The 286,264-nt window shown below is 46.3% G+C and overlaps 8 protein-coding genes and 4 long non-coding RNA genes across 25 annotated transcripts; 5 read left to right on the top strand and 7 right to left on the bottom strand.

The window, feature by feature from the left end:
• Positions 1-65,478: 65,478 nt before the first annotated feature.
• Positions 65,479-186,553, bottom strand: LOC148644748 (uncharacterized). Of its 2 annotated transcripts, XR_015928608.1 has the most exons (6): positions 185,202-186,553; positions 184,652-184,746; positions 110,475-110,550; positions 100,081-100,225; positions 99,118-99,195; positions 65,479-70,102 (listed from the first exon to the last, which is right to left on the bottom strand). It is a non-coding gene; the product is annotated as an uncharacterized LOC148644748 (long non-coding RNA). The 2 variants fall into 2 exon arrangements; XR_015928607.1 differs by lacking the exon at positions 100,081-100,225.
• Positions 86,708-139,608, top strand: LOC148644750 (extracellular serine/threonine protein kinase FAM20C-like). The gene is made up of 10 exons (XM_088613418.1): positions 86,708-88,420; positions 90,879-91,054; positions 96,113-96,191; positions 126,614-126,706; positions 130,696-130,811; positions 131,004-131,184; positions 133,134-133,243; positions 134,255-134,336; positions 134,888-134,947; positions 135,615-139,608. Exons 1-10 carry the CDS (start codon positions 87,867-87,869, stop codon positions 135,868-135,870), a joined length of 1,707 nt encoding a protein of 568 aa, XP_088469544.1. The 5' UTR covers positions 86,708-87,866; the 3' UTR covers positions 135,871-139,608.
• foxl3 (forkhead box L3) lies at positions 144,914-150,068 on the top strand. The gene is made up of 3 exons (XM_088613419.1): positions 144,914-145,992; positions 147,110-147,278; positions 148,359-150,068. Exons 1-3 carry the CDS (start codon positions 145,886-145,888, stop codon positions 148,791-148,793), a joined length of 711 nt encoding a protein of 236 aa, XP_088469545.1. The 5' UTR covers positions 144,914-145,885; the 3' UTR covers positions 148,794-150,068.
• On the top strand, positions 163,493-201,886 carry rai1 (retinoic acid induced 1). 3 transcript variants are annotated; one of them, XM_088613411.1, is made up of 6 exons: positions 163,493-164,033; positions 191,825-197,094; positions 197,338-197,431; positions 197,762-197,811; positions 199,107-199,230; positions 200,107-201,886. In XM_088613411.1, exons 2-6 carry the CDS (start codon positions 191,848-191,850, stop codon positions 200,124-200,126), a joined length of 5,535 nt encoding a protein of 1,844 aa, XP_088469537.1. In that variant the 5' UTR covers positions 163,493-164,033; positions 191,825-191,847; the 3' UTR covers positions 200,127-201,886. The 3 variants fall into 3 exon arrangements, with proteins under 3 accessions (XP_088469537.1, XP_088469538.1, XP_088469536.1); XM_088613412.1 differs by lacking the exon at positions 199,107-199,230; XM_088613410.1 differs by having other exon boundaries at positions 199,107-201,886.
• LOC148644747 (uncharacterized) lies at positions 189,031-199,897 on the bottom strand. The gene is made up of 2 exons (XR_015928606.1): positions 199,775-199,897; positions 189,031-190,864 (listed from the first exon to the last, which is right to left on the bottom strand). It is a non-coding gene; the product is annotated as an uncharacterized LOC148644747 (long non-coding RNA).
• A 1,146-nt stretch (positions 201,887-203,032) lies between the features above and the next one.
• Positions 203,033-217,373, bottom strand: srebf1 (sterol regulatory element binding transcription factor 1). Of its 4 annotated transcripts, none has more exons than XM_088613413.1 (19): positions 217,010-217,373; positions 213,893-214,384; positions 212,606-212,781; positions 212,258-212,407; positions 211,742-212,077; positions 211,380-211,494; positions 211,022-211,209; positions 210,418-210,622; positions 209,980-210,161; positions 208,771-209,032; positions 208,097-208,263; positions 207,411-207,579; positions 207,200-207,308; positions 207,014-207,123; positions 206,791-206,923; positions 206,488-206,653; positions 205,755-205,931; positions 205,505-205,616; positions 203,033-205,230 (listed from the first exon to the last, which is right to left on the bottom strand). In XM_088613413.1, the coding sequence occupies exons 1-19, from the start codon at positions 217,113-217,115 to the stop codon at positions 205,010-205,012; spliced, it is 3,576 nt and encodes a 1,191-aa protein (XP_088469539.1). In that variant the 5' UTR covers positions 217,116-217,373; the 3' UTR covers positions 203,033-205,009. The 4 variants fall into 4 exon arrangements, with proteins under 4 accessions (XP_088469539.1, XP_088469542.1, XP_088469541.1 ...); XM_088613416.1 differs by having other exon boundaries at positions 211,742-211,960; positions 217,010-217,372; XM_088613415.1 differs by lacking the exon at positions 217,010-217,373 and adding an exon at positions 215,905-216,048.
• Positions 217,374-219,600: 2,227 nt separating this feature from the next.
• On the bottom strand, positions 219,601-252,024 carry LOC148644744 (TOM1-like protein 2). 6 transcript variants are annotated; one of them, XM_088612759.1, is made up of 16 exons: positions 251,874-252,024; positions 244,220-244,304; positions 241,753-241,831; positions 239,680-239,829; positions 238,040-238,174; positions 237,119-237,295; positions 236,383-236,499; positions 235,349-235,482; positions 234,902-234,950; positions 232,570-232,726; positions 231,539-231,656; positions 230,872-230,947; positions 229,283-229,348; positions 226,313-226,372; positions 224,189-224,225; positions 219,601-223,917 (listed from the first exon to the last, which is right to left on the bottom strand). In XM_088612759.1, exons 1-16 carry the CDS (start codon positions 251,923-251,925, stop codon positions 223,763-223,765), a joined length of 1,647 nt encoding a protein of 548 aa, XP_088468885.1. In that variant the 5' UTR covers positions 251,926-252,024; the 3' UTR covers positions 219,601-223,762. The 6 variants fall into 6 exon arrangements, with proteins under 6 accessions (XP_088468885.1, XP_088468886.1, XP_088468887.1 ...); XM_088612760.1 differs by having other exon boundaries at positions 237,119-237,280; XM_088612761.1 differs by lacking the exon at positions 229,283-229,348.
• A 272-nt stretch (positions 252,025-252,296) lies between these two features.
• drc3 (dynein regulatory complex subunit 3) lies at positions 252,297-261,880 on the top strand. Of its 2 annotated transcripts, none has more exons than XM_088612766.1 (13): positions 252,297-252,588; positions 253,658-253,846; positions 254,181-254,297; positions 254,710-254,876; positions 255,471-255,617; positions 256,325-256,444; positions 256,836-256,937; positions 257,371-257,556; positions 259,528-259,659; positions 259,831-259,901; positions 260,157-260,280; positions 260,621-260,752; positions 261,555-261,880. In XM_088612766.1, the coding sequence occupies exons 2-13, from the start codon at positions 253,687-253,689 to the stop codon at positions 261,663-261,665; spliced, it is 1,569 nt and encodes a 522-aa protein (XP_088468892.1). In that variant the 5' UTR covers positions 252,297-252,588; positions 253,658-253,686; the 3' UTR covers positions 261,666-261,880. The 2 variants fall into 2 exon arrangements, with proteins under 2 accessions (XP_088468892.1, XP_088468893.1); XM_088612767.1 differs by having other exon boundaries at positions 253,655-253,846.
• Positions 256,662-257,510, bottom strand: LOC148644743 (uncharacterized). Its single transcript, XR_015928457.1, has 2 exons — positions 257,371-257,510; positions 256,662-256,937 (listed from the first exon to the last, which is right to left on the bottom strand). It is a non-coding gene; the product is annotated as an uncharacterized LOC148644743 (long non-coding RNA).
• Positions 261,881-262,380: 500 nt separating the features above from the next.
• On the bottom strand, positions 262,381-266,243 carry atpaf2 (ATP synthase mitochondrial F1 complex assembly factor 2). The gene is made up of 8 exons (XM_088612770.1): positions 265,884-266,243; positions 265,608-265,652; positions 265,128-265,276; positions 264,685-264,782; positions 264,264-264,344; positions 263,712-263,824; positions 263,304-263,419; positions 262,381-262,746 (listed from the first exon to the last, which is right to left on the bottom strand). Exons 1-8 carry the CDS (start codon positions 265,987-265,989, stop codon positions 262,609-262,611), a joined length of 846 nt encoding a protein of 281 aa, XP_088468896.1. The 5' UTR covers positions 265,990-266,243; the 3' UTR covers positions 262,381-262,608.
• Positions 266,244-266,443: 200 nt separating this feature from the next.
• gid4 (GID complex subunit 4 homolog) lies at positions 266,444-273,742 on the top strand. 2 transcript variants are annotated; one of them, XM_088612771.1, is made up of 6 exons: positions 266,444-266,887; positions 268,231-268,290; positions 269,050-269,157; positions 269,426-269,527; positions 270,066-270,196; positions 270,703-273,742. In XM_088612771.1, the coding sequence occupies exons 1-6, from the start codon at positions 266,699-266,701 to the stop codon at positions 270,764-270,766; spliced, it is 654 nt and encodes a 217-aa protein (XP_088468897.1). In that variant the 5' UTR covers positions 266,444-266,698; the 3' UTR covers positions 270,767-273,742. The 2 variants fall into 2 exon arrangements, with proteins under 2 accessions (XP_088468897.1, XP_088468898.1); XM_088612772.1 differs by lacking the exon at positions 268,231-268,290.
• Positions 273,743-282,443: 8,701 nt separating this feature from the next.
• On the bottom strand, positions 282,444-284,962 carry LOC148644739 (uncharacterized). The gene is made up of 3 exons (XR_015928365.1): positions 284,253-284,962; positions 284,036-284,112; positions 282,444-282,901 (listed from the first exon to the last, which is right to left on the bottom strand). It is a non-coding gene; the product is annotated as an uncharacterized LOC148644739 (long non-coding RNA).
• Between the last annotated feature and the right edge of the window lie 1,302 nt (positions 284,963-286,264).

The raw sequence follows: 286,264 nt of genomic DNA, 5'->3' as shown, positions 1-286,264 counted from the left end.
TCTTACTTGTGTAGAGAAGGAAACCCAGCTGGTCTGATGTAGTGTGCCTGACTATGAAAACAGTCCAGGAAGAACACTGTATTGTAACAGCTTGAAGGATAAGCTGTCAGTCTGTACAGTGAAACAGTCTTAAAATGAAGGGGCAAGGCCTGTCCATGTGGGTGCTGGGGCCATTATACACCCTACGCCCCTTCCTGACTTCAATTGAATCATGTCAGTCATCTGATTTTCTCTCACCCATAAAGGAGAGGGCAGCTGTAATTCTCTCCTTCATTAGCTGAGGGCAGGAATGGCTATTTCCCATTGAAGCACAGACAACCTACAGACAGCTTTGCAAATAGTCCCCGATACATCCCACAGTGATGCCCCTCAATGATCAGAGCTGTGCATCATCAAAACAAAACATCCCTCCCAGTGTCAGGAAAGTGCTGTTCGTGTGGCCTCTGAGGCATGAGGTTGCATTTTGGCTTTCCTTCCTTTAGTTTTGGATTGGGAGTGTTCCACTACATTGCAGATGTATAATAGTTCACAGAGGATGGCACAATAGATTGGGACTTCAAAAATCATGCTAGTTTAAATGTAATTATTTTTTTTCTAACAGGGTGCCAGATGAGAGAAGCCATGTCTCAGTGAGGAGTCTTCGGAAGCCCTGTCCACATCAATAATTCAAAGGCCAAAACATTTGTTAGATTTCTATGATTCCTGTTATGACTCTGCTAATTATGAGTTGCTGAAGGAAACAAATTGAGTTGCTTTGTCAATGTACATTTCAATCACAATCAAATAAGCATGTTTTCCCCATGTGACTACAGAGTAACTGAATGTGCCAGCTTCAACGGCAATTAATTAAAGTGTACTATTTACAGCCACACTTTCTTATCCTTATTACTGCTTATTGCTAAAAAAGCTGAATAAAAAAATTAAGCCTGATGAAAGAAACAGGCTGAAGTATGGTTTGGACTTAAGTGAACGTCCAGCCAGAGGTTTTAAAAAAAAAGCTAAGTGGTGAAGCAGCCTCTTTTCAAAACACTATCACAGCAGCTATAGGCACATTGGTGGGGCACAACAACACTGAGATGCTTGAGCAACTTTATTAAACCAGTGCTGAGATGAGGCACGTCCTTCTATCGCTCACAGAGCAGCGTGGAGCTGAGATCAGAGGCCTGGTGTCGTGTGCTCTGCTCTGGGTCAGACAGGCTGTCTGGTTAAGAGTGGGGGGCAGACGAAGGGAGGGTGGGAAGTGGAAACGCATCTGGCAACCACCAGCCCCTCCTTGCCCCAGCCACAGCTTCCCTGGAGTGAGGAAGCTGCTGCAGCACTGATGCACCTAGCTCCCTGCCCACCTGTTCACCTGTTCACCCGTTCACTCGTTCACCCGTTCACCCGTTCACCCGTTCACCCGTTCACCCGTTCAACAGCTCCGTCTGCCCAAGCTGGAGCCTGGGGAAGGAGTGACATCATACCAGAGCAAGTCATTATCAGACAGAAACTGAAAGAAAAATGACTTACTGTACATACATTTCTATCCACACATATTACTCCTAATGCTACAATCAATGGGGATATAAATGGAGCTGGAGTAAGTACTTGTGTAATTTTCTGATTGGCAAGAACACAACTAAGTGTGGCCACAGTTGGCAAGTAATCCCTTTCTTTTGGTTTTGACCTGCTAGTGCTAAACATGCAGTCTATAATTTCTGAATCCGCCTGCCTTTTTAACACAAACAGCACAGCTTTTATAAAAGGAAAGTATGTCATTCACAAGGACAGCTTGTCTTTGTGGATTTGCTCTTTCCCACTCCTACGGTTGCAGTCTGGGGTCCCAGAGTGCATCAGTTTCACACTCTTCTCTCCAAGAGTAAACCCCCTGCCTCTCTTTGCCACTGGCTGTATGCCCCAGATCAACAAGAAAGTCTTGTCTAAACAGTGCCCTCGAGGAGAAGATGAGACTGATAGTCTGTGAGCGATAGGGACATTGCAAGGAAACTGAAACATGCAAACAAATCAGGTCCCTGCACCCCTGAGAGACAGCACGAGATCATTGCTCAGTGTGTCCTTCTAAAGCCTCATTCATTATTGGTAGTTATGATGCACTGTCACCTGTACAGCCATGATATCGGCATACCGTTGTTACCATGCCATGTTTCTCATATGGGCTTGGTGCCATTACTGAACATCCTTTCATTTTAACAGAATGGGCAAATTCATTTATGTATGGAGCTGCCCTTCTGCACAGTTACTGGAGCGCTCAATAAGTGTTGCATATTACACTTTAGTGCTAAACAAAAATATCAGTCCTTTTCTGCCCTCATAAATGTTTTGCAATTCAGATAGGAAGATACTCTTTAGATTAGTAAACAATAAATGAATGATATTGTTTTGGGGTGAAAAACAAACAATATCGAACAGTTGAATAAAATGTACTTGTGGACATTATAAGCACTGCCTGTCTTTGTTACCTGTCATACATAAAGACTGCTTTATATTATTGGAATAACTAGGTACCAAAGACGGAAATATGGTCATTTCAGTGGTTAAGTGAAAAATATGGTTTGAAAACTAAGTGGATGTTTTAAAGAACACAACCTCCCAGCTCCCTACCCAGTTTGGAATACATCACAATAAACAGAGACTCTCTGAATGTTTTGCAAGATTCTCAATCGTTGTCCCAGCAAATGAGAGATGCAGGAACACCCTGTAATACATTCTAAAAATCCAATAGATTCTATCTTACCCACACAAACCGGCTATCAGCTTTGAGAGGTATCAGAATCATTGCTTACTTCAATAACCTCACAGCAGGTCAAAAGAGAAAAAATCATTAGGTAATTGTATGAAACATGCACAACAAGACAGGAAAATACTGACACTTGAAATCAGAGACAGTAGCTAGTGACGTCAAATTTTCCTGTAACATCTCCCCTGTAGGGGGAGTCTCCCCCATTTTTCTGAAGGGGTGCCTGTGTGATTTATGGTGAGGCTGGGGGTCTCTAGATCTTGCTCTCTGGAGGATGTGGGTGAGATGAAGGTCCATGTTTCAAGGGCCTGAACTAAAAGCCCAATTATCCTTGCATAAAAGACGGCTTAATTAGCCTTGTCTGATGTGCAGCTGATCCATTATGCTCCTAATTAGGTTTCTATCAGCCTGGCAATAATGGGATATTGCACTTCAAAACTGCATTATCATCTAGTGAAGATTATATAACTTTCTAATGATAATCTGCCTTACAAAGAGGAATGGTGGTGGGGGGGATACATCCTAAGGCTTTCAACAGGCTCGTCAAAGTAGCTTTAACAACAGCTGAAGTGAGGACTTAATGTGTTTCAGTCGGGAAGAATCGCATTGGTCTTATCTTCAAAGCGCAGCAGTAAGGACCTTCACAGAATATGACTCTTCTGCCTTGTCAGTCAGACAATAAAGGAGTCTACTGCAGTCTGCCCTACGAACAATGCCAGCCCCTAAATTATAATTCTGGAGGATGAAATAATTCCAGCTTCATTTACTTGGCCAACATAGAATATTCATGGAAAAATCCTTCTGACTGCGCCATCTGTACATTTTTGGAATCACCTTGCTAACTGGCAGAAGTACAGTATGTGTTATTCTGTCTTTATAAGACTGATATAAAGAAAATAAAAATACATCAAATCAATAGACTGATCAATTATTTGCTCTATGAAGCCACTTGCATCTTCTTTTCTCTTGTTCTGTACTTTGCATTTGAATATCACTCTTAGATGGAAGGTCAGTTGGCCCAGAAAGCTGGAAATACTTGTACAAACTGTCTCTGATTAAACATTTGTAATGGTTTGTTTGCCTACAAAAGTTTCATTTTAATTTTGCTTTTTGTTAAAGAGATTTTTTTCCTCTAAAAAAGCAGTCTCAAATTTACACTTTATAATAAACTTGAAAAATAAACATCATTTCACCAGTGTCACCTGGCTATTTCCATTCAAAGCAGTCTTTGAGCATTAAACACAGCACTTTAAAGATTAAGTGATTCTTTGCTAATCTTAACATACTCAAACCCTGTTCCTGGAGAACTGTAATCCAACAGATTTTATAGGTAACTGTTAATCACTGATTTCTAAAGGCTTGAAAACTTTACTTGTGATTAATTGCAGGTAATTAGTTAAAGTAATTCACAGATCATTAGGAACAAAAATCCTCAGCCCTCAAGGACAAGAGTTAATTGAACAAATTTTCTTGCTTAATTGATTCATAGCTTGCAAAAGTTCCCAATTTTTAGAAACAGGTGTTAGGGTGACCTAAAAAACATACTGGATTGGGGCTCTACAGGACCAGGACTGAAGACTCCCGACCAAGACAGATGCATTCCCTTTCCCTTCCTGGATCTAAACCAGGGATCTTCAACTCTGGTCTTGGAATTCCACATCGCTATCATGTCAATTTTTCAATTTACATCGAAATGATCTATCCTAAGGACTGGTTGCCAATCTTGAACATTAGCAATCTAAACCTCTTGGGAACAACCAAGCACAAACCCAACCATCTCACAATTCCACTGGACACGACTTATGGACATGCTAGACCAGACTAAGCTCCACAATAATGGGACATGGCTTAAAACACAGACACATTAATTGCATAGTTAAAAGCATTTTCTCTACCAGGTTTACATTTTATCTCTGTAACCTAGGGAACGTCTGCTCTGAATGCATGCCATTAATGAATTACACTTTATAAACGCCACGCCATCCCAATCTGTGAAAACACAGAACAAGCAGAGGTACTGAGCATTAGAATACAGAACAAAAGGTGCATAATTAATCCACCTGACCTTTAAAAGGCCATCCCAGAATAATAATAATAATAATGAATCATGATGCACCATTTTATAGTATTTTGCAAAACTGCTCAACTACAAAGCTCCAGGCAGAACTATTTTGCTCTGGTGTTCTGCTCAGGATTCCTTCACCTTCAGTTTTCACTCAGAGGTCAAAATAAAAAAAAGAGAGAAAAAACTACAAAGCCCGAGGCAACCAGCAGAAATCTTGTTACCAACTTTGGGATGACTAATTTAGTTTCTCCTTCAATATGTATGTGCGGTTCAGTGGGGCACCGTTCAGCCAGAATGATTGTTTGAGAGCAATCAATGCATTTCCCTGAGTTGTCATTGCCTGCGACCTTTACTCCACACTTAGACAAAGACAGAATGAGACCTTCAGGGCAAAAGCCAGATAGCAGAAGCACTTGGGTTTTTTGCACAAGTAGCATATTTCCATTAAGTTACAATAAAGCACTGATCTAAATACACCTAAATACATATACTGAAAAAGAGAAACTCTTTGGTCCTACTCTGTAGCACGTTTCCTCTTACTTTAAACTTAGAATCGAAAATAAAGAGTGAAAGGCCAACAAGAACAAAAGAACATCTGTTTTTGTCACTGTTATCTGCTTTTGAATAATGATAGAGCCTGCTTTGTACTGAAAAGAGTGGCCAACATTTGTAAAAATTACGGAAGAGGCACTATCCCGCTGTTGGTTGTTTCCTCTACGCAGGTTGGCACAAATTAGAGAACGAGAAACAGGAAAGCTGTCAGGAAAGTTTTTGCTCCCCTTTGGTTTTTGCTCCTCTCTTCTTGCTCTTACAAAAAAGGCATTGAGCGTGACATAACCTTGGAGAGTGAGCAGGACAAACAGCCCAGGACGCCTGCAGACAGCAGGAGACGAGAACTGTGTGTGCAGAGTGAGGGCAGAGGAACTCTGTGGGTGTTAACCACATGCTCTGTGTCCTGTCCGCCTGTTAACCATATTCACACTTCATAGGTGGTCACAAACACCTCTCTACAGCCTTGAGGATACAGAGAGGTTAAAAGGATGGAACTGCGTTTGCATCATTGCTCTTTGTGGATCTGTCTGAATGCCTCTTTCAAGGTCTATCATTTCCTATTATAGGTTGCATTCACCAGCATTCATGCTATGAACACTAAACATACTGTATATTTGAGAGAAAACTGAACCAGACATCTTTCAGTAGAGTCGAGCATTCTCCCAGCTAGGACGGGGCTAGGAAAGGCACAGAATTAATTAAAAAGATTGTCCTCACAATTTTTTTTAGAAAAAGCTCCCATGCTTGCTTTTACCCAGGGAGTACATTAAAAGAATGGTGCATTATTGTAGAGCAGTCTGTGGTGACCAAAGGGCATTCATTATACTGTCCATTGAAGCAGCAATATTAGTGGCTGCTGAGCGCCTGGGTTGGTAAAGGACATTGTTATCAAGCCATGAGCACCTCGTGGGAAAAACAGCTCAGAGCCAGAAGGAAATATTGCCTTTTCCCCAAATTTATCTTCTCAACATCTTTATATCACAATGCTATTTGAACACTATTTCTACTGTATGGTGATAGAGTGCAGACTGCAAGAAAGTAAGCATATTCTATTATAGTAAAAGGAGTGCATTCATTTTTCATGCAAACTACTTGATACATCTGATCCAATGTAAACTTCTGTGCTGTGTTGAGATGTATACTGTAGGTATAGTTCTCTAATGTCATTAGTTTCACTCTTGCACAACACTTTGCACAGCACTGCTATTTTCTTGTGTATTCTGACAACACATTGTTAAAACATTTCTTTTCTATGAAGGTCATAAAAGCTTTCCTTTCTGACATATTAAGTTTGTATTTATAATTTTTTTAGACTTTTTCTGCAAAGGCATTCCAAACGCTGCTGAAAGTCAGGACTTTGCACTAGCTATCTGTGCAGTGGAAAAGCTCTGAGCAAACGACTTATGATACTGGTAGAGGGCAAATCTGTAATGTCACAATATTCTGCCTCTTTAACAGCTATTTTACAATGGGCCTAGACATTGCTGCTGTGCAGAGCACAATCCTTTCTTCTGGCAGCTATGCACCTTCCAGGGTTTCAAGGTCTGTACAACTGGTTGCACAGCCAGCCTTTAAAAAAGGGTATTTACTTGCCTCTAATGCATGTGAACACAAACTGCTGCTCATTCAAAGCTTTACAATGCATTGTGAATTTTACAAGGAAAAAGGGATCCTATCTAGATTTGAGTTTTATGTTTGGTGCTGTAGATCTTCATTTCTTTTTATTCCCAGAGGAAATAAAAGGGGAAAAATACATAGAAACATGTCAATGCAGCAACATGTTAACATAAAAAAAGATATTACGTTTTAAAGGAAAAACTAACAATAATTAGCGATAAATTTCTCCTTCAAAAAACACTAATACACGGCTGAAATGTTTGCCACATAACATGCAACACGGCCAAGTCCTTTGTTTTAAAATGTCACAGATGGGTCATTTAGTTCCATTTGCCAACTCAAAAAGGGCTGGAATTAGGACACACAAATTCAAAGGCAATGATGTGCTGAGATTCTGTAAAGAATGATCTGCTGTGATGTAGAATAAAGATAAGAAGAGTTTCCCATTTTTTTGTCCCAGTTTGTCCTTATGCGCAGGGTGAGAGTGGAGGCTGTAAGTTCCAAAGTGGAACCTGCTCTGTTTCTCAGTGCTCTTGGAGCAAGATGACACGCTGCTGGTCAACAGAAACCCTTTATCACAAATTTTGTGAGTGGAGTTCCACACTCATCCACTATCCTGCAGTCCTGTGCAGCAACACTTCCACCCCTTTTCAATGGTACACTACAGGGTTGTGGTGAGCCAGGACAGAACCTGTCCCAAAGGCCAGGCTCGCACACTAACCCTGTGCCATGTTTTCTCAGAGGAATGTGAGAACATGGTTGCTTCTAGTTTCAGTCTCAAGGGTCCTGGTGGTCTTTGTTTCGTGACCTGGGCCTGGTGACTGCGCCTCAGTCGGATCTCATGCCATCCTCTGATACAGCACCTTCCAGGGAGGTGAGGGGCTGTCAGCCCAAATAGTCCATGGTCCTGTCTGCAGGAATTACGCCCCCTTCAGGACTCTCGCACTACGAGCCAACAACCTCTGTAGATTTACGCATCAGGTGCAAACCTTATGCAATTCTCTGTGGTTTGTGCAATTCCCTCAGATACAACCCCAACTCCTTTTTCCTTTGCATAGGGATCCCCTTGTGTGTCACCCCCCCGTGGAAATTAAGCACTTTTCAGTAGCTCGCACCATGCCTCCTTCCTCCAGCTCGATTTAGACTCAAGTATGGCCCTCAAACTTCACCAGGCCGGCCTTTCACAATGAGCCTCTCTGGAATTACCCGCACTCACACTGTGTGCCCCGTGCCTCGTCTCTACTGAGACACGCAAACTGAACCACCTCCGGGGGAGGACTCAGGACCCTCCTTGGTTAACTGTAGGTGTGACAAACAGTGTCATCGAGCACTAACGACCTCTTTCAGCAAGTGCGATTACCACGTCTGAGGTGCGTTCGCCTCTCTAAGCTGAGGCTTGTAATAAGACTCCTTTCCTGTCCGTCTTCTCTCATACCTGCTCCGGTTATCGTGAAGTAAGTCACCCTGCTGCTCCACCAGGAGACGAGACTTCGTACAACACTTGGTGGGTCTTTTATACTTGGAGGAGCGCACAGCCCATGTGATACTAATTAGATTTCACGTGCTGAGTTATTTTTATACAGACGCACGCAGAGTTTCTCTTATTAAATTAAGATGGGTTGTTGCTATAGGATAGTTATTGCCCTCTAGCGGTTAAAGTCAGCGTTGTTCCTTTCTTTCCTGTCAACTTGCCACAACACACACAGACGTTCGGTAGATAATTTAGAGATACCAACAGCTACATCCCACTATAATTATGGCAAAGGCTGCTGAGCCTTTTGAAGTTTTTTTTCCCCTCTTAAGACTCAAAGAACATTTACTTCCCCATATTAAGATACTGTATGTCTTTTCTTCTGAAAATACCATCCATTTTTGTTGCAATGCAGACATCATCAAAGATTTTACCTATCTACAGCACAAGATACAGGTAGCATATTAAATAAAGTGAGCCCTGCCAGAGCTCCATTAAAACGTGGCTCTGTGTTCTTTCACTGTCCTAGGCAAGAGAAGTAGGATGAGGTAAAGTTAAAGTTTCTGAACTTCAGGGGTATCAATCTCACAGAGGCTTGTGCGGCTCTCTTCCATCCTAATATGATGACTTTTTGTTGGGGTTGGTGATGAAGAAGGATAATTGAAAGTCAGGGGATTTTTTTCGGAGCAGTATGTGTACCTCCTGAGGGCATAAAAAGTAATTGGTGGCTGTTATCTGTCTAATCTGGGTCTAGATTGTGAAAGGGAAGCCATATTGATGGCTTAGTAATAAGCTGTCGTAGCCAAGCCATTACTGCACAGGTAAGGAAGAGCTCAGAGCACAGAGCATTCTGAATCCCAGAATAGTGTATTGATCAAAAACAGCGTGCAGGTGAATGTCTACTTACCGCACATAAAGTTTCCCAGACAGCAGGAATGCAATCACAGGGTGAGCTTGCGAATTGTATTCTCTAATAAGGATCGAGCACTCTTTAATACGAGACTGCTCAGTCCATCTCTCTTCTCCCCAAGAATAAGCTAAAATTTCATTTTCAACAGAAATACAACTAAACATATAGTTTGCCCTTTACTTCCTGTAAAAAAAAAATGTTTTTTTAATCAATTTAAGCATTTCAAAGCATAAAAACACAGGAGTAGATGGATTTTTTTTGCAATTGCATTGTTTTCTAAGGATGCTGTCTCGTTTTATGGTAAGCAGTAAAAGAATGGGTCTGTTAGAAAGCATTTCAGTTCAAAGACTGACCAGATTCATCAAAGGATGGGGCACACTTTTTAAGGTAAGGTGCTGGACAACATATCTCAAGTATTAAGCTGAAAAAAATACTCCCCTCACTTGGGTAAAACAATGACAGTATCAGAGTTGGACAGAAACCTGGGTAGGCAAAAGGTTTCTTAAATGATCAAATAACTTTCATTTTAGTCATACTGTAGTTACGACTTACTTGTCCAGTAAGGTATATTATTGAAAGCTGAGGCTGAATTACCATTATTTTCAAAACTAACAATCACTGAAAGGAAAGGCTGCCAGTCCTACAATTACAAAAAGAGAAGAATGAGAACCGGAAAATGACTGGAAGAGGAGGAGTAGTAGGAGAAGGAAGCTCAAGTCTCCCTTTTTTCCTGAGTTTAACGGATATTTCTGAAAACTCTCTCATGCAAAACTCATAAAACCTTTTGCAGATCACAGGGCTGTGATGATGTGGGTAACACAAACATACGCATTGTGTTTGTTTCTGTGTGCTTGGATTTCCTGTTGTTGTTTTCTAGATCTTGAGACAGGACACTGTCCAGGTTGAAAACATTCAAAACTGTAATTGTCTGAGGAGTCAGTGATTACCGTCATTCCTAATGTCATGTGTAGCCTCTAGATTTTTGAGATAACAAACATTTATCTTTTAAAAAAACATCAAATGCAGTAGACTTACCATCTTTAAAGCTGCTGACACCTTCTTCATCCACAAAAATACACAACCTTCTTTTCCTATGTCCCAGTTACTCACTTCAAGAAACATACAGTGGATGTGAAAAAAGCCTTCTTGTTCACAGTCTTGCAGGAAGGCACTTTGGGATTCGCTAAGCAGATGTGTATTATTGCATTGGACTTGTGTCACTGGATGGTATATAATATAATGGCAGTATAAACACTGGTTCACCTGTGAGTATACAATAACCACAAATTTAAGGCCAGCACTGCCTAGCAGCTGTCAATGACAGTTATCCGGGGTGCTTTTGACCGCAGTTGCCGATGCATAATTCAGCTACTGGAATTAGGACTGCATATTCCAATAAACTTATAAAATATTCTATAAGAGCTAAAGGAAAGTGTTTGCTGAAGAAGCATGAAATATTAATCTGTGAGCTTCCAGCAGATCTGAAAACCTCATCATTTATGAGATTGCTGAAACTGTACTGCAAACGTATTAAAACAAAAACAATAAAAAACAGGAAAAAAACCTTGTTTAGAAATGCAGAGACAGTGTGTCAGTGCTGCTAAATAAACTCCCGTTGCTAATAGGTGCTGTGCAAGCAAATTCCTACATGTACTATGCATCTCATTCATTATCACTGCAAGGCTTCCTAGAAGCAACAGTAAAACATCAAATTTTAGGCAAAACTTTTTCAAGTTGTATAATATACATATATAAACATAAAACACAGTCATATACAGTGTATATACTGTATACAGTGCTCATGGGAAACTGCATTGGCAGGATTTTGTTTCAGTAGAGCTCTTTCTTATATAATTGAACTATCATTATGATTAATTTAAAATTCGATTTTTATAACTATTACTTTACATATGAAACGTAACATCTTCAACTTTGAAGCACACGAAAACGGAAAAGTTTCCCAACTGTAGAACTTTAAGGGTTCATTTAAGGGATCAATTTAATTCACAAACTGCAGCCCAACCTTTTGTTTAAATTTTGTAAGGTGAAACACAGCTGGTTCAAACTATATAGAGCTAAGCTCTCCTGGAGTGTTCCCAGTCCTGCTAAAATTGTCCCCTAATTATACAATAAAAAAATTGAAATAAATCACAGCACTAAGCATTCTTTATTATTCTGAAAGGATTAATCAAAAATGCTGGGCTTAATTAAAAGCCATGGTGCACAGGGCACACTTTCAAAATGCATATTTAATTAGTTTACATACAATGCTGAATTTTTGTCCTTTCTTTCTGCAGCAAGCCAAAAAGATCAGGCTGAGAAACTTGAATACCTTGAAAAGTGCATCTTGAGAACTGCCATCTCTAATTATCTCAGATGATCTCTCTCTTAATGAGGCCCTCTGTTCTGTGGACGTCAGGTAAAACATAAAGACAGCCTGTGTAATGATGGTTGCAGTGCCCTGCACAGCCTGTTCCATTCACCCCTCCTACACACATAAACTGATAGTCTATGAACTGCAAAGGACCTTCCTTAAATAAAAGCCCTCCATTCCTCTTGCGGTAGACCGTACGTGACGAGATCTGGGTTTGGTCAAACTAGCTCTTAGCCTTTATTCAAGCCATCAGTGTGGAACCACCTACATGCTAGAGAAACAGGTCAGAGGCTCGAGACTTTAAGCCCTTCATTTTTAATAGCCAGCAAGTTGAGATTGTGTTCTTCCCGGCTAGCTCCTTCAATAATGGGAAACGACATTCTGTGAAAAGGTGCAATTTGGGCTTGGCACACCCAGAAAGATGTGTTCAGCTTAAAGCCCAAATGTAACAAAAGGTGAGGTTTCTCACCAGGGTGAGTCACAGCAAAAATAAAGGAAAAGGTATTCAGAACGCCACACAATGATAACGTGGGCACATTGCAGGACAGAAACTGCAGCGATCGCATCCACAGAAAAGCAAAACTATCAAAAGTTCAGTAAGTCCTTCACAGACATGTTCTGTAATTTTCATAGCCTAGGGGGTACAATGAGCAATATTGAATAAGTGAAAATTTGAAAGGATATCTACATGTAGCAGTGGATGCTGCTTCTGTGTATTAGAAACAAGTACAGCATCTGCTTCTGTGTATTAGAAACAGCATCAGTGAGTAGTTTCTTAAGGCATTTGGGAGTGTTTTTATTTTCTTATAGAGAAAATATAATTACGGATAATGTTCTGGGAAAAGAAAGTGTTTATTGTTCAGTACAACCACATGGGGCACTTTCAATCCCAGTGAGACTTACAGGTTTATTTGTTGTTGTGTTTGTTTATTGGTTTATCGTCAGTCTTAATAAATTTTACTCTCCAGTAAACTCACCTAAAAAAAACAAACAATTTCACCACTGGGGGATTGGCAAGGCCTGGTGCTTCCAGCCTGAATATAGCTGGAATAGAAGCTTTAATTGTGTGAAGGTGTGGTCACGGCTGTAGACTCCATGTCAGAGGTTCTTGGGTTCAAATTCTAGGCGGGGTGCTAAAGCAGTGCCCATGGGCAAGATACTTCACTCTAATTGTTCCAGTAAACGACCTGCTGTACAAAAGGGTTATTTTATCTCACTCCATAAAAAAACTTTAAAAAGGCAAAACTATGCCTCTTGCAGTACAGTGGCTGCATTCTAAACACAATCTGTTCCTGCTGTGCCTATCAATGAAGAACTGACTGAAACAGTGCTGTTCAGCACACAGTACACAGTGGTCTGAGTGTGCTAAACTGTTAGGGAGGCTGGAGCTGATTCAATGGGCTCAGGCAATACCACTTCAGCACAAACTCTTCATGTGCCCGGGGGTATTTAGTAGAAACCTAGGATAAGCTAATGGATCCCAGTCAAACAGTATGAATGGGGGGCTGACAATGCCATTGTATAGCCAAGAGCCACATTAGGGCAAAATTACAAAAGGCTAAAATTGATTAAAATGTAGCTTATAAACCGCAGCTCAACAAAATTAAAAGCAACATCCATTAAATCTTCTTAATTTACCCTGACTCACACTTTAATCCTACTCCTAAATCCGATACTCACGCCATGACAGGAAGGAAATGAAATGAATCCAAACAGGCCCTTAATTAGCCTGTATACTTCCAAAGGACTACCACTGTTTTTGCCATTATATCACACTCTGGAGATATGAAGACACTACACCTCTGGAAAATTCAGAAGAAGATGGAAAGCGCCCAGAGGTTGACAAAGACAGAAGGATTATGTGATAATTACCCCAATTATTTAGTGTTTGACCATGCATTGCCAGGGTCACAGGAATTATAGTCATAATTAAGAGTGCATTAAGAGAACTTAGTTCTAGTATTAACATATCATTCTGGTTCAAGGAATACAAATTGCAAACTGGTACATAAAGCACTAAAGCCATGGTAAAACCTTTACGATTTAGCTAATAGATGTGTATCATTCACCACTGAACTGGGGATCCACGAGCTGCATGGTTAATGTAAACTGTAAAACACTTTCAGTCAAGAAAATGTCACTCTATTCACAGGGTTTTACTGTGACCTTTAATACTTGTATGTGAAATCCAGCCTCCAAGATGTAAGATGTGTTATTCTAACATTTTTCATTTGCAATTCTGATGCACTGCCTAGGGTTGCCTGCACAGATGCATTATATTAGATTAAGAGGTCATCTTTCTGAAGTATTGATGTGCTCTGACTAGCTCTGGAGCTTCTGACAGCCATGTTAACAGAAATATTACAAATCGACAATAAAATACACAATAAAAACAGACTGGTGAACTGATATTTTTACACAGCAATCATTCAGACTTCCAGGTATTAACTAGCTGTATTTCATACTGATCCACATAATACAGATCTTATTTTCACGTTCTGTATTTCACTTGAGGTAACGTTTAAGTCCCAGCAGAAGTCATTAGGATTTTTGGACCTGATAACTATCCATAACATTCACTTGAAAGGAGTTTTTCAGGGTCACCATGCGAAAAAAAAGGATGGTAGCTCCTTTGTTTCTCTAGCTAATATCCTTCTGCAGCAGCTGCTGTTTTACTGTACCTCTGAGCCCATTTCTCCCTCTGATTTTTTAATTTTTTACTTAAATTAGTTTAACATCCTCACATGTTTACTGTGATTACAAAAACAACATAAAAAGTTGACAGAATGTCAGAAAGTTACATCTGCAAGGAGGAGCACTGGTACAATTTCTGAAACAAAATTATTCACAGTACTACCCCATTCTTCTACGAAAAACAGACATCTCTGAGGTCACTGATTATCCCAGACTTTGATAGTTAAGACATTCTGGTTGTGAATGGACTTATTGAAGAAACAAGATGCCAGTTTCTATTTCTGCATTTACATTGTATTTTCCTCTTACAGGAAGATGTGTTGTGATTTTCAGCATAAGCAAACTTTCAAACTAAGCCATTCCTGAAACACTTTGCATCTTCATAATAAATCAGGAAGGATGCTACTCTCCTGCACGGGAATGAACTGGAAGGTACATTTAAAACAGGTCCTGTCCCAAGATTAGAAGACTGCTGGAAAATAGGTATTTAATAATTTGTCCCTGATTTTATTACAATACATGCTATTTTCCCTGTATCTTGAAAACTGAAAAGGGGAGTTGTATGAGCTACGTACAGCACTTGAACTCTCAAGTCTGAGAAAAAAACTCATTGCTTTTCTGAAACAAAGAGGAAAAAAAGATCTTGAGTCTGACTGAATTTCTAAGTTTCAGGATCCCCTGGTGGAACATTTCAGAAGCTATTTCATTGCATTAGACACTCATTGCAGTACGAGGGGCCGTCTATACTTGGTCACATGGAAAAGCACAAAGCCTGCAGACTCTGATGCTGGCCCTGATGAGCCCCACAGGAGCTGTGGCACTAAGCACTGGCTTTCAAGATAAATCTGACACAGAGGGTTCATGGAAGACACCTACATGACTTATTTATCACCATCTTCAAATATTTAAAGGAGACAGAATAGCCCATTGAGACTGAGCTCTTTCTACAAAAGAAATCTGGGTCCAAACTACAAAGCAAATACTCATTGATTTGAACTTAAAACAGGTAAATGCAAAGGCAAAACAATTAGTATTTTAAAAATACATCAATAGCTCCTTACAAATTCCATTAAAGACTGGTGAAGATGTGCCTTTATATCCCTCTTAGGATCCATAGTATTGTCCCAACAGGAATAAACAGCCCGCTTAAAATGAGTACAATACCTCTGTTTTCTTTCAGTTTTTCATTTTAACGAATAACTAAGTGTTCTCATTAAAACAGAGAGCAGAGGAGACTGCTCATTCATCCTTCAGCACAGGCTACAGTAAGCAGCCTTTATTTCTCTAAAGAGTAGCATAAATCCCACCACTCCAGGACAAAGCATCACTGAATGTCTGCGCAAAGGCCACTTGACCTGAGTCTGGACATGAACAAGAAAAAAAAACAGAAGACTGTACCAACTTCCGTGCAATGAAATGCAGAACTAGAAGGTGATAATCAAGCTTTATAAAAAGCTCTTCACCTCCTCTCTAATTGCTTCAGCTCTACATTTAAAAGCGTCGGAGTGAAGAAGCTAAGTTACAATTAAAGGGAGGGTAATTTTGGCGAGCACCCCAGAGCTTCCTTCACAGGTCAAAACAAAAGTCCAAAAAGAGATCATCACAGTGAGTCGTCATTTCCGCTGTGGGAATCTTATGAGGAATTTGGTTAAAAATGTAATATCTCATGTTTGCATTTAGAGAATAACTGGACCTCTGGATACTGGTTCTGTGCACCTTTATTGCCCAAAACATGTTTCTGTGTTCATTCCTGCAACATCTGATATAGTGAAAGAGCTATGTAAGATCCACTGATCGAAGACTTAAATTGTCAGGCATGAATACCTCAGGTACAAGACATGACACTGGAGCCATGTGGACGTCTGTAGCTATGAAATGACTACGGTGTTATTCATCGCTGCAAAAAAATAATAATAACAATATACATAACTACTAATGTCTTCTTCCTGATTTTGAGAATTTTAAATTGTTCTTACATCACCATGATTATATAAAGTGCTACTGTTTCCTTTCTTTCTTATGCAAAAGTGATTTTTTTGTTAAATTTTTCCAAAACAGAAAATTCAATTAGTAATTTCCAATGTTTTGCATTGCGGGTTAAATTAATTTAAGTAGCAGAGACTACAATACATCACATTCATAGATTTTTTCGATTACACGGAGTTCAGTGAAATGCCTGAGACATAAAAGGCAAATGACCCAACAGCAGGAATAGAAAAGATACCTAAATTGGTGATCGGAAAGATCAATCTTTTTAAAATAAAAATCTCTTCTTTACTACAACTCACTATATGTTAGTGGCACCCTGATGTTTCTTGCACCCTATATGTTTCTAGCATTTCAGAATCAGCAGAGAAAGCAATGAGTTATAAGTTCAAGAAGATCTGTCCATCCATCCCCTATCAGACAGTCACTGACCCTGGTGACAAGCTGGGGACACTTCCTGAACAACAGGGCATACAAGTGCTCCCCCACTGGGGTTGGGGTGCCAGTCCGTCTCAAGGCCACTGAAAAATAGACGATTTAGAGTAGCCTATCAAACCCAACCAGCATGTCTCTGGAGACTGTGCCATAGTGACAGTCAGGCTGAGAAGTAGCTTTATTTTTGGTCAGAAGCAAAGCAACATTCTGTGGAGCCTAACTATTCTTGTTGCAAGTTGTTTTCAATTCAACACTTTACTGTACTGTGCAAAACAGCAGTCTCCTGTGACTGCAGCCATAGCACGTTTAATAGATTCAACTCAGTCTATATTTGAATATGAAGGTGTCTTCTGCACTCCCACTGAACAATCATAAACCCTTTTAAACATAATTACTCTTTTGTTTGGTATATTGTTTAATGAATTTTCTATTAAAGCTTAAATTGAACAATTGTGTTTTCATTTGTCTGTGAACCTGAGAGACTGAAATGTTAGAAGGGAGAAAAGAAAAGCAATGTTTTTCCTTTTAAATTTGATTAATTAGTTAATTTTGCACAGCACCACCAAATATTACTACTACTTACAAAATGAAGAGGAAATCCCCTTCTATCTTGATTGAATGCAAAATCTTCAACTCTTAGTCATGTCCCCCCATCTTCCTTATTAATGAAGAGGGGGGGGGGGGAACTGCCACTTACATGCTTATTGAAAATGCAATTTAATTAGAATAATTTGCTGCAAGCAAACCCAGCAATGCCATGGAGTAAAGCAGGCAAAGATAAAAGGGACCTGCAACTTTTAAAAAGAACAGAGAAATAATTACCAGTGCAGTAATAAAAAGAATTAAAGTTGTGATAATGAAGCTGAAATGGAAATGATTCATTGTGGCTGTGGTTTATATTCTTATGTTTTTAGGATTTGAAGCTTCCTTTGTACTGAACATGAAAAAACAAGGAACATCCATTTTATTTTTTAATCAATCCATCCCTTTTCTAACCACTTCATCCAATACAGAGTCCGTGGGGGAGTCGGAAGGTGTCCCAGCAAGCAACAGGCACAAGGCAGGATACACCCTGGATGGGACGCCAGTCACACACACAAACACAAGCACTTAGGTCCAGTGGTAACAGAAGCCAATTCACCTAACAGCACCTCTTTACACTGTGGAAGGAAACCCATGCGCACAAGGGGAGAACATATACTCCACAGCACCCCAGGTCTGGAACTGAGCCCAGGGCCCCAGCACTGCAAGGCAGCAATGCTGACCACTGCGCCACCTTTCCTGTTTTTGAATCCCCCCTTTGGAACCCTAATACGTCACTGGACTTGGCTCGCCATTGTGACCCTCTAACACAGGAGCAGACTGCGCCTTGTACAGGGCATCATTCCTCCAAAAGCACTCCTCAGGGCCCTGTGCTTTTCTATACACTGTGGGACACAGGGTGCCTTTCCAGGAGAGTTACCATGGACTGGAGCCATGATGCTGACAACAGCATCATTACCATTAACATAATTATTCAAATTCAGGGTCCCTCTCAGGTGGCACATAGGGGGGAGCCAATTCATCTCAAGCCTACCGAACTCCAGCAACACTCTGATCTTAAATCTGCACTTGGAGAATACTGTTCACAGTCAGCTTATGACATGAATCACCAACTCAAGACTGACAATGTTTAGACTATAGGAACTAACCTGCAAATCCAACCTGGTATCTTCAGTGGTTCAACCATTCCAGGTAATGCAGATGAATCTATAGCAGGTAGACCATGCTTTGAGCAATTCCAAAATAAAACTGTGATTTTTTACCTTCTTTATTATATATTCAAATTAAGAATAATGTGATTATTTTATTATGTTCTGAGTCAGGCATTAGGTTAATAAATACAAAAAAGAAGCTGGAAAGAAAATGGAAATCTAAAATAGTATTTCTGGCCTTGATTTTTTCAGCTCAATAATGTAAGTTCCTGCTGTCTGACTGTGACAGCCTCCTAAACAGCAATCATCCCAGCTACTGGAACAAAAATGCATTACTTTATTATTTGGTGTAATCTCCACAGGAGCCCCAGGTTCCGTTTTAAAACATGTCAATGCCTTTGTTTTCATAAATGAGGATCATCCTTTGCTACGATATTACAAATTCCTAACTACATTTCTAACTGTTGCGGTTCTCCACATATATTATAGTACAAAATCTTGTTTATTCAGCTTCACTAATTATTTTAATCTCCAGCATGTCACGTACAGTTTCAAGAAATATGTCAGCACATTCTAAATAAAAAAATACCAGGAAAATACGTAGACTTGACAGTAGGGATCAGCCAATATGGATTAATATGACATGTTGACTCACAGAGTAATTAGTATGTTATATCTGAAATTTATTTTTGTATAGTAAATTTCTGAATGCATGACTGGGGACTAGTAATGGTGGTGACTGGTGAGTGGTGACTGGGGACTAGTAATGGTGGTGACTGGTGAGTGGTGACTGGGAACTAGTAATGGTGGTGACTGGTGAGTGGTGACTGGGGACTAGTAACGTTGGTGACTGGTGAGTGGTGAGTATTGCCTAGTAAGTGGTGACTGGCAGAGAAAAGAGAGGCAAGAGGAAATACACTACAGACACTAGAACTACAACAAGAAATGCTTTCAGACAGAGTTTCGGACAAAGACATTTAGAATTAAATTTTCACTTGCTGAAATCAGGAAACAAATGTAAGTGTCATTTGCTTCCGAAGTACCTTGACCCACAGCAGTTTTATTAAGCCTGTATATTAAATGTAGTGAAAGTTATGACTCTCATAAATGCCATTTAATATGAAATTAATACACTTTTTTCCTGGAATCCATTTTACATAAACAGTTACCTTAAACATCTCACAAAAAAGTAACAAAGGCTAAGCACAGTATTTCATGAAATGGAGTTTTTAAACTCAGAAAAGATGACAGCAACCTACAGGTACTGTAGGTCTTCTCTCTTTCCCACTAACTAGGTTGGAATTCCCCATGACGTCACACGCTGAAAAACTATACCGCTCTCTTGCTACCATTCATCTTTCTGCATGTGAACACACTGCTATGACCTGTTACTTTCTATCTTTTCTTCAATGACGCATCTTTTCTTTAAAAAAAATTATCCTTGACTCCAGATGTCCAGCCTTCCACCACTATTTCTTTCTGAAATGCCATGAAATTGAAACATCAAAAATAATCAGACCATTACATTTGGTTACTATTCAAATCAACTACTTTCTCATTTTTTTTCAGCAAGCAGTTATAGATTTCTAAAAGAAGACATTTAATTCTTTTTCACTGTGTGCGCTCTACAAAGATGAGTCTGCCCACCACCACAAACAAAACACTCTTCTATCCTGAAAACAATCCATATTAATTCCCAATCTAAAAGGAACAGTAAATGCAGAAGAAAATAAAGTCTATCCTCAATCATGAACACAGTCCATTATGAGGGGTTCTTGATACCAGTTTTTAAAATCCTGAAACATATGGTCTGTGTCTAGAAAAACAATACACACAGGGGTCTGAGAGTGCAAGTGGCTGTGTGTGTCTGTAGCACATTGCACAACCAAGTTGTTGAAGCTCATCTACTACTATGGGACCCTTGGGTCAATAAGCTACAATACTAACATCATAAAGAACAGGACCATCAGAAAGGCCTACTCTCATTTTTAACTTTTCTTATGTTCTTCCACTCTCTATATTTGTTGTTTATTTTTAAACATGTTGCCAAGTGCTTACTGTCAACGGGTCATCCAACCATACAGTAAAACTGAAGATATTTAAAAGCCTTTTTTCTGCATCCCTGCCTTTGGAAATTCATTTCTGCATATGTAATCATTAGTCCTTCAAATGTATTTTGTAAGCAGATGCTCACACTGCCTCTCCTTAAAACATGAATGCTGCTGAGTGTCTGACGGTGCTGAGGAGTGCATGACTTCTGATCACGCCAGCCCCTGATCTGTGCCTGGATACTCGGGCATTGCTGTGGCTCTAATTAAACTCTTTGATACATTATCTGAACCCAATTTAATGGAAATTTAGCAAATTTGATTTTTTTCATTATATTATTGTAAAATAAACTCTCAGGATTTACATATCTAATGGCCAGGAGTCATTACATAATCCACCATGTTCACAATTTTGTTTTCTGCAGAAGCTTAAAATTCATAAATCATTCACCTTTGGGCAAAATTTACATTTTCATTGTATGCTTTGTCAAAGGAAAGCAGGCAGATAATGTCTGATAGTTAACGAAGAACAAATATTTACATCTTAACCCCAAGTGGCATAGTTTGAAGGCATTGTTGGAAAAGACATGCTTGTAGAAATTCAGACTGAGCACAAAGGTGGTTGTTAGATATGATAACTGTCCACATGCAGTTAGTTTTATTTTTTTATTTCATAAAATGTTACACAAGATTAATGTTTAATGTTTAGTTGGATAAAAAGTATAACATGTATGTTAAAGGTATTCAAATACGGAGTGCCATAAATCAATATGCATTTTCTGACGTGGTCTTGGATGGATCTCTTTTTTTGCCTTTGAATGAATTTGTGTGTATCTTCATGTTAAGAGTTCAAGACCTTTATCTGTGCAGAAGAGAAAGAATATTCATAATGTTGGAAAAATGTCAAATATGCCCAGAATCCTGTCACTTTTCCTCGTTTAAATGCATTCTAATAAAAGGCTGAACTTGTGTTCTTCTCCTCTGAAAGTGCAACTTCCTGTTATTCTCAAACATACAAATTATGGCCATTGCCTTGGGTTTTTGAAGTCCTTGTAGTGAATTTCCACTGCAGTTTAATTATCTAACAATGGAACTGCAGGCAAAGAAGAAGTTATAGTAAAAGAAATGTTTACAATTTGCAAAAGCTCACTATGCAATTTCTAATATTCATGCATGTTAAAGTTTAAGTTGCAGTCATGTCTGTAGACAACTACAGTAGAAAACATAGATGATCTGATTTACAGTCTATAGCAAGGGAAAAGTGAAGCTAACAGAGTAAGTGTAACTGTAGTTGAGCACAAGACTGGCCACGGAACAGTACTCAAATTAGTTTCTTCTACTGCCAGGAAAACAAAATGCAGCTGAATGTACTGCCAGCCTTCTTGCTTTTGTACAACAGATGCAGACAGGTGCTGTCAGTTCATATTGTCCCTCAATATATTCAAACTTAAAATATTCACTTTGTTTGTGTGGCATGAATGCTAGAAACAGATGGCAATCCCAGGTACCACAGTTTTAATGTTTCTAGGAGAAATGAACTTCAGCCAGAAATCATAAACCCTGATGTGCAGGAGCTCCTAGTGCAGAAGATGAACCGTTTCACTTCATTTTGTTTCCCCTCTGCACGGTACATTGTCAGCCATTAAAAAGTCTGGTTTTTTTTGCAGTGCAGTATGTTAGAAAATCGCCAAAGAGGTAGACCTGGGAAGAGCCCAGGCCATTTCTATTGGCAAGTTACAGTAGGTTACGTCCTCTGGACACTGGTTGCTACTGGCTTAAAAAACTGACTATGAACGTTGAGCCAGAGGTGGGCTAACAACTGTTATTAAGGATTCAATGCATTTTAATTAGAGAATGAAAACAATTGCACTGAAGATTATAGCAATAAAATTGCAAAGCAATAAAAGTACTGTTGCTTTCATTACTGTTTGTTGTAATGACATTTTTCTGTGCTCTGTAAGAGAAACACACACATCCTGCTCCAAGATGCCTCGTGAGGCTGAAAAATTAAGTTATAATATTACCTCCACGTGACTCAAATATTCATTCCTGCCTTTGATGGTGGAGCTATTTGAGCACTGTGATGAGAAAGTATTTTTAGTTAGAAAAGATCTAGGGAAGAAGAGTCATTTAGCCTGTACAATAAAATATTCAGAATCGGGCATTATCATTAGGTAATGACTCCAGAGGGGTACTTATAGGTCCTGTTGGAATGACAGGGGAAGGTTAACGAGCCCAGAAATTCATTATCGAATGATAAAGGTGCCTGAAATGTTATGAGCCACATGTTGTTGTATAAAGCACACAAAATACACCAGTTTATGATGGTGCAAATTATGGTATCAATTTCACAGTGGTTGTTTGTTTCTTTCAATTTCATTATAGCTCCCTAATGCATATGACCCTCTGAAAGAATTGTGTTTGACCGCGTCATTCCCGCTTAATGCAACCATACTGATCTTGCGGTACTAACTCTTTTAGTCCCTTATCGGTTTTCTCAGGACCCAGACAGCCTCACTGCAATGGCCTTTTTTATTCACTCCCAGATCACTGAGTTTGAAATGACATCACTGAAAAGCCCCCTTCCCAACAGACTGCTGCAGGGAAGTAAGGTTTTTGTTCTGTGCCAACAAGTCCAGAAACTAATGCGTTAAAAGACAAACAAATACAGACTATGGAGGTGTATTTCTTTCCATTTCTGTACTTCCTTCTACAGATGGAATGACACTTGTGAAGCTCTGTCACACTTTTGAGGGGGCTTCATGCTTAAACCAATCAGAACAAAAAAACATCATTTAATTTTTCACGTGCCTTTGCAATGTGCAAGATACAACTCAGAGCTTTGGCTGCTCAGTTTAAACTATAGACTTAGAAATCAGTATATGATTACCTAATGTTTCCCTAGGTTTGAGCTGAAGTTTTACTGTTTTCTACCATATTCTTATTACTGTTAAATTGTCCTGGATTTTACGAATTGTCAATCCAAGAGCCTCTGTGTCTGGTCTGACAGACAGCATCGCAAATTAAAGCAGATGTGTGATAATTGCTCGTTTCAGGTAAAATCCACCCATCCTGCCTATTCTCATTTTAAGAATGAGATTAATAATAATGAAGCCAGTTAAACGTACAATTTAGCAATCCAACATATTATCTAAGATTTAGGCATTAAATCTCAATGTTCTGCCCTCAAATGAACACCTGAGTTTGTCTGAAATCCTCAAACAGGAGGACACTCTAAATTAATTGTTCCCAACAGCTGCTCCCTGACTTCAGAAGCGACAACAAGCTGTAGGCTTCATTTTTATAGGTCAAGGGGTATTTTCATAACTCCTTTTTGGAGGACCTTGGCAGAGCCGTAGTGCAGGTTTTGAATAATGAATACAATATCAGCTTATTGAACAATTGCTCAGTCAGGCTGATTGACCTTAATGAAATTTTAAAAAATCAGCAAGGACTGAATGAAATGTTAACATTCAGTTGACACAAGGGAAATAAATATCTCACTGTGTCAAAAACTAGACCTCAGTGCGAGTTTGGCATGTTTTTTAGCCCGTTATCTATCTCATGCTTTGAAAACCCAGAGAAATAGGAATGAAAAGTAAATGTATTTGAAAATCTTTGAGTGATCTATCAGAAAGTTCAAAAGACCTTTCACACAGTGTATGTCAAGGGCATAAACAATGAACTGAAAAGAAATTTCAAAATTAGAAACCTGATCCTTGACCAGAACACGGATACTATTTAATAACCAGTTCCATGAGAATACCTGTATCTTTGCGTATGAAGGACTGAGAGAATATAACCCCTATTCAATATAGATTGTTATCACATGTTCCATAAAGCTGAAAGCTGAGAACTTTTTTTCTATAACAGTACAATTAACAATGGCTGTAACACAACTATAAATGTTAACTGATATTGATACCTCAGGAGTCACAAATAATGGCGTTTTTAGCTCACGATAATTAAATAAAAGTATGCAGGTTACTGGCATTCCTCAACATGCTGCTAAGGACCTCTATAAAGAACAACAAGAATTCAGACTTCAGATCCACCGGCAGGATTTTTGAAGCACTTCATTGTCTGGGTGCTGACTGGAGACATCAGACATTGCCGACGACAGAGGAGTGCATTTAATTAGATTGAAGCCATATTGATTGATTGAGATAGAGGAGCTCTAGGTCTGCTAATGAGAAGCCTAGCATGCAAACTGCTTTGTGGGTTTCTGTGCAGGCAACTGCTGTTTCCAAATTTTATTACACTTTTTCCAATAAGCACATCACTACTGCCTGAAGCCCTGATCAGTTGCACTCCTGTCATACTTATATCAGCAATAATTTAGAACACCCACAGCTCTGAAAAAAAATGCAGCATAAAAATGTAATTCCTCCTGTTATTTGCAAAGAGATTTGTGTGATGGAGGAAGACATTCTGGTTGTACGAGATGATTCTAACATGATATATGAGGATAAGACCTGAAAGATTTTTCCAGCAATAGCAAGTCCTAATGGATAAGAAATCATCTGTGCCACCACTACACAGAACTGCTATTAAACTCAGAATTTCAGTTGGTAATGTGAGCCCAGTGTGAGAGGACCCTAAGGCAAAACATTTAATTAAATTTCTCAGTCCTGTTTCTGTCTCTATAATCTGTTTTCACAATAGCATTTAAATGTGAAGAATAGAAGGTGGGACTTTTCAGTTTTAAAAGGGACAGTGTAGCCTAGCTTCAGGCAATTGTCTAGTAATGTGTAAAGCAGTATCACAGACACAGAGCCCTGGAGAGGTAAGAAGGACTGGTTGTGCTGTTGTTACCTGTTTGTATAACCCCCGTCTTGTTCTATACTTTGATGTGCAGCTGGTGAGGTTCTCTACCTGCTCTGTACTATACTACTGTTCCATACTACAGCTTGGTCTGTGCTTTGGTGAGCTGTGTCAGGCACTGTTGCTATGGGTGCAGACCCTGGGAGTGGAGCTATCACCCAGAGGCTGGTGGCCATGTGACTCAACTTTCTGATCTTGGCCCAACGAGAGCGAACAGGCCCAGTCTTCCTGATGTCATAATTCTCAGACTCCTGCAAAGATTCGACAGTTCAGGGAGAGTGGCAACAGGAGAGTTGCTGTTGTGCTGAGCACTCTTGTGAGTAAGTGCTGAGTGTAGAGTTGCTGTTCCTGGACTTTCTCTGTTGATGCATCTATATTCCTCAGCCCCCTCGCAGGTACTAAGGCTTATTATAGTATATTTACATGTACATGTATATGGACAGTACCCTCTGTAAGCATCTTCTAAAAGCAAGACAAACACTCTACTCAAAGCTATGCTACATTTTACAGAAAAGAAGTAGCAATCCCATTATAGCTTAAACCTTAATATCACAAAGACTGGACTGTTTTCTGGCATCTCTTCTTTGTAAGAAGAAGAAATAAGAACTTACCTCGATAAAGAAAAAAACCACAAAACCACTCTGAAATGAATTGTAAATGATCATATCATACAAAGTGCTTTTATGGAAGAGCCAAAGATCATAAAGTACAGAAGACTGGTTCTCAATCTAGGTAAATATCTACATGTGCTGTGCTTTATGGATGTGGGCAATCAAGGCATCTTCTTAGGAATGTAAAACATCAGCTCATAGACAGGTAGGACAAATTACATCTGTCATCTGAACTTTCATATGCCTCTTCATTTATAGCCTATTATTCTCTAACTCAACAGAGTTGATTATAGCATGAAATACATACACCTGTACTGGAGCAATATAGAAGATGAAGGTTTTCATTTCCCCTGTTCTCCCTCTCCCTCCCTCTCTGTCTCTCTCTGCTTTTCCCTGAATATGAGTTTAGAAGTGCTTTCAATAAACACTGGTGCCATGAGCTGTACATTAACACACAGAACATTTAAAAGAAATGTGAAAAAAGAAGTTCAGATTGTAATTTTGCCCACTTCTGCTCTTCTCCATACACATATATCTATTGCACCTAATTGGCTTCCCTTTGCACACCTCTCTCTAACCCCTCCCACCACCCCCTCAACACCCTTGCAGCAGCTCCCTGGCTCATTTCTCGCAAGGTCCAGTCAGCTTCATCCTTACAGCCATTCAGCTAGGCGAGTTAGGCCAAACAACCTCTACATCTCGACTCTTAATAGGATGTGACCAAACTACTAAAGCAGGGTATTAAAGTTGCAAGGATGGCAGGAGGGCTGTGCACTGTGCATCTCCCACCTCCAGGAAGAGCTGCTGTGCTATTGCCAGTATATAGGTGTTAGCTTTTGTTCTGTATTAAATGATGCATTCTGGTTTTTAATACAGCGGTTCCAGTATATAATAAGGCCATTAATAGATGGGTTGTTATGTGTTAACTAATGTAATTTTATATATCTCTTGACTTAAATTAGGTGCAGTGCTCTAATTAATGATCAGTCCTCACATTAGCATTAAGTCGGCACTATAATAATGACAGCATCTGCATTAGAAAAAAACTGGGGGGACAATACCTTTGAGACAGTGCTGCACTCACATATTTATGCAGTATATAAAACAGCTTTCATTTTTAATGCATTTTTTGTCATTTTTATATCCTTTGTTGCTTGTGCACTTCCTCTTACACTTACAGTGCACAAGCATGTATTATTATACACCCTGATCTGTGCTGGTCAAAGTGTGTCAAAGGATTTCAAAGTCAGAGATTAGTGGAGACCTCCTCCTGTGCTTCCAAATTCAAGAAAACAGTATGAAAACTTTGTTTTTTATATCATTAACATCTGCCACTGTCCAAAGGCATATATTTCTGAAGGCAACTAAAGTAAAACATATCCAACCAATACAGCATCTCTACAGACCTAGTGTTTATTTAACAACCTGCATAATTAATGGGCATGGGTTTAAATAGCCTTCAGTGATAAGGTATTTCTTGTAACCTCTTGTTTAAAATTACCTGTTTATAAGCATTAGTAAGTTTATAAAAGTATGAGTTGCATTCTAACTCAGTTGACATTGACCAAAATTATATATTGTAGAAAACATTTTGGAGAAAACAACATCATTTCAAATCGTGTACACTAAAATGTGTAATATTCCACAAACCAAATGTAACTCTTTTTAATAAGCCTGTTGTATACTTGTTTGTGCATTTCTGAGCACAAATTCATCTATGGCATGCTTTGTGACAGGAGCTTAGTTTGATAAGGGCAAAATATTAATGCTGCATAAATTAGAAAATCAATGGATAGTTGAATATTTTCTACCAGCATTTATTTTGCAATGAACAGAATCAATGTGCTTTTATTTCTATGCATTAATCTTAATTCTAGAACTACAGAGGGATTAATGCTGCTTTCGTCAGAAACCTATTTGGGGGATTTCCTGAGCCTTCTGTCAGCAGTGTGGGTGTTCACTTGAAGCAGCTCTAAAATGAAGTTGAATCAAACACATTTCACAAGTCCTGGAAAACATCTCCAGCACTCGGAATGTTGCTGGATTTTTGCCATTATTTTGGAAAGTCTTAAGATACAGGCAATTGTCTAGCCCCACAGTATTTACTGTACATGAACAGTTTGTTTGACTTCAAACTGTTGTATGAAAATACCAGTTAGAATTCGAGATTACATCATAACAAGGAGAATAAGCTCAAATTTAAAGATTTTTCTTCTTAAAACTAGATTTCAGCAATAAACACTTGCCAACTCTATTTAAATCTTAGTCATATAAGCTGACAGTTTTGTATTACTTCGCTCATTACAAAGGTAAAAATATCCTTTTGTATGTAATTCTGGCAGCTTTAGAGTGGACAGTCTAAACTCTCAGTTTTTTGTTACCACAGCAGAAAGCAATTACTATTGACCATCCACATCTCATGAAAAAAAGCTGAAACTTTATTTCCTACACTAATCAATTGTGATTAGTAACATCAATAACGAATGTTGGCTAGGCAACAAAATTTATGCTGGAATTTTTTAAGCAAACTTGGCCAGTACTTAAGAGCCAGTTTGAAGTATGAGAAACAAATCATATGCCATTTCATTTTATACCTCATTAAGCAACCGAAGTAGATAACCCATTACTGCCTCATGGCAGAAGACGACTTGAAAAGAGTGTGCCGGGCTAATGGCATTGGAATTAGCAAAGCTAAGTGTTTAGCATTGAAAGGTCAGGGCTGGCAGTAATGGAATATTAGCCTGCATCGTGTAAATGAAATCAATTACCTCGACTGCCTTATTAAGGAGAAAAGGCTCTTGGAAAAGAAATGCATTTGCCTACAGTCCGCACAAGTGCACTGATGAACCACAGGTCGGCCCGCAGCTGTGGGCATCGGAGCAGTGAAGGACTGATGGGCCAGAGAGCTAGGCCACAGTGTAGCCTGTATGCCACCAGCACCCAGCAGAAAAAAGGAGAGCAACACTGACAAAGATTTCATGGCCTTACAAGGTCTGTGTTTGAGTACAAAGGAAAAACAATACTCATGCGATCATACATTTAAGCATTCCAGCACCAAAATGAATATCATGTAGATGCAAGACTGCTCAAATCTCAACATGACTACACACCGGGGATCTCCATCCCTGCTCCTGGAAAGCAGGATTTGCAGGCCACCATTAAATCACTCATTTGTACCGATACTGTACAGTTCCATTGTGATCAATTAGACAGCTGCATTGTTAGATTAAGTAATTAAATCTAAGTATTCTTCAACCCTCAAGAAGCAGGGTTCTCTTTAATTGAACAGATTACATTCTTGATTCGTCGACAGCTTACAGGTGTTGCCAAGCTTTAGAGACAGGTGATCCATAAAACTATCTGGATTGGGGGTCTCCAGGACAATGACTGGAGACCCGTGCTATATACTTGTGAACTAACTTGGAAATAAAGTTGTACAGGTTTTGCATAGCTGCATTAATTACTGTGATCTTTCAAAAGCTCGTTGACGGAGCCGACACTGCGTTTCTGAGCCATTGAAGCATCTCTGTTAGCTAAGCAGATCTTACAGTGCAAAACTGCCAACAGTACCTGGTGCCAAGAGTGGTGATTTTTATTTTGATTAATCTCATGATAGGCAGGAGCCTTTTTTGCATTTTTTCATAAGCAACAGAGTGCAATATGACTAAGGCATTCAGCTCCATCTGTATAGGGCCACTTCACTGGCAAGCTCATGGAGACCCATTCTTGTCTAATTCCTCAAGCTTTTAGACATGTGCACTGCTGTCAGGTCTTTACTGTTTAAAGGAACAAAAGGAACTTGCATCTCTTTATTTACTGCTCTGAGTAGGTCCACAGACACAAATGCCTTGGTATGCACATTACAGGTAACAAGTTTCCCATTAAGCAGATTGTCTGTGGAACAACACTGTAATTAAATCTAATTGCCACACACACTTGAAACACAATTTAACTTTAAGTGCATTGTTAACACAGATACTTAATGGTCTAGGTGTTATTGTGATGTGGTCCTGCAATGCCCGACTCCAATTCACTGTGCAGTAAGTAGCTCAGCTACACCAATTTTATGAAGAGCCCGAGGCTGTGTGATTGTAACGACAGGCACAGAATAGGTGCTGAGCTTATTCGTTTCTGATTCGTAGCACTTTTCTGATCCACTGACCTCACAGCTCAGTCCTGATGGTCTACAAGGGGGAAGCAGGTGACAGCTCATTCCCACAGTGACAGTATAAACAGTGCCGCTGAACCCTTGTGCAGGAGATGCCCACCCATAACCACTCACACCTCCAGCCGCCGCAACTGGTGGCCTCTTGGCTGATGGAGCAAGAAGGCAGAAACAACTTCATTTTTATGAAAACGACAGAAAGCAATTAGTCTCATCAGTGGCGGTGTTGAAGTGTATCCTGAAGATGGGCCAGTTTAAGTGCAAAGCTATCTTATTCATTCTCTCCCAATAAGCAAAACAAGCAACAGCATTTCTGACACTAGTCTGGCAGAAGCCGAAAAATTAAAAACACAGAAGGACTCTGCTTTGCTTTTTTTCCCATCTGAAGAAACCTCGATTCAAGTCAACTAAACAGCCAGCAGGGACCAACTTGTAAACTGTAATCTTTAAGAAAGGACACACATACACACACTTGGTGGTCTGACAGTGCATCTAGACAAGTTAACCCAATTCACAGGAAGTGATCTGTTTATTCCACTGCTCCAGTATATTCCACTGCCACATGTATATTCACCCATATGAGATGCACAACTAATTTAAAACTACGACGGTCTTATCGGTAATGCTTACGTTGATGTGCAGTACAAAAACTAACATTGCTTTGAAAATTGTGAAAGTTACTTTAACTTGTGTCAACTGGATTTAAATTAGGTACTGGAACGTAGGCTACCTTGGGCACAACTTCATACTTGTAATATGTATGGAGTTGTTCACAGTTTAATTGTTTTTAACTTCTATAATGGAAATCTTGTACAATAAGCAAACTGATGGTGCATGTGCACACACCAAACAAAGGGAAGTGATAAAGAGCTGTTAAGAATGAGAAGGATATGCCTTGCATATTAACAGTGGAACCTTATTAAGTAAGTAAATATTAATTACTATGTATACAGTACATAGACATTACAAAATGACAAATACAATTCCATTAATGTAATAGTGGCATCTTTCTCTAAACTCAGCTGAATGGGTCTTTCAAGACAGAACTCTGAATCTAGAAGAATTCAGATCATGTTGTATCTCAAATTGGCTTTGAATTTACATGAGCAAAGTCAATGAATACTCCCACTACTGTAAAACACAATTAAAAAACACAGGTCGTAGGTCGTGGGCCGTGATCACCAATTAGCACTCTTTACAAAGAACTACGTTGTGTGGTTCAAATTTCATAAAGACAGAGCTCAACTTCTACTGATGTATACAGAAACTACCTGCTGTATCATTCTTTAAACAAACAATGTGTCTAGCAAAAATGACAGGAATTTCCATCTATCAGATAAATTTCAGAACAAAGCAAAAATGTATTCCATCTTTGTACCTTTTAAACAAACACCATTGTTTCTAAAAATGAAACTTCGACCCTCGAGACTACCAAGGGGAACTTTTTAAATTCCTTTTTGTTTTTGTTCTTTTTTAAAGCCACGTTGTATTTCCTTAATGGGTTCATTAGCCACTAAGGCAGGGAGGCTCAGGATTGAATCTCTTCCTTAATTACAATGATATATAGTGCTTACCACGCTTAATCAATCTTAATGAAAGTTGATTACATCACACACAGTCCTCTCTTGAAAACAGAAGCACATCCTGGAATTTTAGGAATATTTTCAAATTTTCTGATGCTGCTGTGGCTTAGGTATTTCTCAGTTTTCCAGTTTTCTTTAGTATTTTGGTGTTCCTAAGAGTAGGAAATGAGAATTACTGAATTAACTAAAATCAAGGAGTGACAGGGTGACAGCATTTACAACTGTAATTGTACAATTACAATGACAATTGTTAGTAGTTAACTGATCCAAGGATCCCATCCAGCATCTTCTCGAATGAAGCCAGGGTTCATTCAGGGTTCGGTTTCACAATCACAATCAGGGCTGGGTAGCGCGTTCCATATTCCCACAACCTTTTGGGTAATGAAGTGCCTCCTGTCGTCAGTTTTAAATTCATTTCCATGTACAGTAGTTTCCACTTGTGTCCTCTTGTTCGTATTTCAATATTCATCCTGAAGAAACCCGCTGGGTTGAGTTTGTGAGAGCCCGTGAGTGTTCTGAATAAGTGTATGAGGTCCCCTTGCAGATTTCTCCGTTTCAGCTCATCCAGCCCGTCAGTGTTGGACTTTCCTTCAGCCCGTGATGTAGCTGGTTGTGGTACTCTGGTAATGTGAGAGCAGTTGTGTCAGCTTTGTAATATGAAGCACATTCCATGAGCCACTAAGCGCGAAATCCAAAATAAATAATTCATTAATTAGCGTGCAGCTTTTAAAATCATTGCTTTGTTCTTGTCACATGTGCTTGAATGCACATCAGTTTATTAATTTCTTTTTGTAGAGGAGGGGATTCTCACTATAAAATCTTTCATGTCTCCAGGGTCAGTTCTAAAACGTGTACTCAGAGACACCTGAACAAATTAGTCGAAAAAGTTCACTTGGCATGTCTTCACGAAGTGGCTGTGGTTGCCTGGAACATGTTGGCAAAGCTGATTCCTTGGGATCCTTCAGCAGATCACTAGAAGAGAACTTACTTAAGTAAGATACCGACAATCAGAAAAACAAGACTGGATGAATGGTCACCTCTGGACTGCAGCCTTTCTCATGCACTGCCAATTGTTACACAGCACAGCACACCAATCCCCAAGCTTCACAGGATATGCAGGGACCTGTGGTTTAAGAGGGTCTCATGCTGTCATCTCTGCTTAGTGCGCTCCAGCTCGGGTGCAGCCGAGGAGTAATTGCCTGCATTACCGAAGAAAACAAATCCTTCGGATAGAACGAGGCCGGGCTGCGTATTGATTTAGGATTCACAGCAGCAGAGTCTGTGCCGCCGCAGTGGCAGGAGGCTAGAGTCTCTGTGCTGCGAGCAGCAGGTCCCCACAGGGACTGCCAGTGTGGATGTTTGCACGCCCCATGCCGTGCTCCACATCTCAGGCTCTGCTGGGAAATAAAGCTGTTACTAGCAATATAATGAAACCAGCAGAACTCCAGGTTGAGTGCGCACGAAAACAGCCTTTACAACAAACTCAGGCATAAACTAGCTCCATTCTAACTTGCAACCATATATAAGGAATAAGGAAATAAATACCTAGATACACAATGTATTTTGAGTTCATATGGGTTTGTGTAGGCACTATCTGCTACAGCACTAGCTGCTTGTAAGGTGAAGTACAGGCTGCTTAAGAACATGAGAGTTTCCAAACAAGAGGAGGCCCTTGGTCTGTCCAGCTCATTTGCTTTTTAGCACCCGAGATCTCCATGTCTTGAAAGAAGGCGGGGTATCGGCTTTAGCAATATGGCTGGGCAGCTGTTCCAAACTCCCACAACCCTTTGTATAAAGACGTGCTTCCTGTACCAAAGAAGTCCGCTGGCTTTCTCTTGTTAGTGCCTTCAACAACATTAAATGCTTGAATCAAGTCCCCCTGTATTTTTCTCTGTTCTAGACTAAAATGTTTAAATGAGGTCCTGCTAGTACACGACATAATTTTAACATAATATTCCTCTATTTACATTTTACACATCTAACTATATACAGTATCTTTAATTTCCCTTTTTTATTTCTTCCCCGCAGTTTCTGGCAGATATACTGATGTGTCAACATAATCACATAAGTCTTTTTCCATAAACACCCTCTGTGTTATATCTACAGTTTAGTTTTTTGCTACTCTCACAACACCCTGCATTTAATGTCATCTGCCAGGTGTTTGCCCCATGCTAAATTTGGCAGAAGTCTTTTTACATTTATTTGCAACGTCTACATCTGTTTGATAATCCTGCTACTTAGGACGACAGGTTTTCTTACTACTGTATATCAGAACTGAGATCAAACTGAATCAGGAAGAGCAGTGGTCCTGATACAGGTCCCTGAGGTACCCTAATTACATCATTTTTGACATTTATAACATTTTTCCTCCAAAACATGATTTAGCTTGTAAAACGTAAATAAAGTAGAGAGGACCCAGATGAACACTAAGAATTACAAGATCAGTAATTTTCAGTGACTCCCATTGATGGGAACAATCTAAAACTTCACCTGTCTATCACTGTATCTTTGCAGCTAAATGCAAGCGAGACATGCCCTAATTTGTACAAGTACTGTATGCTCTGGCAGTAGGAACTTTTTATTTCATACTTCTGTATTTCAATGTAGAGATACAAAGACACAATTTAATTAAACCGGCATTGGTTCAGTTGCTATATCCCATGTTTAAACTTGTTCAAAAGACAGAATAATCAGAAATCTCTTCATGAGATGCAACTGTTCCAAATATATATAGTGACAGTGTAGGTATACTGAACTATACATTTGCCAGCACTGTTATTAGCTATATATTGTACTGAGGGAAACCAAAAGAAAACTCAACTGATTGTTTCCTGATGAAACATATCTCTTAGTTTTCCAGCAGGAAATCTGTATTTTTAATGTGCATTCTATATTCTTTATGATACCAATTCCCCTGAAAACACAAGGAAAGATCAACTGCTTCAGCCACTCTGTTTCAAAACCTGCTACAGCATTTAAAACCCTATCTCAAATGAGCCAGTGTCTTTATACTTTTGCTTTCTGGGAACAAGGATCCAGATAAAGGGGCACAGATGAATATTTAAAAACCCAACACTTTCCATAATCATAAATAATGCAACATAGACACTTATGTAAACACAGAAAAAGGGACTGATTCCTCCTTGGAGGGCTTTGCAGACAAAAAAGATAAATATGCGTTGAGTGAGCAAGTTATCTGACTACCTTTTAATATGAGTTTCTGCTAAACCACATGCAGTTCTGTAACTTTTATGGAAGTGCAATTCAAACCTTGAAAAAATGGCCTTTTGTCAATCTAAATTGACCAACTCATCAAAAACTGGAGTTGCAATAAACATAAGAAACAAAATTTTGGTTGATTTGACCCAACTAGTTCTTTTGGTTGAAAATAAGTAATTGATCCAAAGCTCTCATCCAGACGTCATCCATTGAAGGAAGTAAAGGTATCTTGTTCCAGACTCCCACAAACCTTTGTGTAGAACACTGCATCCTGTTCTCAGTCAGAGTATTAGCCTTTCAGAGCAGGACATTCCTTTACACCCAGGAATGTGACGGTAAGGATACTCTGAATGGAGCTCTTTGTGTAGTTACAAGAAATTCAACAGCTGTTTAGGGCTGATCAGTGGTTTGACTGTTCTATGGCTAAATGAGGACAGATCCAAAGACCACTCACCAGGACACCAGTCCGATTATGTTCAAAGCAAAGACAAAATAAAGAAAAAAAGAACTTGTGAATCTGCAAGAATCTGTAAGATTATTCACAAACAGAAGACATGAAGAGAACTGTCTGTTCAATTAGAATGAAGGTTGGCTGATATGAATCTATTCCAAATCAAAATGTCACTATTTTATAACATTACATACTGTATCAATCAAAATAAATGGTTTCCTCCTACACTGGGAATTATGCCCAACTGACCCTGGATACTTCATTACTGATATTCTATAAAATCTGTATCCGTATAAACAAGGAAGGCCGAAACAGGTTCATTTCATTTTCTCTATTAACAGAGTCCACTGAATATAAAACTAAATATATTTGACATAGAATTATCCCTCTAGATCCATCTACATAAAATCTGAAAATTTCACTAAGAATTTTTCTGCAAATGGGAATCATCTTTGGTGGAAAAAAGCTATTTTTTTAAATATGCGTCGGCCAAAACAAAAACAGTGCTTCTTACCAGGTTTTAAGTGTTTATTTCCTCTTTTCCCCTAAAGAAAACTTTCTGAGGAGCACTGTTCTGACTGCTGCCAATTCCCAATAAGCTCTTTAAAAGTAAAGCTGTCATTCTTGAATACAGGTTGGTAAATACTTCAAAACACGATCCTTGCAATAATTTATGCAAACTTCCGTATTTCTTTTTCTATGCATACTAAACCAGTCCTTTTAACTAGCACATTAGACGTCAGTCTCCCATCCAAGCACTTAGGTGCTATAGGCTTACACTGGGCTGCTCATGTCTCCTGTGTGCTACTGATTAACTAATTTAATCATCGTTTCTTCATCCTGACTCCATGGGGATACTGCAGTGCTCATTGATTGTCAGTGGATGATAATCCTTGCTGTTTTCTCAAGGATTTGTAGACAACTAGGCCAAGGGTTTAAATCACCACAATTAGCAAAAGTCAAGCTTTTGTGCTACACCACTTGATGCATATGTGACTTTATGTATTTACATATACAGTATGCTGATTAGCTGAATTTACTCCATATAGCACAGATGCAAGGGTTACAAACTGGGTTTTTCCTTTGGCTATGGTCAAGCCTGACTTTGACCATCTACAAAAGTCCTTTGATGAAGGAGAGATCCCTCCTTTTAACTGAAAATCATCCAATTCATTTCCTTTGCAGCTGTTATCCAGAAACTGTTTAGTCCTGGTAAGGACTGCAGCAGCTCAGAGCCTATTCCAGACTCAGGGTGGGATCACACCCTGGACAGGACGCCAGTCCATCACAGGGCACAAACACAGTCTACCACCAGAAGCAGAGGCTTCAGACTGTGATGACTGACCATTGTCAATTCTTTAACCATCCTGCAGCGAACAGTGAGCGCTGTGTCGACACAAGGGGACAGAAAACTGGACACTTACAAAGTCCACCAGGGACCAAAGAGCAGCGGCATTCATCATCATCCAGAACTGACAGAGACTTATGATCAAGAAAAAGAAAATTACCAAAATGCGTCATTTCAAAATGTGGGATGTTCACATTAAAAAAATGTATTATTTTATTAAATGTGCATCGGCATAATGTTTTTGAAACCCAATTAAATCTGTGTAATGTACCACAGGTTTATTTGGATTGATCTACATTATCAGTTAGATATATTGTATAAATCATATCCATTTCTTTTGAACTGATGTGATAATGCACTGTTTAAAATTGAAATGTGTGAAGCCGAATGAATCATTCTGGGTGGTAGAGTGGGAGTAATCTACTGAAAAAACCTTTTTGTTTATAGAAATTTGCTTCTCAATTCTGCATTTTTATTGTTTTTAAAGGCTACACAAACACATTAGTTTTGTTAATTAGCTGGAACTTCTCAAGATGAAAAAATTTAAAACTACTGTCTTTCCTTGATAGAGCAGCCTTCTCTTGTAGCTCCCTGGCGGCAGTTTTCTTGGATTTCTGCTGCTGTCATGTCAGCTTTTCAATGTCTCAATTCTTCACAAATTACAGAGATGAAATGTGTGCGAATGCACATGCTTGTCTGTTTTATGTCATCCATATACCCCGAATAAACTTTACAGACCAAGGAATGGAAATGAAAAATAAAACTTAAAAACAATGTATGTGTTTAATTTGTTTGCTTCATAAATCATGTTTTTTTTATTTAATAAGAAATGCATTAAACTATTCTTAATCTCAATCTACAGAATCTGAAGAATTCTATTTCTGTATTAAGCATTTGGGCATACCTGGCATTGCCTTCCGTACCGAGATGCATAAGCTGTTAGCACTCACGTGGCTCTAAGGCAAATCATAAGAAAAGGATTGAACAATCATTATAAACTAACCGAACATCCCCAAATTTTTACATGTGTCATCATCCACGCTTACTCACAGTCTGTTTTGTTTTTCCAAGTATCAGTGGGTTTTGTTGAAGAAATCTATTGAAGCATACTGCATCTCTTTCCTTCACTAGCCTCTAAGCTATTTTTGCACTCATTGTTTTAGAAATGAAACACAGAACCAAGACTCTTGTCACTAGGATGCTGCACAAATACTTCAGACAGATGATTTTTTTTATAAAGCACCCATTTGTTAACTTACAGGCAGATAATTAAATAGACATTCAGCCAAGCATCAAATCTCGCATTTTAAAGCAATGAAACTATAAAAAGTGTTTGGCGATTTTCAAATTGAGTCCGACTGCTGATCATAAATTACTCAACATATGTAAAGACTTGTCAGCTGTGCTTTATATCATGGCAAAATGCAGGCTTGGTTGCTGCCTAAAGACGATGGAATTGTCAGTCATTTCCTAGTAACTGTTTTGATGTCTGCTGTGGATTTCCTGGCTAAGTGTAGTGTTGGTTTTGATCTGTCTTATCAGTGCCTTGAAAAAGTGTTTCACAACACATTCTGGGCTTGATATTTATCATAAAACCTGGGCAATATAAATTTCAACCTAGATTCATGAGGAACAAGATCACCCAATGAGAACCTGCATTTAGGAAAGCTCATTGAGGAATTTGGCACAAGAAACTTTGGCCGAACACGCTTGGCTGAGGGCTAACCGCCTGGCTGTAGGACGAGGAAGTCAGGACCCCCTTACAGAGAGAGCAGTTCACCAAGAGGCAGCTACAGACGTGCAGATGGGGCGGAGGAGGGATGTAGAAAGATGAATGAGAGCAAGAGAGAGGGGCTCTCTGGGGTGTTTATAGTTTTTTCCAGGAAGTAAAATCACAGAGAATTACAAGTTAGAGCAGCAGAGCATCTTACCATCTCTTACCAAGATTTGAACAGCATCACTCAGCCACCTCTCAGGGCCCAAGCCACAGAGAGCCTACTCATGCAAGGGTAAAGTCCCCTATGTCAAAGGGCCAGACCCTCGTTAAAGCAGAATCTGGAGAACCTGGAGCTGTTAAGCTGCCTGGACACATACATGTAGGTGAAAAGTAAGTTTCCCGGAATGCATTAACATGGATGCATAGAGGACAAATATTAAGCTAGTTGAAATTGATTTCAATGTTGGAATGTTTCTGAAGATGCAGTTGTAGAATTATAAGTTATATATACATATAAATATGTGCATAACCAAATACATGTGCACTTCATAGCATGTCTTTATTCACTTCACTTTTATGTGAAATGTATGCTGCTTCCACCACACAATGAATATTATATGCTTGGTATGTGTTGAGACATACTACTTCTTTAAAAATGCACCACAACAGATTGATGTCACCAAGTTAATATTTCATGCCCTGCAACTGTAAAAATTCTAAAGGTCAATCGGTATTATCGACATTCTGGTACAAGAAAGAAAAAACAGTGTATTGACCTGTGCCAGTGGGTGTGTTCTCAGTGGAGACAATACCGATCTCAGAACAGACGAACATAGATGACGTGATTAGCATTTCCAACTGCTGAATTTTTAAGGGGTGCCCTTTCACTCAACAACCAGAAGAATATCCCAATGCTTGGAGTATTTCCCCCTGGGACCAGTGACAAAGACCATTGCCAGATTTTTTATAGGAACCTCAAGATCACAAAGGACAACAACTTAAGAAATTAGTATAAACTGTTAAGAAAAGTTTATACATATAACTAAACAAAATTAACATTAGATATGATTTAAATATCTCTAGCTTCAAAGCCATAGGAAGGGCCAAACATTGGGAAGGGTATGCACATTTGAAGAACCAAGTCTTATTTCTGGCGACATAAAAGATGTGTTATTCAGTGTGAAGATTCAGGTGTACAGACGCATGAAGTCTCCAGCTTTGACTGCGTGTGCATGCACAGCGACGAAAGACATGGTAGTACCTTCTGGTCAGACTAAAACAAATCATACTACGGCACCAATGGCCAACAAATGTCATACAAACGTTTTCTCCCTCTTCCACATCGGCAATGCGCATACAACCAAACATAAGGGCAGACCAAAGCACAAACAGCAGAAACACAAGTTCTCAAGTAAACCATCTGGAACCCTTCTGTGAGGAAGACAAGGAGTAACAACCAACCATAATGGCCAGCAGCCATATCACTCTGCAACTCACAGCTGGGTGGATATATGTATGGATATATAATGCATATCTGCTTCCTACTGCTGAGCAAAAAAACCACACCCTAGTATTTTACAATAATAATAACGCATTCATTGGAGAACACAGAGCAGACCCCATACATCTCAAAATAAAAATTATTTTGATTTTTGGTGTATTTGACATAGATACAGATTCAATAATGGAGAAGATAAAGAGCTCTATCTATATTTGTACACAGCTAGAATCAGAGTCAGCCTAGAGAAGAGGCTCTAGAAGGGATATTGAGAAAGAAAATTACAATCCGAAATGCCAGACATAAATTAAAGCAAGACCGTCTTCAGCCCAGAGCACTGCACTACCAGCTGAAGGGAGGGGGATCTTTCTCAGCCTTCCTGTCAAACGGTCTGATGGCCCCTGCCAGCAGCAGATGGAACTAAAGTGTGAATTAAGTACCATGAGGGAATGGAAAAAGAGGCAGCTCTGAGGCTGAAAAGGCTGAGATTTAATTTCTTATCAAGCCCGGCGAAAGGAAACAAATTAAACATAACGCCTTCAATTAACTCTCGCCTGCTTTGAAGCCCTAAACTGTCCGCACTCTAACGCGTTCAAATGGACGCGAATACTAAAAAGCTTTGCATTAGCCGCAGCCGTGCTTCGGTTTATCAGTTAGAAATCAGGAGGGCTGTCTGGTATGTTTGTGTTAGGGAGATCTATCATTCTACTGTTTTTATTTCCATTAACAATACTGTAATACGTTTTCAAGAACAGCACAAGCACACTCACTACAATGCCAACCAAGGCTAGATAAACACGTATGCTGAGTGTTTTTAGCCAGTAGCAAAAAAGTCCTCTGTGGGATCTCTTTGGAAACTCAGTCAGCTGACTGGTACTGCTGCCCATCAAATTACAACTTGAAAACATCGATACCACTTACCCCATTAAATAGTTTCAGTGGCAGAGAAACCAGCAATTTAAGAGGGCATGAAGCACCACATTATGCAGCAAATATCTTCCATTTCTTTCCATGTGCATCAAAGCGACTCATTCAAAGCATCACCAACTCAATGAGGCTGTACGTGAACACATGGTTTCAACACTTACCATTGTCCAGTGCTGCCCAATGCAGCCTTTGCACTATTCCATGCAACTGTGCACCATTCATTTCTGCAGACTGCGGCCCTGCAACCTTCCAGAAAAGTATCACCACTCCCTTCTCATCGCAGCCAGCAGAAGCGCTGGCCAGGGGATTCATTTTTGCGACCATTTTTTATCTTAATTCCTGGTTTATTGCTGGGAGCTCAATCCCTCTCAGCAGGTTTTGCACTGATCGCCTTGGCAGCCTGTGTAAATGAGTTATAGAGCCATTTACCTTTCCATCACTACCAGGTGCTACATCATGGCCAGATACAGAGACAGATAGGGGAGGGGGGAGAAGGAAAAAAGAGAAATCCTTCACTGTCACAAAGTGGATGGCTGCCTCCCTTTTCTCTCTGTAAATAAAATTGATATTATTTCATCCAAGTCCTATTTTCTCCTGATCAAAATATGATTATGGCTAATGTCGAGCCATCCAGAGCGAGAGCAGTTAGATGTGTGGTGAAAGCTTATTGATGTATTCAATTACTGCGCGGGGCACTCTGGTGAGCTCGACGGTGGTGCTGTGTTATCAGCTCCTAAGGCAGCTGCAGATTGGAGCACCACAGTCATAACTTCCGCAATTACCTGTCTGATGGATGAAAAACAGAAATGTCTTCAGGGGCTCAATGCCATCCATGGCTCTCTTCCTTGTCTAAAATTGCCTTTCATTAATGAGATTAGAGCCATAAAGGAAGACAGCACAGGAATTTGGGCTAATTTCTCTTTGTTCTGTGGACTATAGTACATGTGCCTGCACACTTTCCATTTCTAAACTAATATGTCCAGGAGAGATAACGGAAACACGTCAGCGCCACAGACAGTGCAAAACAGTCTGGTCCTTCCCTATTTTCAAAGTTCAGCGTGAAACACCAATTTGCATTCCTTTTATTGGCCCCTTTGATGATTTTGCAGTCTGCGATTACATCTGTTTTACTTTCCATGTAAGAAGGCACTTCCAAACTCTCCCTCTGCACAGATGTATTTTCATGCTACGGTTAAAGGAAAAATCTAGTGCTCTTGGAGAACGTGAACGGGAGACAGGGGATTTAAATGTCTGTTTATGAGAGGGAACTCAGTGAATGGTTTCATTGCCACCACAATTTCCTTACTCCTTCCTCTTTAAGAAGCACTATCAACTACTTCTACTACAGAGCTTACATCTAAACATCTGAAGATACTATAGTCCTTTTCTTTTTAAAACAAAAATAGTTTTTTCCACCTTTAAGACCACCTTGTCACCTTAATGACATCTGGAGAAAGATAAAAAGAGACAAGAAGCCGAAACCCTTTGAATGACACTATAGCTGTAATGAGAATTGGTGTGGTGACATTGGAGCACACTGCGTCCTCAAGGGGCGAACTTCCTCTGTGAACCATTATGAGAAATGATCAACGATCATCCTCAGTGAAATATGATTCCAGTGCCAGCATGATCATTCCTGTTTCTTGTCTGTCTCTAGGCTCACAGCTCACCATGGAGCATTAGCAGAAGAGATTTACGTTAATTACCTGCATTAGAGTGCTTCCTCTCCCCTACTATATGCTGCTTGTACCAATTAGTGTCTCACTATAATTTACTAAATGGGAGTTTGGGTGTTCTTTCATAATATATAATGTTTCCCCTGCAGGAACCACGTTTTCTCTTGGTGCACAAAATAGCTTTCCTCCACAATCCAGTCCTACACGGTCTTCGAACATCAAAGGTCTGTGAGTGAGAACCCTTTCCAAAATGTAGAGGCTACTTTTTTCAGCAAACTAAACTCAGAAAGACATGGTTTCTTTGTGCTCCAGAAATACATGAAAAATAGTTTCCATGCCAGTTAATATTCATAGAGCTTTCAGTCTTATTTCCCAGCTGGTCAGGAACCATGAGGCTGGGTAGCCCCAGGTTTGAGGACGTAGCTGGAAACGTTAATTCCAGCAACAGGGTTACAATGGCTAAACTTCTAATCTTAACAGCAATACCCAGATGTGGCTGAAGGTGATATCATTGCCAGTAAGACACCTGTCCATCTATTTTCACAACTGGACAAGCCTTATCAAGTATTTCCAGGCCTAGCAATGTGTGCAACAGTATACATTTTAATGACATCACAAGATAATTTGGGTTCTCTTTCACCATTATTAATTCTACAATAACCAACACATTTCATACGGCATATCTTATAAATATCTCAAAGTACTTCACAATAAAATGATAATTAGTGCCCATTGTAAGCATCGCAGTTAATAAAAATGGCAATGAGATGTGCAAATGAAATTCATCTCTGTAAGAGACCTGAAATATGATTTCAGTTTGGTACAGTTTCACGGTTATAATTTTTCTCTTTCATTCCTATAATTATCCCTTCTTCTCCAGGGGAAATACACCACATACTCGTCCGTCCCTTCAGTTTGTAACTTTTTAATGATTAGATTTGGTATTTGACTCACTGGGTTGCATTCGCAAGTGCGTGATATTGGAAATCAAAAGGGTTCATCGGCACTTAATTTGTTACACTGCCTGGCCTTGTTAAAGGAAACAGCTAGTGACATTTGGGCGGGTGACAAGCAGTGCCTGTGCGTTCCTCCACAGAACGAAGTGCTTGGACTGACCCAGCAAGCGCCGAGAGGATGGAACGCAGAGAAATGTCAGCCTGCAGGGAAACTAGATGCATTTGTGTTTTCCCCTGTGTAATTAATGAAGGCTGCTGCTTGCATCCCTGTGTATAATTGTGCAGTTTCCTTCCCACCCACTGACAGAAAAATAACTCCTACGGAGGGCAAATACAGGCAATCTTCCTGATGTATCTTTTTTCTCCTGTGTATATATAGTATGCCATAATTTGAAGAGAATTAACCCATTCAGGAGGGTTTGTTTAATTGTAGCTGTTATAATTGCTTATTAGTATTGTTATTGTATTTTATTATGCTGCATCAACAACCAAAATAGGAAAAAACAGACATTCAGTACTGTATCTTTTTTCTCCAGTTTTGCTTTTCTATATATATGAAAACGGCATTTTCTGCCTAATAGCTTGTAATTTCACGCACATAGCTGTCAGAATGCATATAAGCAGGGTATCAGGCCCCCCGACAGAGCTTTAGTCATTGAACAGACTTGACTGGAAATGCATCACATGAGCAAATATTTCAAAATTCAAAGTAGTTTCCATTTGTCTTCAGTGAAGATCATTCACCAAATGCATTGATTGTAATTAGATGGCACATTATGAAAGCATTAAAGATTTTCTGCTTTGTCTGAGACATATTAGTTATCCCCTTACAATATAAACATGTCAGAAGATGACAGTCCTTAAAAAATGAACTGAAAGGTAATGCCAGCTTGATCCAATTAAAGCTATTGATTAATAAACTCCTCCCGCAGAAGGTTCAGAAACTGCATGCTGCAATTAATACCTCTGCAGTGCATTTCATTAAACTTAAAATGTAAACAGGATATATTGAGTTTTAAATATATTTAGACAAACTAGCTAATGTGATTTCTTCAATCATATAACGTGCTTAAAGGCTATCAAAAGCAATCAAAAGGAATACCAGCAGCTGCGATTTTGATACGTGTGACGTTTCTTATAGACATTTTGTTTCTCTGTGTGTGATAAGTGTATGAAACTGTTATACAGCACAGATTGTTTTCTCAATGTCATATAAAAGGCACACAGGACTGTCTTCTCAAAAGTGGGTAAAAAAACACAATAATTGAAGTTAGTATGAAGGCATCTTAACAGAAAGTCCCAGAACCTTTCATTGTGCCAAACAAAGGCAGAAAGCAAAGTTACCCCTTGAACAAGAATGACTGATTGCGCTCTGCTTTTTCTGTTTCATTGTCTAAGTGAAAACAGGTATTTTCTTTGCTGTCATACAGCAGACAGGGGCAGCAATAATTAATATATGAGGATAACTGTCTATTTCACCACAGTGGTGTTAGTGCCATTATTTTTTTAAAGATGAAAACTACAAAATTATACTCAAACATCTTGAAAGAAAAAAGCTTTGATCAGGTCTTTATAAATTATATCTGATGCAGCCTGTCACCTGGTTCAGGCTTGGAGAGATGTCTATGAGTAGCACCTTAATTGTATCTATTCATTACTGGGCTGCTGCTTTTCCAGCTGACTGCATACTTCAATTGTTATGGTCCACTGTGATTTTTCCTACATTTTATAAACTGCTGTGCTGCATTTAAAAAATGTACTCTCTACTTTGTAACTTAGTATATACGCGTGACGGTACTCTCATTATAATAAACTAAATTTCTCCCACTATCATTAAGTGGCCTTAGAAGAAAGAATGATTTTTCATACTTACGAAATGTTACTTTCGTCCTAATACCTTTGTCTATGTAGTTGCAAGAATCATATATTTTGGACAAAGTAGAATTTGAAACCATTGTTTCTCTGGTGTCACCAGCGCAACACAATTTTCCATTAATGCTCAAGAGCTGATTAGTATAAAGTATTGCTTAGGAAGTTGCGTTTTTTTAACTGGAAGCCCTGTGGCGAGAGCTTTTGTACCAATGCTAAGAAGCATTTAATTTAAATTTACGCTGCTGACAGGGATGTTTCCTATGTTTCTGAATGCTGAGCACGACCACCCCCTGGTAAAGTACTTCTCTGACTGGTAGCCCTGTTTCCAGATGACATGGTGTGAATCCTGTAGAAATGTAAATCTGTGTACACCCCTCCTCTGCACTGTTTATTCAGTTTCCAAAAGAATTTTACTTTGGCTAATGGCAGTTAATAAATGTTTCCAGCCGACAGCACCACTACTTAAAAATGGAAATCAGTTTAAGGAAGAACAATCCTGATTCAATTATACTTTAGACAGCAGGAGAGGAGAATCTGCGTATTAGAGAAGAATCTGGATGTCTACAAAAATACACTGATGGACCAAGTTGTCAAGCCTGAGATTTTAAAGGCATGCCTTAATCTTACTTTTCATAATGAGAATTTTCACCAGAACTCAGCTGCTTTACATGTCTTAATGAGCTTAAAATCATATTTGCATCTTCACAGGAGGTGTTTTTTTTACTGTCCGAATCGCAAAATCAGTCATCTGTTATTAGCACAATTCATTCAATATTTTCCATATTGTAATAAATGCACAAGATTTTGTACATGACCATGCACCTCTGTGTGAAACAGACTTCTCATTCAGTCTGACTGAGCCAATGGGAGAGCAAGATGGGCACGTGTGTTAGCCCTCCAGACCACACTTCACTGGCCAGTCTCTATTAAACTCCACCCTGGTACAGCCTGGTGCTTCACCACCCCACTCAGGTGCAGTACTTGCCCATTCGGCGATCGCCAATGGAGCCTATTGTCTCTATTGTACTCTGAGCTGGCAAACCCAAGGGTACTGAGCTCACCCTCCAGTTCAGGGCACACTCCTTTAGCAAATATCCTCCCTCAGGGGTGCTTTTGGCTCTGCAGCAGTAACTCACAGTTAGGAATTAGACAAGCAAGTTGAAGGACAGATCACTTCAAGAAGCAGCAAGTTGTCAAAGAACCACCATGTGCTAGAATAGCTGTACTCACTGTTCAGCCAGGCAGCAGAGCACACTGGGTCCACGGGACCTGTGCGCAGTCCAGTCCAGGTGTCTGTTGGTCCTCTTGCCACTGGAGAGCTTGTGCACCACAAGAATAGATGTGTCTTTGGTTCCCACTTGGCCGCAGAAGGTCAGCACCACACCAGATAAATGCATCAGCTCACGGTTGCTAGCAGGAGCCCAGGTGCCGTTGCATTCCTGTTATCAACATACAGAATCTGAATTAGTGAGCTGCACCTCCCCAGTCCCAGCCAGAACTGAACAAGTCTCCAAGGTCCTGCAATGCCTCCTACAATACATCAGCTTCAACCAAACATGGGCAGCACACAGTACAAACTCTTGACAAAGGCAAACTCACAATTTGATTCTAAAGGAGGTATGATTGTATAAAGATGTTTTCATAAGTAATACTCTTATATTCTTGTAACTTCAGCAAGGACTAAGATAAGAGGTTCAATACTTTATTTGCATAGATTCTTTGTCTGGCATCACTATGAAAGTCACCACATAGTGAAGACCTGAATTATATTACTAAGGATCAGTAATAAAACACTGCAGATATGACCTGCATTTTCCTTTAGTTGTTTTTTTCTGCAATCACTGTGAGAGCAAGGCACTGAGGTACAGTGATCTTTCTCTATTTCATCGAAGTAAGCAACAACTGAAAGTGAAGCATAGCAATGCCTTGCTGACGTTCAGGACCTCAATGACTAACAAAAGGGCACTTTAACATGACCGAATTGCTTCAAGTCTATTGTGTTTTTTGATTTATATGTCAAATAGCAGGAGGTCCCCTCTCTTGAGATCAAACAGTTGGGCGGCAGAAAAAGATAGACTGTCTTTTCAAGGTCAGTGTGGGGGAGAGGATGAGCAATTCATTAGGGACAGAGATGTATCCAGCTACATCACCAGCTGGGATCAGACAGCAGCCGTCCTTTAAAATTCCAAAGTTTAGCTTTAGATCCCTGTTTCCTCTCTTCTTCTAAGAAATGAAGGCTTAGGCTTTAAGAGGCGACAAGCAAATGAAGGGTCATCGCAAGATCATTCTGTCACAGTTTGGTTGCCTTTTTAGAAATGCAGCAGAGCTGTCTTATGGGCGTACATGATGGGAGTCCTTCACCACCATAAGCTCCACATGCAGCATAATTCTGACTCTTTTTGTCAAACACTAAACAAATGTGAAGCATCAAATAGTAGGGAATATGGTTGCAGTTGGAACTGACAAGGAGTTTAGGATAGAGACCTCGACCTCTGATTGTCCAGTTGGAGACTGATATATGGGAACCTTAGCCAAGAGAATACTGAGTGATGATTCATAAAAGAAGTTCCTTGGTATTGTATACCAGTGTGATATGACAAGCTACCCAACCACGTCACTGAAGCCAGTTCCCCCGGATAAGATGCTCGGATCACCCAGCTTCTAGGGACCCGAGGCAGACGGGTCAAAGGACCATGGATCCTAAAAAGACAACTGTTTATCTTGGGAACCACTTTGAAATTTCTGCTCATTTCCACTGGAAGTTAAACCTTACTTCAGGCTCAATTTTGCGAGCTACGTTTTCTACAAAAGACGTGCGGGGGCTAAAGTTTAAGTTTAGGCCTGTATGCCTGATGACTAAGAAAGGAGGAGGCCTGATTCAATCAGGACTCGCCTCCTGCCTCCTGCACCTTGAGAACAAATAAGGTGTTATTAAAAAATATGACAGGATTTTAGTTGGAGGTACTGTGTGCTTGATTTGATCAATTTCGGCCTGAAATCAATGCACCACGCACATAACCTAAAAAATAATCATTGCAATAGCTACAGAACTTTGCACATAATATTTTTTCCAAGTGGATCATATCTACCCATTTGTGTGCCTGGGTGTCTTACAGTTCAATCTTCAACATATTTCACCTCTTAACAGAAATACAGAAATATCAGGAATGGGTATGACAGAGCCCACTGTTCTGTCTCATTACTCATTCCTGTGGTTTGGTTAAGCCATAAGCCATTTCTAGGAGAAACCCCCTTGACCCTTAAGTTTAACCAGTTCAGCAGAGGGGGGGAGGGAGTAAAGCTGTAGGATTAGCTCACACCTTGTCTGTGAGCCTTGTTGTGTCTGTGAGCTGTGCACTTGTTAACCTTGGCAGCTGGCAGGGAGGCTGTAACAGTATCGCGCCACAGAATGTGCTTTTTTGTCTGCAGACCCCAGAAATAAAATCAGCGCAACCACTGTGGTGTCATAATGAGCGCCTGCTGGTTTGTTTTTTTGGGGGTTCAAAATCTTGGTTTTATTCACAATGCACCATCATTAAAGTAGGTCAGACAAGTTGAAATGCCCCCCAACACATTATAAATTATGTTAGTGTCATTCGGCAACCCTCTACTTTGCTTTTGTCAAACACCACATCTGATCTTCTTTTCTCTCCTAACACACTTACAACGCCTCTGCTTATAGCACACTGTGCTTCAGAAGCCAGGAGACCTTGCATACAGTATAATGGGCTTTGATAAGTCTTGTGGAAGGTCAGCTCTGTAACTGAAGCACAGATCAAGCATCACATCCTCAAGCTAGGGCAGGAAGCATCTTCAGCTTTATTAATGTGACGTTCACTGAGCAATACAGGGGATAAAAGAGAAAAAAAAGAGATAGGAAGCACACGAGAGGAGGCCTCACCCATCTACGTTAGTTCCTTTGATTGCTCGTACCAGATGTGTCCTGTCAGAAGTCAGAGAATCCGCTTCAGTGAGAAGGATGGGTCCAAGACTAAAAGGATTCGGGTCCTGTAGTCTTTCAGTGCAGGACATTCCATTAGTCCCAGAAACATGCCTGGTTGCTACTGAACTGATTCCAAAACAACTATATGTTAATTTGTAGCATGATGAACAAAACTTCACACAGTATTCTAAATGAGGTCTTAACACTACACTGTACAGTAAAATTACTGACATTCTTTTATTTGCATTCTAAACTTTCACCTATAAATCCTAACAATCTCCTTGCCTTTATGGTTGGTGCATTGTCTAGAGGAGGAAAATGATGTCAAAATACATACCAAAGCCTTTATTACCAATAAAGATATTAGGTATTTGTACACTGTATTTGCACATGGGCAAATTGAGTGACATCAGCCAGGTGTGCTAGATGATGCGTTTGCCCAGTTCTGAATTCTGTCTAGGTGTTTCTGAATTTTCTTTGCTGCCTCGACAGTTTCCTGATTCTGCTAAACTGTGAAACTGATCTGTTTCCAAACTACCAGAATCTAGATCAGGGGAGTCAAATATATAGCTTATGGGCTGGGTGCGACCCCCTCAGGCTCAACCGTCTAGCCCGCGTGGCAGCTGCAGTCAAGAGTCCCTGACTCGCGCGCAGCCGGTGTCCATGGCGACGTTACTGTCCCAGTCTGGCGTACACAGTGCCCCCTGTGGTTGCCCACCCCCACACCATCGCAGTGCCCCTGTCTGATAATGTCACAGATCTAGTTCTTCAATGCAGACGCCACCTGGGCTCATGAACTGGGATCACGGGGCCTAAGAGCACCTCTGGCTCTGCCTGGCGTGCAGAGAGCGGTCCTCTCCGAACCGCTTCAGGACTGGTCACAGCCCCCGTCCTGCCAGCCAGCACTTGGGGAAGCAGTGCAGCCCACTTCACTGGGGAACTTCCTTTTCTTTTCACAAATCAACAGAGGCTCACTAAACAGAAATCTTTACAATAATATATACCTAAAACAGTATATATGAGCACATTCTTTAAGGATAATAAAAAGCAACAGTTACATAACAATAATTACTTTTTTCCTGGTGCGTCAGTTCACATCCTTTTGAATCACTCCCAAAAGAGACAAATGACTTTTTTTTCTTTTACATGATAATCAATATCACAGGATTATGAGATTCAGTTCTTTGCCCTCAATTTTCCACAGATTTTCTGCTTCCTGCTTCCCTTCTGTCCCCAGGTGTCTGAGGTGATAGCTGGACAGGGCCAGGCTACCTGCTGCCTTGACTGGGACCTCAATGCCTCGGAGGGCCCCCATGTTCCTCACCCTCCAGGGGGCGACCTTATGACCATGTACCACAATGACATTCCTGTCAAACATGTGGGAGGGCAGTTTGACTGGAGAGATGCCGTATATAAAGAAGGCAGCGGTCAGGGAAAGGTGAGGTGAAAGGGCCTGTAACCAGTCCTCCAACCGGGGACTTCTGTAGGAAAATGTGAGACCTGCAGCAACTGAACCACCTCACTGAAACTGGGCCTAGTGCCTCGTCTTCTTAATTTGAAAGGAAAGTAGGAGAAGCTGTCTGGACGCAGTAATAAGGGCCTTGCAATCACGTTACTGAAGAACAGAAACCATGATACGTGGCTCAGGAGAAGAGGAGAAATAGATGGAAAACAAACATTCTTCATTTGTACAACAAGTACAAGTGTCTGTTTTTTTCGCTGTTTTTATACCACTGATATCTAGAAGAAAAGAACTACCTCATATTATCGGTGTTTCTGTGTCCCTAGCCTTCGGCGAATTATTTTAGTTGAAAACCAGAACTTCTCACTTACCACGACGGGGGCCGTGTCGGTGTTACCAGGCCTGCAGGGAGAGTTTACAAGGGACGACAGCCGTCGTAGCTCGAAACTCGTCAGTTTCGGTCCGGCGGTTTACCGACTGATACAGACACACGCCCACCCCTCAGCTTTCGAAGCCAAATTCCTTCCTCAAAAACTGTTCGACGTTCGACATTTCGCACAACGAGAATGAAGTTTCCGTTACTTGTACGTGTAAAAAAAAAAAAATCTCACAAGTTATGTCGGAGGTGCGGCCGGTGGCTCAGTTTCGCTCGTTAGGAGCGCGAAGGCGGCTCGACGGGGAGCGCGAGCCGCACGCGCCTCTGACGCTCGCGCCCAGCGCTGTGCAGCGGGGAGCGGCAGGCGGCGCGCGCAGCGCGTCACGCGTCACGCGTCGCGCCGCTGGACCGGGTCTGCCCGCTCGGTTTCGGATGAGACACAGCTCTAGTATCGCGTCCAGAGCGGCCCAGCACCCTCGACAAGATACAGGATGTCTGCGTGGGTCCCCCAGCTGGGGATAAACGCCACGTTAGCAAGTCTCCAGTCGACGTGTAGAACCGTCCATCTGTCCAAAGGGCCTGAACAGTGGTCTGCAAATAAAACCCCTTTCCTTTCCGTTAAAGCGACAGGTAGCCCCGCAGGTGCGCGCTTCCAGCACCTGTACCAGCTCTGCCTGCCCAGTGCTAGTACTGTTGGACACTTTGTCCCCTCGCCCTTAGGCGTCTTGCCGATGAAACAGCTCAGTACCGGAGCGTCTCGGCGCCCCGGCGGCCCGGCTCCAGCGGAGAAGTGGATAGTTCAGCCCTTCACGGCGAATCACGTCACTTTTGTGTGTTTGGTTATTTTGTTGCCAGTTTAACCACTGTAATTTGTGACCTCCAAAACAATCATTCTGTTCTACACTAAAACCACCGTTTCCGCGGGTATCGCTGGTGGGTTGGGGGTTCGGGTAGTCCCCGCTGCCCATCGTGCTGCTGTACCTGCAGTGAGGTGTACCTGCTGTGCCTGCAGTGAGGTGTACCTGCTGTACCTGCAGTGAGGTGTACCTGCTGTACCTGCAGTGAGCTGTACCTGCTGTACCTGCAGTGAGGTGTACCTGCTGTACCTGCAGTGAGGTGTACCTGCAGTGAGGTGTACCTGCTGTGCCTGCAGTGAGGTGTACCTGCTGTACCTGCAGTGAGGTGTTCCTGCAGTGAGGTGTACCTGCTGTACCTGCAGTGAGGTGTACCTGCTGTACCTGCAGTGAGGTGTACCTGCAGTGAGGTGTACCTGCTGTGCCTGCAGTGAGATGTACCTGCTGTACCTGCAGTGAGGTGTACCTGCAGTGAGGTGTTCCTGCAGTGAGGTGTACCTGCTGTACCTGCAGTGAGGTGTACCTGCAGTGAGGTGTACCTGCTGTACCTGCAGTGAGATGTACCTGCTGTACCTGCAGTGAGGTGTACCTGCTGTACCTGCAGTGAGGTGTACCTGCTGTACCTGCAGTGAGCTGTACCTGCTGTACCTGCAGTGAGGTGTTCCTGCTGTGCCTGCAGTGAGGCTCACGCTGCCCAGCCTGGCCAGCCTGTCTGCTCAGAACTCAGCTGAAGCAGAACTCGGAGCAGACAGGTGTATTACTTTAAAAGCAAACCACGGTCATGCTCGGTTTTTTTCTCTAAAAATGTGATCACACTGCGGGCATACAAACGCGCAGCCTGTCCCAGACAAACAGTCCAGAGGTCTTCTTTACTGTAAGTGGAGAAATGCATGAGCAGAGAACAGTAAAGGAAGAGGAATACATATTTTATAAGGCACCGTGGAACTACTGGGTATTTTGTACAGTGTTTCAGTGGGCTCGCACATCTACCAGCAGGTACAGCGCACGGTACGCATGCCTACACGTGACGGCGAATTAGCAGCTGGTAATGCAATTAAGGTAATTCTAAGCGAAAGTTAATTAATTCTTAGATTGCTTTTTAAAACTCTGCAGTAAAGCAGAATGTGTATGATTATGGCAAAGTAAGTACAGGCCCCACCTGATTCAAACTTCTATTTTTTTTATGGGGGCTGTGTGCTTGCTCCGTGGGTTGGGAAAAAGAAAGGAAAAGCTCGCATTTCAAGCCCAGCTTCGATAAATCACATCAACGCAGGTGGTTAAACATGTGGGTGGAAAGATGAGCACGTCGCCAGACAGCAAACAGTCAAATTAATAAATGGTAGTTAAAAATAATAATAGACATGAAGTTATATTGATAAATTAGAAAAGTTCCCCTGTATTTGTTAGAATTAGCTTCCATTACTTCGCAAGTGCGCAAATGCAATTTGCATCCGCCCAATCCATTACAATGGCAGCGGTAGTCATTTACAGGCTTAACACATTACAGTGGGCAGTCAGATTAATGCCAGCTGGGGAATATTCCGAGGCGCAGAGTGGCCTGATTTCTGGCGGAGCTCTGGGAAACAGCCCCAGAGCTGCTGTACTATGACAGATTACCAATACTGAAGTCTCATGACGCCTTATCGATCCCCTACCTTGTTTAATTCATTTGCCTCCTTTTTTTCCACAACACTAAGAAATATAGATGCCTTGATGGTTATGAAGCCATATAATGTTACAAATCAGTGCAGACAAATAGATTTACTGCATTTTGCTTGGTTTCAGTAACGCTGCGATATATCCGGGAAATAAACCTGTAAACGGTACCGACTGCAGACAGACCCTGGTTTCTGAGACAGCGTCAGGGGTTGCTTCAACCTCCAGCAATAACTGAAACGCCAGACGCCTGCAATTAAAAAAACAGGCTGTAAGAGTATAAGAAAGGTTCCAAATGAGAGGAGGCCATTTTATATTTTATCCTTAATATAAGAAAGTACTTAAACAGTGTGAAAGTATTGGTGACCGCTTGAAAGGGAGATATGTCAGCAGTTAGAAAACTGTAATCTATATGAAAACGTAAAATGTAAAAGCTTTCATTTATACAGTAGATGTTGAAACTTTCGGGAGAAAAGCAGAACTCTCACAAAACAAGCATTGCAGGGCCTCTCCAAACCAGAAAGCAGTGGATCTCTGCGACTCTGTGCACGTCTTTCCTGGACACCAGATTAACACCTCAGACACAGGCACAGGGAACAACACCATCTGTGTAGCTAGATAACAAGACACTCCAAGATAACAACACCAGGGCCATAGGTCCTCTGTCTCAATGGCCTCCTAGCGCAGGTATCAGAACTCGCTTTTATAAAACTGTCTGCAAGAGTCTTTAACTTTGTGCACAGGGCTTATAATCAATTGCAGAATACACAGATCTCAGCTTGGTTTATTGGCATGCATCGTGAGACAAACTCTCTGAAAGAAACTGGCCCCTTTGAAATGTTTTCTAGGGCATTATGTGTAACAATCTGAATCAGTCTCAAAGGAGAATCTGCCTGCCTTTTATTCCAAGGTGTAGCATTACAAACCACATCCTTCTACCATTTCATTCGACCAGTCTAACTCTTCAGTACTAACAGAAAAATAAAAAATATGCTTTGTGAACAACAACAATAATAATTCTAAAATATTACATATTTTCCTTTAGGAAATGTACAGGTCTGTGAAATGTATTGTTTACTAACCAAGTCATTGTTGTTGTCACTGTTTTTTTTTATTTTGGAACGATCAATGTTTCAGTGGGGTTTGCTGAATGTGGTGGCTATTATTCAATAGCAGTAGTCTGTTATTCAAGGCATGTCTAAAATCTCAAGGTGAGAAAGATTTTAAGACCTGTTTTTTTGGCAGGCTCTGTACTGTGCTCAGTGGGAAACAGACCCATAAATCCGTGAATATTCAGGATGCGTCCTGACGTTCTGCAGTTGGCTGCCACCTGTTCTGAGCGCAGTGAATATCCTCTAGTGACGTCTGAGCTCCAAAACAGACCATCCTTCGTTGCCAGGGAAAGATATTTTTGTATTGTATAGATTACACAAATACCTGAGCAGGTTCCGCCCAAAGTAACTTCCCACCCTCGCCCAAAATGCAGTCTGGCTTATCCAGTTCACACCCCACTCTCCGAGTTCTTCTCGACTCCCCCTGACTTCAGGCAGCTCTGTAGCATACCTGTACAGATCACCTGCGTCTCTTCAGATCGTATCAACATTTTGGCTTTTACCTTTAACAAAACCCTTTAATAACACCTGCATTGGCACACTTCAGTTCTATATCAGGTGCTGTGAGAGTTACAAACGTTTTTCAGCCACTGGTCCTGGGATTCTCACAATACAGGAACGTACACTGATGCTCCTGTCACAGGAAGGGCCAGAGCATCAGAGTGAGCACTGCACACAGCTGACCATTACATCTATGTACAGGTATTATACACATAACCAGGATTTCTGGAGCCTTTAGTGGGGAAAGTTATTACTGTTGACTCATCAACACCCAAACGCACTCACTCTGAGCTGTTACTTAGCATTTTCCACAGTTCCACGGCATCTCGATGCCCAGTCAGGAATAATTCTGATGCAAGGAGGCAGGCAGGCTTCTCTCACTGCAGTGGTGGCAGACCTAGACGAGCTGGAGCCGAAGAGCTGATCCTCTGCCATCCGAGCATGAAAGGTTGCTGAGGGCCGAGCACCTTCAATGCACCTTCAATGCTTCTCCCTGCGAAGCAGCGCTTTTCTGGTATGTTTTCTTACACTGTTTACAGCCTGTTGTGTGTGTGCGTTTCATTTATAGGATGGCATAATTAGAAACAGTTTGGTATGTGGCCCGCAATTAAAGACAGGGAAATAAAAGGAGAGATTATAGATTTCATAAACCAGAACTGTTCCATATGGCTGCCTGTCTTATACATGGTTTATGGCTATGCTGTTGTCTTGCTCGTTTTCTCTTCCATCTGAAAAAAGCCCAGCACCATCGCCCATTATAGCAGGGCTTGGCTGGTAGTCAGTGGGTTGTTCTAAAAGAACGAACAACTGAGTCAGTAATGACCGGGGCTCAGAACTTGTGACTGGAAGACTGTGGGTCCAAATCCAGCTGCTGTTCCCTTGTGAAATGGTACTTTGCTCAGTTTGCCTCTGGAAAATACCCAGCTGCGTAAAGGGTTACATCATTTTGAATACACGATTCAGCTAAAAAAATGAACATACTGTAAACAGACAGGCCATCTCAAATCATTTTCGAGAGCAGAGCATGAACACCTGGGTGATTCTCTAAACTCCCAGGTCGTCCAAAATCCATTTAAGCGGCTTAACAATTCTGGGGCAGACAGACGCTTCCCAGTGCGCTGCAAGGCCGGCGCCCATGGCAAAGCTCTGCTTCCTTACGTCCTCGGAATGAGAAGGCCGACAATTCCGAGATTTTCCTGTGTCTTCGTTTCGAGCACTGGGAAGTCTCGTGGTGGGAGTTTTATAAATCATCAATTATTTTCTTAGCCTTTGCATGACAACCTGTCTCCTCCCTAAGGGTCACTCACTGCTAGAGGGCATCCCAGGAACAAAAGGGGTCAGTAACGAGCATGCTGACAAAATGATTGATGGTTTAATTTATATGCATAAAGGACGGAGCTTTGAATGCCTCACTCCTTTCCAGGGATGCTTAGAGAGCTGAAGAGCAGTGGCCAGGGGACCATGGCAAACACTGACACACTTCGTACAGGGGGTCCACCAGCGCTGTTTCATGGCATCGTGACGCAGCACAATCTAATCTCCGGCCTTCCCCGTTATTTTCGTTGTTTTATAATTGAGCAACAGAAAGCATTTTATTAATTTCTTCTTCGAGACATCAGATGCTTTGTGGAAAGAACATGAGAGCGATCTCTAACCGGAGGGGGCACTAAGCTCCTCTAGCCCCCATTCGGTAGATAGGAGCTACAGAATCTCAGGATTCCTTTTCTTGAATGAAACCATCATATTCTTTGCCATTTAATTTTCCTTAAATATAATGACAGGAAATAGAAAGTGTGTAGTGTAGTGTCTTTCCCCCCACCTCCTTTCAGCACTTTTCCACGGACCGTCCTGAATTACACCAGCCTCCCAGTGAGGTTTCACTCACTATCCCAACACGTTCACCTGAAGCTTCAGCGTCACAAGCAACCACACAACGGAGAAAGTGAAATAATGATCCGAGTATTTCCCACATAGCAACCACTGGCCCCCAGCACAGAACGCTACAGGTACATCCATGATGAAAAAACAGACCTGCAGGTTATTAGAATTCACTAAGTTTATCTACAGCTGGTAGTTCCTGGTTGTTGGTTTCCTACAGCGCAAGAAGGCAGGGTGTATTTTTTCAATTAATTGTGCCACACTTCCCATAGAAACCAAGATCAAGTACAGCCTGCGGTTGCTGCAGCTAAAAATAAAACAACTGTGATTAATTTCCAGGAGGGGTTGTAAAGAAATTGCTCAGGGAGACTGAGCAGAGGTTAAGAACTGAGCTGCCTTCCTGGCACAGTGGCTTCCTTATCCTACAGTGCGCTGTCCTTAACTCTCGGGGAAAAAAATGCACCGTTCAGCTCTTTAGGGCCAGCCTCTGGAGAAAGACTGGTCTGATGAAAATACGGGGGAGGAAATTTATGAAACAGGAAAAATAAAACACTTATTTATCCACTCTTTGTTCTTAGAAAAAAAGAAGTTAATCCCCCGCTTGACAACAGATGCTATTCTCGATAGGGTTTGATTTTCAAGAACCGTCGTGACATTACCAGAGACTTAGCAAAGCAGCTCACCTGCGGCGAGTCTGAGGGTGACAATGTTGGCAAGCTACAGCATATACGTTAATAGTATATAGTATATATAATAGTTAATAGTATATAGTATATATAATAGTTAATAGTATATATAATTTAATCCAGCTCCTTCCTAGTCATGTAAAATACTTCATATGATGCGAGCAGCTCTAATAAAAAAATGTTTTCATCGTGGCAAGGCAATATTATGAGACGTACACTTATGCTTGCAGCAGGTGACTCTTTTCCCTGCAGTGAGGCTGTGCACTGTAAACGACCTTGAGAGCACAGCATGCTAGAAGCTCTCTCACAACGGCCCTTTGCCTCTGGGCAACAGAGTCCCAGAAAGCCAGTGGTATCAAACAGGTGCCTGCGATGGCAGCTCCAGCTTCACTCACCTGGCCTGGCAGCCCTGGCTGCAAGCCTTCTGCCTCCTGCCCGCCTCTGCCCCCACCTCACAGTTCCACTAAAACCACAGGCCTGCTTGCAACACCCAGCGCTCTACAAGAAAACGCACACGAACGCAAGCAATGTTTTGTACCGATGCACAGCAGCAGTGACTGACAATACAGTAGATGTGGGTGGAAGAAAAACACACGTTAAAATTCAAATCTTGTAAATATTTAATATATATAATTTCTCAGGTGGCCTGTTGGCGCAGTGGTCAGCATTGCTAATTGCGCATATCTTAAATTATGGAGCCTTATCAATTTGTGAACAAACTGGCAGCGTACAGTGCAGCGATTCCAACACAGGGGACATCAGGTGATCAGAATCCACTCTGCAGCTTCTTCTTAAAACGTTTTTTTTCTGAATTCCAGCAGCCTAACCCTGACTGTTTCAGCAGTATGAATAACTACCAAGCATCAGGCTGAGTATGAAGAATATTCTCAAGATGATGATGAGGTTGATTAAAAATCTCACACAATCAAGGAGAAAAAGAACAGCTTATGACTCCTGAAACTCGGGCACAGGTATAATAGAGCAGAAATTAAAAAGATTGTACAGAGCCAAAGCTCAAAAGTGATCTCTCTTCTAATTTATTGATGCAATTCAGTCATGCCTTCCTAGTTGAAAAAAATATCTGTGAAACGTTAATAAGGGTCAGCAGTCTTGCCACACTTAAAATGTTGCAGTGGAAGTTTTATTGAACAAGACATCCTCCAGCCAGCTTGCTCACCCCAAGGATCAATGCACTGTCAGTTTGCTTGCAGTGCCTTGTTCAGAAATTGAGCTCAGGTACCTCATACAGAAAAGAAATCAATACCAAGAGAAATATTTTTTTTCAGTTTCACGACAGTGTTGCAAGCTCCAGTAGTGCGCATTAGCAGGTCCACATGGTGCAAAATGTCACTGCAGATCCTATAACTGATGTGACAATCTGCCCAAAAACTCTGCCAACTGATCGACTGGCCCAGTGTTAGTTTTAAACATTTCAGATAAAGTCTGAAAATGACAAATCCTGGCAATATTCCACTGCTCCTGTCAAAACCTACCAGAACACACAAGAATTATCTCATTTATACAAAAAGGTGATGTGTTTTTATAGGCAGGTCTTTGTCCCCTAGGTGTGTTTAGCTTACTTTATCATGAATCCTCCAGATACCAACACAGACTGCTGATAATACAGAGAGAGAAGGTCACATTTCACTGAAGATTGTAACACGATATTCCGGAAACAAAGTCAGAAAAAACCTGGCACTTGTCATAAACCATGAAATAAAATATATATATAAAAGCAATTTTTCCTCCCTTTTGTGGCTGGAACCCTGAATGGTGAGTAATGAGTTACAGTGCAGTTTCTGTCTCACCAGAGGGGGAAATCCACAGTGACCATATCCTTCCAGTCCCACCCACCTGTCCACATTCCTCTGCCCACGCAGGAGAGAGGCAGCCCAGCGCACCCGCAGATTCACGCTGCTCTGCCCAGCACAGATCTCCCGCTCTCCACTGACCCCACAGCACTCAGCCAGGCGGATGGACATTCTCACAGTCGCTACATGTTTCACAGCCCCCGAGAGCTACACCAATGACACTGTCTCAGACAGGGCATTTCGAAAGCTGTCCAGGACTGGTCTTTTAAGGTTTGCCCAGACCTCTCGATGCCTCACACAAACGTGGGTCACAGGCTCAGGAGCCATACTGTAAATACAAGGGCACAGCTTTCCAGTACATCTGGATGTATTTAAATCAATCCAAGAAGGCCAGCAAAAGCTGCTTTTCGGCTTCTGCAGCTATTGTGATGGAGCCCGCAGAGCACAGAACAGCTGGAGCGTTCATTTACGAAACTACAGAACAAGAGCCCAGCGACATGACTCAGAACAAAAATACACTGGCGTCTGAATTAGCCATTTGCTCTGGGTTTTCTGATTAAAAACCGGCAGTTGCGCATACAGCACAGACTGTTTGTACAACCATATTCAATTCCTTGCTTCTGTTTGAAGAGATTGATTAAGGGGATTGCTGACATTTAAAAATATTAAATTTACTACTCAAATAATTATTTCAGGATTTGGAAAAAGGAGACAAAATTTTCAAAAGGCTTTTCAAAATTTCAAAATTTGAAATCTGTGCTTCTATCCACATATATTTTTCTTTGTGTTTTCCTGCTGTAGAAAACCTATAGAAGTTCTAGTCTTTTGTTTTAAAACCTATAACATGCTGGGAACAGACTCACCCCCATTCAAGTCACGAAGGTGCAGGAAGTGTTTATTCCCCAGAGTGCTCTATAGGTAGGATTCTCGTGATGGAGAGGTCACTAGGCACAGCACAATGGCACACCATTGTTCACAGTTCATTGGTGCTCTTCTCCAGTTGCTTATTTGTCATTCTCACATAAAGGTCAACAATGCAGTTAGAATTTCAACATAATTAGTTTTTTAAGTGAGCTTAAGCAATGCCATCCAGGGGTGGGGAAATTAATTTCACCCAACAATGGACGTCTCTACCGACGTGGCTTCTGTTGGCAAAGCTGGAACTGTGGACTGCGCAGGCCAAAACTTTAAACGGACCATGAACTGGGATCCACAGAATAGGCATTCTCACAGGAGACCAGTTTAAGCCAGGACTAATGACTAGAATGCCCAAGAGGTAAAACAAGGTCTTATTTATCCACGCACCGAGGATCTGTGGTCTGGACAATCGCAGTCTGAACTGCAACTGGCGCTGCACAACAGATGGTCGAAACATCCCAGCAGCCCTTATGAGAACCTGTTTTTAAAGCAAGGGGTGAATGGGGACACCGTGCAACACCAGCCAGGCCTCTGCTCTATGGCCCAAGAGCAGCAGTGCTGTGGGCACGGCACATAGTCACCCCTGGGGAAGATGTGCTTTCATGAGCTTCAGATGACATTTGACACCAATCTGCAACAGCCTCATTGTACTCTGACAGGACTGGTTTCATTAATTCCTACATTTAAAACTCTTTAAGGGCCATTCGTGCAAATTACTTTCACCTTTGTGGACAATCTTTTACATGTTTACTAGGGCTCTACGCAAGAAGGAACTGGGACAGCAGAGCAGAACCCATTATCTCCTTCAGAAAGGTGGAAATGATGGCTTACTCGTTTATAGGGTGAAAATCACACTGGTGAGAATCTAATAATGCCAGGATATAGAGTCAGGGAAATGGAAAGGTAATGCTTTATTGGCTCGAAATTCAGTTCAACCGAGGCATAACTGTAATTGAATAGAGCTAATGCAAACTATTATATGAATGATATTTACAGTCTGCATATATGTGTACTGTACCAACGACTGAACTTGCCATTGTCACCCAATCACCAAGACATATTAATAGCACAACTTAATGGACCGTGCTTCTGAAGCAGTTTGATGATGGTTGGGTTGCATCATTCCCTTGCTTTTGCTTTTGGATTTGCTGTGGCATTTTAAAGTACTGTGAAAAACAAGAAAATAGTTTGGAGGAAAGACCTATTTCTTGGCTGATCAGAAAAGCAGGAAAAAAAGCAGGAAAGTCAATAGGTAATCAGTTATAACCTGGAAGCGCATCTCTCGTGAAATTAAACCTAACTTAAAAACCTTCTGCACCATAAAAGCAATACAGAGGACTTAACAAGAGAAATAATTTGCTCAATTTGCTCACTTTTAAGTGGAACACCGGTTTTTGTTCAGTGTTGCTCAGATCAATCGGTGCTATTATATGCGGATATTGCTCTTTTTCTTTTCTTGCTTGGTGAATGTGTAGAAGACCTAGTAAAACCTATAATAGGCTGAGACCAGGCTCAGCGCTCATGCCGCTCACTCAGGTCATTAAGGGACAGAAACCCTTAATCAGCCAGAGTGCTCTAGAGGTAGGACTCCTGTGATGAGAGGTCACTCGGCACCAAGCAAGGCCACACCATTGTTCGCAGTACATCGCAGTGCTTATCCAAAAGGCAACAGTAAGAACCATAAAGGCGATATTGAGGATTTATTCAATAACAAAATCAAATAGTTAAGATGGGTCTTGATTCTCTCACTTTTAAGCTGATCCAATGTCCTTGTTCGGTGTCGTTCCAATCCATCTTTCTGCGGAAGGAGGAGGGAGGAGAACTCTGCTCCTGCACAGGCGTGACCACGAACACTGGAGCTCCAGCGAGGCGGTCAAGGGGAAGGAGCCATTCGCTGAACGTTGAGTCTGGAACACACCCGGGGGAGACGCCTGCTTCCGCACGGCCCCAGCTCGGCCGCCGTCTGCCTCAGCTTGTGGCACATCTTCCTGAAATTACCCTCTAATGCAGGAGCCATGTCACAGCCAGCAAAGAACATCTTCAAGGCCACGCTTCACTGCGCCACGACTCTCCATGGTCCTTAGGATGATGCTGATTTGAGGGAGTGTGAAGCCGTGGAAAGAGGAGCTGCCAGAGGAAGATGGGAATTACCTCTCTCAGTGTGTGAGAACATCGCAGTTCATTACCGGGGAGCATCAATCTCACTCAGCGCACACGAGCTGGACCCCAGGAGCGGCCGCTGGCCTCCCCACAGACAGCGGCGGATTCCATTTCATAGAGAAATACATATAGAACCCTTCCAGACTGGTTAATTGTTCCTGTAATGTAAGCCTATTGCAATCAACCATTAGCCACTCAATCAACTATGGTGCTAAATTAATTCCATTTCTTGATAGATTGGTCCTTTATAACCCTAGAAAAATAGCCTGTGGCTCTTTTACATTTTGCAAATTTGTTTCTGTATCTTTTATATCTTCTTTCTTGGCCCTTAGTATAGATTCCTCTCTCTTGGGTCAGTGTTTATGAGTGAGACAGATTTTTTCAATTTTTTCCTTCAACCTTGTCGTCACTGTGACAAACCACTGGTTTATGAAGCCCAGAGAGGTCTACTGCAAGTCTGCAGGGTACTCCTGTTCTGAATTTAGCACAGAAGCTGAAGAAATGGTTCTTTTACATGTACTCTACCCAGCCTTGGAAAATCACAAATATCTCCTTATTTCTGTTGCACAATATTGATGTTATATCCTTTTGTCATCTGAAACATTAACTCCATAAAATCCTTTTTAAACATGCTAATATCTGCAACACTCTGTTTACCAATGAAGCATGACTGATGCAGTAATCTCTTAATCATCTAAAGCCTCAAAGATGTGTTTTTTTCTTTGAAAGTGAAATTGAAGTTGAAATTTTTGTGGTTTCATTTTCTTAACTGTGAGTGGACCTTCTTACAGTCGTTCCAGAGAAGGGATAACAAACAACGCTGATGTTATTTTATCATCTCACTAGGGTTAAGCACATCCAAGAATTACTGTAAGTGTACTGAAAGGATTATGGAGTCTTTTTGTGAAAATGTGTCTTAACCCCCTGCAGAGTGAGGGGTGACTCCTGGGCAGCTGAGAGGTGGTGATGGGATGGAGGTGGGATGCAGAAGGAGGAATGTGAGGGAGATGGGAAGAACGTATAGTGTTTATAATGTTTTAGGTGAGGAAGTGATTGTGGATTATTGACAGCTGAAACTGATTGAACATGGCTGTTGTCATCCCTCCCGAACTGTCGCTACAAACTCTATTTTGATTCTGTAAAAGGATACAGGAGAAAGTCCTTAAGGAGTCCTCCTTATCCTGTCTGTAACAACCAGAGCATTCCCTCATCTGAATCAGCCACAGCAGCTGAATCAGTTCAACTGAAAGGCAATACTGTGGCAACTGCACTATCACAGTGACAAAAGGGAACCCCTCAAAACACCCTCAAGAGCCCCAACCTGCTGGATGTGTGCTCCGTTTTGCTAAAGTACTTAGACCAACTAATATAGCATAAAGGCTAGATGAGCGCTTTCTTCACTTAACCTAGTACATTTTTCAGATCCAGTGACAGGGCTCTATTGCTAAGTTGCATTTTTTTGGAGAGGGAAGCGCTTTCATCAGCATATTGTAACAAACAGCAAAGCACTTCAGGCTTAATTGTAATAATTTAACATAATACTTTGAAGTGCAAAAATCTCTGCATGACGGATATTAACTGCTTGTAAAAGCAGGTCTCTGACAGGCAGGCAGGGAGGAGACCTGTGTGGGTGGGAGTCAGAGATCTCGCCAGCCCTCTCTGGCCCTCTTGTCTTTGGTCAGTAGCTAACACACACTAAGACCATAATTAGAGTAACAAATCGGAAGACGTTACAATCCAGCTCTTAATTTGGAGCTTATTGATCAAAGAGATGCTTGTCTAAGGCCATGTTGCTGAAGCTGGTCTGATCTCAGGAAGCCAGCTTCAGCAACATGTCTGGGCAGTTTGTTCCAGACACCTACAGCTCTTTGTGTAAAGAAGTACCATCATAGATCCGTCCAAAGCATACTTCTTTTTAATGCCCACTTGACACCAGCACCCAGAGTCATACTTTTGCACACAATGCTCCTTAACGGCCTTTTACTAAAAGTACTTCTTCACTGCCACACAAGACCTCTTTTTTTAAGTACTGCACATTTTAGGTAGTCAGCAAAACAAGCCGTGGTTAAATCATGCTGGCGATGGTAACTCAGGACTCATCCTTGACACCTGCATGTTCTCCAGATCCTCATATCCCTTTTCCGCACGGCTCTGTTCCTGCACCAGAAAGAGATTTGGTTACCAGACTAATTTGTTTCCTTCGGTAGGCATTAAAGAACTCTAAATCGAGACTCTGACACGATAGGTATGAGATGAAGGATTTTAGAATAAGCAGACTGTACTCAGTTTTATCATCTTTTTCAGTCCCCAGGGTGCGAGTCTTTGTTTTCTTATCGCCTGATTCATTTGCCTTTATATCTCCTAGAATACTTGCAAAGATTAATTTACATCACTGTGCTAAGAGTGTGAGTATCTTATTGTGAGGGGAAAAAGGATCAACACAAATGCAGGCAAAAGAAGACAAAGTTGATTTGAGGGAAAAAAAAGGTTATCTGATTGGAAAGGTTTTTTTCCTATGAGTTCAAAACAGTAATAATTTTGAAAAAGGATATCACATGGTTCACATCTTGTTGATGTAATGGGCACACACTCTTAAAGAGCATTCTGGGAATGCTGGGTTATAATACACTGGGAGGAATATGACTCCAGAACTGAGCCTTCAGAATGTGAGGGTAGATAACAGCTTTTAGACTTAATGTCTAACAAGTTGCTCTCTGCAGGAAAACTGAGCCATCCACCAGCGGGTGGGATTTAAGGTTTTCTGGATTAATAATACATTTTAATGCACAAGCTGCACTCATTTTATGTATATAAGGAGGTAAGATGTTTTTTTCAGCATACTGTACGAAGAGCATAGGTTCTTGAATCTATTAAGGGGTTAACCCCTGCCTGAGCAGATCACTGTCAGAATAAAACTCGTTAAAATATCGGAGTTCAGCAGGACTGAGTGAGAAATTGAATTAATCCATCCTGCTTATTTTCAACAATTTCAGGAGCTCAGTGAAGGCGAAAACTCAGCCAAATTTCCCATGACACCTGATAAGGGGAGAAAGAGATGGGTTTGGAAGAGGTGTCAGTGAAGCGACCGGCTTGCAGTTGGTGCTCAACAAAGGTTTTGTTCAGATGAGGGAAATGTAATCCCCACTTTACTGAGCCCAGGAAAAGCACCCGGAGCTGGAACCACCATAAAAGGTCAGGAAGGAACGGGTGAGCTTTAGAGATATCAAAAATCACATCTTGGTAAACAACCAGGTTTATTAAATGTGTGCAACAGCTGTTACAAACATTGGCAGCCAGTTTCTGGCTTTATGCACAAGAGAACGTTAAGGTGTGAATTTTACTTTTATATTTTCAACCGTGTCAGAAAATGTTTTTTTGTTGGTGCGGTATATCATGGGCAAACCGGGTTTTTTTAGGGTGCTCACTATTATCATACATCTTCATTGGCCGTTGTATCCTCTGAAGGTCAGACGCCTATTAATAAAACATTTAAAGTGAAAGAAATAATCCAAACGATTCATGATGTTATTAAAAACTGTCTTTAGAACAGTCTCTCAGTTCTCGGGACTCTGAATTCCACCTTAGCAGAGCTAGTCAACGACAGTTTTAAAAGATGCCTAAGGCAGGCTGCTTTAATCTGAAAAAAAAGTAGAGACGGCAATAGATGAAGGATTTTTTAGCAGTCTGTAAAGAAAATTCCATAGTACATTAAAGCCTTAGTTTCAAAACCATTAAGGAAAGAATGATCCTTTGCATCGCAAATGGAAAACTTATTTTTGAAGAGATTCAAGGAGAATAAAAGCAGTGGCTGTAAACAATTCAAAGACAAAAATGACAGAACCCAAAAAAATAAAAACCGATTCGATTCAGACATACGCCTCTGAGTAGAATCTGAGTAGAAAAACAAGCCGCAAGACCATCTCACTATTATTGACTTTAAAGTAGAATAAATAAAATACTCTAAATTATGTTAACTTTTAGAAGACCGCCAGTCTTACTTTTCCTCGACTCACCATAAACATGATGCTGGCAATTGGAGACATCAGAGTAAATGATAGATATCTACAGTATCTCTAAAACACAACATAGCAGGCAGAAGAACAGAGTGACAGCAGCCAACTGACAGGCACAGGTAAATTTACATCCTGTTCATAATGGATAGCAAATAAATCGGTTGATGAAGACACCAGTAACTGAAATGCAGGGCAGACAGCAGATGCAGAACAGCCATAAATATTCTAAATGAAAGCATAATGCTCTGAATTACAAGAATCCCCAAGGTAAAGCTCTACAAACAAAGTAAATTCCAAACAAAGTGAACACATCATATACCCTTTCTGTCTGCTCTCCTGACTGTGGTATGAAAACTAATTAACATCTACAGCATCCAGTCCTCATTTCTCCTGTCTGTATCATTACCCTGTGATTGTGAGCCCTTTCAGAAACTCAGAAAAAGCTTAACCACTCTGCTATCTGATCGCCTCACTGACTTTGTCCTAATAGATAGATCTGCTTATAGCACCTGTTCCTGCGTCTGCTGAATCAGTGCAATTGACTGGAATACACTAATTCAATATGTTCCCCCAGAACCCTGTCATTTATTCACAACATGCAACAATTATGTAATCGGGCAGATATTGTCACTGAATGCAGGCCCTTAGATTTTCACCTGAGAGCAAAATAAAATAATTAGGCTGAGTTCTTATAAGGTTTGTAGTTTTCTCAGAAATTGTTATGTGGTAGAGATTAAAGACACCATTAACAGAACAGCCCACACTTCTAATTTGAAGTCTGCAATTACTTCACTCTCATTTTAAGTATAAAATACTGGTCAAATATCTACTAAGGCCTTTAGATATTCAGTTCCATGTGCACTAAATAAAAAAATCATCCTGTTTGCGCCTCTGTGATCCTCTTCAGCAATTTCACCTCTGCTCTGAGCACGTCCTGTTTATCTAAGGGTTTATGGCTGCATATGAATTTTGTATTAAGGCATTAAAAACAGAGAAGCGTTTGATAGGTTTTTTTAGGTTTTGCTCAAGAGGAGGTCAGCCTCCGTATCGAAGTGATGTAACTGGAGCACCTTGCTTCCAGTAAAGGCAGCGGCTGTCTATAAAATATTTACACTCATATTATTCAAATGTGTTTTTTGTGTGTGAGGAACCAGAGGATGCGAGAACAGAGTTTGTGATTCTGACTGAGCAATGGAAAAACAGCTTTTGTTCTTTGTATAATAATCTCACAGCAAAGCAAGCAGAAAACATTTACATACAGCAATGCAATATGGAGAGTAGGTTAAAACTGTGTTATTTAGAAATGCCTCCTTCAGTATCAGCCACAGAAGCACACGTGGAAGGAGGTGGTACGAAATTGGATACAATTCATTTGTGATACATGTTGAGATCATGTGGAGCAGTTTATTATATTAATAATTTCGTGTGGCACGTTCTGCATGTTGCATGTTAAAAAATAAAGACACCAGCATTTGTGCAATGTTTTGAAAAACACTGAATGGGACCATCAACATACTGAATAATGTATTGCTTATTCAGTGAACACCTTGAAAATGCATTAAGCATTTTCACATAATATAAAATGCTTTAGCACATAATGTAATAACATCCATCTTGTTAAACAAAAAAGGTTATATAGCACAACATAACACGCACATATAGATATTGCTCTACCATTTGCTCTGAAAGGACAAAATGTCTATTAGCTTTCTTGATGGTGCAGGGTTTGGGTTTTTTTTGTAATGGACTTTATTAAGCAAGAAAGTTGGCAAAGGTATTGATCTAGTTCGAGACATCTATCCCAGTGATTGGGTTTCATTGTCACACCCCACCCACACAAAATACTGTTCTGTTCAAACACATTTCCATTGGATCACGATGGCAGACCAGTAATTCAGCAGATAGCTGTGTTGACCGAATGTAGAAATAATACAGAAAATCTGCCCTGTCACTACACCTTTAAACACTATTTCCCTTTGATGAAGTTGACTTTCTATGTCTCTTAAGAGCAGAAAACTAAAACATTCACTGATATTAGTAGGGCGTGGCAGTTTTGAACGGTGAGCTCCTACAGTATACCTGTGTCAATACAGTAGAAATGTACCCATTATTATCACTCAGTGAAATTCTGCTTGAACATTTGCACACCAGGACTTCAGCTGCCGGTCATGTCACACTCCAGAATGTCACAGGTAAACACTGCGCTTATCAGGCGGCTGCAAGCTCTTAATCTCCTGGTTAATAAATCACAGCCATCCCTGAACCAGCTCTCACTAGCAAGGCAAAGCTCACTGGGAACGCTCAGCGTGATTTTCCATTTCCAACAGTAACAATGAAACGAAAATGATTTTTTTGTGATTTTTCAAGTGATATATGTACACAATCTAAAACAAATAGCTGCAGTGTTATACGTCAGAAGTGATTCTGGGTACTTCCAGGGAGGTACTTTCAGGGAGTTGCTGAGATTGAGGGCGCTTTCTTGAAGGGTGGACATGACCACAGAACCTTTTACACTTTCTAATCCTGGTCAGATCACACAGGTGCAGAAAGGCCTGATAACAGGAGCAAGTGACTGGAGTTTAAATGTTAGCTCAATGTTCCCGTGCTAATTCCTGACGAACGCTGGCCTGAGTTCAGTGGCCCTGCTGATCCTGGGGTGCACTTACACAGATACCCCCTGCGACCGGCCCCTGTGTGTGTCTTGAGCCAGAGCGTTTGCTCAGTGCCTGACGCAGCAGGCGGCCTACCGGGAGTTCGCCCACGGAGGGGGGCAGCCAGTTCAGGGCAGGGCGCAGCCTCAGGGAACAGGCTGGCCGCGGGGACCCACGGCGAAGAGGGATCTCCAGCCTGCAGTCACCGACTGCCTCTCTCCCCGGCCGAGACTGGCACAGCGGCTGCACCAACTTTTACACACATAGCCAGCTACAATTATTCCTTAATGAGCACAATCAGAGATCAAGAAAGTGCTCCGGCTCGGCTTTGATTTTACTGCTAACCAAAGATATAAGTTGTACTGAATTCAGAATCTCTTCCCTTCACTTTTAAACTAAAGAGCTAAGCTGACAGAAATAAGTGCGATGCAGTTCTAAGAGAAGTGCCATGCAAGCACAGAGCAGGGGCCGGTCTTGATGATGACGGCTGGTATTAATGAACCCTCAGACAGGCCCTTCTGTCCCTCGTGCAGCAGGGTGCTCCGAGACAGAGCCGGAGCTGTGCCGATGAGCCGCGCGGACATTTCCCATCCGCAGCTTCCAGGACCACAGCAAAGGCAGGGCCGAGCTCCGGCTGACTCTGCAGAAAGGCTGGAAAGGAAATTTGAAAAAAAAAAGAGCAGAGATTTGATGCCTGCAGAGTCAGCACTCTTGCGAACACGTGGGAGAGAGCTGTTTCGCGAGGGCACTCGGCGCCTCTGGGGAAGAGCCATCACCATCACGCGCTCCCAACTCCTAAAGTGCGGCGCAGGATGAAGACAGCAGATTCGAGCCAGGGAGAGTACATTCGGCACATCTTGTTCCTTTCCCCTGTGAGCCCTTCACTCGCTAACGCCTGTTAATCCCCGATGCATCTTTGTTTCATTGAAAGGGAAAGAGAGGCTATATTAAAAAAAAAGCTTTGAGTGTTGCATGACAGCCTTGTTAGTTCAGGGTGTATCCTTTCAGTGAAGAATAATTCCTGTAGTAAATCAGCCCAGAGCACAAGGTACGTGATTAATATGCACTGTTCACATGGGGCTGAAATGCGTGAATCACTTGGCCAAGTGTACAGCATATCAATGGTAGCTGAATAAGGAGCTCATATTTGGAAAAACGGTTTTCTTGCAGCTCAAACCATTACACAGCAGAGTACAGAGTGACAACGAGCCCATTCGTACAAATGCTAGGGCACTACAGTAGAGGAGTATAGTTGTCCCATTCTGTGATCTGGAAAAAAAGTCACATCAAGTCAAGTAAGACTTTGCCAGATTTCGAAAAGAGAACATGTGTTTTCCAAACCGAACTCTGCCTCTTCCTCCCGGCCGTTAGCTTAGTTTACGGAAGCCAAGGAGGATTGTGAAACCTATCCTGGAGGTTGCGTCAGCTCACATTGTACACGACTGGAAACACCAGATAACACACAGATGAAGACTGCATTACAGCGCTGACCCTGCTTCCCCTCTTTCTGTGAATGTTTCTCCTGATTATAATCATTTTCTGAGATTACCGAGAATTGTAATGATGCCATGGGTACGCACAGCTACACACAGGCCAGAGACAACACTTCGACGTTGAGAAAAGTGACAAGTTGAGCATTGTTTAGTAAGGAGAGAAACCACATGCCTCCCATGAGAGACCAGGGCCCCCTGGAAAATGAGAAAGAAGCAGCCAGTTGCACCTAGTGTCCTGTACAGAGGACGCAGGATGAGAGCTGTGTCAGAATCCCCCAGAACACCCCACTGGGATGTCACACAGCATAGCTGCCTCCAAGTTCTTGTTAACATTGTGTACACAGCTATCTAATTACAACAGCACTGGATGACAGGGCATCTAGTATCACACAACGATTATCTCACAGGCATGGTAAACAAACTCTGTTGACAATGTTTATTCGGAGTCAACATGCGATGAATTGATCGGCACCCTGATAGTAAAAGTGATACTGAGGAACAGCTTGCCTGTGCTAGAGAAGATTATTGCACGCCCTGCTCAGAAACAGTATAATGTTCTGAATATCTATAGCAAATACTGCACATAGTGAGGGTTGCGGAGAGAGAGGGTCTGGGAGTAAAAAAATAAAACATTTTCCTTTTTCAAAGAGGAACATATCAGGAATAAACTAGCAGGCCAGAGCAGTTAACTGGTAACTGGCTTAAACAGTCCAAGCCTGTTATTATTTATGAGTGAATTCTGACAGAGAGATACATAAGCCTAAAATTATTTTGGTTTTGTTGCTTTTCTGCTTCTTCTGTTTAATATGCACCTACTGTATCTGTGCAGCTCTTCAAACCTGAAATGCGATGGGAGTTATATTTTTTGTTTTGTTTTTTTCATGTGCATTCTATTAAGATTCTATTGTCCATAAGTACAAGCTGGGGTTCTCAGTGAGCCCCATTTCTACAAGCCTTCATCCTCCTGCACACAATTTGTATGTCTGAACAGCAAGCGTTTTTAGAGTCCACACCACAAGATGAATAAGCAAGGGCACCCACACCTTAACCGTCAATATTAGAAACCCATCCATGTACAAGAATGAAGACATTGTTGTGCTGAGTGAGATGACATGTCCCTCCTGTATTCTCAGGATGGTTTATGGAAATCCACAGACTTTCGGGAACACCAGCCCTCAGGATTCCAGGTTTGCGGAGCATCAGAAGTGACTCCAGTTTGGATTGGGCTGGATTGGGCTGGGTTGGGCTGGGTTGCCTCAGCTTGTGTGTGGCTGTGGTGTTGAGCTGAGTCCACTGTGGGAATCACTGGGAGCCACAGAGAGCAAAGGTCCTGCATTAAAGTGTAATTTGTTTCCATGAAATAAAAGAATAAAATTATTTTACACATTGCATCTGAAAAACACTTTTCACAAAGTTATTGAAGCAGCGCCATACTAGATTTGCCAAAATCCAACGCTAAACCACAGGCTTTTTTCTGTCATTAAAAAGGTGTGGAGCTAATCAAACTTTAAGCAAACGTCTTTAATGAATGTGTTCAGAAGATTAGGTTTTCTTAAAGAACTTGACATGCAAGAACAACAGAGTGAACACACTCAAAGATATTAATTTCACAGTCATTAACTGGTAGTTAAAGAATCTAAACAGCATGCAGAACGGAGCCTCTGAAATTCAGGTACAATTACTGAAAACCTAAAAAAAAATATTGCACAAATCTAAAAAATGGTATTGCACAAAAATATATAAACTTCATATTTCATAGTTGCTAATACACCTATGGATATAACTATCTGTCTTAATTTTCTTTTCATTTCATTCGCTTGTGTTCCGTGTTTCTATGAGGCTTAATAGTCTAATCAGCAGGCTGAGAGCCCCATACCTGGGTTATCATAATGTGATCAGGGATCACTATTCAATTCTCTCCCTGTTTTCCCTTCAGGGGTGAGTTAATCCCCTGTCACTAGGGATGGAATCCAGAGCCGAAAGCTGCAGAGCCAATGCCCATCCTGAAAGGACAGGGCACAAGGAAGGAAGGAGGAAGGACTCCACCCGGCACAGAGCACCTCTCTGTTGCAGCACACACGCCAGTTGGCCTCGCCAGGCCAGGAATGGAGGAGAAAGTCAGGGAGCGCAGGATGGAACATGCAAGCTCCACACAGACAGCTGCACTGTCCAGAATCTATCCCAGGACAAAAGAGCTAGAGGGGGCAACGCCAGAATTCCAGCTTCCAAAGGGATTCTACTACAGATACGGATCATGTTCCTATACCGACGCCGAACAAAACTGAAACGCAAACTCGACAAAGCGTTTCAAAAGGCAATGTAAGGAGAATGTCTGCTTGTGTTTTTACAGCGGTACCTGCAGCTTCTGATCTCAGTTTTGCTCTGTGTTTAGTTCAATTTAAACTACAGCGGGGTTTTTTTTGGCAAATGCGTATAATAGAAAATAGAGCTAAAGAAAGAAAGCTATAGAAGTGGCAGGGCTGTACAACAGCCGCTCTGACAGGGTGACAGAAAGTCGCTTCTGCGGTTGACAGAAAGCACTTCCCACAGAGCAGCGCGCTGTGATTTCAGCCAGAGCTCCACTGCGCTCCACACCTCCACCACTGAACGTGGGTGTAGAGGTAACACAAGCCACAAAGCCAGCAAACTCCCAAAAATGTCAAAAGCTTATAAACAAAAAAAACTCCACTCATAAGGCAATATGAGCTGAACCAGCCTTATGCTGACCTAAAGACAAATGCTAAAGGCAGACAATGGCAGCAGTTATCAGCACAAGCGTTATCAGGGCCCGTTTACTCAGATGGGCTTCTGCGGTTTTCCCCACTTCTTATCTTTCAAGTCGCAGTACAGTCTGGGTAGGAAACACTCCCGTAATTACGACGTGTAGGGCTCACCGAAGAAAAGTCACGTGGGTAATTAACTTGGGGGCAATGTGATAAACAACAAGAACAGCAGTTTTATTTCTCTGATGGAAGCGCAATGAGAAACGGAGGGCGGAGAAATATTGTTCATTGAACCTCATTTTTTACACCGGCTCACGAGAAATGCACACAGATAACCTGGCTACCCCATCTGCGTTCCCGGCCTGAACTCTTCTTCTCGGGGATCATCGCCAGAAACAGGAAACCTGTTTAACAATGATGAAAACTACAACAATAATCATCATCATCATGACCATCATCATCATCATCATCCATAAACCTGAATTACCAATTCTGTTACCCAGGAAGTTAACTTTTACAAATAGCTTGAGTAACCGTGAATTAATAAACTATCATTTCCAAAACTGGATCTTGTACACTTATTGAAACAAACACAAGTCCAATTACAATCCTGTTACACCGTAGATTATAGGATTTAAAGGCTGAACACATGTCCCTACCTATTTACAGTGTAGTTTATTTATCTCGCTAATTAGATACATTCTGGTAATGGGAAAACTAATTGAAATGATTGAAGTAACACAGTGGCATGATTGTTAAATGATTATTAATTACTTTTCTTGATGCAAAACAATATAAATGTCTTGGTTGCGGGTGGACTGAATTATTAGTTAAGAAAACAGGTGGTGAGAAATGCATAAACCTATTGTTAGCTCACTGTTTAATTTTTTAATATCTGCACAACCGCACACTGTTTCGTCCTTATCGACCAGCAGCTCGATATCAACTCATTAGCTCAGACCTGAAAACAGGGCAATAGCAGTTTCCTAAGGCGGAGGGGAAAAGAGACAAACTAAGCATTCAGAGAAGCTAGGAATTATTCCATAATTACAAATGTTAGACTTAGGATGATTGAAAGGGTTTATATTAAAAACTTTTAAATTATCCTAATTAGAATATTAAAATGAAAACTAATTATAAAAAATGAATTATAATAAATCTTTAGAATAAAGTTTTTTGGGAATCACTCAGATTCATTTTTAAAGTCAGCTTAACGTGTAAAAAAGTTAACAATATCACACAACATAGGTAATCAGAAAGTCAGGAGAATAAAAATGTTATAAAATAGACAAAGGATATGAGTACATATATGAGTGCATAAAAACATTTTGCAATGACTTCAGCATTAATACCACACGAGTATTACCAGCAGTGCTCATATTCAATATTACAGGGTAAATTAGGACTTTGCTCACTTAATTATTTTATATTGCTGCTGTTTCCATGCCTTTACTCATTCAGGATAATGAGTAGTCTCTAAATCCCGGTGGACTGCAGCCCTCCAGGATCAGGAGTGTGGATCACTCTGTGCTGTATTTGTCTGGCTAGGGGTCAAGGGTGGGCACTTCTGGTCCGGGAGGGTCGGTGCAGATTTTCCTGCTAACTGAGCTCTTAACAAGCTACACCAACCCATTACTTGTTTAAGGGGACCAAGTAAACCAGTTGTCCCAGCTCTTCAGATGCCAGTGCTTCAGAGAGCCTGAGACGACCGGCAGTGTGCGCAAAGCACAGGAACACTGACCGACTGAAAGGACATACTGGTAACATGAAAGTGTCTTACACAGAGAAGGCTGCCTTTACCCAATCGATTGCAGCTGTAGGCTTGGATCACACTCTCATGTCACAGAAATCATGAGTGCAGTCACAAAGTGCTTCCGTGTCTCCACTAGCCCCAGTAAATAACCACTCCTGCAAGCACGTTTTATTGAAGCAGGTGCTGCTACGATCAGCAGATCAGAACACACAGGCACTTCCTACCTTCCTAATGAGATCCTCAGGTCAGTTAGCTGCTACCAAACCGAACAACTACTGCAGAGGGGCAAAATGGGTTCCTCTCATTGGCCACTGTTCTCATGCCTTGGAAAGGTCAAAAGTAAGCTCATTAAACTCGTCCATTAGGGGGGGCAATTATGTGATTATGCTAAAAATCGCACAGTGCCAAGCATAACACCGGGTTTGAGGGAAACGAATAAACACAGAATGTCTTCTGTTGCAGCTGTGATTCAGAGAGTGTTTGGTCTTTCACCTTCCCGGCCTGAGAAATAAACATACTGTACTCTCTCCCCACAAACGCAGGAGGAGCTCCGCCAGCTGACCACGAAAACAAACCCGTGGAAGAGAGAGCCGAGGCACAGGAAGCTGACCGGGTCCTGCCATGAATCCCTAGAGCGAGCGGCCTGCGTTAATCACTCTGCCTTTGGCTACGCGGTCAGAGCTGGATCATACTATCAGAGCGGTGACTTTCTTACACATGCACAGCTCAGCGCCGCGCTTTGTATATATCGCTGAGGTCGCGGGCGAAAGCACGAGCTGCTCAGGGGAGGGGAGGCAGAAGGGTAGTGTTTGGGATGGACTTCCTATACGTCCTCACTTAGAGAGGCACATACAGTCTTCCAGCACGTCTTCATAGTTACTATAGGTACAGTAAACCTATTCATGTTTCACTGAAGCTGCGTCTGTGAAATATTTTGGTTGAAAGTGTAGACTTCACTGTAATTTTAATTGCCCCCATTTAGAAAAATATTGATACTTGAAATATTGTTTAACAGTATCTGTTCCCTGCTATGAAAGCCTGCAAACTAGTGCCGACACACTGCAGTCACAACACAGTCTGTCACGTTGAACTCTGTTCACAAACCCAGTGTGTCCAGTGATGATCAGATTTCTCCCTACTCCTTTCCCATTCCTCAATCTCAGCTTCAAAGCGGGCCAGATCTATTTCTAACTGAACTTCGTATCCTCAGGAGATGTGCATCGTGACCATACAGCTGCACTTCTACACTTCTTGTTACTCCATCGTCATGGAAAAAAAATAAAGTCAAGAACAAAACTGCACAACGAAACCTTTCTTAATTTTGTCGAAATATTCGTTCTAGAAACTCATTTGGAGTCTATTGTGTGACACAAAATTACACTCAGTAAATAAAACACTTCCTGTTTTTCTCCTGTGGGAAGCTTTCCACTCCATGGATAATTAATGAGGTGTCCTGGTCACCCACAGCTGGAAAACTGGGCCATGAAATCTCCTCAGGAACACGCTTTCCATTGTACAGGATCCCACCTGAGACGGCTACCCAGGGAAGAGGTGTATCTGAGTTCTGCTATGTGCGCCGTGGCGATCGGGCAGGACTCATCCATCAGCTCATCCGGGCTGTGCTGAGTTACAGGCTCCCACAGTGTGGAGACACCCGCTGTAAACAGCAGCGCCTCCGGAAGGCCGCTGTGACACTCACTGGGCCGGAGGGCTGTCCCTGTCTGCTAGCGTGGGCCGAGGAACTGGCCGCTGGACAACACAGCCTGGCTCTCATCAGCACCGTTCAGGAAAATGTAATGAGGGATGTGCAGACTTAAAGTGGAATTAAAAGCATTGTCTCACAAAGAGTCTGACTTTCCACTGGGTAAGCTCTAGTCTTAGGTTTGTATGTGATGCTGCATATTTAATTTCTGCCATTATTTCCAATTAGTATAGCATTTCCTTCACATGCATTGCCATTCATCTTTTTTCCTGCAAAGACAAGATACGTTCTCGAGCAAAGGTAAGGAATTACAAGTTAAGCACAATCTAAGCATATATTTAATAAAGGCATTACATGTAATTACACAGGCATTTGTTTCTTAATTAAATTTGAACCTGCGCATTAATTGGATGCACAAAGCAAAGCGCTAATGAGTGGGATTTTCTAAACAAACAACAAAGGAGAAAAAGGAGTCCCACTTTAAGTAATCACAGATGCTATTAAAACTGCAAATCAAATGACTAGCCTTATGTCATTTCTGCTTCAGTGCCAAATACATTACTTATTAAATACAGATTTCTCTGAGAGAATATTTGTCAATTTTCTATTCCGTGTGTCTAAACAGCGGCATTGCCTCATGCACAATTGTTCGTGCTTGGCTAAATCCCGCAGTAAGGAAGAAATGTAATACTCCAATTAAGGCTGATAAGAGACTAAAATGGCCAATTACCCACCTGTTTATCTATGTCTCTTCTTTTCTCTGAGCATACACGCGGACTGAGCTCTCCCGCTTTTCAGAACGTGGACGATCTGGTGCAGCACTGAAGAAGACCTTCACAGTGGCTGCCGCTTTTTGGGAAACAGCCTGACCAAGTTCTTAGGCCAGAGACTGTCAGGTGCTCAAGAAGCGTTTTATTTATGTGTTTAAGCAGAGCTCTACACACAGAACTCAGGTTTTGACACTGCCTACCCCTCCAACCTCAGGGGTCTCACACCCACTTCCTGGAGAGCCTGCTCTCTTCTGGTTGTCTTTCCAACCTGTGTAGCCTATTAAACAATGTATCATTTTAATCATTAAGCTCAATTAATCATTAATCAATTAAACAATTTCTTATTTGAAAATATATGATTTTTCATTAGGTTGCTTACAATTGATTACACAAGACATTCACTCCATTAACAAAACAGATACCTACTGTATAAAGCACTTTGGATCCTGGTTACAGTCATTACAATTAGACAGTTAATTGAGTAATTAGACCGGCTGTGTACCTGAGAACTCTGGAATAAATACCAGAAGGCACTACGTCTTCTGAGTTTGAGACCCCTGTCCAACAGCACCAGCAGGTAGATTTAACATTACGAAAGCTAATAAACATCTTAAAACATAATATATCTTTTCAAGTGTCCTCTGGAAAATGACTGACAGAAACAAGATGCGAGACTTCAGCTGAGACCTTAGTTTCTGATAATTCTGCAGTGCAGGTCCCAGCTTATGGACCATCTTGAGTTGCACCTCCATCTATTACCAATAGAGGGCGTCGTTATCTGCAATCCCTTTGCCCATCACACAACTCTTGACAGCACTGTAACAAGGTTGACTAAGGCAGACAAGAAGTGATTACATCCGTACATGCACACTTCAGAACACAAATGTTTTTATTCAAAATTAGAATCATTTGTTTGTCTGACCTGACTCTTCTATCCCAAGTGATTTGTCAGGGTTACAATCACCTTTGTTTGTATACAGTTACATTTGCTGAAGCAATCTGGGTCTGGTGCTTTCTCAAGAGGACCACAGTGATGTCCCCATGTGGGAGTGAGACTATAGCGCCCCTCTGTCAAGAGTCAAGAGCCCAGAGCCCTAAGCACCACCGGTCCACAAATGCACAAAGAGACCTGTCACATTAAAATCCACCCTCCCATAAAACGATGAACACTCTTATCTGACCAGCATTCCACACCTGCAGTTTATAAACCAGCCGTCTGTGTGACAGTCTGCGTCAGGCCAGGCTCCCAGACACGGATGAACCCCTTTCCTTTCTGCCGCTGGCCTTATTTGTGATACATTATCTCTGTGTCAAGGCTGCTCATTTTGAGTGGGTTTTGTGTACTAACTGTACACCCCTCCCCATAACCCCCACAGTCTCACAGAACAGAGTTCAGAAGAAAGCGCAAGACCCCCCCTCTTCATTCTATACCCCCTGCATCTTGGAAGAAAAGGTGTTGCTCGTTAGGGCCTGTGGATTAGTGTACAAGCAAGACAGGGTCCTGCAGGCCGAACGAATGCAATCCATACTGCCCACTATCTCCTGAGCTAGGCACTGTAGCACTGTACATCAATCCACACCTGCTTCTCACCCCCCGCCTCCCCGTGAGCTGCATCACAGCCAGCTGTTTGTAATGAACAACCCCCTGTTATCACTCCTATCTGGGTCTGAAACATCCAGACAAGATCTGTTTCTTCAGCAACCATCCATATCACTGGCTTGTCAGGGGGAGATAACACTCAGGCAGTGTAATCATTGAGGTGTCTGACGGCATTCAAAAAATAAAAAGGTCGCTCAAGCCGGGTCAACTCAGCGTCCCCAGGGGCGGTCATCAGCTTGAAAGTTATGACTTTAAACCATTAATAGCTTTTAATTCTTTCTGAAGCAGCTAGATAACGGCTGCTAGGATATAAAGCGCCTGTGTCGGCCCTCATGAAGCAGGATCTGTATTGCTGGCAATGGTCAAGCTGTGCCCTCAGCTCCGGCTGTAAGTGTTGTCTGGTTTACCTGCAGGAAAGAGCACAAGCTGCCCGAAAGGAAGGGCTTGTCCTGCGGCACCAGAAGTCTCCCCAGGTGGCACGATGAAAACCAAAACCTTCAAAGCGCCGCACACAGGGCGTCCGGCGCGGGCAGTGGGCACGGGCTCCAGCTGCTTCCTCCGATGCCTTAAATCATCGCGGCATCATTTCTGAACGAGCAGGGGCTGTTCCCCGTCACCCAAGGGCTCCTTCATCGACAGCTCAGGCGTCCTAAAAGTCCTCTGAGGAGTGAGGCTGAGTGGGTTTCTTATTGCTATCTTGGATCAGCTCGGTTTCACAGCCTGGCATCACATTTCAGCCTCATTCAATAACCAGGACGGCATCAACAAAATCACTGGCTTTGCAGAGGAAACCTGGGGAGACGGTAAGTATCCCAGTGAGACAGCAGAGCGTTTGCAAAGCAAACCCAGCTCTTGGCAGATCTCTGATACATTTACTATCCAGACTTAATAACTCATTGGGACCGGCCCATCCAGAGAGCTATCCCATCTAGGCCCTGGTGCTATCCGATGGGATCCTGGTGGACAGCTCTCACCAGGAATAAGCAGTGCTCTGATAATGAATGGATGGGTGGGTAGAGCTCTTTTAGTAGTGCAATAACCTCACACACAATGCAGATAAGAGGGAATGAAATTTTTATAATATGCCTTCAGATTCCGAGGCACATTTGCACTCCTTGCTCATTCAGCGCGGATAAAGCTCACCAGCAGAGCCGTAAAGTGAAGCCTTGTGGATAATTTAACCATGGCCAATAAACTTGCTGTCCTCTTAAAAATTGAAATAAATATGTGCGTGCATTAATCATTCAGTAATTACTTAGGCAAAATCACTTCCATCGGACGGAGAGACAAGCTGTGTGAATAACTGCCACCACAGCCACATACTGCCCAACAGGACTTCAGTGTTTTTGTCTCTCGAGCCGGACGGAGCACAAAAAGATGGAGGAGCTTCCGCGGAGGAACAGGTAACGAATCGGTATCGTCGTCAGGGCTGGAAGTGCGATCTTGGAGGCAACAAGCCCTGTGTTTTATGTGCCTGATCGCCTACTGTAGCCATACAGTACAAAGGAATATAGGTGAATTATTAAATCAGCACAGTTAACACAAAGTTCACTACATGCTGAAAACAAGGTGCAGAGACCATTCAATTTTAGCTCAAAGATAACTAGAGAAATATTGTGTCTTGACACGACAAATAACCGAGGAACCTCTATCTCTTTCATCTAACGCCAGAGCGACCCCCTCACTGGAAAGTCAACTTTTTAATCAGCTTCTGGTCCTAAGTGTAATTCAGTAATTCAACACACTGTATTGCAGGATACCGCTGTTTAATGAAGAGCTCGCTTCAAAGCCGGGGCTGTGATTGCAGCTGGGGTGTCACGTCATGGGCGAAGATTCAGCCTTCACTTGATATTGCAAAACCTGAAGACTCAGCCCTAACAAACACTGACAGACGAACGGCAGACAAACACGCCGAAGCTCTTCATTATGGCACTGAACCAAAGACAAATTCAATCACACATGTGTGAAAAGCAAAGATTACAAAGCGACTTCCAGGTCAATCGCAGGATGAGAAATCACCTTGTTAGTGCAGCTTCCTTCCACGCTAGCAGCTTGGATACACAGCTTTTATGCACAGCAAGAAGCCAGCACCGTTAATAAAGAGAGAGGGGTGAAATTAGTGGTGCAAGCGTCACATTTTATTTACCACTTTGCACCTACAAATGCTGAAAACAATTTAATTTAGCAGCTTTATAAACCACTTTTTCTTAATCATAGGCTAAGCTGCGATGTCTGTCATCCTTGGAAAAGAGAATACTGTATATTTTTTTTATTTCAGTAAACGTTTACTAAAGAAAGAAAGTTATTTTTTTAAACCAAATGGTTTTTGCATGTCAGAACAGTCATGCAGTTTTTGCCCAGTGTGAGACCCTTGGCAGACCCTACTGTTCAACCACCATGCAGAATATGTGCATTATCCCTGGGCTTCAGTCACGTACAGTGAAATCCTGACACAGCGGCAATTATTTCAGTCATTTTCCATTACGAAAGCTTGCTTTTAATTAATCGTTTACTCCCGTGTGAAACTGTAATTGCAATTAACCACGATCTTTGTAACCTGCAGAAGAAAAATTGGGAAAGCAGCAGGGGTACAGCACATATTACTGGGCCAGTTACCCAAACCACGTCCAGCAAGAATAAAAACACACTGGGCAGCAGTTTAGCTACCAGCTAAATCTTCACCTCTTACTGGCTGTGAAGCAAATAGAAGTGCAGAGAAAAATACAAGAGCACCACTGATATCTGTCAGCAAAGCATGTTTCTATTATTATTGTTTCTTTAATATAACAGACATGTAGTGAGCAGATTATAATACAAACAATGCTGACAATATAATGTTCTGCAGTCCACAGCAGGTGTACATGCCCATTTTATCCCACAGCGCTCTCTCTCAAATACACGATAAAATATAAAAAAATGTATAAACTGTATACTTTTTTGCTGTCAACTATTCCCAAAAAAGGGCAGCCAAAACACACCACACATTGATCTTCAAGGAAGTATCTCCATTCCAAACAATGAAAGCGCTGGCTGAACCCTGGTCAAAGTCCGTGGTGCCTCAGTGTTAGTTATACGCTCAGAAACGAGCGGCCTGTCTGAGTGCCAGGCTGTGAGCAGTCGGGCTGGAAGAACAGGAGACAGACTCTGTCATCCTCCCGGGCCAGAACAGCCCCAGATCCCCGGCGGGACCGCGGGCCGAGCAGAGCGCTCTCAGACTGCGCCAGATCCACCGGGACACCCGTACCTGGCGTTTCAAGGCTCATCGAGCCTCCTGTTTCAAACCATCATTAGCCTTTAATATCCTAAGCCCTGCAATTATCTTTAAAATAGTTCATCATAATACAAATTTCAAAGCTTCTGAATGATGAGCATAACACCCCGACTGAAGAGTAAAGAAAGTTCATTTGACAGAAGCTTGCTGTGCCAAAGCTTGCAAAGTAATTGCTTTTGAACTGCTACAATAAAATGAGGAAAAACTGTTAATTTCTTTCTTGGAAAAAAAAACCCTACAGCACCGAGTATCGAAACAATTGCAAATATGTTTTAATTCCTTAGCACAACAGTCTTCTAAATGTAAAAAAGATTTCAGAGAGTAAACATGAATGTGAAGAAATCTCAGATTTGCTTTAAGTATTGGGCTCTGCAGAGTTACAGGGTATAGTATTTACTGCATGTATAAGGCATTCTTGAAGAGTCCTTTTAGGTTACTAATTAGTACACTCTCCTCATATTTATCTACAGATTTGATCTTTATGCAAACATCTCGGCCAAACCGCCCTGCTCCTGAGATCTGAAGGCTTCATGCTGTACCTTCACAGTGGCACGCAAGAGCATCAGGACCACGGCCAGCTGTCGTGCTATCAGCCCAGAACAATGCAGAAGAAGTCCTTTCAGATAACTACATTCCTTTCCACTGTCACTGATTAAAATTCACAATACGGACAAAGCCCTGCGAACACGCAGTGCGAAAAAGGAAAAGAGCCTGAATAACAGCATTCAATAAAGCTCCGGTGCAATATGTCACAGCAGGACAGAGTAACACTGTGCAATACACACTGTGACATTCTGTCTGTGAAGAGTGCAAATGTAGTTGAATTCCCAGCTATTTAAGCATTCCTGAAGTGTAAGGCAGGGAGCAATACAGCCCAAGACATGTATCTGCCTTTCAGTTGCCCAGAAATGTGCAGTCCAGATTTCTGCTGTGGTCACATTCTCTGACAAGACCACCAGACTCAGGATTATACCCGTCTGTGCTAATGAGGGGATTTTCTGCAAACGAGCCTGTTCCCTTCCTCCGCTCCTCTCCGTGTTCCTGGGCCTCTGGTCATGGAAGCCCTGCACCACTCCCGGACTTTTCGCACGAAGAGGGAAGGTTTTTCCTCCCTGCTCGAGCTCAGCTGCTTGTTGCATTTATTAGGGACGCGTTTAGAGTCAGCCCCCCCTCGCCACGAGAGCCTTTCATTTCCAGGGAAATCTGTCTCTTGAAAGCCATCAATTCTCTTTTTAATTTGGGTTCATGTATTGAAGACTGAGGGTTTTTCTTTTCTAAAACAAGCACGATTTTTAGCACATGCCTATTAGAGCTTTCATACGGAGCACATGAGGACACAGCCTTTCCAAATTAAAGCAAGAAAATAGATTATGTAGCCATATGGAACCCTTTGCCACAGCCACAGTGATCTGGTTCCAAGACATTGTTAAACTCTGTGAGGCAATGCCTCCTTTGTGAAGCTCTAACTTGTACTGTATGCTTAGGGCCTAACTCACACCTTTTAATAGGTGTTTACTAACAGATTATTCTTTGCTTAAGCTCTGTTGATTAGCAGAAATAAATATAAGAACCAGATACGACAACGTTCACAAACAGGGAATTCAGAGCTGAATGTGCATCTGATACAAGGTTAACTCAGGCATGACTTTTCTGGGTTTGGATTCCACGCGTTCTTCAGGACAGGGCTCTTTCACACATCCTCCAGCTGGCTGACACTGCCAGACACCGGCTTCAGGCTGTGTGCTGTTACAGTTAGTGCTTCTTTAGGAAGACAGACATCCTCCCACAGGCTTCTCTATATAGAATATAGTGTCTAGACTAGGTGAGTGCTGGCTAGGGACAGTAGCACACACCTACCCTACCTAACATGTGCCATTTGCCACCTCCGTAACTGCTCTTTTAAAGCCAAGACTCCTCACTCTGCTCATCAGAGACTTGTACTGAACAGAACGCCAGGATACAGGGTGGATGGCTACCTGGTGAGGTCACAGTCCAACACAACAGGAAGTTCATAGAGGCGATGATGCGAGCACTTCATCACAGAGGAATATTCACGCACGCACACCGATTTAACACCAAGAAAGAATACCCTACATTTACATTTAAGGCCTGTGTGGCCCTTTGCTGTTTCAGGTATCCCGGCTTCCCAGTGCAGCCCCTTTCTAGTTTTCCCCGGACAATGGGTCATCCCACCCTCCTGAAAGGGGCTGGAGAAAGTCAGTCCTGGAGCAAAGTCGACCTTGAACCCCGAGAGGAGCCGAGGCTGGGCTCCACAGCCCCTCGCTTTCCACGCCAGCGCCTGGCGACGCGCATCATCGCGGTCCCGAAGCCCCGAGGGGGGACTCTCTGCCACTCCTGCACGGCGCAGCAAGGAGATACTGCTCCTGTGGGCTGTCTTTTTCTAATCAGGGCTGATCATCTGTAGAACAGGCCTGTGCGCATTCTGTATGTGAATTCATTTCAGGTCTAATGAAATATGCTTGAAAGAGAACATGGCGTGAGTCCCAGAACAGGACGAAAAAGACGCATGTAGAGCTGTGTTAAGACATGTTCTGTGCCTCGGTTATGGCACGCTCCTTTTTCACACTGCCCCTTCCCTTACACGGGTCGACAGACCTTCTGTGAAGGATTTTCTTTTCATTGATAAGGTTTCCCCGTTTTGAAATCCCGAACTCTGCTGGGGCTGTTTGCTGCACATCAAAAACACTGATGGCTTTATTTAGTTTGCACCTCATTCTCTGCACGTCGTTTGTAACACGCAGGGCAGCAGTACAGTAACCCATCAGCCTAGTGCAGTGAAAACTGGGACAAGCCCACATCTGGAGCTGGACTGTGAGGCTCAGCTCTTCGTGAGACCCTCCAGCTACCATATACAGGTTGACCTATCCTGCTTTGCTAAAACATCTCTGTTCAGCTAAACAATGAAACAAACAGCACGAGCCCAGCAGTGAGCACGACTGCTGCAAAGTCCCTAAATTGGCGCGCTCTGCTGTGAACGTGGTGGTTATAATGAGCTGCAAGTCTCAAATCTGCTGGTAAACAGCTCAATAACAGACATTATCAGATGAGGAAAATGACTAGTTTCCCATATTTGCTTTGAAAATCCTTCATTTATCCCTCAATTTAATATCGTTGTGGAGGGAGGAAAGAAAAAGAAAGTGTTTCATCATTCAGGTTTAATGTCAGAGGACGCTCCCTAAACACAGTCATCCAGAATTAAAAAGAATAGTTTTCAGATAACAGCTACACACCGTAAATCATAGTGGCGGTGTATCCAGAACCACAGTTTTGGGAAATGTGCGAGTACTCAGTGCTGTTCAGCAGCACCTGGGCCTGGCAGACGAGCGCGGAGCCCCAGAGGGCTCTGGCCAGCTCCGACTGCAGAGCCGGACCGTCCCCAAGAGCCAGACACCCCTGGGCTCCCCTGCGTGGCCCCGCGGGACTCCCGCTCAGAGCTCACACCCTGTCCAATCGCAACAGACCTCTCCCAGCGGCGCTCTGGAGCAGCACCTCGACTGCAGGTAGACCCACCTCAGGCCTCTCCTGAGTCTCCTGCCTCGTTCAAGCACTGTGATGGAGGATTCAGCACAGAACACGTGTGACGATCAGAAAGACATGAAACACAGAGATAAATCTACTGTGGGCCTGTAATAAGAACAAGACACATAACAAACCAGAGACCAGGCGAGATGGGCCGTTTGGTTTGGTAGTGCGTGATATTATTATGATTATGAATATGATTATTATTAAATTAACCCCCATTATTAGTACGTTTAAAATGAGACATTCCCACAACTTCCCATTTTTCTTGAAAAACATCATCAACGTGACGGAAGAACCTGACGCCATCGATAGGAGCGCCAGCAAACGGGATCTTCGTGGAGACAGGGAGAAGGAGACAGGCGCCCTCTCCGCGCACGGACGGGAGCTGCAGCTGAAATCATTTCAGCGGGCGGAAAAAAAAAATCTGTCTCGGATTATTGCTGCCTTTTCATGTTACTATCGCTCCCTGTGCTTGGTTTCAGCCAATCTCTCCCCTATGACGCTCTGCGAGGCTGGATTCAGAGGGACCCGATCATAATATTTAACACACCCACACAGCCTTCAACAACAAGAGCACGGGTTTGAGCAGCCGGGCACTGAGCTGAAGCGCCCGAGTGAGGTCCCCAGCAGCACCTGCCCGGACCGTCCTCTCCCCTCGCCCTCCCGGAGTATGCCCACTCCGTCCGGCACGAAATGCGGAACTCGTCTGCCTGGGAAGAAGAAGGACGGACCTCCCGGATTTCGCTTAAACTGCGTGTTTTGATTTTTTAACGTTTCTGTATCGTTTTCTCTCTCTCGCTCTCTCACCCCCTCCCCTCCGCGGTGGATACTGGCGCTCAGACTGGGAGAATAACGAGGACCGTACCAGCGCCGCAACCGAAGAACCGGAAATAAAATGAAAGAAAACTAAAAAAAAAAAAGAAACACGTTCAGACGTCAAACTGAACACCGAAGGGACGATTGTTTTCCTCGCTCTGAAGAAGGGACGTGGGGACCGATGTCTGCTGCACATCCCGGGGATGACAACCAGCCTCCGTACTGCAGTCGGCACGTCCCGGGGATGGAGCGCCACTACCTAGACTTCACATCCACACGCCACGGATGAGCCGGGCTCGCCTTTTATACCTGGGCACAGATTTCCAGACTGCCGATTTCCAGGACATTGACAATGTGCAAGACCGAGGCGTATCTCCGACCTGATTCGCGGTAGGATTTATGCGGGAGGGCTGAGAAAACCTGTATTTTTATTCGCTTGTGTACAGTATGTGTGCGTGTTAGTGGACAGCAGACACGCTACTCGACTCTCTGTTCAATTTATTTTTTTTGCCTCTTGTTGAAAATGAAGCACACGTCGGTGCTGAGGGATTTTTAAACTCGGCGAAGGAAATTTCTGTGCTAAACCCGATCCGAGTCTTCAAATGTTGGTAACGTTCAGCTTTGTCAGAATAAAGAACTGACAACCAGATTTAAAAAAAAACACGACTGTTGTACTTTTATTTTGTTTAATATACATATTACGTTCTATAGCAATTACCAGGATAAAACAATCTGCAGAAGAAGATGATTCTGTTTCGGAAATTCCGAGTCCTGATCCTCATGGTGTTTCTCGTTGCGTGCACCATGCACATCATGATCGACTTGCTGCCGAAACTGGAGAAGCGAGCGACGGGACCGGGCGCCGGCAACAGCGGCTGCTCCTGCTCCCACAGACCGAGCGAGGAGCCCGAGAGCTGGGGCAAGCAGCGGGCAAGGGCCGGGGCAGAGTCGGGCTGGCCTAATAAGCACACCCTGCGGATCCTGCAGGACTTCAGCAACGAGCCCAGCTCCAACCTCACGTCGCTCTCCCTGGAGAAAGTCACCGGCGCGGCGGACAGGGCGGAGGGGCCGCAGCGGCGGGAGCAGAGGCCGGCGCAGGCGGGCGACGGCCAGAAACACTTCGTGCAGGAGCCGGGCGCCGGCAGGAGAGCTCCCGCCCCCGGCTCCTCCAGGCTCTCGGCGCTCTTTCAGCACCCGCTGTACAAGACGGAGCTGCCGGCGCTCACGGAAGACGACACCTTGTTTAACGTCAACACGGACATCAGGTTCAACCCCAAAGCGGCCGAGAACCAGGACTGGTAAGCGAAACGCGCAGGGGCAGGTGGGCGAGAGGCGAGGGGGCACCTGAGCGGGTCGGGGGGCGTGTGCGCCTTCAGAAGTGAGCGGCGAGGACATGTGTCGCCGTGCGAAGCGAGAGCGGTCGACTGAGCTGGTCAGTGGAGTTACTGCAGTGACAGAACTAGTGTCCTACAGTACCTCAGCCCATCGGGACGTGCTGAAGCACTCTTCACGCATTCGGAGAACTATAGGCTCTGGCTGGTTTTTTTTCCAGCGATCGTTTTGTTTGTAGGCACAGAGTGAAGTTTTCTTCTCTGTAGCACAGCCGATGACAATTACTCAAACACCGTGTTTACACCATGACAATCGTATCGTGACACAAAGACACAAAGCATCGTGACAATCGTCCAAACACACGCCCTTTTCTAGACAAGCCGTGCTGTTTCTGACCCCTGTACTGTCTTAAACTTGCAGGTCGCCCTTACGAAAGGCAGGTGATGATAACACTCAAGATTTGAGGGTGGGTGCTGTTGTGTGCACATGAGCACACACTTCATCTGTTCCGTCTGTTTCAAATTAACATGCAGGGCGCTGGCACGCAATGTACAGTTAATAGGAATTTTCAAAACAGCGATTTAAATTTACAGTCAATTGTAAATAACTCGCGAACCGGCAGAGACAAAGTATCGTGGTAATACTACTCCAGGAGTTTAAGGCAAATGCGTTTCTAGGTATCGATTGCTGAATATTTACAAAACATCTCTCAGTGTTTTCCGAGCGTGGCGCAGTTTGTAATACTGAAAAATAAACCGAAAATGCTTAAGTGAAGCGCTGGGATAATGCAGTGTTTCTTTTTCAAAACTCGTTATTAAAATGATCTAGAGACCGTGCAGTTTCATGCCATCTGTCTATTGCGCTAATACGAAATGGATGGTTTCGGCTGGGAAAGTAATTTGACGATTTCAAGACAAAAGCTGCCGAGAACCTCGTGATCATGTGAAATTCCCCTTGGGGCCTTGCACCCCACTGTACTGGTCAACCACTAAGGTACACCTGGAGTGCCGTTACCAGACTGTACAGTGAAATACACTGAATTGGTTACCCTCATCTTTCATTTCTACTGCCACCACAAGACAGGTCTTTACAGTACTGCAGAGTGTAAAGATCTCTATAATTGCAAGAAAAATGTTTTAATTCAACTAAATCCAGTTAAAGCAAAATTAATGTTATACTGATTGAACACTGTCAGTGGCCGGCTGAATTCTTAATCTGGTTTACAGCTGTTATATTTGATAAGGGGTTAACAGCGAAACTTTAAATAGATGTACCCCAGAATATCAGTGTAGGCTGAGCTGCAATTAGCAGCAACTGATTCATTTCAGGTTTCCAGTCCATCCTTGTAAACTCAAATAGGAGTTCCTGAATATCTTAAATCCCACCAATCTAGGCAGGGCGACTGTGATTTAGGGTTATAAATATGATTCCTGTTACAGTTAAGGTTAGGGGAAAACTTGGAGCTAGAGATGCATGTTCAAAAGCTTGTTGCCAAACACACTCAAAAGTCCTAAACTGCTAACTGACACAAAACGATCAGTGAAATCGATCCTCTCCTCTCTCAGTTCCAGGCCTCTCTCTTCTCCCAGCCTGTAATCTGTTTACACAGTCCAAAGCTCACTTGGTGTTTAGAATGACTTTTGCATGGCTTTTTTTAAATCTTAAATTAGACTACTGTAACTGCACACATACTGTATATGTAAAGAAAACAACAGGAACATTTCAATACCAGAGCAGAAGCATGTGCCATTAGAAAGTTATGCCATGTTGCAGAACCATTTATAACACGGGGCTTGAATTTGGACATGTACTGTTCAATATTTTTATGCACAGCCATCATTCAGCCTCGACAAACACAGTTGTTGCTGGTTAGACGGTCCTGTGGTTTTGGAAGTACATATTACTAAAAGCAAGCCTTCAATTTTCTTTAGCTCACAGCATTTAAAGTGTATAAGCAATCCAGTGTCCTCCCAGGTGAATAACTACTGTATGTGACTGCAATACTGCAACCTTGCACATTTCAGTCAGCATTGCATATTCACTGGAGGGAAATCGCTTAACCATATCCTAAAGTACAGGGCTACCGTAGAGTAGGTGGTGCGGGTATTCATTTGCTAAGTTGCATAGGTGCTGTATGGGTAATTTTACAGTCACAGAAACAGAACTACAGAAAACAGAATTGGTAGTCCTTTTGCTCTGCGGGGCAGTGTGATTGATAACTTCAGATTAAGCTGTGATAAAAAAGTGGTGCACAATAGCTAGAACTGGTAAGGGGTGAAGAATGGTAATACACAATTTCAGACAGATTGAATTGTGTACATGTGAGTGCCGTGATACCTGAGCGTTTGCCTGCTGTGCGCTGTCCAGCCGTCACACCCCGTGTGCTGCTTCAGTACATCGTTTCTCTATTTCCCATCCCTTCAGGCACAGCGAGGGGAATGAAGAGGAGTACACCCCAACTGGGGAGCCCTCCGCGGACGCGTACCCCAACTGGCTCAAGTTCCACATTGGGATTAATCGATACGAACTGTACTCCAGACATAACCCCGTCATCGATTCCTTGTTGAAGGACCTCGTCTCTCAGAGGATCACCAGCGTGGGTAAGTCCACCTGCTGCGCGAAGCCGCGTTCGTGAGCCATTTGTCCGACAGCTTGAGCGGTAGTACTGTGTACTGCTGTGGCCGAGGGACTCTGGGTCTGTGCACCTTCCGAACAAGGAAGACGCAAAGACAGAATTGCATTAGGGCTCAAAAATGTGGCCTTGAGAAATCATAGCCCTTCTGCTGAGGTTACCGATGAACGGAAGCTCCTGTTGATTATAAAGAAGGACTTGATGGCATTAAACCATACCGACTGAAAGCCACTTGAGTAAGGAAAGGCCAAGCTGAGGCCTGCTGCCCCATTCTGTCCACCCCAGCGGAAAAGTATTCCACTTTCATACTGTCTGCACATATAGCATCCCGGTCTTTGCTGTAAAGATCAAAAAGTGGTCCCGAGAAGATTTTACCTTCTAATAATTATCTCACTCTCCTTGAAAAAAATCATTCCAGTCACAAAGCAAAAATCACAAATCATTCTCGATCAGAGACGTGCAGCAATCTAACATTTAATGAGACTTACAGGACTGAGCGGTCAGTTCAGAAACTGGGTATACCATCTTGTATGTCCAGTGTCCATGAGTAGATGAGGAGTCCTCCTACAAATGGGAAGACTGAAACTCAGCCACGTAGAGGGGAGATTGTTGCGCAACTCATTCAGTGTTTTAGTCTCTATTTTATTTGCACGTGTCAGGCTGAATTTTTGAGAGTGCACAGCTGCCCCGTTAAAACCAAATGAAATTGGGTGTTGGTTTATTTTCTTCTGGACACCTTCTTTTGTTCTCACCCTTTCTCTGAGCTCAAAGCTTCTCCTGCGGTCGACTTGGCAGAGGGCGTGTGGGACTCGCAGGACAGTGCCTCTAAAGACAGTTTTAGTGAACTCATTAGGCCCCTGCCCAGAGGGTGAGTCCCCCCTCCCCTCTGCTTTTCAGTCACAAAAAGAAACGAGGGAGAGGAGTCGTGACATTTGTGTGGAACAAGGCTTTAAACTGGAGCTGCTGTAGGCATTTAGATGCAGTATGAAATCCATTCAGCACTTCTGGATGAATGAAGAAGGAAGGAGGGGTGTCCGTGTCCCCTGTGGGCATGTGAATTCAGGAATAAATCCAGTCATTGTGAAGATTTTTTACACGGGACTGCATGACGTACTGAACATGGAGATCAAACATAATCTGCCACATCCCTGTCCCTGCACAATTTAAAACATCTCTAAAACAGCAGATGGATGAAATATTTCATCATCCAAAAATTAAATTGTTTTTGCAGGTGGGAGTAGAAACTGACCAAAATGGGTCACGAGATGGCGATGTGCTCTTTAAACCTTGGCAGGAGATCCACAAATAGCTCTTCAGATTATATGTTTTTGTTCCTATTTTGAAGGTATTTGTGGAAAATAAATTGCACCCTATTCTCCTTAACAAAAACACCCTGGAACAAAACGTACTATTATAACACAACTAATAGCAGTCAGATTTTGAGTCATCCATTATAAGGTGCTAAAAACGGTCACAGAACAGACTATTTGCATAATAATGGCTGTGTAGACTAAAGCTATTGTCTGAGAAGTACATGGTGCCTTTATCAAGACCCTAATTTAGATCTGGTAAGGTGCAAGCTGATAAGGGATTTGAAAGTGAGAATAGTGGAGCAGTGGTTACGGTCTGGACTTGTGACAGGACGGCTGCGGGTTCAGTTCCCAGATGGGATGCTGATGTTGTACCCTGTAGCAAGGTGCTTCACTCACGCGGTGGCTTCCAGTGGAAGGGTCAGTAAAATGAATTAATACTGTGAGGGTAAAACGGTGCAGGTGACACCCACCCTCTAAACACACACTTACATATTTGAAGCATCTTCCGATATTCACAATTGGATACAATTTGGACACATGTTTTTATCACCCAGTTTTACCTCCCTGGGTCACGTTGCTCAATAAATATGGGATTATATTCTGAAACGCAATCACATCCTCTTTCGGACCTGCCTGAAATATCTGAAGAGCCCTCGCACCAACATTAAACAGGTGTCCTGTGTTACACTTGACAAACCTGCTCGTTTTATTCTGTCAGGACGGCACGCGGGTGTTTTGCAGCTCCTCCACGAATCCTGATTTTCACGTGGAATAATCTGCTTTGTTCCACCTCGAATGGCAAAGGCAGGTGCACTGTCACCGACTGGAGAGGCCCAGTTCTGGACACTCCTCTTTCAGAAGCCTTTCCCAGGAGGCTACAGTGCTTCCATAAGCACTAAAGCTGCTGTAGGTCATGACTGCTCTTGCAAAATTAAAGAGCTTTCAACAGCATCATCCTTGCTTGTCAGGTTTTTCTTTTCTGACACGGAGAGGGGTGGGTTTTTCCTCCATGATCATGAATGCTGGTATCGTAAAACAATTAATTTGAATGCACCTGTCAGGCAAGCACAGACGCAGAGGTGAGCCGGGGAAGCGACTCTTTCTGAGTTACGGTTTTACTAAACGATGCAGGAGGAAAAAGAAAGACACAGTTTCTTGTACTAAGGTACAGTACAAAGGGGGGTTTAAACAAGGAAAGTGCCTCTTACTAGTTTGTTTGAATAGCTGCATAAATAAACACCCACTGATATAAATGGTCTGGATTACACAGTCAACAAAAATTTCTTCCCAGAAAGCCTTTTATTTTCTTCTGTTTTAAAGACACTTTTTCAAGTATATAATGTGTTTCTGTCTTGTTTTCTACCCTAGCTACATGGTGTGTAAATATTTTTCTCTGTTACAAATCTTTGACAAAGTAAGACTTTGTTTAAGTGAATGAAGTTAGTGGAAAAATTGCTAGAATTGTAAAGGGAAAAAAAACCTTTCTGGAGCCTTTCCAAGGAAATCTTATCCGATTCATTTCTGGAAATGTCCCTAACCATGCAGACAGAAAAAGAAAGGGATAAACATTTAAATGTGGTAACATGGAAATCATTTTGTTTGCATTGAACACAAACAGCCCAGGAATTACTGTAAACGTCCTTGAATTCTGCTTGAATCATTACTGAAATAATGGGCAAAATAAAAGTTAAGACTGTGTGCTAGTCCGTCTTTTGTAATGCTTACTATACTCATGAGATCATTTTATTTTTCATGGATGTGTTCTTTTCAGTTTTACTAGTGAAAATTAGTATTGATATAATTGATATAATTAGTGAGTGATATAATTTTTAATGACACTGTCAACATTTGCAGTGCCCTATAGAGAACGTTTTACACAGTGTCTACATAGCTGAGAACAGAACTGACGGGCTCCTTCCTCCCCTCCATTTCCTGAACAGCTTCATCCAGTATAGGATCATGGGAGAGCCTGAGCCTATCCCAGCAAGCCCTGTGCGCACAGCAGGATACACCCTGGGCAGGACGCTAGTTCATCTCAAGGCACACACAGACACACACGCAAACCAGGGCCAGTTTTCCCAGAAACTAGTTCAACTCCCAGTACCTGGAGGAAACCCACACGAACACAAGGACAACACAACCCCTGATGGGCTCATCCACCCGATTCAAGATGGTCTTTTCCCATTCGTTTCTACTGTTCTCTGCATGTGCTTGGCTTGACTGTACCAGTTTCTCCTCTGCTGCATTTTGGTAATCCTTTGCTAAAATCCTCCCGATTTTAAAATATCAGAGGAGAGGTGCTCTGCATGGTGCACCAAAAGATAATCCCATCGTCACTGTGAACAAGCAGATGTGTAGGAAATAAAGCTGCAGTCATCAAGAGCTTGAGGAGTTTTAAATAGAGGAGACCATGGAGGCTGGAAACCCTGTGGGCTTCCACAAGCACCACAGAACCAACATCATGAAAAGGAACCATGGCCTTATTTTAACTCCCCTTAAATTTACTGTGCCAAGATATGTACTCCATTCTGTTCACTGTGTGGTAGTTTTCACTTTAATCTATTTTTAATCTCAAGTCAAGTTTTAAACTGTGATTATCAAAACCTTTTTTTTTTGCAAGGGACAAGGAAGTATGTAGTGGCCCAGCTGTGCCTGCCACCTAGAGGCGATACTATTTGTCAAAAAGTGCTTCTTTTGTTAATGTCTGTGTGAAAAGGAGAGGCTTGTCAGTAGTAACCCTATGCCAAAAGCCAGACATAAGTCACTGCTCCATTTCAGGGTTTCGCCACTCTCTTTTTAGTCCTTGTTTATAAGAGTATCTACACTTTGGCTTACACTTAATTGATTATAGAGCTCCCATATTGTGATTTAATTTGCTCAGACTTCAGTTAGACATCGTCAGAACACAGCTCCAGAGTAACACAGGAATAGAGGCACTAGCTGTCATAAAAACATAAGGAACAAGTTATAGGTTTTTTCCATGCTGAAAAAAAGAAGAAAGAGAACACAACGTTTCGGCCGTGGAGCCTTCTTCAGGGGTTGCACACCTGAAGAAGGCTCCACGGCCGAAACGTTGTGTTCTCTTTCTTCTTTTTTTCAGCATGGAAAAAACCTATAACTTGTTCCTTTGCAGCCTACGCATGCTGACGCAGCTACCCACCTGAAATAAAAACATAAGGCCCTTTACAAACGATAGAAGGCTATTTGGCCCATCTAGGCTGTTTGGTTGTCAGAAATGAATTGATCCAAGTGTCTCATCCAGCCGGTTCTTGAATGAAGCCAAGGTACTGGCTCAGCAGCTTGTTCCACACACCCTCAACTCTTTGGGTAAAGAGGCCCCCCATGTTTTTGGTTTTACATGCTTGTTTGCGCTTGAGCCCTCTGGTTTGCGTTTCGCTGTTCATTCTGAAAAGTGTTACTGCCACTGGAGCTCTTGGATTCCCGGTTTATAAAGGTTTGTTTTGGCTGAGCTCATCGGTGCCTGATGACTGTAAGGGTCCAGGAACATGTATAGATCTGAGTGTCATGGCTGTGTAGTACCATGGCTTTATCTCCAAAAATGCAAGGCCCATGTAGAAAGGTATTCATGTTGTGTAAGCACATGTTGCATTCGGGGTAAGCGCAAATATTCTGGTGTGTGTACATTTGTGAGTCCTACACTGAGTGCTACACTATGAAATGATTCCGAATTCTCCCTTTTTTATTCCTAACAGCTATGAAATCTGGTGGTACACAGTTGAAACTCATCATGACATTCCAGAACTACGGACAAGCGCTCTTCAAACCCATGAAGTAAGTGAAAACCCATTAAGTCCGGTGTGAATTATTGATGTTCCTGCTCAGTGGTAATGCGGGTCTGGGAGGCTCACGGAATTGAGCACTCCGATGGTGACATTCCCCTGTGGCTGCGATTAGGACATGACCTTTTCAGAGCACCCCAATGTCACAGAGAGTTAGGCCGAAACAGTGTCTGAGATACTTCACTGAAATCTCAGCACAGAATTCACAAATTAAATAATACCAGGTCTTCGGCAATAAGATCAGTATCTTGATCGTTTTTCAACATGATATGGGACTTTCAATAATAACAGTAAGATATATTTGTACACATAATCCCATAAATAACATATAGAAAAAGCTTTCTCTCTTCCTATAGAAACTTCTGCTCTTTTTATTGTGTGGTAGACCTAATAAAATTCACAAACGTTTAGCTAAAACAATACTCTTTTTCGTTTGATCTTATAAGTTCGGCAATACCCACGGCGCAGTTTTTAATTAACATTTCCAAATGTACATTTTAATTAAAGATGTGGAATCCTGTCCTGGGGATATCTGTGAACCATAATGCCTACAACTTTAAGCAGCTGGTTTTTAATTGAAGAGTTTTCCCAAATCAAAAAAAAAATCCCTGATATCTCAATAATAGTCAAATAATTATTTAGAACTTGTTTCTTTTCCTTTATTATGTTTCTCTAAGGAAGGAAAAACATTTGCAAGCCATTTTCATCCGTTAACCTCCTGAGCCTTCTAATCCCAGTGTAATTCCGAAATAAGCAGTTTTTATATTCAGTTTTAAAAGCTAATTTTTAATATATTCTAGGATTTATTCCTAACTTTAAGTCTTTAAGTCTGACACAGTTATAAGTTAAAATATAGAGGGTGGTTTCACTGTAACACGTGCACATGCAAATCTCGCTCCAAGGGAAGATGGATGTTTAGTTTTTCTTGAAACAGCGAAAAGGCTGAAAATAGAAACTTAGTTTCCTCTTCATTCTTTCACTAATACTAGGCGCTCTGCGTTCCAGATCCTAGGAGAAAATTAAATCGCACATCCTAGGGTGATTCCGATCGCGGAAGCAGCTGAACTGTCTGAAAACGTTGCTGTTGCCGACGCGGCACGGCCTGCTGGGGTTCGGTTCAGGGTTCTGCAGAAGCTGACTTCTGACCCGTGAAAGGGACAGGGCGTCGTTCCCTGCGCGGTCCCGCTCCACTGAGACCAGCCGGGTCAGAACACCCCAGTCGGGGAGCGCAGGTCACGGGTCGCAGTGCTGCGTGGAAATCAGGGGGCGGCCGGTGTCCCCACATTCCCCCTCCGTTTCGGAGCGCACGCTGGCACCTGCCTGTGCACACGCGCTGTGAAGGCACAGCCCAGAGCCCGGGGCGAGATCGATTAGGCGAACCGAAAAGGGTAGGAAGTCAGAGTTGGAAGTTGGAGTTGGTTTCATTTAATAAAAAATAATGGCTATAACAAGGGCTGATGCAGCAGACCTGCAGAGTCGTAACTCTGAACAGAGAAAGTGGAAATAAACATTGAGTCACTGAGTCTCTGCTGGAGCAATTACACCTGGAGCTGCCCTGGCCGCTAGCAGGCCCCCACTTGTGTGGCCAGAAGCAGAAGCTGCACCCGCTGGAGAGACAAGGGAGGGCGAAGTAATCATAAAGGCTTTAGCCCTTCTAAGTGGGAGTGTGTCAGCTTCGTGCTGCACTGCTGGAGCAAACAGATTAGCACTGCTAAACAACACAGGAGCACCAAGATGTCTTCCTACCAGTATGTTTCGACTTAGATGATAGCGTATTCTACCTACGATCCTGTACAGATGGTGCACACTACGGTCACTGTACAGATGCACACTGCTGGCTGTAATCCGGTAGAGAACGGAAACAATAAAAGTGACAGTTTTGACTAGGGCATTCATCATGGTGCTCAAGTTATCTGATTTTAATGGTAATGAAATTTCTGTGCAATTCTCGAAGCACGGGGACACGGTCTAGTTAACAGTAAATACTTCGCAAAATAAGCTTAGGGTTCCCTTTGGTATTTCTTGGCTGGATGAGATATCTGTGAAATGAGAATTGAAGTGCAGCTCATTTGTTACTTAATTAGAAGTGCAAAAGAGTCTCACTGACTGACAATAACAAGGCAGGGCTTTGAGCTAATTGATGAAAAATTTTGTGAAGTTTGGGAAAACCTACAGAGACCAAACACTGTTTTCCGGGAAATTCAGTAACATCTCGCACCTCAGCACAAGCACACAGATGGCAAATAACTTCGGTGACCACTAGGTCTGAACTAACTACTAATTTATTTGTCTAATGGTTTTATTCAAAGAGGCTTACATTGGCACCCATTTATACAGCTGGATTTTCTACTGGGACACTGCAGGTTTAGCTCAAAGGTACAACAGCAGTGTCTCACCTGGGATTAGAAGTCACAGCCTTCCTGTTACACCTCTAGACCCCTGACCTCTGCGTCACACTGCTGACCCTTTCCATACAGATGCAGACATGATCACTGAAACTGTATTTGATACCCTAAGCAACAGAAATCCGTGGACCCTGGAAGGGATGTAATAAGATGTTGAACCTACCGTGGCTCAGCTACATATTTTGCATCTGACGAACAGTGTAAAAATTTTTTTCCACGCGATGCAAAATACTGTATCTCTGAGTCACACAGGCCAATGGGATAGTGAGTGTCACACCTGTCAGCTCAGTGGGATCCCTGTGAGGGAAGCAGATCCAGAATTCCCAGGAATTGTACTACATTGACCGCAGCTCGCTTTCTCTCTGGGATAAAGATGGCGATGCAGTTCGGAATCGTATAGGATAGACGCTGCTCACGCCCCTCGCTCCTCCGACACGAATTAAAACGAGGAATGTTGCCAGCAGGAATCGCACACACAGACTCTCGCCCCCCTTTGTAGTTATGAGTGCTTACCTTAGAGCTCAGCACCAGTTCTCAGGTTCAGATCCCTTGCCTGAAACTGTTCTCTCCTGCCAGTACTGGAGTGCTTTCCTGCAAATTGATGAGAACAGGTTGACTGTCAACCAATCAATGAATAATAAAATCAATGAACGTGCAATCAGTTCTTTCAGAATATTCCATTACTAGTAAATGACAGCAGGAAAAACCACACATGAACCACACCCTTTAATTGTACAGATAAAGATTCCTGGTGACAGTGTCCTACAGTATGTCACTGATGAATCCCACAAGTTTTCAAAGTATTGCTTTCTGCAGAAGTCCAGATTGTGAGCCATTATTAAACTCCCTGGAATGGAAAAGGTTGTCAATTTGTTTTGTTCAGTTTCTTTTGTTTTATGTTGGACCAGAGCCCAGCATGGTCCATCAAGCCTTTTAAATATATACAGCAGAACACTGACACGATCCAACACCTCTGTCAAAATGTGTTGTCAAGGCTGGATGATTTCAGCATCGCGTATTTTATTTATCTTTTTTATTTTTGGCATTGTACACAGCTGGTATCGGTATCTGTTTTGCCTTTTGTTTTTCACAGCCCCATAGCTGTGCTGTATCTTATTATATTAGGCACTAGGTAGATGGAACACTGGCTGCAACCCAGAAAGTAGCCTTAATTACTTCTCACACTGCAAGGCAGAGAGCTGGAAACAAACACCTAGAAGCTGGATTCTTCACTGCAAGTCGGCATTAACATCTTGCAGAAGCCTATAACACTAGCAAAGGACATTTGTTTTGATATTTGAATAGAGCTCACATGATGTAGATGGAACCTGTAATTAAAAGAATGATTTGCATTACGAGACTTTGAATTATAATGCTGGCACTGGCTTGGGGGTACATAGTGATGAGGGGAGCCTCATCTTCTTTGTTTAACAAATAGTAACTGTTTTCTTTCAAAACATTGAAAATATTTCTAACCTTTTTTCATTAAAACTAAAAATCCTTGTGCGGATGCAATCTGTGTGCAGTACAGTGAAAGGGGATGAATCTTTCTGTATCTTTCTGCACCGAGTATTTCAGCTGAGCCTCTTGGGAACAGAAGGCCTGTCCTCCATTTCGCTTCCTGGAGGAGACAGAAAGGGTAAAGAGGCACTTGACTTGCTCAGGGGCTGTGATTGATAGTAAACGTCTTTTGCCGAGATATTGAATAGCAGTATATTCTTCCACGTTGAGAGGGAGTTCAATAATTGTACTGCTGTACTTTTCTCCAGTTCCTGCATTCAAAATGGGACTGAAATCATGCGTCGATAATAAGGAAGTGTTGTTTTACAAAGACTTACTGTAGTTCAGCATAACCCCGTGTTTCCCGAGTTGAAGGTTAGACTGGCTCGTGAATGGTAGTGTTTGAATTTGATAACCCAAGTCAGGTCGTCAACCTCACTGCTTCCCGCGTGTGCAGAAGCTGAAAACAGATTCTTCACTGCAGCCGGATTTCACCGGAGTTCGACAAGTCCGTGTTTACAGGCTGGGAAACCTGTAGCTGGGTAAGCCAAGTCACTGCCGCAGAATTCCCCTTTAATCTGCTCCCTCCCAAAAAAAGCTGTGTAAACACGCCTGTGGAAAACCGCACGAGCAGACCTTGCAGCCTCACTCCTGCCACGAACATCATCAACACAACTGTCCACAGGGGCTGAGAGAGAGAGCACGTTATTCAGCCAAAGCAGTGAAACTGAAGGGGAATTCTAGCCTGTTTAGCCAGAGCCTGCCTGTAGCACGGAGGCGGTTCACTAAAATAATGCCCAACATTTGTGATGCCATACTGGTAGACCCATAGCACAAGTATCTGGAGAGAGGAGCCGGAGGATCAAAGAGCACACCCTGCATTACTGTTGCAAGTGCAAGGACAAGGAGCAGGCAGTGCAGGCTTTTCTACCCTGAAGGCAACAGCCAAATCCAAATCCAACACATCCACTGCCCCAGGAGCCTTTGGAGGTCGTGTGCACGAGGCCTTATCACAGAGGCGTTTAAACAGACTAGAAATGCTCCGTGTGATGTAGACATGAGAGCTTGCTGTGGACCCCCAAAAACATGTTCCTTTATTGCTGAGCAACAACAGAGTACAGGGGCAATAAAATCGAATAGTTATTTTGTTCTGTACGTATTTCATTTTTTATGTAACCCCACAGGAACATGTCAGAGGAATGCCAGATTAACATTGCCATACCATTTTTTGGTTTATTATGTGATATCCACAAGGGAGCAAAGCCCTCATTATTTTGCATAATTTAGGACTAACTAATCACATTATGGTTATGTTTACAGATGCATGCATCTGTTTATTACTTTATATTACCTTTGAGAATACTTACATAAAGTATGTTTTACAGCAGTTTTACAGCAGCTTGTTATACAATATCAAAGAAATTTACAGGACTGTTTTGGATACTTGCTGTGATATTTCTAAACCAATCTACAATACGTGCTTGCTTATATATATTCAATGAGTGTACCTCACACATAACTGATCTACCACATGGACACTATTAGCAAGTGTTCAGAACCCGTGGTGGTTGCCAGAGGAGGCTCTGAAAGGGGTCAGGAAAGCAGGGCCTTCCTAGAATAATGTCACCACTATCATACTCCTGGGAGTCTGTCCTGGCACAGCAACAGGAGACACGGAGACGTTAAACAGGGCAGCTGAGTACTTGACCATTAGCACTGTCCTCAACAGGAGAGGAGTCACCCCAGTTTCCTGGCTTCATTCCACTCTGGGCTCCCTGAATTCCCCCCCAGTGCAATCAGTGAGGCGGCAGCACACGTCCCAGCCTGCTCTGCTGGGCAGTGGGGCTGCTGCCTCATGGCGGCTGTGATGGGGCGCCCAGGTGGGGCGGCACTTTGTGGTGGGTGAAGGGAGTCTTTGAGATGAAAAGCACTACAGTATATAAATGCAAGGAATTCTCATTAAGTACTGCTGTTATTATGGGGGCACATATCTGGACTCAAGCCTGAGGGGTTGTGGGTTCAGCTCCCTGCTGCGGACACTGATGTTGTAGCTTCATAGCAGGGATGACCCCTTAACAAAACTGAGCCCCACTTATACAGCTTGGTGGACCAGAGGCGCTGGCAGAGCCTGACTCAAGGTACAACAGCAGTGTCTGCATTATCTGCAGTCCTGAAATTCCAGGATGCCTGTGTATTTATATTTGCCCCTGGCGGAGGCGCATGTCGTAATCTGTCTACTGAAGATCCCTTTGCTAGGATAGAGGATATGGAAAATATATGCACCAAGGTACTGTAACTAGTGAGAAATGAGAAAATCTTCCCAAGGAAAAAAAAGGAAAATGTTAAGGTTAATTCCGTGCTGAAGCAGATAGAGAAATAACTCCTTCAACCTCCCTGCAGGGAATGAACCTTTACCTGTTCCTTCCCAGCCAATGCACACTGACATAGCTCCCCCGGAACTTAAAGAAACAAGTTGTAATTCAATCTAATAAAACATACGATCATACAGATGTGGCAAAAATGCAATTTTTTTCTGATTTGTACCCTAAAGATACATGGCAAGCAGAAAAACTAATACTTTACATTTTTTTGGCATCTGAAATTGTATTTTGCCATGTTTAAAATTATTAAATTATTACTTTGGTATCATATTTTTAAATTTTAATTAAAGACATCAATAAAGACAACCGGGCTGAACAGATAGGACCAGTGTCCCCACATACAGACAGACAGAGTTATGACTAGACAACGCTTGGCTGCTCTGCTCTTAAAAAACCCTCTTCTTAGCTGAAGATTGAAAAGACAGATTTCAATTTGTTTTCCAATTCAGCTGCTTTCTCCCAGTCCCAATCGACTGTAATTGTGCCCCCACTGACGCGGAAGTCAGCGGCCAGTACTGGTATTTACATCCTGTGTAGCAAGAAATTCCACCCCATGTGCTGTTTAGACATTAAGATGTAGCCAGGGGCTTGAAATGCGACCTCTTGGATCTCAGCTCTTTAGTAACTAAATACTAATGACTGTCAAAAATGGCTCAGCGCAGCAAGTCTGCCAGAATGTTTTACAGATCCTCTGACAGCAGAGTCTCTGGCAGCTTTTTGCCTTTTCAAGTCCTTGTACAATGTGGACCCTCTCTAGGTCATTTTTTGATTCAAGCCAAACCTATGAAAATAAAAACAGCTGTTGATAGGCTCTTAAAACTGGTCTGTTTATTACTTATTTATTTGCTTTCATCTTAGAGCAATTTACATTTGTACCTGTTTGTACAGCTGGGTATTTTTCTGAATCTGAGCACAGCACCTTGCTCAAGGGTACATCGGCAGGGTCTCACCCTTCCCACAGCCTTCCAGTTATGAGTGCAGAGGCCTGACCAGTAAGCTGAAGTCCGTAAATGGTGGGGGAGACACAATGACAACCGCTAGAGTGTGTTCTCTTGCATCGACTGCAGACCCAAGGCCTGTCTGGTTATGATAAGGACTGGCAAGAGACAGAGGGTCTCCAGGCTGGGTGGCTTTGGAAGATGAGTAGGCCCACTGCAGCCCGTGTCAGCACCTGTGTTTGTTAGGTGGTTCACTTCCTAGTTCTTGAAGGTGGCTGTAAGGAAATCTGTGCTTGGCTTTCACACTCAGGAGACCCGAGAACTGCCACTGAAGCCCTTTTTTTAACAGCTGGCCTGAGAAGAGATGACTATAGCCACTGTGCCCGATGCAGTTAAAATACTGAACCAAGACCAGCCCCGCAGAACGGCAGCAACCTTCCAGAAGGGGGAGGTTCCGCTGCAGAAACAGATCATGTCTGGATTCAGTTGCTATTAAAATAATAATAATAATAATAATTGCTTACACTTATATAGCGCTTTTCTGGACACTCCACTCAAAGCGCTTTACAGGTAATGGGGACTCCCCTCCACCACCACCAATGTGTAGCATCCACCTGGATGATGCGACGGCAGCCATAGTGCGCCAGAACGCTCACCACACATCAGCTATCAGTGGGGAGGAGAGCAGAGTAATGTAGCCAATTCATAGAGGGGGAGTATTAGGAAGCCATGATTGGTAAGGGCCAATTGGAAATTTGGCCAGGACACCGGGGTTACACCCCTACTCTTTTCGAGAAGTGCCCTGGGATTTTTAATGACCACAGAGAGTCAGGACCTCGGTTTTACGTCTCATCCGAAGGACGGCGCCTGTTTACAGTATAGTGTCCCCATCACTACAGTATAGTGTCCCCATCACATCCACTATACTGGGGCATTAGGACCCACATGGACCACAGGGTGAGCACCCCCTGCTGGCCCCACTAACACCTCTTCCAGCAGCAACCTTAGTTTTTCCCAGGAGGTCTCCCATCCAGGTACTGACCAGGCTCACACCTGCTTAGCTTCAGTGGGTTGCCAGTTGTGAGTTGCAGGGTGATATGGCTGCTGGCCGTATCACCCTGCATCTTACAACAAAATGTGATCTTAAAGCAAACAAATAGCTGCACAGTGTCCATTGACAGGGTCAAAGTTAATATTGAGTAAAGGTGATTCAGCGGAATGTGAGCAAGCTATGCTTGGCCCGTCGGAATCAATTTTGGTTCTTGTATCCAATTTAAGACATGAAAGAGACCAATAGTTTGTGCTACTACTTTTGCAGCACGCTCAAGGTTCTCAACAACATAAAAACGGTCTCTCTGTCTGCAGCCCACCCCTTATTCTGCTTTGCAGTTTTCTCAAACAGTTTCTCCTCTTTTCAAGGCCCCAGGGAATGACTGTATACAATCATATTAATCCTATACTGCCCTAAAACTGAGTCAACAGATTTAACATCTCATTTCATTTCAATGAGACAATCTCCCTTTGAATTGGGCTCCCTGTCAAACTAAAGACATTTCATTAACTCTAGGAAGCCCATCCATTTTTTAGAAGTGTTGAAAGATTTGTTGCACGTAAGAAACCAGCACAGAATTTACATTCCATTGCTAGCTGTAGCTGTTGTGTCTAAAGGCGGCTGTCATCAACTTCCATGTCAAATATCTCCTGAATGTTTACAGGCTGTTAATGCAGTGCCATGCTAAATGAGGAGCACCTGACTTGATGAACAGTGCCGAACACTGAAGCTCAGAAACCATATGCCTCAAATACAATAGCAGTATCACTGATTGCTGCTCCATTACTGTCCAGCTCAGGCAAGCAGCAGGAGTCTTCAGCACAATTATTAAAAATCATACACACAATCCAAGCTTTAATGTGGCAGGTGCAATTAAATTAAATCGCAATTCCATATACTGTGCTAAGAGTCTTGGCAACACGTTTCCAATAAATTTTAAACATCAATTATCAGATGCCATGAAAATGTAACGCTCTCTAAACCTTTTTTGTGGTGATTTAAATATATTAAATATTTGAATCTCTGCAGGAGTGTCTCAAAAGGGGTTTACAGTACTCATTACTTCATTTATGAATTAAGATCTGGAATTACACTGTCTGCCTCTAACTAGAAGTTACTATCCCTTTGTGAAAAAAGACTCAACCAGTAAACTCAATTTTCAGTCAATATCTTGCTGACCATTTTCAGCAAAGGTTCTTGAGGCTGTTGCTGTTCAGTTCCAAGATTATTAATCTGCAGATAAAATGTACAAACCATATTAAATCTGGACTCAGCTTGATGCACAGTACTGAAACAGCTCTAGTTAGAGTTACAAAGACTAACGATTTATTGCAGACTGATTTTTTTATCTATTTTTGTCCTGATGTACTTCAGTGCTGCCTTTTACACAGCTGATCATAACATCTTGCTCAACAGGTTAGAAAGGGCTGTTGCTATTACTGGAACTGCAGTGTCAAGGTGCAAATCTTATTTAAATGATGGAAAACAGTTTAGTTTCAAATTGGTCATTGTTCCTTTTTGACAAACTTGGTCACATCTGGCATGCTCCAGGCCTCTGTGTTTGGCCCCATTCATTTAAGTATCTCTATGTTAACATTAGGGTTAGACTCATCACAGCTACAAAATCAGTCTTCATCTTTAGAATAATAACACCAAAACTAATGTTCATATAAAACCTAACATCATTCAACAAGTCCTTTGTCACACCGCTCTTAAAAAAACTTCAGAAAGTTTTTAAAAACATTTTCAATTAAAAAAGCTTTTATGGCTAAACTATGCGGACAGGTTCTCCAAATCAACTTCACAAATGCATCATCTTCAGTTTTTACCACCCTCTGAAAACATGGTGTCATCTTTGAGTTCCCAATCTGAAGTGGAGAAGCTAATGCGTGCATTTGTTTGTTCTTGGCTCGGTTATTGAAATCATTGCTTGCTGGTGTATCCAAATGTGTTTTTAAATTAAAGCTAAAATGTAAGAGGACATTCCTCCTGTTTTAGTCGCCTTGCACTGGCTCCTGGTGAATCTCAGAATGAAATACCGATTCTTCCCTTTAACGATCTGAATTTTCTCCTTACTACAGTCCATCAGTAAACTGTTACCTCCGCATACAGCCTCATGGCATTTGTACTTATAGGCCTTCTTTCACTTCCCAAAGCTGTCACAGCCCATCTTTGATGCTGCAGGTCAGCCAGCACTTTAAAATCCTGCCTTAACACCTAATTTTATACACCAGCCTTTAAACCTGCAATTTATTCTGTTGACTTTTATTACTATTGCGTGATTACTATCTAAAGATTTTAAATGGACCTTTACTGAAAAGCCCCTTGAAAAGATGTACTGTATCACTGCATGAAAGGCGCTATATACAATTAAGACGATGGTTATTACGGCACAGGACATGCAGATTCCTCGGCCGGCCGCAGGAGGCAGAAGGCTGGGAGTCTGGAGCTGCGGCAGTATCTGCTTCCTGCTGCAAGACGTTGCTGCAGCGCCTTGCGGCAATTTATAAATAATACGAAAACTGACCTCGAAAAGCAAGAAAATACACATAGGATGTTAAACCTGCTGAGGCAGCAGTTATGTTAGTAATATTTAAAGTCCCCCAGCAAGGCATCCGCACCACCCTTAGAACAGCCCTTGAAATCATGCGCTGAGGAAGGCGCTGGGGTTCTGTGATGCAGCTTTGGGGCTGCGGGCACTGAACCCCTGAAGAAGGAGACGAGCAGGCCTGTCCTTCTGCACGTTCAGAAACACAGCTCTGCTCGCACATTCGCTGCCAGACTGGGAGGCTGCCTGAAGAGGCCTTGTCTCTGTGCATTATGCTCAGCCACCTCTCTGCCTTCAAAAACTGTCTCGCCAAGGGCTTGACGTTTTATTCACTTGGAACACGAACCGGAGGGCACAAGCTGAAACCAAGCCAATGTGGTAGTGCTTTTAAAACTGAGCACAGGAGGCACTTCTTTACCCAAAGGGTGGTGGGAGAATGGAGCAAGTTACCCAGCCATGTGTTTGAAGCTGAAACCCTGGCTTCTTTCAAGAAACAGTTGGCTGAGATTCGTGGCTCAATTAACTACTAACGACCAAACTCCCAAGTGGCCTCCTCTCGTTTGTAGCTATTCTTATGTTCTTATCTCCTTGTCCCGTAGAGGACAGGAAAACTAATGAAACACGTTCAGGGTGAAGATAAGGATTATTTGAAAGCATCCAGTGGACGGAGCAGGAAAACTAAACTATAACAGTTAGTTTAACCATACCAAATGGCCAGATTCGATTTTTGCAGATCTATTTAATGCATTTGGAATGTGACATGCAGCCAATCAGAGTGTGCAGAACAGCTTAAAATCTTTACATCTGTTGTACGCATTGATAACCCTGCTATTGAGAGCTTTCAAAATCCCTTACCCCAGGTTTACCAGTTCTGTTTATAGCAGCTGTAGTGAAACTATCAAGAATTCAGCCGTTTAAAATATTCCATCCTGAAATGGTAAATGCTTCAGCGGAGGAAGAGAGAGCGAAGGGTTTTGCTTCTTAACAAGTGTCTGGTTTATATTAGCTCAGGCTGTTCCCTTTTTAAAGCCAAACTCTTTAGTTTCTCCCTAAGGTCAAGGTTTTCAAAAACCTTTTCTGCAGAATAGGAAACACAAGGGAATTTACGCTCATTAACAAAACAAGTACAGGGAGTCTCTGCAACCTCATTTCTTTTTGTTCTGTCTTGCTTCGGAATACCAGTACAGTCAGAGCACATCTCAGCAGATCAGTCCTGGTTTCTTGGACATGGTGTCTAATTGGCCTTTCTAAAGTGCCAAGCAGATTTCTCATTGCCATACCGGAACAAACATTACCATAACAAACAAGAATCAAACGCAGAGTGTCCACAGTGAGAACAGCTCAGACTCTGCGGCTCTGGAGTCATCTGTTCCACAGTTCTGCTTTAAATTATCACAGCCCTGCTCTGGAAGAGAACTGGGGTTTTTTTTTCAGTTTTTCTCTCGGACTCATGTGATGCGCATGTGTGTTGCTCATCCTCTGGAACGGCTTACTGATCTGTCCTCCCCCCCATGTTTCTGTCTGATAGATGTGGAGCAGTCAAAACAAATGCTGTTATCCGCCTTGGATGAGAGTGCCAGAATATCCGATGTGCCTCAACATGATACTCTGCTTGTACTAGCAGTTCTTGCCTTGTTCTGTGGAACAACTACCCTACACCGTCTCCCCGATGCTTGTATTCCATCATGGATAAGCAATAGAAAGCACGTGAAGTGTCACACAGCAGATTTTCATTGTGGTCATCTTGCTATGTTCTCCTCTGACATGGCAGCATTTAAAAGCTTCTGACATGCCACGCATGCATTTTAAAATGGTAAAAACTGGTTTCAGTTTTAGATTGCATGCATCAGAGGTTAATAATCTCTCTTAAGGAAGTTTAGTAAATGGAAAGCTCAGTGGGGGGAAAAATTAAATATTTCGGGGCAAAAAGTGAGGGGAGATAAAAATTGGTGAATACAGATCAAGGGTCACTGGTATTAAGACTGTTATATTTCTGTCAAGGACTTGAAGGCTTTGGTTGAAGGTTTTCTGTTTTTTTTCATATGATAAAGAATAATATGCACAGAATAATACATGATCTCAATAAAAACCCGTTTGCCTTCTCCACACCGCAAGCACTAAATAACAACCTACTTACAGAGATGGAGTTTATTTGTGCAGTTTAATGTATCATGAAAGCCAGTTCTCCAGTGTTTCTGTCACACGTCAGAGGCCAGCCTTTTTCCACCAGCACTCCGCGTTCAGCAGAGTAACATTTGTATTTTTCCCTTCGATCAACAGCAAGTGCTCAGAGGCGACAGTGAGGCTCTCGCCTGGCTGCTTGAGAGCGGTTTAACGTGTGCAGCCTTGTAAACCCCGTTGGTCTGCCACAATAACAATCAGTGGCTGATGTCAGGCCAGGCAGCGTCTGAGTCTTAATTATCCCGGATGCCTCGAGCAGCATCATCTCACTTTCCCAATCCTGAAACGGCAATCTCTGAAGATGAGGAGGCGTCTGTGATTGTAATTATTCAGATCCTGCCTTACCCCATTCTGAACTTGTTTTTTTTTTTGCTTTGGGAGCTCCTTCATTTAGCAGAGCCCTAAATGTCTCTATCTGGCAGCAAACAAGGACACGTGCCACCTTCATCTGCATACTAGCATAGCAGACATGCAGCTTCTGAAGCTAAGGAGCTTTTCCGCAGATACAGTTTTGAAATAATGCCGAAAAAAAGGAATGTTTTAAACCCGGAACAAGGAACGTTAGTCGTATAAGGAAGGTTGAGTCTAATCCACTTTTATCTACTGTATTTGGTAATTAGATGAGATTATGAGTTGCAAATAGCATTTATTAAATGCTTTGCAAATTAAATATTTATAAAGTATTAATCGAGTGAAGTGATGATGATAACTTATCTCTAAGGTAGATTAATTGGATGTTATATCCAACCCTGATCTGTAAGTGTAGCTCTAGGGGTAACAATGTTGTATAACTGTTCATAACACAGTAAATAATCTGTTAAAAGACTATCTACAGCACAGGTATTTACAGACAACTAGACATAAACATTACCTTGTACCAGCCTTTTTACCAACAGTGTTTTCTGGATATGACATAATTATGTCACAGATCGACTTGTGCAGAAGGATGCGTATTAATGTTTGACCAAGTTGACCTGAGTGTTAATTTCCATGCACTGTACTTCTCGTAGTATCCTGTCGATTTCTTTAATGGAGCTTTGCCGTCTTCAAGGCACTGACACTGTACTTCCACAGACTCCGGCATCTACTCTCAATTCACATTAGTGTGAGGGGTGTCTTTCGAACGGGTGCTGTCTCTGAAACAGACTGGATAATGTCCGGGATGTTTGATATTTGACCTGCACTGGACACCACAAACCACGAAGCCCAGAGGTTATGTTTTAAAAGGAAACAAAGCAGCATTTCACTGCAGGGATCTGCAGACGGCTTACCCTGTCGTCCCGGGACAGTCGTCAAGCTTGCCAGCTCACTGTATCATTTCAGTTCCTGCACTCATGCTGCCGGGACCTGGAGGCGGAAGACGAGAGGGCTCGAAGTCATCAGTTTGCATTAGCTCTGAAACTGCTGCTGCAAAACGGGTCACATGCCTGCTTGGATTTCTCCATCCCTTATTTATAGAGCAAGAGCCCCAGTCTGTGTCAGTGATGGTTAACAAGACGACACATACCCCCTGATAGGAGTTTTGTTTCTGATCCATTCCCAGTTGCCCCAAGCCACTGTGGGAACCTCTGTGCTCGGTTCTAGGATGGGCTACTCTTCACTGTTGGCTGCCAACAGGGGAAAGACACAGGGTTCCAGCACAGTTTGAGGTTTATAAAGGCAGAAAATCTGCATCTTCTCTACAATACTTGGAGGCATGGATAATCGGAGAGGCCAAACTAGGCTTTGTTTTGTAACAGCAGAAAGGTAAAGGGCTCATTAAATTAGGGAGTAATTTTTAAAGGGGTTTGTAGTTCTGTTAATATTCAGGGCTGTGATTTGTAACAAGGCAGTTAAGTCTCATTAAAGCTATAATGCTGGATGACGTCATTGGGCTACTGATACCCTTGTACTGTCTAGCCAATGACTAGGATGGATTTTTTGGGCAGCTACCCAGAGGAATGAATCCGAATGCTGAGGGAATTGCTGGGAGAGGCATCCAATCAGGCAAAGGGACAGAGACACTAGAACTCTGGATCTCAGGATGCTACACAGTTTGACAGTGGCTTCATTCCAAAGTTGTAAAGCGGAGGAATGTTACTGTTTTCAGCGGAGTATATGCCAGATGCAGATAGCTGCATTGTAAATGTTTTTCCTGTTATAGGAGATTATACGCCTCACTCTTCATTATGTGGAAAAGAAAAGTAGTTCAAATTGATGAGGTTCCAGAACGTGGCGTTTGTGTTAGTACTGAGCCCCTATCCCCTTTGTCTTTATACACATAGATCTTGCCATTAAAACAAACAGAGAAGCCTATATATTTTAGAAGTCATATGTTTTTCATCCTGTAATTTATTGTGAGTTTTCAAACAATGTTGGGAATGAGATGCAGACTTGTTTTTCACTTGGTTTTTGTTTGATGACATCACTTAACTGGGGATACTGGAAATAAAGATGTTGTGGCAGGGAGAGCCGTTTAAAGAATACTATAGTGGTTCACCTTACTCAAGACTTGCAAGTTAAATCTTGCCCACCACCTACTGTTAAGAGAAATGCAAGACTGGAGGATTGTAATTACTCTAATTGTTGCAGCAATAAATTTAAATCCAGACTTAAAAGAATTCAGTGAAAATCCTTAATTATAAAGTTACCAGAGACCAGACAAGAGGCTTTACAGCAGGATTCAGGGCTTGTAAAACAGCTGCTAACAGCTGTATATCGCAGGAAGGCACAGAGGGCTTTGGCCTTCAAAAGCAGAAAGGTAAAGATGTTGGCTCCCCATCTTCCCTGCCAAGGCAGTGCAGTGAGAGGCGGCTCGTCCCATCTAAGAGAAAGCTCTGTTACAACGTTCTAACAATCTTTAACCTTTTCCAATTAAACGAGAGCAGTGCAGCACACCGGGGACCTCATGCATGTTCAAGGCTTTCAGGAGTAGTGCGCCATTACTGAGCCGGGCAGGGGGGAGCGCAGACGTGGCGCAGGAACAAAGCGAATAAATGCACTTGGTTAAATTAGTCATGAGCACATGCTGTTACTGTGCCTTTAAAGCTACTCAAAGGGCAGGACAGGTTTTTATGGAAGCTCCCAGTTCCTGGTTGAGATGACAGTGATGCTTCCATCTCCGCATCTGCGCCAGGCAGAGCTGCACTGAGTGCTTCTGGCGTCACCCTGCGCAGGGCAAGGACAGCGTGCTCCCGCAGACGTGCAGGCTCGGTCAGGTGTGTCTCTTTTGCTGACGGGGCTTGAAAGGCCTTAGTTTCCATTTATCATCAAAGAGCTTTTCCCTCCTTTTCGTTTTGCTTCAGCGCTGAGATTGTATTCCCCCCTCCCCTCCCCTGGCTGTCGTCTGGGAGAGAAGAAGTGGTTAGCTACTTGCCTGCATTAAAATAGAAAACTTTGACTTAATGTTCTGATAAGAAAAGTGGAGAATACTGGCAATTTATCACACAGAGGCAAAAAAAAAACCCAGTGGGTACAGGCTGAAAAAAATAGAGAAGAAAAATTATACCTTAAATTGTGCTAGTGTCCAGTGGTGTACAGATACAAACAAGATACGGATGTAAAATGAAATGAAAGGCTGCACATCTGTAGAGGATGTGGACTCTCCTGTTATTTGGACCCCATCACTGTGACCCACTGTCAGGGTGACCCCTTTAATCCATAGGGCAAAGCAGCCCGAGAATGAGAGTGTCCCCTAAAGACACTGTCCAGAAGCTGCAATGGTATCATAAAGGGCTCGGACGTCTCCGAGGTGCTGCCTGGTCAAACTCTTTCACTCACTCAGCGCCTCACCCCCCTGCAGAACCCTTCACAGAGTGACTGCATGAGAAAGACTCCGTTACGCAGAGCTGGGGGAAAAGCAAGCTGGCGAAGGGGGGCGTTGGCGCTTGTGAAACGGCTGCTCTGAGAGGCTGCTGGTCGGCCGTGTTCTCGCAGAGTGGGCGCTCTTCAGCGGGGCACCTGGGGGCAGGTAAGCCCTGCGAGGGGGCGGAAACAGGCGAGCCGATTGTGCTGCTGTAAGAAACGCAGGCCGGGGCCCCCAGCCCCCACACCAAGGCTTTGTTCAGCGGGGAGCTAGGTGGCAACTCCCAGAACAGGTCGGGTGTTATTCCATCAGGGTGAAAGAAACCTGAGCGCCGGCCGTCTTCCTGGACCCTGCAGACGTGAACAGAGGAGTCACTGTGCTGGGCTGCCTGAAGCTCCCGGCTATTGTCTGGTGTGTGACGAGCAGGAGCTCCTGTGGAGGAGTGGGGGGGCGGGGGGGGGGCCCCCCAGCTTTGTGGGAAAGTCCCTGCAAAGACGAGCCCTTGCCTAACCTGACGGCGCGGCGCGGGGGAACAAAGGTTTTCACGAGAGCAGAGCGCTGCGGTCGCTGCACATTCCTACAGGATCTGCTCAGCGCTCTTACAGCCAGCCAGAGCTCTGCCGGCGCCCTGCATTCCTTTGTGCTGAACGGCCACATCGTCAGCTGCTGGCGCAGCCCGCGCCGATCAGCGCAGTGTGTTTCAGGCCCAGGAAAAGCGCAAAGCAAGTGCGTTACACGTCCTGTTGTTTTCACTGTATCTCTTCGATATAAAAAGCCATTGCCAGTGGGACAATCCCCTGTCATGATACTCGGAAAGTGTCACCGTCAGATGACGAAGTAAACTCATGCTGCGCATGTGCCTAGATGCCCGATGTCGTGTAGTTAACTAGTTACTTCAGACTTCACTCTTGTTTTCATTGTTGTGGTGTATTTCTGGTTCTGCCCTTTTTCATAAAAACAGTTTTGCAATCTCCATGCACCTAGAACCACAAAGTTAGTGATTTTGAAATCTGCTATAACTTATGTTACCCCACACAGATACTGGATCCATGTTGCAAGAAAATCTATGCAAATGTGTTTTCATTTCATAGGATGGAAAGCTGAAGGGACAGCTGTCAGTTGCAGATGAACAGAGCTATACTGAAAACAAATAATTCTGTGTCTGAAATAACATCATTGCCTAAATATGAGACCTTTAACGAAAGACCTATAACCCTGATGTGGAGCCCAGGGCTTCACAAACAAGCGTCTTCACAATGACTTGTTTGAACTGATAACCTGAGATTTTCAAAGTTTTTGTAGCAAACCATGGTTCGTCATGATGACAAATTCTCTGGCTTTCGTCCAGGGCAGAATACAGAAAGGTAAACCCTAGAGATCAGCTGTGAGAATCAGTGTGTCATTCATTTACTGCCGGTTTTTAACTCAGGGAAAGTGGACTGACAAGGAGTCTGGGGCTGTCCGAGTCACAGCACAGCTGTCTTCATTCACTAGTCTAGCTTACAGAACTCCAGGCATGTTGAGCACCAGAGGTAGGGAACAGTGTTTCCCCTCCCATGAGCCAGCTGGCAAAGTAGGTTTTTGCTCTTCAGAGACGAGACTTTCTGGACACGTGAGGCACCGTGAACGATTCCCTCAGTCCGTTCAGCTCCCAGAACTAAAGCAACATGAAAGTGTGTAGAATCTGTAACACGTGATTCATCGTTACATGGATCACACACTGGACATCTGAGCACGCAGCCCTGAATTGGAGTGGGATTCGTCCCGAAATCCAGAGTCCCCATGCATGACTCACAGCACACCCAGGAGACTTTGAACCTCCACAGCTAGGGTATTTCTTTAACGAATGAGAAAAAGATTAAATAACTAAGCACTGTGAACACAATAAATTAATTTCCTTAATTGTGCTATGGCTCATGCTGCGTAATAGATTTCTATTTCTAGCTAACTTGCAGTGCATTAATTAGAAAAGCGGTAAAATTACTTAGGAACAACAGACATGTTTGCTTATTTGCTTTCAAAAGAAAGTCTAAAATGAGCGCGTGAGGATTTGCTCAGTACGTGTGGAACGAGGTGGCCGGGGCTCTCTAACCGGAGACAGATGCAGGGAAGTGTGCGGCTCTTGTTTTGAAAGAGGGGTCGTGTAAAAGTCTTCCAGGCTGGGGATGCGGGCTGAGCTGACAGGAGCCGCTCGGGGTGTTGTGCCGGCGATAATAAGTGCCAGGGCCCGGCAGAGAGCGCTCGGCAGATGTTTCTTCCATATTGACTGGCCGTGTCCTGAGGGGCTCCCTTGGAAAACCTGAGTCAGTTCAAGTTTACAGCGGAAGCACTGAAGAGTTTCTTTTTTCCTGAAGGAGACGGGGGGGGGACACTTTACATGTTAAAAGAAGCACAAAGCTCTTTTAGTGCGCTGGCCGGGAGACGGGCCCCTGGCCCCTGGCCCCAGGCCCCGGTGAGCTGGCGCTCGGGGGCGTGTGCAGGCCACCCTGCGGACGAGAGGATCTTCCCAGCTCCGCGCGGTCCGTTCTGCAGCTCGCTTGTACGCGTTCTCATTCCTTCCCAAACATCCAGTCCGTCTGCTTAAGAGCAGAGGGCATCATCCTGAAAGAGGAGGTGTTGTGTGCAGGAAGCAAATTAATAAGAAATAATCAAAAAGAGCAGCCTCTTTAGCCTTATCTCCCCACAGGGATGGCGTTAGAAAAACTGACAGGCGTGGTAATTGCGGTTAAAGCTTTCTGTAGAACAGTAAAGCCCAAGCTAAGCTACATTATAACACGCAATAGAAACTTCAGAATTTCCATGCATGTCAATATATCTTGATTAGGCTTTATGTGGGCAGGCAGGGTGGAATTCACAAAGCACTTGCGTGGCAGAAAAACCAGCTGAACTCCTCGCATGACGCCAGATTGCTATTATAACATCAGCCACCTTCGGCGCGTGTGCCAACCATTCTTCATTCAAAAACAGCTGAATGTTACCAAAACGAAAAAGGTTAAAAGCAAATGAAATCTTTTGTTACGTCCTGGTCGGGAGCTCCGTTGGTCTGCAGGCATCAACCAATAAAGGAATAAAGGACTGCCAGTGAGGATGTGAGATGCTGTCTGGGATGGAAACTCTTCCTCCACCCCGGCAAACTTTCACTTCTCTGTGCTGAGCTGGCGAACTGCTGATCTTGAATAGAAAATACCTCTCTCCGCCAAGCCGCAATCATTGCCTTAGACAGTGGGAAAATCGGTCTGACTCGAGGTTCCTTGCTGAGCAGAGGAGGCTTGGTGTCGGTATCCAGTTGGTAACTGCAGCGAGAAAGGCAGAATGAACTGTGAGGGAGGAGAGGGAGGTGCTGTCTCAGTGGCAGGTCCGCCCTGAGGCAGGTTGTCTTCTCCTGCTCTGGGGGTCTCAGGGGCATCCTGGGATCAGGTGAGCCCCCAGTCTTAGCCAATGGGTAGGTGACCCTTGTTTGTGCTTTTTCTCAGGGAGGCATATCCATTTCTGACAATGAAGGTGTTCATCTTTTCCTGCAGTTCTTACGCAAATACTTGTGTGGGCAGTTAAATAGGCTGCTGTTTAGTTACGTTCCTAGCAATCACCTTAGTGCATTATTACTAAGATGCTGTTTTTGCCCCTGTTGAACATTCACATGAAAATTAATATTAAACAAGCATGTGCACGAACAGCAAGAGAAAATTTCCCAGAAAACGAAACAATTCTGCAAACAGAGCAAATTGTTAACTTGCCTCACAGATCTAACAATGGCAGCACAAACGTTTACCTGCAGTTTCCTTTCCAAGAGCTTTCCGCTAAATGAAAACCTGCTCTATAGCACGTTGATGTCTGTTGCCTCAGTATTGTTTGGGACTTCAGCTACAGGCATGCAATCATCTCTCCAGCATTTTGTTATTATGTCCATGCCCTCCTATTGTCTAAGAATGACCTTTCTAAAATATGTGAAAAAGAAGCATGATGTCAGCAAACCAGAACTGGAATGACTACTCCGACCTCGTTTAGAATCCATGCGTCTGCAAGCTTACCTAAATCAGTCCGACAATCTACAAGCCAATGGGAAATTTACGATCGAGACAGACCTGTCACAGGTGAGGCAAAGTCTCCAGAATGCTGGTCTGCTGCAGATTGCATTTGCAGCAGGCAGGCAAGTTTTGCAAAGTTAGCACAACAAAATACAACTTAAAAATAATGAATAGTGTAGTACAAGCTCCTAGTTCTGTTTCCTTGCTTTGCACTCTCTATGCTAAATGAACCTCATTCAGCTCTTTCAGCCATGTCAGGGATGAGGAGGGAGTGCACGGATGACTGGGTCACTGGCTGGCTGTCTTTTTACAAGAAACATTCATTCTGCCTGTGCCCCCTGCTTACAGCCCTGCCTAGAACGTGCTTTTCGTGAGAAGAGGAGAGACAGTCGGCTCTGCCTTGAGAGGCAGGGGAGGAGGGGCAGGGTGGCGGAGAGAAGATGGCCTTGAAGGAACTCGGCTGGTTTTTTTTTCTCAGCACAGAAAATGAAAAGTGCGGGAGGCTTATCTCAGTAAATGTGATACAATTAAATCTCTGTTTATGAAACAAAAATGACACCTTTTCAGTTCCTCACTTTACTATCCATGAATAAAACAGGCTTTTATGGTGAGATCTGTTTACTGTTAACATGGTGTTTAAGAGCACAAGTGTGATGTTAATCCATCTGTCTTGCAAAACATGACAAACATGACTGTCCCTCACTGGCACAAAACAAGAGCAAGCCTTTCACTGGAGAGGTAGTTCTCAAAGATACACTTTTATACATTTACGTGTTCAACAAAAAAGAGCAGCATATTTCTAGGACTGTCTGTAATACAGCCTGTTCCCAGCAGAATCCTAATGAGCACAGTGGACCGTTAAAGCAGTTTGTCCCTTCTAGAAAATCCATTTCTGTAAAAAAAACATTTTAGGATGGGGGGTTTAAATAATGCAGCCCCCTGGGCTCAAGCGATGTTTTTTCACTGTCTTGAGTCTCAGCACTGGTGGCAGAATTCCCTCCCTCCATCATTACACCCAGAACAGGTGCTGCGCGTGACAAGAGTGAGCCGGACTGTCAGGCTCCTGTGCTGCGCTGGGTTTCAGAGGGGGAGCTTTGATTTATGTGGTTTTGTTGGCGTGTAACGATGCCCTGTGCGCGCCCCTGCTCTGTTGACTGACCAGTCAAGTGCGAGTGTAGGTGCAGGGTGACATTACCAGCCCCTGCAGTGATACAAAGCAACATAAAGCCGATGGGTTTGGTCAGACTAATTGACACAGATTGCTGGCCACGGGGAGTGCAGAGCACATCAGAATTCCTTCAAAATCAGGGAGATCTTAGCATCACCGTGGTTTAGCACGTTTCTGAGGTGAATCGGGAGCATGAGCAGGGTGAAAGTTCATGCTGATCTGGTGCTTCCTTGCTTGGTCATACACCCTGCTTTTACACTGTTGCTCTCAGGGCAGAGCTGCAAGACACCGGGATACTCCAGATGTAAAAACACACATTTGCACCAGCGAATTCTAATCAAGAGCAAACTAGCAGCAGACTGGCGAGATGCTTGAGAGGGATTAACCCTCATCCTGAAAAATGTAATCTCCTGCCTGATCTGCACGCCCGCTCGGGGACTCAGGCAGTGGAGTATGAAGCGGCGCCCGGGGATCTTGAGACCGTACTCTGTCACGCTGTCCTCCGCGCGCCCGGAGCCCGTCAGTCTGCTGAAATGACCCCCGACAGGCCCGTAACCCCGAGCATCTCGAACACCGCGTGATCACCGCGACGCCCTGCTGCCTCTGGGACAGGGATGAAACAGGCCAGGACTGGAAGTCACACTTAGGAGGGAAACGAAAACCTGAAATATACTCGAGTTCACAAGAGTAGTGAGTGTGAGGGGGAGGAACAGCAAATCTTGTGTTCTACTAGTTTTCCCTACTCTTCCTTTTGATTCGGCACAGAACAGCCACTACAGTGTTTCCAGGTCTTTATGCCTGTGAAGTTATTTGACAGTGGTAATAACCATGCGCCTTTGAAGCCGCGTGAGGCCTGCGGCATCGACACTAATAAGGCCAGGGGCGTGCGGAGCATGCCGTAAGAGCTGCGTGGCATATTCATTTGATGTTTGGGTCAAACTGGATTTTCTGAATTGAGGTTTTCTGGAAAGAAGGATCGGAAAAACACAGACTGAAAGAGATAAGTACAGAAAATGTTTCCCTGTTTCCCTGCAGTCGGGGAGGGGGTGGGCTGGCTGAGAGCTTGCAGGTGTATCAGTCTTTGATAGGAGAAGAGAGCGCGCGTGATCCCAGTCTCTCTCAAGCTTGTGTCGAGGGCTGTAGCAGTGACTTGAGCTCATTAACAATTTACAGTTTCAAACAGAAGGAGTATAAAAAAGAAATGTAATTGCAATTAAAAAAAATACTAGCGTGAGTACAAAGCAATTCTTCATGCACACATGTTTTTACTTCAGTTTTGGTTCTAATCAAATACAAACTTTAATTAGAACTGTAAATTGAACTTGACTGCATAACTAATATACAGGAATATTATACGTACAAATTTAACTACACAGCGTAGTCTGTACATCTGAATTACTCTCATCTGCCAATGTTACCAAAACTGACTGCAAAGAGAAAATACACTAGCACTGTATATTACACTGAAAAGAAAAATGCACAAAAATACTCAGATTTACTCGCAACTGCTTTGCATCCTGTATTCCTACCAGAGGAAGAAATAATTGTGAATGTTGACAGCGATACTCGCTCTCAGGGAATCTAGCCCAGCCGGAGGAGTGGATTACTGAGATCAGAGCTGCGACTGTACTGTAGCTCTCTCTCTGTTCTTCATCGTCAGCTGCAGATGCCACTGCAACCTCCACAGAGCTCAGGAAGACTGCCAGACCAAAAGTTAATATTCCGGCACTACAAGGGCTTAATGTTGTGTTGTTTAGGAATAAGAGCCCAAAGATAAAAAGCTTTTTGCACAGAGCAGATGTCTGGAAATCTGTATTTTGTATCAATAAAAAAGCTCAGGCATCTTCCTTAGCTGTCTGACTTTCTTTTGCATCCCTCTTACTGTATGTTTGCATGCACAGTTTATCTTTCTCTGCACTTACAGTTTAATCCCATGCAATGGAACAGATAAAGATTTATGTCTAAAGAGCTGTAAATCTATCACTTTTTATGCCTGTAGGATTTTTTTATGACCGTCTTGCAGAGCTCTGTCTGTTTATCTGTCTGGAGTATTTACAATATGTAGTTTAGGGTCAGTCCATCTGCACGTGAATCTGTGAATCTGCAGGAAAATGCAGCACAGTTCTCACTGCCTGCCTGACAGCTTATCTGTTGTAAATGGCTGAGATTTTCATTTGCATTTAAACAGGTTGCAACATCCCTGTCTATGTCTATTGAATCAGATTCCTCTGCCTTTATTTCTATTGCTGCTGAAAAATGAAGCATCTCACTGATGAACATTAAATTTGAAGGTCTATCACTACAATTATTTTTTTTCTGTGCAGTACAGATAGGAAGAATCATCACCCTGGTAGGCATTTGTGTGTTGAAACACCTACTAATCTTTCCCATTATACTAGTGAGATGAGCAACTGTTTTTGATCTGTTACTAGGAGCGGCCAGTCTGGGATTTGTTTAGGTGGTTAAGTGACTGTAGAGAAAATAAGTGCACCTTGTCCCCGGTTGAAGGAATCTGACACCTGAGCCTCTCTAGCACACTCTGTCCCCTGTCACAATACAGTGCACACATCTGCAGGCTCATTTCACCATCACCCGAGTCCCTGCTTTCTTAGCAACCCTCCACACATGGCACTGTTTCAAGAAACAGGTCTGAGGCTGAAGCACAATGCCCTTTGTCAAACTAACAAGATCTATCTGGATTTCCAGTGGTGTTTTGTTTCCAAATGCTTCCTCTGCTATACAGTGTCATCTTTTGGAAGAAGAAACAATAACTGCACGATGCCTAGAGTACTGTCTGGGGCCCCTCTCCCATCGCCAGTGCTGCAGAACCACCTAAGCAGCCAATGAGCTGGACGGGCCGAGTGGCCCTCCTGGAGTCTGTGACCTGTCTCAATGGCTCATTTCAAACGCCAGCGGCGGACTGGAGGGTTTAGAACCAGCTGGCGGTAGGGAGCCAGCAGTCGCTGCGGGAGCAGAAGAATAAGCTGATCGCCGGTCTCCGCTAGCATCTTGTATGCATTACACCGCTCCCTCCATCACGCGCGGCGCACACCTGGGAAGCCAGCGTGAGCCCGTGCGCTGCAGAGCTATAAAAGAGCAGGCAGGGAAACCGAGCCTCCAGTGGAATTTTTACTGCATCGCTGACCCCCTGTCCACACGCGCCCATAGAGCCCCCCCCCGCCACGCACACACTCCGGCTGGGCAGCGCCTGCCTTACAGATCGCACCTCTGCCGACCCTGTCCGTCTCCCAGAGCCCGTCCCCGAGCTAGCCAGCCGCCCAGCGCCGAGGGAAGCGGTGCGAAAGCAGCAGGCCCCTGTCCGCCACGCTAACTGTCCCTGAAATGGATACCATGGGCCCGGAGCCATGGAAGGAGAGGCAAAGCATTGTCTGTTCTGCTTGTGCTTTGTCAAACCTCTGTCCCCGTTGTTAGCGCACGCAAGATTCCCAGGGTGTTCTGACACTTTGTACAGTTAAACAATGATCAGTTTGCTAATCTCAGATCTGTCAGTGCTCTGTTGTTTTGGCAGAATCTCAAGGTTTGGTCTGTGTGGCTCCGCGAGACCGCCGAGCAGCTCAACAGCTCTCCCCTGTGGCGGAAAGCAATCCTTCAGGCCTGTCCTCTTTTTTTTTCTGACTCCGGACTGGAGAGAAAACAAAGGCGAACCGCCGTCCCGCATCTCTGACTTTGACAAAATTAACTCTGACAGCGTTTCAGTCTCGGTTTTATGCTAACCTTCACACTCCTAACCAGCCTGTGGTAGTGCTGTATTAATTGAAGCTGCAGCCGCCATCGTTGTGCCGAGAGTCCCCTGCAGTGTCAGCCTTCCTGTTTGCTCAAGTTTTATTTGTGCATTAACCCCGTTACATGTGCTGACGTGTTTGTTTGTCTTGTTTATCTAACCGGCAAAACCAAGTTGGCAGGCAGGCTTGCTCATGATGTTGTCAAGGATTTTAGTTAGTTTAGGAGTTTTACAGTGCCAAAACACACCCCTACCATGATCACAGCTATTGGTTCCCATTTCCAATGCTAGACGGGGGTACCTTCTGTATGGATTTTGCACGTTCAAGCTAGGTTATACCGATTTGCTCCAGAAGTTCTACTTTCCTTGCACCTTTCAGCCTATAACCCAAAGCAGGGCCACATATAAGAGGATGGCTCCATCCGTGACATTTTTTACTCGCAGTGTGCGTTCTGCTCACCATTCTCCTGCTTCAGTACTCCCAGTTCACCGTCACTAGAGAACTAGAGGTTTACAGAGCTCTCCATCCCACTTCCTGGAAGGACTCATGTCTTTTGTGCCCACTGCATAGTCACACAGTCATCTGAATTATTTTCTAACTTAGATATACATATAGGATTTTTACACTTGATTACCCAAGACACTCATTTCATTAAAGGTACAGGTGCCTTTATATCACCTCCAAGAAGAAGTGCTACAATTATGCAGCTCATTAAATAATTAGACCAACTACATAACCAAGGATAAGGGTGGAGCACAAACCAGAGGACACAAGACACCCTGGCTTTAGTCCAATGTACTGAATGAGCAAGTGGAAACTATGTGGAAGTCCATTTAAAACTGAAAACAGGAGGCACCTCTTTACACAAAGGGCTGTGGGAGTGTGGAACAAACGGTTCTCAAGAAACAGCTGGGTGAGATGCCCAAATCAATCAATTACTAACTCCCAAACGAGAGGGGCCACACGGCTTCCCCTCCATTTGTAGCTGTTCCAACAAACAAGTATCCATGTGACTAAACCAGCAGCACCTCGGCAGTCACCTGCAGCAGCTTGTTTGCATTCATTCCCCCTCAGCCAGGAGAGGCCAGATAATAATGTGTTCGTGTGCCTCTATTGGCATTTATATCAGATGTATATCACGGTAATTACCCCTTCCATCCGATCAGCCAGTCACATTGACAGGAGCAAATTAGCACCACATCCTCAGAGCGCCGGCGCCCGGTTCAGTGTCGCACGCGGGCTGTCTGCGAGGCCCGTCCTCAGGGACTCCTCACACACAGGCAGCCACAGGCAGCCAAGGTCACCCCGCGGGCACAGCTGACCGGTGGGGTCCCAGGCCCTACAGGACAGTGTGGCAGCTGCTCTGGCCGGGGCTGGCCAACTGCAGGTCTCAGACCCATCAGGCCGGGATGCTGGCAGCAGGGGTGGGGTGGAGGGATTCCGACCCTCAAAAAAAACAGAGCCCTTAATGAAAGAGTCACTCTTGGCTCATCATATATACGCTTGTCTGCACAACTAATAAGGTTTTACTTTTCCACTACCTGAGCTTTTCTTTCTCCCAAATGCATCGTCAAAACGGTAGAAAACAAACTGTTTTTACAACCAGATCTCAGCTTCTGCAAAGAATACAAAGACCTTTCCAGACTTTCTCAGTGCTGAAGAAGATATCACAAACCTGTCAAAAACACGGCTTCGTACAGGTTTCACCGCGGCGAGCGCACACAGTCAAAAGCCATGTTTGAGCTGGTAAAAGTCTGCAAACCTGATGAAAATAAATATAAAAGCAGCTTGTTTGTATGCAAGCTGGTACAGTTCAGCAGGGTGGATTTGACAACTGCTGACACCTATCTGGGCTGTAGGAAGTGAACTTCATGCGCGGCCCCTCAGAATGCGCTGTGCTGGCCTGCACTTCTGGGCCCCTCTCAAGATCTCTGCTGCTCACAGGCTTGGGGAGCCCCTGTGACCATCAGGGGTCACTATTTTTTGAGGGTCCCGCCATATTCATCATAAGAGTTGAATTAAAGTACTAGGGATTCTTCCCAGTTTGTGCTGGTACAGAAACTTTCAGCATGGGGCTGAGTTGCAGAGAATAGAGAGGCTTTGATTTACAGATCCAGAGTCCTACAAGCTGGCAGTCCTGTTGATAAGATGGCATCTGCTTCTGCTCTGTGTTCCAAAACAAGGTTATGATTAGGATGAAGTGTTAATACCTCTTAAAATCCATTGATTTTATTAAATGAAGTTTTTTTTAATCAAAAGGTCAAATTAGGACATTAATCTATGCATAGTGTGCAACTTAATTCCACATACGTCATTTATTACTGTACAAGAAATCGCACTAAATAGAAAATTAAATGAGTTTTTCCCCTTTAATGAGGTAGGAAGGCCTTATTACTCATTTTAATTTTCTTCTAAGCTTGATTTTTTTTTTGCAAATAAAAACTCATTAGTTTCTTTGATCCAGGAAAAAAGACGTGGATCTTAGCAATTAAGGAAGGATTTATTGTGAAAATCCCAGACAGAAACCGACATCGGTTCTAATTATTGCCACAGTTTAAGGAGCTCCCAGGAACGAGCCTCATGGCAGAGTCTGGTTGGCTGGAGCACGTTGAGGGGGGTCTGAAGAGAGTGATGGCCCAGGCTCTCAGGCTGGGCAGGAATGAGCGTGGTACATGCTGTATCAACACCGCAGCAGTGCGGGACCGAACTGCACACACTGCTCGGCCAGGATCAGGCTCCGTTTCTATTCCAGTGCCAGGCTTTCACCCTAACTACAGTATGTATCTCTAGACTCTGATAGCTGCGGCGATAACTCCAAACAAATCCCTTAAAAAAGGCAAGCAGAATAAATTGCTGTCTCACCTCAAGAAATGTCCTTAGAGCACTTTTAAATTTACTGACTCCTCGAAACTAGACGCACATTAAAAAAAACATTAAGGCAAGTTGAAGCTTGAGCTAATTAAGACTTTGCAACGTCTGTTCACAAATTGTACCAGAAGCTGGCTTTTTATAACGCATGTAGATAAAAAAAGAAAATATTATTTCAGGTCAACTCTTTGCGGTTTCCCGGAATCAGAACACCAAAGTTGTGGAGCGAGTAGAACAGGCAGTTTAAAACATTTCTATTTCCTCTGTTATCTCCATCTGCATATAGCTGATCTTCAGGCGAGCTGTAATTGTAGGTTATGCAAATGAAGCTTTCACTCCTTGTATAGAGGGTGCTGTGTCTTATCTCTTAATATTCAAGAAGAACTGCAATTAGGAAAGCAGCCGTGCTGTTTCTGATTGAAGTGTTTTTACAGGTAATTTCACGTTACTTAATCACACCTATAGGTCTGCAGGAAAGTTTCTCACTCTGTACTTTGCAGAATGTGTTGCTGACTCACTGCTACAGTTCCTGGTGCAGCAGCCCTAAACCATCCCCCCTGTGCCGTCTGTCTGTCTGTAGGGTGAAAGGGCAGCTCCAGTTCTCCTGTACAGTCTTACTTTTCTCTAGTAAGCAGTCAGCCAGCTCAGCTGACCACCCATTGAACGATAAACAGGTATATCCCTTCAGTCTGAGGTCTCAAGAAGAAACGTCAGTGCTAACCTAGTACCATACCAAAGGGAAGAAGGATCAGAAAAGGTCCCATGTAAGCATTCTTTTCCATATTCCACAAAGTAAAGTCTGTACAGGACTGCTTCAGACTGCTCGAAGCAATTACTGAGCCATGGGCTCAGAATGAGCAAGAGTGAGGTGTTCAGCATTTTTAAAAAAAGGAAGTGGAAGGCGATGTTAGTAAACCAGTGCATCACTGACATTTTTTTATAAATATTAATTAGTCATTTTGCTTAAATTTTAATTTTAATCCCACATAGACATTCAAAGAATTACTCCATACACCTGCTATGCTGGGGTTTATTTAGACAAAACATAGTCTTTCAGGAAGACATACAGGTACTGGAACATTAAGACTCTTCCAGTTTTTCAGCTTTCTGATCTAAGGCAAGATTCTGGAGGTCTTTGCCCAGCCTTGGGATAAACACCATCACTCAGCATGGGGCAGGGGCTGATGTCCTGTCTCATCTCTGTCTTGCAATGTCGAGACAAAGCAATTAAAAAGGCAAGCAAAGTGCTAGGCTATATAGATATAAGCATATAATTTAAATCAAGGGATGTTATATTAAAATTAGTAATATGCACTAGTCAGGCCTCTTTTAGAATATGGGGTGCAAATGTGGTCACTACATTATAGGGGATTTAGTTCTGGAGTGCTCTGGAGTCAGTCCGGGGAAGAGCAACCAGATGCATTCTGAGCCCTCAGGGAATGTCCTACACTGACAGGCTGAAGGAACCGATCCTTTTTAGTCTTGCATATAAAACCCGATACAAATATTCAAACACCTCAAAGGCACGGACAAAGTCAACCCAGCACACTGGGTCATTCATTCCCAGTGTTAGGAATGAATGAAACTTGAACCACAGGACACCAAGCAAGTGGAAACTGTGTGGAGGTCCATTTAAAACTGCCAGCAGGAGGCACTGCTTTACCCAAAGGGCTGTGGGAGGGTGGAACAAGCTGCCCAGACATGCTGTTGAAGCCGAGACCCTAACCTCTTTCAAGAAACAGCTGGATGAGCTCTTTGGATTCCTCAGCTACTAACTACCGACGGCCTGCTCTCATCTGTAACATTCCCTATGTTCTTACAGGCAAACAAGGGAACAGGAGACGCCCCCAGACTTCTTCTACTTCTCCGATTTTGAGAGGCACAACGCGGAGATCGCAGCTTTTCATCTGGATAGGTAAATGCCACAAGTGAACCTTTAAATGTCAGTCGAAATGCTAGACACCACACTGGTGTGGGGAATGTGGGTGTGCGTGCTGTATGTAAAAACAGAGTATGCTCATCTGGGAAAGGTCTGCCTATGCTAATGATAAGGAAACAATGGACATGTTTCAGTTTCTCTGAAAGCAGCCCTGCCTTGATTACAGTTAGATCCGTCCTGACTGCGGGAGGGCTGGGGGTGATGTTTCTCCCGCTGCGCACTCATCTTCTTGTACTCATGTAAGGAAGATACAGAAAACTGAGGACTTTAGGATTCATTAGCTTTCATTATCATCTGTCTCGAACTTTGTGCGCCCTTCTCCTGTCACTCGTTGTGCAAGAACGTCGATTATAAATTGGTTGTTTTAGCGGATTTCATTGTGCAATGGCATTATTCATCATGACTGGGCCTCTATCCACAGCTCTGAATGTTGCAATTCAGAGAGTTACTGTGACTCAACTGCAACACAGGATGGTAGAAGATAGAAGAATTGCACCATCGTTCATGTGTTTGCAGGAATCTCAATGGAGGTGCAGACAAGAGCTTTAAATAGAGTAATAAAGATATACTAACATATATATGTTACCTGTACCTATATACTGTATGTGCCTGTAATTTACAGAATGCAAAATGTAAAACCATTTTTTGTCACAAATGACCTGAAACTTGCATTTGCAACCTGTATATAATCATCTTTTTTAAAGTAGCGGTATTATTCTAACCATCTTTTGAAGCAGCACTAGAATCACATCTCTCATTATTCTGGACACTTTCACTCCTTCAGATAGCAGGACAGAAAATGAGTTTTTCTCTGAAACTCATTGCATTTACAGCTTGCTGCACATCTGTCCCGGATGAGGATAGTAAATAATTTATTCCTTTCTGGAGCATATCTGTGGGTAGTAAGAGGAAACCAATTGCACGCAAAGCTACTAATGTTTCTAAATATAAGGCAGTGTGGGTAACCCTTGGTTTCTGAGCTGTTTTAGCTCTGCTGTAAATTAAAGCCCTATCGCTTTAGCATGATGCCCTTTGGCTCCAGTGGAAAGCGGAATACACTCAGCATTAATTAGCCAATTGCCTTTATTTAAAGAAGGAAGTCCAAAAGCAGTGACCATATCTTGCCAGAGGGAGGAAAGCAGTGATGTAAGACAAGATTGTAGAAGAAATCTAACCCAGGACTTTCCCAAGCCTGTCAGCCATGGACTCAATAACCTCCCACACACACACTGGATCCTAAAGCCCAGGGATTCACGGGGGGGCAAATCAGCTCAATACAGCACCTCTTTGTCACCTGCATCAACATGACTCAGCATCTCTGTAGCCCCAGCTGCTGTAGTTTCAGCAGGGGATTTAAAAAAAATCCATTTAAGGGTTTTCCAGGATTAATCTTTACAGACAGCATTCCACAGCACAGTGAAGCACACTGATAGCATGGAAGCACATGAATAAAATTAGCGTGGAGTGCTGTAGTAACAGCAGGTGGAGCACAGGTCTGAAAAAAGCACTCAGCCTAACACTGTGCAGAGCAGCACAAAAGAGAGCTCCTTGGGTCCTAAAACCTGTATAAACCCACAGTATATATCCATCCCTGCCAATACCTTCCTTTACGAAGACCCTGTGGATCCTTTGTGTTTTCTGAAGTGTACACACTCTCTACCACGGCCAAGCGAAGCACAGAACTGATCACAGAACTGGCCAGGAAGTTCTGTGCCAGTGTCCTGGTCATCCCGGCTGATGAGTGAGCTGCAGTCACCCAGCCAGTATGACTCTATCATGTAACGGGCACTGTTGAGGGATGCTGGCAACTCTGAAGCGTCTGACGGCTGTAACGGGGCTAGTGGCTCCTCTGTGTCGCCACAGGTGTGGCCGGGCAGGTGTGATCTGCCAGACGGGCACTCCTAGGTCACTTCTCGCGCTTGGCCGGGTCTGGGCCAGTCGCTGCTCCTTGCTGGCAGCTGGTGGCCCTGGTGGAGCTGGCCCAGTGGAACAGGACAGATGGCCCCGAACAGCCTGGCAACTTCACACCGTAAGAACTCCTGCCAGCAGCTTTCACAGATCGTTCAGTGAGCCCTGGCGCCACTGCGGAGCAGTGAAGACTAGCGGACACGCACACAAGCATTCCCTGTTCACAAGCATACATTCCTCACAACACATGTCACACTAATTTAGATTTCTCACTTAGGAACCCTTGACATCTTCTACAGGCATTTCACAATCTGTCATAATATCATCATTAATAATTAGGCGTGCAAATAGAGGCCACAATGTTTTCTGTGTTTCAGTAAATAATTAAACAGACCTATACCAGCAAGCCTTAGTTACATCAAGCAGAATGTCAGTCTGGGCTTTCATGATGGTCCCTACAGAAAATTGAATCGTTCCCACTCGACAATGTTATCTTTTTATGGTATGGAAGTGAAAAGGACTTGGAGAGGTCCTTTCTTTCTCAGACACAAAGGGTGATGGGAATCCATACGCCAGCAGCATCGCAAAGACGGAAAAGGTGTCGTTTCCGAGACAGGAGCTCCCTCTGCTGGTCAAGACTGTTGTTGCTGTGTTCACGAATGTGTGACCCCCTGAGGATCTTTAATCGTTTTTAAACTGTACTTCTTACACTCCTATCCAATTGAAAGACATCCTATTATTAAAATTCATATGGAACAGCCCTCTTTGTAATTTAGAAGCAACCTCACGACCTCAGATCATTTCCCAAGTGCGCTGTGTCCAGTGGCCGTCTGCACGGTCGCTCTGTATTCCTGTGCTTATGCCCATTTTGGAAGCTGTTTGTTCTGTCCTCGTGTGATCTCCCACCTCCTAAAATATCCCAAAGCAATGACGCATGCCGTACTCGTCTCCCAGTTTCATAAACCGCCTCATGGCTCATTCCCATTAAAATTACAGCTATGAGTTCGACCGGAGCTCCCAGGTCCTGATCCTGGGACGCAGGTGTGTCTGCAGGCTCCCCAGATCTTTCTAAAGCACCAGTATCTAAACAGCTGAGAGAAGATTTTAAAACCGGTGCAATCAAGCCAACAATGAGCTGATGTAGCTCGTAAAGAGCTGGACTGCAAACCCACAGACACGCCAGCCTGCTGGGAGCCGTAGTGGGGATCTCTGGGCTAGTAAAGGACTTTAATCCTTCCGTGGAAAGAGGGAGGCTATCCCCAGAAGCATGTGCACGTTGGTATTTGATGTACAGTGTTAATATTTGTACGTTTGTTTTATCTCAAAGATTCTAGCACTAGTTTAAAACCTAATGTGAGCAAAACACTCTGGGCGTGGTCCTTCTTTCCTGCTGCAGTGAGAGTGCTGTGGTTAAGAGACATGTTGCACATCATGAGTTTTGGTCATCTGCAGCTTCGGAAGGGAGCAAATTCCACACGCACAGTCCCTGTAATTAGTGGTTCAATATTTTTTGCATTTGTGTTTTTTTTTAAGCAACCACTTTGATTTCAATGCATTAATATAGAGTGGCTGAAATGGGACTTAGAAGAATAGGAACTGACTTTTTCCCCCAGATTACAATAATAAACGTATCTTTATAGCTGCCGTTGAAATGCTGTGGTTAGCTGTGTGTCTCTGCAACTGAAAGAAGCTGAAATGCTCAGCGCGTCTTCAGTGGAGGACATGAAAGCGATCTAGGGGAATTTTAAGCCAGTGTGTTAGGGCCCTCTTCAATAGTGATCCAGGGATTTGCAGTCTATCTCCACGCATTAACACGCTGCATTAGAAATGTGCTAGAGTTTCTCACCTCTGGGATCTCGGGCTTCGGTCTAGAAATGCAGGTCCATGAGCAGAGCCGAGAGGCTGCTCTGACTGCAGCAGGTTTTACAGAGCGACGCAGGGGTGGCAGCAGTGCACTGCTCAAGCGCGGACCTGCAGCTCGACTCCATTACCGCCAGTCACGACACCCTTCCTGCTCGGGGCTTCAAACCGCCGCCCTCTCCCTTTACTCCCACCAGGATCCTGGATTTCCGGAGAGTGCCGCCAGTAGCGGGGAGGCTGGTCAACATGACGAAGGAAATCCGGGACGTGACGCGCGACAAGAAGCTGTGGAGAACGTTCTTCATCTCCCCAGGTACTGCGGGTCGGCAGGGCCGACCGCTCGGGGCGCAGGGGTGCGCCTGCTCTGCGGCGGGGGGGAGGTGTTTTCAAACAGAAAGAAAGGAAAAGGAGAAGGAAGGGAAAGGAGAGGAAAGCTGGTTTGGTGGAGGGGAGGACAAACGAGCCACTGCCTGACATTTGTTTTCCTGCTTCGCCCTCTCTTCAGCCAACAACATCTGCTTCTACGGCGAGTGCTCGTACTACTGCTCCACTGAGCACGCTCTGTGCGGCAAGCCTGACCAGATCGAGGGCTCTCTGGCCGCCTTCCTCCCGGATCTGGCCCTGGCCAAGCGCAAGACCTGGAGGAACCCCTGGCGCCGCTCCTACCACAAGCGCAAGAAGGCAGAGTGAGTGCCCATGGTGCCCGCCACCTGCCCGGCCCCCCAGCTACAGAGACAGCTGCTGCACTCTTCTTCACTGTCCAGAGCCTCACCGCCATGAGGTCCCCACCAGAACGCACTCGGCGTTCAAGGCGCTCGCTGTCAGAAACAACACAACGCTCAGCGTGCACACTGTGCATGTTACAGAATACCGGCCCTCTTCTTCTGAATTTATAGCTGAAAAATATCACGGAGGCAGATTATTAATCTTATTAATGATTAGACTAAAGGCATTAAAAGAAAGTGCCATCAACAGAAAACACATATGAACTCCATCTAATTCTTTTCAAAAGCTAAATACATTTCATTTCTAACAGGACAAGAAGGAACTAGAGCACAAAGAGTTAGCAAGAACCCAGACTCACATTTGCTTAACCATTCATCTTAAGTCAATTGCTGACATATCACGCATATCGCACACAGCTGGGGTTAGAGAGGTTGCATAGGAAGGAAGGTTTTAGCGAGCCGTGATACTCTGCAGACGGAAAGGGGAACAATGGCCAGAGTTCATCTCTCGAGGACCCAGGTGTGAATAGTGTCTGCGATACAGGAGCACAAAAAACCAAAACTCAGGTCATGAAGGGCTGGTGAGTCCACAGTAAGATCACACCCACTTAAACCACACCGTGTCTGCCATGGCACCTTTCCACGGTGCCCGAGTTGCTTTTCCTGCTCAGGTTCTTGCATTTGAAGAACCGCATGCAAGCATCAACAGCATGCATTCCTGAAGCATGGGCTAGCATCACCCACAGCACTGTCTTCTGGGTACCAAGATACTGGCCACGCCCACCTGAAACCCAGTACAGCGATTCGCAGGCTTCGGCTCTAGGTTATCCCAATTTTAATGCCACTCACAGATCATACAGGACTATATTCCCATTGATTATGAGAAGTACTTTTCCTTATTCGCTCACGCAAATATGTCTTTGTATTATTTTTATATTGCATTCTTAAAGAGAATCTAGTTAAAAATAAACACTTATTCCCTAACGTGTAACAGAATATCTACCAGAAGGATACTTTTCCATCCCAAAACTTGATTTTTGTGTTTCTTAAAAACGGAGTAGCGGGAGGAATCTCGGATTATCCCAGAGACTGACTCAGTTCAGAGCAGCCCTGCAAATACCTGCATCTTCCCCTAATCTTTTTAGCATGCATAGATAACCTCCGGACCTCAGAGTCAAAAAAGAGAGCAGGGAGAAACAAAAACTTTGTGAGTAATGTAGCTGACAGCTGAATCCTAGATTCCCTGTCCAGTAAATGCCTCCTACTCCCAGGTGGCCACTAGATATTAAAACTGCCATGTTTGATCTCTCTAAGATGATGCTTGAGCCTGTGCAGAAAGGGAATCCCAAGTAATCCCTGCTGCAGCCTGAGCACAATAACAGAGCTGCAAGCCTGTAAAAGCAACTGAGATACAGAGATAACGCTGGATTGAGGCCAACCTGAAACAGTTCAATACTAAGCACCGCTACAGTCGTGAATACAGCATTAAATTGTTTGCCTGAAACTGAGCCATCTTCCAGTTGGCTAAACGGGACTCTTTCTTATGAGATAAAACCTTTGGCCACCGGGTGGCGCTGTGCACTGCCTCCGATATGAGTTTAGCAGACTGCTGTGACACATACCATGGCCACACGTTTCACATTCTGGAGACGAATCAACAAATGTGGTTTCTACATACATTATCGAGCGGCCAGATTTTGACCTTTGCTGCAGCCTTTTTGTTTAACAAAGGAAAGACACGAGGAGTGTTATATTCACACGGCCTGCTCTGTATAAAGCTCTGCGAGAGCCCAGGGTCCTCACTCTGTACCATGCTCTCGGTGCGGTGCTGCCAGTGGTGGCCCAGTGCTGTGTTTTCTTACGGTACAGCGTGTCCAGACACAGGACCCTGAAAGTGTTTCTGTTGCCAGGTGGGAGGTTGATCCCGATTACTGCGAGGAAGTCAAACAGACACCACCCTATGACAGCGGCACGCGGCTTCTGGACATCATGGACATGACCATCTTCGACTTCCTCATGGGTGGGTTTCCTTTCAGCCATACTGTCTCCCCCGGCACACAGTGGCAAAACCCACAGGTGACCTGTAGCTGCTCCTTCAAACCTTTACGGCTCTAATTCAGACTGCCACCCTCCTTACAGTCCCCTCTCATGTAAAATTCTTGTGCATTTTTTGAAAGAATTACTTTTAAATGCCCAGGCCAGCCCAAACAATCGTAAATTTTAGAACTATTTAATCCTGTAGTTAAGTAGATAAGCTAATTGAAAACAGATCTCCAGTTCCAACAAGTGCCAGCAATCTGATTTTCCAAACAAGTCTGGGATGCTGCCTCACAGTACCTTGATCCAGTTCTGCTTTTTTAGGTGTAAAGTTGGACTCAATGCTATAGTGGTCGGTGAGAAAAAAAAAGTATTTCTGCAGCATAAAAATTATGAACACAGAGCAAAAATGCCCCTTAGAGGTTAATTTGTGCATATTATTAAAATCAGATGCCTTTGTCCAAAGTGACTTACATCACATATTCACAATTTGTACAATGATGTAGCATGTTTTCCTGGGTAAATTACACTGTGCCTTTAGTTATTTAATGTACAGAAGGAGACATAACCTACTAGAGTGAGAAATACAGTCCAATCAGTACATTGTACAGGATGGGAACTGTAGCAGATGAGGAGCAAGATAAAATGAAACAATAACAAATAATTAGCCGTGATAATGAGGAGCCTCTGTTGCAGATGTCACGCTGCTCAGAGCTGATGATGAGTTGTGCATTTCAAGGCAGACAGGGCATAAGAACCGCAGGTGCAGTCTGAAACTAGGAGTTTGAGAAGACACTACAATCTCAATACTGTCGTATAATACTGATACCAATAATAGTTGAAAATATTGGTGTCATTAGAGAACCTAATGAGCCCTGCAGATGCTCGGCATCAATTAAAACACTGCCCGAGCTCCCCCGGGTTACTAATTGCGGCAGGGCGAGGAGGCGGACTTTAACGGAACCTACACCTTTCTCTAACATTGTTCCTGCAGGAAACATGGACCGCCATCACTACGAAACCTTCGAGAAGTTTGGAAACGAGACCTTTATCATCCACCTGGATAACGGACGAGGGTGAGCACGCTGCCCCCCCCATGTGGTTTCCCATCAGTTTGCTTCTCAAATCCAAGGATTTTTATTTCCCTTTCAAAGGAACGAGGGGCAGACCTACCCCTTCACAGCCTGCCTGCAGCTGGGAACAGATGTATCGTTTCATCTATATTTATGAAGCTTTGAAACCGTCGGCAGATGTTAAATTAATTCAGAACGGGGGCAAGTCAAGCGGCCTGAAGGATATTAAAGCAAGACTCCAGCCCTTAAAGATGCAGACGTTACATTGCTTATTGTTCTGTTTTTCATACTGTCTTCAAATGACATTGCTCCGAATTCATAAAAAGCCAACTGCAGTGCATGTATAATTAATGTCTTTAATTAATTCTGCCCATAGAGTACTATGCTAAAAAAGGAAGTTATTTTTCTCAACACATTTTTGTCTTTTAATTTGTGCACCGATGGTTTGTCTTCAGCCATGAGTCGCTCCAGTGGTCTTCACTACTATGTGTGTGATCCTCACAGGGCGGACTTGTTTTTTTTTTGCTGATCTCACTTTGCTCTTTATTTCCCAGGTTTGGAAAACATTCCCACGATGAGATCTCCATTCTGGTGCCTTTAAACCAATGCTGCAGGTGAGTCAGATCCCTGCCGTGCCACGCCAAAGTTCACGAACCTGAAACATTCGAAAAAATCCGCCCAAAGCATCATGTCTTATTACAAATCGAAACCCGCTTTTGTTTCGCGGCACTAGGAACACTTGGATGTTTTGTCAGTTTAAAAAACCTAAATCCAGTTGTTCACCTAATGTGACCAAACATTAATGGGCAGCCGTGTGGAGCGTGCACCTGTCATCTGCAGGTGTGTGTTGATGCTCGCGTACCTTCAAAAGAGGGTACTTTTATTCCCAACTGCAAAAATAGAAATAATAATTCCACTTTTTGGGAAATACTACTCAAAGAGCTTCACAGGCAGTGGGGATCACCTCCACCACCAGTACTCTCCTCACACACCAGCTCTCAGTGGGGAGGAGAGCAGCGTGATGAAGCCAGTTCAGACATGGAGATTATTAGGAGGCCGTGATGGATAAAGGCCAGAAATGTGGCCAGGACACCGGGGTAACATCCCTGCTCTTTTGCAGAAGCGGCTGTGAGTTGCAGGGCTTACAGCTGCTGGCTTTTGCTGGCAACAGACTTTGAGCTTCAAAGCTAAAGCGTATTTTGGGATAAATCTATTTTTTTTTTAATCCTGGAACGTCAATTCTCAAGTTGCACAACCCGTCCCCCCCTCTGCTCTTCCCAGGGTGAAGAAATCGACTCACTTGCGCCTCCAGCTGCTGGCCAAGGAGGAGCACAAGCTGAGCGCCCTGATGGAGGAGTCCCTGCTGGGGGACCGGCTGTCCCCTGTGCTCATCCAGCCCCACCTGGAGGCCCTGGACCGCCGGCTGCGGCTCGTGCTGCAGGTGCTGAGCGACTGCATCGAGAGGGAGGGCTACGACAGCGTGGTGGAGGACGACCTCGCGCCCGGCGCCGCGCACACCGCCCGCAGCCGGAGGTAGTAGCGCTGGCGGGACGCCCCCCCCGTGCGCTGGCACGAGGAGCGCACCAGGAAAGTCTTGCAAAAGACGGTCTTATTTCAGCCACTTTTTGAATTCAGTGAATTCCGAAACCTGTCTAGATCCCCAATCCGTGCAAAGTGTGCGTTTATACATACAAAGGCCCGCGTACATGTATATAAACATGCATAAAGCACGCAGTAGACTGTCTTAATAACTGAACACAAAGGTTTATTGCTTCTATTCGACGGTACATAGGAAGAAGAGGAACTTTTCATCCTGAGGCTTTGTTTGGAGCGCCGGTTTGCTCCAGATCATGGTTTGTTTTTATCCTTTCAAACTCAGTCGCCCATTGAAATTTATTTATTAAGAATGTATTTATTTTTAAAAAAATATCCACCACCACGTCCCTCTCTCCAAGCTGGCCGAAGCAGGAAGACGAGAGCGGAGCCGGGGCTGACATGTCTAACAGTCGAATTTCCGTGCGGTTCTCGTCCGCAGAAGAAGGAAGAGGGGAGGCAAAACTGTCTCTTTTTCACAGAGAAACAAAAACAGCAACTTTTCTATGCTCTGGGAAGCCTGGATGGCAGCTGAGCTTCAGACTGTGCCGTTAAACACAGCTGTATGGCCTTCAGTCCACCGTCACAGCCCTGTGGTATTAAACCAGCTGCAGAAGCCTGTGGCGACGCCATCGTTTCTCCAGTCTACAGCACACCTGGCACAGCCCCTAGCCCATGCAGTAATATGACAGGTGAACAGTCTAGCTGCTGCTGTGTTTTAGTCTCTGGTTTATTAGTATTGATACACCTTCCTTAGGGGAGCAAGGATACAGGAGACAACATGACATTTTTTTTTTTTCCATCGAACTTAACTTTGCTAGTATTGCTGGTCCAGGTGTTAACGCATTCTCACTGGGAAATGGCTCTGTGCTCGAGTCAGAGACAGAGATCGGCCTTGCTGGCACGAGTCACGCAGAAAAAGAGGGTTTAAACAAAGTGCACTGCAGAGGAGCAATGCGGGAAACGTTTACAATTCTTTCCACATACTTCACCTCCTGTGAAAGAGGAATGTTTTCCTGCGTCTTCTGAAGCCCATGATTTTATTGACCTGTGGCAGGCACATCACTACAGAAATCGTACAGTGTTAATTTTAAGACTTTTTTGTATTCCTGAAGGACCAATCAGGGCCTGCTCTGGGTAGATGATTCCTTGTACTAGCAGTAATACGAGAGTGTGAATGGTACAGTATGTAAAACTACCCAGGACTGCTCCACTCATTCTAGCACTGTTAGTCCCAATTCATGAGACAAAACGTCCCTTCATATGCTTCATTCTATAGTCTCTGCAGAGTTTTTTAATGTTTTATCTCAACGAGTCCTATTTTATCGCTGTGCAGCATCACGGTCAGACTTTGCAAAGCGCTTCTCTCTTGCACAGACGCCCAGGTGCTGTGCTTTTTCTTTGAGGTGGAAAGGTGGGAATGGTGCCCGAACAAAGCCTTAGAATGGAATAGGGTTTGTTCCTTGTGTGAGGGGCCCTGGCACACGGAGAGCCCAGATTCCACACCTTAGATCCTCCGAGACGTCCGATATGCCATGCCTGTGATGAGCAGTATTCTCCTGTGCTGGTTTCTGGGGTCTCTGCTGCACAGGTCCGAATGGGAGCTGGGAGCACTGGGATTTCCGCATCAATCCGGGCTTCCCTCTTGATGCAGAGTATAGTTAGTAGAGTTATGGTAGCGTGTCCTGCTGCCCCAAAGAGCAGATCAACTTCATAAGCATTAAGGCAAACATTCAGATTCGGATCAGCTGTACCAACTTCAGTACAGCTTGGAAAGAAAGCTGTTCAGTTGTTTTTCACCTTTCAATGGACTCTTTTGCATTGCAAAGTAAAATACGGACTTCATTTCTTTAAACCATTAGTGAACTTCTCAGGAAAATCTGGAAAACACCAGTGTCACCTGTGATTTCAAGCAGTTTGTCGCCCATTTTCTCTCACTTTGACCACATGTAGGCGACACTCCAGGGCAGGGCAGTGCTGTAACTGGGGATAAGCTCTCCGTGACACTGTCAGTCTGGGCTATTCCCATAACAGTGTGCCCACCTTTAAAACGAACTTTTAAACCTGTAACATGCTGAAATAAAACACATTCTTATTCTGAGGTTGGTCTTCTTCGGTGAAGAAAACTAAATTCATTGTATTGAGTATCGCTGAGTATTTTTTCATGTAACTGATCCAGCTGCAAGCAGCTCCCTCAACAGTAAATGTGTCATGGATATGATTAACATAACCGAATATGTTAATTTGTCATTATCTGCTTTGCTCCTTTTGGTGTGAAGATGTTTCCACCCATTAAAAACCATTAATTCTGAATTCTACTACGTGTTACCAAAAATGTGATTATGTGAGCTCCAGTCCAACTGTAAAAGCTAATGAATGTGAGCTTTAGGAAAAGTCTGCTGGCTACAATGCCTTCCCAGTTCAAAGGCTGTTGATACTATTATACTGTATATACTCTGAGTGCCATCGGGTCCAGCTCAGTAGTAGTGTGCAGGTTAAGGTGAAGGTACAAGAAAATACTGATTTCTAAATACAGTATTTTGGATACTGTCCAAAATACTGATTTCAGACCACCGCTTTCCCATCCCAGAATGCAATTAAATCTGAATAGACACAAATGTCACTGTGCATGCTCCTGACAGCTGGGGCTGTGCACCATTCTCTCACCGGAAGAACCATATTGGGAAGCCAATGCAAGAGCAGCTGGCTAGCTGGCAGTACCCGACGGCAGAGTGCTGGAAAGTTATATGGAAAATTGGAAAGTCCCTGATTATCCCAACCTGCCACATAAAAGCAGCTCATATAGCAAGGTGTGCCATCTGCTCACAGACACTTGCACCGGCTGCGGTTGCTGCACTGTTGGTGTAACACCAGCAGTGGCACTGGCGCAATGCCAGTTTGGCCACTGGACCAAGGGGACCCTGCACAAGCTCAGGCAGGCAGGGTGGTGTTTGGATGTTGGCCCATGGGCTGATGGCTGACCAACACCTCATCGACCTCAGCATGCTGTCTGACTGATCTAATCAAAGCATACACATGACTGCCCTGGACGTTAAATCTAGAAGACACTTGCCCTGGTTATACTTTTATGTTGTGTTTTTTTAAATCTTTTTTTTTTTTACAATGCAATGTTATTTATTGAACTCTAAGGGAGGATTTAACTGAAAAGGGGGAGATGTATTTTTTTCTCTGTTACCGTTTAATTCTTAGGATGATGTCAATCACTTATTGACCGGAGAGGTTAAAGATAGATGGGTGTACATTTCTTTATTGTTGAACAGTAGAGTGCAATGCTAAAAGCAATTATTTAAAAAAAGAAACTGAACATTAATAAATTAAAACATAAAAGTTAACCCAGTGCCTGTGCAATGACAGAAATACTTGAATGTTTGGGTTCACTAAAAACAGTGAAAAAAGAAATTCTTTATACCTGGATTAAAAAGGAGGTTGAGGGGGGAGTGGAGTACTGGAACTTCTGATCTCCCCTCTAAGCTGTGGTAGCAGAGTTGCTACTAGATGTTTTTTTCTGTTGGATTTTCATAGTTCACTGTAAATAACTATAAATACTTTGACAATATAAAGAGCTGTTTTCTGCAGCTGTAGGCTTCCGTTTCTTTTTGCATTGTTTCTGTGGAATTTGTTTGCAACATGGTACAAGTGCAATAAACAAAAATATGGCAGATGTCTCTGTTTTTTCTGTAGAAGGGGAGGTGGGAGGTCATATTAATTATTGCAACTTACAGCAGCTTCACTAATAATAATTACACTGCACCAAGAAACTCTGCAGTGACACGGTGATTAGTAACTTTCAATTAACAAAAATAATGATGGATGACGAATGTACTTTACACAACCCCGCTATTCACAGCAGCTCTTTAATGCCATGAAAACGTCTTCTGTTCCTATCAAAAAAGATTCCTAAGAATGGGATCCCCCCGTTTTCAATGAGAAACAGTCTGAGGGGAATGTTCTTACATTCCCCAAAGTGCAGAACTTCATTTCAAGGAATCTCTTCTCTGCCAGTATGAGGATGTTCAACAGAGAGAAGGGTTAAATGTTTCATTTCTGTGCAATTATATCCAAAGAGAAATAAGATTGGGCTACTACCTATTTCTTATTGCAGTACAACACTGTTCCCCTTACAGATGACTTGAGTCTACTGACCTGTGACAAAATGAGATCCCTCACCACACATTAAGGCCGAGGTTGTCAGGCATTAAACAGCTTCCTCACTAGCACTGCAGTGCTTTGGCTTAATTCTGTTTTGCCGCATTCTCGGCCCAGGCTGAAAACATGCTCCTTCCCACATTTTGCCCTTTTCAAAAGTAAAATAAAAATACACGCAGAACAAATCTGCATCCTGTTTTCAGCTGTGATCTAACATTGCTGTTTCTCCAGCAAATTCAAGGACATATTAAATCTCCTTCAAACCTGTTGCTGACTAATGCAAGTCAGGGCAGCGTGCACATTTCCACCACTGCACCTGTACCCTTACAGCCTACAACGCAGCACATGGTTCAACAATCCAACTCCGGAGCCTCTCAGCTGCAGAATGGCGCCGCGTCCCTGAGGATCAGCCAGATTTACTGCACAACATACACACTTCCCCCAAAATGTGCACCCACACCATCAAATGGCTTTGACAAGGAACTAAAAGATAAGCTTTAAAAAAGGCAAAATGCCATTCTCCAGATTACATTTAGCGATATTAGTAATTACAATGTCGGAGACACACGACATCAGCAGGATGTTCTCATGTGTTATCACTATAGAGAATGATCTGATAACAGTTTACTGAATTAATCTGAAATTCAGATTCACCCATGAGGAATGACATGAAATGGCCACCAGCGATGATCATGGACTCGACTGCCACTGCAAGCCTCAGAATGACTGCAAACAAATGGAGACCGCTGGCCATGTGGCCCAACTAACCCGCTGATCCAAGGGTTTAATCCAGCCCTTTCTTGTGGGCCAGGATATCAGCCTCAACTTTCACTTCACACTAGGGAAGCATCTCTCTTAACCTGTAGTTTCCTCTTTCCTTGTTCTTTACACAAAGGATTGTGGGAATAGAGAACAAGCTACCCAGCCATGTTGTTGAAGTCAATGGCCTGGCCTCTTTCAAGAAATAGTTTGAAAGGATGAGATCCTTTGCATCAATAAGTCACTAACTACCAAAAGGGGTTGATGGGGCTTCCTCACATTCATTGCCTTCCTTGTGTTCTTGTTGAAGGAGCTCTTTGATGCAGCAATAAGAGCTGATGGAAAGATCAGTGGTTTGTGGCTCCTGAGATGCGACACGGCTCCTGACATTCGGCCAGTATGTCTATGACTCTGCATTATCTGGGGGGGGGGGGGCAGATAAAGAGTTAGAGAGAGCTTTTCTAGGTGACTGAGGAGTAGGCCTAAACCTATGGGTCCACAATAAATCTCTCCAAAACAACCCCCACACACACACACCTTCAGGCACAGTGATATATCAGGAATGACCCAGATTCAATCTCTCAAATTTCAGATTATTCCATAAAAATCACTTGTATTACTGAAGGAATATCACGCTACCTAGTTAAATTGGCACAGAACGGCCTGGCACCACAGAAGGGTTTTATACGGGCGAACTGGGACATGTGCTGTCAGTGAGAGGGTGGCACGCCCCTGCAGAAGGATCCCAGCTCCGAGCGCTGGGAGTGAGGACGGGCAGGCTCGTGACATCAGCCCTCGCATGGCAGGAACAAGTCTGAACCGTGATTTCACTCCGCCTTCACTGCCCACGGACACCTCAGATAAATCTTTAAACACAGAGAAGGTGCGTTTCTCTCACGCGTGCCTCTTGCACAAGGCTGCACAATCACTGTGTGGTGTGTAACAGCCTGCCTGTCCAGCCACGCCTCGGAGGTCACAACTCCGACACGTACGGCTGGGAGGGGAGTCTGTCCACCAGGAGGGCCAGCACTGAGCTGGACCGTCTTGCAAAACTGTAAAGGCCCTTGTAACTCCAGGTGAAGACCTACAGTAGATATAAGTGTCCGATTCCGCCAATGACTGGTGGGGCTGAAGCGTCTGAGGGGCCAGGCAGCACACAACGCAGGCTTGCCGCCCTGGTCGCTCTGGTCACGGCAGGGGGTCTGTCCGGTGAAGAGCGACGCTGTCCTCTGCACCACAGAAGCCCGGGAGCTGGACCAGCAGGACCACTGGGGGCTAAAGAAGCCCTTCTTCAGCTCCACTTCTACCAGCCGGACACAGGCTTTGCCGGACAAAGCGTGTCCCGGTTAGAAAGAACAAGCCAGGAATTTTGCCTAAAAAAAACAAGCTAATGACTAGCCTCGACCCTGTGCCTCAGTCCCCTGTGCCTGGAGACCCAGCAGCGCCAGGTCCCCCGCTCTCTGCACTCCGGACGCGGTGCAGATTGAAAACTGCCCCACGTGATGGCGCTCTCCCTCGCCGCGCTGCACACTGGGAGATCTTTGCCTCCTCGTCACAGACTGTCATCGCGACACAAGTCTCATTATACGGTCGTTTGGCGCCATCTAGTGGCGCTTTCCTGGCCTGGACTTCACATGGTCCAGCCTGCAGTTGTGAGCTATACATCCTAACAAATATCCCCGTTGTCTGTCTGTAACTCACCGACACAGCTTAACTAAGTCAGTATATACCCTGAGGATTTTCTCCCGCGAAGGCGAGGGCTCTCTCTTCTTCATTCAGGGGTATTTATTTACCTGTGTAAATAAACTGGGAACCCAGCTACTATAAAAGTGATCCAAACAGCCCTAATTTAATTAAAACGAGACCCGCAGTCAGACATCGAAGTACAAGGTGTTACAACAGACTACACTGAGCTTAATTACCATCTTGAAAGTAATAATAATAATAATAATAATAATAATAATAATAATAATACAATAATAGCATTCCCCACAAATTCTCCACGATTTATTTTTTATTCACGGCTTCACCGCTGCAAAAACGTCCGCACGGTGCGCACCGCCTGGATCGCCCCGATATCGTTCAGCTCCAGCGGCCCGACCGCGCCGGCAGCCCCGCTGGTGAGGGGGGCAGGAAGCACGGTCCGCCACCCGCGGGCCTCTGGACAAGGGGTCATGGACGCGCACTTGCCCTGCCCTGGGACTCTCTTATCTGATCTCTCCCCCGCCTCCAGACTGCTCCCCCTCCCGGAGAGCCGCACTGCCGGCGGACACCCGTCGCCACGCCGTGTCCCAGCGCGGTCACGTCGCAGTCCCGCGGCGGGGGAGCGGAGCGGTCATTCTCACGCGTGAACGTCTCCGCTGATAAACGCAGTGCACGTCGGAAACAGCGGGTGTAGGTGCGGGGCGGTCCAGAAATGACTCTGAACTCCCCAGCCAGAGGCCCAGCCCTGACTGCGCTCAACAAGCTCTCAAGAAAAGGCCACGTCCGAGGGCGCTCTGGGACCGCATTAGCCTAATTGCTTCCTCAGAAGCGAAGCGCACCCCCGCCCAGCTGGAGGTTTTTCCCAGGCATGGGAGCGATGGGAGATTACCCCTCCTGAACGCTGGGTGAAGTCTGGCTGTCGTTTTTAAGCAGCCCAGCTTTCCCGAGGTGACTCAAGCTTGGGACCTCTGGGGCCCCGATGTCTGGGAAGATGGTACATGAGGCGCATCTCAAACACAAGCGCCCGATAATGTGCTCAGCTCCGCACCCCGAATCCCTCTGCCTCTTAGTCAGCTGCAAACAGTCCTCAAAAAGGCCATTTCTCTTGTTCTGTAAGGCCCTTCTTAAATCTCCTACAACCAGCTCCTACCCCCTGAAGTCGTCACTGTTCATTCCTTTGGGCGTGTGACTTTAGTTCTTGGTTGTTTTTTAAGTATGAATCTCACTGGCAGATAAAGAGGGAGTTGAGTACTCAAGAAAATATTACTGAAATATCAAATCATAGATTTTATAGGATCATCTTAGTGGTTTAATGAGACAGACAGGAATTTGCTTCCTTGTGGAGGGGTGTGCAAATGATATTATTCACCTGTTGTAAATCTTTATCAGTATTACTGTCAGCCTGTAATTAGTGCGATGTTATAACAGAAGGTGATGTTTATGAAATGTTACGTGCAGATACTTTACAGCTGCTTTAAAAGCGTTTAGTTTCCTAGCCTGCAGCTATTTGTTTTAGAAATCAATAGAAACTGCTGATGTCCTTAGATTATATCAGTGAGCCATGAATGTGCCTATTGTAACTATTAATTAAAGATATACTTTTATCATCAGCACCTAGTACAACAGAGAAACACAGAACATGGAGACCACCAGCGCGAAGAATGAGGAAAAGCCGAACTTGAGAAGAGAGAAGGTATTCCAAAAAAAAACGGGAAAAATAACATCTCCGTGCGCATTACACATTTTAATGAAACCTCAAAACAGTGCCTCTGGGTTACGAGTGGCAACACGTATTGGTTTATAAACGAAAAAAAACAAACAAATAAACTTCACAGATTTAATTAGAAATAAACGATTTTTTACATAATATCTGACGTAGCCTTTACGTGTTTCCCAATTTTGCAATGTTAACATATAATGTAGCCTGCATCTCTCTTAACTAACAAAATGCAAAATATAATGAAACTGGCGCGCGTCGAATTAGCCGCAATGTCACGATGAAATTCAGCCCCAGTTTATTGTACTGGATCATCTTTATTCAACCGTTTCCTGAGGGAGCTGAAAAGATGCAATCGATTTGATTAAATTATTATTGAAGTTGATTTGTTTCTTATTGACGGACTGATACATCCTTCAATCTCCAATGTATGATAGTACCTATTAGAATTCCGCGTCTATTAAAAGCTTCCTTGAAGTAATTCATTTCAGTTCGATTTCTATTGATACTCGATACGTTCCCCGCAGTCCACAGATTTCAAAACCAGGATGAAACCCACCGCCTCCTCCGCACTTGGATGCAATATTTCTTATGCGCTCTTGGCCAAATGTAATAACGTGGACAGAAGACTAAAAAGCGGAAGAATAAGAGTGCTTTAAACATGCCCATGAACTCTTCTGTTCTGACTGCAGCCGAACCCTGCTGATTCCCCCTCGCCGGTACTCAAGGGTGGCCGGGCTGCAGCACCCGTCCTCGCAGCCCAGAGCGGCGCGCTGAGCCGCTGTTGCACGTCAACACGCAACAGCCCCGATTTGCACCATTTACTTGAAAAGGAAAAAAAAAACATCCCAGCGATCTTGAAATAGTTGCAGTCCCCGCCGTGCCAGGACTCACTGGCTTGTTCCGTTAATCTATCTGCGAGATCAAAGGCCACACAGAGAGACCGCAGCCCTGGGCTGTTTTCCTGGTCTTCACTGCCTGACAGTAGTCCCGCACAACTCTCTGTTCTGGGTCCCTTTGAACACACATCCCTCTCCCTTTTAGTCACGGAAATACAATTTATGCCTATTATACAGCATTATAGATTAGATCTGAGGAACTCGCATTGTTGGCTGCAACTTCTGTAGTTAAGAGGAAACAAAAATAATGACAAAAAATCAACGAGTCGGTTTACCCGGCATGGCAGCGGGGACAGACCTGCGAGCGCCGGGTTCAGACTGTTTATTAATGTTGGGGCTTGTTTATTTGCTCGTGTTGGGTTGTTTAGGTAAATGCGCCCCCCCCCCACACACACACACACAAAAAGGGGGTGAGAGGAACACGCACGAGAGTAAAAACGCCAGACCCCGAGCGGGGACCACCCAGACCGAGAGGGAGGGAGAGCGCGTCTGTAGCTACTGGTCGATCACGCCCCGGGTCCAGAGGATCCAGCCTCCCTCAGCCCGGCGACAGGGGACCGAGCGCAGCGCAGCGCAGAGCAGCGGAGGCACCGCGCAGCCGGCGCGCCAGCAGGCCAGGTCACTCCGTGGGACAGGGGCGCCACGCCACGGCTGTCCGCGCCGCCCGTGGGACCGAGGCGCCGCCGGGGCGCAAGAGCGGAGGCGGCCCGACCATGTTCGACAACTCGCAGTACCCCTACAACTGCTTTAACTACGACGGAGACGGGTACCCCGCCTGCGCCTCGGACGACGAGAAGAAGATGTGCCGACCCGCGTACAGGTGAGCCGGGGTCCCGGCAGCTCGGACCCGTGCTTCAGCGCCGCTCCTGAGGTTTCAGCTATGCTGGGAGAAGTTGCCATGGGCATCATCTAGTTTTAAATGATCAGGTGTAAACTTTTTAAATGAAAAGTTCAAGTGCATTTAACGGCAGAAATCGGCTGTTTTTTAGAACGAAGTTGAAATGTTTTATTGAACCAATCTTTACACACCGCAATACTTCTTTCTACGAAACGCTCCCGCCTGCGTACTTTATCTGTGTATAATTCATACACTGATAACCACCGATTACAACATTCGTTTTTAATTGTTACAATTTATATAAATATCGTATGCAAATATTACTGGTTGTATTTTTTTAAGTGTACTTTAAAATGTGAAAATCTATTTAGAGATTTAAAGACCTACTGTAGCTAAATATGAAAACATCCTCAAATACAAATATGATCAAATGTACAACCTCAGAAGTGTAAAAAAATTCTCTGTAATTTGGTCATGATCTTAACGTTTTCTAGAAAAGAAAATGACAGAGGTTTAAATGTGCAAATCCATAACAAAGGTTTCTAAACCGACACAAGTAATGTAATGTACAATAACGAGGTGTGTTTTTCAGGGATTGCTCCTTTTTCCATTGGGGTTATGAATGTATCTCAAGCATAACAATTTTACCTCGTTGAAACAGGAACATCTTCTTCAAAGTAGGATTTTCCTGACGAGTTTTTCTTCAATTAGGGTTTATTTTGAGCGTTACTATGACAATACGTGAAGACAGTTGTTTTAAATTTGGGCTGTTTTGTTTCGGTTTTGTTCAGTTTTTCAGCACTGGAACTTTTCCAGTTACTGTAAAGACGAGCAGCCCAGCCACTCACTGAGGTACACTATCCAATTATTTTAAACCTTTTTCTTTTCTAGATACTCTGACACAGGGGGATGCTGTAGTGTTCCTTTATTCTGGTATTACTGAGTACTTGTTCTGAATTGTCTTTCACTGTGAGACAGTCGCTGCAGGACAAGAAACATGTCCTGTTATTTGCCGATATCAGTGTTGGCAGTGTACCCACTGCAGACTCTGCTGTCACCGTAACGGCTGTGTCGCGCTGGCTCTCTCGTTCTCGCCCAGCTACATCGCTCTGATTGCAATGGCCATCCAGCAAAGCCCAGAGAACAAGGTGACCCTGTCGGGGATCTACGAGTTCATCATGAAGAAATTCCCCTACTATCGGTCCAATCAGAGGGCGTGGCAGAACTCGATCCGGCACAACCTGTCCCTCAACAGCTGCTTTGTGAAGGTACAGTGGCACACACCGACTGCGGCACTCCTAGCCTGGACGGTGAACCTACTGCAATTCCAGGGAGAGAGGAAGTGAGACCTCAGATGTCACTTTAAGAATGAATTAAATCAATGTGTGTGATTATTCAGAATTCGCAAAAGGTCTGTATTCATGATGATTCTCTCGAACTTTAGAAAATTGCTGCGGCCTTTATTTAATGTACAATTTGATTTGATGACGTGGAATTATAAATTGAAAGGAAAGCACATGATAACATCTGGTCACATCGTTTTGTTATCAAAACGAAAACAAATGAATCTAATCTTCTTTAGTGACTGGACTCAACATTTTGCAGGCCTAAGAGCCCGTAACTTGTAATTAAGGAAAGCAGTGGGTTAACCTTAAAAACAGGCACATTCACACAATATGAGCAACAGCTGAAATTAATGCATAAATGAAGGCAGATGGCAAAAATCACCCGATTCACATTGACTATAAACAGCTACAGATCCATGCAAAGATAAGCAGTACAGCAGAAAGCTTCTCTTGCTTTCTCAGTGACGTGCAAAAGCCACAGAAAGCTCTGTGTCTCAGAGCTCTGGGCACAGCGTGACTGCATTCGTGAACGTGTCCTGCCATCCTTCTGTGGTTCATCTGCAGCCATATTAAACTTCTTACCACATGGCCTCCGTGGATTACTCTCAGGATACAACAGGCAGCCGCCCTGATGTCTGGGTGATTAATTTCACTGAGTCACTCTCCTCCCCCTTCCTCCCTTCGAAGACGAAGCAGCTTCTTTTAGGTTTTTATTTAGGAAAACACACATAGAGTACAGGTACATACTGTCTATATTTCCCAATTTATGCTGCAGGCATCTCACAGCACAGGAACACTGCCAGAGCACAGACAACAGCACACAGTACAAACCCACTGACAGAACCGCAGCCCACGGATCTAGATCCCCTCGACGATTATTTAAGCCTTTGCGGCCGGGACAGTTTCAGGCAGCTGGACGATACCTGCCTGCGATCGGTTTAAAGAAAATGAGAAGAAAAAAGCCAAAAAGCTGTGTTTCTTCCCCCCATGTTGCGGCCGCAGGTGCCCAGAACGGAGGGCAACGAGAAGGGCAAAGGGAACTACTGGACCTTCGCGACGGGGTGCGAGTCCATGCTGGACCTGTTCGAGAACGGCAACTACCGGCGGCGCCGCCGGAGGCGGAACATGAGGGTGGGCTTCAGGGAGCCGGCCGAGCCGGGCGAGCGGCCCCCCTCCCCCGAGAGCCCCGCGGGGGCCTTCCTGCCCCCGGCCTGCCCGCCGGACTCCGACCGCTTCTGTGCGGGCGACCCCGGCCGCCGGCACACCCCGGCAAACCCCCCTGTTGGGAAACCGGAGCCCGAGATCAAGTTCAGCATCGATTACATCCTCTCGGCCCCCGATCCGCTGCCCGGCCTGAGGCCTCCGGGCCCCGGGGCCACGGGCAAAGCACACCTGCTGGAGCCGCAGCACATCAACCTGCACTTCTGGACCATGTGACGCCCGCAGCGCCCGCGCCCGCTCCAGCGGGCCGGCAGAGGGGCAGGGCACCACCACAGGCGCGGCTCGCCGGTCACACAGACGATGGCACGCTGCAAAGACTTCGGCCACTAATAAGAAACTCTCCTAACGCGCGGCAGGATCCGACCTTGAATCTGATGAAAAGCCGTTAATCAGCTTCTCTGCACAAAAGCCAGATGAATTGGATGCGCCCGCCCTGTCCTGCCCTTTGCGTCTTTCAGATTCAGCCACCTGGGCTGAGGCCCAGATAAAGACACGTCCGTGATCAAAGCGATCTTACAGGACCGATATGTGCTCTATTAGAAGCTTCAGAAACCAGATTCCTGAAAGCAGAGCCGAGCTGTGACAGTCAAGGATTGCTAGCAAATCAAACCCCCCTCACTGAGACAAGGCAGCTATTGAGCACGAAAAGAAGAAATGGAATCCTGTTCCTTCCAAGCCGCTTCCCGAAGTCCAGGGCTGAGGAGAGCTTCGGCATGGTACCACGGTCCGAGCACAGCGGAGCACACGAAAGGTCAGGCAAGGCACTGGGCACATGCTTAAGTGATCTTCTGTCCGCCAGTGTAATTCACCTTCACAACGCCGCCTGCCAGTATTGCGCAGCGCAGGCAATACAGGACACTGGGAAGTTCGGAAACCCGTACAAAACGCATCGCAGAGCGCAGGAGGTACAACCACCGAGAGGAGACAGCTTCCTCGGCAGAGCTGGCCAGTCAAGCTCAGTGGACAGAGCTGCTGGAACAGGCAGGCCTGACTGCTAACGCCCCGAGCAGCAGGAGGCGTCTGCTCTGCTGCGACTCTGCAAGCCCTCTGGCCTGAGCACCGCGCCGTGCGGACTTCAACTGGGTCGGACTGCAACGGAGTTCTGGCACAGAAGATCGATGCCAGTTCACACCTAAGGTCCCGCAACCTTTTAATTTCCACCTGCCCATTCCAGGCCTTGAGCAGAGCATGCTGGGTTAAAAAATGAAACAGCCCCAGGAATGTGTTCAATGCTGTTGGCTGGACGTTTCTACTGCCCTGGTTTCTGGATTCTACACTGCAGCCACTGCCAAGATCTTAGTTCTGGCAGCACATGGCAAAAGGCAAACAGCTCCTTTGCACCAGTATGGAATTCCATAAACTCTGTAAAAAATAACGGACTATGATCCTGCATAAAGGAGAGCAGGTATGATCGTAATCTTTTGTGGCACTAATTTAGGGTAAATGTCATCAAAAACAGTAAAGAAAAATAAAGTACTGCAATTAAATTGAGTTCTGTTGTGATGTACAATGTAGGAAAAAGGTAGCAATAGCTTGCAGGTTTCTAAATTCAGAATATATAGAATATATCAAACTGTAAAACTGTAGGCTAAACCCAAGTCACAATTATGTTATACATAAAAAACTAGAAAGGTTGACAGAATAAGCAAACGTGTTGATGGTACAAGAGCTGAAGGTCAGCCTTCACTAGCAGTCTTAATTCTGCTGGCCCCTTGTATCAAAGTCAACTGGCCGTGTGAAGCAGCGCTGATTTTGTGCCTTCTTGACTTCGGAAATGCCCACCCAGCATACTTGTACTTGAGAAATGTCCATGGCCTCTGTGCTGTTTCAGGACAACAGGCTCTGGGGTCTAGCAGACACAGAGAATAACACAGCTGCAACAAAACACCTAGCAGAAAAAGGATCAGACCCAAACACACACTCAGCTCATCAACAGAGCATGATGCAGACAAGTCAGCAACCGTTTGACATTTTTGCAAGAGCACTGATGTGCTGTAGGAAAACTGGGTACTTTTGCTATTTTGGGGATCCTTATTTTAATATAGCAGTGCTCTTTTTCAATGTCACAGCGCAGCACACTCGAATGATTAATGTTCCCTTGTCACTGCCTGATACGCTTATTACAATGAGTTTAAAAAACGTATAACAGAACAAGCCAGTATATTCCCTGCCTAGATAACAGAATACTTCAATAGTCCAAAACATCAGACATTCTTATTGCCCAGCTAAGGTTTGTCTAGTGCAGACACACGTCACTGTCAGCGAAAAAACACACAATGTATGATAAAACACATATTAACTCTAAACACAGTATGTGACCTGTCACCTGGAGTTGCTTGAGTCTTGCTTCCTGAGGAGGCCTAAGCTCCAAGAAAGTGTTTTATTCCCCCAAAGAATTACTTTCGCCTGTAATTGTCTTCACACATGAACGTGGAAATAAATGCCCGTGTTCGTCTTGTTTTCAGCAATTAACGTATTGTCAGATCAAATCTGTCCAACCTTTCTGAAAACCTGCTAATCCTTTGCCTGACCTTTTCAATTCAACTGAAATTGGAACATACAAAAGTTAATCCAAACAGTCTATTTAAATACATTTTATTCATAAAGGAGCAAGTTAAGAAGGGGGTCTGTTAACATTTATTTCCCTTACAAGGGATATCAATCATTGCTGTTTTTCCACCAGCAAAGGGACATTTTTCAATTTAACCTTTATATTATACTGTGACTACATCAGGAAGGTTTCAACGCACTTAACATGAGTGGCATTTAATATACCACAACACTTGCAAGGTGAGACTCAAGACGTGACCTTATTCAAATGTTGGAGCCATTACAATGCCATTCCTAATGCAATTATAATTAAATACTTTATGCCTTCTTGCAAATCCTCTGATCAATCGTTGATATTAACATTAATATCGCATTGCCCCCAAGCAAATGTCTACCACTAAAACTGTTATGGATCAGCAGGTTTCCATTAACAAAGCTGTTGATGTAGTGCCATGTGCTGTGGATATATTTAGGTAAATTAACCTAACTGTGATGGAAGGCTAGATGTATTACAACACCAAGATATAAACTGATCTCCACCCGCACAATAAATGATCACTTAAATGTTCTTCGGGTAAGACAAAAACCTTGATGTGTCTGATTACATGTGACAAAACCAAAAATTTGATACTGACGTTTCATGTGTTGTAAATGGGCTCAAACATCTGGAATAATTTGAAGAGATTTTAAACTTTTGTTTATTCGATGACATGAGAAACTTGGCTGCTTACAGAACAGTAGTCTGAAATGATTTTACAAAAAGCTGGCCATGTCACCCCATCTACACCCTGTAATACAGCTAATTTCATTTTTTAAAACTACATGCTCAAAGCTCCTGGATGAAATTTCCAAGCTCAAGGCAAAAAGTGCAAAAATTGCATGGTAAAATTGGGAACTCAATGAAGTGCAACTTTAATAACACCTAAACCACAAACACAAATAGGTAATTTCATTTCAAAGGCATTTATTTTTATTTTCTTAATTTGTTTTTGTAAATGCTTTGCCTGCCTTTGAGAAAAAACGCTCCAGAGTAATGAAAACAGTGTTCGTGTTTACCAATTAGACAGGCTGTGTTATTTTACAGATTTTGATTAACAATCACCTTTTTCTGTACATTTACATACATTAATAGCCTCTAGAATTGAACACAGCTTGATGGATATTGATACAGTGCCCAGATAAGCCTGCAATCTAGCAGAGATTATTACCGGCAACAGCCAGAGGCCACAGTGACGGCATCGTCACCAGAAGGACGGTACGGGGCTCAGAACACTTGAGCAACTGCAAGACGCTCCGCGAAAGCCGGGCAAAATTTGAGTTTTATCTCAAACGAGAAAAATAACTTTGGTTAACTTTGCTTCACGGGCGGAGGACTGGCTAAGGATCCGCGTCTGTGGCCGGTTCAAACCCCGCGGCCGGCAGAGGAATCCTACTCCGTTGGGTCCCTGAGAAAGGCCCTTAACCCCAGCTGCTCCAGGGTTGTTTTATAAATGGCTGACCCTGCACTCTGACCCCCAGCTTCTCTCCCTGTCTGTGTGTCTCATGGAGAGCAAGCTGGGGTCTGTGAAAAGATGAATTTCTAATACAAGAAACTGTATATGGCCAATAAAGTGATCTTATCTTATCTTAACGCCGGGTGCTTATTCCTGTACAACACTGAAGAGACCGGGCAGTTCAGCGCAATGTGTCTGCGGGCTGGTGGCTCGGCCGGGCGACAGTCCTGAGCTGCTGCAGTCGGCACGGCTGTGAGGAGCCCTGCCAGCAGCCTCCTGGACCGGAACCTGCTGCCTCAGCCTCTGTCACTCAGGCTTCACTTCCCCCGTGCCAGACGTCCACAAGCACACACTGCCTGGGCTGCTCGGGAGTTGGCTTTCTCTCTGACATTTCACACCTCATTCATTTTTTTGCAACATTTTAGGGGCAGATGTAATACAAGTAGCCCAGCTGGTGCAGCTCACTCACTGCTGTCTCACAGCGGCGGGGCGCCTGTGACCCGTCCAGCGGTCAGTGGGAGACGCGGCCTGGCCACTAGCCTCGCAGGACCGTCACCAGGACAGGATGACAAAACCAAAGAAGCTCGCAAACCAGCAGGGCAGATTTACAGACCCCCTTCTTGAGCTGGACAGGCTGCTGGCGTCTTCCTGCGCCCTTCACCAAACAATATTTGCAAACAGAGACCTGCATCTTTTCAGAAATGTGCTGAACTGCTTGGTGGTTTGAAAAACAAACAGCTCCTTTCCTCACATTACTTGCTGTGTGCGGTACAAAAGAAACTGGGTCTAGCCGCCACCCTGCCCCCGGGAGGTACTGCAAGAAGACAAGTGAAGCGAGGAGCGAAAGGAACCCACGGACACTCAGTAAAAGGAAGTGCATGTAGAGCTGCAAGCAAGTGGTTGGGCTGTGCACAAAGAGTTGCGGATGACAGGAGCAAACCAGCCTACAGTATTTCTGGAAGTCCTTATAAGAACAGCTCAATGAGATTCTTGAACCAATAAGCTCAAAATACCCTCCTCTTGTCTTTAAGATTTCTTACGTTCTCATGGCCTTCCCAGGTTCTGACCCATCTCCCCAGGGAACAGAACCAGCCTCCTGCGTGGAGGTCCTGCTGGGGCAGCTGAGGCCCTGTGATGCTGGCTGACTCCAGCGCAAACCTGCAGCCAATCCCTTCAAATAAAGCACCCCCATTCCTGATGGATTCTGACTGAACGCACAGAAGCCACACGAATGCCAGCTGGTGCCAGTGGTGGTGCTGGGGTCAGCATTTCTGCTCAGGTGTAGGCATGTATGTTTGCACATGCTCATGACGTGTAGACACCAGGTGAACACATTGGCACTCAGAGGAAGAGATGAATATATACAGGAGTCAACGGCTTGATATTCAGCCAGAAGTCATCTGAAGTGTTACCAGGCTAGTGGCTCCAGTTTTGATGGACAATTAGAGGTAACACAATAAGGACTGAAAATAGGATCTATTTCATTACATGTAGAGAGTGCTGGGTAGATACTCAGGACAGAAAAAAGCCATGTAACTGACAAGCTTCCCTGACATCCCTCACGTCAAGTCTAGAAAAGATTCTCAGATCGAAGTCTTCTCCACATTCATGGGGCTTTAATGGCGCCCTCTGAATTCGGAATCTCATGCTCTGACAATGTCTAAAATACTCCTCAGAAGTGTTTGCTATCCTGGGGTGAAATTAGAGCAGATTTCTCTGCACAAGGAGAAGGAAACGGCTGTTGCCTTTGCTGCCAAGGTCATGGTTTTCCCCTCATCCTGCGCTTTTGCGAGCAACTTGAGCGTCGGAGCGACCTGCCTCATTTCTTCCTAATCGTATATTGGCGAGTTTGTCAGAGCCGGTAGCCTGTGCACAAGAACAGAGCTAACCCTCTGCGTCTGATCACAGAGGGTGACTCCGACTGCAGCTGCAGTGAGGAAAATGGACATTTGAAAGGCTCAGGTAAGCAAGCAGGGCAGGCGGTAATATATCAGGCGGGCTGTGAAAGTTAATCCATAGATCAGGAGAGAAAATGTCAGAAGCTTCTGCACTGGACTCTTGCAGTCTTGGCATAAAGCTGTACGTGACCATCCGTGAGATGGCTGAGCTGAGCACATAAAATAGCTCTTTCATTTGAAGAAAAAAGGTTTACACAACACACACATGAGGCTTTTTCACCCCGAGCAGCCCTCCAGCTGTCTAATTTGGGAACAATCCCACTCCCTTCAATCCGCAGGCCTGTCTGCACGTGTCGGCACTCAGGAATTGATCGAGAGTGGAGCTGATTTCCCCGACTGACTGGGGTGTAGAGGCACTGCTGCGTGCTGCACCACACACCAGAGGAAGCGACAGAGTGGCTGTGCGTGTCAGCCCCTCTCCGAGGGCAGCTGCTCACATGTGAGCACATGGTCCCAGATCGCCGGGGGGGCGGCCACCCCCGCTGGGCGAGCGAAACTCTCCCAAGCCGATCCCATAGCTGCCCGGGAAACTTCATGTCACTCTTCTTTCCAGAACACAAAAGAGAACACACAGAACACATCTGGTAGGGTTACCTTTAGCATGCTTATTTTCCAACTTTCCATGAAAAAAATGATTTACCCTTCAGTACGGTCATTTTACCACAGGGTGCCACTGTAATCCCAGTTCACACTGGGACCGCAAACTCACTTCAGAAAAGCCGGACACCACAAACTGAATTTACCTCTTTTCTGCATCATCGGGTCTCGGTGTGTCTCGACCACGACGCATTAAAGAAGAAATAAATAAATAAAACTGATCACATGGGCTCACACCAGACGTACATGATTGGCACCGACAACTGCAGCAAGTGAACTGATAAGCAGAAAGAGGAGCTTTTCCACTGGTCAAGTTTGATGTGTAACCTGCTTCCGGATGCGTTCGTTCCTGGTCTAATTGGCATGATGTTTTTAAAACCTGCGTTCGGCTTTGTTTATCAGGAACCCCATGGGAGCGCTAATGAACTCCCCGGTCTTTCATGGGTGCTGCCTCACAGACGAGAAAACGCAGCACAAGAGAACAGAAAACTAGCATGCCGTCGAATGCCTACAATTCATCTTCATCGTCACGGTGGCTTGCCGCTCTCCAGGCAAATAAATTATACAACATTTTACACTTTGCAGAGTCCTGGTGCAGCCAGCTAAACCATTACGCCTTGCACTGGTTCACATAAAACCGATAAGTACTCAGCCTCCGAGCTGTAACGGAGCCCTCTGGAAAACTGCACAAACACACTCAAACACTGACGCCCAGACCCATGCAATGACACCGCATAATAAATCACTGGGGTTCGGAATCAGTATGCCGATACGAGATCAAGGACTGGACATCTGAAACAGTCTCCTGAGCAGCCACATACCAGAGTGGTGGCACTATACAGTACTTGCAGCCTACGTAGCACATTCACTGTTCTTACTAGTTTTTAAACGAGTTTAAAGTCCCAGGGCGTTTCTCGATTACAGTAGGGATTTTACCCCAACGTCCTGGCTAAATTTCCCCCTTGGCCTTTACCAATCATGGCCTCCTAGTAACTCCCATCTCTGAACTGGCTTCATCACTGTGCTCTGCTCCCCACTGAGAGCTGGTGTGGGGGGAGCCCACTGGTGCGTCATCCAGGTGGGGCTGCACACTGGTGGGGGTTTCCTTGTAAAGCACTTTGAGTGGAGTGTCCAGAAAAGCGATCTGTAAGTCTAAGGGGATATTATTAAGGTTTCGATGGCTCAGTTCACGGCGCGGCGAAGCAGGGGGGCAGTGAGGACCCCCGCTTCCCCGGAGCCAGGGCGAGGCGCGCTGCCGCAGCAGAGCCTGTGAGGCAAGGAGACGTCCCACTGCGCCCATATGGCAGGCGGGGCAGAGGGTGGAGGAGTCGGAACAAATCAAAGACTCGTCTTACCTGCAGGTCTGAGCGAACGCCAGCACTGCGCCTGGAGACTTGTACCGAACCACCACTGGAGGGACCTCCAGCCCCAGACATATCACACCACACTGGAGCTCTGTCTCCGTCTGGGGCTGCAGTTTCTCTCTGCAGTCGAGCACAGTACTTTCACAGGGAAGTCCAGAGAGGCAGGATCCCAGGTCATTCATTATCAGTCTGTATGAGAACTGTCTTCAATGTGCGTGATGAGACAAAAAATCCTCATCTGCTGCAGCAGTCAGAACGCATGCGACACACTGCTCAGCTTTCAAACATACCGACAATGTTACAGTACAAACAGTACGAAACAGGAAGCTGCCGTGTGGCTCCTTGTTCAACGGGACAGGCAACTGTGCCCAAACACGCCGCTCTGTCAATTTGTAGTTAGCCCTCGTCGAGAGTGTACAGGCATTGCAGCAGAACGTTTTTTTAGTCGTATTTCAATATGACAAGCTGCACTATTCTTTTTATTCATAAGTACAAAAAGGACATTTGAAGAAATAGGGGCCTCGGGTCTCAAATCGGTTGAATTCAGTAAACGTGAATGTCAGCGGGTCCTCAGTTCAGGGTTTTCACCACTAGGTGGCACCAGTGCAAACAACGAGCCAGTTCACCGCACACAAACAGCAAAACCAAACAACCAGGAGAAAAATCCCGGACAGCACTCAGCTAAGCTTCTACTTGATTCATTTTTGTCTTTTTTGCTTACGGTTTTACGTTTATGATTTTTTTTCCGTTATCTGTCGATAGCATGTGCTCCTTGCTTGCAACCAACCACATGAGAAATATCGGTTACTGGGTCACCTCGATGACAGGACAGTGGCTTCATCATCACGAGCAACACTCCGTTTCAGTCTTCGGAGCTTAAAACGGGTTTCCTGACTGTAGGACATTAAGTGTGAATATATTTCAGCACTATGTACAATGCATCTAAGGACTCTGCAGTTAAGACAGAGTGAAACGGTTATTTCCTGTGTATCCTCCGCCTTCTCCTTCCCTTTTTCCCTCATTCAGGAAAACAACGCTCATGCGGGATAGCTCTGGCCAGATCTAACTTCCATTTCTGTCCTTATTTCGCTAAATGCCCTACGTGCCAACCTCATTCTATTAGAAACGCCGTCAATGACAGCGCTAATTTTAGCTCACAAGCCTCCTTCCGGCCAGGTAATAAATATCACTCGTCTTTCACAGGTCCCGCTGAACCCGGCTGCCGGCCTGCGCAACCGGACTATGTGTTTTTGAATGCTGCGTGTTGGGGAGCTTTGCGAGGGCGCACCGGCCAGTTTTCTTCCTTGTTGCGACAGCGGTGCTCGCTCTGTGCGGCTGCACCGACTGCAGGGACACACGCTCACGCTTTAAACGAATACGAAAGGTTTACACGGCACTCAGTGAGTTTAGCCAACGTGCTTACAAAAAACAACGAACGAAAACAGACTGATGATTCGTCTCTCGGGAACACTACCTACAATATAAGGCTCTCGGGATGTGCGTGGCTGTCTCATCCTAGCCGTTTCTCAACAGACCCGCACGGCTCTGTATTCTCTCACAGCCCCAGTCGGGAGTTTTGTTGCTCCTGAAAACAGGCGGAACCGCCGTCTCCTTGGAAACGAGCGCCGCGAGCCGTGTCCGCGCACTGCCCTTCCGTGTGAGTGGACAGCGGGGAGGTCACCGGTGTCACGAGCGTGACGGCACCGGACCCGAGCACAGACAGCCTTCAAGAGCCTTCCGTGGCGCGCACACACACACTCACACAAACACACACACACACGGTGGACAAAATGCATGTCAAAACAACAACGACCCTGCGCGCTCTCCAGGTCGGATTTAAATGTGGATGTCAGATATTAGGATTCAAACGGGCGGGAGGGAGGAGTCAGGGTTGAAATGAAGGAATATCAGTTCTTCATTCAAGCCCATCACGATGCACCGGACTGCCGCAGGGACTCCCGTGTCGCCTTTTCACAAACACAGCAAGCGTCGCGCCCAGAGCAAGGCTCATCAGTGCGACACGGCCAAGGCAATTCAGATGCACAAGCCCATCATTTAAGTACCCTTCCCCTTCTAAAATACATCAAATCTCTGCGTCTCGGGAAGCTGTACAGCACAGCGGTGAAGGCGCGCGTTCACCTGAGCGCGCACACAGCATCGCCGGTCACCTGAGCGCGCGCACAGCATCGCCGTTCGCCCGAGCGCGCAGCCGTCGCGCCCCCGAAACCCCCCGGAGCACCGACATCTGGCGGCCAGGGAGCACTGTGGACAATAATGCTGCATTGTGCTGACGCGAAATATCACGAAAATATAGATGGGAAAATCCTGAGCTTTTTCTTCCCAGTACACCTGGAAGATGTCGCACCTGTGTCCTGAGCTTGGTGCTCCAGGACGTCTCTCAATCCCGTGTGGACTCATCGCACCCTGGCTCTCGGGCTGGGCTGCACGCTCCCACGCAGGGGCTGAAGGAAGACTAGTTTTCATGGCCCCCTACCCCACCCCCGGGGTTCCCAAACAACACCCACAGCCGCCGAGAGGACAGACACACGAATGAAATATTCTACAATATCACTCTGATTTGGCTTTTCTGTGCCATGCAGAAGGAGAGCCGGTGGATTCAATTAAACGAGCGTCAAAAACACAGCTAGAACTGTGCATCTCCCCCCGGCTCCGCCTCGGGATCACGCTTGGAAGTACCGGCGTTTTATCTCGCCTGTGCCTGAGCGCGGGCTATACAGACCTCCTGCTTGCATGTCTGAATCGGTAAACTACATCGGCGGATGTTTTCCGTCTCGTCAAAGTCTCTCCTCCCACTCCTGTGTTTAAATTCAGCCTACACCGGCTTGGGATTCAAATCCCTGCGTGTCGGCGTCTGCAAACCGCTGCGCCGTCCCTGTGTGCGCGCTGGAGCTTTGCACTGGACATTCATCAATGCCAAAGCCGCGCACACGCGTGTGCTCTGTTCACAAGAGAGCGCCTCTTCTCTCGCGAAACGAGCATCGCTCCTATTAAAGCGCCCGAGCAGAACAGGGTTCCTGAACACAGGCCAAAACGATGCAGTCCTAAATCTTTGTGTTTGAGGACAGCTGAGCCCTTCGGCTTGTAAAATGCCAAACCCGCTGAGCCTACTGCATTCTACACACGCGTGTCTCCGTCACCGTGTACAGAAAACGCGTTTCTTCGCGTCGTTTGTTTTTGCACTTGCGAGCTCAGAAGGTTCTTAATGGGTGGCTATTTTTTATTCTAAAAATATCTGGGGCGAGAGAGGTTTAAGAGATATTTGAGATCTGAAAAGAAACCTGACAGCTTTCACTGTCTCTGGGCGAAAACTGCAGAACTTTCACACGTTCCTGGTTCAGATGCGTAAAATAATCAGAAGCTCTGTACAGCGACAGCTCCAGTGTTTCCATATCAGCTTTCCACTAGAACACGTTCAAAGGGTGAAGATGAACATTAAAGCGTCACATTACGACTTTCAACACTAATGCACATCTGAGCGCTTGAGAATATGACATGCACAACACTCATCTTGCTAAGGAGCAAGAAAAATAAACACCAGCGACAGAGCGTGGGGCTCCCAGGGACTTCTGGGAAATGTAGTTCTCCGCCGGTATATGCATCTTCCTTCAAAACAGAAGAGAGGAGGCACCTGCTAAAATCCCTAAAGAAAGATCTTCCGGGACATATTAATTCTATACATGTTAAACCCACAGTGTACAGCTACAGGAAGAATCTGAAAGGGCCAACGTTCTTCTAATAGTTTCAAAATAGGGGTAGGTTCAAATGTTGTATGAATGCAGCATCTACAATTGTATTTTGTATTAAGCAGCATTCCTGAAAGGTGCTTAAAATGGTTTAATCTTTCCCATTGTCTACCTTAAGTGTCAAAAATATTTTGTGTGACTATCACTGAGCAGGCTACATTGTTCTGGATTTAAAATATCCAGCTCAGGTTTCCCACCCTGGGCTCAGACAAGCAAGCACACAGTCCGGTGCTCAAGACTGACGCTCCAGAGGCCAGCAGATCGGGAGATCACTTGCCTTCTTGCCAGACAACACCCACCGAAATGAAGAATCGGCGCACAAGCCCGGCTCCCGCAGGATGTTTGAATTATGGTCTGCAAGGGCTGCAAAAACATGGGTTTTGCTCTTGTCTGTATTAACGAACCCTCTGATTTTCTTTTACCATTTTTTGCACAAGGGGAAAAAAAAAGTTTCTATGTTCAGCATCAACACTCTCACCACTAACGATTCTCTCACACTGTCTCACATGGTGTGGTGCTCAGACAGGCTGCTAATTAAACCTAATCAGATGCAGAGTGCCATTAATAAGGAGCGAGTGTGTGTGCTGGGTGGGAGGGGAGGGGGGGTCTCATGCTGTTTGACAGGAGTGGCCAAGTCGAGTCATTGTGTACAGCTGTGCTGACAGAGCATCTGTCTAAAACAGCACATACCCACTGAGATATTCGATCAGCGCAACAAAACCTAAAATGAAATGACTGTTTCAGTTTCCTCCCAGAAGTAGAAGAAGAAGCAGCTTACTTTCTCCTGGGACCCATTAACGGACACAGCACACATGCACATCGAGGGAGATTATAAATGTGTATTGAAGCCGACATTTGTGGTCTGAAGGCTAGAACAGGTTCAACTGAGGGCAACCCGTCTCGTGCTGGGAGGGGGTTGGGGCACGTCTGGGTTTCTCAGTCCATACCTTGTGAGAGCTCCAGTCGAGCCTTTCCGACTGTGTGGCTTTACTGCAAGCAAGCACGCTACACCTCATGACAGCACAGCTTGTAAGAAGGGCTATAAAATATAGCACCATACTGGCCCCTGACATTTACAACTGCAGATGAAGTGCATTATAGATGAGGAGCTCGGAGAGGGGGGGGAGGGATAGACTTAGGCCCAGTCTCATACCCTAGCCTTCACCTTCCATTACCAATCACCGCAGAATCCCATGGAAAACAAATCCATTCATTCACCGCCTTTTCAAAAACACAGGAACATCAAACAGTAGGACCTTCCCGGCGACGCTTTGCTCTTTCGCATGAATCGGAAGAGCGACGGGGGAGGAACTTGGGAAGGCGGCCGTTGTGAGCTCCTCTAGTCGGCTCGGGTTCTAAACACTAAACTCAAGCAGCTGCTGAAAACGTTTCCCACTGCTGTGGAGCTGTCAATGAATGAAACGACGTCTGAAAAGTCGTCAGATCTCCCACCCTAGAACCCACTCAGAGAGGGGAAAGAAGAGGACAGTCCATTATATTCTCTTCCAGGTCGCCCAGTTGTAGTTGCAGGCATCAGAGCTGGCCTGTCTTACAGAGGAAATCATTCTCATCTTTTTTTACACAAATCCAAACTGGTTTTTCCTTCCTGCTCTGCAACATGTGGAGCAAGGTAATCATTTTTAAGACATGGAGATCCTATTTGGATCTGATATCTGACTCAATTAGACCTGAAGTCAATTTGCATTTATTTTTCTCACGTATTGTGGTAAGGTAGTCATTCATTTGTTTTAGCCTGAAATTGCTAAGTTGTGAATCAGTTCTCCCTTAATTTCAAAGCAAGGCCATGTTAAAAGATGAGGTGTGTGTGTGTGTGGGGGGGTTAACACTTTTTAAAAACAGCACTGCAGCTTGCCAAATGGGGTGGCTGATATAGTTTAATAATCAGCTCCAATTAAAGTGATAGGGGGCAAACTTCAGCTGAGCTTGTAGACAGACTCATTAGCAATCGCAGTTCTGCTCAGCTATCCCTAACGCAGAGCTTTCTCTCTCCTCCTAACGCCAGTAAATCCTATTAAAGTTCCCACCGCTGCAACGCTCTCACTGATAAAAGGCACCAATTGCTGTGATCCCCGGAGACTTGGCCCTAATGAGGGGCGTGTGCATTCGCCAAAATCAAAGCACCGCTGAACTGGTGTGCGTTTAGAAGAAAATACCCATTTCTCAATCCCCTGCTCAGCTCCCTTTCCTCTCTCTCCCTTTCATTCCCTCTCTCTCTCTCTGTTCATCCACCCTTCTCTGTCCTTCTGTCTTTCTCTCTGCAGTATCTGTTGTAATTTTAGAATTGCATGACATGTTTTGCCCGGGCCACAGCTCAGAATTTAGTGAGTGAAATTTCCCAGCTGGGACTTCACAAAATATGTGGCTAAGCAGGTGGAATGTATTCACGCAGAAAAAAATACCCAGTACCCAGAGCAGAGAGGGCTTGTCTATTAATCTGCCTATAGATCGAGCGACTGGTCTTACACTGCATTTATTAATGCTGCTTCTTAGGGTCTTCTACAGCAGGTTTGTGAGAAATGCAAATCTGGCAGCTATCTCAAGGTCAGACAGATGCTCTTCCCTCCTGTCACATCGTTCCGAACGTAATAAATTACGGGAAACGAGGGCTGAATGACCGGAATCCCGTTCACCCTCCTCGATGCCGCAAACCAGGAGCAGGGAGGGACTCACCACCGTTAAACCTGCGCGACAATCGGGAGGCGCAGATAATGATTCTAAAAAAAAAAAAAAAAAAAAACCAACGTGTCTTTCTCTGAAAACAACGCTTTCTTTTAAAAAAAAAAAACGGGGGGAAAAAGCGATCCGAGACGTCTCAGCCTTTTCAGAACACCAGGCAATTATGCTGCGCGCCTCCCGCCTGCGGCTGTGTTGGGGAGCAGCGCTGGCTGCGCTCTGCTGTGCTGAGCGGGGCTGCGCTCCGCCAGCCGAGGATGAAAAGGAGAGAGAGAGGGAGAGGGAGAGAGGGTGGCGGGAGCAGAGGGATGGATGCTCTATATGTAGGATCCAAATTAGTCTGAGCCACTGAGCGGCTGTCGAGCCACTATTTCAGCATTAAAAAGAGGAAAGGGTGGACGGGGGGGGGGTGCTGCGGGGAGGGGGGCGCACCTCCTCCTTCTCATTCCCATTCATGGCACAATCATCCACACACACATTCAGTCAGTCAGTCAGTCACTCGCTCTCTCTCCCCCTCTCTCACACACACACGGTCTCGCTCCCTCTCTCACACACAGATCAGCTTCCTTGCCACCCACTCGCAGGCACAGAGAGGACCAGTCAGAGCGTCTTGAGGAGCCAGCCTTCTCTTTCGCCTGGCATTGCCAGAGCAGGTGGCCCCAGCCCTGCTTTCTCCTGACCCCCCAGAGCACCAGGCGATCTCTCTCTCTCTCTCGCACTCTCTCTCTCTCTCCCCTCCTTCCCCTCACTCGCAGGCGCTCGCTCGCCCGCTCGCGGACAGGCTGCCAGACTCGCCAGCACAACAGCCCCCTCAGCTAATTCCATTATATATTCCGTCTGGAAGCTATAGGGCTGCTTTCTAATTGCTTTGTATCCCCCTGAGTCCCGTGAACATGGCTGCAAAGGGAAGGAGGAAGTCGAGTTAGAGAGAGGCGGCCGCTGACAGGGAATATTCGTGCCGTTTCACCTTGCAGGGGATTTACTCCTGCCCGGCTGAGCTGGGAAGAACGAGGAACAAGCCTGACCGTGTCTGCAGGTACCGCTGTCTATTCAATACCTCTCTCTTGTCTCCCGCTAGTTTCCAAGCTGGGCATGCAGCATTTTGTAACTCTTTGGTGTTGGGAATGGGAGGTGTGTGTATGTGTTGCGGGGAGGGGAGGGGGGGGGTTGATGGAGGCGAATGTCTCTTTAATTTTAAATTGCAATGTCACTTTTACATCCAGTCCAAGCGGAGAACAGTGCGGCTCAGGCTTGATGAGAGTGAAGACGCGGGTGCTTACAAGGGCAGTCTGCACATATTGCAAGTGCTCTTCTTGTTTGGAAAGTAGTTGCTCAGAAGGCTGGTTGCTCTTTGCGTTGACTGAAACAACAGCCAGAAAGATAGGAACTGCGAGTTTGTCCTGCTTGCATGGTGAATACCTTGCTGTCCCAATTACCTAATAGTCAGCAACGTGGAATTCTTCCCTTGCGTAAGATGTTTTACGGGTACTTTGCCAGAGCTATCCTGTTAAACTATGCCAGTATGCTGTTGCTAAAGTATTGTTGCATTTTCTGGTTGTGTCCTGCTAAAAATTATTATAATGGGATAAATGCTCATCGTATTGGTGTGACACATAGTGCTGTAATTACATCGCTCTTGGGTCTGATACTTTCAGTAAAGCATGCAATACAGAGTGGCTTTTAAAAACAGGAGAATCTATCATTGCTCACGCAGCTTAAAGCTATTAAAACATTGCACTGAGATTGCAGTGTCACTGATGACTGAAATAGCAGCTCAGGACAGCCTCCCTCACTGTGAGAGTCCATTTAGAGAGAGAGTAGACGCTGAGGAGAGAGGTGCCTTCTGCCCGCAATGACAAGAGCAGGAAGGGAATGATAATGGCAATATAAACAATCCTTTTAAATGAAACCTCTTTCTCCCCCCCCCCCCCGTGAAATCCAACAAGAGGAATATTTTCCGTGACAGTCACTGCCGCTGTTTGTGTGATGCCCATTCCAAAGCGTGCGACTTTTATTCAGAAAGAACAGAAGCACTTCCAATTAGATTCTTCAGAGCTACTCCTCGAGCACTCAGTATGCAGCGCTTACAGCAGACGAGCATTTCATTACCAAGGAGAGAACTTCCGTTCACCTCATCCGTACAAAGGAGGTCATCTTTTTATGTGACTGTCTATACCACTTACAATTAGAGCACTTTGCTGACTTTTTTTTTTTTTAATAATGGAATCAATAAATAATATGCACAGGGCAGAGGACAAAGTCAGCTACACATGCAAAATACCTCGAGAACAGCTCTCCTGGTCTTGCAGTTTCAAGCGTGAGAGACACAAGGCGATCCATGGGATGCCTGCCATTCAAGCCCTTGCTGACTGCTTAGGACAGGCAGTCTGGGGGCATCTAAAGAGAGCAGCAGGCTCCTGAGTCCCCGCACAGACAGGAAAGCAGGACGCAGGACAGCTGCCCACGTCCTTTTTCCTGTTGTTTGAAGACAGAGTTGCCCTTCTGAATCATTCATTCATCTCCAGCTGTTGTTGCCACACACCTGCTAACAGCACTCAGCAGTCCTGGTCAATCTTAATTGAACAGAACAAATCCCCAGGTACCAGTTGTGCCTGTCTGGTGATGTATTAAAAAAGCACCATTCTCCACTACTCCCTCTCACCTGAGGCTGGAGAGCCTACCCCATCAAAGGTTGCTAAGAGACAGTTTTGGAGATATTTTCCCCCTGAAGTGAAGATTCCAGCACGTTCAGATGTGCTCGTGTAAGCCTGCGAGCCACACTGCAGAGACAGGGCTGCAGTTCACTCCTGCCCAGGGGAGACTCTCCCGAGCAGTCAGGATCTTCTTCTTCGCCCCCCCGCCTCAGCCACCCACCCAGTTATTGCCATGTTGTTGAAACTCCACAGCAACCCACATGGCCTGGCGACGTGAGGTGATGTTCGATGGGTTTAAGAGGATATCCAGTAAACAATCTTAATTCAAAACTGCTGGATTGCAAGTACATAAATTGAATGTTTTGTTTTTTTCCAGTAGTATACAACATTTCCCAGATGCTGAAACACTTGTTACCAAGTTTAATTTTCTGCTGCATTCATAATCACTAGGACGAACAGGGGAATACGAGGGAAGTGCAGGCATAATTCTGGGGCTGATCTGAGGATTGAACCAGACTGTTTGCATGTAATGATACTGGTGCTCCAGCCTTTCACAGTGGGGAGCGCTGTGTGTTGGGGAGGGGGCACAGCAGTGGGGAGATGGGGGGGGGCATGCTATTTGCTTGGAGCACCTTATTGAAATCACTTGGCGCTTGTCCAGGAATGTGGCTCCACTAAGTGAATCCGCAGCTCATTTCTGATTCTGCCCTTGTGATATTTATTAACCCACCGGGTCTTAGCGGATAGGATGGAGAGGTACAGAGCTGCCCCTCAGGGCAGAGAGATGTGAACCCGTCCCAATGGGAACAGAGTCCTGGAGAATTTAATGTGACAGAGGAGTGAGAAAACCTCATTGCCTTTTTAAGGTTTTGTTTTTCATTTAATCCTGAATGATCTTTCTTGCCTTGTTGATCAGGGGCTATGAATTTTATTGACAGATTTTTAAAAGCTTATGCAGTTCTCTTCTCTTACAAACTGATCACAGCAGTAGAATAAATAGGGTATTCTAGAATGGGAAGATCTGATGGTGACGCAAAAGTAAAAGTTTAAAAAGAGAACAAAATACTTACAGGAACCACTAGAACGAGCTCCTAAAGAACGCCAGGGAAGGACGGGGTGCTATTTTGTGACTTCAAACGCTAAAAAGTATACACATCACGGCACCAATTAGTATTAGTAACACCGATATGCAAACACTTACTGAATTGTCTACAAATAGAAACAGAAAAGTCTCAGGATAAAAGGAAGGGTTACCTCTCCCTCTTAAATAGCACAACTTCCCCTCTGGGGAAGAGGGCTGGGCCCGTGTGTGACAGCTCAGAGACAGAACACGGAAATGATGCATCATCTCTTTAAAGTACGACAGTCCTCTTCGGCGGGGCACAGGCAGTGGATTATACAGACTGGATGCCCAATTTCCTGAGCTCACAGATGGACTGGCTATCGCTCCTATCACTGGTACAAGTCCCATATCAGACACCGTTCTGTCCCCTGGCCTTCAAACCTCTCAGGAGCAGTATTTCTTCCACAGGGTAAAATGCAGCACTAACTCTGCATCAAAAAGGATCCAGACCTCACTTGCCACCCCCAGGGGTTCCGTATTCATGACTTGATTGTTGTTGAGTTGCACGGCAATACAATATTTTAAGGTACGCAATATTTTTGGAGCTTTCCTGTTGTCTTAGTTACTTCTGTGGATTTCTGTCTCTAGAATCTGTCGTCAGTGCAGTTATGTAAGTGCAGCAGAGGCAAAGCGTGCTCAATGACAAAGTCCCTTCATGTGCATGTCTAAAACATCCCAGCTCTTGACCTAAAGGTTACAGAAAAACTGGTAATTGGTCAGTTCTCCCCAGAGGGTGGGTGAGTCTCTATGGAAAAATACTTCTCCTCACATTTGGCTGTTGTCACCAGCCCTAATGATGCAGATTAGAGGGTGAGCTGCCTACCAGTGTGGACGATCAGAAACAAACATTTTCCCTGGGTTTTGGTGGGACGCTTTGATTTGTAGATTCACCTGTCACATCTTTACAGAATCTGAACGCAGCAATCTTGGCGGGCAAGCAGACACTTGAGAGAATCCTAGGGAACAGTTTTTAAACCGTCCTAGTAAGCACTGATAACCCCCAGGAGAAAGGGCACACACACAGTCACCAGGATGGCTGTGAGGCAGGACCCTCCGTGCTGAACGGAGGGCGATGGGATAGCACGGACACTCAGGGCAGGACGCCTGCGTGCGAGAAAGAGAAGGCGATTGGTCAGCGCTTCCGAATGGTTCCCAAGGCCACAAGCGAATCAGCGCACGGGCGCCTGGCTTTATTTAATTTCACATTGGTAATCAGATTCTTTTTTTTTTCTCCATTTTCCGACACCGGAAAGTCCCTATTGCAATGGACGACGGCAACGCCATGTCCAGCTTCTTCTTCTGAAACATATGATTTTTTTTCTTTAACGTGGGTTTCAACACAAACAGCCTGTGTGAAGATGAGGTTTAGGGTGATTTTGACTGGAAACAGCTTTGATCCTCTCTCTTGCCTCTGGGTCGTATGTACGTATGCGTCGTATGAAGGCGAAAGAACAGTGAGCAAATAGCCATATAGTGCTCAGGTTTTATGACAGACTGGAATACGTCAAGTACTGGGCTTCAGTGGAGATGCACTCAAAGAAGTCTGCTTAGAAATATATTAGGAAGCAAGCAGCAGGGATCTGAGTTGTATTAATTAGAATATTTACTGTCACCAGAGCCCTTGCTGGTGTGCAGTACAGAAATAAGTGAAAACGTCGATTTAAATGTTTGTTCTACGAGGTCTAATTTGTATGAAACCAGAATGAAGAAGTTCTATGCAGGGGGAGTGGGCAGAAGAAAGCAAAGCCTTTATCTCTGCCCTTTAAATGACCGAGCGTTATGCGTGGCTACTGCAAACCTAAAAGAAACACAAACAGCCCTTTACAAGGACTCCTACCACACATCCAGATCAGAGGCTGGAAACCAGACAGGGTTTTTTTAAACAAGCTTGTTTTGATACCACTCTCATTTTTCCTGGGACGTACAAAACAAAGGGACTCTCCGCTTCTGGTGCCAAGACCCGCGGCGGTCCCGGCAGGCCAGGCAGGCCAGGCGAACCCCAGCCGGGGCTTCTGGGAGCGCGCGCTGGACCCCGCCGGTGCCTGCCCAGCGCCCCGCAACAAGCAGCGGGCCGATGGGGGGTCCGGCTGCTGGCGCTGGAGATGGCGCGGCGCCGGCGCCCCAGGGCCGGCAGGGGCCACAGTGGGGTGGAGGTCACCGGCGGGGGAAGCAGCACCGCCAGTGGGGACAGCGCGCGGCCTTTGAAGTTCTTGGAACTAAACGCAATTCAAAACAAGCCCTGAGAGGTGGCGCTTTGCAGGGATAGCTCTTGGCGATGCGATGTGAGGGAATTTATTTTTTTTTCTCCCTTCTTCATCTTATATCTCCGGATTTTCTTTTTTTTTCTTGCTGGAAAATAGCAAAAGCGCTCTTTCACCGCGTGAGCTTAGGAGAGAGCCTTGCAGCAGTGTTGTTTCTTTGCTCAGCAGACACACAACACGCAACACGTTTCCAGGCCAGACGCACCCTTTCGAGGGCAACCTGTGGTTCTGTCAGTAGCATCAGCAGTGATCAGGTAAAGCTCCTAGTGCTCTGTTAACGGCTGTCTGAGATACAGAAACTACCAGCCTTTAGCTTTTATTAAACACGAGCTTCTGAAGTCCTTTATTATTATTAGAATTCAATAGTAATCGTAGTAGCAGCTAAGACATACAGTATGCTGCTGGTGTCCAGATTGATCTGTTAGGATTAATAAAAGAAAACCAGATTTTAGGAAAGGGATTTGCCCTTTGAAGGCCTTAACAGAGCCAGGCAGCTGGAGCACTACAGCAGACGCTGCCCTTCAAGCATCTGCGCGGCACTGACCTTATGGATGTCTGCACCTAATTGTCCAGGACTACTGCATCAGACTCCTCAGTCAACAGCGAGCTCGAGCCAGACACTTCCCCTTAATGATAGATGATGGCCTCACTCTGGAAGAACCGCCTCCTCTGCTGCCCTAGATTGGGCGTCCTGGTCCATAATTGTGAGGGGTGTGACAGCGGCGCTGAGGCTGGAGGAGGGAGCAGGTGGAGGGGAAACGGTGGGGGTGGGGGGGCCGAGCGCTAGGTGTGTGTGTGGCGGTGGAGGGGGGGGGGGGGTGATAAAGCCTCGAGACGTCTCCTTTGGTTTACGGGATGCACGGTGCCGTCCGTGTGCGGCTCTGTGTGTGTAAGTGTTAAATCAGGGAACGTGATGGACTGTTGCTCTGTTCATTTACTGCTAGGAGATAAATAAACGCTCTAGAAATTGGGGAGGGGGGGGGGCGGGGCCAGCAGCCCATTGTCACGCCTGAGTGACTTGAGCAGTAAGACAAAGGGGTCCCACAGCAAATTATCTGCCATGGCAACAGTGTTTCAAAGCCAGTGTGATGCTCTTGTTCTTACTGGGCAGAGACATTCCGACAGCAATGACAATGGTCAGAGTCACTGATGAAAGGGCTCGCACGCTGCTCCTGAGAAACTCTCTCTCCCTCGATTTTTTTTTCATTATTAAAAAGCTTTGTGGCCACGTTTCCAAGGTGCCCCACGATGCAACGCTTTTTGTTAAACGCGATCGGTCTTAGCCCAGTGTTCTCCAGCAGCGCTAGATTTGGAAGCTGAAGAATAACACAAGTATGGCACAGGCTTTTATCTGAAGTGCCACAGAAGCTAATCCATCATTTCACATGCTTCCTCATGGAAAATAATAAAAAAAACTGTAGGGCACTAAATGAATGAATCCGCAACAGTAATTCTGACTTTGGTCTAGTTTGGAGCAACTAGCTAGCCCAGATCTGCAAGCCTGTTTTAATCTTGACCTGAATGAACTATTCCTCGAACTCTGATCCTTCTATAGGTGACACTGGATCCCCTACACTGTGAGCTGCATGATATCCTGAGTCCACAGGGACCTGCCAGGTAGCATAAATCTCTTAGAAGCCCTGAAAAGAGGGGATACGATCTGAAACCAGCACATAAGAAAAAAGCCCACAAATCTTAATTGACACTGCCAGACAATGCAGCACACACACCTGCACTGGTTCCAATAAATAAACCGTCCATCTTTCAGGCAAATGCTGACTGGAGCCACAGTCTCCTGATGTTCTTCCAAAACCACCGCAGTGAATCGGATGCACTAAAGTTTTATTCTTTTCAGATTTCATGACGCACCGACTCTCGTGTAACTCAGAATTGAGTACTGGACGTTTTGAGCCTGACTGCTTTTATTTTATGCAGAACCGAACAGACAGAGGTGATATTAGAATAGCAAATGTACTGCTTATGCATTTCGCCAGTGCCCATAAAACCTGAAATGGATCCCCCTTACTGGAATGGGATTCTTGTTCCTTCCACAGCATAAGATCCAAGTGAGGAAATTAATTCTTCAGAGAAAATAAAATTACTCACCGGGGTTTAGGACGTCTATCGCAATCAGCAGAACCACTGATCAGTAAAAAAACTTTGATCCCTATCCGATCATTACATCACATATTTCCGTCTTTAAAACAAGTCAACCTTAATTAGGCACGAAGACACTGCGAACAGAGAATAAACACAGAGCTCATCTGAAAGAGCAGCACAAACGCTGAGCAACTGCAGGCTACCAATCTCTTCTTTTTTTAAAACCTACTATTCATGTAAAACAAGGCAGTTTCTTGTGTTCCAGACACTTTTTTTTTAAAAAGCACCTAATCAAACTTATTGTGTGTTCAGGTTAAAGTGTGGGACTCAAGCATTAAGAAAAGCGACATTAGCACCGTTCACTGAGCAGTATTTGCATTGGAGGATCATCTCATTCTGCACAGAAGGCCGCATTAGGAATCAACATCCAACAAACATCCTCCACTAACATATAAATCAGCAAAGCCGTTTGCGCGGGGTCTTTACTGCAAGTTCCTCGAATTCTCCTGAGTGTGTCTTGCACCTCCCATGCAGAGTGTGCACAGAGCAGTCAGCCCTGCTTCGCAATGCAGGTCTGAACACCAGAGCAACGCCTCCTCCCCCCTCACACCCCCCCCAGCGGAGGCAGGCTGGAAAGGTGGGGAACAGGGAGAGACAGAGGTGATGCTGGCTGTGCTGGGCTGTTGGAGGAGAGGGGGCAGGAGGAGGAGGAGGAGAGGGGGTTGAGCAAAGCCTTAGAAAGCAGGAAGCACTTCGCTGTCTGATCACGTCCCCAGTAAGCGACATGATTGAAGTGAAATTTAGACCCGAGATAAATGAACGGCCATAATCGAGGGGGCCAGGCAGGCGCCACAGCAGGCTTCTGCATCAGCATCCGATCCTCTAATGCTCGTCTTTACGGGGGAAACAATAAAAAAAACACCTATGCAGTACGTCTCGCAGGATCCCTGCAGCATTAAATATTTATGCACAACAATCAGAAAGCAGAGCAGGGTCCAGTCATGCTGAGGTATGCATCTGATGAGATAAGACAGGGCCCTTACTTAACACACACGTGTGCAGAGGCAGCTCCAGCAGCTGAGTGAGGTCCTTCTCCTGCAGCTTCAACACAGTTTCACAGCAATTAAGAGTAATCATGGACCAGGAACACGTGTGTTTAGAAATCCCTCAGCCTGTTCCTGACTCACACGGGCCATCGGCCGTTCCGCAGATAGGATGGGAGAGCGGACGAGCTGGGAAGGGGATGGATCTGCTCCGGGCAACTAGGAATTCCACAGGAGCCCTGCTCAATCACGCGGAACCACAGCCGGATTACCGACACCCCACCAGTTACACACAGTCCCACACTTCCAGAAAAAAACTCAAGAGGCGATGAGATGCTTTGGGGAGCCTGTGCAGGTCGTAGCTCTGGCACACAACCGAGTCCACAGCCCCCCTAATTGTGCGCGGCAAATCAAGAGTAACAGGAGAAATCTCACTCTGCCTCCCTCCCTCCCTCCCCACTCTGGAGTGAAAACGAAGGAGATGGCAGGGGCTGAGTGAATGTGCTGTGTGTGGTGGCTGTGCCAGGCGGGGAGGCTGGCAGGCTGCGTGACGGGAGGGCACCATTCACTGCTGCAGAAACAGCATGCCCCCTGCCTTTCCCCCTGCACAAGATCACACAACTCATCCCGCTGATCCCTGTGCACAGACAGCCTGCCACTCTTGCTCTGCAGCTCTCTCTCTCCCTAACCTGATAATTTATGCCGGGCGCGTGCATATGTTACTTCCCCAGCCAGGGTTAACTGCTGATATTCCACTATTGTTTTTGATGTTTTCACTCATAAAGGAGAGAAGGAAGGAAGAGCAGGCGACTGGGGAAAAAAGGCTCGTCCTGTCTCTCCGTCTTTCCCTGCAGCTCCAACCACACAGTTACATGCGTAATTAAATAAGTCAGTACCTTTTACTAAAGAATCAGGCAGGAATAAATTAATTTAAAGAACTGGAAAAGGAATATCCTTGCTTCTGTTTCTAATTATCCTGTATTCGATTTTTTTAACGGGATATCAACTGACACAAGCGCTAATGATGAAACAGGGCAGATCTGCTGAGGATGCCCACGCAAATCCGACATTAAAAGTGATAAATCACACCTGTCCTTACAAACAATGCACCGGGTTCGCAGAGACCAGACTTCCACAAGTGGGGTCCAACCTTATTTTCTGCTAAATGCGATTGTTGTGTTGCCCAAACATATAACCCCAGCAATGGTTAAAACACAGACTGGAGTCTATTTAATAAATAACGCACCAAGTTTGTATTACTCAGATCTCAAGGCGTTTTACTTCGAATGCTCATTTTGTGTCCCAGTACATGTCATGTACAGTACAGTAATGGATCTAAGTTAGTAATAATAGCAATAATACCGACAGTAAAATCAGACCAAAAACTAAGACAAAATTCAGTCTCTGAAGGACAGTTCACCTTATGTCTTAATATTTATTAGTTCATATTCATCTCGGAAATATAGAGAACATTTTAACCCACACCAGTAGAATCAGACTGGGGTAAGAATCTCTGAAGTCAACAGTGCCTGAAAGCCATTTGTATTCCAAAAAGGATTCATTCGACTTTCCCCAACGTCAGAGAGAAACTCTACAAATAAGTCAGCAGTGCCCTAATCAGGAACACCCAGACAATAAACTACAAATCATAATTCTTTGCATTCATGTAGCATCTTTCATCCTGCAGGTCTTCACATAAAGGAGGGGACCCACTCCATCCTCCAGTGAAGTGCAGCCCCACGGTGATCTTGTATGCACTGCACCCCTTTAGTGTCACCTGACGTCCTACCCCATTCTCCGCCACTGTCCTCCAGGAGGGGACCGAATTTAGGGCAGCTCTGATTGTCAAGGATAACAGCTCCCTGGGAAGCAAATAACTCCACTCTACTGCTATACATCCACTGCTAGGGAAAAAACAGTCATCCACTAACAAGAACGTGTAGCTGTCAGCGGTAGAGGGGAAGGTGAGCACATGTTCGAATATCGGTGGACATCCACCAGGGATCACATCACTAACATTTACACTTTCTGACATGTTCTCGCCAGGCAGCCACGCCACTGATTCCCCGTCTTTTGGTTCTTCACACCCACTTCATGACTGGTTTTGCAGTTCTGCACATTGATCGGCCCTGACCAGCCCCAGACTCTCAGCCCGAGCCCCACCACGCAGGGGCAGCGCCGAGAGCTCCCTCCGCCCGCCGTCTCGGCGCAGAGCGGCTCGCCTTCCGCGCGCTCTCCGGCCCCGCTCGCTTCCCAGACCCCCTGGCGCGTGGCCCAGCTCCGCCGCGGCGCCCTTCCGGTCCCGACCAAACCCGGCCGGACCCGCTCGCTTCCGCTGCTCTCGGGTTTCAGCCGCTGCCTCGCTGTCCGCGAAACAGGAGCTGGACACAGTCCCTCAAAGCGCATCCCCGCGTTCCAGTCCAGTCTGGCTCATTTTTTTGATCAGTCTAAGAATCGGGCTTTCCGTGGCTTTATGGAATATTCTTCCTTCAGAGAACAGAAAGGAAGGGGTGGGGGGGGGGGGCAACCATGAGCTCATCCCTCTGGAGCCCTTTCTTCCTCACATCTCTGCTGAGCGAAAGTTAATTACTGAAAGATATTGAATGGAACCCTGCCTGCCCTGAGTCTTAGCTGAACTTTTCACATGCAGAGGCTGCCTGAGAGTGTGAAGCTCGCGGAGCAGAGTCACGTCAACTTCACGCCTGTGTGGAAGTCAATAAAATCCCTTCTGCAGCCTAGAGCCCGCTGCTTCAGTTGGGCGAGGGGGCTGTGTGTGATGTGGGGGAGCGTCTCCCTTTGTGTAGCGCTTGTGTGCGCCTGGGTTCTGGATTGAGTCTTAACGGGCAGGAGAGGCCATCACTGCTGCAAAATAATCAAGCGCCCGAAGTCGGTAGCCTAAGTGAAGGCGTGACATACTCGGAGACTGTGCCCTGCTAAAAATCCCAGAAGGTCTTTCCGTGAGGAAGTAGACTGCCTCCCAGTCGGAGGGCTTGTGCCGCCTCTCTCTCTCGCACACGCACACACACGTAGTCACCCCCCAAGGCCAATCTAGACCGATCAATGCCATTTCAGTGATGTATGGGTTAATGAAGGCAGTTTTAACACTTCCCCGGCACATTCGGCTGGGCTAGATTACTCTCGTCTTCAGAGCACGTTTCTATCGCCTGTCAGGAGGACGTTGTGGGTTATTGCTTCCACCCATTCCCGGCTGCCAGGACGCAGCTCCTGAGTGGTAGATTAAAGATGTACTCTCTGTGTCACCCCTCCCCTTCGATCCCTCGCGCTTTACATACAGCATGCAGAGGAGCGGGTAGGTGTGTGTGTGTGTTTGTATGGATTAGTGGAGCAAGGATAGAGGCATGCATTAATAAGGAAATTGCAGCATCTACAGGATCCATTCGGCACGCAACCTCCTCAATCACTTTCTTCCCTTCTAGTTCTTATTTAGAAGCTTTGCAAGCTTGCAGTCATCGGCGACACAATGGAGGCTTCTTCCACGATTCTAGCTATTAACTGGTAATAAGGGGGATCGTGCTGGGAGCATTACAACACTTCTGGGACAGAGCGCTCATTAAAACTGTTCACGTATTTCCAAGGAGACAGAGCTACAGAAGGAAGAACTGCCCTAAGTGGCTCTGTCAGGATACACACACACCCCCCCTGCCCTTCTCCAGCTCCATTCCCGTCCTCAAAAGAAATAAACAAGGAGAGACAAGAGCAGCATCACCTTTTAGTAAAACATTTCTCATTACCGTCTTTTCCATAATTTTTAACAGAGAGGAGGCTCAAATGTTCTTGTTAGCAAAGCGAGCAAAATATTCTGGCTATTAAATGACTGGCACACATCCAGCACAGTTTCCTCAGCTCGTGGGTCCCTGTGTACACGGTGTGTGTGTGTGTGGTAAGTCTCATCACTTTATCAATAAAAGCCTGATTTTCTTTCCTTCCTTCTTAAAAAGAAAAAAAAAAGTGACATTGGCCTTGAAACCTGTTATTATATTGCCTCCAGGACAGGCAGCTTAAAATGAGCTCTGCAGTAACCATGGTTACCTCCCTGGAGAGGCGAGCACACTTGTTTATCTCTGGCCAGTGTGCACGCTTGAGCCACACCGCGAAGCCGCGAAGCCGCGCAGCCCCAGAACAGCTGTGAGATCCCGTCTCGCGGAGCCGCTATTGATCTGACGCCAGAATCATCATTTCCGCAGCCTCCCAGAGACACTGCTGGAAATGTCAGCCCCTGAAAAGACTGTATCTGCACTAATAAAACGCTTGGAAGGCAAGAAGAGATAAAAGGGTAAAGAGGGGAGGGCTGGGCTAGGTGTTAGGTGGAGTGGCGGCGGCGGTGGGGGGAGGACGGGGACGGAGGACCCAGCTTTGCTCAACCGCTGAAGCGAAAACGCAAATTGAGCTAAGCACGTCAGTGGGCCGGCAGACACTGTTAAACAGAAAAACCTCTCCCGTCAACTGCTAGAGTGTGTTGATGTCAATGTCGCGGTGTCTGGAGGCGGTGTATGGGAGATGTCAGGCTGTTTAAGTCAAGGGGTTGACCAAGCACAAACCCAGCAGCCCCCCTCCACTGCAGATCTCTCCCCCCTGCGAGAGGCTCAGGCCTGCCTGACACCGGCGGAGGGGCCCCGCACTCAGAACCGATACGCGTCCAGGGGGCTTCCGGGGCTGCGCGCCGGCTGCAGGGGCGACCCCCAGCTCAGCCCCCAGACAGAAAGGCCCCCGGGTGCTCTCTCGCCACCGCGCGGGGCCCACAGGAAATCTCTACCGTGTGCGCCACTAAAAATAGCGAGCCCGTTTCTAGACAAGAAAACCATGCAAGTGCAGGTTGGGAAATGTTATTTTTTAAAATATAAATCAGGAGAGTAAAAAAAAAAAAGTAGTTTTGAGGAATACCTGAGAGGTTAGCACCAGAGTCACCCAGCTAAAAATAACGCAGTTCCTGGCCCAGCCTCCCCCGAGGAGACACAGGCCTGCTCTCTGCAGCCTCCTCGCTGGTGCCCTATTTCACAAGTGCTCCCTGCTGCATTAATAATAAGCCTCTGTATTGTCGTCTTTCCTTTCTCTCTCACACAACCTTCCCAGAACATATTAAAGTGCACTTCAAAAAGTCCCTGCATCCCTCCATTGTGATTATAAACAATTCTTTCTCTGCCCCCACCGTACTGAAAGCTGCGAGGCCAGGCTTGGCTATATTTATCGTATTTCCCATTATCAGCGAGCGAGAGAGGGAAGGAGGATGGGTTCATTAGGCAGTGTTTCCAGCTAAACACTGAATAAATTCCAGGATGCACGGTCGTCTGAGAAAGACCCTTCATTCCTCCCAGCTGAAATGGCATTCGCTGCCTTTTTTTTTTTTACAATGTTTTCCATAGCATTGTGGATAAAATCGTTCTGTAATTATAAAGGCTCAACCTTTGCAAAAAGCGCTTCTTCTCCCTTCTCTTGCCTATTAATCACCTCGCAGCGAGAGGCTGTTTCTTCTCAGTGCCCCTGTGAAGAGATGCACTGAAGATCAATCGCCAGGAACTTTCTCCCAGCCAGGCCAGGCTCCTCATAAACATGTGACGCAGCCGGGACCGCGGCCGCGGTATGTTTGTGACAAGCTCTGGGAAGGGAAGAAAATGCACACAACCGTATCTGAGAAACACCGTAAGCTAAAATAATGCTTCCTGTCAGCAGAGCGAAGCTCAATCAAGCATTTCCTAGCCCTGTGCACTTCCAGCCCCAAATGCGTTCAGCTGCTAGATGCATCGGTAATAAACGCTTCTTGTCTTGTCCCTGTAGACTGAAATGGGCTAATTGTGCGAGCCGTGCCAGCGCAGATGAGGAATGATTTCCCCCTAATGCGGCCGCTAATGAATGCTGGCTGGAGGTGAGAATGAATCAATGAGTTGCAGCCAGAGTACGCAGGCGCTCCGACTACACCGCGCAGAAGACTTTCTCTGTTTGAATAATGGGTGTCCTCTCCTGCTTCCCCAATGCTGCTGTAATCTCACCTCCTGCAGACACAAATTGTTCAGATCCGAGGCCGGGGTCAGAGGCGAGGGTTATTATTCCTAATGCGATGAGGCCATTAGGACTGGCTGTGGCTCAGTGGGGCGCGGAGAAGGAAGGAAGGCCTCTGTGGTTCTACGGCTGGAAAAGGTAGATATTAATTGTGTTTTTCCTTGATGGAAGCAGCTTCTGTACAGGGCGTTTGATGGAATAAAAAGTTCGTTTTTGCATCCTTAAATGCACTGCTTGCTTCTCGAGTAGGGAGTGTATAGTGTGCGCATTGCACGTGGCAAATTTCCCCCCGTTACAGCTTCAGTGCAGCACAGAGAGGATAGGCAGGGGGCAGGAGCTGTCATTCCTGGAGGTGTTGCGCCTGACCCAGCTGGGGGGGGAGGGGGGAGCGATAAAAAGCTTCACAGCGAATCAGCATGTTTGAACTGAGGAACAGTGAAGTGCAGCCACACAGAGCCAGCTGTGGAGGCGGCGGAATGGAGGCTTGTATAACGAGACGGCAGCCTGCTCAGACATGCAGCTGCTTCTGTTGACGCTGCTGGTTGCCGCTGTTCGGATTTGCATTAGGGAGGCAGGAGAAAAGAACTGCTTTAGCACAAGGGTTTACCTGGGCCTGCCTTGAGCAAGCGAGTGTGTGTGAGTGAGCGGGAGAGACACACGGATGAGAGAGCCAATTCAGCCCCTGTTAAGGCTGACACGCTGAACCTTACAATGCAGCCTGAAAGGGCTCAGGCTTTCATCAATAGATGCCAGCATATCTCCTTAAAACAAATCCATTACTCGGATGCTCATATATATGCAAATGAGTCCGAGTATGCAAATGACCCAGGAGAAACCTGCTGTGCCTCCCAGGTTCCAATAAGATATTCATGAGCCTGGTTGTTGAGCACCTGATTTGGGGCGGCTGCTGGTGAATGAAAATCCTATTGCGGATCGGTGATAAGCAGTTCAGCTCACCTCTCTGGGAGCAATGTCATTCATCTGAGTGCCAGACTAGAGCGTTTCATTACAAGCCTCCTGTCTGAGCCTGGCTCTCCGTGACACCAGGAGGAATAATGATCAGGGAGTGTCGGCGCTACAGAGGCACAACCTGCCACCCTGGGGCTCGCAGCAGCTGCCCCCCAAACTTCTCACATCCCAGCGCGGCCCGCCGCACGACTGCTCACGCATTCCGCTCACCGGGCTTAGGAGCTCGGAGAGGAAGGGGAGGAGGAGGAGGAGGAGGAAGGAGGTAACGGCAGTGAAGGCGATCCCCGGCGCTTCTCTACCTCAAGCTCGTGCGTGTGACCGAAGGGCCCTGAACGGAATTCCCCAGCCGCACGGCGAAGGGGCCCAGCGCCCTCTCCCCCTGCCCCGGCACGAGCAGACCCCAGTGGGGTCACTGGAAAACAGACATGTGCACAAGGAGTGGGAATGAAGGAGACGCAGCGATCCTGACTGTTTCTGGGAGCTTGTGAAGTGGCTGGGTGCCACCGGGCGACTGCACCGGGCCCGACCAGCGGCCAGCAGGCGCCCGGGTGACGATTCATAAACAAAAGACAACGATTTCTGAACTTTCTGAACAGCAGCAGCACGAGCGTCCTCCACAGAGGGCATTTCCTGCCAAATAATTGACCTTGTGTCTCATTCCCTGAGCTCGCCCTCGGTTCTGAGACACTTAACTGCGGCTACGGTCAATTATGTCGCAGGTAATTTTCGCCGTATTGGATATTAAAGTTTAATTAGGGAAACTAGAGGCATTTAGGCAGGCTAATGTAATAACGGCACGCGGCTGCGTCAGGGAGGGATGAGCTGGTCCAGGTCCTCCTTCGCACAGGAAAAGGCTGAGGAGCCGGAGGTGCTTCTTCACTGTGACTTTCCATCGGCTCCGAGGAGGAGCGCTACTCTCTCCTGCCAGATACCCCCGTCCCCCAGCTCGCCCCCGTCCCCCGTCCCGCCCCCGTCCCCCGTCCCCCGTCCCCCGTCCCCCAGCTCGCCCCCGTCCCCCATCCCCTGTCCCCCAGCTCGCCCCCATCCCCCATCCCCCGTCCCCCGTCCCCCGTCCCCCGTCCCCCAGCTCGCTCCGTCCCCCGTCCCCCAGCTCGCTCCGTCCCCCGTCCCCCAGCTCGCTCCGTCCCCCGTCCCCCAGCTCGCTCCCGTCCCCCGTCCCCCGTCCCCCGTCCCCTGTCCCCCAGCTCGCTCCCGTCCCCCGTCCCCCGTCCCCCAGCTCGCTCCCGTCCCCCGTCCCCCAGCTCGCCCCTGTCCCCCGTCCCCCAGCTCGCTCCGTCCCCTGTCCCCCAGCTCGCTCCCGTCCCCCGTCCCCCGTCCCCCGTCCCCCAGCTCGCTCCGTCCCCCGTCCCCCAGCTCGCCCCCGTCCCCCAGCTCGCTCCCGTCCCCTGTCCCCCGTCCCCCAGCTCGCGCCCGTCCCCCGTCCCCCGTCCCCCGTCCCCCATCCCCCAGCTCGCTCCCGTCCCCCGTCCCCCGTCCCCCATCCCCCATCCCCCGTCCCCCGTCCCCCAGCTCGCTCTGTCCCCCGTCCCCTGTCCCCCAGCTCGCTCTGTCCCCCGTCCCCCAGCCCCGAGCCATGAACCGCACAGCGACGTCAGTCAAGAGCCCTGCGAGCCAGCAGGTCCTCCCCCTGCCTTCATCGCCCTCATGACCCCTCTCTGACCTGGGGCCCTCCCCGCCAGGGCGGTGACCCCAGACCGGGGCGCACGAGCTCCAGCGCAGCGACGCCTTCCGACAGAACAGCACAGAAGGATTCTCTGGGGAAGCTCGGGCCTTTGCGGAAATGAAAAAGAGAGCTGGTGGTTGACGCCCCGTGTGCCGCGGACAGGCGATGAGACCAGCTGCCGGCCCCGTCACGCGATCTGACCCCGCAAACAGCCGAGCGGCCGCCGGGACGGGCACGGCGTGACCAGCGCAGAGACCTCCCAGAGCTGCCGGGCCCTCGCTTCCCTCTGGGTGAAGCACAGAGCGGAAAAACACATGAAATGGAAAATATCCGGCAGCATTTGCCGATGGGAAGTGTACAAAATCAAGCTTGTTCAGCGTGTTGCGGGGCCGCCGTCCCCCTGCAACGTCCAACAGCCCTGACAGCCAGCAGACGAGTCAGACGAACGAGAAGCTGGTCGAGACCGGGGCAGCAGCTCTTCCACTCACCGCCTGCACGTCTGGACACGCAGCTGGGCAGGAGCTCCCCGTGAGGCCGAGTATCCCAGCAGGGCCAGCGGGTAGAACAGACCCCTAACTGCCCCCCTCCGGACAGAGACCGGCTGCAGGCTTTCAAACGCAGCACCCGAGCCGAGCTGCACAAACACCGCCAGTCGGGTCACCCGGAGGCTGAATGGGAACCGCTGACGTGGCTGACGAGGGGCTGCAGGTGGTTCTTTCTAACCGGCAGCGTGTGGGAAAGACACTATAAAAGTGATCCACCAGGACAGAGAGGCAGGGGGATTCTTCATGTGTAACCCCGCGGTCTCAAAATCGCGAATGCCCTGCCAGGACAAGCCTGCTCTAGAAACTTAACTATTTATGGCAGATGCATTTTTCTGCATTAACGCTCCCTCTGCTGTATGTTGTCCCCCGCGTGACACATGACAGCAAGCCATAAGCTTTGATAAATGCCCCCCCCTCTGACGCAGCCCTACCTACAGTAAGACAGGACACACTTGCATGCGGATTGCTTCACAGGCTGCGTACGTGCGGAAAGGTCTCTCGATTCACAGCAAACCTGTGACAAGCCCCAACCACAAGCGCATCACACCAGAGCCGCAGTTTGCTGCCTGTGTTTATTAGTGGAAAGGCGCCTTGCCAAAGAAAGGAAAAAAAAAAGTGAAGCCCTTGTGATAAAATATACCCTTCTCCCTCTCTCGGCTGCTGAAGGATGCTCCTTTTTCCCTGCACTACTTCATACATCTCATCAATGTCTCACTGCCAGAGGCCCTCTTAATGTCAGACAGTCTAATAACTCACGACTGTCTTCTCCAAATCCCCGTGCATGCTCAGGTGAAAGCAACACCGCTGGGAAGCAGAACACAGATCTCGCTCGAACGCAGCAGATCAGGAACATCAAGGGCACCTTCTGAGGTGCTGTGGGAGCCCGACATCTAAAGATGCCCCAGTAAAAAGAACATCCCCACCTGTAGAGGGTACAGCCTACAGAGCAGGGAGACGCACGCCCAGGCCTGGAGATCTGCAAAGCCTTCATTTCCTCTTGCTCTCGTCTCTGCATCGCGCGACCAAGCCACTCTTTTTATACCCGTCCCCCAGCCCAATCAGGGAGAACTTCTGTTTTTGCAGGTTATTACCCACCTATGCCAGGGTGTCGCTGCCCACGGGCCCCGTGAGCTGGGGGCCAGTCTTGCGAGACCCTGCCCAGCGCCCGGGAGGGCCTGTACATCAAGACACGCTCGGCGGGGTTGCTATGGCGATGTCAGCGTGACAGGGGTCGCGGGGGGGGGGGGGGGTGAAAGGTTAATCTGTGTCTCAGACAGGCGGAGGCTGGGGGTGGAGGTGGCCAGCGCGGAGGTGGCGGGAGGGGCGCTGGGAAGACCTGGCGCGACACGCTGAGCCGGGGGGGTCGCAGGCGCTGGGGGGGTCGGCTGTGAGTGACACCGCGAACACTCTGCTTCACCAGCCGGCAAAACCGAACCGCAGCACAGCGCGGCGCGAGAATGAGAGCAAACCTGTCCGCCTCACGGGGAGAAATGAATGACTGTGCCCTTACTGGGAGCACCGAAGCACACAGCCTCACAGACACTCGTGTCATCAGGCCCCTCGCTTGGCCAATATTATTGATAAAGTCTGCCTGCAGTGGGTTTCGGATAATACAACCAAAAGCGAAGGGGGTTGTGTTTCAGGAAGTTCTTTCTTTTTTTTCCCCCCCAAACGTATTGTGTTTAAAGAAAAAAAAAACGTGCAAGGGAAAAAGAAGGCTTCATGCTCAAATTCATTCCGAGGGAAGAGTTCAGTAATGATACCCAGAATAAACTCTGTAGGAATACAACTATGCACAGAGGTACCCTGATCAAAGAATAAATTCCCTTTGCTTCACTGGAGCGTAGGACTTGACTCAAGCTTTTCCAGCTCATTCTTCCAGTTACAAAACAGCTTTAGCTACAGTGCACACCAGTGCCACATGACTCGTCTTCCCCCGACCAGCATGCTTGATAAAAAGAACTTTGCATAATCAGCTGATTTCGGTAATCCACTCCCGGTTCGGAGCAGGAGCCTAGCTGGAGCTCCCGGAGCCCTTCAGCCCTGCAGCAGCACAGCTTTCTGCCAGCAGCTTAGACTAGAGAGCAGCCTTACGAAGACACCTGCTGTCCCAGGGGACTGCTCCAGCCTGTAGTGCATTCTCTGTTTATGTGGTCCTGCATACTGAGCTGCAAAACACATTCTTCAGGCACAGACACTGCAAGACATCCTAGGCATTTTCTTTTTTTTCCAGTGCATATGTCTTCTCTTTAAACCCAGACTCCTACCTGCCACAACAGCACCAATTATAATCTCTCTGGCTCAGGTCCACTTGACCCAAATCAAATTGCCATATGGATTGTGCTTCAGAAAGGAACATCTTGCACTGATTTTTTTAATTCCCCTATAAAACACCAACCCGACTGACACCCGAAAACCTGTTTCCTCTGCGCGTGCGCCTGCCTGCCCAGCCTTTTTACAATTAGATTTCCTTCCTCGAGGAAGCACGATTAAAAATAACAAAGGAGGTTTGGGTTGTTTTTTAACCCAGCCAGAGTTAAAAAGGCTCAGACGCGCACACACAAGAATTGATCTTGAAGGAATGCTTTCAGAAAGTAAAGCTTTCTGACTCCCGCACAGGCAATTTCAGTGAAAGCAGCTGCGCGGGCTGGGGGTGCCCAGGGCTCTCTGCACGGCTCAGACTGACACAGAGCCCAGCGCGCCGCAGGGAAGACAGAGGGAGCGCGCCACACTTTCTCCTGCTCAGCGGCTCCATGTCAACAAAGCCAGGTTTCAGCATTTAGAGCACTCTGTGTTGCAGCCTTGTGTTCTGAAGTGACAATTAGCGCACTGGAAGTACCAGCAAAGTGGGGGGGGGGACAGAAATGTCAACGACAAAAAATCCGAAGCGTCTGCTAACATGCTGCTCATGCTGGTCACCTGGACAAAGCCAGATGAGCACCGTTCCTGGAGCACCACAGAAAATGCAGGAGTCAAGTTCCCCCCCCCTCCCCTCCTCTCCTCTCCTTCCCATTCCTGGAACAGCCTTCTTATCAACAGGGATACACTGGTGTCTGGCGAACACGCTGCACTTTGGGAGCAGTGAGCTCTTAATGCAGAGCAGCTGCTGAAATGTAGGAGGCAAAGGGAACTACAAAACAGCGCGGAGCACAGAGGCGGCTCCCCGCAGAGCAGCTGATGGCAGACAGCTCATCCGCTCTGTCCCGTAAAAGCCGGGGGTAGGTGGAGCTGGCATACGCGTCGGCTCAACGTGTCCCTACCCCTCCGCCCTGGTCCCCTGGGCTTCTCGCTGACAGGATCGGGAGCCAGATCCGCAGCGCAGTCCGTCCGGATTGATCCGGTCTGTCTCTCCAGCCTGGAAGCCGAGGAGGGAAGAGGGAAAACCGCACTGAGGAAGGAAACATGCAACACGCTGCCCCCCCTACTCCATTTCCACCCGGCAAGATCAATCGATACAAGAGCATTGATTAGCGCAGACTCTGGCTATCACTCTGCTGTCGCTCCAGGAGACCCGTCTCCAGAGCGCCCCAGTCGAGATCCAAGCCTTCAGGAAATACCAAATACCTACATGATTTAATAACCTATACCAACAATGAAGTAAATTCATCCAGAATAACACTATGATTAAGTGGGAACTATTAAAAGCGTGTCTGCAGATCCACTGTGAGCACGTTGCTACACTTGGGGGCACACAGGTAAAAGTTCAATACATACTGAAAAGACGAGAACAGAGTGTTTCGGCAGTGGAGCCTTCTTCAGCTGTGTGGCTCCACAGCTGAAACACTCTCTCGGCCCGGAATAACCCTTTACCTGTGTTCGTGCGGCTCCCTGCTGCTCCTCCTTCAGGGAGGTCTGACCAGGGCCTGTCCCCTCCGACCCTGAGAAGCGGCAGGCTTGCTCATTTCCTATTTCTGGGCTTCGTCCGTGTGCCCTCGGCTTGGAAGGTTTAGAAACGGGTCTGGAGCCGAGCCGAGCCGAGCCACAGCCAGCGAAACCGGAGGCGCGTTTGTTTATACTCGACGGGACCACGTCACGTCTCGGAATAGCGGGCCTCACGCCGCCCGGTCAGCGCAGCCCCGCGGTACCGTCGAATAAACGTGACGCTCTTACTTCTCCCACCCCTGGTTCCGGTCCAGAGTCCGGGATTCAGGTGCCCCGCGAGAGGTTCGGACCCGAACTCCCTCCGCAACTCTCCGCCGTCTCCGCTCCGCGACGCTGGCGGCTTTCCCAGAGGCCTTTGCTGTTTCATAATAGTAATCATAGTAATCATAATGACGATGTCTTTGATTATTTCAATTCGTGACGACGGTTTAAAGTTGTTCTGGGGGAAAGGGCGGGTTGCTGTCGGCCGCGAGGCCGGCCTGGGCCCCTCTCGCGCGCAGCCCCGGTGCTCCCGTGCGTGTGCGACAAGACGCGCTCGTGCAGGGCTGTGATTGGTTTGCGGCGAAATGCACCGTTTTGCCCACAGGCCCTTCGTCCTGTATCTACCTGCAGCATGCAAAGCGAAGGGCGAAGAACGATGCATCCGTGACACTGCATTCGTTTTTGTTAGTTTGTTTGTTTGTTTGTTTGTTTGTTTGTTTTGTAAGGTGTGCACTATGTCACCGGTGCGTGTGAGCGCTGCTAGGAGGGGAAGCGGCGCGCGTCGGCCGCCAGTCGCGAGGAACACGCTCGGAGCGTTGCCAAGGCAGCCTCGCGCCCTCCCTCGTCCCGCAACGCCGGGCGCACGAGCTGTCCCTGGGGACCGGGAAGCTCATTCGCCTCCACAGGCTTGCAGGGGTACATCCCCTCGCACCCCGCTCGGGAAGTGAGAGGGGGGACGCCGCTGGTAGAGACTTTCTTAATCCAGTGAGGGAAACGGCCTCGGCCGGACTGTCCACCTGCAGCGGCCGCGCCAGCTGGGCGCAGGAGGTGTCGATTGGAGTCTGTGCTGACGTGCGCAAAGCCCTTATCAACCATCGGGCAGCAGCAGAATCCATCGACTAAGCGAGCATCGATTCAGGATTGTCATTTTAAGTACGTTTTCCATCAGCCCTGTAGCAAATCGAATCACACTGCATGAAGAAGCCTTGTGTGTGGGCATACGAGAGTGAGAGCGGTGTAAAGGTGTATGATGCCCGTTCTTCATTAAATACAGGGTCGAGACACAACACCACAATATGTCACTCCCTTTAAAACGCTCGTTAGCAGGGGGTGGCGGTTCGGCTCCCAGAAAAGCAAACGACTTCTGCCCGGCCAGCCCGCTCAGAGCCCCGCTAGCGCTGTCTCGCTCCCGCACAGCGACTGCAGCCGGCGCGGGGCTGGAGCTCTTCTCGCGCGGGGGCAGAGCTGTCAGGGCGCGCGGGCCCCGGCCGGGGGCTGCTGTTCCGCACCGAGCACGTGGTGCGCAGGTTACCCACCTGGAGCGGCAGGTAGCGCCCAGGGAACCAGTCTGCACCCTGACAGGGCTTCTGTCAGCGCGGCGCGGTTTATTAAAGCGACGCGAGGAGCTCTGCCTGTGTCCTGTAACAGCAGCAATGCCCCGAACACCTTGACACTGTCAGGGGGAGACTCATCTGACTGCACGCCAGAAAAAGAACATTTCTGTGATCCCCACACGTCGCTGAGCTGGTCTTCTAGCCTCCCATTGGCTGTCGTGTAAGCAGTCCTGGCTGTGTCTCGAATATCAATTGCCGTTCTGAAGGAAGCGAAGCGTCCCTGATCGCTGGTGTTGTGTGCGTGTGGTGGAGCCGCTCTCCGGCCCTCAGGCCCGGACCGGGCTGTCGCTCTGCCGAGAACCCCAGCTGGTCTGCGCCTCGTGTTCGCGGTGGCGAGGCGGGCCGGAGAGGAGCGAGTCTGAGACCGGCGGCCGTGGGGCGGCGTTTCAGGCAGGCTGGGTAAAACCAGACACTTATTCTAAAATTCCACGAATTTCCTTACTCTCCATGGCAAAACGAAATTTGAGGTGCGCCCTACAAATTCACAAATTTGAAAACAGCAATGTACCAGGACATTTTGCTGACACTAATAGCTCAATTAATCCTTCACTCTTTTAATTCTGTATAGGGCGCCACGTTTCGTCGTGTGCAGAGCACAACCACAGGACTGTATACCAGGGCTCAGTACCGCAGAGCCACTCCGTCCGCTGGGCTGATGAGATGCCCCCTGCTGGTTAGATGAGGTAGTGCCCCCTGTTGAATACCGAGCTGTATCTGCCCCCCGGGCACCTGCCCTCTCCACACAGCCCTGCGCGGCGTGCGAAACCGAACCGAGGGCAGGAGAACGGGTTTTCTTAGCCCAGAAACGGGCCTCCACGTCCCGATCCGGGTGTTCGTGCAGGGCGGCCGGGTCTGCTCCCGGATGACGCATCGGAGCGCGTCGGGCGAAACATACCCCCAGGGCGGGCACGGCTGAGGAACAGCCATGTTCTCGGTGTACTGCGCACAACTAGAGAGGGAGGTCATTAATAATCCTCTAATGAATTCCTTAACTTAAAAGATAAATACTTAACACTAATTACAAGCATACCGTAATTAGATTGGCGCACATCAGACAGCAATTTTCTCTCTATTGCTTGTTCAATTACTATCATTTGCCCTGTTTTTTACTCCCGTTTATGTCTCTACTGTTCTAATTCTCCAGAACCGACTCTGTAGTTCTGTGATTGACTGCGGTGAGCCTCAGGTCTGGCCGACAGCCTGCCCCCAGGTCCAGTCCAGGGACTGGTGACCCGGCCCGGTTCGGCTCCGGTCTCCGGGGTTTCCCCAGCCCTAGTGCAGGGGCTCCCGCTGTCTTCCGCATTCCCTTCCTACTGCGGTTTCAATTACTCCATCACTCAGTCACACTGGCAATTTGCTTAATTAGACCTTTAGAAACAAAATGAAACTGTGTTTCCAGCTCTGAATACAGGTTTACAAGTAACCTGAACCCCTGAAGTGCTGGGAGCTGACAGCACCTTCTGGAGAGGGGCTCCGTGTGTGCCGGAGGTTGTTTTCACAATCTGGCGCTTGATGACACAGTTTGGAGAGCAGCTGAGGTGGACAGCGCCGGCCACTGAGGTCCAGAGAGCAGCTGAGGTGGACAGCGCCGGCCGCTGAGGTCCAGAGAGCAGCTGGGGTGGACAGCGCCGGCCGCTGAGGTCCAGAGAGCAGCTGGAGTGGACAGCGCCGGCCGCTGAGGTCCAGAGAGCAGCTGAGGTGGACAGCGCCGGCCGCTGAGGTCCTGAGTCTGGAGTGGACAGTGCTGACCCCTGAGGTCCAGAGTGGACAGCGCTGGCCGCAGGGGTGGACAGCTGAGTCCCCTGCTGCCACTGCCCACCTGCGCTGGTGGTGGCTGGGGCTGCACTTCTCTTAACTCTGCCCCGGGTTCGAAGGAGAGCCTTTCCATGAATGTGAGCACTGCAACGCTACCGACAGCTAATCAGCTCTTCCTCAGATCAGCCTCTTCTCAGCTGCAGCCCTGCTGTCTCCACCGGCCGAGGAAGCCGGGCGCAGGGATCGGGCCAGCTCTCCCGTGCTCCTGGGCCGAGTGCTGTCAGCCAGCGACAGCAGCAGCTGGTCCTTCGTCCGTGATAAAAAATAAAACCACATTCAGAATAATTGCAAATGATGTGGGGATCAGAGAATACTCCTGGAGAGTAAACAAGCTGTGTGACACATCCAACTAGAAGCATTTTGTAATTTCATGATACAAACACACTGGAAAGAAAGTGGGGGGAAAACACAATCTCATTTAGAACAGGCTCTTTAAATAAAAACAGAAGAATTAGCATATTCCAAGGTCGTAAATATGCAGTACAAAACGAGGGCAGAGCTGTGCTGGGCTGTGTCTGGTCCTGGAGGAGCCCTGTGCTCCCAGTCCCACCAGCAGCTCCAGCAGGCGACTGCGCTGTGAGCAGGGAGGTGCGCTGGAGACCCGCTGGGGCTCCGGCGTCACTCAGAGACCCGGGCGGGGGGAGGCGGAGGAGGAGGATAAATCCCGTCTCAGGCTGCCAGAGGGATGATGGGATCAGGCGAGGCCGCCACATTCCGTGCGTGCCGGATTATCTCCCAGAAAGCAGAACGATCGGATTCCGCCTCCCTCTGAGCCAGGGATCTGCTCACATTCCTCGCCACCCTCCCGGGCTCGGGCACCAGCGCTGTGATGGACTGCACTCCTCCGCTGCTGTGCATAATTGCAGAAATTAGCAGCTAATGAAGCAACACTGAGCTGGGCAGGGCAAGGTTGTGGAACGGTGGGGACCGGAATATCCCGAAAAGCTGAACTGCATGTTTGGACTGATGTGCTCTCTCATTCGAGACTCCAAGGCTCAAACACTGTGTGAGTTCATCTAAAGCCTGCTTTCAGGCCAGGTGAAACTGGAAGCCAGCACTTAGTGATTGTATCTTCCTGGAATGCTGTCAGCTATCAGCTGTAATACCTGATGCATATAAAGTCCATTTATGTCTGTTCCACAAAGGACGGCCGTTTCGTGTTTGTGAGTTAATCCAATTTGGGATTTTAAGAGTTTGAAAATGTATCCTACTGAACAGTCATCTTACCTTCCAAAAGGACACAGCATCACGCTCATCTTGCAGTATAATGAAATACAATAGAATATCATTCAGATTACGGTCAGTACTGAGACAAAAATAGCATTGCTCTTCATTGTCACACAGCCCAGGTTGGGCTATGCCAAGGCTCTGAGGGGCACCTGTGCAAAATCAATCAAGGTTGCACAGTCTGGCACATAAACAGGAAGTCACCAGCATGTCCCGGCTGCAGGAATCTGGAGAGGACTGGGAGCACAGCTATACCAGCGGACAGCAGGGCGCTGCCACACATATTGCTGTCAACCAGGAAATGCGGTGGCCCAGCAGGTGCAGAAAGCACAGCAAAGAGAGACAGATAAGAGGAACGCAATCGATGCTTATTGTATCTCTCAGCAGGCTCAGTACTGAAGTGCAAAGAACAAAATGCAATACTCTGTCTGCAGAGTCACAATGATTCCTGATCAGCTGCCTCCCACAGGTCCTAAAAGGCAAGCAGTTCAGATAAGAATATCCAACAGCAGCACAGGGAGTGAGGGGCAGGCTGGAGAGGTCGATTTAAAACGAGAGCACTCTCCTGCTCTGGGGATTGAGGTGGTGCTCCTGCCTTCTTCATTTCCACGTCTCCCCTTGTGTGCATCACCAACCCTCGTTCACTCTGCACTGTTTATTCTTCATGGCTCTGCAAGATAATCAGAACACTGGAGCCGACTAGCTAGCGAGGAAGCTAGCCAACTGGGCTTGATTCCAGACCAGGGGTGCTGTCTGTGTGGAGTTGATATGTTCTCCCCGTGTTGGCGTGGGCTTCCTCCCACAGTCCAGAGACTTGCCAACAGCCGAAGCGCTGTCTGGGACAGCCGGCCCTGGTGCGAGTGTGTGTCTGTGTGCCCCGCGCTGGACCCAGCCTTGTGCCTGTTGCTTTCCGAGATGGGCTCCAGCTCCCTCGTGACTCTGTATAGGGTTCAGCTGTGAGAAAATAAATGGATAAGGCCAGCTAGAGACAGGTAGATAGAAACCTTTCAGTGGCCAAAGCCTTAACATACAGTAATTGTAACATCTTTTCACGGCCGATTTACATGCACAGAACAGGATCAGAAATCTCTGCAGACAGGTTGACTTTCTGGTGCTGTGCAACAGCCAGAGCTAATTAATATTCATCGTCTCACAACATGTAGATTTCTTACTACGCGCGCCCTCGGTTTAAGAGACGACAGTGGAATTTTACTTTACTTTTTCCTTCGTGGCCACATGTGAGAACCCGGCGTGCTGCCCACTGCCCGAGCGATAACGATGTTGTCTTGGCCTCTACTCCCGTCATGTCTAAAAGTGGCCCCAACCTCCCAGCGACCTCGTCCTTGGTGAAGGGGTGGCGACTGGGAATCTCACTGTTCTGGCGTGTCGCTGCAGCTACCAGCCCGAAGCAGCCTGGGACTCTGGACTTGTGCTGCAAACAGAGATCACTCTGCTTTGCTGTGGCAGTGGCTGCATCTCCAGGTTTCTCCAGCCCTCATCACAAAAGCATCGGGAATTCAACAGGGAACAACATTTCCTCCTAGTCGGGAGCTTTGCTTGCGTGCTTCAGTGCTTCTGCGCTTCGGTGCAAATGAATTATTTTTTGTGCTTAGAATGCTCACTTGTATTTTTTCCTTTAAAGAAACTAGTCGGTTCAATAAAGAGTGTTTCAAGGTGGAAGGTATTTCAGAGTCATGCCATAGAAAAGCACCACACGCGTGTGTGGGCCCATGAAGCACAGAGCGGGATACCAGCTCGCCCCTCTTAAAGAGAGGACGCGACACCCGAAAACGTTCCGAAGAGAGTTTCACGTCAATCGATACCACAGACAGAGGAGGGGTGGGGGGGGGTAAATATAAGCACACAAGCGCGGGGAGCTGGAAGTAAGCACTCTCTCTTGTGTTTTGTTTGTAGAGAGAGGAGCCCGAGCCGGAGTCATGCAGTCCTTCAGAGAACGGAGTGGTTTCCATGGCAACCAGCAGTGCTACCAGCAGGAGACACATGAATTATCACGCCTTGAGAATTACAGACATCATCACAGCCAGACCAGACAGGGCTACGAGGCACATTCGCTCGCGGCCGCGGGGACGAAAGACTGCTACAGCCAGCAAGCCTACCCGGCCTACGGCAGCGGCTCGGCCCCCGTGGACAAGCAATACAAGGGAACCAAACTGCCGGGCCAGCTCCTGCCCAGCGGGCCCTCCGCCGGCGGCTACAGTGGCCACCTGGGCTCAGCGTACCCGGCCCAGTACATGAGCGAGGGGCACCTGCCGCAGAAGTGGGACGACTCCGCGCACTCGCACCTGCCCCAGTACGAGCAGGAGCTGGTGGGCCGGCTGGAGCCCGCGGCCGGCGGCGGGCCCGGCGGGGGCCAGTACCTCGACCAGACCCTGCTCCCCATTTCCCAGAGCCAGTGCGCCCACCCCGCCCAGCCCAACCCCCCCGTCTACACCACTCATCCCCAAGCGAAACTGCCCCAGGACACCTCCCCGTCCCCCATGACCTACACCCAGGGGCCCATGCACTTCCCCCAGCACTCCCAGTCTCTCTCCTCCTCAACGCCCTCCTACCCGGCCGTGGAGAAGTGCAGCCAGACGCCCCACTGCTACAAGAGTTACGCCATGCCGCCAACTTCCCAGTACAACCGGCAGCTGGGGAGCAGCAGCATCAAGCAGAGTGGCTACAGAGCCCAGGGCAGCTACACGTACCAGCAGGCTCCCTCGAGGGCCGGCTACGAGCAGCAGGCCCTGTCCGGCGCCCAGGACGGGCTTTCAAAATACCAACATTTCAGCCAGCCCCCACAGAACTACTGCCTCTCCGACATCTCGGTCAGGTCCCCCGAGCAGTACTACCAGAACTGCAGCCCCAGTTCGAGCCACTCCCCGGCCCGGTCTGTCGGGAGGTCTCCTTCCTACAGCTCCACCCCTTCGCCCCTGATGGTCAATCCCGAGTCCTTCCAGTACAGCCAGCCCCCCATCACGACGGGGGCCGCCTCCGCCTCCTCCTCCTCCTCCTCCGCCAGCGGGCTGAGAGAGCAGAGCTTGCTGATGCCCCCGCACTCTCACGCCTCCCCCAGCCTCAACCCTCAGACCGCCAGCTTCGCGGGCTCCCTCAAGGACCGCTTTTCCGAGAAGCTCCTGTCCAACCCCAGCCTGTGGAGCCTCAACGCCCTGACGTCTCAAGTGGAGAACATTTCCAACAACGTCCAGCAGCTCCTGCTCTCGGAGGCCATGGTGGCCAACAAGAAGAGCAGCAAACGCAACCAGAAGAAGACGGAGGACTTCAAGGGGCAGCTGAGAGCCCTGGAGGACGGGTCGTGCCCAGATGCCCAGCTGGCCACGCCCGTGCCCGAGCCGTTTGGCACGCCGCAGTCCGTCCACACGGAGCTGCAGGAGGGCGAATACTCCAGCAGCTCGGAAGACCAGTTAGAGAGGAGCTACTACTACTGTGGCCAAAGCAGGAGCCCAGCCCAGCCCACTACAAACTCCCAGCACGCGCTGGAGACCGTGTCCTCCTGCTCCGCGACGTCCCCCGACGTCTTGTCCACCAAGTCCGACGACTCGGCCCACAGCCTGCCGAGCGCGGAGGCCGGGGAGAACCTCGCCACCTTGCTCAAGAGCATAGGAGAGGAGAAGTCCCCCAAAGGGGCCCTCGCCCCCAGTCCCCTGAAGCCGGAGCAGGACTCCCCCGATGACATCCAGCGCCTGAAGGACTCCCTGAAGGAGAACTTCGAGGAGTCGGCCTGGCTGGAGAAGACGGGCGAGGAGAGGGAGGAGCCGAAAGAGCGGCTGGCTGTGGACGGAGACGGAGACGGAGACGGAGACGGAGCCGCCGAGATCCGCGCGGCGGAGCCAGACGGCTGGCCCGACCATGACAAATACCCGTCCCTGTTTCAGAAGATCAGCAAGGCGCTGGCAGGCAAGAGCTACCCAAGCGACATGGAGGAGCAGATATATCAGGAACTGCAGAACCAATATGTTCCGGATGACGGAGGCAGTGGGGAGAAGCCATCAAGCCCTTCAGACTTCAACTGCAAGACTGACATGGTTTCTGATGTGGAGGCTGAGATATATAAATCAGAGTTTCCCACCGATTCAGACGCCTCAGGGAAAACCGTTCCATTCAGCTGGAGCAATGACCTTGTACAAGATCAATATTTAACCATGAAAGAGGACGACTCAGAGTTTCCGCATTTTGATTCCAGGAGCGAATTGTTTGAGGAGAAGCTTTCAGCAGCCGAGAGAGAGAAGCAGGAAGCTTTTGAAGAGCAGCACTCTGTCCTTTCCAGCCGAGCCACTGGAGCGAGAGAGGGAGAGGATAGCTCGCCGTCCTCTGAGGAGGCCATGAATAATAAAACATGGGCCCAGGAGTCTGGGGAAATCGGCAGCCCAGCCCCGGAGCAAGTAAACAGGGCTGCTGCCGCCACAGAGACACAAGACGCAGGCTTTCCGAGCTCCGAAAGGAGGTCAGTCATTTGCGATATCTCACCTTCCAGGCAGCCTGCTAAGGCAGCTTTCTCGGGGCTTAATGAAGAAGCAACGCCTCTGTCCCAAGTGAGGGAGCATATCGATCGCCACGACGCCGTGGTGCTGGAGCCCGACTCTCCGCAGCTGCCGGGCAAGTCGATGATGCACTCTGCCCCCTCCTGGGTCGACACCCCGCCCTCGCCGAAGAAAGGTGACGAGGAGATAGACCCCCGCATCGACGGCCCGACTGGAGTGACACCTTCCACCAAGGCTGAGTCCCCCCCGCCCTCAGCGCATCTCACGCCTTTCCACAGGAAGCACGCAGAGGACAAGAGCAGCCAATCGGGGAGAATAATGCACACAAGCGTGAGGATCCGCAGGCTTTCCAGCGGGGTTGGAGAGGGGCTGCCGGGCACCCCTCAAGAGATGAGCATGCCCTCAAGCAAGAGCATCACCGTGACAGATCAGACAGGCGTGATGCACAAGGACCTGTCCAGCCAGACTACGAAGCTTTTTCCCGAGAGCTTCCCTTCCAGGATGTGCACCAGGTCCTTCACGGCCCTGGCTGCCCCCAAAGCTTGCATCCACCTGAAAAGGCAGGTGGCCACAAAGCTCGCAAAGGGAGTAGCCGCAAAGGAGACGCTCCCCAAGATCAAGTGGAAGAAGCAGAAAGGCCCCAAGCCGGCTGTCATAGGTCACCTCAAGGGCAAGAAGACTCTGAGTGAGAGCAGCTCACAGGACGAAAACCACGACTCCAGCTTGCCTCCGGCTCCGCCTGGTAAAGACCCGAGAGCCATGGTGCTGAGGTCAAGGAAGCCAGCGCAGGAGAAGCCCCTGAAGCACAAGGGAAAGGACAAGAGGACGCCTTGCGCTCTGCCCAGGAAGCTGAAGGACACGAAGAAGCACAAGGCCTCCTTCCAGAAAGAGGCGGCGCGCGGGAGCCCCAAGCAGGCCCTGGCGGGGTCCCAGCGCAGCGTGGTCTACAGGATCAAGCCGGAAGAGAAGGCCAGCCCCCCTCTGAAGAGGAAGGCGAGCTGCCTCTCTCCTGTCCCCGTGAAAAAGCGGAGAGGGGGGAAGGCGGGCAGAGGGGACGGCTTCCAGGCCCCGTTAAAGAACAAGCCGGGGGGCGTGAAGGCTCCCAGCAAGAGGCTGCGGCAGGGAGAGCACCTCCTCACCAAAGACACCCCCCTGGCGGCCGTGAGTGGTGGCCACTGCCTGCCCCCTCAGTACCCCCCCAAGACAAAGTACCTGCCCCCCCGCAAGGGCAGGGGCCTGAAGTATGAGGCGCTGGTCCAAAAGATCACGTCTCCGGGCGCGAAGAAACACTCCTCGAGCCCCCCAGGGGAGCCCTGCGCGGCGCAGGCTGCGGAGAACAGGGGCCCCGCGGAGCCAGCAGCGGGGGCCCCGGGAGAGGAGGGGGGCGCGCCCAACGCCACGGGGGCGCCGCACGTGGGCTTCGCCAGAGCCCCCACTTCGAAGAGGAAGAGAGTGGCGGCGGGGGAGGGCGTCGAGCCGCCCGAGGGGCCGCTGGAGTCCGGGGGCCTCGTGGTCCCCACGCCCAGGCTGGCCAAGCAGAGGGCGATCAAGAACAACCACGAAATGCATCTGAAGCAGAGGAGGAAAAAGAGGAAAGCTCCTGCCTTTCCCCCCCCAGACTCTGCCCCCGCGGGCCAGCAGGCTCTGCCCCCGGCCCCTGCCCTGCCCCCCTCCGCGGGGCAAATCCCAGGCAGCCCCACGGGCCCCTCCGACACCGGCGCGGCGAAAAGGGGCGCGCGCAGGTCGGCGCAGACGAGACAGAGACAGGGGAGAGCTTCAGACAAGCCCAAAGCTGTCAAGCAGACGGGGCCCAACAGGCGAAACCGAAAACACCTGAGCGCGGTCAAGGCCAGGCGGGGCGGCCACAGGAGGCCCAGCGCTCCCGTCGTGGAGGAGAAACAGCCGGAGATCCGTTTAAAATACGTCACGTACAAACCGCAGAAGAACGAAAACAAACCCTTCTTCAGCCCGTACGTGCACATCGACAGCTCCAAAGAGTTTGCCGCTCTGTGTACGATTGTTAACAGGCCCGAGGAAGAGTTTCTGCTCCTGAATGCCAGAAAAAAGAGCTCGGCCAAGATGAAAAGCCCTGCCCCAGTTGCTAAGGCGATCCCCAACTCCTCGGTCATGCTGCAGGGGCCGCTGGTCAACAAAAACCTCATCGACAGGTGTCTAACCTGCTGCCTGTGCGGAAAGCCAGCAAATTACAGGGAGCTGGGGGACCTGTGCGGCCCCTACTATCCCGAAGACAGCATACCGCGCAAGACGCTGTCTCTCAAGTGCAAGCTGGAGCCCAGGGAGGACCGAGCCAGGTTGAGCTGCGGCGCTGCGCGGAGCCCCCCCTCCCGGCCGGAGGGCGACAAGGGCCCCAGCGGCAGCGGCAGCGGCGCCCCGGGGCGGCCGAGGAGGGCGGAGCGGGCGGCGGGCGAGCCCGGCGCGCTGCGCCCCAAATTCAGGGAGCGCTACCGGAAGCTGCAGCAGTTCCAGGGCTACGACCGGAGAGCCGCGGAGGGGGAGGCGGGCCCGGGCAAGCCGAAGGAGGCTCTGCAGAGGCTGGAGCTGGAGGCCGAGGCCAAGGAGCACTGGGTGCACGAGGCCTGCGCCGTCTGGACCAACGGGGTCTTCCTCGTCTCCGGGAAGCTGTACGGCCTGCAGGAAGCCGCGCTCGGCGCCGCCGCCTCGGTGAGTCTCTCTCTGCTCGCCGTGGCCCAGGGGGGCTGTGAGTGCCGACCTCACCGGTGGCGTCTCCCACCGCCTGATGGGACTCGCGCACACGGCACCACTGCTGCTCGATCAGGCCTAGCGCGGCACAGGCCGCGGAAACGCGACATGCAGTAGGGCTCCCGAAAAAGGAGCCAGGGTGCCAAGCGATGCCAAATGAAAGAATCCTCATGTCCAACGCTGTCCTTTGTTTCACTGCCACAGCGCTGCCTGAAGTGCCAGGATCTTGGTGCGTCAGTGGGCTGCTGCAGTAAAGGATGCCCTCAGAAATTCCACTATGTCTGTGCCAAAGAGATGGGTAAGAGCTCTAATATTAGCAGGCCTGCGTGTGTGTTTGTACATGTGCTTTCTGGAAGCAAAGTGACTCATTTCAGCCAGCTGGACCACATGTCCCTGTCTCTGCTGATCTGAAAGCGCTGTCATGTCTTCTGTATTTGATACGGTGTGCACACCTTGTACAGTCTTCTTCTCCGTCTCGGGCTTTGAATCATTTGACTACACGAGACTGCTGACTAAGAAGCCCGATGGAGGATGTAAGATTGTTCCAACAGCTGTGTCAGGGGCTGGACATGGGTGGGAGTGTATTTCTGTTTGGCTTGGTATTCAGACTCTCTTCTCATTGTTTTAGGTTGCTCTTTACAAGAAGAAAACTTTTCATTGAAATGTCCAAAGCATAAGGTAAGTGACCGTGTTATGATAGAAGGACAGAAGGTAAAGTATTTGTGGATGAATCCAGTATTTTTAGGAAGAACGGTGCCTGAGATTATTCTTCCTGACAACACTGCAACGGAAGGCTCATTCTGCCAGCGGTGCCGGCTCTGAAATCAGACCGAACTCTGCTTCCCTCTTCTGGGGTCACGGGCAACCTGAATTTCCCAACACTGGATGTGTTGCATGAAGAAGTAGAGCTGTGTGCTGGTGTACTTGTGCGCTCGTGCGCTCGTGTGCTCGTGCCTCTGGGGATTACAGCAGACCCTCACTGCCCTGCACCAGCTATTGACTGCAGAGTGCTCATCCGACATTCACGTTAACACAGGCCGCTAATTAAATTCACAGAGACGTTCGCTCTTAAGAGCTGTACAATTATGGCAATTCTCGCCTTTATCTGAGTGCACAGCATGCGACTGGTGTGCTGACGCACTATCGGCTGTAAGTGCTAGAGCACTGTAGCACCTGCGTGCTCAGCCTGACAGGATCTGAATGCGCTGTGTGTTCAAGGACTGCATATTTAAAATGGCTCAGACACTGAAAGAGCTCCAGATAGCTGCCGCAGATGTTGTTTTTCAGCAGTACCTCAGCCTGGGAGAAATGAAGACAAGAATCTGACTTCAACACCCAGATCAATGTCTCTGCGTCCTCCCTGCTCTCTTCAGTGGACCAGCGGAGGGGGGGAGGGGCGCTGAACCATTTTAGCTGTATCGCCTGGTCCAGTGGCGCAGTGCTCAGCACTGTAGCATCACAGCGCAGGGGCCCACCTGGGGAGAACATGCAAACTCCATGCAGGTGGCACCCTGTGTTCACGGGGGTGTCCTCTGGGTGCTCCTGTCCCCCCCACAGTCCAGAGCCGTGCTGGTGGGCTCACTGGCTTCTGGGAAAATGGTGTCTGTGCTGTGAGGGTCTGGCCTCCTGTCCAGGGAGTGCACGTGCCCAGTGCTTACTGGGATGGGCTCTGGCTCGTCTCTGGCTCTGTACTGGATGAAGCAGTTAGATAGCCTACATCCTGTGTATTTGTTTGACTCTTTTGTGTGCTGATGTAAATCGATGAAGAGGTCAAAGGTTTTCATCTCTTCTCTCTAGTTCCTATCCCTGTAGAAAGCTAATGGACCGGTGAGGTCGGATCATTATTAAAAGGCACAGACAGCCCAGACTTTTTAGCACATCTCTATTCCGTTCTCTTTCTAGATAAAGCTTATAACGAATACTTCTAGAATTAGTTCCCACACTGTAAGTGCTTTTTTGTGTTTTGTTTTTAGAGCATTGCAATACACAGGCTATTAAAAATACAGACAGCGGCGTCAGGTTCCGAGCACTTGGCGTTGTGCCGCCTGCCCCCCGCTGGCCAGACGGGGAACTGCGCTGGGGAGCGCAGAGAGGAAGGTCAGAGTCTGAATTCAGGCTGACATTCACCAGGGAAACGACTGACAAAGCAGAATGAACAACAGCATCGCCTGCCCGGGTTGACAGTGCGGGGGGAGCTTGACCAGAGATCAATGCAATCTCGCCGAGATACCTCCCACGGAACGAGGTGTCAGAAAGAGATATACAGAGGTCTCGGTAGCGGTGGGATCTAGGGCTCAAACACAGGGCAGGGGGGAGATCTCTGAGCTTCACGCAGAAACGGTTTAAAGGCGAGTAAAACACGAAATAAAGGTTCGTTTTTCTCCTCCGAGAATGTAACGGAGGCGGCAACGATTTTACCATCAGCTGCCACATCACTGACTAGCCAGGGGAAGCGATGTCGTGAGGGTCCCGCCGTGCCTGTAGTGCCCGATAGCGCAAAGCGGAGGCAGGCGGCGAGCGCAGCGCCAGTCTGAGCCGCGCTGTTGAGGGAGCAGCTGCCCCCGCAGCCGGAGAGACACCCTGCCGCCAGGGGGCGCTCTGCCCGTGAGCTCGGCGTGATGACGCGGAACACACCACGTACCTGTGTTTCTAATGCCGCGGAGAAGCGCACTGCCACCCCGTGTCTGGGACGAGGTTCATCTCTGATTTATGAAGTGTTATTAGTGCCGTTAGTTTCCCTGTGAACTATGCTCTTGCGCCACCGTGGGGAGTGTCACAGTGCCTCGCGCGTGGAGCTCGGTACGCCTCGGTTCTCGCGCAGACACGCGAACGGCGACAAGATCCGGGCCGGTCGAGGTCAGGGTCTGGGTCTGGTTCTGGTTCCGGGTCAGGGTCTGGTTCGGCGGCACGTGTCCACGCACGGGACGCGCGCGGCCGCCTCTCCAGACCCGTCTGTTTTCTGCCCCCTCCCAGGCTCTGTGAAGACCAGCTGAACGCGGGGCAGCCGGCCGTGGGGAGGTCTCCTTCTATGCAGTGAGTCAATGGACACCCATCCCTGTGCTGGCAAGTCAGTAAGGGCTCCGGCTCCGGGCTCGGCGCCAGCGCGTCCAGGGCGGAGGGAGAGCCCCCTGCCTCTGCTCTCTTCCGGGGGCGACTTCCAGCGAGCTCCCGGAGCTGCAGACACGCCGCAAAAACAAAATCGAGGACAAAAAAAAGAGACATTGTGTAGCCATGGCTACAGAGACTTTAAACAAATAAAAACAGCTGTTTAGGGTTCTTACTGGGGGAAGGGCAGAAGAAAAGAATGTGCCATTATAAATATTATATATTTTTTTGTTTTGATTAATTTTTACCTGCGGAATAGAGGCAATGACGAACCTGTGAAGACGTTCAGTGTGGCTCCCCCTGCCGTACATACTCCGGAAGACGTTGTGATTTTCAATGTTGACATACATATTCGATATTAAAATATATTCATATTTAGGAATTCACGCATTTCTATCGAAGGATGTATTTTAATGTACATTTCCAACATATTTCAATAGACACAATGTGCAGTTTCAGACGTACGTCGCGGCACCTTCGCAATGTTATTCACGAATTGATTAAGTGTAATAAATGTTTTTTACAAATCTATAACTGACAGCGAAATCTCTGCTGGTCCTACTGAACACTGTAGAACTTCAGCAGAAAAGTATTCACACCCTACGAGTGTTGAACGGACCTGAAAGCACCGTCTCTTAAGCTCGTTTAACAATTATTTCACTTGGTAAAGCGGTGAAAAACACTGGAGTTGATGCCGGTGGGGCTGTCTGCAACTGTGTATGGTATTCTATGCAGAAGATGATATTTGGATATTTTAATGTTTTGCTCTTTCAATATGTATTTCAACGTGCATATACAGAATTGTCACAATGTTAGAAGCTCAAACTGGGACATTTGTATAGCGGAATCTATTCAGCTCTATATTTTCATATATTTCCGTTCCACAGATTTGCACAAGTGCATTTGTAGTTAAAAGCTCTTTGAAAATTGGTTGGGTTCCTCTTTCTTTTCTTTTTGGGAAAGCTGGCACATTTTGTGAAGGTATTTTTCTTGTACCTCATGTCTTTGTAAAATAGATCAGCCCAAGGAATAAACTCCTACAATATGCACATATTGTTCCTCTGATATTTCTGTCACTGATGCCATGTTAGTATGTGGGGTTTCATTGCACTGATCTGCCCAGATGATTAGCTGGAGTTGCAGCAGTCTGGGTGGTTTCTCGCTCCTGGTCCCGGGGGTCGGTGCCTGCAGGGCTTTTCCAAGCAGCAGCACCTGAAGAGCTGGGAGGGGCTTTTAAACTGGTCCTAATAAGATGGTTAATGAGCTGATTGAGCTCGTTAAGAGCCGAGCTCGCATGAAAACCTGGACTGGCTCTACAGGACCAGGACTGCCCACCCCTGCTTTAGCCCAGCCCATTCACTGATCATGCATTTAGTTCATTTAGGTAAACTACAAAGCAGCAAACTGAGGCTCTATTAAATTAAAAAACAAAAAGGTCAAACCTACAAATCTCACTCCCAGCTGTTCTCATTTTCATGATTATTTAATGGTGTATATAAGTATTTGACCATGTTTAATTGTAAGATGTGCTGTACTTAAATAATTGTGTATAGTATTTCTTAGAGATGTTTATTTTCTATAAAATAAATATGTTATTGCCTTTAAAATGTTATTAAAAGAATGAATTAAAAGGATTTTTGGAATGTTACTTCCTTGGTCAGAAATCAGTCTGTGTGTCGCTCAGTTTCTTTATTCCTCTAATCTCAGGCCCAGAGGAGAGAAGGGAGGGATATGTCTGTTAATTTGTTTCATTTTTAATTCCTAGAGTCTAGATAACCCACACCTTAACCCATGTTCCTCTAAGGGTTTTCTGCAGCCCTACGAGGGCTGTGTGCCCTGGGTCAGCCTGCATCCGGCGCACATCTGGAAAACCCCGCAGCTGCGGGCCTGTCCCGGACGGATTCCAGCTGGACCTGCTCTCCCTGCTGTGTCCTTCCCATGAGCCCCCCGTCTCACCCTCTCCTGTGTCGCTCGTGGTTGCCCATGCCTGCCCGCCCTGCAGACCATATGGCACCCTGCCCCTGGGGGGGTGCTGGGCAGCGAGAGGCAGCTCAGGGGAGCCGGGCGCTGTCGCGCGTGTCCGCCCTTCCAGCAGGACGCCTGTCCACCATCCCAGCAGGACGCCTGTCCGCTCACCCAGCTGGACGCCTGTCCGCTCACCCAGCAGGGCGCCAGCGAAGGAAAGGTCACTAGGGAGCGCGTGATCTGCCTGGACAGCTTTAAGACTGCCGGGGAGAGAAAACCAATGAGCAGATAAACCCGTAATCAATAAAGAGGTCGGGACGGAGTAGGAGAGGCACCCCCTGGGAACTGCTGCAGGCCTGTTTCTGCGCTCCACTGTCGAGAGGCTCAGGGACCCCTGACAGGCTGTCTGCCTCAGGGTCTCGTCATCGCTGGGCTCTGCAGGCTGCTAGCAGAAGGCACAGGCCGTGACAACAACATGGCGACTCATGTCACATGTCCTGAAAACATGTTGCTCTTTTCCCAAGAGTAGCGTAGCTGACCTTGGTGTTCTGGCTTGAATTCAGTTCAGACTATCTGAATATGGGCTACCTCAACTTCCCCAGCGAGTTTAACTGGCTCAATAACTCCTCAGCTCTCTGCCTCACCTCCTGCGATGTGACTTTGTGCAGAATTGCCGCTGGCTGGTTATCAGAGGAGAGTGAAGTGGTTTCCAGTCTGGCTGCACCTTGGGAGCCATCAGGATGAAGGTGCCATTTGAAGCACAAGGTGTTAATCAGTACAGTCTACTCACTACCTCTTAGAAGCAGGAAAAAGGCCAATAATTCTCAGGTGCTGGAAAAAAAAGACACTTTTAATAAACAGTGTTTAATACCAACTGCTTGTTAATTTACATAATAATTACAGCAACAAGCCTGGGGTAGCAAATATCAGTTCATAGCATCAACAATTATTACAAATGATTTACCAGTTTTATAAAATACAAATTACATTTCTGGCTAAGGACTGATTAATTTGACAAAGAACTAAAGTGCCTTTTTCATGTAGTTTTAAAACTGGGTGCTGAAAAAAGGGATGAAAAATAATAGAAAAATTTCTATGAACCAAGATGAGGCTCCTTGTTGCAGTTCTAGTCATTTTATTTAATTAATAAAGGTACAAAACACTTTAACATCCCGTCATCCTTGACAATAAAGAACGTAACACTAAAATGCTGGAGAGGTTTCTGAACTTGGAGATTCTTTAAATCAAGATGCAAGAAACTGCTCATGTAGGAGAGGAGACAGAATTATGAATAACAGCATTTTCTACACGCCTGAAACAGAATGCTTGCTTTTTTATAAAGATTTATTCCATTAATTTGCAAAGCATCTGGGTGACCTAAATGTACCCGATGCTGGCCAAGTTGCTTTAGTGCCCAACAACTCCTAAATGCTGACTTTTAATTGGCCATAACCTTATAAATGATCTGTGTCTTCTGAGAGCCGAACCCCTACATGAGGATTGCAGGCTACAGCAGGGCTCTGTGAGGGACGGCGAGCTGTGGCCAGCAGGTTCAGGCAGGGCTGACACTCCAGAAGCACGGATACAGACTGGGAGCACACAGCGGCCGGGACCCTCCGGACCAGCAGAGCAGCCTGGCTGCACCGCTCCTCCCCCCCTCCCCTGCAGGGGACACAGCTCTGCGCCAGCTGGCGTCGTCACTACTGACGAGGAAGCCTCAGCGAGCCGCAGGTCTCTCCTGCGGGCCGGCCTCGCACCCGTGTTTCTCCTGGATCACGGTCTGGGATCGGGAACTGGCTCCCAGCCCGAAGGCAGCCCTCGCGCCGTTCTGCTAACGGACAAGACTCCCAGCAGCCGAGAGGGACTCTGTTCAACTGGAAACAGTAGAGCGACTCAACACTCGGCCCTTCCAATCTGCTGAACACTGCAGTAGTTCAAAAAACAGCCAGCACCTTTAATCGCCGCTCCCATTCCCTTAACTGCCAATTAGATCATTAATGTGCCGTTTGCAGCAAAATCCTGCAATGCAGCGCGTGCCCTGGGATACAGGCTGTCGAGACCTCCTGGACCGCAGCTGGAGCTGCCAGGCCGGACACAAACAACACCTGTCGGCCTCAAGAGAGAACCTTTCATAAATAGAGTACGAGCAGAAAGAATCATCCACAAAATAAAAACGGCAACATCCAAATATTCTTAGAAAATTATAAATATATATATATGTACACAAAGAAAACTTACCAAACTATTTGAAAAAATAAGATTTTAAAAGGAATAGGTTTCCTTTAAAAAAATCCTTCTGTTTTTTTGTTTTTGTTTTTTTGTTTTGCTGGGTTCGGAGAGCCCTGGGACCTGTACAGCTCGAGCAGCGTGCGAGGGGACTGCCTCTGCTCTGCGAGGGCCGTACGGCACCACCAGCGTCTCCACAGTCACACCCGTGCCCACTGAGCAACCGAAGCAGAGCCGGCCCGGATTAGCAAGGGGGCGAGAGCCCTCCAGCCCCACCCTTAGCCAGCTGATAAAGGGGGGAAGGGGGGCTGACAGTTTGCACGGCCCGTGGAACGCTGGTCACTCTCCTGGCCCTTGCAGCGCGCTGGGGGGGCCTCCACACGCCACACAGTGGCCGGACGCTGTCACTGCAGCTGATCTCTCACAAAGGGAAAACCAGCTTTGAACTTCAAAGGGGGGAAAAAATAAATAATTTTACAACAGCAACCCCCCCAAGCCCCCGTCTGGCTGTAGAGCTGAGAAGAGGGCGGGGCGGCGGAGGGGCAGGGCTGTTTCGGGCCCCGGCGCGGCGCGGTGGGCCCTAGCTGGAGGTGACGGTGGTGCCGCTGCCCAGCCTGATGATCATCTGCTGGCAGTCGTGCAGCGTGCGCTTGTCGCCCAGCTTCTCCAGCGTGCGCGCGGCGTCCGCCAGCATGCCCACACGCTGCCCCGGCGCCGACAGGAAGGAGGGGGGCAGGTAGCGGCACGCCAGCATCACCGCCTCCACCTGCTCTCGCTGTCCCGGCCGCGTCTCGCACTCCTCTGGGGACACACACACACACACACACGGCCGTCAGCAACTGGGGATCGGCACAGCGCAGCAGCAGCAACCATCACGAGCAAAAACACACACACACACACACACACCGGCACCCCGCCTGCAGTACAGTTTCAGTGGCACAGGACAGGCACTCACACCAGGACATGCGGGGAGAAGGCGTAATTCAACAGTAAAGGAGGTGTTTGAATCCCTGCTGGACCTGGACTGGCTGGAGGTTCACTGAGGAGGAGTGCGGCCTCGGCGCCCTGCGCTCACCTGTCCTGCTGCCCGGCGTTGCCCGGCGCCGCAGGCTGCGGTCCAGGAGCTGGTGGGTGCGTGTGGGGCTGGCGCCGGCCATCAGGCGGGCCGTGGCCTCGTGCAGGAACAGCTGCACAGGAGAGACGCGTCAGGAACCGGCCGCAACATCAATAGCTCTCTGGCATTTCAGTGTCCCAGTTTCAGGGCTCCGTCTCCCCCTGAACCCTGTTTGCCCCTCCCAGTCCAGCTCTGCCCCCGCCCAGCTCACCCTGCGCATGGCGGGTCTGAAGCTCTGTGCCAGCTTCCTCAAGCTGCTCAGGTCCTGCTGGAAGCCCTGCAGCTCCGGGGGTGTGGCCTGCAGGGCCCCCCCTGCGGCCCCCCTCTGCTGCTGCCACACCTGCGTCCTCGTGACCAGGAGCAGGTCACACAGTAGCAGCTGGACAGCCTGCAGCAGCAGGGAGAGAGAGAGAGAGAGAGGGGGAGGCAGGTTAGGGCTGCTCCAATCATACAAGCAGAGATCACTGAGTGGAAAGACAGGCACGTGCTTCACATGATTTTCCCTCTCCAGCCCACGACTGACTTCGGATTCTCACAGTTCGGCAGGTGCAGCTCCTGTAGCAGCCCCCATGTCCAGGCTGGGAGCCGAAGTCATGGCGCGTCCCTCTGGACTGGTGTGTGTGGACCAGCTCTGTATTGCACCGCAGGCGCATTGCACAGAAGCACAGATACATGCAATGCAACTACAATGCACTACAGTGCTGGCCGACGCTTCCTCACAGACCTGGGACAGGGCAGGCCTGAGCCTCCTCACAGACCTGGGACAGGGCAGGCCTGAGCCTCCTCACAGACCTGGGACAGGGCAGGCCTGAGCCTCCTCACAGACCTGGGGCAGGGCAGGCCTGAGCCTCCTCACAGACCTGGGGCCGGGCAGGCCTGAGCCTCCTCACAGACCTGGGGCAGGGCGCCGTGTGGAGACAGAGAAGACCCCCCTGCGCCAGTACCTTGTCAATGTTGCTGCTGTGGCAGTGGGGTCCCAGGTGCAGGCTGTCCCTCAGGAGGCTGCTGGCTCTCTCACAGTGACTGAGCGTCATCTGGCAGTTCTCGGGTTTGGCCAGCTGGGCGCGGACTGCTCTAAAAGCACACAACGCTGCTCTGGGCAGGGGGCTCCTGTGGCGAATGGATGGACAGACAGACAGACATTAGGCTCAAAGGGCTGTAGGTCCAGACAACACAATCAGAAGCTCAGATCATTAACAAGAAGCCTCAGATTAGCCTATTCAGCCTAAACCGGGTCTCGCTCTCACTCGGCACTCTGCAGGCTCTTGGGAAGGTGCTCCACGGCGGGGTACAGCCTCTCAGCCGCAGCGTCGTCGCCCTGCAGCCAGTTCACCACCACGACCACCACCGCCGACCACCACCTCGCCTGGGGGTCACAGCCTGGGGGGAGACAGCATCGCCGGCGTGAGGCCCGCGCGACAGGCCGCAGGCCAGACGAGACCCGCCGCCCGCTCTGCCCCCGGGCCTCACCGGTCAGCGCCGCCGTGTTGGAGCCGATGGCGAAGGACTGCGCCGTGGCGCCTGCTGCATCGGAACAGCTGTTCAGCAGCTGGAGGTACTCCAGGGCGTCCGCGTGCTCCCTGAGGGGAGGAGGACAGTGTGAAAGCTGCAGGCGCCGCGGGTCGAAGGCGGACGGACGAGGGCCGGCGCTCTCACCCCTCGCCTGCCGCCAGCGCCTTCTCGCCCTGCGGCTGGGCCACGCAGTACAGCGCCTTCTCCAGCAGGTGCTCCCGAAACGCCTGGGTCACCTGAGCCAGAGGGTCCACTGCAGAAGAAGAGCACAGGCGCCGTCACAGCCGAGCCGGAGGCGCCCCCCTCCCGGCCGAGCCCCCGAGCCCCCGAGCCCCCGAGCCCCCGAGCCCCTCACCTGTGTTCCCCGCCTGGCTGTAGACGCTCTCCCGCGGGGAGCTGCGCACCGACCAGTCTCCGTCCACGAAGAAGCGGTGGCCCAGCGGGTGACACAGCCACTGCATGGCCGGGGGCACGGTGCCGCAGGGGGCCAGGCACAGCTGCCGCGCGCTGCTCAGGAACACCCGCTGGGGGAGACAGGCAGCCGGGTCACACGGACACGCCTCCCGCCTCCCGCCTCCCGCCTCCCGCCTCCCGCCTCCCGCCTCCCGCCTCCCGCCTCCCCGCCTCCCCGCCTCCCCGCCTCCCCGCCTCCCCGCCTCCCCGCCTCATCTCAGCTTTCTGACACAGGCCACACTGACACCCTCACTGCTCTTGCACTCATCAGAGGCCGGGGCTTGGGGACGGTACGTCACACTTCAGATCCTTACTGTCCATGATCCAGGACCCTTCATGAATGCTGAGCTTCAGCCCTCTGGCAGTTAGCACTTTTTAAAAACCGCAGAGTAAGAATCTGGGAAGAGCGACTGAGCTCGGGCCAGATCAGATCACAGGGACGACAAGGAGACAGTTACAGCATGTGGGACAAGTGCCAACTCAGTCTGGCCTGGTGATCCTCCTAGACAGACACGCACACGCACACGCACACGCACACGCACACGCACACGCACACGCACACCGGCGACCCTGGTGCAGGGGACTGACCATGCTGAAGTGCAGGGCTCGGGGAAGGCTGACTTTGACCCTCAGGGCTGTGGACACATAGATCTCCGCCAGCGTGGCGATGGACAGGTTGTCCCCTGCGCACTCGGCCAGGTTGACGGCGCTCAGGGCCATGTGGACAGCCGACAGCTGGCTGCCCCCCAGTTTGCCTGTTCGCAGAGCAGAGGAGAACAGTCACTGCCTCCCCTGTCCCCCCAGACACACAGCAACACCCACCTTCCGCAATGCGAGAGGAGGCTCTCCAAACTGCAGACCTGCTGTGCATCAGACCAGTCTGCTCAATCAGTGCACCAAGGCAGTGTGGATCTTGACTCATTGAGGCAATAACTGGGTCAATTAAGTCACTGAGAGCAGCTTTCTTTGAATTCCCAGGGGATTCAGTGGCTCTCCAGGAGCAGAAAGGTAAGCTAAAATGACTACAGAGAATCACTCAGAACATTATTATGTGAGAGGTATGACATAAGAATTAAACTGTGGGAAAAGCCGAACTGGATTATCCTCTGTATTAACTACAGGTTCAATATGCCTGGCTGCACGCTTGCACAGACTACCCTGAAACAGCAAGCTAGGCAGCAGACTCAGCACAGCGGGCCGAGAACCGCTGTGTGCTGCACCCCCTTGGGACTGGCGACTGTGTAACCCCTGGTGCCCCCTACCTGTCATGTGAAGCTGGTGCAGGCGATGGTAAACCAGGGCTGCGTCTCGGCTGCTCTTCTTGGCATCGTCCTGCAGGGGGCGATCTCTGCGCAGGCCCCCCGCGCGCCCCGCCAGCCAGCGGCCCACCCACAGCCTCTGCAGGCACAGCCGGAGCAGCGCCCACAGCACCGCGCAGGCCAGGTCCAGCTGGGAGGTGGGCAGGGGGCGGCCCAGCGCCTTCAGGCAAGTCCACAGGTTCTGGGAGGCCTGAGCAAAATCGCCCTGCAGGGGAGAGCAGAACCGCCGGAGAGAGGGAGAGAGAAAGACTGCATATCAGTCAGAGCCCAGTCATATGAGACCACACTCTGACCCCCGGTATGTGGGAAACCAGCACCAGCACGTCACCCCGAAACAGCCTGTGGGCTCAGCGCGCCCCACAGCTGACGAACTGCTCTCGCAGCCCCGCGCGCCTCCCGTGAGGAAGAGGAGAGGCCTGCGGCGGTAGTGAGGGCAGCAGGGCTCTCGGGCCGTGACCAGACCCTAGCCCCTCGGCCAGGGCGCTGTCTGTAACCGCCCAGCTGCTGGAGGAGCTGACCGATTCACCGCGATCCCCTTCAAAACGGGACTGTGGGGTCGCCGCAGACACCCCTGCGATTCCCCCCGGGGGGAGGTGAGCGGGATTAAGAACACGGCACACGCAGCCTGAGCAAACCCGCAACATCACAAACTAACACGCCAACACAAACACACGGCAGCCTTCTGTAGCCCTGAACAGACTCTCCAGACAGTATTGATCGCTCTGATCCCCTTAATCTCTACAGAAAACCGGGCAATAAATAACTCCGAGAGGGATGACAGAGCAAACGCCAGCTTTACAAGCGAGGCTACCAGCAAAGATGTGAAAGCTCTCGGCTTTAAGGCATTTCTCCCAGAGCCCACGGCTGTGCACACTGATGAAGCTTAAAGCAGCAGGAAGACAAATTTAAAGTTGCAAAGGGAGCTAAATGAAACTCAAGCTTCTGTATTCTTCATGCATGAGCATTTCAAGTGCTTATTTGCAGCGGCGACAGGTACACTGGCCAGGCGAGTGATGGAGGGCCCAAACGCTGCAGTTCTGTGGGAAAACTGGCCAGTTCTGTCCAGAACTGGACTTCCGTGTTCCGCTGTGGTCAGGGCGTGCGGATCGCGAGCGAGCCAGAGGAGTGAAGCCCGGTTGTGCTTCCTCTCACCCGAGCCAGGTCCAGGTCAGCCTGCTTCCGGTGTCTCCAGAACAGCACCGAGGAGTCTGAGTGCAGCCGGGTCACTGGCTCGCCGTACACCAGCAGCCGGATCAGAACCGCAGCCACCAAAGCACCGTTGAGCAGCCAGAGGAACAGAGTGGGCAGCAGCCAGTCCAGCCAGCCGGGGGGCTCTGCCGAGACAGAAGCACTGGGGTCAAGAAAGCTGGCAGCCAGACCAGCCGGCGTTGTGCAAGTTTTAACTGTCACACATACACACAGCCCTCGCTTGCTTTGGTTCTACGTTTCGCAAACAATAAAAATCATTTTTAGGAAGCGCTGGCCTTTCGCAGTTTTTATAACTTTCTCTGGCTTTCTGAACTCCCCTACGTCACCAGCTAAACCGGCACAGAGGCCCAGAGCGAGGGCGAGGGCGAGGGCGAGGGGCACCTGCGCTGTCCACGCTGAGCATGCTGCGGCCGGGGCTGGAGGGGGCCGCGCGCTCTGAGGGGCTCGAGCCGCCGCCTGTGCCGCCCAGCAGGGCCGCCAGCGGGTTGAGGGACAGGAAGAGGAAGGTGAAGGCGCACAGGGCCAGACGAGAGCGGTCCAGCATGCCCACGCTGCCAGGAGAGGGCAGCTCCTGCTTGACCGGCGCCTGGGGGGGGAGAAGCAAAAACACAGTTAGATCCACAGGGCGAGAACGAGACACTTTCCCACAAACACAACACTTCTCCCCTTCGCTGCAGTGTCACCAGTCCCACCCTGACAGGCTGAAGGAAGGGATCCATTGTCATCTTGTCCACAGGATGAACAGTCAAATACAAAGCAGAGGACAAGTGGAAGTGTATTGGAAACCGAGAACATGAGGTACTTCTTTACCCAAAGGGGTGTGGGTGTATGGAACAAGCTAGCCAGCCCTGGCTGAAGGAGATCGTGGAACTACTAATTACTGGCTAGATGGCCTCTATTTGCTTGCAGCCTGTGGACTCTACTTGGGCTCTTGTACAGCGGTGTCCTTTCCCGTGACCCCGGCCGCGCGTGCCCGCGGGGGTACCTTGCTGTCCTCGAACATGGGGCTGTCGGGCTCGGAGTCGCTGGCGCACTGGGAGAAGGGGCTGCTGTGGGAGGGCGAGCCGGCGTCGGAGGGTGGCGGGGTGGGCAGCTCCACGGCCTCGGCCTTCAGCTCGCCGCTCACGCCGTCCACCTCCATCGGCACCCCGGCCACCAGGTCCTTCAGCGTCTCTGCGGGAGCGCAGGCAGGGAGGCAGGGAGTCAGGAGAGGAGCTGGCCGGGAGAAACCGACCCCTCCCACGGGCCTGACGCGGCCCCCACTGGATCAACCACTCCTAGCTCCCCACCCCCCCCGAACCCCCAAACCCCCCTCCTCCTCCTCCCCTGAACCCCGCACTCACTGTTCTGCTGCGCCGCCATCTTCAGCGCCATGTTCTCCTGCTTCAGCTTCTGGTTGGACTGCTGCAGGAAGCGGATGTAGTCGATGGCCTTTCTCAGCACCGCCGACTTGTTGAGCTGCAAGTCAGACGAAGCCACGCTGAGCCACAGCCCCTCCGAGGCGCCCCCGACAGGCTGCGCCCCCAAAGCCACGGGACTCTGACAGAGATAGTTACCCCTGACCCTCACTCTCGGCCAGGGCTGGATTTCATATCGCCTGCCAGGTCAAGACCCAGCCCTTCCTGGCCGCCTGACTTCTCATCCTTCCTGTTTCTAATCTATTTAACTGAACTGCGTCTCCGGGTGTCTGACTGGAAACACGCACCTTGGCCTCTGTTCCAGCCACCAGGTCCTTGAGCTCGATGATCTTGTCGTTGATGGAGGAGCGGTAGCGCTTCTCGATGGCGTTGTGCGCCGTCCGCTTCTCGCCCTTGCTGGGCAGGCCGCAGGGCTTGCCGTTGGCCACGATGCGGTTGATGGGGAGCTTGTCGGTGTCCAGCATCACTGGCACGGTGGTCAGGATGGTGCCGCCGCTCACCAGAGCCTGGCAGAGGGAGAGTCGGAGCGTGAGGCCACTGCGCGCTGGACTGCCCGCCGGCGGGCACGGGCTGGCTGACCCAGCGCCGGGGTGGACAGACGGGCTCACAGCCTCCCCCAGCGACTGCCAGAGCGGCGAAATGAAGAAACAATGAACACAAGCCCTGAGACGACCCCACACGAACACGAAAACACAGGTGGTTTTTATGCAGCTCTCAGAGGGAAATAAACACCAGGTACAGCACTGCCTTTAATCAACGGCATGTGCAGCGACACCTGTGTGGCAGGGGAGGGGGGGGCTCACCTGTATGGAGGTGGTCTGCACAGGCGTGGTGGAGCTGGCCAGAGTGGTCATGCAGGGGGTCTTCACTGCTGTGACCACCGAGCCAGCGTCCGGCTTCAGGGCTGTCAGCAGCAGAGAGTCCGCCTTGATGAACTGGGGCTGCAGCAGGACCTGGGGACAAAGAGCAAGACACGATCGGACCAGCAGGGCCCCGAGAACAGGTCTGACCTAACCTGCACCCCTCTCACCCGCAGAGGCCCCCCCTACCCAGATCACCATCACCCTATCGGCCCAGGATGGGAGACAGAAAGTCTTGCCGCTTCCCCCTGTGCAGGCAGGTAGGACACTCCGAGACCCAGAGACACGCACCGTGCTGACCGGGACCTGGTGCACCTGGTGGGAGATGGTCTGCGTGGGCGGGCTCGCGGTGGCGGCCAATAGCTGCGGAGCGGGCAGGCTCTGGACCTGAGTCTGGATGGCCATTGGCTGGATCTGCTGGGGGGAGGCGGGGAGGCTGGGCTGGGTGGAGCACGCCTGCGGCCCGGCTGCAGAGTAAAGACAGCAGGTTACAGCTAGGGGGCGCCGCCGGGCCTGCACACAACAGCACCCAACTGGCGATCGAACTAGACCGAACCGCACCAGAAACGACACAGGATTACATCTCAGAAACCGGACATCATTTTCTCAAAAAAAAAAAACGTATTTTAAAGTTAACTGACCAAAAAAAAACCAACGTTCAGCAAGACGTACCTCCTCTGTGCATCAGATGTTTGGACCAAACTGAGCTGGAAAAATAATTTGCCCGACAATAAATCTCACAGCTGCCAGAGGTGTTCACGAGACGTCCAGGCTGCTTATCTCCTCAGTGCTCAGCAGATAGTGAGATACTGAGCACTGAGCTACCGACACAGTCAACAAAGGGCATGAACGGCTCTCACCCCTCCCTCTCGTGTTGCACAGTGATTACACAACGAGCCGAACGCAACAGGCTGTTACTCAACACACGCTGTCTAGACAGCTCCTTATCGGGTCTTTACAGAATTCACTTTGACCCAGGATAACCAGGCAGGTTTTCTTGTCTGTGTTCATTTTCGTTCGTGTCCTTGTTATTTTTCTCAAGGGCTTCAACCTTCAGCTTCTGAAGCTCAAGGGTCCGGCAGGTCAGGGCACAGAGGAACTTAGGGACAGATAACTTTCGCTTCGACAGCGGAGATCCTGAACAAAGAGTATTTACAGCCACTTTATCCTCTGAACAGTTCAGCACCGAGGCCCTGTTTGAAGAATGGTGCAAACACTGGTAGTTGAAGAATCAGAGAGAAATCTCAGTGGGAGATGCTGCTCTACAGGGGTGAACCAGGCGCCCACGTCCTGGTCAGGACCTCACCACCGACACCAGCAGTCAGTCCTGAATCTGGGGGTTTGCTGAGCAAGAGGCTGATGCAGAAAGACTGGCAAGACAGCGGATCAGAGGGGAAGGCCTCACTGGTGGGCACCTTACTGACCCTCTTTCTGAAGAGCCCCGACATTTCTCACAACCGAGATCAAACCAAACAGCTGTCTTTTAGTGCAGCGCCGTCCCCCTCCTCGGAGCCATTGCGAACGACCCCCACCCCATCCCACCCCCCTGCACCCCGAGCCACAAGGGAGGGGCCGTACCTGCATACCCCGCCGGACTCTGGTAGCCTGGGGCGGGTGGCGAGCTGAAGACCGCCGGCTGGCTGGAGCCGAGACTCGGGGTCCTCACGGCGGACGGAGGGGGCGCCGCTGCCTGGGTCTGGGGCTGTAGAGGCTGCTGCTGCTGTTTTGGGGGGGGCGAGGGCTGCGGGGTGGGGGGCTTGCTGTCCTGCAGCGGCGCAGGAGGGGGCGCTGGCGGGGCAGGAACACTGCTCTGGGCGAAGGGGGCGGCCAGCTGAGGCTGCTGGGACGGGGGCAGGTACAGCTTCGCCACAGAAGGGGGGGGCTGCTTGGCAGGAGGTCCCAGCAAGGCGTCCAGGTGCGGGGTGCTGCCCGGGCCCAGCAGAGAGGAAGAGGAGGAGGAGGAGGGGGCGAGGACAGGGGCGTCCTGCAGGGGACCCCCCGCGCCGAAAGGGGGATGGTCGAACAGGCCGGGGAACTCCATGTCCTGGCTGTTGATGAGCTGCAGCATGTCTGCAAAGAGAGAGGTCAGAGGTCAGAGGTCAGCGGTCAGCGGTCAGCGGTCAGCGTCACCGGCTCGGGGGGCAAGACAGACAGATCAGGAGCAAACCGATCGATCAGAACGCGAAACATTGGCAGACCCTCGGACCCCCTGCCTCCAGACAAGCTCCTCTCAACTCCACATCAGAGGAACAATTTCATACTGTGGGATTTTTTTTTTTTAATCTTGCTCTCCAATCTGAAGATGGCTATTTTAATGGCACTGGAACCTTTTGACCGTGCACCCTGGGTGTCTTTACAACACCACTAACGAGCTACAGGGGTGATAACGGAGCTCGTTAAGGCAGAGCCCTGCGGCCAGTCTGGTCACCGTGATGAACGCGATGGCGCCACTTTCACAGGGCAACTACGCGAATGACTAATCTGATTAGCTGCGAGTTTAGTCTGAACGGTTAACGGGTGGTGCAACACCAGCCCGGACAGCAGGGGCCCAGTGCCGCTCTGCAGACAGGAGTCTCTCTCGGCTCCTCCGCACCTCCGGCGCCGGCCTGGTCCCACCCAGGTCTGCCCCAACACTGGCAAGATCAGCTTCACTTCACTGACTGCCTGAGCAGGTGATTCGCTCAGGTATTTCAACATCCTCTGCATCAAACATCACAGAGCACTCTGCTAATCGGATCGCTGGCTCTCCTAGTGTCGCTGACCTTTAGGACACAGGTGATTTAGGGCAACTGCTAGAGCCCAGGATCAGGGCAGGAGACCCCTGCCTGAGCTAATTCAAGTACCGAACACGTTCAGCAAGAACAGCAGCTCTTATTTACAAACATAGAATGGCTTCAGGCAGCATTCAGCTCCAAAGAGTACCCGAACAGTGTTCTAGCATGAGCAGGAACAGCAGACAGCCAGTGAGCTCACGACAGAAACCTCCTGCACACAGCAGCCCAGAGACTTCGGCTTCATGTGCTGCAGGTCATCAGGAACCGGGAGGCTGCCACTTGTCACTTCAGCAAATACCGCCTGAAAGGAACGGGTAAAGGTTTATTCCACCCTGAAAGGAAAAGAGACACAACGTTTGGCTGTGGAGCCACACGCCTGGAGAAGTCTTCACAGACGAAACGTTGTGTTTCTGTTGTTCTCTCAGCCTGGAATAAACCTTTACCTGTTCCTTTGCAGCCTGCGCATGCTGGCACAGCTCCCTGCTGGAGCTACACTCTGAAAGGCCCAGCACACCTCTTATCAGGTCATACCTGACCCTGCAGCTGGAAAACCACGAAACGGATCACAACAGCTACGGAGTGGGAGTCTCGTGTACGCCTGGGTTCACTGCAGTTTCCAAGCTCAGCAAAAGTGCTGGTGCTGTCCAGGACACAGCACCGTCTTTCAGCCAGTATTGTAGGTGTGAAGGAAAGATGACATACGTCTGTCCACACAGAGGCTTCCCAAGAACAAGCTAATTCCAGCAAGAGACCGCGAGATGCAGCACACAGGTGCGCTGGAAACAGACAGAGAGCCACAGGAACATTAACATTTACCTTCTAAAGTGCAGTCCATACTGCCAGCCCGTGTGAAAGCTGTCTGCTCAGCTGCGAAATCACAAACTGCTCAAGAGTGTCCAGAGGGAGCTGAACATCCTCCCCGCACGGGCCGGGCCGTCAAGCCCACAGAGGAGCACAGCTCCCGTCGGACACGCCTCCCTCACGCCCGCGGGGGGCCGGGCGGTGCGAGCCGTGTTTTGGTATGAGGTGATCGCTCGCAGCCAATGGGACGCGGGCTGGGCGCCTGGCTATGCGGGCCTGCCCCCGGGACACGGCGAGAGAGCCAGCGTGTCTGAGCCCACGGTGTCCCGGGCTGCAGGGTGAACGACCGGGGTTACTATCGGGCAGCGTGTGCGTCTGCTCAGGCGGCGGGGTTACTCGCGGTCACGCACACCCCCCGACAGAAACACGGCGACGGAGCAGCTTCTCCCACGCAGGTCGCGTCACCAGGGGGAGAATAAGAATAATCGTCCTGTAACGCGACAGCGGGACCGAGAAGGAACCGTTTAAGAAAGGCGGTCTCCTGAACACCGCGGGAGCGTGCCCCGGGCCGTGTTCAGCGGACAGGGTCCCCCCTGCAGGCTCGATGACCGGCCCCTGCAGGAAGCCCCCCCCGGGAGACCGCGGCTTTGTAATGAAAGCGGTGCAAATCGTTCAGTGTCTCCCCCGGCCCTGGGTGAGAGAAACACGCGGGTGAACTCCGGGCGGGGGAATGCACGAGAGTAACCCCGCGTGACGCCACGCGCAGCAGCCAGGGGGGGGGGCGGGGCGCTCGAGAGCAGAGAGCAGCCCTGCTCCGGACGCTTTGGGGGGCCGGACCCCCGCACTGAGATACCCCAATAACCCGCCTCCCTGCGCCCGGCACCCCGCGGGCCCTGAGCTCGTCTGTCCGAAAGCGCCCCACAGCCCGAGGCAGAGGGGGGTCTCTGGGCTGCTGTCGCTGCGGACCCCACTGCCAGCCAGACCGACCACAGCTGCGCCGACAGGACAGGCGCGGTGCCCGAGCAGCAGTCCCGGCACTGACAGTCGTGCGAGGCTGCAGCCGGGGTCCGGCTCGGGTCCGGTTCGGGTCCGGCTCGGGTCCGCACGCCTGCGGGCTTACCGTCGATGTCGCTGAGCAGCGCGGTGTCGATCTCACTGGGCTCATGAAGAGACAGGCTGGGGTCCAGGTGGTCCAGCGACGGATCGTCAAAGGGCAGGCCGCTCATTTTCGGTTGTTTCTTTTTAACAAGTGTATTCGCAGTTATCCCGAGTTATCACGTGGAAGTTTCCATTAAAATACAACATAAAAAATAAACACAGAAAAGTCCCGTCTGGAGGGGGGGGGGGGAGCCCCCCAGAGACGGCAGTAAAGAGTGAAATCAAACTTTGTGACTGATGCGTCTGTCTACTCGCTGCTCTCCTGCTCCTCCATGCTGAGCGCTCACGGTAAACTTGTCCAAACACTGAGCGGAGCGACACCCTAGCCTGCTGGCTGGGAAGCCCCAGACGCACCGCCCCGCAGCTCCGTGACGACCGCAGACTGACGGCGCTCCCGGCCAATCAGCGGCAGAACAGCGGCCATGTGCGGTCTGGCCAGGAGAGGGGGGTGTGTTTCTCACCTGCCCCCCCGAAAAACAGCTGTATCTCTTCTCACCGGTCCAGCCTCATGCATAATAACTGGGAATATTTCTTTACAGATCTGGTACCTCATTTTATTCTGCTTTCTGCCTTTTCATAGTTTTTCTGCTTCTACAGACACCCTCTGACCTCTCTCACTCGCAGCTGCCCCAGCCCTTCCCCTGGGAGTGCAGTGTGATGGCTGGGCTCTCCTCTCCCGCTCGCCCGGGACCCTGAGGCTCAGGGGGGACTGGGCGGCCCGCGGACGCGCCGCAGGGGGTGGGTCATTGATTACTGTGGTGAGCTCAGGGCAGGAGCGGCCTGAGAGACCTGTTGCAGGAACAGAGTGGGAGTCACCGAGCAGGGTCTGTGTGCTGGATCACACTGCAGTGCCTGAGGGGGTTTAGTCAGGGTTTAGTGAGTCTCCTGCATCAGCAGCTCAGTTTGGTGACTGTGTGATAACCAGCTCTGCCCCAGGGCCCAACAGCAGTGCGGCTCTATTCTTGAGCTCGGCACCAGGCTGCCATGTGGGATAGGGTCTCTGCCTTGTATGGAAGAAGTGGGTTTTTAATCTGGCATGCCTTGTGGCAAAAGCTATTCTTAATCAGCCATAAAACTAATTTAATTCCAGATATTATTATATATTGTTTAAGCCTTTTATCAAACCCCTGCTATGTTTGTGTACCTTTAAAATGTACTACAAAAAAAATATCTGTTCGCTCACAATCAGTGATAAAAGCCTTCATTTGCTCGGGTCAGGCAGTCGCAGGGCAGCACGGTCCCAGAGTGTACTAAGAACTATGGACTCAACTTCCACGTTGACAGGTGATATTCATGCTAACCGAAGCCGCATCCTGAACAGGCCATGAGCACACAGCCAGCGAGCGGAGCAGCTTCCCAGAGACACAAGCGGCGGCTGCCGCACAGGCGAGCCCCTGGGGGCGTGTCCCCGCCAGCCAATGGGGAGCGGCCGCAGGCGGGACTGCGCGCAGTCAAGTTTGTTGGAGTCGCAGAGGCGGCCCCGCCTGTAGAACCAGCGGCCCCGACCAATGAAAAGCGGCGCACAGTGTGGGGTGATCTGACGTCACAGCTGTGGCTCTGCGATTACATCACGTAATCCTTGCTGGACGGGCGCAGCTCGTTTTCCAGTTTTTCCGGGGGGTAACTTTTAGCACAGGAGGTTTAACACCCGCTAGGAAAGGACTCCCCAGAACAGATCGATTGCAAATAAAAAATATTTGCTGTTTGTCTTAGTGAGTATGGAGACTTTTACTTTCAATACAAGGAGGGCAGCTCTAAATGAGTTTTAAAGTGTTTGTTAGAGGAAACTCATGCAAACACGGGGAGAACATGCAGACTCCACACAGACAGCACCTTGGGTCTGGAATTGAACGCGGGGGCCCAGAGCTGTGGGGCAGCGATGCTGACCACCCTTTCGAAATGTCCTCCTCTTCCTAACGGAGCAAAGCTTTATTAACTGGTGTTGACCAAGTTCATCAGAGGAGGAACAGCAATGGAATTAGCTTTACAGGGATCACACTGACGTTTTTATTTGGGTTGAGATGTAAGTTTTTTTCAGAGGGACATTTGGCAATTCTGCAAGGGTTAAGTGGCTCATTTTCCAAAGATTCATTAAAACTAAGTTTAAAAAGGACGTAAAAAAAGATCTTCCTTCACCCAAGTTAGCTTACAAGGGTTTAAGCTTCCTACCTAAGCAGCTATGCAATAGTCAGGCAATATTAAGGCCAGGATCAGTTTGCATTTTTAGTTTCTAAGTTTTTCAGTAATCCTTCTGTTCTTTATTCCTAATAAATATTTAAGCTATTTCAACACAAATTAAAGCTGAAAGATTTTGCTGTGGTTGTTCAAGTACTAATTCTACTGTACAATATAATGTCAGTTGTGATGTTTTACATAAAAGTTTACATTTAAAATTTAATTGGCACTATTTTATGGGTTCACAGTTATTTTAAGGTTTCAGATTCCTAGAAATGTGATAGGAAATGTGTTCTTCAGGTAATGCAGTAATTGGAACACCAGCCTACACTTACACAGGTACAGTATTTCCAAGCAAGAACAACAGAGACCGGAATATACAGATCACACTGGTAGTGTTTTATTGGAGTTTAACACATGCAAGAGTTCGTACAGCACAGCGCGAAACTTCGGTAACAGCAGCAGTAAGGACAGGCCATTACACACACATGACAAGACTGTTCTCTCTGGGTCCCTGCTGCCCTAAGGGTAAGCTCAGGTGCAGAACTCAGGAAGCAGGCAGACACCTGACACCTTCAGGTGAGTCAAGACCTTCATCCAGCCACTTTCACTTCCAAGATTCTACCCCCTGACGTCAGGCACAGAACTGTTTTCAGTTACACAGAACATCATTAGGTGCATTAAACAAAATCAGCACAATGTGTTAACTTCCGTGTCAAAAGACATACTGTATTTGCGAAGATGTGTATCAATTTCTCAAAACGTACGTAACTCCCAGGAATCTTGTGCTGTTTCTCTTTTTAACACCACTGGTTAACTCTGCAACACAAACATTTACCAGCAAATGATGAATTCTGTTAAAAAACTGATAGACAAAAATATGCCCAGAGATGTCAGATATTACATTTTAAGGAGAACCAAAGTGATTTGAAGTTTCTCAGAACATCAGCGCACTCTCCAGGCTCAAACTGCGTAGCACAGACCACTAGGCTCAAATAAAAGGAAATAAGCAGTTACACTTCTATATGTCAGTTTAGTCTTGTAGATATCACAGCTCCTCAACTCTGTTGCAAGGTTAAAAGCTAAGGTACATTACTTTTTTCAAATTAAAAAAAAACAAAACAAAATTAGATCCAATAAACTTTGTGGAAGAGTGCGACCCAGCTAGTGCACACAAACATGAAGAGTTATACACATTTAACACAAATACAAGAACCTTTCATTTCTTTCTTTTTAATCTTGTAAAACATTTTCCCTAATGCTGATACTTGCAAAGAATATTAAAAACAATAAATTAATCTTATTAAAAGATTTTCTAATGTTCTAAGTGATTACAGATATAAAGATAAATGTCTCAGCTGCAAGCAACCAGAATGATTTTTATAGAGCTCTCTATAATAAAAGTTAAAATTAGGAACTTTTCTGATAGTGTTATATCTTTTATCTCAGCAAAAATGCATTTACAATACACTGTACAAGAAATTCATGTCTGCAAAGTTAAGAAGCATGTTGGAAAAGAATGAACAGCCCAGGAACTAATTTCTTTCCTGCTTCTGATTTTCATTTATTACAAATGCTACAAGCCTACATGCTACATGTGGCACTACTGCTGCATCTCCACAGTAGCCACAGTCACTATGGCAAAACGCCTGTTCTTCAATACCATGACTGAAGAGTTATGGCCCAAAAAGCTGTGAAAAAGACAGACTGTTCGCTATGTTTAGCACAGCTGTAATGATTATCTACACTAAACCCACAGCCCACCTCAAATCATCGCTTAATGACATTTTCATCTCATTGCTTTTTTACCACCTGATCCGCATTTTGAGTTCTAAGGCTTTTAGCTTGATGTACAATTTCTCTATTTAAGCATTCTTCTCTTAGAACCACAAAACTCAGATACCTCTCCTAAAATACATATTTTACTTTTCATACACTGATAGACCCATGTGTTACTGTGTAAGGGACTACATCTGAGGACGTTTTGATATTGGACACACAGGGCATTTTGTTCAGTACTTTTAATCTTTTTCCCTCAAAGACGTCATTTATGACACAGTTCAAGAAACACTGGTGACACCACCAACTAAGACAGCTTTGCGGTGTTCTCTTATATTAAAATGTATACAGTACATCAATAGCTTATCTTCCACTATCCAATTTAATAGTTCTGTTACAATTAACACACGTTAATAAATAGCTGAAATGCACATCTATTTTAGCATCTTCTCTTATTTCATGCTCAAATAGATCTAACTCTGTGGATAAACATCTACAGTAGAGCACACTGCTTTAATGCTATTTCTTAAGGTTTCCAAGTACATCGGCACAATATCAGTCTGTTATCTAATCAGTATTTCCCAGCTCTGGTATATCCATACTTTGTAAATCCACATATTCCATAAGGACTGAGTCTAGGTGAAAGGTCAGAATGCACTCTGACTCAGTGAAGACAGTACAGTAGGGATGGTCGACCCAGCAGTGATGCAAGTGTGCTTTCAGGCAGTGAAGGGTAAAGCTCATCATTATCACTTATTGCCCATTTCCTAGGTTTCACAGTCCTGCACAGAAAGATACTCTCCTTTGAAACTTTTTGTTAAATCTTCTGCAGAATGGTTAATCTGTCATTTCTCTGCTTCACCCTGGTGTAGAAACCACGCCCCAAGCCTCTGCTTACATCTCCCTGGCTTTCCCATCTAAAAGCATCTCAGGCTGGTTTGTCCTTTCCACTGACATGAATCCACTTTGCACAAAACCTTTAAAAATAGCAGGTCAAGAGTCCAGAAAGAATTACAGATGGTAGTTGTGTAATCTCATCTACGACTACTGAAACACTGCCAACTGACAGGCTTCAAAACAGGGAAAATATTTTTCTTTTAAAAATAATGAATCACATTTATACAAATGTCCCTTTTAAAATTCACACCGAGAAATCCCACAAGACTATTTAATGGGAATAGGCTAGACCCTAATATATAACAAACCCCTTTCAAACTCAATTAGATAAAATATCTGATGCTTTGACACAACTGTTGTCAAACAAAGGAAACTGCCCTGGCTCCTCTTCAGAATTATTTTTCTCTGTGAAAACAAATCTTGTGCTAAATATTTAAGAGTGCATTTAAAACACTGAGGCTGGAGATGTAGGTGCCCTGTGTACCATGGCTTTTCTCAAACTGCATTTGCTGTGGGTTAATGCTGATCAAAGTACATTCCAGTTAGCTGAATTTACTAATACAGTTACAGTATTTACAAATATACACAAAGCGAGGAAAGACCTCATACGCCTTACAGGAAAAAATAACAACAAGAATCATGTTCTGAGAATTCGAAGGTCACTCTACCGGCTTTGCATTCCCTTTTAAAATCCTGCCTGGGGAAAAGTCCTGTGTTGCCCTGAGCAACATCAGACCCAGCTGTGAGAGCACGCTGGCCGAGGGACTGCCGAGGGGGTGGAGGAGTCAGCTGCACACAAGCAGGGCCCTTCAAAAAGGTCGTGTAACGGCCACTCTCTATAACCTTAAGGTTCCCCCGCTGCACATCAGCGGGGTTTGTAGTGCACAGATTAACTGAAGTCCTGTTTCATTCATATGACAGCAAATCAGTGTCTGGGAAATAACACTGCCCGTCTCCACCGTTCAAGAACAGACAGGTAGGCTGTATGTGAAGGACACTGGATAAAACCCTCCAGACGCACATTCTCTTCGTAGAGCTGCCCTGCTCAATACAGTCTTAGACACGAAGGGAAAGAAACTCGAAAAGTAATTAACGGAAACATACACTGGCTACACCGTACCAAAACCAAAAGCAGAATCACCTTAGAAAACCTTCAACATGGGGTAAGTCTCCATATGTAAATAATAACGGCACAATAATAATGATGAATTATCCTCTTCAGGGGCTTATTCACTCAGACTGAAAAAAAAGGTCAAGGAACTAGGTGCAACTAACATTAAAAAAACTCACAGAAGCGATCACTGCAGGTACCTAATCTACCCACCCTCATGCCTTTAATTTTTGGAAAACACACTGGCCAGGTGTTATCTTTCACTGAGGGACTCTGAAGGAGGAGAGACACCTGAATATCCCTCGGTCTCTCTTCCCAGGACTGCTCGGAGGCCCGATTCAGACAACAGGCACAACAAGAAAAATTAAGACAGGTTCTGCAGTTCTATTTTTCTTTTCTGAAATGCGAAAGACAGCTGCAAATGTGTCAGTTTAAACTGTTGGATAAAGTGGGACTGATGGAGCAGCTAACGGGTAGCGATGAAGGGATCATCTCATCATCCGCCTGGGACAGTGTTAGGCGCACTGCTTTCTGGTTGGCAAGGAAACCAGATAAGAGCCTGGCCCGGCGGCGCTGCAGGTTCAAGAACAGGCAGAGGGGAGATGGGGAGATGACAGCGTCCTGGACAGGAGAGGTCACGGGGAAGGGGGGTGGTTCTGTCCATCAGCTCTGCTTGCAAATGGGGCCACAGGAGAGTGAGCAGAGGGGTGGGTTGGTGAGGTGTCACGGCTGGCGGTTACTAGCAGACAGTATCTACAAGGCGAAGAGGGCATCCTCTGACCGCTCGGCTTTCTTCCGACTGCCGCTGGGTGCAGTGGCGGGGGCAACGGGGTCACCACTAGGGGGCGACGGCAGGTTGGGAATCATCTCGGCTGCCTTGGCCCTCTCCTCTAAAAACTTGTCGAACTCTGAAGGTGAATAAAAGAGAGCAAAGTCAAGCCACTGTCCATTCCCTAAAGAATGACAAACATATCTTTAGATTTCTAACTTCCTTTTGTAGCATGCATTTGTAATATGCCAACATAAAAATAGAAAAATGGTACGAAGTGTAAATAAAAATCAACAGAAGGACAGACCACCATTTAAAAAAATGCATTATTATTTAATGTGCTCGTGTGCCACTCTGCTGCAGTATAGCTGATCTCACTGCTCTCGGTGACCTGAGATAAAGATGCTGACCTTCACTCGTCACTCCCTCGTCTGCTTCATCTCCTTTCTGCCCATCAGGAGAGAAAAGAGAAACGGGACAGAGTCACTGGGCAGCCCCTGATGTACCCGCTGCCCCCTCCCCCCCAGCAGCGCCCAGACTAGAGCACTCTGCACCTGAGCAGGGCGGGTCCTGAAAGAGCTGGCAACCCAGCCAGCAGGAGCTCGGTTCCTCTGGGCCCGACACATGAGACACAGATGCCTGGATCTAGGGGAGATAACTCTGGATACAGCGGCGCTGATCCGAGAACTCCCAACGGACACAGACGTGTGCTAACATTCCTTAACGCTCATTTTAAAGGGTCTAGGATTTAATTCACAGGTTTTAACTCTCCCCCTAAAACACCATTCTCCTTGATTAAAAGCTTTAGCATAATCTCTCCTGTTATGCCATTAATTCATCACCATCTCAGTTTTAATATCATTCACTGTTGTGTTGGCCAAACAGTATTTACCTCTTAGTGGTGTGACTAGGTTTTCTGCTTTATCCATTTTCTCACCAACTTCTATATCCAGGTTTTACTTGGTTTTGCTAAAATCAGCTCCAGTTAAAAGAGCAGGACACATGCTTTTAACTCCACTCCAATTTCCTATACAATACATCAATATGTCCCAAATTCGTTCTAAAATATTGGAAAAATTTAATAAATTGTAACAGATTTTAGGTTGTGTCTTGCTGTGACAACTGGTGTTAATTTTAACATACTCACCAGCAGATGCACCAACATTATAAAAGTTCTTCCTGGCAACAGTTCAATTTAAATAATGAGTTTTGTCCTCAGCAGCTCATACTTACATCCATTTATACAACTGAGTATTTTGCTGCAACAATATGGGTGAAATAACTTCCTCAAGGGGACAACAGCAGTGTCTCACCTGGGTCAGTGTAAGAACACAGGGGAAATGTCGTTGCACTGTTTACGACGACATTTATCATATTTTTGCAATTCTGTTTTAGCACCTGAATTAATTCGGCTAGAAGTTTTGAAATCCCAGTTTTCATAGCAGGTTAGTTTCTCCACACCAAAAAAGAAAGCTGTCCAAAGATTTAGAGCTGGCCTACAGACCTGACATGCAAGGTCTACATGTTGCTGTAAACACATCTTTTAGAAGTTTGTTAAGGCAGAAGATCCTTCTTATTCTACCTATACCATTGGAAAACAATGCCTGCAGTGTTCCGAAATGTTGCAAACTGAATTTGCTTTATTTGTTATGGGGAAAAATCACTGACCACACATTTAATGCTTAACTAGCCTTTATTCAGGCCCAGTGTTTGTGATTATACAACATTTTTTTCCACTGGTTATCAATGCTCCACCAGAAGCGGATTTGGAGAGAAAGCACTTGGATTGGATCATGGCCACCTCTGAAACTGGCTGCATGACATTCTCTACTCTGTAAACCAGGTCCAGAAACTTCAGAATGCATGGAAACCAACACCTGGTCCTTTAGTAAGGATACATGAGAGCACCTTTGTCATGCATTATAATTTTTCCTGCATGTCATTTTCATTGTTATTGGGACTGCTTGAAATGCCTCGAAACACAGACTTGTAATGACATCAAGTCTTCTGTAGGGAAACGTAAGCGAGAGATTGTGAGTTATGCTAAAAATCACATGGCCTGACTAATCTATTTTTCAAATAAACTTGTCCAGACCGCCCAGCTTCTTAGGACAGTACTACAGACTTTTCGATCAGGTCCATAACTCAGCTACACAGTTATCATAAACACAGTAAGGCTAAAAATGTATAAAGAGTGCAAACATTCCTCAGCTTTGATGTTTGATTTACAATAGTTACAGACTAAGGATAAAATAAAACATTAAGCTCTCTGTGGCAGGTATTGTCAGCACAACTGCCTTTTACACTAGTCTGTTTGACGGATGCAGTATATGTGACCAGACTCTGCTGGTTATTTCAGTTGTGTTTGTAACAGATTTTAACACTGTGAAACAGAAAAGAGTTCCTGATTTGTCATCTTCCAACAGGCAGGAAAAAATTAAAAACAAAAACGATGTTTTAACACTAAACGAAAGGATAATGGTTGCAAAAAAACAGATGACAGAGAGAAAGAAATCAAGGTAAAGAAATCTCACCACGTCAGTACAGAGCCACTCCTCAATGTCATCCATGACAGAGGACTGCGCAACAGGAATCTATGGAGCAAAGCCAGGGACAAACCAAGGCGGGCAAAGCCGTAAAATACACCCAGAAACAAACAAAAAAAAAACAACTTCAACGTAAATCTGAGAAAAACACACTCGCATTGAAAAAAACAAATCCAAAAATTCAACTCAAAAGGAAACAATGGCAAAAACACACGCATCAACACTCAGCACTGACACGGGGACAAGAAGACACGCCATGACGTCATGCGAGCAGTGGTGAGATATCGGGGCTGGCGCAGCACGCAGCGCCTGGAGAGCACTAGGGCGATCGTGAAGCACGGCGCTCAAGGGCAGAGGGAGCGCTAACTCATTCCTGCACAAAAGCGCAGAGAGCTCAAGGCGTCAGAATCAGAAAGAGCAGCTCTACTGCTGTTGCCTTTCTGCTGCCCTGGAGCTACACCTCCTCCTTTCGCAGCCTCTGCACAGCTCGAGCTCCAGGAGAGCCACTGCAGAAAATCACACGCTCACCCTCTTTGCATCTGTTCTGTTGTAGGAAACGGGGAAAGTCCAGACAGAGGAGACCAAAGCTCCCCAAAGGGTAAAGCCATCACTTAAAAATGACAGGATGATGTATCCTCAATGGAAACACCGCAGATGCACCCTCAGAGCAGAGGACCCGCTTTGGTTTTGAATGCAGAGAGGTTAGCGCTTGCATCGCTCTGCTCAAAGTCATGTCCTTCAAGGTTGTGCATTTGGAGTCCCTCACCAATTAGCCAGATGTTGTGGTATCGGACAGCCTGAGCCGCAGGATGCGAGCCAGCTCCGATGTGCTTGTTTTTCACCCAGGGACACTCTTCTGTTTTCGGGATCAGAGGGATTGTGATGGTGGAGCCTCAGATGTGCTGGCTGAAATGCTGCTAATAGCAGCAGCACAATAATAACCACAGGGACAGGCTAAGTGGGACAGGAGCAAAAGTGCTCAGGGAGGTTCCAGGCCATACAGACACCGGTCACATGGCTGAGTGATTGAAGGAGCTTTCCCACTGTGAATAGTTTTGTCCCGGAGGACTGGGCCAGTCCAGTAAGAGACCGTGCTTCCCATCTGAGCAGGTTTACACTCTCCCCGTAATGCAGCAAGGTCGTTTCAGATAGGGTCACGAGAAGTCCCAGGACAGTACGAACTCTAATGCCTGCGAGTGATATGGAGAGAATCCTCAAATGAAGGTAGGCGATCACTCCCAGTGGAACACAAACGATCAATCAGAGGGCAGTGAAAGCGGGGCTTCCTTAAGAAAAGGGGGCGGGGAGCGGACGGGGCTGGGCTGGAGACGCCTCCACAAATTCCAGGTTCAGAATCAGGATTCAGGACTCAGCCCCATTATTTAACTGCGGGCCTGCATCTAGATACGCCACTGAAAAGGAATAGCACTGGAAACAAGAAATGCTATTATGAATGAATGGCAGGAGGAATAGATATCAAATTGCTGAAAAAAAGACAGGCTATTGTCTGCTCTCTTGGGGAGCTCTCTGCCTCATTGCTAGGAATATACCTCTTCCACACATGGCTGAGGGAGAGTGATAATTACCGTATTATTCAGTCATACAGTTCACATTGACTTACAAACAATCAGGATTACGTTACCAAATGGTTAATTTGTTAGAGTCTTCTACAATCTATGGTTTTAAGTTCAGAGGGGTTAATAAAAATACTAGTTTAAACGATATTAAAAAGGTGTTTGTGGTTAAAGCAGCTCAGGTTTCTAGATTGTTATCAGCGTGGCAGGAGAATCAGAAGAGTTACTGAGCATGAGGTCTGAAGGGCCTGGGTGAAAACACTCATGATGAACTGCATTTCATGAAAACACAAGCCTCCCAGCAGGAACAAGCCTATGCTTTCATTTTTCTAAAAACAAAAATGGCTGTTGGAATGACGTGGCATGGTTCACAACAGTAAAAGGGACGGAGCACAGGGGAGTCATCCTGCGACTGTAAATTCACTCATTTACACTGCTCTGATCAATCAACGCTCCAGCTCCCGGTGTCCTGCAGGGAGTAAATGTGTCTGCAGAGCCCAGCGGTGAGGGTGGAGGGGCTGGATTTCAGTGAGCTGCCAACCTTATTAGTGTTTGCACTGCACAACTGCCTTCAAATATAAAATCAAGAAATGCAACGATTCTCTTAGATATCCAATACTGCTTATTTTAATAAAAAATAGTAGTTACTCAAAAAATTAAATAAATACAGAAAAAGGAGATCACTAGGGCAACTTGTCATCATCCATCCCCTCGGGTACAGATTGGTGTATGACAGTGATCACTCTTGAAGCGAAGGGAACATGAAAACGATAAGTTCTGGACTGAGGAACGATCAAACAGGCTGACACACCCTGCAGAGCTGGAGCTGGGGGCCACTGTTATCCAGCATGTGCTAAAAATACAACAGGTCTGCACACACTGGGCAGTCGGCCGCTCTGCTTCGGAAGGTTCGAGTGTCGCAGCGGGACACGGAGACGGACACAGAGTCAGGGCTAGCTTGGGCCACAATTCGCCCGGGTTTCTCCACCCACTCCCTGCTGCGGCACTCAGCCCCTGCGCCAGGGTTTGCATTCTTCCCAAACCCTTCCCTGGTGAAATCGAGCTGTGTCCTCCCCCCCGGAAAAAGACATTCGAACCGAAATGATGATTCAAAAGTGAAATATTTTGTCCGCTGTCAGGTCTGGCGGACGTTGGCATTGCATCTTCTTTGCCAACACCAAACCAAACCCCACTGAGACACTTCGAGGCTTAGAATTAAATCGTTTGAGTAAGAAGAGAAAGGGGCATCAACAAAAGCTCTCCCTTTTACTGTCTGAGGGGACAGGTTTAGTGGGACAAGGGGGCTGGGGGCACAGGGGAGACAGTGTCTGTGGGGAATGTCAGCGGGGACACTGAGGGACAGTGGTGCTGGTGAAATCCTCACCATTCCTTGGGTAATAAGCCAGCTGTCTATTGGTTCCATGTCTGGGTTACCACCTTTTAACCTCAGCTGAATCAACAACAGAAAATGCCTTATATAAAATAGCAAGAAAAAGAACAGCCCAAGAAGTACAAAAATAAAATAAACACCAAACACCAAAGAGAGACAAACAAAAGGTGGAGAGAAAAACAGAGGCAGAAACTCATCAACAAAATCAAACGTGCATGTCAAACTAGTCTCCTGTCTGATCTGCCTTAACCTCGCAGCTCTTCAGAGCTCAGGGGGGCTCTTATCCAGTTTCTCTCTCTCTTCTGAGGAGTCCATGGAAACTCTGCAATGCTCCTTGTCTCTGTCAGCTAAATACGCATACAACAGACAGGACGCTTGCCAGATGCGACTACAATGACAAGTTAAAAATAGCTGAAACCTGAATTTGGTGGGACTGCACTGACATGTGCTTGTTTCTGATGCCTGCTGTTTGCCCGTGGCAAAGTGCCCATCAGTGCGCCGCCTCTGTGCCCAGAGGAGGAAGTTGGCAGCCTCTGTGTACCCTCAGCGTGTACACAGGCAATCTGCAGCACCTTCCGATGAGAGTCAAGGTTCAGCGACACACTGGCAGGTTGCGCGGTTCAGCTGGATATTTGCTCTGCATAGTTCATTTTAATCAGCCGCGTTTGAGAGCACAGTTCACCTTCAATGAGAGGAACGTTTCTGGAGTGTTTCACTCCAGAAATAAAAGCTGTGATTTTAAACCTACAGCTGCACTAATCGTCACCCTACACCTTCTGCAAAGTGGCAGAGCTCTTATATACCATATCGTGGGTAGACAGCTCATTCGGCAACTATTTTAAATAGTTGTTTGTACATTACACTGATGTTTCGTCATACCTTCTACCCTTATCTACGGCTTTAAATCAAATTATAATCTGCCAGATAATGAAACCACTAATTTCATCTATGATAATTAAAAAAGCAAACATATATATGAATTTTATGTGCATTGCTGTTATTGCCACACCCTGCACCGCGATAGGAAGGAAGGCTTCTGATAGAAACAGCACTTTGTCTTGGAGAGAGAAAGACTGTCCACAGGGCACATTACTGCAATCTCACGAGCCTCTGGGGCAGCAGTGTCGGAGGCTGAAAAAACACTCCCAGGAGGGCAGGGAAGAGCAAAGATCCACTCATGCTGCAGGCTAGCGCAGTCCGTCTTCAGAGGCTGTGAACGAACTCATCACAGAGCACTGCCCATGCTGCCTTGATGTCTTTCACGATATCATCGTTTCCTCAACTCAAGTCAAAGACCTTTGCATCCACACAACCTGCAAGCTGTGTCTGCCAAGTTCAAGGCCGCAGCCACGAGGAAAGGTTAGTCGGAGCTCGAGTGTCTTTCAGTTTGGAGCGGAAGTCAGCGGCACACTGCAAAAGCAGTCCATGCAGAGAGACACATCCAGCACTGAAAGGGACACTATGACTCAGCGCAGCATTCAGGCTGCTGGTCCTACAGCACAGCACCACACTCACTATCAACATGGGAGGAGGGGGTAGAGAAACTACAGTTCCCAGCGTGCTGCGTGTCTTGGTGTACTCACCCCTCCTGTGTTCTGCTGTCTGACATCCAGAGCAGAAGCTAGGCTGCCCAGCGCTTGGGGGTCTTCATACTTTACACTAAGAACAGAAAGATGCTGAATAAGTCTTTCCTCTGGCCTTATTACCACACCAAGGAAGGGGTATGTTGTAATTTATGATTAAATAGAGGGGGCGGCATGGTGGCGCAGTGGTTACTATTGCAGCTGGGATCAATTCTGGACCTGGGGCTCTATCTGCATGGAGTTCGCATGTTCTCCCTGTGTTCGAGTGGGTTAGAAAACTAATAGATGGATTAAATAGAGCAGCTGAATGTCTACAGAAGACATGGTTTAGTCTTCATCTTCAATGACAAAAGTTTGTAGGATCACTACATATGCTTTTGAAAATATACATTCCTACCTCATATTGAGTGCACCCCGCATCACATCCCACTAACTAGTCCGACTAAGAAAACAAAGTGCCAAGATTGAAGGGGATATGAAAGAAAAATCAATTATACATATAACTGCATCACTCATAATTAATAACCACCGCAAGAATATTTTAACAAGAGCTCATGGCATGAACAGAAATTACCCTGCCAAACTGCAGCTGCTGTATACAGATATGCAAGATTTAAGCCTGGTCTTGCTCGTGGGTTTTGAAAGCACATGGAATGGTACCACTTACTTTTTGCGCTGATCCGCCAGGGAGCTGGTGCGCGTCTGTGCAAACATGTCGAACTCATCATGCGGGTTACAGGTGGGAAGCGAGCTCAGGGCGCCAGACACACTGTCCGTACCGATGTCTGGGGAGCATGAGGTGGAGACAGTGACTACAATACGACACACCACACATCAATACAGCACAGCAGACCTGAGTATTTAGAAATCCTTCACACTACATATGAGATGTATTCACACTGTTTAAAGATCTATATATTTTATTTTGGAGCACCAGGTTCATCCCTGCAGTCTCCAGCATGAACACTAGGGGTCTCTGTCATGAGGTGGGTGCCTCCTTGTCAACAAGGGGTAGGTTGGATGGGCCTTCTTGTGCTTCCGGGTCAAAGGTGACCCACTCTTCCCCATTTCCCCACCAGCAGCCATATCACCCTGCAACTCACAACTGGCAACCCACTGAAGCTAAGCAGGTGTGAGCCTGGTCAGTACCTGGATGGGAGACCTCCTGGGAAAAACCAAGGTTGCTGCTGGAAGAGGTGTTAGTGGGGCCAGCAGGGGGCGCTCACCCTGTGGTCCATGTGGGTCCTAATGCCCCAGTATAGTGATGGGGACACTATACTGTAAACAGGCGCCGTCCTTCGGATGAGACGTAAAACCGAGGTCCTGACTCTCTGTGGTCATTAAAAATCCCAGGGTGCTTCTCGAAAAGAGTAGGGGTGTAACCCCGGTGTCCTGGCCAAATTTCCAATTGGCCCTTACCAATCATGGCCTCCTAATAATCCCCTTCTATGAATTGGCTACATTACTCTGCTCTCCTCCCCACTGATAGCTGATGTGTGGTGAGCGTTCTGGCGCACTATGGCTGCCGTCGCATCATCCAGGTGGATGCTGCACATTGGTGGTGGTGGAGGGGAGTCCCCATTACCTGTAAAGCGCTTTGAGTGGAGTGTCCAGAAAAGCGCTATATAAGTGTAAGCAATTATTATTATTATTATTATTATTTAATAAAGAAAGACAAGCAAAGGGGGCAGAACTCACCGAGCCCCGCAAGCTGTGTGGACAGGGAGGTGGGTGTGGAGACGAGGGCAGGGGAAGGCTGGCAGGCTGGGGCAGCAGCACTGACCATTGGACTGACCACAGCGGGCGACCCCGGTCCTAGGTCGATCAGGTTGTCCTCGGTCACTTCACTGAGGACCTGTGGGGGGGGGGGGATCAACGGACAGACAGACAAGAGGGTCACACAGAGACCAGGATGATCATGTCCCGCCCAGAGGCCAGGCTCACAGCGGGTTCACTAATGAGTCCTTCAAAGATTTTGGCTTTTTACTTTTCAGGCTTTGATAATCGACATGGTAATATTCACCATGGGTCATGGTGTTTTTCCTGCCCATGTGAGGAACACCGGAGTATGTTTTTGTTCACAGCACTCTTAGAATTGTTTAGTATCAAAATTAAATACAGAAAATTGTTTGGAAGAACAAAATCTTAAAGCAACTCATGAGTTAAAACTTTGTGAATCTAGGGAATAATGAAATGGCTCCCGATGGTAGGGAAAATACTACAAAAACCAATCAACCCTAAATCCCTGGAGTTGTCTGTACAAGAACTATGGGTGTACTTACAAACTGCTGCAGGACAAACACTACTTCTTACCCATCAACACTGTGGGTTAAAGCGAATAGACTGTCATCTAAGGACCCAATATGATGGTGGAAGACTGACTGGATCAGCAAATCCCAATTTCTTGTCATTTCAAAGATTTCCAACACTGTGCCCACCCTAGAAGAATGTTTTAGGATTCAGGGTATTCTAAAAACCATCGCAGATTGAGCCTTTTTCTAGATATATATTTTTTCTGAACAGCAGACAGACTAGAATCAAACATACAGTCATGAAGTATATTGTGGCACCACAGTCCCATAGGAATAGAGAGCATGACATCAGACTGCGCTCATCTTTGCTGGAGTTTTTCCCACATACAGGACAGAGGCTACTGCTGTCTAGAGCCGTAAGGCTCCCTGCATGAACTAAACAAAACAGAAGCCTTCATCGAACCCCAGGGACTACAAGGAGTTTGTTACACAATCGTGTTGTTGACAAGATCCATCAAAACCTTGCCTGTAATACTTCTACTTCATACTGGCACTACTGCACCTACTGTACCATCACCACTAGCAACACCAGCACTTCTGCCAGCACTACAGGAGCAGCACTCTCCTCCCGAGAGCGCGTGCGCAGCTGGGACACCAGCACACACAAAGCAGCTGGGGTCCAGTGCAGCCAGTCACACTGCTGGCTTCCTTTCAAGGGATCATGGGGGTGAGGAAAGGGCGAGTTTCTCCGATGAGACATCAGTGCAGTAGTGCACCACAGCTCCAAAAGCCCTTCTACGGTCAGGAAAGAGACCTGAAGCCAGATTCGGTGCCGGGAGCCCAGCGGCTGCGTGTACGTGGAGGAGGAGTTAAAGAGCTGCGGGTGGGTAATGGCGTCTACTGCAGGGCTAAGAGTGGAGCAGGGGAGGGAGGGGCAGCATCCTCGCACTGGACAGGGAGGGGGGCTCCTACTGTTAGTGCTGTTGTTCAGGATACGAGTCAAAACATGCCATATGGTCCAGAAATGAGATGGAAAATGACGGCCATATGTTACCAGTCATGTTTCGACATTCTCCCATGTGACCGTTCTTAATTAAAGAATTAAATACAAGCGTGTCTCTTTCATACTTGCCTGCCTCAGCTAGCCATAATGAAAAACAAAAAAAACAGAAAAATGTAAATAATATATGTGCTGTGTCCTAACTATGTCCTAGGTTTATCAAAAGGCATGCATGACTGAAAACAAATACAAAAGAAATTGTACCCATGCTTGGCTGAAGATTATATTTAAAATTTGAGCTATACATCCAAAAATATCCTTAAACTTTGCTTTTATGCAGAAATCCACTAATACGGATCAAATACAGTAAAAATTACATATATTAAAAAATATATTTTGCACACATATATATAGCAACTACTACACAGCCAGTCAGAAATCAGGAGTCCCAAATTCTGGTCCTGGAGAGCTGGATGGTCTGCAGTCTCTTTAAGGCACCAGTACCTGAAGATCTAGGCAAGGCTGTTCAACTGGTTCCATCAAGCCAATCATTAATTCGGATTCATTAATGCTGAGTGAGGTTATTGTGAGTCCAGCTGGACTGCAAACATGCAGACACACCAGCCCTTCCAGGCGAGGGAAAGAGGGTCTCTGGATTAACTGAAAGCAAGACAGAAGTGAAGCTGGTCAGATGAAGCAAACTCCCGGGTCTGTCATGGTGTTAAAGTTCCCCTCCTCCACAGGGGTCTGTCACCCCGACACGCTGCTTCTCACTCACCCCATTGTTGGCGCCCTGAGCCGCTCGGCCAGACCGATACCTTTCATACCTGTCAAAAGAAAAGGGTCAGGGTTAGAAACGTTTCCTCTTTTCTCTTTTCAGCATGGAGTAAGCCTATCACTTGTTCCAAAAGAACAGGAGACCCACACGCGTCACGGGACACCTGACGGGACCCGTCGCTCCGACACCCAGCCTCGCCAGCAGCGGTGCACAGGGACACGAGCAGCCACGGCCACCGTGCAGGTGGCAACGTGCACATCTTCTGCAAAAACCTGAGGTTTGTGTGGAGCAGTAAAAATAATGGAAGAGCAGGGTGGGTCAAGTGGCTTTGTCTCAGATGAAGTGAGGTTCTTCTACAGCCCAGCCTGCTGCACCCACACGCAGCTCCCTCCCAGAGTCCCGGAGGCGGGACGCAGAAAGAGAGGGGGGCCTGGCTGCAGCACGCACCGCTCGTATCGCAGGAAGATGTTGTTGAGGTCGTCGTTGACGTGCAGCAGCTCCTCGGTCACCTCCTCGTTGGAGACGCGGGAGATGAGCTCCACGATCCGCTGCTGCATGGCGCGACATGTGCGGTTCAGCTCCTGGGAGGGAGAGATGAGGGGCGGGAGTTACAGGGGACTCGCGTGGCACCTCCTACACCACACACAATCTTCTGCAGCACCCCACAGGGGCACACATCTGACCCCAACGCCCCGCAGGGGCACACATCTGACCCCAACGCCCCACAGGGGCACACATCTGACCCCAACGCCCCGCAGGGGCACACATCTGACCCCAATGCCTCGCAGGGGCACACATCTGACCCCAATGCCCCACAGGGGCACACATCTGACCCCAACGCCCCGCAGGGGCACACATCTGACCCCAATGCCCCGCAGGGGCACACATCTGACCCCAATGCCCCGCAGGGGCACACATCTGACCCCAATGCCTCGCAGGGGCACACATCTGACCCCAATGCCCCGCAGGGGCACACATCTGACCCCAATGCCTCGCAGGGGCACACATCTGACCCCAACGCCCTGCAGGGGCACACATCTGACCCCAACGCCCTGCAGGGGTACACAACTGGCCCCAACGCCCGACCCGGCTGATGGCAGCCTTCACATTCGCCCAGTGCTGGCTCAAGGATTGTGGCAGTGAGGGATTCCAGAGTGTAGGGCATGACCTCTACTGTCTAAGGCATGTCCAACGTACTCCTTTTGTGCATTAAAGCAGGGCTCCAATCATTCATCCACGAGCCTTAAAAATGCTATGACCAGCTGTTTCCCTTCATTAGAGTTGATAAATACAATTAAGAAAAAATAACATGGCTCCTAGGATTTTATTTTTTGTGTTAAGGGGCTCTGAATGACAGCAGAATCAGTCTGATACCTTCTGTGGCTTCCATCACTGATCAGCTGCTGTATCAGACAGCGCCCTCTGGTGGACTTAGCTGTATCAACATCTTGAAATTGTTCAGAGGAAATCTTTCTTCTGACCTGGAGGAGCTCGTGGTCTGAGGGGTCCTCCTGTCCGGGCACCATCTCCGTCAGCATCTCTGACATCACTTTGGTGTTCCCACGTACGATATCCAGCTCGCTGCGCAGTCGGGCAATCTGAACAGGAGCACAGAACCACACTTTGAAGAGAAATGCAGCAGGGAGATCACTCTTGCAATCCTCCATTACACTCCAAAGAAGCACATTGTCTAGAAAATGTGTGAACCTATCGCTTCTTTTAACCTATGGTGCCAGAATCCTCAGAATCACACATGTGGTATAAACATAAAACCCAGTCACTGAAGCAAGCCTTTCAACATTTTAATGATGGCAATTTTGCCTTAACTGTGTTTTTGTAAAATAAAACACAGCAACACAGCATAAATAAAATAAAACACAGCATCAGCAGGATCAATAACTTATTGCTGCCTCCCCACCCAAGTGAAGTAGATGTTGACAAGAGACCAACAGGACCTCCGTCACAGAGATCTCTTGGCATTGGACACGACAGCCGGCAGAGCAAGTCGGTTTGGAAGACAAACTAGACAGAAAGACAGAGGGGGTGACAGATGGACAGAAGGAGGAGGAGATGTGCAGAAAGACAGATTCTGAGATGGTTAGACTGAGATAATAGTCCCGAGTCACTCAGTCTCAGTGTAGAAAGTTACAGGGATAAGACGGGACTTGTGCTTCCCATTCAGCTGCCCCCGTGCAGCGGTACGAGGAAGGGGCGTACCTGTTCGGAGTTGGCAGTGATGGGCCCCGACACCTGCAGGCTGGGGACCTGCGGCGAGGAGTAGCTGGGGGGCAGGGTGCCGGAGAAAGGCGGGGCGCTGCCCGCGCGCGGCTGGGACTGAGCCTTGTGCATATGAGTGGCAGGGTCCACCTCAGGCACACTCTGCAAAGCGCACAACTTTAAATTAAAAGACACGGGTTACCTTGACCGAAATGCTCGGGCCAAACAGGACAGACATCAAAAACTTCGACTGTGTTTCACATCTCTTGAGTTAAGCTCATTTATAATTCTCTTAGTATCTGTTATTATTATTGAATGCAGAATAAGCAATGCCTAGTTTTATTTTTTGCTCCACAATGAAGCCATGCATGTAGAAGTTTGTGAATATCATCAGTTCTGTTGTGATCATGTGAACATGCTGAAATCTACTGCAAAGTGTGAGTGTATTTTTTGCTGTACTGGTACAGCTCGAGTCATCACATGTCCACCAGAAGCACAGGGCTTGAATGGACAGGGCTTGTGAAATCACACTCTGGAAGCTCAGTGCAACGTGCATTACAACACGTTATGGTCCTGCAAGGAAGTTGTTGTACGTGCGTTCCAACAATGACAGCGATCACGGTTACAAAATACTTTTTTAAAAGGCAAACAAGAGAGCAAGAACATTTATTGTTTCTCTTGCAAAAGTCTGTTTGCAGATTCTAGACTATGGAGCTGAACAAGCTCTTCTGGTCCAACCCGGTTTATTACACAATATTTCAGAAATACACCAATAAAATCTATGGTTACAAACTCTTTATGCAAGTATAGGGGTTAAAGAGGATAATCTTTACTTGCAGCAGATTTGAATCTGTAAGATGCCGATGTCTGACTCCTAAGTAAAGACACTGAAGTGCCAGTGAAGAGGAGGGTGTGTCTCACCCGCTGCGGCGTGTGGATGGGAGAGAGAGCGTCCAGGTCAGCCATGGGAAACTCAATCCCTTTCCTCTTCAGCTCCTCGTAAATATGGACCACTCCCGTCAGGTCCGGACTGCTCCTGAAGGCATCAGCCCAGGCCTGCGCAGACAGAGAACGCTGTCAGCTCTGGACTGCTCCTGAAGGCATCAGCCCAGGCTTGCATGGGGACACCTGTTAAAGGGGAATGTCTCTGTCCCAGATGAAGAGCCCAGATCTGGAGATCTGAACTTGTGACGGTGGACTTGGAAGAGGCTGCTCTATTGTCATGTGGAATCCAGCCACAGGAAGGCCGGCCACGCACACACACTTCCCTCGACTGCGTGTGAACAGTTTCAGATGGGGAGTGCCAGTGAGAAGGAGAGTTTTGAGGGAGCTGATGCATAGCCAGATTTTGGGATTTGGACAGAAAAATACCACAAAACAAAGAGAACACAAAGTATGGCATGATAAAATTTAAAAACAGACACAAACATGACCTAACAGCCTTTAAATGTCAAGTGCATCAGACGGTACCTTCTTCTGTAGAATGTTACACCTTTAACTAGTACTCCATTGAGAAAAAACATTAAATTATAAAAAATGCCCATTGAGAGTCTTTCACATCTGTTGCCAGACTTTCTCTTCCTGAATTAATAGCATTTTCTGGAGGTTTCTGGGGATATTTGTGGGAAAACTGAGCCTGCGTTTAACAAAAGAAAGATTTTAATTAGAACTCAAAGCTGTGCATAACATCAATGCAAAAAAAATGTTTTATTCATTTAATGATTTTATTAAACTTTTTAAAAATATCTACAGTATATCGTCATATGTCCTGGATTCAGTAGTCTGAGTAGTCTCAGAGTTCTTGAGAATTTCCTATAGTTTCCAGCACAGAAGCACACCTGTCACCTGAGCTAGTCCCAGTAATCAGAGACGATCACAGTGCTCCTGGCTGCAGTCCGCAAGAGATAAAGCACACTGATGATGGCAACTCCAGCCACAAAGCTACAGATATCCTGCATCACAATGCTCTTTCTGAACAGAGCTAAGCCAGAATTCTTACCTGTTACACATTCTCAAAACAAACACATCGTGACACCTGCAGTCCACAAGCCATCTAACCCACACCCTGGCCCTTCAAGTGCACACGGCCATCTTTTAACTCCACTGTGATCCGAGCAGCAACACTCTACAGTATGAACAGTAAATGATCACCTAGGCCTACTGCCTTCATCGAAGCATCAACATCACAGTTCCCCTCCACTCAGACCAAGAGGGTGAGACCACTGCCTTTCTTCCTCCCACACAACTCCCAAGTGTGTGGCAGCACAACCGGACATACTTGACATTACTGACAGTGGAGGCGTTGAACAGATCCTCAGACTGTGCATGTGTGTGTGGCAGTATTGGGTGACTGGAGTTATTAGGCAGTGTGAGAATGCAGCGGATGCAGATGGAGTCTTAACTGATGATGTTGTACTGCTGAAAAGAGCCTATTATCCATCCATCTCCTCAGGTGAAAGGATGACATATGAAGTTAAACGCAGCAAAGTAAGATGCTTCTTGACAAGGACTTTGCACACAGTGAAAGGTATTTTAACATTTAAACTGGCAACGTTCTGCACCTGAATCAAGGCCAGCACTTTGTCCTGCACTATAGTCGGAGGATTGCTTTTAGGGGAGATGATTTTAACCAGGACTCCATCAATGAAATCCCGGTTGGCTACCAGAACATGAAAACGATGGCCACAATTCTTCACACACGTTTCCAGGACCTGCAAGAACAGACAGAAGTGAACACATCAGAAATGGAATTACAGGTTTCACAACAGCGACGGGTTTTACCCAAGACAAGATTGGATTGTAGTTAAGGGATTTAAAATGGAATCACTTGCACAAGACTATCTGTATGCAGCTTCTAAAAGTGCTCAGATCAGTAAATTGACTGCCCTCCAGATTGTTATCATGTCTAACAGAGAACAGTTGACTTTGGCATTAATAAGACCTGAATTTTTCTCCAGCAGTAAAACAGGGACCTGCTATCTGAAGTACACAAAGCTCTTAGCAACCAAGTGCAAACCAGAATGATAATATTTACAAACAGGCAATGAAAAAAATATTAAGAACATAACCTCCTTAATGAGCCCTGACAACTCCAGTCAAGCTTACGCAATCTGGCCTCCTGTTACAGTAGGGAGAGCAATGCTAATCAGTCAAGACTGTGTGCAAACAGAAGGCCATTCATTTAGCACAGAATTCATTTGCAGGAACAAATTAGATCCACATGATTTCAGCAGAAGATGCACAGACAATGTGCAAAGGAAGTGACTGCACAAAGAAAGCTGCTGTGCAACTTGCAGAGGCAGAGAGAAACAGAAACTCAAACAATTTAAACAGAGCAGTTTATTCTTCCGCAATTCCCTGGTATTTAGCTACTTTTTGCTCAACCGGTTGTATGCTGGTCATCATGCTATCTATTCCTTCAATGCCACCGAAAAGGCTGCAAAGGAACATTCAAAGGATATAATGCACAGAGCCATTCAAGACATCAAACGCACAGGCATTCACACAAGACAGAAGTAGAATCCTAAATATGGTCTGATTCTTTCTAGCTGATGTCTGAAGGACTCCAGGCTAAACTATCCAACAAAACAGTAAGAGAGCTCTTCCTAGCCACTTCTGGGGAACTAGCTGTAGCTCTGCCAATCCTCTAAACCAGCTCATATTGAGAATGTCTGCTCTAAAGCAACAATCATGTGATGACACGTACCAAAAATCCTCCTCTTAAGAGTTAAGAGGAAGCCTTTCACAAAGGCTATTAAAATCATATACTAAATTACAAAGGAAACAAATCCCTTTCTTTATACATGTATGTTTTTAGAAAAATTAAGTTGTGTAATCCTGGATAATGATTAATTGATATTGGCATTATTTCGATTGAAGCATCATCTACTGAGATACACTCCAATAACAATAATAGACCACCTGATGAGCGAGAGGTGATATAACCCCTTGAATATCAAGCCATGAGAAAATCAAGAAAGAAAAACACAGAAAGGAACCAACATGCCCCACTTATCAAGAAAATGTGCGATAGCTTTGTGCTTTTGGTATGTTAACATTTGAACTAAGTCACATGAGTGAGTTATAAGGAGTACAGCTGATCATAAACTGCAGTTTGTGTTTTGATAGGGAATACTGACAATCAGAGAACTGTAACTAGTACAAGTATGCAAAAATCAGTTCTGTAGTCTTAAAAAAGGAGTCTGTAAAACAAAGTATGAATGAAGGAAAATAAACTAGCAGTGAATGCAGGGCAGTTATATGGCCTGCAGGCGTCAGGCGATAGTGCAGATTTGTAGGATCAACAAATACTGATGAGTCAGGACAAATCACACAACATCACTGTGCAGTTGTTGGAGATGATTAACTACATTCGCCAATAGAGCTGGTGAGCAAAGCTGTGATGAGAACAGGCCATTATGCCCGACGGACCTCTGTTTACCCTGAAACAGTATCAAGACAAGTTCTGAAACACCCCTGCACACTGCTGTCCTGCACGTGCCATTTAATCTCTGCGCAAAAGAAAACACCTGTGCAGTGCCAGCTCTGAAGGCGACGGAGGGGGTGTCCCCATTTTCTGCTGGTTGTGATGTAAAGGCAGGGCTGCAGCTTCCTGCCACAGCAGACGCACTTACTGTCAGCGCGAGCATCACCTCCCTGTAGTTCCTGTTTCCATTCAGCCTCTTCCTCAGGGCCCGGATGGCATCCCTCGGGCTACCAAGACAAAAGATGACAGATCAATTCCCACAGTTCCAGCTGGGGTTGTGAAGCACAAGCCGGTCCCTATAGAGAAAGAGCAGTCCTGAAACACCCTGCTGGTCTCATCAAACAGGTCTAGATTTCATTTATTTTTTAATAATCTACCTGCAGACACCATTTCATCACAAACAGCCCCTTGGAACGAAATGGGCTGACGCCAGGTCTCTGGAAGATTGTTAAAAACACGGCTGTACCACAGTGTTTAATATTGCCAAGATCTCATGACCGTCGGGTTCTAGGACTGGTTTAGTCAGCCGAATGTCAGTGGACAACCCTCAGCCAAGTATAATTTTGAGAAAACCCGCAGCACAATATTGGTGTGCATTAATTATTAACTGCCTCAGCGTTGTGTACTTATGGCAGCTCTGCAAAAAGCCTTATCTTAATGGGAAAAAGCATTATCTGTCCAGGCCCATTACACTGAGCCCATCCTGTGGCAAGCTTCATATTGACTTACGGCTGAGTCACGGTTCCCACCCACCCCACACAGACAGCACACCCAGGCCGTCACTAAGTCCCGATCCAGTTCCCCTAGCAATTCCCCGGCTTCCCCCGGGCCCTCCGCTCAAGCACGGGGAAGAGGGGGTTCGTCTCCCGCTTCAGGCAAAGGGTTCGGCGAAAGGGGAGGGAGCTGACGAGCAGTAAAGCAGCCAGACTGCTCCTCCTCCCGCGACTCCACCCCTTCCCCTCGCTCCCCGCGAGCCGCCTCGGACCGGCGCCCGGCCGCGAAGCGCAGGACTGGTGCTGCAGCAGGGCGACAGACAGGTGGACAAGTAAACTGTTTCCACGGTGAATCTGCACCCGTCAGTGTGGTGCAAGGATGCCGACATGCCTGGACTGACCACCGCTGAGCCCAGAAGCCATACATCACTTTTTCCAGGCCTGCGGTAAGGAAAGGATTCCCACTATCCTACTGAGATAGGTCCCCTTTCTCCTTGAATGAAACTGATCTGCCCTGAGGGATTGAGCAGCACAAAAGATTGACCAAGGCCACTGAAGGTGAGAGTCTCATCTATTTATTGTATTTACTTGATCTACCTGTACGCCATAACTTCTAATATATTATCTCCCTGTTTCTCCCACATGAAACAGTATCTGAAAAAGTACAACAGGAATGCTGTTTAAGAATTCTGGAAAGGGTGGTCATTTTAGGAATGAGCTACGCAGGAATAGGGCAGGAAATCCAACAACGGAGATCCTGCAAACAAACAGACAAACGTGGAGGTCAACCCAGCTCTTGAAAGCAAGATCCCTTTTGTGCTGTGCAGAGCTCCTGTCATGCAGGAACTTTAATCGAGGCACGACTGCAGAGGGGCAGTGGTGTGATCTGTCATGGGACTGACGCGAATGCGAATGCCTGCCTGGACAAGCCGCGCTGCAGAGACAAGCCCAGTCCCCTTCACACCCACAGCCAACAGGTTCTCCAGCTTTACCACACATCCGTTCTGGTGCCTTTTCCAAGACATGCCGTGGGATAGCTCCCGCCTCTACCCTTCTCAAAATCCAAACAATGTGAATAAAAGGAAATATTCTTCAACATGAAAGATACAATCCCTGAGATTGCACCAAGACCAAAACTCCCTTCAGAAATCCACTCAACAGCTTTTTTAAATAATAATAAATCCTTACACTTATGTAGCATTTTTCTGGAAACTCCACTCAAATCACTGAGAACTTTGTGCAAGATATTACAAATTATTTTTCTCCCCAAAATGTGATGCAAATGTCATTAGCCTTAAGAGCCTTGGTATGTTTTAACCTTCTTTGGAGGGTTTGAAATGTCTCTGTTGGCATATATCTGACAGAAGAGAGATGTGGTAACAATTTAATATAGCAGCAGAGGAAGATCTTCCCGAATGGCATTTCTAAAAAGCATAAGTCTTCTTTCTATTTGCGAAATGATTTTTCAGACTTCCTCAAGGCATTCGGGACTTCAGCCATTAAATCAGGAAATTGAAAGGGTATAAATAGATTATCCTGCAAGTTCCCTGGGTCTAGTCTTAATCTATAACATTTCGGAATAAGACGGGTCTCAGAGGTGCACCAGTTTAGCACATCTTCCAGAGCGGGTCTCCGACAGCGACGTCATCTGTTTGCCTACGCATGGTTAGAGTAGGAAGCTGCAGGAGCTGCATGTGAAGCCTTCTGCGAGTGTGTGCAGAGAGACTCTGTCCTCCACGTCAGTTGTGTGTCTGCTGTGCAAGAGCTGCTGTCTGTGTGCCTGCGCAGGCGTTCGCATGGGGCCACAGGTGTAATGGTGTGACATGCGCCGAAACCAGGAAGCAGCGTGCGTGTTAGTGCACGAGTGAGGCATCCATGACTCGATAACTCCCAGGTGCTCACCCTTCCTCTGTCTCATTGATGATGTCGCAGATCTCCATGTTCAAGGTCCAGTCTTCGCTCTGCAGGGAGCCATCTGTGGCCTTTTCTAGAAGAAAAGAAGAGCAAACATCCTTGTTGAGCAAGAAGATACGCTACTGAGTTCTTACACTTGGATGGTTTTAACTGAAGGCCACTGTCTAGTGTAAACAAATGGACTTGTTCCCTCCTGAGCCACTGCTAGTGCCCAATATACAGATTATTTGTTTCCTTCAATGAAAACAAGGCAACAGTTTTGCTTCTATTTTGTTTTACAATGACAGTATTTTAAAAATAAATACATCTTTATCTTCTTCCCATCACATGTCAGAAGTACTGCCTTGTCTCTAGCGGTGCTGAAAAAGGCATTCAGTCCCATGCAGGGCAGTCTGTCCACCGTCACTCGGATCTGCCCGCAGTTAAATTTAGCAAGGCGAACTGCCTGGGCTCGGCATTGTTGTGCCAGCTGCTCTTGTCCAGCTGTGCTCACGTGGGCCTGCAGCTGGGACCGTGAGCTCTTCCCCTCTCTGAGCTCTGGACCATCGATCTCCCACGGGAGGCATGCAGCCCTCCCCACACTGCAGTTTAATTCTGCAGGCAGTACTGAAGGAACACGACAGTGTGCCCTTTAAAACCCGGCAGTATGTGGAAGGGAAATGGGGGGTTATTAAGCTGTACCTAAAGTCATCTCTATTGTACAGTTTGTTTCCCTTTTGATCTTTGTTCCACAAGATACACTGAGGAACACAGAGATTAATTACAGTGCATCTGTCAAGCTCCGCCATTAGCTTCAAATCTTTTCTAACAATTTGAATCTTGTTATTCAGAGAGGAAATCAGTTACAGCATGCACACACTCTGCCACCCCCACCCCCCCGCAGTCAGAGCTACAAAGCATGTCGACTTTTTCTTTCTGTCAGTCTCAGAACTCAACCGGTTGCAACGCTCTGCGACTGAAATGCCACATGAATATGAAAATGGATTTTGCAAGCCCAGGACACAGAGAATGACGCAGCTTTCCTTGACAATGAATTATTATAGTTCCCTGCAGGAGCAAAGAAAGTCTTTCACTCAGACTCAGGGGCTCTACACAGCAGGATCCACCGACCCTGCCCTGTCCCATCCCGTCACCACGCACTGCCACACTCCAGCTTCCTCTCAAGTGCGGCTGGGATGCTGCAAAGCTTTTCCGAGCAAAGTAAAAAAGAAAGAAAAGATCTCACCTCTGTGGATTTTCTTTAAACCTCAGGAACATGTACAAGCAACCCCCCCTCGCTCAGGTCAATGTGATGCCACAAGGGTCTGAGACACCGCCTTCGTGCCGGCAGCCTTTCAGAAGGCAAGATGCTCTTCCATCCTTAAACGCAGAATTCCCTTCTGGCCCAAACATCCTGGGGATTGTTTTTCACCCGTCTTTCATCATCAAAGCTGTAGTTTAAACAGGCTGCTCTGAAGGCCAAGCGCGTGCCCTTTGGAGCGAGGCCTGAGGCCTGAGGCCTCTCGGCAGCCCGGCAGCGCAGCCCTCGGCGCTCCCAGGTAGGTGCAGGAGGCATCATGAATAAAACACGGCCAGTGGTCAGGCGGGCTCTCCATTCACCTGCCAGCCTTCCTGCCGCTCCCCGGGGCTGCCGATACCCTGCTGTGCTTTGGCGCACTTGAATACACTCGCCCAAGGGGCGGCGCGAGCTAAAGCACTGTCCTTCAGCCCTGAAAACAGCTGAAGACAAAAAGAGGACTTTAGGTCCTTTTCCAGAGGGCTGAAACGCCAACGGAGGAGATCCCTTGTCTCTCGGTTCTGCACCCCGGTTTAGGAGGCCTCTCCTGACAGAATTCCCACCTTCAGCAGTAACTCCTGTTGACACATCAAAGCAGTCATTACCAGAGAATGGAAAAAGGGGGCCAAACGCGGAGAAACAGGAGACAAAGCCCCTGTCTCTCTTGGGCACACGTAGATTTGGCGCTGCAAGGAAGTCAGTAAAAAGCTCAAATCGTCCTTCTTCTCCAAGTGCTGTTCTTTACACTTGCGTTGCCAGATTCTCTTTGGCACTCTAGGCTGATCAAGGCACTCAACCCCTCATCTTTCAAATCACCCCTGCAAATCGCACTCTGGAGGCAAGACGCAGCAAATCAGAAATCCCAGAGAGCCACAGTCCAGTGTCACTACATTGCCTGTGCCCACACTTCATTTCAGAGTTGCAGGTTCAATGACCAGCACTGAGACCCCAGGACTCCCCCAGGACACTCTATATTCAGCTGATCAGTTGTGTGCTAATCCACGATCACAGATGCCCTAGCACATAAGAGTTAAACCAAAAGGGGATGCTGGCTCTCCAAGGTGAATCGTGCTGCCTTTTTATCCTTGTAAACAAAATAACATACGAGGCACTGCAGGAAGTGTGGAGCAGTCCCTCCCTGAGGCTCTGGCCCTGAATACTATACCCATGGCAATTTTGTTTAAATGAAATATTCATCAAGGGGAAGATTCAACGTGTGTGGAACTGCCCAGTTTGTGTCTCAGATGAGCCTGCAAGGGGCTGAAGCACTGATATCCGAGAGCCCCCTGCTGTTAACTGTGCAGGCCTGTGTGAAACGCAGTCTTCAGAGCACGTAGCCCCTCGGACCAACGACTCTACACCCCCCCCAGCAAGACGCAGGGCTTCTTCTGGCCAGGTGGGTGCGTCTCGGGCTGCCAGGGAGGCAGGGAAAGCCAATTACGGCAGCCGCCAACGTCTCGCTGCCCCTCCGAAGAGAAGAGGTGGGAGGGGGGACGCCGGACCCCGCTGGGAGGCAGGCTGGCAGCAAGGGTTCCTCCAAGGAGCCTGCAGCCCGAGGCTCACGAGCGCCGCGACAGCCTGAGAGCCTCTCCTCCCGAGGAGCTGCAGGGCCGCTCTCTCTCCCTAGTGACTCTGCAAACAGTCTCTTAGTTAATGAGAAGCTCCAATCAGCTCATTGACAGGACAACTCCCTGACTGAAACTTTCCTCTTTATACCTGAGCTCAAAGGCAAGCAGGCGGGTTGATCATCCCTGATCCCAGGGTCTTAATCTGGTGATAAGGCTTACTGCTTCACCAGTATCCTGACCGTGGCAAACCCTGAAAGCACTGTCGTACCTCCATATTTTTCCCTGGCCGTGCATCTTGGGTGTGTGTCTATATTTTGTGTGCACGCGGTCTATTTCTGCTGCAATCTCTGCCACAAAATACATCATTTCAACCTACATAAACCACAGCAAAGCGTCTCAATGCACAGTTCATCCTACAGAGATTGCAGCCACAACACGGCAACCTTCAAATTGCAAGAATCCTTGCAATGCAGCCATCAGAGAATAGTGCCACAGCAAACAGCATTAAAAACAACTTTGTTTTTGCTCATATTTTGCTTTAAGACAAACTGGTCAAGCCACTTTGGGAATTTGCTGGTCCAGTGAGGTTTTGACTATATTATCATATTTATTCTTCAGATACAGAGTGTTGGTAGTGTGTAGCACCTATAATCTAGGTGTTTATACTGTATGTGCTTGTGTTAAAATCACAAGGAGATCAACAACTTCCTGGCATGGTAACTTTAGAACACACTTCAAAAGGTTAAAAATAACCCTAATTCTACAAAGATTCCTTAAATATCAGGATTCCTTAAATATGTTCCATCATAGATGTATGTGACATTTCACATCTCTGCTGCACTTCTTTGCCAAATGGGGATCAGTGTGGAGGTTAAAATGATACGAATACGACGCCCAGATCTCCACTGCACAGAAAACAGGCTACTGCACTTCTACAAGACAGTATGTCAAGAGTGGAATTGCTTGAACTCAAAAGCCCATCCTTGTAGGACTGCACTGCTTGCACAACATCACAGAGGAAAGCTGCAGATGCTGAAGTAAAAACACTGCACTTCCATCAGGTCATTAAATTGCCTTCTGCTTCTGGGATATTGCTTGGTTCCGTCTCCATAGTGACTCGGAGCTCCAGATTAAATTATGGTGCAAAGAACAGGCAGGGCACTTTTAATTGAGTAAAGGCGAACACCCCGCAACAGGGAGACCAATGCATGAAGCACAGAAAAGCCACATCATTAAAATGCATTGGGTCAGGTGGTCGCCTGGTCCCTGCCAAAGAGGGAAAAGTGGCATGCCTGCTTTTGTTTAAGACTGATTTTGCAGTTATTGCCGTCAGCTGCTCACAGAAAACATGCTGCAGCCTGCCCAGCCAAACCTCTGCAGACGTCGAGAGAGGTGACTTCGAAAGAGGAAAACGGAGAGCCCTGTGGACATTCCCCGGATCAGCACAATCAAGTGCTCTACTCATGAGGCTGCTGTTCTAGAGGGGAGGTCTTTGACCTCTCCTGGATCGGACAGTTATAAAAACACGAGGAAGCCTGCAGACCAGAGGACGCCATTCGAACCAGATATCTCATCTGGTTGCTAATCATCACTGGCCAGAGGCTGAGACAGCGGTTAAAGACAAAACACACACGGCTTTTGCACACAACTCAAAATCGATTTTTTTATTTGCATATAAATTTATAACTGTGTCTGCGTCAGTATCATTAATCCTGTTGTGCATAAAGTGGATCAATGAAATATTCTGGCTCTCTGGTAGGGCATGTGCGTTAATTCCTTCTTTTCTGTTGACACTCTGCAAAGAGGATGCAAAAATGACACAAGATTTGGGTCTAATGCATTCAGAAACATAACACTTGAGATGAGCAAAACTACAAACATCTGTCTGGGTTCTGGAGCAGCTGCTATGCTTTGCCAAACTGTCTTCCTCCCATCTGGAAAGCAGTACACAACAAATCCACATGCTGATGGGGACTGGCAGGATTGGCAGGGAGAGGCTCTCATAAAGTATGTGGTTGGCATTTGCCTGTAAGCTATTAAATACAAACGATAATTACCAGTGTTGCCAGAAGTACTACATCTAAACAAATGCTTCCAGATTAATCTATCGGTCAATCTGATCTGGAAAGGATGCACATTATTATATTAAATTTAGACTTAAATCTCTGTGACAGCTCTAGTTTACAACAGCCTCAGAGGCTTAGGGTACTGTACTTCACTACCACACTTGGACACAGCATGAACATGTCTGGACGTCACACAACTAACACAGAAAGATTTCTGACCTCCAGAAACACCAGCCTCGCAATGTCCTGTTGTCACATCAGTGTAAACACAGGCTTCTTCGCTCCTGAGCCACACTTGTGAAAGCTAGAAAACCAGTCTCTACAAACCCTGTTTTAGGCAGGGTCTCACACAGTAAAGGTCACTCTTTCACGAACTCAGTCATCCAGTTATAACTACAAAATGAGACTGCAAACTGGAAGAGTAAAACTGACAAGGAAGAGCTGTCTGATATATTGCAGTCTTCTCAGTCCCATCGTGGATAAGGCTTTAAAACTCCACAGTGTTCAGGCCTTACTTTTATTCTGTGCACACCAGTGTTATCTTCTGGGCTGAGTCCAACCCTTATAGCACCACCGCTATTGCACCCAAGCTAATAAAAGCTGCTGAGGAGCTCCAGTTCTTATCAGGGCATATCTCAAAAAAGATTTCAAGAGCAAAGAAGCCCTGCATCATGGAGAAACACTCTCCACTGCATAACAATCAGCACACCAAGCAAATGCAGCGGAGCACAAAAATAACCGCAGAACTCACTGCTCAGATTAAACTGGCCCCATCATAAAGGACTCACAGACTGTGACGGCAAAGAAGCACACTGCCCTTTTGCCCGTGAAAAGAGCAGTCCCTGGCCCTGACACACGAGACCCACTCAAACTCATTCAAGCAGCGAGCCTGCGGTCTCACACTCTTATAGCAATCGCACAATCGCACAGTGATTACGGCACCGCACAGTGTGCCCGCAGTTACACTCCACAGGAACACAAGTTGTGATAACCAGCATTGTCAGATTTAATCATTCTTTTTGGTGTGTTAAGAAAAAAACTGTTTGTCAGTTCTCTGGACAACAAAAAAATCTGTGCAGAGAACTGTCAGAATGACAGATTGACCACCATTGTACAATACACACTAGCTCATCGGCAGATCCCCACTGCTCAACTGCTGGTTAGGAGCTACCAAGTGAAAATGAACAGAAACTCGCTTCCAGGAGAGGATCACCTTTGCAGAATATGAAATAATGAGAGATGGTCAGCAACTGGGAAGCCACAAAAAAAACAGTCATAATTGTCACAGGAAACTACAGAGAAGTGGATTTAAAACTAAGAACTGGAAACAGTACTTCATGCAAAGGGCTGTGGGATTACTGAACATGTTACCCAGCAACATTAGCTGCAGTTGATAGCATTCAGGAAACAGCTGGATGACATCCCTGGATCAGTGAACTCCTCATTGCCGACCAGGCTAGCCGGGCCGAAGGGTCTCTGCTTGTTTGTCTCCTGTCTTGTGTTCTGATGGGTTTACTGCTGAGGTCTCAGGGCACACGCTCTCGGACTGCGATCGCAGAGATCCAACTGTATTTTCTTCTTCTGCTGAACTTGAAGTAGGCAGTTGTAAAACAGCCTCTACAACTTTTGACATTATTTTCTCTGCATTGTGAATCAGCTGTCGAGCCCATAGGAAGAAAGCTCAGGGCACCTGAGAGAAAGGATCTCTTTCTTACGCACAGGCATGAACACTAACATACTGTTGCACTAACGCCCCGATATTTTGGCAATGCTATGTACAGTACATGGCTTCACCATACAAAAATGGTTTTAACTGAAGGGCACGATGAGACTACAACTCACCACCATCCGCTAAAGGCGGTTCTAAGGCCGCCCCCTATCTCTACAGTGGAAATACGCGACTCTTGTATTGAATTTCCTCACTGATTAATTAATCGACACACCGTGAAACGCTTTTATTCTGATTTCCCGGACGAATACACTGATATACCCCCACAGCACTCATGCCTTCTCCGGAAGCAAGACTTCAAAAGCGTGAAAACACAAGGATTGCGAATCGAGGGTAATAAGTCCTGTCGCCAGAGATCCTGGTACATTACATCACAGCAAGATTGTACATCACGCAATTCCAGGCCAGCTCAATCTATTTTCTATAGCGCAAAGAGTGTGTTTGTAAGTTTCTTAAGCATACAAAATAGCACGTATCTCGGGGCTCATTTTACGACACTCTACCGTAAATATGTAACCTGTCTGGGTAAAGTTACGTTTACGGTATCTCTGGAAAGTGACGTATTTAATGGACCCCTCAGTTCATCGCCCTTAACAAAAAGAATAAAGCAGACACCGTCGAACAAAGTGACTAACTGTCGCTGTTGTGAATGGCGAGTTTCAAACTGTAATGAGAATATTTCTCTCCACACAGCAAACATTTTCAAGAGCATCGCGATAAAAACGAGGCAGGCGATACCCGAGCTCTAACACACTTCAAACATACAGAAGACGATATTTAACACATTATTAACAAAAACAAATCTTATTTCACTCTGGAAAATAACCATAAAAAGCCAACCACATTTAGACAGGAGCTAGGATAGAGCTGGTAATTCAATTAGTTGCGTGACATACAACACACAAAACAGCTCTTTACACTCCTCCAAAACACGAAAATACCTACGCAATATGATGCGTATGAGTGTTAAAGCTCTGAAAACACAAACATAAATCACAATTACCTATACATTGCCCCACCGGAGTGCTGTACGGATTTCCCAATAAAAACTCCATCTTGATGACAACAAACAATCCTCACTGACAGGCACTGAACAGAGGAGCTCCCGCTGTCTCCGCCCCCCTGAGCAGCTGATTGGGCGGCGGGGCTAAAGCTTCGATCTAATTGGCCAACCTCCACGTCGTTCCAAGTTAAAGCCTACGCAGACGCCACCTCTAGGGGGCGATCGCTGGTGGGCATACCGCAGGCCCTCCCAGGGGCCGGCTGGCCTAAGGCGATTTGCTATTGGTTAAGATCTGCGCGATGGACCAGCTGTACTGATTGGTTGTTCACCCCAGCCCTCGCGCGAAGCAATCGTTCTGATTGGCTGAGAGCGATGTAACCCTCCAATCGGATTGGTGCGTAAAGGTCTACGTCCTTCTCGGCGGGGCAGGGGGCGGGTTGATGGCGCTTTTATCTTTTATAGGCGTAGGCGTTTGTCAATCTTGCCTAAATTACAAAAATAAAATGTGGAAATAAAAACATTTTATTTACAAGGATTATCAACAAGTTATTGTGGAAAACGGAGGTTGTAAAGCCTAGGTTACATACGTTTTTATAATTAATTTAGATGCGTTGAGTGTTTGGTTGCTAAGTAACGTGAAAAGCGTCTGGCAATAGGCGGGTCTTCAGAGAAGAGTTTAATTTCTCAAAATTACGATTTACTAGCTTTGCAACTGGTATGTTGGTGTCTTATTCTTTTTTTTTTAAAACTAAACTGCACTAATTGCTAAAGTCTTTGAAATAAACTAATTTGATCGTGAGAATATTATGTGTATCGGTATTATTCATACATTTTATATTATTATTTATGCATAACTTCATGTTAAAAATGTCGAATCCGTCATGTCTGTGCTCGTTTTCTCTTGCTTGTAATTTTATTTGCGAAGTGAATTGCGAATATTGTTGTTTTTCCCGTTTCAGTAGGTAATGAATGAGTAAACACTGCAATGCCGTCTAGAAAAAGTAGCTCTTTACAACAGGAACCTTGAATTTAAGATGCCTTTCTCTGTAAAACATGATAATTCAAAGATGCCTCCCTTCCGTTAAACGAGACGTGAACGTTTGCATTAGCATTTAAACACCGGGCGTATTTTGGGATCCTATTTTCAAACTGCATCTCTTTGTGTCCCCTACTAATCTGTCTCCTTCTCCTGCATCAGAGAGACCTCTAGCTACAAATTTAGCTACAGCGAAGGCGTGCAGCGCTGCACAAACTGACATTTTGGGTACAGTCGGATTGCCTGCTTCATGAATTAGTAGTGAGATTGTTAACCAGACCTTGACCACGCTGTGTGACAGCTGTTTGAGATACTGAAAGTCCCTCAGCCTTCACAGTTCAAAGACACAGCATCTTGATACCTGAACAGCATTAATATTTCACCAGTGCGGTCAGGCCTCAGAGGCAGACTACACACTGCAAAGCACAAACTGCTCCCATTTGGTGGCATCAGGCCTCTGTGTCCAACAGCTATCACCTTTCAGCATATATCCTCCCAGTACTCCAAAACGAACACTTCTCGTCTCTTTTACTTTCTGTTCCAAATCCTCTTGGTTAAAGAGCCACAGATCTTATTTTTCTGGGAAGGGGGTGGGGCAGAATGCTCATAGGTGAAGCCTGTTTATCATGGGTGAAGCAATCATTAGGTGGTGGAGCTCATTGTCTTCCAGTCTTTAAAAAGTGGTATCATTTAATGCAACCGCTCAAGGAGTTGCTTGTGTGTGTGTGTGTTTTTTGCCTGGGAGCAGGCAGAAGCAGTAACAGGGCCAACGAAAGCATGAGCCGGCTGTACGACACCGTGGAGCCCAGCGTGGTGGATGAGCAGATGCTTCAGAAGGCCGTGGAGGAGCAGGGACCCCAGGACCAGGCCGGGAGCATCGCCAAGGAGGAGGGCATCCAGTATGGAGAGGTGTGCCAGCTGCGCCTGGACTACAGGAGTGAGTCCCAGGGGGCGCTGGGGATGTCGTGGGGATTATTGGTTAGATGTGATGCAGCTGTTGAGTCCTTGGGCAGATTTATTTAGCAAAGGCCCTATTAGGGCAACCTCCAGGCCATCATAGAGCTTCTTTCTACTCTGGTTAATTACACACAACAAGTACAACGAAGTGGCGTTACATGTTCATTCTGTTGGGGAGTCTGAGGGGCATTAAAAAAGCAATTCTGCTGATCCTTTTTTTTGGTGGCTATGTTTTGATTTTACTGTTGCATGTCAGCACCAGCTGAGAAGACTGTTTTCTCAGGAAAACTGTTGCTCTTTGTGCCTTTTCACAGACATCCTGAAGATTGACCACCTGTGGCAGTTCACCGCGTTGACTAAGCTGCAGCTGGACAACAACATCATTGAGAAGATCGAAGGGCTGGACTGCCTGACCAACCTGGTGTGGCTTGGTAGGTAGCAGAGTACCAGGATGCAGGGAATCCCAATTTAAGGATTAGACACTTACAGACCAGACCCGTGGTGAGGTGCAATACAATTAACTCCATTTTATCTGCTGTGTTCATTTGCAGTAGCTTATGACAAGGTCAGAATAGTTGAATGTCAAGAAGTCTCTATGACTGAGATGCAAGTTCTCCATCGTTAATATCTCCTATCAAAATGTGAGGTAGCATTACAGTTATACACCACAAAAATAATGTCTGACTTATTTCATTTGTGTTTAAGTGAACATATTTTACAGGACCTCTTTTCCCTCATCATAACATTCAATGAAATATACTCTGTAAAGTAAATAAAGTTATTACTAAAATAAATATTCACAGTGTGACTTTTACCAACAAGCTCTACCGCTTTTTCTCTCAGACCTCTCTTTCAACAATATTGAGGTGATTGAGGGTTTGGACTCTTTGGTGAAGCTGGAGGATCTAAGCCTGTACAACAACAGGATCTCCGTCATCGAGAATATGGACTCCCTTCAGCAGCTGCAGGTCCTTTCCCTGGGAAATAACTGCCTGGCCCAGCTGGACAACGTAAGGCTCGGCAATGAAGTCACACTCAAACGCCCGACAGACACCTGTTTAGTGCCTGAAACAATTAAAAGGCAGTGAGCTTGAAGTGGGCGGGTTGGGGCAGCCTTTCTAAACTTCCTCATTCTCCCCCTGGGTGATCGCAGGGTTTGCAGCTGCATTCGGAGACACAAAAACACATCACTGGCAATTATAGTGTACTTGAGGAGGGCAGGACGCAATAGGTAGGTGATTCTAAATTTAGAAAGAAAGTTTAGTGGGACTGAGCTGTTTCACATTTATTTTGTGTACAAATTTTAATATTTAGCTTTAAATATTGTCTTGAGAGGGAAAAAGAAATGTGATCGTACAAAAGTGAGATGCAGTTTGTTTTGTGACAAGTCTTTCACTGTGAAAGAACTTTGCCAGGTACTTTATTTCAGCAACTGACAGGCCTATCCAGCAAATGTGAAGTAGCATGACAAAATGCACAAGGACTACACTTACACTGAACCATCTGTACCTCACCAGAAAATATGCTCTGCAGGTAGAGCAGAAAACCAAAAAAACATTCTGTGAATTCATCTTCTGTATTGCCATTTCCCTCTGTTTTTGTAGGTGGTTTACTTGCGGAGGTTGAAGAGGCTGCGCACGCTGAACTTGGCTGGAAACCCCGTTCACAAAGATGAAAACTATAAGACCTTCATCACAGCCTACCTGCCTAACCTGGTCTACCTGGACTTCAGGCTGCTGGATGAGCAGACCGTGAGTCACCTCATGCTGTCTCACCTGGTCAGGTATCACGGCCCTGCTGAGCTGTCCTCCAGGAAGACCAGGGTCCCACATGCATGAACAACTGCAAGCACTTGGGCATAGTTTGTGTATCTAAAGGAGGGCTGTTTAGTCCTGGTTCTGGAGGATCTGTGTGTCTGGTAGTTTTCATTCTAGCTCAGCTCTTAATAAGCTAATTCAGCTTGTTATTGACTCAGTTGGACTAATTTAACCACCTCTCCCAGCACTGCAGGTACTGCTTCTGTAGATACATCACAGCCTTCCAGGGTCAGAACTGGATCTAAATTTCTTAAATCTATAACTAAGACAAATTAACCCAACAACCGAGTGACTGAAGTGGATTAAGGTTTGTAGTTAATCAGCCTGGGGGGATCCTGCAGTTAGTCAACACCAGGGGTGATGCCAATAGAATCTGTCTGAGTCACACACAGTAATCCTCAAGGATCATGGGGAAATAAATATCCTCAATAGCCAAAGACCTGGAAAAAGGGGGACGTAAAACTAATTAAGTCAATGTTGGACTGATCATTTAAGTAATTAGCAGATCCTAAGAATCTCAGGACCATGACTGATGGTCCTGGAAGCTGGTACATTTAAGGGTCAAGCTGGAACTACATCACGAGGAGGAAGGGCACAGCCGCAGTGTTGACTGGCGCTGAGAGTGTGTGTTTGTGCCGCAGCGCGAGGTGGCCTGCGTGCAGTACCAATACGCCATCGAGGAGATGACGCAGAACGAGGCGCAGGAGGCGCAGACGCAGGCAGAGCTGCGCAGGCAGGCGGAGGAGCTGCAGCTGCACAAGGTACCCAGGAGTGCAGGCAGGACGCAGAACCATGCCCTGTGCTAATTTTCTCCCCTTTGTGCCCATCTCACATAATATTTCTGACATTCAAAAACGAGTAAAATTGCTTATGTTCAAACTGATATAGACGAATAAAGAACAACAAAGGCTTTTTATATCCAGATAGAACTGGTATATAATCATTTCATATCTAAAAGCCTCACAAAGTCCAGCCAGCTTTTCAATTCCATTGTTTATGCAACTTGCCTGGTGCAAAGACATTTTTCTTCGTGTAGAGAACCCAGTGACCTTCATAACTATGAAAACGCACAAAATACAGCAAAAACAAGTAATAATAAAAATCAAGGACACCTCCAATGCTCACTGAGCCCCATGTCGTCTTGTCTGACAGGCTGCCTGTGTGGAGTTCCTGAACGGGTCCTTTCTGTTCGACAGCATGTTCATGGAGGACCCCGAGGCGGCCAAGCTGGCCTACCTGCCTGGAATGGCCCAGCTCCTTGATTCATATCCTCTTGCCGCTGCACCATGCTGCCATGCTGCCAGCAACACCACATACTGCTGCTGCTGCAGGCGCGCCACACGGCTGCCAGCTGGGCATTCGAAACATTCCCAAATAAAGGGATAATACCACCCGCACAGGTCAACACTGGAAATTCAGACTCAGGGAAGTATGCAAATGTTAGGTCTCATTTTTAATGTTTACTAAGAACAGAATCAAGACTTTTGTTGTAGCTCGGGATTTCAGAAATGTTACGTTCACTATAGCTATTACCACATGAAAGTTGTCTTGTTCCTAATTGTGACTGCTCTGTCAAAACACAAGATATATCACAATATACAAGACAGACATTCTGCAATACTACAATGGAGCACATTTGTTTGTTCTTCTTGAAAATTAACCAGTAAAACAAGTCACAGTCCTTAACCCACTGCTCACCTACAAGAGCCAGTTTGTGGCGTATTGCCAGCAGGTGTTTGAGGTGGGGCTGGCACAACATAAGAGGAGAGAGGCAGACGTCAGTGCGTTCTTCGACTGTGTCCACGATGCCGTGAAGGACAACCAGGAGAGAGCCGCGCAGAAAGTGGCCACCTTTGAGAAGAGCAGAAGAGAGGTGGGTTGGTGGAGGACAGGAGATCACATAGGTTAGTTCTCCAAAAAGGGTAACATTTTCTCATCAGATATCAGGATTCTGGATCCTGTTGTAGTTCACTTAGAGGGATCCTTACAATACAAACAGAAATATAAAGCAAGAAAAAAAAAAGAATTTTAACCCTCAACCTTTAAGAAATACTTGTCCCCACATCATGCCAAGTCTTGGCCAATCCACAAATAAAACAAAGCACATGATGCACACAGACACAGTAACAACATAAAACATCTACAGTGTCCATCACTGCATCTAAAACATAAATCTTCTCTCCTTGCCGTATGGGGATGAGACACTAGGTTTAACTCAAAAACAGGAACAAGCTCCTATAAATCCATCAGATAATGAAAGCACACGGTTCTGAAGGAGCTAGCTCCTGCAGGAGCTCACATTCAAGCCAGCCATCCATCCCTTCTGCGTTTGCACTGAGTTTTTGATTAGCGAGGAGTGGAAAATGCCCTCCTTGCACAAAGAATGATGAAGATATTTCTGCTGTTCAGGAACAGTCGTTGAATCGGAAATGCTTATGAAGTCTGTCATAAAACAGCACGTACTGCAGTCTCAATGTATTTTATGTTTGTGCTCTTCTCAGATTCGTCTCCCTCTGGGGTCTCATGGAATAGCTGTGTTGATGTTGCAGCAATTACTGTATTTTTCCGTTTCCCAGATCTGCACCCATGTGGCATAAACACAGAGATTTGGTCTGATTATAAAATAATTAAATGAATGTATCCACAAGGTGGATATTTTTTTATCTAATGTTTTGTCAGATAAATCTTGTGTGAAATGAGAATATATAAACACCTGGATGTTTCTATAAATGTGTTCCATCATCATCTGCCCTTTCCCCCGTTCAGCACTGGGCTGCAGTCTGGATGCTGCACAGCCAGTTGTTTATTTCTTCAGCTGCCCTGTGGGCTGTGGTTACTGGCAGTTTTGCCCACAATGTTACGTTTGTCACTCAGGTTGTTTTTCTCTGCCTCAGTTTCCGTTGACAATTCGAATATAGCTTCTGGTCTTACCCCATGTCCGAAATACTGCAGCTTCCCTCTCTTCACTGCGGCCGTTTGGACCTGTGGGTGTGTGTTCTTTGCTGGCCAGGGCAGTTACAACATTTTCCTCAGGCATTCTGACACAAATGCACCCATTCTGCTTTTCTTAATGTCCGTGCTTCACTGCTTGGCATTCAATATAAAGCAACTGGCCTATATTCTTCTAAGTAAACTATGAAGTCCCCTGCAGTTAATTCTGATGAAAAAGCTTGGTATAACTCTGATCCAAACAACCTATCCTTGGAGAACATTTAATGTTTATCAGTGCTTAATTAAGGGTGTTCCTTAGAAAGTCTTTTGCACAAGCAGTTAGATTTGACTGTTTGTTCAATCCACTTGACGACAAGCAACAGTCAAATCCTCTGACAGCGCCCATTCTGGACTCGTCACCCTCCTCAGCAGGCTCACCAGAACACAATTTCACTTCTTATCCCCTCAGAGGCCAAAGAAACCAACAGCCTTCATTATAACAGCTACTTGAAAGACACATATTTAGTGCAGATGTTTGAAACATAAGATGTGTTTTCAGAACTTCTTTTTAAGGTTTACTGCTTTTTAAAAATGATCATCAGTGACTCCAGTCTCTCCACATCACCCAGTTCTTACCTAGGATAGTAAACTTTGAGGACGTTTATTACTCTGTTCCACATTCCCACCACTTAATCTGTGTAGCCTCATGCTTGCAAGATCAGTCCATGCTATATCTGTGTGTGCCCTGCTCTTCATTGCTGCAGCTGGAGGGATTTCCATGTCTAACTTCCTTCAGGCTGCTGACGGAGATCACAGAATCAAAACGCATCCCCAGCTTCTATGCTCTTGCAAAATACAGCCTCACCTCTGCACACAGAAACCCAGACATCAGCTCTCCTCTGTTTTGGCGCAGGTACTCGGTGAGCTGCAGCAGCTGTCGGACGCGAGGCTGCTGGAGACGAGGCTGGCCGAGAGCAGTGATGAGGTCAACCAGCTCTGCGACTGTCTCATGACCCTGGAGTTGCAGCTGGTTGACCAGCTGGAGGTGAGATGGTGAATCCGCGGCAGGGGCGAGGGGATTGATCTGGTGCTTTAAGGATGGAGGGAGACATGAACAGACACCCTGGCATACTTTCAATCCAGCCGTGTTTCGTACTACTGCTAGGAATAATTGTTTCAATTACTGACCGGTCTCTGCTATATGTTGGTGTTTCAGGACATCATCAAGGACTTTGAGAGGACCATTTCAGACATGGTGAACGGGTTCATCGAGGTGGTGCAGGGGATATATCCTTTCCTATGGCCACATGCTGGTCTGAACGGTGTACTGTAGCACTGAAGTCTCAATGTCATCTAGTCCAGTCCTTTCTGGACTAAGGACCTAAAGATCTTCACTCCACAACAAGCTCATTGACTTTCTGTAGGAATTGCTCAGAAGTCTAACTGAGGAGTAGGATGTATTCAAGAACTACCCTAAATTTACTAAAGCACTAAGTATTACAGGCCCGGTTGTTTATTAAATCTTCCTTAACGGGCTCTCACCTTCACCCAGTGCCGAGACCTAGAGAACAACCACCATGAGAAGCTGCTGGAGATCGCTGTAGCAACATTAGAGAAAGTGGCCAAGAACGAGCTGGAGGAGGATATGCCTGATGACGTGCGCATGGTCGGTACCCAAGCACTGGCCACCCCCTGCCCTTCACCAGAGGCCCCATCATCGATCCTGCCCCGCCTCTTAATTCGCCTCTCCCTGTAGCGTTAGGTGGCCTCTCAAACTCAAGTCTTACTTGACCAAGTCTGACCTTTGCAGCTAAAGGACATTACTAGCTAGGTTACAAAAATCAAGAAACTAGGACAGGAAATGTGATGCCCATTACCTACCAGGAACTATGACCATTTCTGACATGACAGAGCCAGTAGATTTAAAATCTCCCTCCAGTCCCCGAGTCTGCTCTGTACACCAGCACTCACCTCTTCTCTCACATCTCTCTAACCTGCTCCCGTAGCTCTTTGTGGATAAGGACACGGTCATCAACGCAGTCAGCGCCTCTCACGACACACACCTGCTGAAAATTGATAACCGCGAGGACGAGCTGGTGACCCGGATCAATGCCTGGACCGCCACGCTGGTGGAGAAGGTAAAAATCCTGCGGCGAGCACATCACAGCACCACCACCCGAGCCAACTTGCGACTGAATAAGTGGGAACCTCGTAAAACAAACGGGAGTGAGTGATTGCAAATGCCAAACCCAAACCAGTTTGCTAAAACCCTCCATGTAAATGTTGGCCAGGTCCTCTAATCAGTAAGCTGTATGTATGGAGAGCAACACAGCTTTCCTTCCTTTTTTTATAACATCTCTGACTACGCAGTGGCAGTGACTAAGTCTGAACATCAAGTACAAGCCGGAAGCAGAAAGGGTCACGGTTAGAGAACAAACTGGCCTGGGAGCAAAAATGGGGGCTTTGATGGTGGAGGATTTAAGTTTTTATAGCATAAACTGTGGAAAGTATTATCTCCTTGGTACAGAACAACAGGCTTTGCACAGACATATGCAAATTCATGCTTCCAGGTAGTTTCAGGCCTGCATCACATTAAAACTTCTCGATCAGTCACAAATGACAACCCTTATACTTGATGCGAAATTTTATTTTCACTTGTTTCTTGCTTCGATCAAACAGAAACCCATTCTGAAGGACTAAATTTACAATTTGCAAGCCACAGGTGGGCAAAGGTTTAAATTTAGAGCCCGAGAATAAATTGGGATTATTCTTTCTCCTAAGGCGTTGTTTTACAGAAGCACATTGCACACAATATCCCAAGAAAGGCCCTAGGCCTCCACATTGCTGGACAGAAAAGCACACATTGCAGCATATTTTAGAGGTATTTTCTTTCCTGTTATGCCTCAGAACTGCCTTGAACATGGTTTTCTGTTCAATCAGATCCACAACCAAGAGGTGCAGAGAAACCGCAAGCGTGTCTCTGAGATTCACAACTATATTGACTACCTGAAGGACCAGTTGGATGACCTGGGTCTACAGGAGGCCCTGTAGGGAGAGAGACTGGGAAGCACAGTCAGAGGAAGGAAAAGGGACTTGGAAAGATGCTGGGAGAGCACCAGGACACAGAGAGGACCTACAAGGGACAACAGAGGACCTGCAGGGTGTAAAAATAGACAAGTGTTTTTTAAACAAATTCCACATTTCTTATTTTAATATATAATATGTGCACTGTGTAAAACACTTGTATAAAAAAGCAACATACCCCACCTCTGAGAAAATTGGGTTATCTTCCATTTAAAATAATGAAACATCACAGTTTAAGGAGATTATGGGATTTGCAGTAAGTTTCATGGCTGGAAACAAAATCAGTGCCTGTACCCCGCCAAACTAGGTCATTCTAACCTGCATTTAATATCTAGTGTCTGTGCCAGACTAAGTACAAGCAAAAGAAAAACCTTACTTCAGGGAAATGAATCAACACAAATTAATCCTGTTTCTCTTATTCAGACTGACCATTTAGGAATGCATTACGGTACTAGTACCCCATAGGCATCGTTGACACTAAGGATTACAAAGCACCCAGTTAGGGAATAGATGCTTTTAATCACTGGTAATTCACTTCTCTTGAATTTTATTTAGTTAGATGCAGTGCACATTTTCAAATAACTCTCCCTCCCAGTTAATTCCCTATCTGCTTGATAAAACAACAGTGCCACCTTCAGGTTAGAGATGTAATCTCCAGAACAACAGCTCCACAAAAAAAAAGTTTGTCATAATTTGTGTTTTAATGGTGAAATAAAATACAAATTCATCAGAGACATTCCTGTAAGAAAGAAAAACATCCATGCAACCTTAAATCTGGATTCTCGTGATTCCCGAAAAGATCCAAGCATTTGCTTAAAACGACTCCTGTACAACTCGTGATGCATTCTGACAGACCTTGGCCCTACAGTGGTGAGTGTGTCCTTGCTGCACTGTGTAGATGGCCAGGCCCTCAGTCTTGCAGGAGCTTGTGTTTGACAGTGGAGCTCTCCGAGCACAGGTGCACAAATAGCGTGCCAGCGGCCGTGCGGGCACGGAGCTCGTACATGTCATAGTCGTGGGCCCACTCCACATTACCCCAGCGCTGGATCTGAGGAGGAGACGGACACACAGCCGTTCGCAAGGCTTGACAGCAGTCCTGAGGACACAGTGCAGGCAGCAGGACTGCGCTACAACTCTCCGTGGACAGTGAAAACCCTAGGGCATTTCTCAAAAAGAGCAGGGGTGTTACCCCGGTGTCCTGGCCAAGTTTATCCCAGGCCTTTACAAATCATGGCCTCCTAATAAACCCCTTCTCTGAACTGGCTTCATCACTCTGCTCTCCTCCCCACTTAGAGCTGATGAAGGTTAATCGAAGATTCTAAAGAACTTTAAAGAATGGGATTCCTATAGTTATATATAAATTTGTACCTTGTATGTTGGCCTACAACGCAGACAACACAATACGTATGACTACTTAGTCTAGATTAGCACATTAGCAGAATGGATGATGTCATTAAGGATAAACTACTAAGGACTTAAATATGAAACTTAATGACAACACAAGGAAGCTAATCTTTCTCATTATGCATATGTATATGAACCACAGAGTGGTGCTATGCTGTTCGACAAGGATTCTTTAAGGCTGTGTCAGGACAGCACACACACCTGGTACTCCTCCTCTAGACGGGACAGCAGCACAGCCTTCTCTACAGTCAGATGTCTGTCAATCAGCCCAAAAGACAACACCAGAGACTTGAGCTGCGCGATCACAAACTCCAGCCCTGAGGGACAAAGCACAAAGTTCAGACAGGGTGGACGGGCACAGGAATGATCACTTCCTGAACGGATTTAAAAACTACAATTACGCTTTCTCCCCAGCTACAGGAGTTTTAGACACGCACACGCAAATTATTGCAAGTGTTCTACCTTTTTTTAAAGAAAACAAGGATCTATGACAATGTGTACCTGCTTCTCATACTAAATGATTGCATGTAATTCGACCGACAGATGTTGGGTGTTTTCAGCGGTGACTGGTTTTACACAGACAGACTGTGGCAGCGCTCCCAGCCGTACCTATCAGAGCCCAAAAGTTGTAGGAGGCCAGGTGCTGTCGGAAAGTGGCCTTCGTCTCCTTAGGGATCAAAGGGCCCATAATGCTGGAGGAGGAGCCGATCACAACATTATACCTGTGAGGAAAACAATCAGTAACGAGCTCAGGTCTGTGGTGGTAATCAGGTGTCAGGACAGCACACATACACATATGAAAGGTGTCAGTAACACAGCTAATTGATGGACAGTTTTCAGAATACAACCACCGTCCTGTGAAGTCCTGCTGTATTCTAGTTTAAAAGGTGTCAAAATGATTGGCTAATCATTAGCAAATGATAAATTCCTGTAGGAGAATTCTGGAATGCTATCAAAGCTAGAAAACAATGTAGTTCTCCAGAAGCTGGGTTAAAGACCGCTGCTGTATCTGTTATGCAATTAAAACAAATCCACGGTTGCCTCATCAAAATCACGTTATGTTTATTTCTATTCTAAAACTAGTTACAAACCTGCCCTGACCCTGCACTGTATGCTCTAATGTTCTTCACTCCTGAGCTCTGCAGCTCTTTCTAGACTTGCCTCTTTTCAATCCAGTCCAGTACGGGGTCCCACTCGTTGTTCTGCAGCTCCACCAGCCCTGGGGGCTCCTCCACCCTATAGCTGCCCGGAGGCAGAAAGAAACCAGTGAAACAACCATCACCCGCAGCTCAGGAGCCAGCCCCTGTCACAGGGATCTGAACACAAACGCCAGGCAGCAAAGTAAGAGTCTGAAGTCTGCGCCAGATTGCTCCCTTGACACAGTAAAGCAAAACAACGGAAATGACCATGAACACAGACAGCTGGCAAAAGAGTGGTTTCAAGGGAAGAGGAAAGGGACCCTAATTACAGGCTCAGATAAATTTCTTCCACCCCAAGCCTGCCTTTTGACTGGCACAGCCTGTGCCCACCCCATGGTGCCGATTGCCAGGGAAAGTGCGCAGCTCGGCCACTCCCGACTCACCAGACGGTGTCGGTCTCCAGGAACTTGAGCGCGGCTGTGATCACCTGCTCCTTGTTCCTCTGAGTGGGGTTGTCCAGAGCCGTGTTGCACAGTGTGGTCTGGGAGAGACAGAGCGGGGCCTGTTACCTCAGCCCTTCAACATCTCAAGAGAAACTTCCAGAGATTCGGGTTCCTGAATGCTGGAATATTGTCCTAATTAGAATTAAGAGTTTATTCCCTTTGGAATAAACCAGAATGGTTCCTTTCGGGGATTTCTTTGGCTTCCGATCATACAAAAGAACCCAGTGGAAACTAAATGAGTACACAAGTGGCTGATGGTTTTCTGACTCCAGAGGTTAATACGCAAATCCCGGCAGGCAGTGGCCACAGTGGGGGATACACCCTGGACAGGACTCTCAGGACACAGGCCCCACACGCTGCCCGCTGCGAGCTGAGGTTCCTACCAGGTGCATCGTGTAGAACTTGAGAGTGTCCTTCTGGGAATCCCACTCCGTCGCCACGGCAACTGCCAAGACTTCGCTGGGCACTGTGAACAACTTCCCTCCCGGGGTCTTCAGCTTCCCGCGGTCCAGGTTTATCTCAAACAGCCCACCTGCAGGCGCAGGAGACCGGGCGCTGAACAGCACGGCACATCACTCAGCCTGAGCCGATCCGGACCTCGTCTGCACATTCCTCACCACAGCGGAGCACTGAGACACTGTTTCACACACTTATCCACTTGCAGAACAATACAAAATACAAGACAAATACAGCTCTGCTGGAGACGGGCAAGATCAGCCAAACGGCTTGCTGTCGTTTCTTTCTTTCTTTTTTAGTTTTTATTGAATCGTCATAAATACAAAAAGGAGACACAATATTAAAACAAAACTGTTATCTGTTACAGTCTACCTCAGGAAAAAAACAGGATGTGTTTCATACCGCACCTTCTCCTTGTGAAATACTGACGTCCTGGTAGAACTTCTTCCTCCCTGTGGATACAAGCAAATAAGAATATCTGATTGAACCGGGCAATTAAAAACAGAGAGAATGTATTTTCATGATCTAACCTAGAGACGTCACCATGGTTGTGTAAGAACGGAACACAAGAATACATTTGCCGCATTACGGGCATCCAGCTTGTTGTGCAATTACATCGGAATCAGCGATTGACTAACAAAGCGACACGAGTTCCCACACGCCGGGCTGAACCCGGCTCTTACCCGGGGTCGCAGTAGAGTATGCCGGCGAGCTTGCAGCGACACAGCCGCACGGTGACTGGACAGCGGTGCCGCCTCTCCTGCACAACCGGGCCAGACCCCGCAACATCTCTCTGACAGATTCTTCTTATTTCGGGAATCACGACCTCAAATCGATTTCATGCGCTTTTGCAGGGTAACCAAAGCATTAAAGCATGTCATAGGGACTTATGACACTTGATTAAATTATGCATTATCACACTGCATTATCGAATCCTAGTTACCCGGCAATCAATACACATATATTTTAATGGTGGTTTTGGACGTGTTCCCCTTTAAAGAATCGCATTCCCAGGGTCAGTCATAACCTGCTCAACCGCATGGGCGCCGCCATGTCAGTGACCTCAAGCGCGTCACTGCTCCTCGGACACGCTCTCCAATGGCCGCTGGGAAACCTGAGGAACGGGGCGGAAACAGTCCGAAGGTCACTGAGGTGGGTTATGGGAGGTGGAGTTCGACTGCGGGAGAACGGAGGAAAAACTACAGATCGGGGCTAGAAGACCTACAAGTCCCAAAATGCATTTCAGAAGGCCATCCAATGAGCGGCGGTTTCTTTGCCAGGTGCGCTCCCCTGGCCAATAGGCTGGCGGGATGTTGCTGCGTGGTGCTGCGTTGAGGTCCCTACTGTTTGCTGGGACCCTGGTAGCGCATCTCTCGGCGGCTGGGGAGAATTCGTGAGTCGGTGAGCCGCCTCGACAGTTCTCCCCCTGTCCCCTTTTTGTTACCGTCTCTGTGGCGTACGTCGGCCATAGCTGGGGCGACCTTCAGACGTGATAAACATGCCGGTCCGGACCGAGTGCTGCAGTACCGCCTGTGCGGCCTTTATAGCCTCGGCCTCGCTTATCCCGCCTCCCCCAATCAACACGCAGCAGCCGGGTGTCGCCACCTCGCTCCTGTACAGCGGCTCCAAGTTCCGCGGACACCAGAAGAGCAAAGGGAATTCGTACGATGTCGAGGTTGTTTTGCAGGTAAGTAAGAAACGAACAGTATTTATACCGGAGCCTAGTGTCATCGACTAACATACAATCTGGCCAGTAAAACGACGTAATATTATCATAGACGTATTAATATCACTGGGGAGGTGATTAACTAAAAACTTGTAGACGCGTTTCTCAGTTGAGATCAATCTCACATTAAGTTGTGTTGAAATCGTTCTTATCCCTGTGGTGTTATCGAGGTGGATTGTGGTGTTTTTGTTTTCAATCTTTCACTGTTTCAGTTTTATTGAGAACTTCTTCTTAGCTCGAACAGCCCCAGTAAAAAGTCGACTGTAGCAATTTCTAACCTCCTAGGAGTGTGTTGTTTGACTTAAAATAATTTATAAGTGTTAAATACAACAATATTGGAGGTTCTAAGGCTTATGCTTTTCAGGTTAGGCTTGGTACCAAAAGCACAACAGTCACTGAAGACATCCAGATCCTCAGTTGCCCTCTTCATAGTCGTCACAGCAGCCAGACCTGCGCTGTAAATGACGTGATCCTTGTCACATACAAAGTGTACCTCGGACTGTGAGAGTTTTATAGGAGGTTAAAATGAACTCTGTGAAACTGGTCCAGCAAAGGTGCTTGTATTTTGCCCGGCAATGATGTGGCATTTCAGTCACATTACCTACTTGAACTACTTTAATAATAGCTGCGTCAGCTCAGCATGCGTAGGCTGCAAAGGAACAGGTAAAGGTTTATTCCATGCTGAAGAGGAAGAAAAGAAACACAACGTTTCGGCTGTGCAGCCTTTTTCAGGTGTCACCCGAAGAAGGCTCCACGGCCGAAACGTTGTTTCTTTTCTTCGGTTTTCAGCGGGGAATAAACCTTTACCTGTTTGCATTATTATTATTAAAGCTCACCATTCCTCTACAACATGCGCACATGATATTGCAACACATCAATTTGTGAAATGTGTGCTGCTGAAGGTAAATTATACACTTTTCTTCTTGTGCAGTCACTCTCAGAGGAAGGGTTTTTAGTGTCGGAAGCTGGGTTAATTAAAATTGTCTCAAGTGTCACACTTGGCTTAGAAAAACTGGATTTTTAGCCTCAATTACAAAGTAGGTCTGCAGAAGCAGCAGGGGCTGCAGTGAGGGCCTGTCATTCCTTGCCTCACTAGGTATGTAGGTTCTGAGCACCAGTAATTAGACTCCGATGGAAGTTGGAACTGTTGGAGCCCCGATGATTCACATTGAAACAGTGTTTGACTCATGCTTCAAATATTTAAAAACAATGCCGCTGTTTAGTCAGGTAGTTCAAATCTGAGACCGTGTTGTAATGCTCCGAACTGGCTGTCATGACGATATTGTCATTTTTTGCCTTGACAGCACGTTACGATGGAAGACTCGTACTTGTGCGGGTACCTTAAGATCAAAGGACTGACAGAGGTGAGATTCAGACAGCTGTGGCTCACGGGAGTGTTGTGGTGTTCAGTTTGAAGGGAGATTTACACCTGCCGAGCTGGTACCTTCACGTTTCTGCTTCCTTTGTTGTCGCTTGTGCCAGTTCTCTGGTTTTCTCTTTTTCACAGTTGATAAGTATTTCTGGCGGGTTAAGGTTGCATTTCTGCGTCATCTGGAACTTGCAGCCTTGGTTATATTTATTCAGTAGCAGCAGTTGTTCTCATTCAGACTTCTGCCATACAGGGTTTTACTCAGATCTGGTTGATGTGCAGTTCCTTTCACTGGGGCTCCATTTTTACGGTGACTTTTTTTGCTGTTAAACATACCTCACCTGTCGGTGGGGTGGTTCAGAGGAAGAGCTGCTGTTCCAGGAGGGGCTGTGTTCTGTGAGCATCAGTAGCCCATAGAGGAGAGTATTGGCTGCTATATGAGGGGGTGCTGGTATTAAGATCGAGGTGAAGTTTTGGAAGGCTAAATGAATATGGACTTGGCTGATCCATTACTGGGGCAATATCCAGTGTGCTGAACTAATATTTGGAAGTTGGTTGGGAGATTCTGAGTTCAGCTATTAGTGGATTGTTGCTTTATAAGATGCCCCTTCATCACAAAACAAATTGTTTAAGCATATTTGTAGCTAAACCCCATTGCTCATTGACAACCCGTCTTTGACCTGAAAGACATAAGACAACAGCTGTTTCTTTTTTCCCCATCAGTTGTCTTTTTTACTTTTATTTTTCCTCACAGGAGTACCCAACACTTACTACATTCTTCGCTGGAGAAATCATCAGCAAGAAACGCCCCTTTTTAACACGGAAATGGGATGCAGACGAAGATGTTGATCGCAAACATTGGGTATAAACAAAGATCCCCTGCTCAAATCAATTTAGAGTCTTAGTTCTGTATCAAGTCCAGTACAGCTGAGTTTTGTGATAAATGTAAATGACTGGTTCACTAATTAGATTTTTTGACAAATAGATGAACTACTGTAGTGTGCTGCACAAGCAAACCTGCATGCAAAATACCACATTTCTCACTTTCAATAAATCTAATTTTAACTTGTGCAGCTTGCTGGGAACAATGTTGTATTTTTTTTGTTCAAAACTATTTTTTCTCTCCTCAGGGCAAGTTCCAAGCTTTTTATCAGTATGCAAAAACATTTAACTCTGATGATTTTGATTATGAAGAGCTGAAAAACAGTGACTATGTCTTCATGAGGTGGAAGGTGAGACCGTTTATTTAAAGTTGTTTCTTTGGGATTGTTTTTTATTATAAGTTATTTGCTTTGGAAAAGCAGTAGCATTTTCCTTTTAGTTTTCAAGTAGTTTTCAAGCAGTAAAGATAGAATAAAAAGCTGAAACCAAGCAGGATGTCTTCTCAAACATTTGAGCTATGCCGATTGCAAAACTGAATTTAGTTTTTAAATACAAAATGTACTTCAAGTAAGGTTTTTTGTGACCAGGTTAGGATTTTTCGGTCAGAAATGAAAGAATGTGTTGCTGTTCTCAAACATGTATAAGTATTGTTGCAGGGATAATAATCAGAAGGTACTGTTTCCGATGCACTGATCTGCCTCCTTATTGATAATTCAGAAGAAATGGTTTACTGTTGTACGGTCCACACAATATGATGGGATTTGTAAACTCTGTCACCTGGGAATGACAAATTGGAAGGTCTTTCAGAGTTGCAAAAACGTGTGCAGTTTTCCTTCCCTGTGTCCAGTGCATTTAATTCTCTTATTATCTGTTCCCACCCTCCCACAGGAGCAGTTTTTAGTCCCAGATCACACAATCAAGGACATCAGTGGTGCTTCCTTTGCAGGGTTTTATTACATCTGCTTTCAGAAATCCACAGCTACCATTGAGGGCTATTACTATCACAGAAGTTCAGAATGGTAGGAATGAAACCTGACGTTTTTCTCTGTCACGTTCACATTGTCGTTTACGAGCGAGACCTCTCCGTAAAGTATTCTTAACTTGCTTCTGAGTTGGTTGTTTTAAAAGGGTGTTGTGATAGTGAACTGAATTTGCTGTTCAGATGACATTCTGGGAAAAGAAACATTAAAGAAAGCAGTGGACTTTGATTCTCCCTGCGAAGAACATGCAGGATTGCAGTAACCTCAGTCAGTGCTTACTCTTCTGCCAGGTACTGTGTAGATTTTAGCGCATCTAATTTCTCAGATGGTTTTGTGGGAGTGGTATGTCCACATGTCGCTGTTTCCCAGGAAGGGAGAGGAATCATTGCTGGAGAGCCGAGTCTTAAACAACTGCATGACTAATAACGTAATGTCCAGTTTTATCACTGGTTCATGAAACTCAGTGAATGTGTATTAGCCGGAGTTATTCTTGCTGGAATGCTGACCTGCCTTTGGCTGACGCCTTCCATTCTCCGCTCACACAGGTACCAGTCCTTGAATCTCACGCATGTTCCCGAACACAGTGCTCCCATATACGAGTTCCGGTGACACCAGTGCAGCGATGGCTCCAGCAGAGAAGGACCTTCGGCGCGGTCTCGCAGATCATGTAAAGAAGAGGGAGAGAAACGCAATGAGCGGTCAGGTCGTTTGGGTAGCAGGCTGGTCTTCTCTGCTGAGGAACAGGAGACAGACTCGAGGGACAGATGGGCAGAGTGGCCATCGGGAAGCGGGCAAATCGCACGCCTGGCTGGGATCTGGAATGTTGTCTGGGATTTTGCGCCACGTTTTTCTTTCGTTCTATTTTAATCTCTGGTTTTTAAGATACCTTTTTGTTTACCTGCACTCTTGTTAAGGTCTCTCTACTTTCTAAGTTGAGATCTTTTTTTTTTCTTCCAAAAATGGAAAAAAAAGAACAGCTGAAGTTGCCTCTTTTTGCATCCAGGATGTTTGCAGTCCCCGCAGTGGAAACACCTGTAACGTTTTTTCTTTTTCTTTGATTTGGAGACTGTGCTTCATTCGGGGAGTTAAAACTTGCTTTTTAATAACTTTGTGTTTAGTAAAAGAGTGATGCCTGTTTAAGCTGAGACGACACGTGGAGAAAATGTCATTAAGCTGCAGAGCAGTTTTAATGGATAAGGGCCTTAAGGACTACTACACTGCTGTTGAGAGCAGTAAATCGGTAAGGAGTTTGTTTTGCAAGAAGACGTCAAAGCAATGACTGTGTGCTGTGTCTAGGCTGGCATATAAAACAACTTGGTGTCTGAAGGTTTCACGCTGGAACTCTGAGCTGTGTGGCTTCGGCACCCCGCCACACCTATATTCTGGCTAGTTGACAGTTTTTTTTAAGAACAAATGTAATGAAAATGTGTTATTTATACCTGGTCTTGAGTTCAAGGTAAGACGTGATACAGAAGGCTAGCTGTATGTTAAAACTCACCCGTTACCAGTCCATAGAGGCATTCATTTTTATGGCCATCAGACCCGTTTTGATAAACAATTTCCTCTCTGCAACAATGAGTTGGTTTTTGCTTATGCTCCACTGATATCTCCTAACTCTCATCTATGCAACATAAAACAAATCACTGCAAGAAACGGCATGGTTTTCCTTTAAAAGTTAACAGCTCATTTTTATTTTCAGAAATGGATTTTTAGAAATTAGTATTGCAATGAAACTAATTCTAGCCGTAAAAGTATTTATTTAAAAATATATGAATATATAACTAGAAATATATATGAAAAATTATATCTTACTTTTTCAAGCACTTTCCACAGTGCCTCCCTGCCCTTCCAGGTCCTCTGCTTTTGAATGCCCTGGGCGGTGGGCAACGTTTGGATGGATGCAGGCCGGTCTTGCGTACGGGAAGGCAGGAGAATCTGTAGGACTCGCGCGACACTGTGTGGTGGAGCAACAGTATTATCTACCAGGCTGCTCTGCAGGACTGTGCAGTTAGTCCCCGGAGGTATCTGTGCCACCACCTCTTCAGCAAACGCAGGGAGAAGCGTTCTTCAAGAGCTGTGCTAGGGTTAGACAGGACACCTTCAGTCTCTGAACCACAATGGAGTTGTCTAGAAGGTTAGTAAGAGGTTCTTGCCCCACACTGTTGACCACTAGTGACCCAAATCCCTTTTTTGTTGCAAATTTGAGCCAAATGCTCCATCTACTTTATCACTGGAAAACAAAGTTTAGGTATTTGTTGTCTGTGGCAGGATTACATTGTATTCTTTATACAATTATAAATAATTGTATAAATGTTTTTTGAATAAATTGCTTCCTTTATATCTACAATGGAAAATATATACTGGTCTATATAAAACATTGGAATTTGGGGTGCAGAAAAAGCTTTTCCTGTTCAGTGAAAAGTAGTCTACCCACATCTTCTCCAGTCCCTGAAGCCATTTCTTTCCATGGATAAAATCGTGTGTGAGGGAGAGAGGGCAGCTGTAGACACTGACGGAGAAGGAGTGAAGGCTGGGAGTGTTGTAACGAGCTAGATTTTGGGGAGAGAGATGTCTGCGGCAAAGCATGTTTTTTGTTAATATTTAAACATGCCAATCAAAGCAATGCTAAAAAAACACGTTATTATTGAACACTGCTTACAGAAATGGTTTGACAAGTTTCTTCAATTTAAAATTATTTTAAAAAGGCTTAAAAATTAAAAATCTACTAAACTTAATTTCAATTAAAAATATTTTTCAAATAAACCACAACTTGCTAATGAATCCCTTGATGAATTAGATGAGAATCTTGGAAGGGAATTTATGATTCTGTTTTCCACCAGAACAAAAAAGTTCTCCATTAAGTTGTAACATTCCAGATTTTACTAGTTTCAATGTTTCATCTTTACCCAAAAACCACTCACACAGGTGCAGGGGGCAGCTTCATTGCATTCAGAATTGTGCTGGTCTTGGATAACAAGTGACCATGCAAGTAAATCTCTTAATTTACCTACCTCAAAGGTCAATTAATGAAACAAGTGCCACTTTGTATTGACTGCTAACAGGTGATGATGGAGATATAGGGCGGACAGGCTTTAAGGAAATGAGAGTCCGGGCAACACTAAGTTGGTTTGAGTGTAGTGTTCACTTTTACATGCTTTTCTGCAGTGCTCATGGAGATGTATACAGGAACAAATTAAATTTCTTCAGTGCATAAATACCCTGTAAAATAAAGAAAAGTACTTTTGTAAATATGGGACTGCATTTGTCATATATTGGGATTACTGTATTCCCTGCAAGACCTAAGGATTTTTGTATTGCTTTGTGATAAATTTGGGGAAAATGGCTGATGGATTTTAAAGGTTTCATAAAACTGCAAACTGAAGCACAAGGGTAAAATGAGGCTGCCAGAAGCTGGACAGTGGAATGTATGTGGAGGCAAAGACGAGCTCCTGTTTTGACACTGTGGTCAAGATGGGCTTTTTGTACAGGGAGAGCAATGGTTTATGAAGGTGTTGGAAAAAAGTTTTAAAAAAGAGAGGAAGTGCAATTCAATTGGCATTTCAATAAAAAGGGTTATTGTGAAAATGTTTTCTTTTGTTTCCTGAATATTTATGAAACTGGGAAATTGTAGCAAATGAAAATTGGTTTTAGTCCATTTATGCTGGGGAAGATAATATGCAGAACAGGCCTTCTCTTGACTCAGACCTGTGCACGTGTGGTTAAAGGGGTTCAGTTAAGCCTTAACTCATCTTCATGATCACGTGCTTCCAATTATTAATGGAGATGCGCTGGGCTTTCCACCTTAAGGACAATAACATCTACATTATTATCTCACAGCCTGTTTTTCATGGTAAAGTCTTCCAGAAGAAAGGGCAGTACCAAGCATACGAGACCACAACTGGCTTAAGCAGCAGGACTTTAAAAGGGGAAAAGAACACAGATTCCCTGTAGAGGGCGCCCTAGCTCCAGCTGGGAGTTCAGCCCAGGAGCTGCAAGACACCTGCACAACCGCCAGGCCACCTGATTGTTTTGATTTATTAACCTACTAAAGCATGTAGACAATATTCGAGTCAAACACTAGGGGACACTACAGTGGTGCTTTCGCATTTAAACAGCTTCAAGTCTTCGATAGAGGCCAGTTTGTCCATAGTGTTTGAATAAATGTTTAATATAATGTTTTCATCTGAATGTTAAGTTGCTGCTTTCAAAGAAAATATTATCCATTTGAGAGCGGCTATATCTCAATTTACTCTATTATGTTGATGTATGTTAACATAATAGAACGCTGAAAAGAGAAGAAAGAAAACACAACATTTCGGCCATGGACCTGACACCTGAAGAAGGCTCCATGGCCGAAATGTTGTGTTTTCTTTCTTCTCTTTTCAGCAGGAATAAACCTATTACTTGTTCCTTTGCAGCCTACGCATGCTGACACAGCTACCCACCTAAACATAATAGTATGTTAACATACTATTTACATTGTTGTCCTTAGTACATGCTGACTATCCAACAACAGCTGCAATTATTTACAACTTGAACTTTTTCTTCAGAGTGGGTGAGTTCCAAAGGAACAAGCAGGGGGTAAATTCCAACCTGAAAGGTAAAAAGAAATAGAAAATTAATTGCAGTTATGAAGGTTTTTGTCAGGTGTCTGTTAAGGCTCCACAGGCTTTTTAAGGCTTTTTTATTTATTTGTGTGTTTCAGTGTGGAATCTCTCTCTACCTGCTCCTTTTTACCGAAAGACAGAGACTTTCATGTTCACTCCTGTTTGAATAAAGATCTCAAATTCCCCTCACAAAGCTTGTAGTAATTTGCAAAACCATCACAGGGTTACATTCAGAACGAGCTGCTTGAGATTCGCCCATTTCCTTTTTCAAGGGATCACTCTATTGGCCAATATACAGTTTCTTGTCTTAGGAATGTCTTTTCACAGACCCCAGCTTGCTCGCTCACACGGACAGGGAGAGAAGCTGGGGGTCAGAGCACGGGGTCACCCATTTATACGGCGCCCCTGCAGCAGCTGGGGTGAAGGGTCTTGCTCAGGGGCCCAACGGAGTAGGATTCCTCTGCCGCCCGTAGGATACGAACCGGCAACCTCCCAGCCACAGGCTCAGATCCTGAGCCACAGAGCCACCGCACTGCCTCATACTGGTGTGTTAAAATTCCAGATGTACAGTATATCCAAAAGGTTGGCATGCTCTTACAGGTATTCATTTTTTTATTTCTATGATGGAGGGGACAATTTAGAAATGTCAATCAATTCAGCCAGCTTGCCTCTTGCCTGTGGAAAGAAACTCTGGCACCGAGGGAAGATCATGCAAGCTCCACACAGAAGATTCATGATCCAGAATCGAGCAGCCAGGCAGCAGTGCTAACCCACGGGCCAGTGTGCCACCCACTTGTTGCTTGATTAATTATTAAGCCTCTGGCTTTTATTCTGTTTCACGTTCAAGGAACCATAAAAATAAATAATGACCTAATCAATTCAGCTTTACAGTAAGGAAGAAGTCAGGGAGTATTTCAGGGAGTAATTCTCCCAGAATTCGTTTCAGTTTATTGCTACAAGGAAAACTGGTCTCCAGGGCTGTTTTAAGATGAGGTGAATGAAATTAGCACTTCAAGATGAGTGAACTTGAACTTTATTGCCATATGTAACCGGTACTGGTACTGTGGAATTCTTACTTACAGAAAGTCTCTCGATTGTAAAACAAGTGTAAAAAACAAAACAAAGTGCAAACAGTGCATCAAGACAATGTACAAACAAACAGTAGACAATGTGCAAGTAAACATGTAGACAGTTTGAATGTTAACAATACAGACGTGTAAACAATGACTGGAGATGTGCAATAGATAAGAAATCATAAAGAGGTAGATGGTGATGGTGTAGGTGTGTTCCGAGAGGGATGGCTAAAAGATTTCGCCAGTCTCACTGCTTGTGGATAGAAGCTATTGAAGAATCTAGTGGTAAGTGTCTGTATGCTCTTATATCTCTTGCCTGAGGGCAGTGGGGTGAAGAGCTCATGCCCTGGGTGGTGACTGTCCTCTGTGATGGCCAGAATTCTACAATTCTACCACGGCAGCGGTCCTCATAGAGCTGTTTAATCTCGGTGAGACCGCAGCCGATGATCTTCTGGGCCATATTGACCATTCTCTGCAGTGCCTTTCTTTCTCGCGAAGAGGTGTTGCCATACCACACGGTGATCCCGTTGGTGAGGACGCTCTCGATGGTGCAGAGGTAGAAGTTCACCAACACATGTATTGGCATCCCCCATCGCTTGAGGCACCTCAAGAAATAAAGGCGCTGCTGAGCCTTCTTCATGATAGAGTCAGTGTTCACAGTCCAGGTTAGATCTTTAGAGATGTGAATTCACAAAAACCTAAAGCTGGTGACTGTTTCCACTTCCGTTCCATCAATACTGAGTGGGCTGTGAGTGTATGGCCTGTGTCTCCGAAAGTCCACTATTAGCTCTTTCGTCTTCTTTATATTCAAGTCCAGGTTATTGCTGTGACACCACCTAAGCAGCTGTACAACTTCATCCCTGTAAGTGGACTCGTCATGATCGCCGATCAGTCGTATTATAGTGGTGTCATCGGCAAACTTAATGTGCGGTTGTTGCTGTGTCTTGCTGTGCCGTCGTGAGTGAATAGGGAGTACAACCTTGGACTCAGACAGCAGCCTTGTGGGGTTCCAGTGCTCAGGGTGAGTGGTGTTGATGTTTTATTGCCTATCCGCACCACCTTTGGTCTCTCGATAAGCAGCCGGTGGAATAATGAGCTGCTGTGGTTCACTCGGCATGTTTGAATCCACATTCTGGCTGAAATTCGTCCAGCACCGCGGACACAAAGCAGATGGCTCCTGTTACAGCAACAGCACTGCAAAGCTGTGCTGTAGGAAATAAAACTACAAAAAAAAAAACTCATACCCAGTTTGACAGTCATTTCGGAGAACCTTGATCTTGATGGCTTGAAGTCACTGTTAGCATTACTATTTGATAAGAAGAAAAACTACCATTTCTTGCATTTATAGACTTTCACCCCAAAGAATCTCAAATAGTTGTATGAATCACAGGGAACGAAGGTTTGGAAATTCTGTAACGGATTGAAGAGCCACCTGCTAGCCCCACCATAAACATTTCCAACAGCAGCTCAGTTTCCCATGGCTGTCTCCCATCCCAGCACTGACCAGGCATGACCAGGGGCGTAGCCAAGAATTGAGTTTTGGGTGGGCTTGTGCAAAGGTGGGTGGCCCGGGCTCTAACTGACCGTCCTGCCAGCATAGGGGCACCCCTCCGATTTACAATGCAATCCTATATTGCATACAGATATATATTTATATTGGGGTATAATCAAACAGCAAAATTAGGGGAACCTTATATACACATACGGTGTCTCTTTCTCACACACGGGCTAAGCAACAATTACCTAGGCTGCCGAACGCTACTGTGCCAAGGCGGACACACAAAAACAATCAGTGCCTACCTCTGGACCTACTTCTAGACCAGACGCAGGCGTGGGGGCTTGGGGTTGAATATGGCGATAATCTCGTCGCTGTCTTGAGAGTCGGCAAATTCCCGTTCAAATGACAGCTCGTTTGCAAAGGTCTCTCATATGAGGACTTTGTCTTTAGCTGAAGGAAAGCTGCAAGAGCTCATTTTCACGTGTTGCTTGTAACAGTTCTAAGTATTTCGTATGCCTGCTTTTAAATTGTTCAGTCGTTTTACGAGTTACTCTGAACTTAATATTTTATTGCAAAACACAAAGAACACAATGCAAAACGCAAGATTCACAATCCCTCCGAAATATCGTATTTAAAATACCATGCAGGGTTTTCCTTGAGCTCCGTGAAGTTGCCCCCCCTTCAGACAGCACAAACGATGAAACCCTCCTCCTTCGTTAGTGCTGCTTTCGTTTCCGAGATATAGCGCCTTGGTTTTTCAGGTAATCACGTGACTACAAAGAAGTTTACAGTACCAACAAACTTGGTACTTGAACTACTGATCGTGATGAAAACAATGGGGTCGATTTGAGTCCGTCTGGTCGGGTGGGGTGGATGTTTCAATATAGCGCCTTCTTTTCTGGCTGTGACGTACAAAACATCACAACTGTAAGATCTGGTGGTCGTGACTTTGCTGTTTTGATCAGTTGATCAAAACAGCAAAGTTGTCAACTGACATGTGCCCACTCCTCTCTTGGTCCCTAGCTTACTCTGTTCAAGACTAACTAGATCCAGTTCCTTTGGCCAAATGGTGAAAGACATGACTTGCAGGTCTAGAATATAATTGGTCTTCTCTGGGCTGAGCTCACTGGCAGCAATATTTTGCACCAGGCTGACAGAAGCAGAGATCTTAATAATGCATCATCATTCAATTTCAACATAATATCCACCGATTTATATTCAATACCTTATTCATTATAACTATAAATCTAAAATGGTTGACTTTTTATTGCTCTTTGACATTATCTAGCAAAGGAAAACAATGCATTTTTTATGGATCTCTTTTTCAGTCTCAGGCCCTCAAGACACATTTATTGTAAGCTCTTCCAATTCTTGTAACACTTGTGCCTCTTTGGTGTTGTTTCTGTCTAATCTGTAAGATTGTCCTTCCTCAGCCTGAGGCACATTGTCAGTTTCTGGCTTGGTAAACACCTGAATGAAATATCTATACAACAACTTACCTTTCGTCATCAAAACAGTTCACATTATATCTCTGAGACACTTCATACTGTAACGCATACGGCCACCATTGGTTGCGAGAGCCGGCTCACCAGCGCGGTGACGTCACCGCCCTTCCCTGTGAACAGCAGGGACCTCAGCCACCGGGCTGACGGGAGATCTCCCTTTGGCTCAAGTGGCTGGGTCCCTGTTGAGTGATGCCGGAGGCCTGGGTTCAAGTCCCCAACGGTGGGGGGCCGACCTGAGGCGGCAGAGGCGAGGGTACATACCCACGTGAACCCCGGAGTGTTACAATACTTAAGAGTTCTTTTGCTCTTTTTATACAAAAAAAACTCTATTCCAATATTATTTCAGGTTTTCCAATATCTGTTTTTCCCCGAGCTCTATATTAACTTTGTTAATGCAGAGTGTAAATCCATGCATACTATTTTCTGATCTCAGTTCTCTGGTGGTACTGTCACCTGCTACAGGCGATCCCTGGAGAACGTAGGACACCCTGCTGTTAATCATCTCCACCATTTAAGTTTCAACTGCCAATGTGCCTAATGTTGCTGCTCAATCTAAGTGAAGAAAATTTAAATTTGCCATGGTAATCACTTCTTCCTTTAGATACTCGTTCCTGACTTCATTGCATAAGACTGTGCAATTTGAATTATATTTGAATTTGGGGGTCTGTAGCATACATCTAACACAAACACTCAAAAGGCATAAAGCCTCACCTTCTGAGACCACACCACAGTCGGGTTCATTCAAGCTTTTTTTTTTTAATGATCTACAGCATAGTGCTACTCTCCCCACTGTTCAGCCTTTCTTCACTCTCCAGAATGTTGTGCATCTGCAAATGCTGCTTTTTTCACATTTCAAATTTCACATTAAAACGCACAGTGACTTGAGAAATTATGGTGAAGTGTCTCTATTATGGCAAAGTCTTCTCTGGAGACCAGACAAAGGTCCCAACTACCGACCAGCACCCTGAGGCCCTTCATACACCAAACAGACAAATTACAGCTGTGTGAGAATGTGCAATTCCTAAAGCTTCAACTAATTAACTCAATTACCAAATACACCTGTACTGTGGGGATAAACAAGTCCCACTATAATTATTAGAGTTCTTTAGCAGCCTCTAGTGGCAGGTCAGCTGTATTCGTCAGCCTTTACTGAGCTGGCCAGACAGAGTCATGTTTCTGTGTTTACAGTTACATCCTATAGGTATACATCATCGCTAAAGGTCCATTTGTCTTTGGAATCCTACTTCCAATTTGGGATAAAAAAGTTAACTATGCAACCAAATGAACAGTGAAAAGAATGGCCAAGTTGAAACTACATGGAAGTGCATTTGGAATAGGAATTGGACTCCAGAATGGGAGGCACTTTACCCCAAGGGATGTGGGAGTGTGGAACAACTCAGTCATGCTGTTTCTTTCAGAAGCTCCCGGATGAAATCAAGTTGCAATTAACTACCAGAAACACTAAATGGGCTGAATGGCTCCTCTCCTTTGTTACTCTTCTAGACCTGATGCCCTGCGGTTGGCATGAGGGCACAGGGCTCATGTTGCATGTGAAATGTGAACCAACGTAACACTGCCATTCAGAAGTGTGCCCCAGAGCGTGCCAACAGCATCTGCTTTCACATACCAAGAAATGGTACTTTACTGTACCTCTGAGGGCATCAAGGAAGATAAAGGCAGCGCATTTTCCCTACTTATGATTTACAGAAAATAGGTGCGACAGCCTTTATAGATAGTAGGGAGAAAATACAATTTCATGATCTTTCCAGAATTCAACCTGTATTTCCACCTGTTTCCTTGAGTGACTGCCCAGCTAATGATGCATCATTCTTTCCTGCTACCTACACCCCCTCATGAGACTCACAAAGGGTTTCTGTCACAACACATCAGCTGCAAATATTTCTCTGACTCTCTGGATTCGCAATAAATTAATTACAGTAAACGGGAAGCACACACAAGGCTGAAAATAGAACCGGAAAGCACAGCTCTGGGGAGATAGGCAAGCTCACACATCACCAGCACAGAACTGGCTTGCCCCTGAGTGGCTCACAAAGAAATGCAGGCCATTAGATTTGTTCTTTCATAGTTATAAAGCACAGTCCATGGGATTGGGTGATTTTAGCATTTTGCCATGAACACTTCCCTGTGTGAGGCTGGCACACGAGTGCCCAGGCCATTGAGGACAGGCCCAGGTTGTCCACACAAGCACTTAGTTGTGGACTCCAGTGGGACTTGATGTGATGAGCACTCAGGACTGAAAACAGGAGGCACTTCCTTCACTGAGGAGCCCTTTAAGAAGCTACTGAACCATGTTGTTGAAGTAGATGGATCACTAAGCTACTGTTTTATTTATTTTTTGACGAACCAGGGGCATGGAGAAATCCCAGCTCCTCAGCAAGAACCTCGCTGGGTTGCAGCAATGGGAACTGAATTCCCTGCTTTACAGCTGCACTCCAGCTCCGCAGCCCATCTCTCTGTGCTGGTTGAGGCACAAGCACTTTGTCAACACCGGACTTGTGTTTGTGCAGCAGATAACTTGGATACTGACAGTAAGACAGGGAAATCTTTCAATCTGTGTGGAAATGCTGAACAACGGATTTTAAGATAAAAAAATCTCTAGGGCCTGATAGCATTCTGCCAACTGAACTTCGGGAAATAACGTGCGTTTTCAAAAACCATTAATCAGTCACTCAAGACAGGGTTAACACCCTCGGACTGGAAACGGCCAATGTAGCACCCTTGCAAAAACAGGGTGACAAAACCAAAGCAACTACAGTAATTAAAGAACGATAAGTCTCCTGGGCAGCATGGTGGTGCAGTGTCAGCATTGCTGCCTTCCAGAGCTGGGAGTCTGGGTTAATTTCCAGCGCTGGGGTTCTCCCTGTGTTATACACATCGGAGTGGAATGCTCGGAATGTCCTGGTTATATAAAGCAACTAATTAACAATGGTTATGTAAAGACTTTTTCATACATCACACTCATTTCCTTAAGGAAACAGGACTAGCTAAAGCTGTAATTTTTTTCTGTTTTCCTGCCCCACCAGCAGCAACTAGAAATGATCAAATATCTCCTGCCTACGAGAACCTGGGGAGAACATGCAAACTCCACACAGACAGCACCTCAGGAAGGGAGTCCAGTGCTGCGAGGCTGCAATTCTGACCACTGCGGCAGCATGGCACCCAAAACCCCCTCTATTTGAATGACAGATTATAGAGGTTCTTAAATCAACTAATTTCAGGAATCCTAACGAGACTCCAATTCCAAACACTGAATTATAATTCGATGACCTGAGTTCAGTATTTCTCTATCCCAAGAAACAACAGCACTCAAAGAACATGCGACCAAACATGCTGGAACAAAATGCTGTTTCTTTTGCTCTGTTAAATAACCTGTCGAATGTATGTTTTTATTGTTACAGTTTCGCACTACTGAATTCCTGTACAATGAAGGAGCATCTCGTTTCAGATTCGTTCCTGTGCAGGCTTGTCAGAAAGACCTATAAACAGCAACAACTCTGTGATGGACAACTTTCTGCAGACTCCACGACATCCAGAAGGGGAAAGGGCAGAGCTCAAACAGAAGGTTGTTTCAGCATGGCGCGATATGATCAGACACATATCCAACACGCAGCCACCCTGTCGTGTGTCGTGTGTCGTGTGTCGTGTGTCGTGTGTCGTGTGTCGTGTGTCGTGTGTCGTGTGTCGTGTGTCCAGTCCCTGGAGCTGCAAAACCTCTCACAGCTGTCAGAGTCCAGAAGCAGGAAGTGAAGAACGAAAGGGGAGCAGGCAGAGAGGAATGGAATGGTGCTGATGTCTCGAATTAAAAATGACAATCCAGAGCAAACTCACCAGTTCTCTGCAGAGCTGTGAAGCCTCAGGTGGCTGCGCTGGTTGGAGGAGACAGATGCTGCGCTCGTTCCAGGTGCTGACAAGCCTCGGCAGTCCGACAACAGGGGCAGCTGGTGCCCTTGAACGCGGGCCGAGAGAGTTTGATCTCCGCCAGGCGGGGCTGAGGCAGAGACCCCTCTCATCTCATCACCGGCCTCGCTTTGAAGAAGCAGCTGCAGCCCCAGTTCAAATTAAACCCAGACGAGAGTTTTGTTTTGTCGGATGTGTGCTGGACTTTTATCTCATTAAAAGAGACAGAAAAACTCAACTGAATTTCTTTGATGCTCTATATCCTTACTCCAGAAGGACATAGTTCAGGAGTATTTTATTCACAACAGAATCATCAGTTGATGATGTTGGTTCAAAATTGGAAAGTAACTATATTAAGAAATGCTTTTCCATCCTTTGGATATACAGTAGCTTTTCTAGTACAATGATGTCAGCTTGTAGAGTTTCATCCCTTCAGGCTTCTCATTTCTAATTGTGCTGAACAGTAAATATTCGAGTCAGAAAGGGCTAGACTTTAGCCTGACCTCGTTGACTCTTCGACTCTGATCTCCCCAGTAATCAGTGCTTTAATTTTTTAACCGAGTCCTAATTGATGAATTAGTCCTCTGAAGATCTGAAGTTAAAGGACTGGTCAGAGGGAAGACTTGGAAATGAGGCAAGGATGCAGGATCCCGTGCTTTGGAGTGAAAAGACACCGGGCAGTGCAAACCACACGTGGATAAATAAACGTACAGCATTACAGTTCCCAGCTGTGAGAAGCTGATCCCACAGGAATTCACCAAGAGCAGTGTATTTACATGACATTTATCAGCGAAGATGCTAGAACAGTAAGGTAGACTACGTGAGCAGTCTCAGATCTGATCGGGTTACATAAGGAAGAATTCAGGATAAACCTGCTGAGCCTCTCAGTGGGAATGTCAGCTCTCAGACAGCTGGAAAGACCCTGCATTGTATGAGTAAATAATAAGTATCTCAGGGCGCCTGGTAACCCTGCAGGAGTTCTTTCCTTATTACACACACATAGAAACAGACTTGCCTTTAATGCAGTATGATATTTTGCCATAGATGTCTTTTTTCTTTGCACAATATTTTTTTGTAACACAAACACTAGGTACTGCCCAAGTGGGCTTTGTTACTAGGTGGGCTGCGTTTCGCACAATATTCACACTCTTCCACAGTGCTTTTGCTCTTACAACTGTTATCATTGTTATTACTATTACAGTCCTGCAATAGAAATTACTTTAAAAATCTCCCCCCCCCCCCTATAAAAATTGGGGTAGACCTCTTCCTGTTTTTACCTGTTCTCGGGGTTAAACTTCGGTGTTGGCGAATGCAACTGTTGTTCTGTCAGCTCCTCTCCGTGGGTAACACGCACCTGTTAAATATCAAGGACAATAAATGTCTGCGCATTCATAATTGTAGGCTCATTAGTTTTTTTCTGATTTATGGTCAAGATAAATCATTTTACTATATGGCGCTACTCTACCAACACAGCAGCGATTCTACAACACTTACCCTAAACGGAAACGGCTTCAGGCCTGGGGGGTCTATTTTCTCTGGGCTGAATGCGAAGGAATCGGAGCGCAAATTTTATTCCCCGCCTGCTGCGAGACAGTGTCGCTTTGGAACATTTTTCTGTGAAAACCTATGAAACCTGAAAGCAAATCACTTAATTTCACTAAATTTATGAACCAGTCTCTTGCCTTTGTTTTCGTTTCTCGAAAGAGAGATCGAACTACTCCTGTACGCGTCTCAACGTCCTAATCACTTCCTACAATCTGGATTATATTACAGAGATCATATAAATGTATTATGTAATATTGTGCAATTACGTTTAACTCAAAGAAACTGATACATAAAACGGCCGAATTTCCGACTCCATCTATCCACAGATAGTATTAGCACACAGAGTTGGCTCGAACGCACACGTTACGATGTGTCAATGCTTTTCGCTAACACAGAGAGTTTTCAGGTGTGATACTGTGGGGAAAAGCACCAATCGCACCACCCCCACTCCAACACTGGTCCTGAAGAACCCCAATCCAAATAATATCTTAGATCACCTGGCTGTTTCAAAAGCTTGGTAACACCTGAACACTGCGGAGCAATCAAGACCGTCATCTCTTCAATGAAGGGTACCCTGCCCTTGATGGATCACGAGAACTTAGATTTAATTACTTAATGCAACGGATCAACCGTTTTCCAAGTCATGTCCTTCATCTGCACTCCAATGTCTCTGTTCAGGTGGATGCGGCCTCATGCATTCAATTTGACATTTCCCAGTTAGCTCAAAAATCATTATTGATCGCCGTGATTTACTGAACTAATCCCAGGCTGGCTGGCGATAATCCAACCCATCTGACAAACAGGGTGTTAACTGCATGAATAGATACCAGCACATTCCTGGAATTAATTTGTGCAATATAGCTTTGATGACATCGTGTATTGCAACACACAGTATTAGTGAGCTACAAATAACAATAAGATTTTCTTTTCAACTTTTTACTAGCTTTAGGGGTTTTATTAACCAACACTTATAAACACTTCCCAAATGCTTTCTCACAGTGTATCTAACATAAACAAATTGTAATAGCTCAATTTAATTATCTAATAGAAGTTAGACAAGATTTCAGACTGGCTGAGAGATTAGGCAGGGCTTGCAAACCTTCCTTTTATATTCTTATTGGTGATGCAAACTATGGCTTTTCATATAAATACAGACAATTTTCAGGGTATTCATATACTTACTTAATAAATAATACATTTCGTTTTTAGCATGTTTGTTGATTTAACTGAAGTTTAATTTTGATCCAGTTTTTGGTTAGTGAATTATGTGGTTAAATTATATAATATATATTATATATAATTATATATATTTCTACTAATTTCTTATTGATCATGGAAAGATACCACGTTCATAAAATGAAATGGTCACATTCCACTCCAAACATTTTTAATTAAATTATTACTGTAGTCCAGAAAGTATTATCATTATTACCTGGGATTATTACTGTGACACAGAAAGAGCGCTATGACACACCATTTACAGTAGTGTGTCTCACTATTCCTTTATCTGCCAATCTACTCTCTCGAATTTAACATTGAGAAATTAGGTTGAGTTTCTGTCTATCTTTTAATCCTTCAATATTTGTATTTATTTGACGATTCACATTTGCCTCGCAAACTCGACATGCCTTCCTGCTTCTGCAGAAAGAGAGTTGGACGTGTTGGGCGGCTTCCTAGCGTCAGTGGAACGGAAAGGAAACTGATAGGAAAGTTCTTGAGTCATACCTTCCAAGACAAACCTCATTCAGAAGTGTCAGACAGGAATCCGCGATTATGAAGGAGTAAAGTATTGATTCCGTTGCATTATTTCTCTCCTGTGTGAAAGACAAGCGAGTCATCGGGCTCTGGCCCTCAAAGCTGCTGGGTATCAAAGCGCGACTTATGTCATGCCAAGAGTAACTCTCAGAAATGATGTTTCCCTCATGAATATGAACGCCTTGTTTAAATTAGCTGAAAATGTA

The sequence above is a fragment of the Lepisosteus platostomus genome, chromosome 19 (assembly GCF_059453375.1).
Source record: "Lepisosteus platostomus isolate fLepPlt1 chromosome 19, fLepPlt1.hap1, whole genome shotgun sequence".
NCBI lineage: Eukaryota > Metazoa > Chordata > Actinopteri > Semionotiformes > Lepisosteidae > Lepisosteus > Lepisosteus platostomus.
The sequence above is the reverse complement of the archived record's forward strand: the minus strand, read 5'-3'. Positions and strand labels throughout refer to the sequence as shown.

What these genes read in the sequence shown, in the direction of transcription:
- atpaf2 (XM_088612770.1), bottom strand. Translation starts at nt 265,989, where the DNA reads ATGTTGCGGGGTCTGGCCCGGTTGTGCAGGAGAGGCGGCACCGCTGTC. An exon ending in ATACTCTACTGCGACCCCGG is followed by an intron (nt 265,653 to 265,883) that starts GTAAGAGCCGGG and finishes TTGTATCCACAG; the next exon opens with GGAGGAAGAAGTTCTACCAG. An exon ending in AGTTCTACACGATGCACCTG is followed by an intron (nt 264,783 to 265,127) that starts GTAGGAACCTCA and finishes TGTCTCTCCCAG; the next exon opens with ACCACACTGTGCAACACGGC.
- gid4 (XM_088612771.1), top strand. Translation starts at nt 266,699, where the DNA reads ATGCCGGTCCGGACCGAGTGCTGCAGTACCGCCTGTGCGGCCTTTATA. An exon ending in ATGTCTTCATGAGGTGGAAG is followed by an intron (nt 269,528 to 270,065) that starts GTGAGACCGTTT and finishes ACCCTCCCACAG; the next exon opens with GAGCAGTTTTTAGTCCCAGA. An exon ending in TATCACAGAAGTTCAGAATG is followed by an intron (nt 270,197 to 270,702) that starts GTAGGAATGAAA and finishes CCGCTCACACAG; the next exon opens with GTACCAGTCCTTGAATCTCA.
- LOC148644744 (XM_088612759.1), bottom strand. Translation starts at nt 251,925, where the DNA reads ATGGAGTTTTTATTGGGAAATCCGTACAGCACTCCGGTGGGGCAATGT. An exon ending in TCCGGTGGGGCAATGTATAG is followed by an intron (nt 244,305 to 251,873) that starts GTAATTGTGATT and finishes CTTTTCTTCTAG; the next exon opens with AAAAGGCCACAGATGGCTCC. An exon ending in CACACAGCTTGCGGGGCTCG is followed by an intron (nt 231,657 to 232,569) that starts GTGAGTTCTGCC and finishes CATGCTCCCCAG; the next exon opens with ACATCGGTACGGACAGTGTG.
- drc3 (XM_088612766.1), top strand. Translation starts at nt 253,687, where the DNA reads ATGAGCCGGCTGTACGACACCGTGGAGCCCAGCGTGGTGGATGAGCAG. An exon ending in ATCGAGGTGGTGCAGGGGAT is followed by an intron (nt 259,902 to 260,156) that starts ATATCCTTTCCT and finishes ACGGGCTCTCAC; the next exon opens with CTTCACCCAGTGCCGAGACC. An exon ending in CCGCCACGCTGGTGGAGAAG is followed by an intron (nt 260,753 to 261,554) that starts GTAAAAATCCTG and finishes CTGTTCAATCAG; the next exon opens with ATCCACAACCAAGAGGTGCA.
- foxl3 (XM_088613419.1), top strand. Translation starts at nt 145,886, where the DNA reads ATGTTCGACAACTCGCAGTACCCCTACAACTGCTTTAACTACGACGGA. An exon ending in ATGTGCCGACCCGCGTACAG is followed by an intron (nt 145,993 to 147,109) that starts GTGAGCCGGGGT and finishes GTTCTCGCCCAG; the next exon opens with CTACATCGCTCTGATTGCAA. An exon ending in TCAACAGCTGCTTTGTGAAG is followed by an intron (nt 147,279 to 148,358) that starts GTACAGTGGCAC and finishes TTGCGGCCGCAG; the next exon opens with GTGCCCAGAACGGAGGGCAA.
- srebf1 (XM_088613413.1), bottom strand. Translation starts at nt 217,115, where the DNA reads ATGAGCGGCCTGCCCTTTGACGATCCGTCGCTGGACCACCTGGACCCC. An exon ending in TGGCTGGAACAGAGGCCAAG is followed by an intron (nt 211,495 to 211,741) that starts GTGCGTGTTTCC and finishes TCTGACTTGCAG; the next exon opens with CTCAACAAGTCGGCGGTGCT. An exon ending in TCAGACCCGCCATGCGCAGG is followed by an intron (nt 205,617 to 205,754) that starts GTGAGCTGGGCG and finishes TCTCCTGTGCAG; the next exon opens with CTGTTCCTGCACGAGGCCAC.
- rai1 (XM_088613410.1), top strand. Translation starts at nt 191,848, where the DNA reads ATGCAGTCCTTCAGAGAACGGAGTGGTTTCCATGGCAACCAGCAGTGC. An exon ending in CGCTCGGCGCCGCCGCCTCG is followed by an intron (nt 197,095 to 197,337) that starts GTGAGTCTCTCT and finishes TCACTGCCACAG; the next exon opens with CGCTGCCTGAAGTGCCAGGA. An exon ending in TGAAATGTCCAAAGCATAAG is followed by an intron (nt 197,812 to 199,106) that starts GTAAGTGACCGT and finishes TTTTGTTTTTAG; the next exon opens with AGCATTGCAATACACAGGCT.
- LOC148644750 (XM_088613418.1), top strand. Translation starts at nt 87,867, where the DNA reads ATGATTCTGTTTCGGAAATTCCGAGTCCTGATCCTCATGGTGTTTCTC. An exon ending in AACGTTCTTCATCTCCCCAG is followed by an intron (nt 130,812 to 131,003) that starts GTACTGCGGGTC and finishes CCCTCTCTTCAG; the next exon opens with CCAACAACATCTGCTTCTAC. An exon ending in CACAAGCGCAAGAAGGCAGA is followed by an intron (nt 131,185 to 133,133) that starts GTGAGTGCCCAT and finishes TTCTGTTGCCAG; the next exon opens with GTGGGAGGTTGATCCCGATT.